Below are 243,304 nucleotides of genomic sequence, written 5' to 3'. Positions count from 1 at the left end.
GATAAACCTTCTCATCAAATCCTTAATGAGAAGGAAATCACTTTGCCTTCATTTGGTGGAAACTGACTTATGCTAATATAATACTTGCCTTTTGGTGGTATTAATTGGAGCACACAATCACTATAAATCACCTTGCAAGTGCTAAATTAAGCATTTTGCATTGATTCCACCCTGTATTTATTCACTTTTAGATATTTTAGGTATGCATTTTGTATATTTATTTATTAATGCAAAGTATAAAACACATGGCCACATGTAATCTTCTATAGATCCTACTAGTACTTTAGATTGTACTTTTTTTTGGTGAGTGTTATCAAATTAACATGTGTTTTACATAAAGAAAGCTTTAGAAGAAAGCCTTAGAAGGTCCTCCAGGGTTCTTTGCATAGCTTAAGTTTCTTAGCTTCTTAAAGGGACTGTGCTTGGAACCCTCTGAGACAAACTCTAGGGTTGTAGATTTAACTTTTTTCTAAGAGTGTAGTTATGAGAGTGAGGAATAAGAGTCTGGGCTAATTTTTTTGAAAATTTAAAGAAAAACTAAGTTTGAGATTCTCAGCTAACAAAATGGCATCTTCAATGGCAGGACTTTTTATAGAGGTCAATGAACTGTACAAAGGTCATCATCAGACCATTCTAAAAACATCTTCCCGGAATTGTCAAAAAGTTTTTAACATGTAAGACCAACAGAGAACCTAATATGTAACTTGTTGAATGTCCTCTCACTCTGATTTCAGAACATATATAACACTGGCATGTTAGATTCATAAAGTTAAGTGAAACTAATAGATGAGGTACGTAGTTATGAGAGTGACGAATATAAATTTGGAGCTTCCTACAGCATAAAGGTTAAAGACGATGTGAAGTCATGAAGAATTTGTCTTTATTGTGGCATATTTCAGAGTGAAAAAGCACAGAGTTTTTATCTTTGTTGTTTAGAGGGAGGTGAAATATTACATATTGGATCAATCAGTTCTGATATTACTGGTTAATACTGTTTTATTAGGTGATGAGTTGAAAAATCAGAAGATGAACAAAAGTCAGCTGCATTTTTGATAAAAGTTTACAGAAAAATACCTTCTGAGTGATTATTTCTGATGACCAATCCACAGTATGACCAGAGATAGTAACTATAAATTTAAAAAAAAATTAATAAATAAAATAAATAAACTTAGTTTTGTCTTTAAAAGTAAAAGTCTTGCTGTTCAGTTAAGTTTTGACAAGGTCTAAACAAGAAATAAGTTTCTAAATGTAGATGTAGTTTCTAAACTTAACCATTAAATAACCTTTGAACCTCAGCTGAACTCCTGACTACCCCAGGGCTGAGTCTGCGCTAACAAACCTGCGCTCTGATCACTCTCGTTTTGCCCTAACCCTGACACTGCCCTCTCTGCTAACCTCAGGCCAGAGAAACACACACACCTGGCTTTCATTTTACAGTTTTTATTGAGGGTTGTAAGTAAGGGGGTCGGTTCACAAAGAGAAAGAGCTAGAGCGAGACTGCTTTACGAATCAATTAAATGTAGGATTTATTTAACTCTCTACACTCCTAGGACGTGACTTACACTCGGCATTCTCATAACTTCATACTATTCCTACCAGATTTGCTGTAGTTACTCAATAATTTATAGTAGATACTGAATCATATATTTTAAGATGAATAAGTGAGTAATAAAGTGAGGTATTAAGGGATTAAACTGAAATGGGAATAATTACTTCAGGAGTACATTTGTTGATCAGTCCTTTGGTCACATGCGGCTGTAAACTTTTGACCCTACAGTCTGTCCGTGCCATGACCCCACTCCAAACTCACTCTGTCAGTCACTGAGTCATTGAGTTCCTCCTAAAACACACACACACACACACACACACAGAAGCCATCAAAGTCCAGCTCCAGCTGAGCAGGTGAGACAACAAACAGTGATCTATTCTGCAAAGTGGCAGCTCATTGCTCATTTCCCAGACACACACACACACACACACATATGCACACATACATAAAAGGTGATTCTTAGCCCTAAAAACTGGATAAACTAACACTGCTTCTATGAAATGTACACTGCACTATGACTGTACACTGTTGAAGGTTCATGCTGCTACAGGAGGTCCATTCAGTGAGTCCTTCAGACAAACAGGAAGTGTGTACATACAAAAAGGCCATGAGAAAGTTGTGTGTTCAACTGCTGTCTTCATTCAACACTGACCCTTTTACTACCTGCTCAACTGGTTCTGTTGTGGCACAAAAGCTATTAGTCAAATGTGTGCATGTGTGTGCATGTGTGCGTGTATGTGTGTGTGCGTTTGTGTGTGTGAGTGTGTTCTATTCCTGTCAGCCCTTTAATTTATGAACTTTCCCAACTCAGTGCCACAGGGTCTGCCTTCTCAGTGAACTTTGTAGGAATGCACTACACACACACACACACACACACACACACACACAGAAGTATCTACTTAGACAAAACACTCTTTCATATATTTCACTGAATGCAGGCACCCACTAGAGCACTCAAATCTTAAATAGCATTGGCACCCATGATATATTACTGATGACATGCACGTGTGTATGTGTGTGTATGAAAGTAATCCAATTACCTACTTCACACAAAGACAGGACAGTTGGTTTGTAGTTTCAGACAACTCACTTACCTTAGAACAACATGGACACAACCTGGCTTACATCAACACATATGAATCGAATTAAACCCAACAACAATGACCTAACACGCAGCCCAGAGAGCATGGATGTGAGAAGAGATGAAAAGCTTAACTGAATGAGGGCCACTCTGAGAAAGATCATGCTTATTTTAAAGAATAGATACCATCAAATTGAGTTATAGAGTTATTGAATTTCATCATCAACTCAAGAGACATTAGGCCGGAGTTCATGCATTTCATATGTGACTTTGTAACTTTTGGGTTTGGGGTGCATTCTATTCACCAAATAGCTTTCTACAAAACTCCAAGAAAATGGATGTTACTTTTAAGAGAAGCAAAATGTGTATAGTATTTGTGCTTGCAGTAATTCAGTTACTCATAATCCTACAAATATGCACATGGTGCAGACATGAGTCAACAGTCATGACAGCTCCTACTGAACTGAATAGCACAATCCCTCTAAATAGCTTCTCTTGAGGAAAAAAAAAGATGTGCCTCCATAAGAGATCAGTGTTATCAAAGCTCTTTTATAACTTTACGTCTCAGTATGTTCCAAGTACTGTCCCAGTCAAAATACAGCTATATCAAGGTGCCATAAATTTGAAGCCACCATTACGTTTCATTCACTGTGTAGGCAATCCCATAATTCTGTTCACCAGACTAGAATTCTGTGAAAGGTTTGACAAACATGGTGACCAAATTGTCACTCCCACACTGGAACATGTTTATAAAAGTGATTAAATTGCTTGTTTTGTAGATAGGTAACATTTAAAAGCCTTTTGTGTCCATAGATTGTTAGAATTTGTTTCATGGTTGTTCTTAAAATTAGCTGAAGTATTCCCACCTTGTGTCCAGTATTCCCAGGATAGCTCCTGGATCCACCTGACAGGATAAAGCTCTGACTGAAGATGAATGCACCTTAACTAAGCAACCTTACAGCTTATTTAGATATACTATACTGAATTAAGAAATAATATACTAAAAGTGATGATGTGTGAATCATCATATGGTATGATGACTCTAAATGGTGTCCCAAAAACACATTCTGCCTTCAGAATGTTAGATGAATTTGATATTATCATAAAAGTATACCTACTGGAGCGTGATCTCATGAAAACATTGTTCAAATACATGCAAGGCCAATGTACTTGTATTTCATTTGACTTTATTAAATACTAATGAAGTCACTAGCAATACCTTGTATAACAGGTCACACAAATTGAGCTGCCTGACACCATGTGGACCACCTGACATGTCTCAGGTCACATGGAACTACTGCGCAGCTTTTTATATTTTGCATTCCAAAACTAAATTTTACTTCAGAGCACAGCATGAAAGCTTGTACTCCAGATTCCCCTTGTGTTTAGGAAATAGGTGTGTTTGTGCGAAATGCTTTCTAAGTTTGGAGACACGTATTTGTATTAGGGACATGCAAGTGCAGAGCCAATCAAAAGATTCCCAACAGCAGCACAAACCAAAGCAAAGCTGATCCAACTGCTCCTTTGCCAAGTGCATGCCATCTCCTGTTATACACTTGCACTCTGATGACCTTGGTGTGGAAATCTTTTTCCACACATACACACTCATACACCACTCATCTTTGACCTGTGTGTATACATATTCATGTTGATTTTTCCTTTATTTTGTCACCCATCTATATGCACCTCGGCATTGGTTCTATAATTTTCTGGAAATGTACTGGAAGAATGAACACCATTCTTTATGATGGAGGTGGAGAGCACTGTTGTTTTGGGAGCATTTTTTGTGTTAAATTAGTTTGAGTTCTGGTAACTGCGAAGACCATAGTATATCATTTACATCATTTTCCTACTCATCAAAGCATTCAGTGAGCCCTCATGCCCTGTGGATGGGGGCAGAGTAATCCAAAATGAACCCACTCCCATGAAGTTAGAAGTTTCCTAGGATAAAGGTGATCAGTCAGAAGAACTTTGTGTTGATTAAGGGGTCAGGTGGACTAAACCATGCCAGCGAAATGCCTCCCATGCACCAGTTTTTCCTTTAAATTGTCATCCACATAATAAAAAATGTAAGTACCTTAATGAGTTCTTTGGTTTGTCGTTCTGACCTTATAGGGTCTATGTATGTTTTAGAAAGCTAGAACCATTAGCCAATCTATAGCCATCAGTCTCTGTCATTACATCTCCTCTCTTCTTCTTTTCCCTCTGAACTTCTGACCTCCCCTCTGGTTTGGCCACCAAAAGGCCACGAGGCCACTGGACGTCCTGTTTGGGCGGCTCTGCTCTGTGATTGACAGATGGCATGATCAGAGGGAGGAGTGAGTCTGCACCAGTACCCCGCTGAGAACAGGCTCCTGCTAGCAGTGTTTCAGCTCCTCCCCAAGCTAACGTTCCCTGCTGGGTGACTTTACCATTCCAAAAGGTGCACAGGCGCTTCATTTGCACCAACACAACAACAACAAACAAGGCTTGTGAGTGATATGGGGGCCGCTGTCATCGCCTGTTGCTATTGATTGGCACTTCAAAGCCAACGTGCCCTTGTGACCCAGAGTTAACCGAGTATGCTAGCTGCCTGCTACATAATATGAAGAATGGGCATGTGTTCCATTACACGTAAGCCATTTTACTGTAATATTAAGTGTTACACATCTGTCACTATGAGGATGTACAAACATGACACGCTCGCAAACAAACTAGGAGGATATAAACCAAGGTGAGAAAGGGGGAAATGAGAGTGTGTGAGGAGTGTGAAAAGAAATCAGCAGGGGAGATGAGAATGTGTGTGGGGAGTATGAGAGCAAATCAGTGGCTTGTTCCCTTCAGATCTGCTCAAATTCACCTCTCGAAGAGTGAGTGGATCAGTGTGTGAAACTTCACCTCCGCTGACAGTCCGTGCCCAGCCTCCAAGTCACCCACATCCCCTCCAGCTCATCTTTTTTCATTGGAGGATACGATTTCAGTTGTTGCCTTTCAAACAGTCCGGGCTTGTATACTCCCAGGCAGCTTAGGGAAGACTAGATGAAGAGCTAAGAGACGCGATGAGACAAGGGCTGTCAAAGCATGACTTTGTACCACTGAGACAGCAGACGATAAGCAGGTTCTGAATTAATTACGCTACAGGCCTCGTCACAAAATGGCTGGTAGCTTAGGGCCTCTCAGTCTGCCTGAAAGTGCTGACAGAGATGTGCGTCTCTCTTGTTTTTTTCTTCAGCGCTTCAAAGGTTATCATGGGGCTGGGAAAGCAGGAATCAGAGAAGCCAGTGGGATAAAATAGATTTGAGAGACTTTGATGAGCCAAGCACATGCTGAAAGAGGCTTTCATAGAACAATCACGTCACTGCTATAAGGCATCTTCTCCTTTTATCGTGTTTGAAGATTTGTCAGAAAACACAAACTCATTAAGCAGCTTGCTGAATCTCAGAAGACTGATGTAAAGACAGTTTTTCATAGATGTTATGTTTGTGCCTGTCTGTATTTCTGTATCCCTAGTCCAACAGGGGCTTGTACACCTGAGGCTTCAAAGACAAGGACAAGGCGAGAGAAACAGGAGATGAGAGGACAAAGCCAATAAGTGAGATGTCATCTTTAATGTCAGCCACAGAGCATTTTCCTCTCTATTTCATTCTTCTTCTGTACTCTCATACCAGTACTGTAACATTACCCTAGCTGCCCCAGGCAACAGTATGTCAGTTGGTATTGGCAGGAGTGACAGTGAGGAAGAATCCCATCGGTCAGGCAGACGAACAAGAAAACAGAAGAAGGGAGAGGGAGAGAGAGAGAGAGAGAGAGGATCACATCAGAGACTGCAGCTTGGCTAGGATTAGTCTTGACATGCTGTGTCCTGGGACTCCCTGCTCTAACCATCTCATTAGCCTCTATCTCAACACAAAACACTGCCCTCTGCTAAAGTGCCACTCTGTCTACTTTACTCAAAGCACAATCCATTTTCATTTGGATCGCCTCATGCTTCCCAATTGAATGGCTACACAACAAAGCAGCTATCAATTACTTGTGTAGTTTTGTTCTCAGTGTGCTGCTCAGTTCAAATTCAAACTGTCAGTAGGCCGTTTCTGGAGTCCTGCATAAACCTAAAGAACTACTGACTGCATGAAAAAGTTGTACTCAAGTTGGCAGCTGCCACAAAATTATGGTTGACAGCCCACTTCGGTTTTGTAAAACTCCCAAATGTGCAAAACCGCAAAATTGACTTCATCTGCAATATGTTGGCCTGTGTTGTTTTATATATTTCTGAGTACCAAAAGGGAGAAACAGAGAAAGAGACAAGGAGAGAAAATTACACGAAATAAAATAAATACACATACTTCCTTGGATCTTTCTGACAGATGTTGAAACACAGCTGATAAATGAGCCCCATTTCTTGTATTGGAAAGGCCACGTATTTCACTCCAGCTTATTTTGGCATATCAAATCTCCTGGCATGTTGATGCTCTGCCACCTGCTTACTTCCAAAGAAACCATTCATGTCAAAGCAGTGTATTTTAGAACTGGTGACTCAGAAGAATTTGTACCAAATTATGCCCTTTTCATCATGGAACAGATGAAACATGGTCATAATTAAGTCAAGGTAATTTACTGTAAGTACAAAAAGAAATCCAAGATCTTTTCTATGCATGTTGCACTTTTTCCCTCTTCATTGTAGGCCTGTATATCAAAATCCCACTGTCTGCTTTCACCCAGAAAAGGATGGGTTTCCTTATGAGTCCGGTTCCTCTCAAGGTTTCTTCCTTATTACATCTCAGGAGGTTTTTTCCTTGACACTGTCAACTCTGGCTTGCTCATTAGGGATTTAGATCTAATAAGAGTTCTGTAAAGTTGAACCATATAGCTGCCCCTGGATGGTGAACACTTACTGACTTACACACTGTTGCTATGCACAATGTGTCAGCCTTCTTCTACTCAAATAATAGAAAGTGATGACTATAGGAACACTGCTGACCAGATAATTTTTTAGATTTGGACAGTTTTCATCCAAAACATTGCTATGGGTTTTTAAAGCCCTGTATACACTTACTCATCACTTATTAGAAAAACCTACCATGTTAGTTCACATATGTGTATACTTAGAGACTAAATCTCATTTTCCTTGGACAGTTTGAGTTTTGATCATCCTCTACGCCTTCATGGCTGTTAATACTTTTGGCAAGTGGACTGTTCTCATCCCGGCAGTGATGTTGAGGTGTTCAATACCCACCAATATGTCACTACCGTGTCACTGTCTCTGGTGTGCTGAGAATAGCCTGGTCAGTGGTGTTCCTGGAGTGATGAACAGGTTAAAATGGGACTGGTGCATTGTGCATAGCAACAGATGGTAATTGTACACTTAGATCTAAGTGTATCGGTTCATCTGATAAAATGGCCACTTGATGGTTTCACTGAATTTTGTTTCAAAAGCTTATAAACTACGTCGGTTTAACCCAAAATTAAACCCATTTCAAGTAGAGCCTTGTGCTAAATTCAAGAGCCAGGCTTCCAGACACTTCCTTTGGCATGCTAAATGCTGCCTAAGGCTGGACATTTGCCTTATAATTTCCTTCTAATGATGAACATCACTCAAACAACCATCTGAACATAAGCAGCCCATTTATGGTGGTACATCTGAACCTCTGATACACCAATGCCTTCCTTCATATAATGTTTCCTCAAGTTCTTTGTCCTTTTACAAGTCCCTGAGGATAAACTAAACTTCATGACTCTACTACTCTCTCTTTCTTTCTCTCTTCTCATTCCTTCTGGCCCTGTAAGCTTCACATTCAATCAGAGTGAAGCCTAACCCTCAGTCTTTGATGGCTCATTTGACCACATGTGGCCCTGGGCTCTCTCTTTCCCCGTGCCAGATATAATAACTTCTTTAGCCCCAACTATTTCATAATTTTACTAGGGCATTTTTCACTGTCAGGGTCAGGGTTTGTAGACTCATAAACCTATTTGGAAGGTCACATGCTTTCATGATTCACTTGCACTCTACAACTTTAGTCTGGCACCCCTGCCAATGTGAGCCCTTTCATCCTTATTCTTAGACCAGTATCTGATGGTCTGTGGGGCTATAACTACCTAATAAAGCACCATACAATGTTGGTTAGAGGCATCTTTAATATGCAGAAGTGTTAAATATTGTCATGACTCAAGCTTAGCAACTTTTTAGCAACAACCAGTTAATATTGTTGAGATGGTGCGTGTGGCCAAGCACTGATTCACTTATATTGAATGCCAGTATGACCATAATGTGGACTCAGAGGAACAACATTACAAAATCACAAACTTACAGTATACTCTAGGTTATATTTCTCTTACAAATGAGTTAGGTAATGAATAACACATGGCAGGATGTGCTGTAATAGGAAGATAATCAACGATGGGGCTGGTATGATGTGGCCTGTCATGAAGCAGAGTTAATTATTGATGGAAAACTTTACAGAACAGCTTTAGATCTGTTTATATCTTAGCAAATGAAGATATCTTAAATAAAGGAAAAGTTACCTGGGAATACTTCAGTAAAAAATGCTACCATTATGTTATGAGTTCTCATTATGAAATAATTATATAACAAATATAAGACCATGAGAACCAACAATATAGTGATATGTACTACCAAACTGCTTCAATAAAACATTGAAAATTTGGGGGGAAAAAATTAGCAAACAATTGTAATATTCTATTCAATTATTTAACATACATCTAAAAGTGAATTATTACTGATCTCATGCAAAATTGTAGATCGTAGGATTAAGTACTTTATAAATGCTATACTATATTTTTTCACCACATTATTAACATGTCCAATGTCCAATGCCTAACTCTGAGTAATTATTGCAGTGACTCTATTTCGTAGTTGCCATATAAGTTACCATGTATGTTTCAATATCCAACATACAAGGAATGTACCACATTTTACTTGTTATTACTACATGTTTATCTATTAAATAGCATTAAAGGCTTGCCAAAAAGGTTCACAGGGCATCTGATTGAGACGAGCCTGGTTGAAGAGCCAGAAATCACAAACCATGCTGACACTCCTGGCATTTCTATCTTCAGGGTTTTTTTCAGTGTTTTCCAGGGTTTCCAGGGACATAATTGTAGGGTTCATATTTAATTTAAAAAAATCAGGGAAGGAAAAATACCTTCCTGTTTGGGCCATGCCAACTTTGAGTTAAAATGCAGAGATACAGATACAGATACTTGGAGCACTAAACAGATAGAGATGCAGATAGCAGCATTGTGTTACTCCCCTAATACACACAGACGCACACGCATATCTCCTGCAAAAAATTTAATGCAATAAAGTCATTAAAAATATGCTTTGCCATCAGTCAAAACAGTAGCAGCTGTCTCCTTTATGTTGGTTAGGAAGAATAGCATCACTGAGACCTAATCAAATCAGACTAGATAGCAAGCCTTCACTTCCAATTGGGGCACTTAAGATATCTACCTTTGATATCTCCGTCTCTAAATGACAGAAGGTGTCAGAGTGTCAGATTGTGTTCCTCCATAGTAATGACAGAATTGATCATGTTTGTGGTCGTGAAGTCTCCATGCCCTTTTGTTTATTTTGTATTGTGCTTGAGCATCATGCATTCCCTTAATGGAAACCTTATGTAGCTGAAATGAGTTACATTGTTATGTCACCATATAAGCTAAAGGAATTTCACAACCACAAAAAGCAACATTAAAAAAAGCACCACAGAGATTTCTGTGTACTTTTACTGTGGCTTACCATTATTTTTAAACATTTGATGTTAGAATTGTAATGTGGACCAATGTTCTGAACAATTCTGCACTCTATATATATTTTAACATCTTTAAGAGACAACAGAGAAGTAAGAATGGAATGTGAAATATTTAGGCAAATTAATACCTTATTGTTAAAAAAAAAACAGCCATTTTTGACCCTTATAATCTCAACGGTAATGGAACCTAGTTCATCAAATACAGTTAAAATGACTAATAAGAAATAGTGAACATTTCCACAAGCAGAACGCTTTTCTCAAAACATCTTCCCACACCTGCGCTTCCATTTGCATAGTTTGCGTATCAAGCTTTCATTTCCAATTGAGGCTTTTACATCTGACATGTTTCTCTCTCTTTGATATCCCACTTTCTAAATGACAGATAATGTCAGGACGAGATTGTGTTTTTCCTCAGTAAGGGCTGAATGGATCATATGGTGGAAATTAGCTTGTGTCTATGTTGGTGTGGGCGGTGGAGCTCTTGTGAGTCTTTGTGACCCCTTAATATCACATCACATGTCTGATCTTCTTCCTGTCTGCTGTCTGAACTCTCATCATGTGTTCCTTTGCCAATCTGTCACACTTAATCGGTCAAGAAAGAAAACATTAAAAAGGAAAGACTGTGACTGCTACAGGAAAAATTGCAAAGAAGAAGCAGTAGAAGAAAAAGAAAAGAAAGGGGGGGGGAAATCACTGCTGTTCAGCAAGTTTAAGCTCTGAATAGCTTTCATTCTTGACTGCAAGAGCATGAACAGAGAGCAAGGGAAAGAGATAAGAGAACAATGCTGCTGTTGTTGTTGTTGTTGTTGTTTTTTTATCTGAAATAAATCACTGGCCCCCCTCACTTTGTCAGGCACTTTGGAGTGTGCAGGAACTTATAATGGATGGCTTGTAGGTCTGTTGCAGAAACAACACTCTTGAAATACAACCAGGAAAAATATTAGACAGCTCACTTCTGGTCATAGATGTGGGAAAGCTTTAGCAGCCCCTAAAATGTTCTGCTGTTCACACGATTCTCAACATTTTAATCATACTTAAAGCAAATTACATTTGAGTTGCAAACAATTAGATACAACGAGGTCTTGAAATGGCTTTTAGACATTTATGTGTTGCGCAAGTAAATGCATCACTAAGACTGCTTGATTAGTATTTGCATTACTAGCAACATTGGGTAATTGTTTTATGTACACTAGGTGCTGAGGTATGTGTTCAGACTTTTGTTTATTTCATATCCTGAATGAAGTATATGTCTTGAATGTTTATTGAATTTCATCCAGTTTAATTAATTAGCTAACTGTTAAATCCTTCATAAGCTTGATCAGTTAGTGTGATACATAAATATCCAAGTCTTTATAGTAATTAGCTTCAGCTTTAACAATCTCTGCCACCATATTTAGAATTTGGCAGAATGACTAAGGTGCTGACATGACATGGTTAGGTTTGTGTACTGGGCATGACAGCGCAATATTACACAGTAAAAATCTGTCATCTGTTGCTGCCTAGTAAAACAAATGACCTAGCATGTGTCCACCACTAAGTCTCTAAGGAACAGACCTTGGTCATGTTGTCTGTAATAATAATAATACATCCGTCATAATCAAATAATATAGCTAGCCCACTTATTATTATAGTAAAATTATGTGGTAATTAAATTTTAATATTTGATTTAATTTGATACAAGGGCGCAACCCCTTCAGTATTTGACCTTTTTCTTTTTTATTGCAGCATAAATTCTGGAAAATGCCCAAGAGATCCTATATCCTAAGAAAAATCACCTTTACTGCCAAGACACTTGCAGTGTCAGTGAATCTTGGAGAGAGCAAGAAGGTAGTGCAGAGAGATTCATTTTTAAAAAAGACTGCACAAAAAACTTCAGGATAGAAAGTTAACATTGAATTGAATTTATATCAGAAAACTGTATTTCTTTTTCTTCATTTATCACTTTAGGGCACTGAAGGTTCTGCATTGCAGGGTTCCAGGGTAAGGTGCTCCTCACCTGAGAAAAATAAGAGCACAAAAAGATGATAAGCACATTATTAATTTGGGGAGTTGTCATCAAGCATTAAGGGGATAATGGTTTTTTTTAAGACTTTTCAGCTTTTTTGGGGGTGGGGATATGGTTTGCCAACTCCCAAAACACTGGCTGAGCTAGTCAAACTGGTGGCTTGGTCGACTGTTACTTTCCAGCTTGCTTATAACTTGACTAAGTTGATTAGTAAGACTTTCTAATTGTCTTATTGTTATTTTCTGGAAACAACTTATCTTCAATAGGTTGTTTTGAAGATATGTTGCTTTAGTAGTCGTAATTCACAAGTTCTTTTCCTGTAATAGCACTTACCAGCTTGGCATCTCTTTTGGCTTGTAGCTGGTCAGACCAAGCTAGATTTTCCAATTATCTGTTAATAAACATTAAACAAAGAGTACATATCACCCTGTGTGTTGGAATAAGGAGTGGCAAGTGGCATGACTCCAAAACCATCACAAGCATACCCAAAATGAGCACACCACACCCTACCTACTCTGATCTGAAAAGTTTGAAAACAGAGGTAACAAAGCGAATATTGCATCAGTTTGACCAACAGATCTAACTTTTGCTAACTTTGATTAAGAAAATTGGTTGCTAAAGATGTATTTGATGTAATTATGTTTTTCAAATATTTATTAAACCACCATTAAGGATGTAACATACATGACTAGCTAACTCAAAAACACTGAATTACTTAACAAAACACGTTCCAAAAAAAACAAGAGTGTGCAAGGAAAACACCCAACAAGCACACACTGAAAGTGATCACCATACAGAAATAAATACACAAGCAGTAACTATACACAGGTGATCAGTATAACTAGAGAAGACGGAAACAAATGAACAGAGAGAATAGAGAGCAGAATAGAGAGCAGCCTACCATGAGAAGAAAATAATAATAATAATATGTAATCATCCTTATTTCTTATAGCATCTTTTATACATAAATTGCAGCTTATAATGTGCTTCACACAAAAAAAAAAAGACAATAATAGAGATAATAAGAATCAAGTAGTTCTATATACAGTATATATATATATATATATATATATATATATATATATATATATATATATACATGTGTGTGTGTGTATATACACAAGAAATAAGTACTACTGTTTTAACATTTTAAAATAAAATAATAAAAACAAATCATTGCTTGCATTTAGCAGCCATGACAGCAGTATGTAATGACTAAATTGAAGAAAGCCCAAAGTTTCTGCTGAAAAGGATGACCTCAGTTAGTCAATATTATGAGTTCCTAGGTAAGTATGCTTAGGTCTGACTAATACATTTGGCCCATTGTACAGAATAAATATACTTACATATTACTTACTTATTTTAGAATTTGGATTTTGACATCTAAACATTAATATGACAGAAAAAAAAAAAAAAACAATTTACCAGTAGCTGTCAAAATATTTAAAGATCAACTTCAGTGAGTCTCATATGTGAGTAGTTTTGACTGGTCTTGCATGTTAATATTCCCAGACTGAAGCAGTAAAAACCCAAATGAGTCCTGTCACAGTCAGTAAGCTGTTTACATATACATATGGAAGCAGCATCCATCAGAGCTTTGGCAAATTAGATGGAGTACCTATGATCATTTTGGAATACAGAAGTCAGTCAAGCAAAGCAGTGAAGAAAACAGCAAACAGAAACAAAACAGTTTTGTGCAACAAATGTTTGAGGCTAGATTTAATTTAAAATGCATGTGGGGAAAAAGTCCAGTGTGGGAACTGCAGGTGTGTGTGTGTGTGTGTGTGTGTGTGTTTGGAAAAGGACATCTGGCTAATTGGAAGACGCTCTGCGAGAAACGCATACACACATACATATTGAACAGGGGTGGACAAAGTACTGAGAAAATCAATAGATATTATAGATAAAGTGTCAAAATCTTGTTCAGTTAAAAGTGAAAAGTATCCAGCCAAAACTGTACTCAAGTGAAAGCAAAAAAGTTTTTATATTTAAATGTACTCAAATATTAGAAAGTAAAAAGTACATTTTTGTAACTAATTCAATTATGTTCATTTAATGTTCTCACTTGAAAAGTAACTTTTACAACTTATTTAATGCTGTTAGACGATTTTTGTTTTGAAGCAATTACGCCATTTTGCCTGAAAACTTTCAATCTCTTTTGCAATATTTACCATTAGCTAGAATTTAATCTGCTGCTTAGGCAGTTTGTCATAGTTACTGGAATCGATGCTAGTCTAACCTTGACTAACCTGGCATGTGCTAGTCTAACCTGGCATTAGCAAAGACAACAGGCTAACCTAGTTAAATATAACCAGTTAATGTTAGTAAATTAGTGAAACTTACCTCAACATGCTTTTTCAAGGTAGACCGAGTTCATGCCTTCTAGGGAGACAAAGGAGATGCTTCATACTATATAAATCTTTTTTTTGTAGTATGAGAAGCATGTGTAGTATGAGAAGATCGTGACGAGTAGAGTATGAGCTAGTAAAAAAGGAAAAGGTAAGCCCTTTCCTTGGAAATGTAATTAAGTAAGATATAATTAAGTATGAGTACAAGTATTCAATACTCAAGTAAGGTATAAATACCCCCAAACAATACTTAGTATTATCCACCCCTGACTATAACCCTGGTAATCATATACTGGCTTCTAGGAGCCTGACCTTAGGCAAGAAATCAAATGCTACATATTTTTGTAATGGTGGCATTTCACACTTGTACAAAGAGATTTACTGGTGAGCCTTATGAAAACACTGCGCTGTTGGGAACCCGCTGCAGGGTTTATAGCTCCAGGTCATCCGTGTTACTCTTATTTTCACAGGTCTCTCTTAAAATAGAAACACAGCCGGAGCAGGTTAGTCTGACCTAGTTCACATTTTCTCTCTAGTGTGTTTAGGAGGCTACTAGGTCATTTCAACTCTGAAAATAAGTTCTTAAGCTGCTCATATTTCATATTCACTGCTCAGTTCAGAGTGCAATTCTAAACGGGAACGTTGATCTTCTGAATCCAGTTTTTCCTACCTTTCATAACATTCTAAACTTCTCTTCTAGTGGCCCATATTTCAACACTGGGCTTTATCACATACTTTTAAAGTTTGCTTTAATCAGTATTCTCTATTATTTGAACCTTTGCAAAATCAAAGAGAATTGCAGCCATTATTCTGCAAATTCTCTTAGCTTTTATGTAAAATCTTTGTAATAAACGTGGTGTGACCAGTGTTTTGTCATGAGTAAATCCTGATGAAAACATTTCTCAGCTATTACATTTTAATGCCACAACTTTCCTTTGTGTAATCATTACTGGCTCACTAGTCATCCATAGCCAGAAAGTTCATATAAAAGCCAAAGCACATCCGTGTCCCTAGAGAAACATGCCTGCAGCAATTGACCATATTTATGTTTTCCATTATATTCAGAAAGATCCAAAGATCTGAGCTGATTTGGAATGCAGGAGGAAAGCCAGCACTTAGGGAACCATAAATCTCCCCTTTCAGCAGTTCATTTATGATATTTAGCCTGCACATATCATCATAACAACTTGAGACGTTCCGATAAAACCGGCCAGTGCTGTATCAAATCTGAGGGAAGGAAAATTGGAGGTTTTCTTAACACACTCAGCACTACCAAGTTTATTAACACACTCAGCACTTCCAAGCCGAGATTACATGACAGGAAGGCTGAAGTTATGGAGGCATTTAAGTATGCACACATGTGCTGTGACTGCTGTCTGTTAGTCCCGACTTATTGCCCCTGACAGCTCACATTAATATATCAAATTAAAGTGACAGTGATGCTGACAGGCTCAATTTGACCTCTGTCAAAGCACGCACACATGTCCTCCTGGTGTTATTACATTTCCCTTCAGACGCACACACATACACACAAATGCACATGTGCATACATACCTAGAGTCCTCAAGAAGACCACAAAGCTCATGAATTAAACCCAGGCCAAGGCTAGGTTCCACCAAAAGTAGAAATTGATTCATTCTTACAGACAAACTTCTAGCTCTGCTATGCATACATGTGAGCATGTGTACAGTGTATAGACTCTGATGTAAGCACTGACCTGTTAGAGACACTGTATATTCTAGTACTCAAAAATTATACTGTTCTCTCTCTCTCTCTCTCTCTCTCTCTCTCTTTTCCTCTGAACTCTTGTGGAGTCAGCTCAGTGACTGCTTGCTAAGGAAATGTGTATTGAAGTCCAGGGGGTTTTGACTAACCTCTGAGGCCAAGAACACTAACACCAGATGGCAGTTTTTTCCACTGAGAAGCATGGAAATTCAGGCTACCACTATATCCACTCTTACCTCTGATCCTCTATGTCTCTGGCCATCGTTTGCCTCTGCCTTTACCAAGTGCATTTGTTCCACATCATTTCAGCTTGCCTCATTCTCCAGCCACTCATCCTACCGTCTGTTGAATATCAACTCGAACCAGTACAAAGACTCAAGGTTTCCAAAACCCATATATCTGCCACCATGATAATCCTGACAATCTTTACCTGCTGCTGCAGTGAGCTTTTCTTTTCTTTAACAGCCCTCTCTGCTATAATTTTAGGAAACAGCTCACTGATTTTGGAAAACTTTGCCCTGAAGAACAACTTCTACAATCCCTACGGCATGGATAAGTCTACTACACGCCAGGAAGGCTCTTTCAAAAGAGGGTAACAAAAAAGCAATATAATCCTCATCTCACTGACAGTCCAATCCTGTCCCATATGTCAGTTTGATGGATTGAGAAGCGTTTTCGTGCACTCCCGTCCGCAGAGGTGATCGATGGCCGGTGAGCTATTCACCAATCCCACTTCTTTTCGCTGTGACCTGGGCCATCACATGCAATTTGTCAAATGAGACATTGGAGTTTGTTTGGGAGAGTGTGGGAGCAAAAATGGGTTCAGACAGGAATGAGTAGTGTAATTCAATCCGACCACAGCAGCGATGCCTTTGTTTACGAAGACAGAATCAGGAACGAGGCCCAAACCCACAGAGGGGAAGTAATTTTACATTACAGACAGGACAAATCTATATCTGAGAGTTGAATCATGGGTTTTTATAGCAGGTTTAGAACCAACACAAACCGTATATGAATCACTAAAGTGACATACCACCTACATAATAAGAAAAACAGAGTAGACTACGTTTCATTTCCACAGGTATTCATAATCTTGTGTGTAATGTTCTAGCAGAATGTGCAGTGAGTTAACCCATTAACTCATGGCCATATTTCCAGCCTCAAACCTTTAACTTTGACCTGCATAATTTTTATGAGTTCTCACTGCAATTAAAAGGGAAGTATTGCTTCCTTCCATTGTACTCATAACCTGAAAAAACAACCTCTGACCAAGAGTTTTGAAATGGAAAGGTCAGAATTCCCAGTCAGAAACTTGGGCAATATCCACATCATGTGCATTCCTTCTAACAAAGACACTTGATGTCTCAGGGAAAATGGCAATGTACATGTAAACATTAAGCAATATTCTATGTAGTTTCAGAATCAGAATCCATTACAAGTGCTTACAAGTGTACAAGGAATTTGTCTTGATACTAGAATCAACAACAGCAAACACAAGATACACAACATACAGTATGCTATATACTATACGTATACACAATATACAGTAATTTGCACAATATAAAGTGATTTACAGTAAACATACAATAATTTACAGTGAACATCAATTGTTGTAACAAATAATTATGGTGCAGTGGGCTGTTACATGCAAGTGTTAAGTGCTTATATTGCTCTTTGCATGAAGCATAACTTAATAAACTTAACCAAAGTACAAATTTGTTCTGAAATCTGTGGTAACATTTTTTTTGTTTCCATTGTAGTCTGGGTGAAATCGTGGAGCTGTGAGCTGTGAAGATTTTTTCAAAGCTATTTAAAAGCAGGTACAAATGTTGTCAAATATTGCTTACGGTGCTGTCATAATTGATGTACATACTCTTATACTTGTCAAAGTAGACTATATGCTATACACACAAGAGTCAGCTGTGGGCCTCCATGTTTTGGTTTAGTTTTTGTGGGCTATCTGACTACTGAGCACAATGGAATGTTGCATTTGATCATTTCAGAGCAGCTATGTAACTTCCTTTGTGCAATCTATTTATTGATCGCATCAGGAGGGTGTGTTTATGAGTGTGCTCTCAAACTTTGAAGCCTATTGGCGCAGTCAGCAAGTGGGCAAAAGTGCTCCTGCTCACCGTGGTCTGTGTGGGTGTCAGCACCTCCCGGTCCCTGCTGTGAGGAAACACTTCACAGGATCTCCATCAAAAGCCAGGAGGAGAGGAGACATCAAAGCCTCCCCCTACACACACGGTTTACCCCAACAGCTTCCACACACGCTAGAACAACCCCGCGCCACCATCTGACAAGCGCCTCTGTAAACATCTCCTTCAGATCCTGCCAGCATGAGGGAGCCTCCCATTCAGCACCATTGTACTTCTGCTTTGTTTATCAAAGTGCTGCCTGTGCTCCATCGAGCCACTGAGCTGTGGGTTTCTGAGATGAGCGGCAGAGAATTAGGAGGAAGGGCGGGCTGGGTGGAAGTTCTCCTCAATGTCCTCCGCCTCTGCACCCTGCTCCTTTTGTCATTCCAGCTTTTCTCTCTCTCTCTCTCTCTCTTTCTCTCTCTCCTTCTCTCTTTCTCTCTCCCTCTCATTTCATCTCATTCCTTTGGCTTTGCCTTTTGTGTGGATTATCTAAGAGGTTCATCTCAAGGCTGCTTGAAATGAGCACGCACCAGTGTATGAGTGTGTGTACTTTTAATTTCCTCCACTTTTCTCTGTTATGACTAGCATGCAAAGAGATAAGGTCTGTGTGTCATCCTTGCTGTATTTCCTGTCTTTCCAAATGCAATATGTTCAACATAGTAGTGCAGCAGAAGTGCACGTATTATTTTAAGCCATCTCTGCTGGAGAGGAGACATGCACATGAGCCACCCTTTTCCTACTGACCCAAGGTCAGTCATGGTGGATTACCCCCAGCAGGAGAGGTTTAAAAGCTCTGAACTTTGGGTTGCTCTATGCCTGCATGCAGCAGAGGGAGGAACTGGCAGTTTAGCAGCTCTTCCCTCCACTCATCCCCCCACTTCAAAGCCACTTCACACTCAAGTGTTTCCTCGTGCACACAATGACTCCTTTCAAGGTGTTTTCAGGTTCAAAAAGTTCTACTTTTTGTTTTTCTGTCAGCTTCCCTTCCCACTCACGGGTCCTCACCTCCTTTGTCACGTCTTGTCATTTCCCAGGCAGGCTTGTGGATGAAAAGGAAGGCGGTGCATTATGGAGATGATAGCTCATTAAAATAGCTTTCACTCTACAATAGACATTTTAAAAAGAGTAAAGCATGCTATAGTCAGAAATCGAGGCAAAACCACTTTAATGATGAAGCACCAGTGTACCAGGCATGAATGGCCATGCCAATGTTTGATGCTAGAGAGGTACAGACTGTAATTTCTTTAATCTTCCTCCACTGCTTCTACAGTGTGACCCCAAAATACTGTAAAACCTCAAATTAGGGTGTGTTTTTTTTTTTTTTTTCATTTTAAGGTGCAGTGTTTTAATGCATGAGGAATAACCAAATAGTTATTTAAGTAAATAAGAGCAGTGGCAAATATGGCATTATATCTAAGGAGGTTGCAGCTTGTTACTTAACTTGCTGCTCTGCTCACTGGTAGTACTTTTCCAACAGATTACCCAACCCTTACCAATCCTCCCCATTGTTGTTCTTTCCGCCACCACCCAAGATGTGCCATACCTAAGCATCCATGACAAATTTGGTTACACTTGTTGCCCAGGTACCATGCAAATCAAGCAGAGGCATACAAATGGAGCTATAAAATAGTGCAGACCATCAATTGGTTAAATGCAATTGTTAAAAACCCATCCTGATTTATGTTGCTAGCTCATGTCACTTCTCTAACAGCCAAAAATCTTCAATCGATGGCTTGTATTGACTGTCCAGGGTAGTCCAAGTGCTATAAGGCAAATCCCAGTGGCTTCCTATTCACTTTGTCTGGGATATAACATAATAGAGCTATACACCCTACCTGGTGCCCTTGTGCATAGTGTAGAAAGACATTTGATTCTCATTCAGTCACATTCAGTCATGTCTTCTTTTGTTTTTGGCTTTTTACAATGTTGTCTGCTTTGCACTCAAACTTCTCTGTATTACACCATTGGCACACTTGGCTGTGATTGGCTGTGTGGGCAACCATTTGGTGAATCTCTTAAAGTATTGTTATGCTTGTTTTTGGGTGGAGATTCTTCCATTAAAACAAACTCATCTCATGCTTACTCACTCAATAGAGAAACACAGCAACATCTGAGACAACTTTTATTTCAAAATCATTTTTTTTGTATTTCAAGTAGTATTTCACTGCTTGTACCTATCGAGTCACCTCCAGAGAACTTTTTGTACTTACATGGCTACAGTTATGTGATGTGAAACTAACAAATGCACTCAAGCAGGATGTGCATAGCCGTGGGTTCAGCCCTGGATTTGTTGCCGACCTATGCCAAGCCACACTGTTTGATGGAGAAGCTCTATGGGAAGTTGTGAGTTCAAATCCCAAGACTGCCAGAGAACCATTGTTGGGCCCTTGATCAAACCCATAACCCCAAAACTGTTCAGCTAGATGTTTGCATTGGACTTGATTAAAGTTGCTTTGGATTAAATTGAGGCCAGGGTGGCTCAGTGGTCAATGGAAGATCACGAGTTCAAGTCCCTTGATTGGTAGACTTTGAAGAGGAGTCACTCTACAGCCAGAGGGGTATTGATACCACTGTCTTGACCAATCACAGGTGGGTTCTTATTTCCTACTGATCCTCAGGTACTCATGACTCTGACCCTGCACTTTCACACTGTATTCCCTTTCATGCCTTTGATGGAGTGTCAATATGAGAAGGATACATCAGACAAATAAAGTTTAAATTATATTGTATTCTGTATATACAGTTCATTAAATAAGTCTGATGAAACTTCTAGATAAAAAAGTATCATTTTGAAGTTTGGAATCACATAAAAATAATTAAATGTGTTGCTGATTTGAGCAACATTATGGCTTTTTAGCTTCCAATATGCTATAAAAACATGAAAGTTTGTTTATAGACATTTTCTGAGCTATTTGAGGTCCAAAGTTCGACAGAAAAGTCACTTGTAAGCAGCAAGAAATTCGTCATCATTTAGAAAGCAGCTTAAGCAAACAACCCTTTACAACCCTAAACAACCCTTTACAAAAAGCAATGCTGCGTTTTAACCCTTTAAGGCCCCCTGTTTTTATTCAGTTATTCATCATGTTATTCAGTAACAACTATAAGTTATTCATCAACTACAGTGAAACTAATAGCAGCTCCAGCTATCTGTAACATGCTACATTTACTGTATACTAACTGTAATTGACAGTCAGATCACTGACACTAGAGGAACAAAGCCCTGATATTGACACAGACTCAAAGCCAGTGAGTGGTGTTAAAAATGTAATAAAGGCACTGTCGCCTGCAGCGTCCTCAGTGCGGCAGCGTCATTATCGGGTCGAGGTACCGACTTTGACCTGCAGCCATCAGCAGGAGAGCCAGCTAATCCCCCGCCTTGGGCCAGCACAAAGAACAGCGGTGTCAGAGACGGCGAGGGCAGAGAGACATGAGAGCTTTTAGAAAAGGAGATGAGAGAATGACAAAGACGGCTAGAGAAGTCTGAGATCCTGTCCCGGAGGGAGATACGAAAACGACAGTGATAATTATATCCACTTTAACCCCAGCCTGTCCTGTGCTGGCCCTGAGGCCTTGAGCTCCTTTTTCTTTCTCACTGTCTGTGACTCTCTTTTATCTTCTGTGAGCTCTTTTGGCTGTGGTAGCATTTGTAAGTGCTTATGTCCTGCTTGTTGGTACAAATATCTTGTAGCAAAAAAACCCAAATGCTATTTCAGGAAAAACAGATGGTTGTGACAAAGGCTAGGATGTTTTGAGTTACTTTATGGGTGTTCCAGGATGTTTTAGGCTTGATGCATGTGTGTGTGTGTGTGTCGTTTCCTTGAAGCTATGACCAACTGGGTACTGTAAACCTCCTAATGTGTTCAATAAGGCCAGGTGTCGAAAGCCACAGCTCAGTAATGTGTGTGTTCTCTACTCAGCGGTCAAGGTGCTCTAACTGACACCTCCATTCATTACCATCTCAGGGGAGGACAGAGAGCGAGAGAGAGAGCGCCAGAGAGAGCAATTGTAAACAGATGGCAGAGCAGTTCCTGAGAAGCTGTGAGACACACAAAAGCCTGACACATTAGTTATGCATTCGCAGAGCATTGTCTAAGTGAAGACAGACAGTCTGTGGGATTAACACACACAGATGAACCAGGCTTGCCTGACAAGTAACATCCAATATAAAACATCCATGTTGTGTCAGCGGGCTTAGGTAGTTTGATTGACGCTTCCAATTCGTGAATCTCCTGTATTGCCGTGAGAATATACTGTTTATCATATTACTTTCCGGGTGCTGTCAAAGTTAAAACACGTTAATCTAAAGCAATTCACTCATTCCTTCACCTTCAGTAACCACTTTATTTCGGTTAGGGTCATGGGGATCTGGAGACTATTCCAGGAACACTGGGTGAAGGGCAGGAATATACTCAGCTCAAGACTATTTCCGGTATGTGCGATGAGAAATATGACCATTTGCTTCCAAAAGAGTAAATGTTAAAATGCATGGACAATATGTTTGTCTGTTTGTCTAGTTTCAGCCCACTAGGTCACAGAGTATCTGATATCATTTGATCATTTTTCTGGCCACAAGTTTCAGCATCTTGAAAGTTGCAGTATCTAGAATGTCATTGTGCAAATTGTGAAGACTGTGATACAACAAGATTTTTGGAGCAACATACAGTATCGTGACTGGATTGAAAGTTCCATGACTTCCTTTCATTAAAACATATTCAATGTTTTTTTAAACAGTTAGTAGCAAATAAACATGATTCTCTTGCATTTGCCAATGGGCTACAGGAGGAGGTGTGGTTGGATGTCAGTCAAATCGCCTCTTTCTGTGAAGGTAGGTGGTTATTGGCCAAGTTAAGTGATGAAAAGAAGCAGACTCTTGAGTGAAAGCTAGCGTTCCGGCTCACAAGTCTACCATTTGTCCAAAATCACAACTTCCAGCTACTGATTTTGATACTGAGTCTATATTAACATTTGGTTCCAAAGATAATAATATGTTTAATAATAATTAATGATCTGAAATTGAGAAAATATTAAGTTTGATGTACTCTCTCTGGTCCTTGATCTTCTAAATTAATATATTGCTCATATACACAGGAAAGGTTTTAGCCAGAAGAGCTATATCCCTTCAATGGAATTTGCATATGGTCCCTGCAGTTCCAGGATGGCATTTAAATAACAACAGAACAAATTTCTTCAGATTTGTTGACTTGCATCTTGCATTCGTGAACTTTTTTAAAATATAGAAATCATTTTTGGACAATATCGATGTAAAATATTTCTGCTATAATGTCCAGGACATTTATATAGAATATAGATTGTTAAGACCTAACTGGAGCTGAGCCCGATTATATCAGGCCTGACCTTTAAATTGATGTAAGTGTAACTTTTTAAAAGTATAAATAACATTTTTAAAGATGCTGAGCTGGTTTTGGTGTTAGCTCAGGTTAAATCTGTATATCGTTCAATGTTGGCTGAAAACCAATAAATATATATGTTTCAAAATGTGCAGACCAATGTCTGTGGACTTGGCAGTTTTGAGAAACTACACAAACACCATGACAAGTGAAATGCTTTACAGTGTATGTGAACAAGACCAGAACTCTAAAATATGTATTGGCTGAGGTTGACCTCATCTATAAGACTCGTTCGTCTTGTGTCAGCATGTTGGGGTGCAGCAAGTGACATTTTGGGCACAGAAGTGTTGATGTCAGCAGAGCGAGTGTTTACTGTATTCTCGCCTCTGGCCTGCTTTAATCACACACCCTCAGGTTTTAAAAGTGCTTTAAAGACATTTCATTCTTGCAATTAAATTGCTTCCAAATCAGTGATAATTAAAATAATTGCAATCTATTTAATTAAATCAAATTATACTAAATTGAAGGGGACATTTTAAGGAGAAGCACATAAATGGCATTTATATAACTATGTTATGAAAGAAAGAGTGACAGTGACATGCCCAGCAATTATGGGTTGACATGATCCTGTGACTTTTAGCAATGTAATGTCACTTTGACAGTGTATTCATATGGAGGGTAAGAATGCCAGTTGTAAATTGTACCTTTGTGTTGCCTTCTTTTTTTCTTTCTTTCCTTTACATCCAAAGAGCAGAACAGCATGCCCTGACAACATTGTTCACACTCTGCACCACTTCCTCGGAGGGTACCATCTGACTAAAACAAAACATTCGTGAAAGATGGCATGTGGCAAGAAAAGCAAGGCGGAAGCCAAAAAAATAAATAAATTATTCAACAAAAATCCTCTCATCCTCTGCACCACCCAATATCATCATCTCCCTCGCTGCCAAATCGTTTACAACAAATCCGGTTTGATACGACATCACAGGGTTTGCAAAAGTGAAGATAATCCTTGACATTTTCATCACCCACCCCCTTCTTTTATTTAGTCTGTACTAGGCTTGCTCAGTCTCTGTTTGCAGCCGCTGTGACTTGATAAGATCTACCAGACAACAGTGGATCACACATGAAAAACGATGAGCCCGTCCCTGCCGGGCCACTGAGGTATCAGATCCATCTTCCAGAGTGAAACCCGGGTGGCAGACACATTTTGAAGACCTCATTTTGATTTGTTGATCTCTGTTGTATTTAGAAGGTGCTGCTTCTGTTTTACTCCCAAAGCCTCCATTGCTAATCTGTCTGTCTGTCTGAAACAGTAGAAACAATTAGCTCTTTCTGAATTCCTGCACACACAAATAATCACATGAGTCACATGTGAAATTTACACACGTCATTTTCAGACACTCTCACATTTTCACGTCTAGACTTTTCATATATAATGTATGTGTTTTTAGTTTTTGTGAAATGTATGTCTATGTGAAATGTATGGGATTTTCCATAAGGGAATAATTAATACTTAATATTCTCAATGTCTTGGAGTAAAGCCTAAGTCAAGCCCAAAAAAGTAGCATTTCAGCGGAATATAGTGTACACCAAACTGATTATGAATTGAGCAAACAAGATATAATTTTTGTATGTATAAATACTATGTTTTGGCTGCATAGACAAAGACCAGTGATGAAAGTTCTCATGTTCTACTAAGTCAATATTTGTATGTCCTCTGATGCAAACCCTTTATTAAAAACTTGTCTGTTTTTATCAGTGACTGAATAAACAATTAAGGTTTCTGTATATACATGTGTGTAGTAACTACTGTAACACAAATAACTGCTCTTTACAACCGTGGTGAGCTGAAAAGCATCGCAGAATGCACAGCACTGTGAAACTTGAGATGACTGGGCTAAAAAAAGGTCAGAAAATGGCAATCTGTTACAGTGGGACAGGCTCAGTGAATCTGGACAGTTAAAGACTGAACAAAAAGTCAATGTTTTTCCAATCTTCAGCTGTCCAGTTTTGTCGAACTACTGTAGCCTCAGATTCCTGTTCTTGGCTGACAGGAGTGTAACCTGATGTGGTATTTTGTGTCCTAATAAAGGGAGTGTAAAATGTTCAGGATAACTAATTATGACTAAGTTAGCATGTAGAAATGGATGAAAGACGAGTAAAGGAGGAAGAGTCTTTCCCGGGTCTCAGGGGAGGGGAGAGGGGAGGACGGCCTGACAGAAAGAAATGGAGAATTTGTTTGGATTTGCAAGGCACTGTGATTTATGCCTGGCAACTTTGATCTCCTAAAAGGCTTGAAGATGTACACAACAATAAATCTTCTTGGCCCTGGCTAAAATAAATGATGTGCTGGTGGCAGGTTTCCAGAATAGATTTTAATTTTAATATCCACAGACACCCAGAGGCAGAGAAAAAGAGAAAGAATGAGAGGGAAAGAGGAGGAGGGTGCAAATGAGTAAATGCAGGGGAGGCATGAAAAGTAACCATATGCTTTTTAACAGTGAGGCTACACAAATTTGACAGAAAAATCAAGAGGAGATGAGAGCAGGATAAAATTATGCTGGTTGTATAGCTGATGCTTGAGAGTGATAAAGTGCAGATTTTATCAGAACTATAACAGGATGAGAGATGAGAAACACAGGTGTATGTGTAAAAGTACTGTTTATATATATATGTGTGTGTGTGTGTGTGTGTGTGTGTGTTTGTATCTTGGGTCTGATGGTCATACCTGTAATTCGATGCATTTCAGCACACTCAGTACACCACCGTGACAGCCAAAGAAAAGCATTCTTTAATCAGCAAACAAATTTGCCCAGGCAAACACAACTTTAGCCTAACTATGTCCCCATCTGTTACTGCAGCAGTGCCTCATTCATCAACTTTGAGGGATGTGAGTGATCAAAGTGACAGCCATGACAAATGACTGCCATTAAAGTTTTCTTTTAGGCCTTGTGCTGTTCTAAAACAAACATCGCAGTCACATATCCAGACGACTTCTTCGGCCATGCATGTATGTGTGCATATACGTGTTTGTGTGTGGACGTTGGACCATCAGGCTCGGCTGTTTTCTCTCCAAGCCTCTGCCTCTGGGCCGAGCTGTCAGTGAGGAATTCCCTCCAGCTGCCGGCCTGAAATGGATGGCCGTCACCCAACCACGGTTTTGGTTTTAATAGCAGTAAGCACAAACACTATAAATTTACGGCCGCAAGAGAGAGTTTTTGAATAGACGCTGGACGCGGCCAGCACTATAATTTGTCTCTCTCGCTGCATCCGCCCGTCTCTGTGCCGGGGCAGCTGGTTGTACTCAGCGGCGTGGGCTGACATGCTACTTTGAAAGTGCAATCACTGCATTTATACAGCAGGGAGGACTCATAAATGTGTCTTGTGGTGGAATATACAACGCCATATTTCACTCCCCTTTCTCTGTTTAAGCCAGGTGAGTTATGGCCGTTGAGATGTGGAGCCATTAAAGGTGATATGATGTATGCTCTGCCTTGTTCTGAGAGCCATTCGTCAAGCCAGACAATAACCAAAATGGCTCCTACTCCTGGCCCTTCGCTTTTTTCCAGCCTCGTTCTCCCGACCCGTAGCTCAGCATGTCAGAGTTATTAATGACAGCTCACCGTTATAACCTTCCGAAAGAAAATAACTCAGGAAAGCCTGGGTTCATCCATAGCCTGGCTTATATAACTTTATCCAAATGTAGGCCACAGTTAAGTTTATAAACACACCTTCAGATCCTTTATTGCATGGAGAATTTTTTATGTTAAACTTTACACACGACACAGACCTAACTTTGCAGCTACATATAGCACACCTAGGCAGAAAGTGAGAGGAAAAATGGAGAAAATCCAGGAATCGCATAATTAGAACTAAGCACATGCATCTAAGAGAGTAATTTAGCATTTCAGCAAGGTTTGATGATATGCCAGGTCCTTTACAGGGTGGGACACATTCATTGGGGAATGATTGTCCTAGTTCAGCAGAAGCTGAGGTCAATAGCGGAAATATTTCATAGGTGCTAGAGCAGCTCAGTGACTTTGAATAATGCTCAACATGACAAAGTAATGCTTGTTCAGGTGAAAAACGACTTCTGCCGCCTTTCTGGGCCAAGCATAATCACATTCTGGGAAGCAGCGTTGAAGGCATTTTCTAAAATATGGCGCTGGTTCATATTCATATATTCATCGGGAGGAAATTAATTAGGGCTCAGACAGTTCAATCTAACTTCTCAAGTACAGCGATGTGTCCTTATAAATGAGGGAGGCGATTTAAGGGGAACTTCTAGAGAAAGTTACAAATAATCTTTACCTTCTCACGGTATAACATTTACAAAATGACAGTGGTGTTTATTTTTCAGAAGACTCTTCTGTCAGATTTTTAAATGATTTAAGGCATGTGGAATATGTTTTCAATACCAATTAATACACAATATTTGAATATTTAATGGTCATGATCATATTATACTTTAAAGGAGTTTTTGGTCAGTTACGGGTCCTTAGGTTCCTAAAGGAGGCCTATTTGGAGCCCTTTCTGGAAATGTCTTATCCTAAACACCAGTTTAAGACTATCACTACATTACACTAAAACTTGAGGATCTGCCCAGTGGCACATCACAAAAATGCTTGTCCTGTCATCAGTAGACTGCAAGAAATACCATTAGTACTAAAGTACCATTTCGCTACTTTTAAATATTTTGCTGATGTGATAGAATTAGTGCAAAATTTTTTTTGTCAAGAAACCAGAAAGTACAAGGTCCTTTTCACCTGGCAGAGAATTTATTGTTACAAAGCAGTGACACTGGAGACACCTTCCATAAATATTAAATACAATAATGTCTCCTTTGAGATAGCTTCACATATTGATTGTCGTTTCTTCTTTGTTAAATAACATCTTGTATTCCCTTTATTAACCTTAGATTATTGTCTGCAATTCACATCCCTGTGAATGAGTTGACATTTTGTTATAACAAATACAAACAAGTACATTAAATTTAAAACTATGATTTCAATTATAGAGTCGTGCTGTTAGAGGAAATGAATTAATATCTTCTGAAATAAGTATTAACTCCAACCCAACTTCTAACCCTAACCTCAAGGTTCATAAGTTTTTATAAGATCTCCACTGAGTCATAGTCCAGTTTTACTTGCACAATGAGGATATAAAACCCTTAAGGATTTTGTAGTGGATCTACAGAGAAACCAACAGCTGAGTCTTTCCCTATCAGAAAGGATACCAGGTAGAAACCTTTTAGCTAAAGTCCCCTAACTGTCTAAAGAAACCTTGAATAACCCTTTTTTTTTCCCAAGAATGCATCTGTCCAAAACATGGTCTACTTTTCCATGGAGTGCAGCAGGAAACAATTTCTGATTTATTTCATCCATTCTACACTTGAGGAACTCCAGAGCAAGTTTTCTGTTATGCAATTTGCCAACCTGTAGTTGTCAGATGTCAAGCCTGAGATGAATTATGAAGGCGGAACCTCATAATAATGATTTTGTTTGATGTGACAGGCCTGATAAGAATTGATTTACTTACACAATCATGGACTTTTAATTGGAGGCCCGCAGCCGTCTTTACTTCAAAGCTCGTCAGCCAGCACCCACCCTTCTCACTCATGTGCTAACTGACAGGTCCTGAGTGTTGCAATCCTTCCCTTTCTCCCACAGTATCCATCCTGTCTTAGGTCAGGGAGCACCATAGCGAGGGCATAAACCCTATCCTGAAATCATGCTGCTGAGCTGGAACATGGATTTACACGACACCTGTTGAAAGGCATTAGCTGTAACTCAGGCACATTTTAGATTTTTTTTTTTGTTTTTTATGAAAGTAGACAGACGCACTCAAAGACAGACATCTCTGGGTCCAGTTTCCTAGTCTCTGTGCAGAGGTGCACTTGACAAACTGTCGGCAGAACCCATATGGCACGCTATGCGGAGGTTAAAATTGTGCTTAGTGCTAACAGATGGAGAGTGTGATGACACACCGACTGTGATGACACCCTACTCTCCACTACAACATGTTCAAGATTCCAAATGGTGACAGAGGGGCTGCTACACCCTTGTATAACTAATATTGCGTGGATTTGTTCCTGAACAAGGATTGTAGAATAATGAAATGTGTAACATTATGATGTGGCCAGATAATAATGAAATAAAATGAGACACTGTCATCTGATACAGTCGTGGAAAAATATAACATGATTATCTGTAGAATTGCATTCATATATCAAAAGAACCAGCTCTGCCCCTTAAAATGAAAGAAATTGAAAAGGAATTATACACTAATGGTGGTCATGCTATCCAGTCCAGAGGCTTTTATTGAATGGAAAAAGTCAATTTCGCATTTTAGTCTATACATAGCAATCCAATATCTTAGTGAGATTTAGATTACATTGCCAATGCAGCAAAAAAAAAAAATTGCATATTAGAATGAATCTTCTTGTTCTTAGTCATTATGTAAGATATTACATACATTTCACTTTTCCTTTTTCCATACGTGGAAGGATAGGACATTTTATTCAATTTTAGATTCCCTTAATTCTCTATTGACTTCTCCATTACCGCGGCTAATTTAGGGGGATTGATAAATGACAGGCACTGAGTGAGCTTTAAGGGATAGTGAAGGTCAAGTGAGTTTTATGGATCTGCTGGGTATTAATGAGGGTTTCTAAATCAAAGACAGTTGGTCTTTTATTTCCCTGTGCCTTCAAGCCATCTGTGATGACGGATATCTATGTATCTGTCAACAACCACCGTGCACGGACAATAGAGTGGATGAACGGGGATTTATGCCTCCTGGCTGAGGTTCTTATGACATAGATCATGAGATCTCATGCTGTTTAACAAGTGCCATAGAACTCCAAATAACTGAATATGTGACAAAAAGCCAAATATACTGCTGGAAACTGTATAAAATGGTGTCAAATCATGAAATCTGGAACAGGTCCACGTTTGAGCGTGACTGTTCAGTACATTCTGCGAGAGTTCACTGAGACAGAATTGGAAAGTACAGCCACATCTGGCTTTGCTTTCCCTCAAAATCACGTACGGATCAATAGTAATAGATTGTTCCAACACTGCCACCACAGCGGAGGCTCAGAGAGAGTCAAAGACATTTGTTTCGTGCCCCAGGGTCCAGCAGTCGCCATCAATTTCCTTGTACCTTAACCGTTCCTAAAGAACTACTATGGATCCCTCGATCACTCTAATGAGAACAGTGCTTCTACACCAGAGCACGACTGAGAGCTTGTATCAATCCGGATGATCGATGATACTTCAGCGTGATTTCACCTGCTAAGGCAATATGGAGTCATGATCCATTTGGATTGTACTATAAACAAATGGAACATACAAACACAGATAGCCATCATGGCAGCATAAGAGTCCAGCATATTTAGATTTTTTTTATTGTTAACTTTCATTTCAAATACATTTATCGTTTAGTATGTTTAATAATAACTATCCTCACAACAGACTGTTTGAATCAGTGCCAATGTAGCTGCCTATTGCATTTTACACTGGTCTTAAAATAATTATCTTTCCAGTTTATCTTATTCATTTATGAAAAATCCAATATTAATCTGTCTGATCTACTCATAGGCCAGTCATGGCTGCCCAGATCAAATGTTGGAAATATTAAATATGTTCAATATTCCGGACTGTAGTGTGGGGATGTGGACGCTGACAGTTTTGTGAGAAAACACAATCTTGACATCATTTGTGAAAGACTCATATCCAGTGAGCACCACAGTAGACTGTCATCCAGGATGTGTGTATTGATCTGAAGCCACATTTGTTCTCATTGATTTGTGAGCATACTCTGAAAGTGTGTGGTGTTTTATTTTGGGCAAATCTTGTAGTCTGGAGGGTCTAATGACCAACGAAATCTGTCATTATATCTGGGTTCTCGCACATTTTCAATATTAGTAAATATGTTCCAGGTGTAAGATCCAGCCAAAAGAAACCTAGCGAGAGATAGCTGTCTGTTAACAGTGGGTCAGTGGTGTGTCCTGAGAGAGGCTATGTTTAGTAGAACGTGCTGTGGTGAAGCTTGTTAAGAGACAGTAAGGGCTCCACCACAAATCAACTACGGGTGAGGAGATAAACACCTTTGATGTCAGATGAAATTTCACACAACAGAGTTCACACAATCAGATCTTAGCCCTGATGACTGGCATACGCCTACCAGATACATTCCCCACCCACTTGTACTGATAACCACAACATAAGCAACACAATGCATGCCTTTGTGTGTGTGTGTGTGTGTGTGTGTGTGTGACTTTGCCTCCACGTATGGGTTTACCAAGTATGTTTTCCTTTACTATGAATTACTGTACAACCTGTGCTTATGTGTCATCGTGTCTGCATCTTGTCTCTCTCTGGGTGTGAAAGGAAGCACGGTGACATTAAGACGATCTTGTTGTTTTAAATATTTAAGCGTTGATGTCATTGTTGTGATGACAGATGAAGGAGTGGAGAGGAGGTTGACTGAAATCTAGAGCTAAGAGCTGATAAGTCTAACATACACATGACTGGCAGTGCGGAGAGATCAAGCTTAGCCAGGTGTGGGAAGATGAAAATAAACAGGATTTCAGAAGCCATTAAGATGCCGGATCTTTGTGCGTGTGTGTGTGTGTGTGTGTGTATGCGCTTGCATATGTTTTTCCCCTTTATAAAGATATTTGTGAAGTGCTTAAACATGGTTTAACAAAATTACACCAAACCTTATTAAATTATGCCTCTTTATTTGACTGTATAAAACGTGGTTGGTGATTGTAGCTGTCTTGGTTTGTTGAGAGGATTTGATGAAAATCCTAAGCAAATTAAATTGTGTTGGCAGGAATATGAGGAGAGTTCACATGAGAATACACTGTGTGCCTTTAATTTCCAATTTATACTGGCATTTGGTTTTTTTTGACATGTTAAGAGCACATAAATAGAACGATTTCTATGTATTATTATGGATTAGTGAAAGATTTATCACAGCCTTTTCGAGCCTGGATGAAAGACAGTTCCTGGAACCATTTTGCTGGGCAATAATTAAGAAATGAAGTCAAATAAGGAAGTAAGAGCAGATATGCACTGTATATTTTTTTTTTAGATGTTTTGAATATTTGGGAGTTATTTTTAAGAGAATTAAAAGCATGTCATTTTCATGTGCACTCAGTAGCGTATGATGAATTGATGATGAAGTTCTCTATAATGGTCATATGTATTATGCCTAATTTTATTACTAATCTGATTTATTAATTTTATTACGAATCTTTTTTACTAATTCACTCTCTTTCGTTATTTAGAACATTTTGCAATGTTTCTTAGTAATTAAATGAGAAATACAGACAGATCATTTTTCTTTAACACATTTAAAGTCTTGTTCTGCTCATAACAGCACATTTTTTGAAGAACAGCCACTAAAGTGTCATTAAAACGAAGTGCCTCTGTGAGGGTATAATGGCCATCAGGTCCACTTATCCATCCACAAGATTTATTGACCTCACAACTGGAGACCTGCTTGACCACCGTCCACAACAGGAAACGGCAATCAGTCATTAACATGGTGACACATCTGTTGACGAGCAACTTCAAGGCGACCCATGAAACATCCCATAGCAATTCCCTATTGTTCCTAACACACCCCCTCTCAGGCCCTTTCTCTCGCCGGCCATTCGACTTTCCTCCCTCCTGCTGTCTTTTTATTCTTTCTTTCTCTTTCTCTCACCCCGGTCTCCACCTCTCTGCTTGTTTCTCAAGCTTTTCAACTCAACTGCACCGCCTTCACTCATCTGGATGACTGGACTGAAAACAAACCAGGTCGTAAATTATCCTTTTTTGTTGTTGTTTTTCTGTAACCAGTAACTAAAAATTACTAGGGGTATGTGAAAAGAGATAAAGAACCATTTAGGAGGTGGGAAAGAAGGATGAACATGTTCAGAAATAATAGAATGAGCATTCCACAGATTTAGAGGATCAGTGTGTCTGCTAAAGCAGTTCATATCTGAGGTCATGACCCCATGGTGAGGTCGTCCTCTGGTAACATTCGCACTGACAGTAAAGCTAAGAGCACAATCAGGCCTGTGGTCTCATGGAGAGAATGGTGAGATTATGAAGAGATTATAGGAAGATAATGAAGAAATGGAAAACGTCTCATACAAAACATTTTTTCAATGGCATTTTGCTTGATAATTTGACAATTTTGAGATTAGGTTTAGCACAGTTCTCACCGTGCAAGTTTTGCACATTCTAGTTTGACCTGCCATGTTTAATATTTTCTGAAAATCTAACCGAAATCAGTCTGCTGATTTCAGAGACACTTCCTATCTTGTTCTTTGACACTACTATGTACATGGTTTTGTCTGTATCATTTGTCTAGCTCAGTGGTTCTCAAAGTTGGGTCTGTGAAGCAAAACCAGGGGTCTGTGATTTTTTTTTCTTTAGCTAAAGTGATGAAAATAATGACCCACCATTATCAAAGTTATGTTATTTTAATGTTTTGAGCTCTTATATTAATAGTATTTGACTGGTAAATTGATGAACAGATTTAATCCAGGCCTTATTAACTCAAAAACAAGTCGGCTTATAAATAATTCCAATTTGGACCTAATGTGTCAGTGGAATGTTCAGGAATAAAAAGCAATATGGCTCTAATAAATAGACAAAATATTACTGGACACATCTGAATAATATTAATTTAATAAACCTGTTCATGAACTAAATGTCTACTGAGGGGGTCTGTGAAATTTATTTTTACAATTAAATGGATCCCTAGTTACAAAATGTTTGAGAACCCCTTGTCAAAGTATGTCGAACAAAAGTAAGCAACACTGTAGAAACAACACACACACACATACACACACACAAACACACACATACACACACATACACACACATACACGAAAATACCTGCAACTATGCAGACACACTAACCATCTGTGTCTGATCTAAAGAAAAGCAGTAGAACAGTAAACATATCAGGGCACATGCACTTCAATGCAACTTAACCCCTGACCTTTCTGCCTGAGACTGTTGCCCCAGCAATCTTCTTATCACTGCGCTGACCTCGACTAACCTCAGAGGGAGTCTGCAATGTCTGACAGAGGTCAGACATCAGTGTAGTGTGCAGAGCACTACTGTCAAACATTATCTCATGTTCATTAATAATCACTGAAAAGTAAATCATCATTTTCACCATCCATGGTAATTAAATGCTAGTAAAATAGTGTTTCTGAGAGCAATATGTACAAGCAGCGTGTCATATCATATAATAAAACCTAAAAGGAATGTACACTGAAATATAAAATGGGTGCTTTGGACAACAATGAAATAATCTATGTCCCAGAAAGTAGCAGAATGAGAAATCTATCATTCCTATTTGCCGAATTGAGCTCATGCTCACGTTGTACAGAATAGATCTCCATTTCTCACTCAGTTGAGATGGCTAAAGGATTCTCGGCTTCAAAGCCTCTCCAGCTGCAACTATTTCGGGCTGCCACTAATAGCACATGTCAGGCATCATTTTTAAGCTCTTTAACCAATTCATTGTGTAATTAGGTTAACAAAATTAGCTCATTGCCAAATCAATGAGAAGCAGCAATGCAATAAAGTTATTAACATTCCAGTTTTACAGACAGAACTATAGAGTCCTTCTTGTTTTATTTCTGGGTTTCTTTCAGTGCACAATTGATTCCAGAGGGCACTAGCAAATTGCATTTAATTTACTTTAACAGGAATGTATAGAGCTGAAGTAGGGGGCATGCTGAAGCATTGTCATCCATAATTAAACCCTGATTAAATAGATTGGTGGAAACAAAAGATTATATAAAATATATGGATATTGCTTCTAAAGCATTTGGCAGGATGTTAGTGCTCTGGCTATTCTTCTAAATGGGAGCTCTTGGTTCAAGCTTATAGATCTATGATATAACAAATTGCTAGTCTCCAGTGTTGGGTTTAGATTTATAGCCCAATTTAAGTGTCAGCTTGGAGAGATATCCCCTTTGCTGGGGATTTGTGTAGGATTTTTCTGAATCGTGCGCCCTCTGTCTCTCATGCACTACCCCAGCTACTTCATTACTGCTGCTCTGTGGATCCTGAAGCAGGTAAGATCTCATTTATCAAGCACAAGTGCGCGGAGAGTCTGATCTATAATGACATTTGAAGAGCCTTGCTGTCACTCTTGTGCCATAATGAACATGGATATGACAAAGGATCGATGGGTGGGGTCAGAGGCGGTAGCTCCGCCCTGAATAGCCCCTCCCATCTCATTAGCAATGCAGCCAGCGCTGATTGGTCGGCGGCTCGCGGACTTTGAAGGTCCTCCTCGCGTTTCGCTTACTTGAATTACACAAGACGGAGCAGGAGCGTGTAGAGGAGCAGAGACTAAAGCGCACCGTGCAGGCGGACGGCTTTTTTTTTGGCTGTTGTTGCTGTTTCCTGTCTTTGTCTCTGAGTTATTGTGGATTTGCTTTTTCCTTCTAACAGTCTTAAATGTTGTCAAGTCCACTGCTATAGAAAAGAGTTGTATTTTGCGGTGTGATGGTGTGGATGGTCTGCGGCTTCAGATCGTGCGCACGGAACGGAGCTATGAACGGCTTTGGAGTAAACAGTCATCACGTCTAAAAGCGCAGCTGCCGTTTGAAAAGAAAAAGAACAAGAAAATCAGACCAATTCTGGACATTTTGTGTTGTGGATTATTGAACAAGCTGCGCCATGGGCGTAAAAGCCAGCCTGTGAGTTTGTACTGTATAGAGATGTGTGCTCTGTGAGCGTCCCCGCACCGCTCCTCGGCTCAGTCTCGCACCCAATGCACCACACTCTGCGTGGATCTACACTTTCCGCTTTACACAGCCCGACCTCCGCCAGCCAGCACGGTAACTTCACTTTCAGAAAGCTCGCTGGGATTAAGGACACGTCCACCGCTTTGTTACAGCCCTCGGATCCTGTGCGTCAGGCGAAGCGTCTCCCCATTAAAGTAGTGAAGATGCTGACCGCGCACTCGGGCCACTTGCTCCACCCGGAGTACCTGCAGCCCCTCACATCTGCCCCCGTCAGCATCGAGGTCTGTTAGCCCTGGCACACTACACTACTCACTTCTCACTCATATCATATCATACACTCTAGTATGTACTACATTATGCATCTTGTTATTCACTACTAGCATGGACTGCATTATTCACTTTATTATAATCTATAGCATGTATTTACTGCATCATTCATGTCATTATACACTATAGCACACACTACAACATTCACTACATTCCATACTAGAATATACTACATTATGCATTTTATTATTCACTACTAGCATGGACTGCATTGTTCACTTTTATTGTAATCTATAGTATGTATTTACTGCATTATTCATGTCATTATACACTATAGCACACACACACTATATATATATATATATGTGTATATATATATATATATATATATATATGTATATATGTATATATGTATATGTATACATATATATATATTCCAGACTTCATTCCAGACTAGAATATACTATATCATTCACTTCACTATGTACTATCCTGCCAAGGCTTTCACTGTAGACGTTTGTTTATAGAGGCTGATTAAAGTACATGTATAGTCATCATATAGGTCTGCTGATTAAACTGATTGAATACATTATTTAAATTTCCTCCAATGTAGCATTTAAAAACGCAGTCTAAAAGAGTAAAAAATGATCTACTCTTAATGCTCAAAATGCCGTAGACCTATACTCTTTCATTAGACTTTATCATTAACTACATTACATTTTGTATTAATACAACTGGACAATATACATATAAATCTAAGTAATCCAATAATAAAAATTATATTCATATTTTCAGTATCAAGTATATTTTTTTACTTAACTTTTTTTATTTTTATATTTGACAGATTTACATACTATTAAAACATGCATCACTGGGTTCTCATGTCCTATTTTATTATATTTTACTTTATTTTTTAGTTAGGGGTAATTATAATGACTCATAAATCTTAAAATTAAAATCTTTAAAAGTAACCAGACATAATTACTGGTGACATTACTCTAAGTAAACGTATGTCTGTATATATCTTTTTGCCTCGCTTCAAATGTGACCAGTGTACCGCACATTATGGTAAAATTAAGAAAATCTTTATTATTTTCTTAACACTTATTGTCATTTGCTGAAATTATTTTTATTTCCTTTCCAGCTGGATGCTAAGAAGAGTCCACTGGCCCTCTTGGCTCAGACATGTTCTCAGATAGGTAAACCGGATCCTCCATCCTCATCCAAACTGGCTTCCATTACGTCTAGTGGACTGGGTGAGAAAGAAGGCTCATCTCGCACTTCCTCCTCATCTCTAAAACTCGCAGAGCAGCGGCCTTCGTCGGATGACAAGTCCAGTTTCAAGCCTTACTCCAAAACAGGCCCAGACAGCCAGAGGGATGGGAGTATCAGCAGCAGCAGCAGTAACAAGCCTGGCTTCTGTCTTCCCATGGGTGGAGGTAGTGGTGGTAGGAGCACACCAAGCTGTCAGTCCAACCATGCGCGTACTGTTTCTCCAAGTTCCAGGGTGGGCTCACCTTCACAGACTCAGGCGCACAGACATGCTATTTCACCCAGCACCATGCGTTCCACTGGACATTCACAGACTGCAAATGGGGAGGCAAAAAACACAGAACTTGCAGGCTCTGACAGCAGCAGCAACCTGAAGAAGGAGGCAGAGTCGAGTAAGACGAGTCTGGACAGTCCCCAGCTGGCCAACTCGAGCCATGCCAGAGCGAGCGCTAACTCCAGTAGCTCAAGCTCTGAAAGCAGCCCCAGTAACGAGGGCAAATCGGACCCACAACCATCTCAGCCTGGGGGACTCAGGCCTGTTTCTATTTCTCCCTTCAAATCCAGTCACCCTGTCTTCCCACTCCCATCATCCAGCATGGGCTACCACGGTTCTATAGTGGGCACTTATGCTGGCTATCCCGGTCAGTTTGTTCCTGGCTTAGACCCAACCAAGTCCAGCCTCGGCGGTGCTGGTGTAGGAGTTGCAGGAAAACACCCCAGCTCAAGCCCACTGACTGGAGCATCTCCACCTTCATTCATGCAGGGTTTGTGTCGGGACCCTTACTGTTTAAGCTACCCGAATGCACCTCACCTGGGTGGCAACTGTGGCACATGTGTTCACGACCCCTCATCTTCACTAAAATCCGGCTTCCCATTGGTTTACCCCCCTCATCCTCCATTGCACTCGCTCCACCAGAGCTCATTGTCTTCCAGCATCACACCATCACTCTCTCATCCACTATACACATACGGCTTCATGCTGCCCAATGACCCTCTACCACATGCTTGCAACTGGGTCTCAGCCAGCGGGCCATGCGATAAGCGCTTTGCCACCTCCGATGAGCTATTAGCCCACCTGCGCACACACACCTCACTGCCAGGCGTGGATGGAAAGCTCCTGTCCACATACCCATCATCCTCCTCCTCATGTCACCTCCATCTGCCTCCCCAGAGCAGTCCAGCTTCTCTTCCTGCTTCCTTCTCATTGAGGGCACCTCCGAGTTTGGGCTTGGCTCGATACCATCCCTACAGTAAAATGCCACTGCCCACAGCACCAACACTGCCCATGCACTCTTTACCAACCTCCGCACCCTATTACTCCCACTACGCCCTCTACAGTCAGAGACTGGGATCTGCCTCAGCCCTAGGCTACCAGTGAAATGGACTCCATTGCTCCAGAATTCTAGAGCCAGAACAAGCAGCGCACTTGCATGATGACTGCTAAGACATCCCGCTTGGGATTTGACCCTGTCTCCAGTTTCCTAATAATGGGAAAAGGGAAGTGAATGGAACAGAAGAGGTGGACAAAAAAGGAAGCCATGGACTCCCTAATGGCTAAAATTGTGGGTGTTCCAGGGTGCATGCAAGCTTGAGACTGTGTGAGACTGAAGCGCCAATGCAGTTTTCGAACAGAATTGTATTTATTTTTTAACAAGCGCTTGGCTTTTTCCAGTTTATAATCCAAAACAGTTTACTTTCACAAATACTGAGTTCATCTATTCATTTCACTCAATTTAACTGTTCTTCTCTGCCCATTATTTGTACACACTATGCTGCAAATCTTAAGCTTCAGACGTTACTTTTCTTTTCATAAATCTGTCCTGTCTGACTCAGTCTGTTTATTGTGTCTGTGCGGTATGAATGTGCATGTCAAAGTCCTTCTAGCCTTTCTAAATGCTTATTTTTTATTTTTAACAGCTTACAAATAAATGACTTAAAGAGCTGTAATATTTTTTGTAAAGTGTTGAAATTACTAGGCTGGTTAAGGTGCCGCTTCAGTGAAAAAAAAAAAGAAAAATAGCGATGGCAGAGCTGTCCAACTTTGGAGTTATAATTTTGTTAAATAAATGAAATGGTTATATTTAAACTCCATGCTTTCGTATTTCTTCATCCTTCCTTCAATGTCATATTAATCCTGTCTGTGACTAATGTTCTATATTAATAATGACATACAGTATATTTGCTATTTAGACCTTCACTATTGTGTATTTTCAGTTCAGTTAGTGTATCTAGAACTATAGTCTTGAAAACAAGACTTTTTCTTTTTAGCATTACTAGGAATCGAAGTGAAATCTTATCAGCAACATGTTAGATTGGTCCAGGCCTATCTTTATAAGGCAGGTCTCTGAAGACCATATCAGGAAGTGCGATATCTATCAACTTACCCGAGCAGTTTTTTCCTTTGCCCTGAGTTATCTAGTTCTGTCTCATGTCACGACACACTGATTGAGTGGTGCAGTTAGAACTAGTGTAGAAGCCTTGAATTGGCAGCATAATCAAGTAATTAGGTTTACATGTACAATTATTTAAGGACTGATTAAACACAAATTTCATCACACGTCATAGAATCTTGTTTGCAAGATTTAAACTAATCAGGCTAACTGCCCACTGGTCCACTGCCCAAGCCCCTTTTACATAACAATAGTTATAGGTCTGTTGTTAACATTTCATTGTGTGTTACACCCTATGCTTTTTGTATTTGGCTACAAAGTTATAAATATAGAACACTGTCTTATTGCAGGCCATGCAACTGATTTCTGCCTCTGCGTCATGCCCGGAGTGTGTCATCAAAATATTTTAGGTGTGGTACTGTTGTACAACTTTCATGTTTGTTTGTAATTATAGCCGAGAAGACTACTGTCCCTCCTCTGTTGTCTTTTTGTCCAGTATGAAGTCTTTCTCTTTCATGTCACATAGTGTGACAGCAGATGTCAACTAATGTAACTGCAGCTGAGTTATAGTTATGCAAGCATTTGCCTTAAAGGTTATTGTTCCCTGTGTGCTGTTACAGTCTCCGTTCTTACATGTTATTTTTCGTTCCCCTTCTTCCATGTGTGTAGTAATTAATCCTCCAGGAGTGCCATGCCGTGGACATTTCAATTAAATTTAATTACACTCAGTCATTTTCGCTACTATGAATCACACTTTTGTAATTAACAGATTAACTTTGTGGTGTAAGCCGCTTATATTCCCTAAGGAAAGCCGCCTGGCCTTTCAGGTTCCAAAGAGGAACCGTAGCTGTTTTTGCCCAGGCACGTTTGTGTGTTCTAGCTCCTTTTTCATCATCCGAAAAATAATCTGTGCTTTTAACTGCCAGCATGGGTCAGGTCTGCTGTGCAGCCTGTAATGGTGGAGGATGGTTAGGGTAAAATAGGAAATGATGGTGGTGTCTGAGGCCACCACTGGGCAGATGACAGATGAGGGCTAGTGATTAATGATGACTTGGGAGTGAGTCTTCCATCACCCTGCAAGTGTTTGGCATTTCTAAGGCTCAACTGAGATCCGAGTAGTGAATCTTGACGCTTTGATTGGCCACAGGTCCCAGGTCATCAATGATAAGAAAAGAAAGGCTTAAAATTGTTCAGCTGATCCTGAAATGTTGGTTTTGGATGACACTATCCCACTGCCATGGCTCACGTTGGCAGTTTGATTGGCAACAATATTATTGCATAGCCTTGTAAAGAACCACGACAGGGCCTATCAGGTCAGTATCTGTATATCATCACTCACACATACTGGCAGCTAGCTTGCAAGGTTACAGTGCCTGGGCCCCTCGAGGCTCAGAATCTGGTTGCATTCTTATCCAAACTGATCTGGGACCACTCAGGGAGGTGCTGCTTACTTAATGCTATTGACTGCGAAGCTTCCAACACTGATCCTGCCTCATAGAAAAAGGCATCATGTCTCCATCAGTTCTAGCCAGGGAACCTGAGATGTCGCCTAAGCTCGCTTTTCCTAGACATCCTGTGAATCTCTATTTGTGACGCTGAGTGAAGGAACAGATCCACTTGGCTGGACATGAGTGGACATATTTGCCAGGCAAGCAGGTCACTTTACTTCCCCTCACCACGAGTGATCAGGCTGTCAAGGGAACTAATATACCACAGTGACTTCTACAAAAAAGGTCAAGGTATTCACTGTGCCACACATATTATTATAATTTTAGCTGTTAGCTTTCTTATTCTTCTAACCCCCTGTGGCTTGAGTGCATGTCACTCATTCCAGGCATTCATTTAGGTAATAGTGAACTCACAGAAAAAATCTGAGCTAACACGACATACCCATTGATAACTGTCTGTCCTAAATGAATAAAAGGTGTGGTAGATGAAATTTCCAGAGCAGAGGTCTGCTCTCGAGGGAAAGATGAATGGTGGCGCCGTTTTCCATTTTGCTGTAGCTCGTCCATCACATTGTCATCTGATCCATCTTCCCTTTCTTCCTCTTTCGCTACTCATCAATCACTCTGTCCATCTCTCACTCTCCTCCCCAGCTCCCAGCTATGGCAGGAATCAACACCCACACTCTATTTCTGTCATCCCTGCTGCTCATACTGAGGAGATATATCACTGCGGGCCCAAGGCAGAGACACAAGATGGACTACTGTGTCTCTGTGGAGCCTTACGGTGTTATCAGTTACTGGTAAAAGCCCTGGATGGACACACATTCGTACACAGAGAGATGAACTCAACTCATAAACACAGAGAATCAAGAGGTTCATGTACACTTATTGGTTAAGAGCCCTTCTCCCATGATGAGGGTAAAATGGGAAATGATGGTGGTGTCTGAGGGTAGAAGACTGACAAGAGCTAGTGATTAATGATGACTGAGTTTGGAGCCACTGTTTCATTAGTCTGCAAGTGTTCATCATTTCTTAGGCTCAACAGAGATCTGGAACCAACGCTCATCAGATCTGAGCACAACTCGCAACCCTTATTTGATACTTCCTCATCCCCCTGAATGGATCAAACCAATATTTCACAATATCTGAAAGCCTGGTGGCAACACAGGTGTGTCTGTGTGTGGGTTATGACATTTATTCCATGCCATCATTAAAACTCTGATCAAACAAATCCTTTCTGACCCTCCAAGTCTATAACTGTATTTCTGCAGTGAACTGCCCTAATGCCACAATCAATTAACCTGTCTTGTATATGTTTGCGTAAAAAGCCAGCTCGTTCCATGGTTCTCCCATTCCCCCGATGGCCGTCTTCTGACACGCAACAAAACATACAGGCTAGGCCTCGACTGCCTTACGAAAGGGCAATGGCAATTATGGCCAACCACTAATATGCACGGCCCCAGCTGGTTTAGATCTGCCCGCACTCGGAGGGAACGCCGCTGACTTGTCAGCTTGTATGCGTCACGCGCAAGACTTTCGTGGAGAAACGTGCTTTGGCAGCGTCATGGCTAACCGACTGGGCCTCGATTCGTCTCGCAGTCTCGCTCGAACATTCCTCACGGTATATTCGGCCCCTTTTCATGCACATAACTGAGCCCAGATGCTTGTGCTGACCCGAATCAGAGCCTCTCCCTCTGGTTTGTAGGTTGGTCTTCAATCAAATTGTTCGCAGCATGTATGCTTGTGTTTTTTGGAGGAAATATGGGCAATGATTTCATTGTATTTTTCATGGCTGATGAGTGACTGCATTAGTGACACAGCAGTGAATAATTACAGTTATACCAGCTGACAACATGTGTGGATGTGTGAAATAATGAAAATGAAATAATGAAAGAATCATTTTAATATTAGCATTTGTTGCTGGTATTATAATAATAAGAGAAACATAAGATAATACAAGTACAATGTTAGTAACTTTTTATTTTTTTAAAACAATGACTAATCAGAGGTTTGCATATATCAACATTTACTTTGCTGTCAACTGTTATTAGTACACTGAATGGCCTGACTCTCTCTCTCTCACTCTCTTTCTCTCTCTCTCTCTCTCTCTCACTCCTTCTCTCCCCCTTTCTCTGTAGCCTTTTGGTAAGAAAAGAGCTCCTTTCAGAGGAAAAAAAAGAGGGCAGGAGCAATGCAAAGAGAGGAAGCAGACGTGATTCTCCAAATACAGTCATTAAAGGGGAAATGTGTTTTTCAAACTGTCAAGATGATTAATGGCTGAGTGCGAAGCAGCACAAATGCTCTTGTTTAGTCTGACTGGCAGACACGATCCTGTCCATTGATTTATGGCAGGCCCTGTGTGTGTGGCACTGCTGTGGTTTGAACAGCAGGAAGGTGGGGTCTGAGCATACTGCGGTAAAATAACAGAATAGAACCAAGCCCGAGAGCGAGAGCATGCGAGCGAGAGAGAGAGAGAGAGGGACAGAGAGAGAGAGAGAGAGAGAGAGAGAGAGAGAGCAAACTGCATTGTGTTTGCTTTTGCCCTTGGTGAAATTGCAGCTCATTAAACAAGAAAATATAAAATTGCTCTGTCAGTTCATGTGCCACATTAAATCAGCTTCAGTTTTAAGTAATTTAGTTAATGTCCATATATGCTTGCACAATTTAGTAGATATTCATCTTTTCTTTTAACATATGTACGTGGTGTCACATTTCGTCAATTCAGTCCACATGTCATTCATAAGGGAACATACTTCATCTTTGTTTTTTTCTTGTAATCAACATAGATTAGCCCTACAAATATACCAGAATTAACACTTGAACCCACAGTAAAAATCTTACATCACCATCTTTTTCTTCTCTCTCGGGTTGCTCCAGCCTTTTGACCTCATACTCTGCACAAATGAAGGTGTCTGATTCAATCAGCCTGTGGAAAAGCTTGCAGTAGGGGAGCTTGCTGCAAGAGAAAAAAAAAGACGAAGAAAAATAAATAGGAATTACACTCACTTTTCATGTTACAATTTGTCTTCAAAGACTTTTATTTAAAAACCCGTGCATTCTTTCCTGCCCTCCTGACTCCACTTGATCTATTAACATGCTCCGCAAGATCCACAAGAATAATTACGGCTGTTAAGTTAAAGTGGTAGAACTTCATCAAACAACCACAATGTTGTTTGTCAAATGTAAAGTCGTTCCTGTCAGAGATCTAATGTACTCATGAAAGTTGAATATGATTTTGGATGGAAAAAAAAAAAACAACTTACTGACGGGAAACAGAGAAACCAAAACCTCCAAGCTATGTAAGGACACCAAACAGGGAGATTTATTCTTTGGAGAAGAGAAGCATTCATATTTCACATGACAACTGAGGACCTACTGGTCTGAAATAGGCTTTTGAAATCCTCCCAGGACTCTCAGCCTATTTCTTATTTCTCAGTCCTGCTCGTGAGGACTTGCTCAAAAAACAAAGAACTTTCTAAAGCTTCCAGTTTAAAACCAATCCCCAGGGCCTGTAAATCTGGAAATCAAGCGAGAACCAGGCAGGGCTCATCTGGAATAAGTTACATATAGAAGACAAGCAAAGAAATTAAGGAAGATAAATGGATGGGGAAAGAGAACGGCTGTGCTTAGTTTCTCAGAAATGCCCCAGGAATCCTATTTTTTGTGTGCGTATAAATGTTGCATCCTGAGGAAGGACCAAAAGCAGAATAAATGTGATTTGAGCTGATCACTCGGTGGATGGATGACTGACTGGATGGATGATGTCAAAGATTGAACAGACAGCTGATGCACATGGATGGATGACTGAATGAAAGAGTGAATGGTCGTCAAAAGAATGAGCAAAAGAAGGAAAGCAGAAGCAACAGAAGCTTGTGGGATATGCACCTCCCGTGCCAGCAGTGTGGCCCAGCTGTATGCACAGGGGGGCTACAGCCCCTGCTTCGACATGTCAGAGGCCGTGATTAATGACCCAGAGGCCTTGCTCTTTCCCCCCTTAACCTCCCCAAATACACCCACCTACATGCACCCACCTCAGCAGTCCCACTGCACTACTCCCCATCAACCTAATGCACACAGGCAGATTGACATGACATGAAAGCTCTTAGTGCTCCAGGCAAAACACATACATACACAGAGCAAGTATTTATGGCCTCACAGCCATTTAAGATAATCGTCCAAATAGGCATTTATATAATATTTCACAGAATATATAAGACCATCACACGTTCAATCCAAAAACTCAGACTTTCAATCGTTGTACCCAAATGAATCGAAATCTAGCCTAATCTAAAAAAAAGCAAACTGCTAGCTCTTTGATGACTTGTTTTAGGTGGGCCTGTATGTGTAATGTGTGTGTGCATGTGTGTTTGCTCTAGCTTCAGATGTGCTGAGCGAGAGGAACAAGAAAAGGCGCCTGCATGTGCGCTAGTTCCCAGCCTGTCAGAGGGCTGTCGGCCTGTGATTTATGGCCACGAGACTCCAACCTGTCTTCACTGCCAGTTCAGTATTGTTACAACTGACAGCTAATGAGGCCAGACATGCTTTCAAGCCGAGCACTTAACAGAGCCTCAATCTCCTCCAGTCACGGGTCCATTATGTTCTCTCTCTCTTTCTCTCTCTGTCTGCTCTCTGCTATCCTCAGAGGAGGCGACGCCACTGAATGATGAAGCAAGGAGCAGCTCTGCATCGTCAAGGATCCGTTTCGCTGAAGAAAGATAATAAGAGATGCTCAAAATTTGAAGCTCTGTCCATTAGTAGACAGGGTATTTTGAAGAAAATAGTAAGGCAATTAGAAAATCTCAAACATTTACTGATTGATTTATTCAAATAAACATAAGATGGAAAACAACTTGTCAGCTGCCAGAGATGATCTACCAGCTCAGCCTGTGTTTTGGCAGCTGGTAGCTGGTCAGAACACGCTGGATTTTTCAGCAATGCAATCGCTTTGTGACTCTGAAAGGAGCAAAGCAGGATTACACTCTTGGGGTGATATGTCAGAATAGATTCTGCTACTCATACATTATGACTGAATTTGCAGTGCTTGGCAAATGGCAGTCTGGAGTTTATTTTTGCTTTTCCTTCATTTTTTGGTGTTGTACAACCTAGGTTATAAGTGTCACTTTTGTTATTCACACTTCATGTCTCAATTAGTGAAGCCGAAGCAAAAAAAATACTCTCGTTTCAGCAAAAATGTCACATTTCAATTGGGTTTGTGTGAATTTATGTTTAATCCTAAGGTTAGGATATGGTCTTATTATTGAAACGTCAGTCCATATGTTATATGAAAGTGGTCTGGGCTGCTAGGAGAGTTTTTATTCTCTCTCGTTCTCTTTCTCTATAATCACTATCAGAGGCACTGGCAACTCTCCCACCTTTAACCCTGGTTCCTTGTCAGCCATGATTAATGGCAGCTCGGCGCAGTGCAGCTTGCGTTGCCGCTTTCAGCATTGTTCCCTGGACACATAATGAACTCTGACAAGACTTTTCTTCTCCCCTTACTTTCCTTTTCTTTCACACTTTCACGGGCTTGTTTCAGAACGTATGCTGGCAACAGAGCCACCTCCACCAGAGGCGCTGTGAGATTAAACAGCAATTAGGACTGAAAAAGTTAATGTTACATGGATGTTCTGAAAACAAACTTCAAATGTTTAAGACATACTATTCATGCAGCCAAAGTTGAATACATAAACACTTTACAGTTCAGGCTTTAGGTTCTTATACAGTTCTCTTGCATCTTGGTCTCCTTGTACCAGACCCTATCTACACCCAATCTGTAAACCAATTTAGTTATATATTGTCACTACTCCATGTTCAGTCAGTGGAGTAGCATTAAGTTGTTTAAAATGTCAGCAATGAATTTGTTATGTCAAACACAAGGTCTGTTCATCTTTGAGGGGTGTGCGAGCCATGAAGCACCACAGTTTAATCTCTGGCACTCTCTGCTGGCTATCAATTGCTAGTACACCTGAAAATTGTCCTACGCCATAACCATCTTGAACATCATTCTAGACACATGTTAAATGAAATGGACTTTAGTGCTTCAGTACCAAAACTCCTGTTTGTTAAAGATTTTCCAGCACATTCACATCAAATACATGGGACCATCAGCTGCAAACAGCAGAGAGAAAACCTTCATCTTAGTAAAGTTAAATAAATAAATCAAAGGTTTAGCACTCATGAACTTAAAGGTGCAGTAGGTAAGATTAGTCCTTTTTTTTCAAGATTAGGTCTCTAATGGTTAGGTGGGTTAAACAATTTGATTTGAATGATTCCCACCCATGTTCACGAAGCTCCGTCCCCAGGATCTTGGGTGGCCTATAGATTATAGTGTCTATAAAATGACTGACAGAAGGTCCATCCAAACACAAACAAGCATTCCAGACCGGAACCACATTTTCCAATTGGATTTTCTCAGCGATTTAATATACTCTTTTCTTTTAAAGTTAATCCATTTGGGGTTTTTTTGAGTTTTTTTTTTTATCATGTTCTACATATCTTCCAGGTTATTTGTGCTAGAAAGGAATAAACAAATGACTATTGCCCCTTTAACAAGGGATACAGGTCTGTAAAACAAAACCAAATAGAAAATCACTCACTGTCTATTTTTTCAGACCTATGATCAAGATTTACAGGAATGCTCATTGCATGGCCTTAAGTCCGAAGTCAGTTCTTTTTCATTTCTTTAGTTGATAAGACAAGGAAGTTTTATGATACTCCATATGGCCAAAAGTATGTAGACACCTAACCATATGTGGGCCTTCCCCTAACTTTTGTCACACAGTTAGATGTGTATGACTGTATTTGTATGCTGTAACATTAGGATTTCCCTCCACAGGAACTAAGAGGCCCAAACCTGTTCCAGCATGACAGTGCCCCTGTGTACAACGCAATGTCCATAAACACATAGTTTGCCAAGTTTGGTTTGGATGCGTTCAAGTGGCCTGCACAGAGCCCTGACCTCAACCCCACTGAACACCTTTGGGATGAGCAGCACACCAGGCCTCCTTGCCCAACGTCAGTGACCGACCTCACTAATGCTCTTGTGGCTGGGTGTGCACAAATTCCAGTAGCAACTTTCCAAAATCCAGTGGAAACCCTTCCCAGAGGAGTGAAGGCTATTATAGCGGCAATTCCATATTAATACCATGCCTTTGGATTAGGAGGTTCAAGAAGCACATATGGGCGTCATGGTCAGGTGTCTACATACTTTGGGCCTTATAGTGTAGTTAGAAGAGCAAATAAAACAAGAACAGGAAGCTTAATCGGGCTTCAAGTGATAGATTTACTTTAGTGCATATTTGCTATGACATTGCTTTGACATGTCCATGCAGCAAGTGAAAGCGTCCAGGCAGATTCCGAGGCAAACAGAGAGATATGGAGTCAATACTGGCTTCTTCTAAAGCCATTTGCAGGTTCATTAGCACACATTCACACTTGAGCATCCAGCTTCATTTCAAATGTTAATGTATTTAATGAAAAGGCACCACAACTGCATCTTCTTAATGGGCCCAGCATCCAGTGATCATTAATTTATGGAGCTTGTAAATGTTTCTATATGTTAATATGTAAACTGGGTCCCTTATTAAAAGAGTAGAGAATGATCATGTTTATATACCGTAAAATAACAGGCCATAATCTCTGAATAGCATGTGAATCACAGCTGACTCAACTGTCTCACCTGCATTTTTAACAACATTTCATATTATTACTTAAAACCAAACAAACAAAAATAAAACAGTATTGTTTTTCTAAATCCAATAAAGACCAAAATCTCAGAAATGCTGCTGCAAAAAAAAAAAAGTGTTGCTGTAATTGTACTAATCTTGTTGTCTTAAACAGTCTAGCTATTTTGCCATATATGACTCTAAAGACTCTAAAGTTAACAACAACATTTAGGACATTCTAGTTCAAGAAAGAAAGAAAGAACAAACGAAAGAAAGAAAGAAAGGACAGTTCAGTTCTAATTTTAGTACCTTTGAACATTTAGGGTCAAATATGATGTTAACCATTTTCATTTATCAGTTTAAGAGTGCCTCACATATAAAAGGCTAAATGTTTAAAAAATAATTATCATCAATGATTTTACAATAAATCTATGGGAATTACTATAGCTCATTAAAAAAATACATCGATCTTTGATGATGATTGATATTTTACAAACAATCAGTAACTATCTGTAAAGTTTTCTCAATACACTGCTAATGAATATCAGCTATGAATTACAATGGCTGAGCTATTCAAGGCACAAGAGTGTTAACTATCTGTCTTTCTATATATATATGTATACATACATATACATACTGTGTGTGTGTGTGTATATATATATATATATATATATATATATATATATATATATATATACACACATATATGCACACACACTATAGATCACTCCATATAGAGCACACTGTATATTGTTTTGCAGCAGATTCTGAGATTTTGGCCTTTATTGCATTTAGAAAAACTATTTTTGTTTGTTTGTTTTTTAATTAATAATATGAAATGTTAAATGCAGGTGAGACAGTGGAGTATATATATATATATATATATATGAGTGTGTGTGTTTCTAAATGTTATATATGCACACACAGACAGACAGATAGATAGATAGATAGATAGATAGATTTTTTTTGTTGATTACTAAAGTAGCTTAATTTGTTGTCCACAAGGCGGCGCAGTAGCGACTCGGTTTAGGACCCAGAGGATGTTTCCTATTCTCGACAGAAGGGGGCGACATTTCCCTCTGTTTACTTTTCCATTCTGTGCCCATTCCTAGATAGGACCTCCTTCCCAAATGTAGCACCAGTGTATGGAGAGTTCTCAGAAGAGTGTGTGTATGGGTTCCTGTGTGTTTGTTTGTGTGTAGCGGCTGTTTGGGGGGGAGCTGAGCAGTGTGTGTATGTGTGTGTGCAGTAAATCTGCGCCATGGTGCTGATGATCGAGCAGACAGAACGGACTTTCACTCCGATATCATCACCTGAAGGAGGAAAAACCGGTAGGATTGACAAGAAAGAGCTGCGAATACAAGCTAAGTAAGTCCGCTTGCTTTAGTTTTCATCCGCACCAAGCAGAAGAAGCCTTTATTAGCCTGCTAAGCTAACTGAGTCTAGTGGGAAAGTTAATGGTTTACACTTTTAGCCCACACTGACCTAGTACCAGATGTGCTGCACGCAACTCCTGGCCTCGACTTAGTTTCCAGGAGTGTATTTTATTTATTTGGTTGGTTGTTTTTCTCCACAAATTGCCATTTATGGTCAAATAGGCCAGCGTTAATGTTTCTTAAATGTACAAGTAACACGTTTGCTCTTTCAAACAATTGTAGAAGACGCTGAAGCTCGTCCATAGTGTCCTCAGTGTGCCATTTTGTTTCACTTGCAAATTCACCTCCCTCGCTTAGTTTGCTTTACAACTTTCCAGCTGCTTTCGTTAACAAATCAACCCTCGGCTGTAATTACAGGAGTGAGTCGCTTTCTGAAGCCCAAAGGCTGAAATATAAAAGGAATATTTTTGAAATATTAACAGGAGGTTGTGCGGTTCAGCTGTGACAAATGTAGAGTTACTGTTACTGTCAGTTACACTAGACTTCTTTCACTTAACTGCAGCTGTGTTTGTGTGTTTGTGTTGTCTTCCTGTGCTTTTATGTTTGCTCTGGATTTAACTGCAAATCTACAGCTCAAAAGCTGAAAATTCTGACTTTACTGTGTTTGTGTGTGTGTGTGTGTGTGTGTGGATTCATTTGTTGCACATCCACAGCTCAGAATCTCAAAATCCTGTCTTCATTGTTTTTTCTGTAGATTCATTTGTTGCACATCCACAGCTCAGAATCTCAAAATCCTGTCTTTACTGTTTTTTTCTGTGGATTCTTTTATTGCACATCCACAGCTCAGAAGCTGAAAATGTAGAGGAGAAGCTGAAGAAAGGTGGAAAGTCAGCATTCGACCTTCAGGTGTCCATTGACACAGAGTCAGATCTGTCTGAGTGCAGGAGGAAGTCTCCTAGTCTGAGGTGAGACACACAGCCATGTTTCCACCCACACTCAGGATGTAGACGTACCGTCTTAACACCAGCAGTAACTACACCATTTAGGTTCTTTACTGCTGTAACATAGAAGTCAAGTGGGTTTTTATTGTCATACCTCATATACATCAGAACAAAAAGTTGTTTTTTTTAATGACCACAGTAAAAGACAAAGATATAATACACAGGACATAAGTACATTGGATAGTGCATGCTTGCTAGACAACAGAACAGTGTTGGATGCTGAGAAACCAGTGCATACAGTTGTATTTAAGCTCTTGGCTGTGAGAAATGTACATCAGCTGGATCAATTGGGGAAAAAAAAAAAAAAAAGTCGCAGCCAGTAAAGAAAAGAAGTGACTCGTGACAGTAAAAGTGTCCCTATCAGCATTATAAAGTGCATGAACGCTGAACAGAGATGGACAACAGGTTACATACTTTGGCGCAGATTACAGAAAAGTAGATTAGGGTTGGAGCGTCCGCTTGACAGAAACGTCCTGTGTTAGCACTTCATAACACTCCATGAGTTTTTTGCTACAGTAAAGTCTACAGAGGAGTTTCCTCTGTCCGGTTTCTCTTTTCCATGACAGTTTGTTTTTTTTTTTGGTTTGTTTTTTGCATTATTAGCTTAACAAGAGAGGAAAAAATAAGGCTGTGAGGGAACTGCTGACTGTAGCTGCTCTGACTTACGTGATAACAGGAAGTAATGTGTCTCTCGGCCATTCCACAACATTAAATACACCTATAAAACGAACAAGATGTCTAAGAGGCATAAAACACGTGACGTGGCTGTTATTGGAAATGATCAACTTCAGGGTGGCAACACATCACACCACCCATCAGTGATTCTTTTTTCTATAATAGAACATCACATCTTGTTTTATTTATAACCTCGCTTAAAACATGCAAGGTCCTAAAGGAGAAGGTTTCCTATTGTTACACATATTGCTATAAATAAAGAATAGCTATGAGAATGAGTAGACCAGTATGCACACTGATGGACAGAATTTGCACAGCAATGTACATTGTTTATTTTGAAAATTCTCAGTCCGATTTGGATGTAAACGTCATCCCACAATGCCATGCGGTCACTTCATTCACACACAAAAAAGGGAAAACTGTGATGAAAGCTGCATTGGCAGCCATTATATATACAAAGAACATGCTGTATTGTATGTGTATATTTTGTTATACTGTGGTTTGTTTTTATCTAAATAGATAAATAACTACAGCTAATTTATTGCCAGAATAAATACAAACTAATACAAATTGGCAGCCTGTTAGTCTGCAACTATTTTTATTCAGTTTTGCAATGTCGGTTAATCCCAAATGAATACAACTAACATTATTAAATTTCGTCTGCGTAAGTCTTTACTGGTTGTGACAGCTAATTTGATACAGAACAGAAAATTAGCTGTTTATGTCATTATGTTGTGCCATTACAATAATTACACCGCACCCCTGTTCTAAATTAAGGCAAAATCGTTTTTTTTTTGTCTGCCTTCAGACATTTTCCACCACCTCGTACCACTATCATACCTTTATTTTTGAGAATCATTTTCAGTCATTTTCAATCATTTGTGCCTGCAATAAAACAGTTTAATCCTGTGAGACGAGCTGACTTACATATCTGAAGTGCTGGTAAACTGACAAGTCGTTCAGGTTGCATCGTGCATGGCTCGCCTCATTCAACCTGGTCTTATGCCTGTTTGCGTCAGTGTTGTTTGCAGACCTCACCGCTGTGCAAACACACAGTTATGGATCAGTGCACAAGCGTGTCAGTGGGTTTTTTGTTGTTTTGCAAAGACTTCTGAGGAAGGTTTCCATGTATCCTGGTTGCATGGCCTACAATTTTAGCCATAAATGAAGTCTCTTATTCTGTGAAGGTTTTCAGTCATTCAGATCCTGTTGAATGTCTCATAGCCTTGACAACTGGACTTGTGTTACAATTACAAAGACGTTTCACCGTTCATTCAAGGGGCTTTCTGAGTTCTATTGAATTGTGGGAAGATCCCATCTATCTGAACACTTTGTGAGGCTCTTTTTATGGCTTCAGTTGAAAAGACGAGGCAGTTTTATAATGTGAGGAAAGTAAGATGAGAAAAATGGCCTAGAAAATTGAAGTAAGGTCAACATGCTCATGCTATCAAATGTTACTAGGCCTAATGTGCTAATAGGAAAAGAAAACCAAGCTAACAGCAGATGAGAAAACAAACCTAGACATGTTTACACCTCTTAAGTAATTCAATGGATGAGATCAGTTTGAAGGAAATTATAAGGAACAGGTGTGACCATTAACATCATCCTTGACTTTATCTTAATTAATTGTAAGTTGTCCTACAGGTCGTCTTGTATGAATTTGTATGAATCATTAGCCCATGTTACACAACATTTATAGCTTCCGCTTGAACATTTATCTGGGGATATTTTTTTTTTCTTCTTCTTCAAATAAACATGCTTAAAAGCCCTAGCGCTGGACTGCTGATACAGTGCAACAGCCACCATGTGACTGTCTCCAAATGTGGCACACGACTAAAACTGTGTACGCATGCATATTGCACAATCGTGTTTGTTTCCAGGTGCAGTTGGTCCCATCTGGGGCTTTAAAACTAGAAGTCAGGACAGATTTTGCTGATCATGTAAAACTTTGCTTACAGATTTCAAATGCTTTCTTCTGCGTTTTTATTTCCTTTACCTTTGAAGGATTAAGCTGGCCGATCAACCCTTACTCACACTCAGTCCACCAGACTCAGAGTCAAAACTAGAGAGGAAGAAAACACAGTACAGCCAGGTATGTACTGAAACACACTCTGGACCTATAAAATGAAGCATACTTGGACAAAATGGTATTATTCGTCTTAAAACAAACAAACAAAGTAATTTCTGTGAGAGTCTGTGAAGCAAATCACAAGTTTATATTAACATGCTTGTTTTAAAATGTTATCAGTTGTGTAGTGGACACTCTTCATAATCTAATCATAATTGCTTTACTTTTTTTCTGTTAAAAATGTGCTATTTAAGAAAGAAAAATGTGTACTTGTTGATATGGTGAAGTTTTCTGCAAGGTGTCAGTGCCTTATAAAGTGCATTATGTAACATTACTTCCCTCCAGTCACATTTCATTCTTTATATAATTGTGTGTGTGTGTGTATTATTTTTGGTCTGTTTCTAGTTCTCCAAAGCAAACTCACAATATCATAAGCTCTTCAAAGAAATAAGCAATGATGAGATCCTCAAACAAAGTAAGTCAATACTGTGTTCAAAGTTTCATTTAGATTACTTTGACCCTTTCATTGTCTCTGTCAGAGTATTTTACATCATTACAAACTTATCAGTACTGTGTGCTGAAAGGAATTTCTTTTCTTTTTCTATCTTATCTATTGCCTGTGTCTGTCCTTAGGTTATACTTGTGCTCTCCAGAAGGACATTCTTTATCAGGGAAGGCTTTTTGTCTCTGATAACTGGATTTGTTTCCATTCCAAAGTATTTGGCAGAGATACCAAGGTACTTACTGAAATCACAAGTTGATACAGATGTGCCAGGCATCCCAGGTAATTAAGTTAAGACCAAAGAAAAGGTTCATTAACATAACAATTGGGTTTTTTGTTGCCACAGATTGCTATCCCAGTTCTCTCTGTCACCCTCATAAAGAAGACAAAAACTGCCCTTTTGGTGCCAAATGCACTTGTTATCACAACTACAACTGAAAGGGTAAATTGTTTGAGGTCTGACACTATGTTAAATAACATGTCATGGGAATAATCGTTGACAAAATTTACTCACATTTGATTGTATCTTATTTAGCATCTGTTTGTGTCATTCCTGTCCCGGGACACGACATACAAGTTCCTGCTATCAGTCTGCACTCATTTACATGTAAGTGAATGTTTCTCTGCAATATAACAAAGCAGCAAAGCCATGTTATGACATTGTGTCTGTATGCGATGAAATGATACGCGGCACCGATTTTTTTCTTTTCCATTTTAGGCAGAGAATGCAGGCAGCACCCCGATCACATCATCAGCAGAGAACAGCTTCAGAGGAGACTGCCCTTCTTCGCTTCCTCTGGTTAGTGTTGATTTGCCTATAGTTTCTTCATTTCCATTTCAGGTTTGTCATGCAACTACAAAAACAGCTCCCATGGTGTAAAGTCACCATGGTGTCACTGTGTGAAGTGAGCTGTTAATAGTTTGAGGTTTGTGTGCTTTGTACTGAGTAAATGGATTGTCTGCTTTCATGTCATGTACATAAACAGTTTGTGTGTGTGTTTTTGTGTGTGCAGGACTTCTCAGCTGATTTTTCCGATCTTGATGGAGTAGTGCGTCAGAGAAGGCAGGACATGCTGGACAGTAGCAGTTCAGGCTCCCAGACACCAGATTATGAGAAGATGGCTGGTGTGTATCCTCAGTTCACGTGCAGTTTACTCTTTACACCCACTCTACATTCATTTCGGCACAGACCTAGGCTACAGTGTTGTCACTCTAACGTTAGCATGCGAGTTATGCCTTATAATACATCAACATGTATACATTTCTAGATAGTACAACAGTAGTGAGTCTGGTACTAACGGGGATTGAATTGTACACAGGGATTTGGTGGGAGCTTTAGCGGAATGGTGTGTTGTAAATAAGGTAATTTGAATATTGATAAAACTATAGAAATGGTGGTTAACTTCAAAAGAGGAAGGTTGGACCCGGCCAGCTCTGGTCATTAATAGTCAGTTGGTGGAGAGGATTGACTTTTAGAGAGCAGCACCAGTGAAATTATTGAAAAATGTGGCAGAAATAAACTTTATTATCTCTTACTTCTGTCAGGAAGGGCATCCGGCGTAAAAACTGTGCCAAATCAAACATGCAACCCTTAACGGGAGCAGCCGCAAGAACAAGAACAACAACAACTGCGGTTGAGTCAAAGTTCAGACAAACGTCATGTTCCTTTGTATTTCCGAAAAAATGGCATGGCCACCTTGAACTTGTGGCAAAGCTTATTTTACTGTCACTTCAATCACACTCAGTGAGTGTGTTCACGTTATAAGATAAAATAATCTGAAGGTAGAAAAAAATGGCACAGATTCAATCAGTCATTTTACATTCACCTTAAATAATCTGGTAATGTGAAAACTCTTAACAGTCACTAATGTGATTTTATTTTTTTATTTATTTATTTTAAACAGCATTGCTATAAGTAGCTGAGCTTTTAGTTTACGCTCCAGTAAGGTGGCAATACATCACCATTTAATTCAAGTACCTCATAAACTTAAGAAGAAGTGCGGATAAACATTACATTTTTCATTTTCCTTGAGTAAACGATACTTATTTTTAATCTATCGTGTTTAGTGAAGGTTGCTTGGAAGCACAAATGAACTAAGGTTGTTGACTACTAACTAGTCTGCTCTCAAGATGCTTCACAAGTAAATATATTTGACAGGCTTTATGATTTCAGTAATTTATTTAAAAAAATTAAGCAATTGGTACAGTTTGCAGTGATGCAAATGATGGTATAAATAAATAAAATAAATAATATATGATATCAGTAAGATAATCAAGCTTGAAAACTCACTAATACTTATGAATAAAATGTGATAATATTGCAGTCCAAACAATCTATTAATGCAGAACAGCAGACAATAAGATCAGATCAGGTTACAGGTCAAACAGGTACGACTATTTCCCTGATGTTGCTCTTGGAGGTTGACATGCCCATGATTACATCACTGTGTTCAACAGCCATCAACACAAAAGGGGGTGTGACTCTAAGACTACAGAACATAGGATGTTAGTGTTGCTTTTTAGATTTTTGGAGGAGGCCATTAGTAAATATTTCTTGTAAGAAAACACCACCACCATTAAATTAATTAAAAAAAGTTCTGTGTAAGGCAGCTAAGAAAGTTTGTTGTGGTTAAGAGCTCTAATGATTCTACACAGCAGAGGTGGAGAGTCTGCTGATCTCATGAATGGTAATGCGACATGAGAGAAAGCTGAGAGCTAAAATCATCAACTGCCCACTTCCATCTGTCGCCGCTACGTACAGCACACCCGCATGTTACAAGCATCTAATGCACAGCATCTTGAATCTGTAGCAGCACTTCTGCTATTAATCCCTGTTCAGACTAGGGATTAAGATCTGTGACCACTTGTGATCCCATTTTGTGATTACAAAGGTTGCCAGATCTGCCAAAAGCAATCCAAGATCATTTTAAAAACTAGCATCCTAAACACTATCCAGGTACCAAATGAAAACACAAAGACATGTCGAGCAGCAACTGCTGATTAAACTGTCGGCCTCTTAGTTTGATCAGTAAAAGCATCATGCCACTGTCAGGGACAGGCTGTTGCATTTTGTTGAAAACCATGAACCTGGTGGTCTTTCGATTTTGTCAGGGACACATCCAGCATGTGGTATGAGTGATTGGATCACAAGACGCATTTGACCCTGTTTAGACTTGTCTTTAACACAGACCACTTGTGAGCCAATCACTTGGCAGTAGCTAGTAAATTACTAAATAAAATGCAAATATTCTGCATTATTTATTCTGGAGTATTTTACATTCAGTTAATTACTGGTTTTAGAATTTAGTTTTTGTGTTGGGTTTCTTTGTGCTGCCCTGAATCTAATTTCTCTCAGTCAAGCTCTGACAATTATGACAATAAAAGATTGAAATCTGAAAAGTTTAAACCTTAAGACTAGATGCTTTTATTCATTTTCTTTTTGTAAGGGAACAATATGTTCTTGTTGCATGAGCATTTCATTTTTCTCTGTAGAATGTGTTAAAGGTTCTGCAGTATTGAGGTGTAGCTCTGTACTCGTCACCTACATAGTGATATGGATGGAAAACAGTTTTGAGAAAACAATGGAAAATGGCAATGTTTACAAAAAAAAAAAGATTTTTCATGGAACGTTAGAGCAGGAACACTCTTTTGTAGAAAAGACTTTATCCTGGCTTTATCAGTGTCCAGATGTTGACATAAAACAGAGATCTGTTAATTTATTTTTAAATGTTTGTTTATATTTTATATGTTTAAATAGCGAAAGCATCACAGTGATTTATTACGGTTTATCAAGGGTCATGACTGTCTTATCAGCATTGATTATGCTTTATGTTATGCCTTAATGATGTTGTTTTTGGGATTATATACACTGCCTTGCCAAAAAAGTTCACTGTTTGGATTTAAATACGCAAATACTTAAGAGCCTATGATTGGATCATTACTGCAGTGATTAATATGTTTCAGCTGGCAGCAGTTCTTTTAACCCTAACCAATGCAGTGTGTAGCTTTTCATTTCTTAAACAACCATGTCGGAAGACGTGTCCCGTGGTTGTGAATGTTACTGTAAGCGGTAAATTATTGGTCTGCATCAAGCCAAGAAAACAAGTAAGGAGATTGCTGAAATCTCTGGAATTGGGTTAAGAACTGTCCAACGCATTATTAAATCCTGGAAGGACAGCGGTGAACTGGCAACTTTTGCGTAAGAAATGTGGTCAGAAAAAAAATCTTGAATAATCGTGATTGGAGATCTTTAAAACACTTGGTGATGTCACATCGAAAAAATCGACAGTAGAACTAACAACTATGTTTAATAGTGAAAGTAAGAGCATTTCCACACGCACAGTACGACAAGAACTTGCATGATTGGGACTAAACAGCTGTGGGGCCACAAGAAAGCCCCTTGTTAGTGAGGTTCATCAGAAAAAATGACTTCAGTTTGCTAGGGTGTGTAAAGATTGGACTATGGAGCAGAGGAAAAAAGGTCATGTGGTCTGATGAGTCCAGATTTGCCCTATTCCAAAGCAATGGGTGCGTCAGGGTAAGAAGGGAAGCACATGAAGCGATGCACTTGTCATGCATAGTGCCTACTGTACAAGAATCTGGAGGCAGTGTTATGATCTGGGGTTGCTTCAGTTGGTCTAGGATCAGCAGAATAATGCGGCAATAAAACGAAGTCAGCTGACTACCTGAATGTACTGAATGACCAGGTTATCCCATCAATGGATTTTTTTTCTTCCCTGATGGCACAGGCATGTTCTAGGATGACAGTGCCACGATTCATCGGGCTCGAATTGTGAAAGAGTGGTTCAGGAATGGCCACATGAATTGGCCACCACAGAGTTCTGACCTTAATCCCATTGAAAGTCTTTGGGATGTGCTTCAGGAGAAGACTTTACAGAGTAGTTCATTCCTGTCCTCAATACAGAATCTCAGCCAAAAATTAATGCAACTCTGGATGGAAATAAATGTTGTGACGTTGCATAAGTTTGTCTGAAAAAATATATATATATATATTTTTTTTTATAAAGAATGCATGCTGTAATCAAAGTTGAAGGTGATGCAACAAAATATTAGTGTGCTCAACTTTTTTTTTTTTTTTTGCCATGCAATGTATCTTATTGTTGTTTTAAAATTCCCAGAAGTACATAATCGATAAAGTAGAACTAACATCAGATGTGATTTCACTATTTCCAATGGATGTAAAAAGTCTACACACTCCTGTTAAAATGGTAGGTTTTTGTGATGTAAAAAATGAAACCAGGTTAAATCATATCAGAACTTTTTCCACCCTCACTGTGAAATTACAATGTATAAAAATAAAGTGAAAAACAATCAGAAATCTTTTAGGGGAAAAAAGTAGGAAAAATAAAAAAGTTACAAGTTGCATAAGTGTGCACACCCATAAACTAACACTTTGTTGAAGCACCTTTTGATTTTATTACAGCACTCATCTTTTTGGGTAAGAGTCTATCAGCATGGCACATCTTGACTTAGCAATATTTTCTCACTCTTTCTTGCAAAAGCATTCTAGATCCATCAAATTATAAGGGCTTCTCCTGTGCACAGCCTGGTTCAGGTCACCCCACAGATTTTTAGTTGGATTCAGGTCTGGGCTCTGGCTAGGCCATTCAAAAACATTGCACTTCTTTTGGTTTTTGGTTTGGTTCATTGTGGGTATGGTGTTCTTTTGGTGATGTGCTTTTTTTGTGCCAAACATACTTTCTGGAATTATGGAATTGGTCTCATCAGACCACAAACATTTTGCAACATGGTTTGGGGTGATTTAGTCAGGATGTTTTTTGTGAGAAAGGGCTTCCATCTAGCCATCCTACCCCATAGCCCAGACATGTGAAGAATATGAGAGATTGTCACATGCAGTAATCAGTACTTGTCAGATATTCCTGCAGCTCCTTTAATGTTGCCGTAGGTCTCTTGGCAGCCTCCCTGGTACGTTTTTGTCGTGTCCTTTTATAAATTTCAGAGGGACGTTCTGTTCTTGGTAAAGTCACTGTGGTGCTTCATTTTCTCTATTTGTTGATGATGGCCTTTACGGTGTTCAGTGGTACATCTAATGTTTTGGAAATTCTTTTATACCCCTCTCCTGATCGATACCTTTCAACTTTGTGGACCATGGCTTCAGCAGTCAGAAACAGCTGGTTTTTATTTGGGGTTAATCAGAATAATTTCATGGATGACAGATGTATGATAATTACTTTTGTACATAAAATTGGATGTGATTGGTTCATTCCAGCCACATCCCCAATTATAAAAGAGTGTGCACACTTATGCATCTAGGTTATTGTAACTTTTTTTTATTTGTCTTATTTTCCCTAAAATGTTTCTGATTTGTTTTTCACTTAATTTTTAATCACATGATTTATCTTAGTTTCATTTTATTACATCACAAAAATTTGGTTTTGCAATTTTAACTGGGGTATGCAGACTCTTTTATATCCATTGTTCTTTATAAACCTTTTTTTCTTCCCACCTCTAGAGTTTCCCCCCCTCACTGAAAACTTCCTGGACGTGATGAAGAGCGGAGAGATGGCAGTTCATGCTGACATTCACCTGCAGACCAGCAGCACAAAGCAACACAATGGTGTGTGAAATGCTCTTGCACTCAATAATTTCACTTTTCTTTTTCATTTGAAACAGATTTTCTTAGTACTTCTGTGTTGTGTCTGAGCTCAGTTTGTGATCCCACAATCTAGTTCTCAAGTTCTCACAGCTCGCAAGCCTGATCAAGGTTAGCTGGTGTTAGTAACTGAACAAAATTTAGACAAATTTTGACACATTTAGATAATAAATTTTAATAAAAAACGTTTTATTCCTAGTGGCAGAGGCGTCATGTTTTTAGGTTGCATCCATGCAAGATTAGTGCGATATCTCAAGAACAAGTGGTTGTAGGATTTATATAGTTTTATCCTTGTAACCAGCAGATGGACTTAGATTTTATTGTGTTGATCCAAATGTCATAGCAAGGTCAAATATCTGAAATAGATTTTCTTCAACAGCTTCCTTACTGTTTGAAGCCATTAAAATTTTTGATGCTCTATTGATGTCATTGGCATTGAGTTTTACTTGTTTATTTATTAAAGAATAACACATCATACTTTTTAACCCGTTTATATTTGCAGTTATTGTTTGAATGCCCTCAATATTAGTTCCTTTTTTGTTATAACAGCTATAAACAGCTGTCCTCACCAGCCACTCTTTGTTTCTTGAAGTTAATAAAACAAAAGTACGCAGCTTGGCATGTTGCAGAGAAACCACAAAGCCATCCGTCTTGAAGACTATCAGCAATTACACACATTTTTAAAATCGTAAAGGGAGAGTCGCTCTTACTATCGCAACGATAACGTATTAGAACAAAGCACATTCATATAAACCTGTGATTGCCTTGCAGCCAGAGCTATTGTCAGAACTGCTGTTATAATTAATTGTAATTATAATTGTTATATTGTTATAATTAATTATAAATAATAATTAATCGGCACCTTCTGAACAATCAGATTCAAGAATTCAGCATTGCTGTGGCGTAATGTTAAATAAATCACTGACAGTGTGACAACGGAAGTCAGGATTTCCGTCAGTATAGTCAGTATAAATACCATACAGTTGTTCAGTAGCAGTATATAGAAGATAACTGATAACTGATCCTACCATGCTGACATGTCCACAATTCTCCGATGTTAGTGAACCAGGCTAAGGTTCAGAACAGCACAGGGTCAGTGTAACCTCTTGCCTTTTTATATTTAGCATAATATGCTTTAGGTAACAGTGTAGTGTAACTACAGAAGAACACGGGCGGTATTTTCATTTTCATATTTATAGATCCTTTTATGCTTGACAAGGGTAATGGCTTTGAGATGTTGCTAGACTTCCTTTCTAGAAGTCTTTGGGTAATTCCGAGAAACGTATTGCTCAACGTATATGTATTCATCCACAGGTCCGGTTAAGGCTGCAACTGTTGCCAACCAGCAGGAGAAGTTTCTCTATCCATTGTCTCTCAATACTCTTCTACTCGTCTATCTATTCTTGTGAGTAATTGCGTTTGTGTTCCGTGTAATGAGTGTACAGTAATATGACTGACCTGCTTGGCTGCTTTTGCTTGTCAAAACAAGTTTTGCTATTTTTTTTATTCTTGTAATCATAACCGTTTGAGGAGTATTTGTCATTTGATTGAACAAGGGCGTTGTGTCTTGGCAGGGTGTGTGTTCTCGTCATGTCCTCGTGTTACATGGCTTTCAAGATCCTGGCTCTCGAGCAGCGGCTGAATTCGCTGGGCTCATTGGGAGACTATTCACACGAGTGAGTGAGTCGTTAATCCTGGATGTGTCTGTGTGTTTTGGTGACCATCGTCCCACACAAAATCTAACGCTCGTTTCACAAAGTGGAATTACTAGACACGACTGCCAACAGTAAGCTGTGTGATCTACAGGCTGGCCTAGAACGAAATCAGCCACAGCCTCACTTCTTCACACCATACTGTGTATTTTTACTTATGACTGTTGGTGATGCTGTTGTTGTTGGTTACAAAAAAGTAAAAAAGAATCCACTTTAAGCAATTCGTTAACATATAATTTTGTTCAGCTAGCCCATTTATACCAGTCAGCCCTGGTTGTGCATTATTTGCGCATCATAGATTATGCATGTAGGTTCGACTTCAGACAAGCTAATGCTCAGACAATGCACGGAAAAGACCCAGCATGTTGCTTCTAAATATACTTTTGTTTTTTTCCATAGCAGTGTTTCTGTTAAAGGTGATCTTAATCCCAATATACAACACCCTGTATAGCAGTGTTCTGGACTGATCCCAGTGCAAACATCCTTCCATTGTTGCTTGAAAATACATATTACTTTAAAATAACCTAAAACGTTCTTCTCATACAGGAACGCACTTCATCATCGATTTCAAGCAGCAGCCAGTGCAGAGATCTATGGCGAGCTGTCCACAAACCTGTTCAAGTTAGAAAAGGTGAGTGAACTGTTTGGTTTAACTGTAGGGTTGAGTAACATTGGGGTTGTGTTTTCCTACTAAATCATTTACAGGCTGATTTTTCTGTTGAACAACAACAACTGTAGGATGAACCTGTTTATTTTCTTTTGTGTTCAATAATCTTGCTGTGAAAAGCAGGTAGGGTTTCACACTCCGGTTATGTCATTGGCAGAGGTGTGTATGTCAGATGGAAAGAAACAAAGTGACGTTTCTTCCTTGTCAAGTACACATTTATTTATCACTCTAGTGGAAGTAAAAGTTTACTGTATAACAGGGACAATACAATTACATACTCTTACATATAAGAAAAACATCGGCATGTGTATATGTATTCTAGCCAAAGCTAATTTGCAGATAATTTCTAACATGAAGTGACAGTTTAGGACTTGTGGTTGATTTTTTTTAATCAAATTTTTTGGCTAATTTTCAATCTCGTTATGTACAGAATAAAAACATTAAAAAAAATTGAAATAATAATAATTGAAAAATAATTAACGACGGAGTGGTGTAATGTGTTACCACCCCGAAGTTGATTCATTTCCTCTAACAGCATTTTCTGAAATGTTTTATTCCTTATATACACTATATGGCCAAAAGTTTGGACAGCTGTTGCCACAAATTCGGAAGCACACAGTTGTAAAGGATGTCTTTGAATGCCGTAGCATTATAATTTCCCTTCACTAGAACGAAGAGGCTCAAACCGGTTGCAGCATGACAGTGCCCCTGTGCACAAAGTGAGGTTGGTGAAGACATGGTTTGAAAAGTTGGAGTAGAAGAACTCGAGTGGCCTGCACAGAGCCCTGACCTCAACCCCACTCAACACCTTTGGCATGAACTGGAACCCAGGCCTTTTCGCCTGACATCAGTGACCAACCTCACTAATGCTTTTGTGTCTGAATGAGCAAATCCCCACAGCCACACTCCAAAATCTAGTGGAAAGTCTTCCCAGAAGAGTGGAGGTTATTATAACAGCAAAGGGGGACTAAATCTAGAATGGGCTGTTCGAAAGGCACATGTGGGTGTGATGGCCATATAGTGTATTTTAATCTATTTATGATGTTATAGAGCGTCCATTATAGACAACAGTGCGAATGAGTTGTTACTATAGAAACAATAACCGTATTAGAACAAACACATTATCATAAACCTGTGAATTTGAAATACAGCTGGCATTATTGTCAGAGCTGCTGGTTAAAAAAAAAAAAATGATAAAAATTAATCAACACCTTCTGACCAATCAGATTTGAGAATTCAACAGCGTTGTGGTTCAATAAAGTTCAATTTTAGTTACTCTTCATGTTTTGTGCAGTTTCTCATTATCTTCTGCAATGTTCTTTGATACAGATTCAGAAGAACCTGCGAAAGCTGCTTGAAGGGAGCTGAGTATCCTGATGGAAGCTGCATCTTTGTTAAAAATGCTTCAAAGACTCAATGAACAAGAGGATATTTAATTGTGCAATAGCCACACCACACAGCCTTTTCTCTCTACTCAGGAGCGCACAGTTTTTACCTGAATCATGGCATGGTATTTCATCCAAGGCAGATGGAGAGAGAAAAAAGCTTTATATTTTAGTACTGTAGAATTGAAAAGCTTCAAGCTAGTAAGAATAAATGAGTCCCAAGGACTCGAGTTTTGTATGTTTAACATTTCAGAAATAAAATCAGATTACTAAAAATGTAGCTTTGTGACGATTTGTTACTGTTTAGAATTGTCAATAAAATATTTATAGTTTGCGTCAGTGTGTATATTGGGTGTTTGTTTATTTTTTTTCTTTTTGCAATTGAAGCAATAATTGAAAGCAATGAAATGTGACACTTGAGCAGCAATGTCAAAACCAAATACCAAAGGCTAACACGTGCTTTTTCCGAAACACGTGAAGCCACCACATCTGCTGCTAATGCTATGTCAAAGGACAGCTGAATACACACTTTCACATAGCCTACATGATCTTACAAACACACCTACCATTGTTAAAGGAGAGAGTAATGCATTCCTACTCACCCAGTGAATATCTTTCACTATAGTTGTAGCCTGTTTATTATTATGTGCAGTGTAGTATGGCCTTATGTTAAGTTTATAACAATTGTCTTAAGCCAGCTTTTACACTTAGCGGGTTGCTCACAACAGGGGTTCTCAAACTTCTGCAGCCGGGGACCCCTTTAAAAATCCACTGGCCCCCTAAATATTTATTCAAATCCATTTTTTAAAAAATTCAAATCTATTCAAATATCAGGATTATTATTTAAATGTGTACAATAAGGTTTTGGCTGTTTATGGAAGCCATGAAGAATTTTTTTGTTCTACAAAGAACACATTTGTAATAAACTGACATTAGAGTCAAGGTGACAATAAATACAATAACTTTGGTTTGTGATTTTTCCAACTGTTACAGAAGTAAAAATTCACAGCCCTCCTGACTAGACTTCACTGACTCATGGCAGTGCCTAGAATTATCTTTGAGAATCATGGGTTTATAAATCTAAACATTTGTGCAGATTGCAGTTAAATATCAGTTCATTCCTTCATCATGCTGTTAGCATGGAGCCGTCCTATCCACCAGCATACGCTAGAGCAAGAGTCTTCACCTGGCAGACTCAGAAAAGTATTTCAGCAAGCACTTGAAACAAATAATATAATATATATATTCTATATACAGTCAGGTCCATAAATATTGGGACAGTGACACAGTTTTGGTAATTTTGCCTCTGTACACCACCACAGTGGATTTGAAATGAAGCAATCAAGATGTGACTGAAGCGTAGACTTTCAGCTTTAATTCAAGGGGTTTAACAAAAATATTGCATTAACCGTTTAGGAATTACAGCCATTTTTTACAGAGGTCCTCCATTTTCACAGGCTCAAAAGTAATGGGACAATTGACTGATAAGCAGTTTCATGGCCAGCTGTGGCCTGTTTCCTCCTTATATCATGATAAATTAAGGAGATAAAAGGTCTGGAGCTGATTCCAAGTGTTGAATTTGCATTTGGTAGCTGTTCATGGGAACTCTCAATATGCCGTCCAAAGAGGTGTTGATGCAAGTGAAGGAGGCCATCATTAGGCTGAAAAACCAAAACAGACCTATCAGAGAGATAGCAGAAACTTTAGGAGGGCCAAATCAACAATTTGGTACATTCCTAAAAAGAAGGAATACACTGGCGAGCTCAGCAACACCAAAAGGCCTGGGAGACCACAGAAAACAACTAAAGTGGATGATTGCAGAATTCTTTTCTTATTGAAGAACAACCCCTTCACAACATCTAGCCAAGTCAGGAACACTCTGGAGGAGGTAGGCCTATCATTGTCAAAGTCTACAATCAAGAGCCACCTTCATTAATGTAAATACAGACGGTTTACCTCAAGATGAAAACCGCTGGTAACACTCAAGAACACAAAGGCCAGATTAGACTTTGCTAAAAAACCTTTAAAAAAAGCCTGACCAGTTCTGATGCAAGATTAACTTGTACCAGATTGATGGGAAGAGAAAAGTATGGAGAAGGAAAGGAAGGGCTCATGATCCAAAGCATACCACATCATCCGTCAAACATGTGGAGGCAGTGTTATGGCATGGGCATGTTTGGCTGCCAATGGAACTGGGTCACTGGGGTTTATTGATAATGTGACTGTTGATAGAAGTAGCAGGATGAATTCTGAAGTGTACAGAGCTATACTTTCTGCTCAGATTCAGTCAAATGCTGCAAAACTGATAGGACAGCGCTTCACAGTACAGATGGATAACAACCCAAAACATACTGTGAAAGCAGCCCAAGAGCTTGGAAATTAAATGTTCTTAAATGGCCGAGTCAGTCACCTGACCTCAACCCAACTGAGCTGCTTTTCACTTACTGAAGACAAATCTGAAGGCAGAATGACCCACAAACAAGCAGCAACTGAAGATGGCTGCAGTAAAGACCTGGCAAATCATCTCAAGGGAGGAAACTCAGCATTTGGTGATGTCCATGGGGTCCAGACTTCAGGTAGTCATTGACTGCAAAGGATTTACCTCCAAGTAATAAAAATAATCCTAATATTTATGATTATATTAGTTTGTCCCATTACTTTTGAGCCTGTGAAAATGGAGGAACTCTGTAAAAAATGGCTGTAATTCCTAAACGGTTAATGCAATATTTTTGTTAAACCCCTTGAATTAAAGCTGAAAGTCTACGCTTCAGTCACATCTTGATTGCTTCATTTCAAATCCACTGTGGTGGTGTACAGAGGCAAAATTACCAAAACTGTGTCACTGTCCCAATATTTATGGACCTGACTGTATATAGCAGAACTGCAAATTATTTCACTGAAGACAGCTCATCGAGAAAAGGAAGCATTTCACGTACTTTTATAGATTTTTTAAATTTATCTTCTGCGGTCTGATTAGTGAAAGGATAGAGAGAAGTTGACCATGAAAACATTTTAGACAAATGGACAGGGAATTTGTTTATGTGTACTTTTAACACATCATCTGTTCAGAGTATGTGTTGCTATTAAAATGTAATGTATAGCACAACTATGAAACAAAAAATAACCACTTCAAACTGATGTTTTGTTACATCCATAAACTAATGGTATGGTAATGATTTGAACATGTGACCTCCTGCTGATGCTTGACTGCTTTTCTGTTGCACTTTTCTGAGCAAGTATTTCTCAGCAATGTCACCCCCTGCTGGAATGACTGTGTCATTAAATAATGTGCACATTTCTTACAGTGAGCAACAGTTGATCAGTTCTATTGCTGCAGAAATGTAAGATTGAGTTTGTTAGTAGTAAGCTTGCAAAGTGGTTAGACCAAACAGATTTCTTGTTGAAACAGCATCTATCTAATAAAAGCAAACATTCCAGTGGATGAGTCTTTGCACTGAATTGTAGCCTAAACACATAGAGGAGATGTTTATCCAAATCCTAGACATCTTGTCAAAATATAAAATTCATTTGATCCATTTAGGAAAAATAATGTGATCGAAAAATAAGATTTTTTTTAAAAAAATGTACAAACAAATAACCACACTTTTTTCCTTCAAAAATAAAGACATGATTTATTTGTACAAAGCACCTCAAGGGTACATTGACAAGGAAGAGCATTAAAACAGGACACACTACAAAACCATTAAGTGCTTTTTAATCCCCCTTAAACATTCTGTATAACACTGACTTTGTATTTCCAGACTAACTCAAATTTTAACAAACTGAAACTAACAAATAAAAATGACCATTAAACCAATCTAACTGGAGAAATAGACTGATTGCTTATCCACGTTTGCATTTGATAGTTTGGAATCAAACCTGTGTTAATTGGAAAAACTTAAGCTTACTGTGTTAGTCGTTTTCTTTTTTTTCATGGTAACCGTATTACTTAATTACAGTTCACTCAAACTTGATTCCTTGTGCCAGTGGGAGGTCCTTGCTGTAGTTGATGGTGCTGTGTGAGACAAAAAAAATCTTTTTTAAAATTTCCTCATAGAAAATTTTTCTTCATTATGCACTAATTTCAATCCTCCCTGTTAAAGGTAATATGTAGACTACAAGTGTTTCCCTATCAGAGAGGGTTCTGAGTAGAACTCTTTACAAAGCTAAGGACCTCTATAGTATATATATATATATATATATATATATATATATATATATATATATATATATATATATATATATATATATATATATATATATATATATATATATATGTATATAAAAAATTAGAATTACATTTGAATTCTATACATATAGAATGTATTCTATGCATTCTATAGCCACTTTATACCTATAACCCTGCTCATTCACACAATTATCCAATCAAATTATGCATTACAGATACAGGTCAAAAGCTTCAGTTAATGCTCACATTAAACATCAGATTGGGGGAAAAAATGTGACCACTATGACTTTGACTATGGTGTGGTTGTTGGTGCTAGACCTAGGCTGGTTTAGGTATTTCAGAAACTGCTGATGTCTTAGAACTTTTAAAGCACAATAGTCTCCAGAGTTTACATGGAATGGTGTGGGGGAAGAACACACTTTAATGAGAGAGGTTAGAGGAGACTGGTTTGAGCTGACAGGAAGTCTACAGTAACTAAAATAACCACTCTTTACAACCATGGTGAGCAGAAAAGCATTTCAGAATGCACAACACATCAAACCTTGAGGTGAATGGGTTATAACAGCAGAAGACCACACTGGGATCCACTCCCGTCAGCCAAGAACAGGAGTCTAAGGCTACAGTGGGCACAGACAGCTGGACAGCTGAATACTGAAAACACATTGCCTGGTCTTTTGCAATCAGCCTGTCTGCACTGAGTGAACTTATTTTGGGTGATACATGGAGAGATAAATGCCATGGGTTGCTAGGGAAGCTAACTCTTGTAGACTATACATGGCATTGTGTGCCCAGGCAGGGGGAGGTCATAATTTATTTATTTATTTATTTATTTTAAACAGTAGTACTTGAAGAGTGAGAGACTGAATGTGTAACATCTGCACGCATGAAGCTTCAGCATATATCCATGTATATTTTCCTAGGTTTTGTGCCTGCCTGCATCTCTTTTCCATAAATCCAAGGGAAGAAGATTTAGCTTTTTGTGTAAAATGCACAGACAGTGTATGTGCGCACTTACCACGTGGACCTCCTCATATACTGCTTCCATGAGTCGCTGCCTGACTCACGTCCTCCTCCTGTGTGCTTTTCCCCTCCTGAACGCACAAAAGCCACACACTTATCAGTCATTCCTCACTACAGCCTCCGTTAGGATTGTAAAAAGGAATCTGTACTTACCGAAGGCTCCTCCAATTTCAGCTCCACTGGTTGGAATGTTGACATTAACAATGCCACAGTCTGAGCCTTTAGGTCTGTAGGAAACAAAATATTATCTCAGTCTCCAGCAAGTACTTTAAGCATATTATACATTAGAGTGCATATATTTATACACTCCACATACCCCAGCCAGCGGAACACTCTGCCCATGTCTTTTGTGAAGATGCTGCTGGAAAGACCCTGCTTGACTTCATTATTCCAGGCAAATGCCTCCTCTTCCGTCTAACAGTAAAACAAGAGAAGGGGGGAAAAAGGTTATCTTTTTTTAAAAAATATATATATTTAAACATGAAAACCCATGTGCCTGTGGAGAAAAGAGGGTAGAACGTCTTACCTTGAATTTGATCACATAGAGAATGGGCACAAAGGTTTCTGTGTGAACGATGGGGGCATCGTGTGGGAGACCAGTGAAGATGGTAGGCTCCACGTAGTTACCGGGGCGATCCATGACCTGACCAGCAAATTGAGAGGTGGAATTCAGTTTTGCAGTAAGTTTTTATTCAGTAAAAGTGCTACAGATACACAGAATATCTACAAAAATGATGCTTTCCAAATCTGCTTACATGCATGAGACACAGTTAAATGTGCAGCACTGTACCTTTCCACCACAAACCAGAGTGCCGCCCTGCTGCTTGGCCTGCTCTATGGCTGCCAGGTACTGGTCCACCGCTTGCTTGGTGTGCAGGGGACCATACAGAGTACTAGCTGTTGACAAACACACAAAATACATTTGTAATCACTGGTTCTTAGCTAATTGTTTATCGTGAGTAAATAAACAAAAAATTGGTTTTGCATGACTATATATGACACTTACGTACAATTTGTAAATTACTATCAGTTCTGATTTATTCTTTTCCTTCCGACACAATTTAAAGGAGCAGTTTGTCATTTTAAGAGCCCTCTACTGCTCTGAATGAAAATGTGATGAGAACACTGACAAGCCTTTGCCTTCCCCTCAACTGACCCCACCCTCTCTGTATGTAACTATGTATGCCTCGTAAGGTGCCTTTTAACCAAAATCATGTCAGTTCTGCCTGGGGAAGTGGCTAATTTCCAAGCTGGGGAAAAAAAAAACTATCCAGATTGCATTGCTTTGCATAGCAATATTGTGAATTACAGGTATATCTGAAATCTTATTATTTATTACAGGTCTAGAAATATTTTGCAAACTGCTCCTTTATTGTTGGCTCTCCCTATTTTTTATTTATTTATTTAGTAGTAGTAGTAGTAGTAGTATTTTTATTGTATTTGGGCCAAACTAGCAGAAAGTATCTGAATGTCTGAGCCTGAATTAACTTACGATCCCAGGGGTCTCCAATGCGGATTTGCTTGTAGGCTTTGATTAACCTTTCCACGACCTCGTCATGAACACTCTCGTGCAGCATCTAGTGAAGGAAAAAAAAAAAAGAAGAGACAGTTTATTGACTACAGCTAAGTACTAACCAAAGCATGGCTTATTAGATTAAATGAGAACAAAAAGCAGGGAACGGTACTGCTTTATTTTTATTTTCGCCTTCACTGTTTCTTCGTAACAATCTTTTATTGGGAATGTTGTGTTTCGCATAATGTCTGACTTACAGCACTCTGTTTAATGTAGAGCAGGGATGTACAATCGTACCTGTACAGGGTCAGCGTCGCTGCAGTTTTTCATTCCAACAAATCAGGAGCCACATCTGATTCCAATTAAATTCAATTTTATAGCACTTGTATAGCACTTTCAATAAAAAATATCATAAAGCAGTAATCCGGATGTAGATATAGATCAGCATGTCAAGGGCGCCAGCCAACTCAAAAGGAAACCCGTCTTCTTCAAAGTGACACCAGACAGTGTGATTATGAATCGTTACTCTTCTATAACTGTATTCTATAAAGTCAGACAGTGCCAAGTGTGGTAAAATGATATTCACAATATACTCATACTGAACAAAGTCATGGGATGAGCACAGCAAAATCTTTATGATAAAAGAAGCAGTTCCTCTTGTTTAATCAGTTCAACTTCAAGTGAGTATCAGGTGTGGCTCCTGATTAGTCAACATGAAAACATGTAGCCACACTGGCAGATAAGGTTGTGCATCCCAAATGTAGAGTCTTATCACATCATCATGGCACATTTGTTTTTGTAAATCAGTGCTTTTGTCACTCAAATGCTACTCACCAGTCTCCTAGTAGTGGTACAGCGCTGACCTGCAGTTCCCACAGAGGCAAAGAGAGCTGAAGGCACTACCAGGTTAAGGTCAGCATCCTCAAAAACTAAAGAACAACAACAAAAAAAAGTTTTAGTCAGTCATTCTATCAACTACACAAGAAGCAGGGCTAGAGGCAAACCTGTCGAACAGTAACTTACCGATGATGGCATTGTTCCCTCCCAGCTCTAGCAACTGTCGACCTGGCCAAAGAACAGATAACAAATATCAAATATCTTCATACAGATGTCCTAAACTCAACACACAGCTGTGAAAATCCTATAATAGCATGTAATGTCATGTAGGCTGAAGTGAACATCACAGGCAGAGTGAAACAGAGTGCTCACCAAACCGCTCCTGCACCATCAGAGCCACCTGTTTGCCCACGTGAGTGCTGCCAGTGAAAGACACGAGGTCGACCCGCTCGTCTTTAGCGAGTGCTGTGCTACAAAAAGAACACAACTGAATTTGAATAGTGTGCACAAAGTAGCATCAGGAACATCAATGTGTCCAAGTCATGTAGTGGACTGACATGGATTTGTACAACTGAGGGACCCCAAAGCTGCCAGTGCTGGGATTTAGAATTATAGAATTACAACCGATCAAGTAGCCCAAAACCACTATTTTCTATGACAGTATGTGCTCTTTGAACATCCCATTCCAGATTTAGAACCTACTTTGCTGTTTGTGGCAGCAGGGGTGTGGTCGAGCGTCACTACAGATGGAGAGGAGGAGAGTTGAACCGGTAGCTAAAGCGTATTCTCACCTGTGTCTTATTATCGCCAGCCTACTTATGTGCGTTTCTTTGTGCTTTCAGGGACTGCCATGAGACAGAGAGAGAGTGTGTGTGTGTGTGTGTGTGTGTGTGTGTGTGTGTGTGAGAGAGAGAGAGAGAGGGAGGTTCTTAGCTGGTGGAGATGGTACCACACACACACTCACAGAGCGTGATCTTGAACCTTGAACTAGAACAAGGCAAAGGCCGTGGGCTGGTGACAGCCCCTTCCAGGTTGCAATTCTTTTTTGGGCTTTTGTTGAGTTTTTGGAAAGTGTACTGAAAAGCGCTGGGGGAAAATAAAAATGAGCCCTGAGCTCTCCTGAAATTTCACCCGTCTCCCAAGTCTTCCTCCGCACACATACACAACGGGTTCTACGGTGGACTCAGATGCCACTATGGAAGCCTCCCCACTCAACGAAATCATAAAACCCCTCATTAGCCTCCACCAAACCTAAAACCAAGCTCTCCTCGACCTGCGCAACAAGCAGCAGCTGCGAATAGTGGAGTGGGATGAGTCACATGTGGTCAGGTGATGGTCACTTTTGCCCATGTAGTGTATAATCAACTACTCAACCAAAACACCTTAAAGTTTATTGGTAAAAGTCCTGAAACAAGCAGGAGATCTGGCTGCCTATCAATAAAGACAGTATGAAAGTCAGTATGAAATGTCTGTGCTTTACAGAAATAATCTTGTTTGTCCGTCCATGAAGCATAAACCAAGAACACTAAACAATAGTTCACATTTGTGTTACCTAAAACAGCCACATATCAAACCTGAACAGTAGCTGTGTACATTTTTTTTGTCATGTCTATAAATTGCATAAATCTGTCTTTCAGATAAAGCTATAAAAGTGCACTGTATGTCCTGTGTAGTCAGTGATCGTGCACTTACCCAATGTCAGCTCCACCACATGTCATAGAGCAGATAGCACCAGGAAGCTTATTCTGCTCCAACACCTCAGCAACAATTCTGAATGAATGTACACACACACACACACAATTATCATGGTGGGACATATATTCTGACAGTGTTTTATGGCAGTTTATTGCAATGCATGGCCATACTGGTGAACTACTGGTCACACACACTCACTTAGTCACTGCTACACTGGTGAGAGGCGTGGTCGGGGCTCCTTTCCTGCCAAGAAAAGAGGCAAGTTTAACAGCAAAGCTTTGCAAGCACTGTGATCCAGGCTTAGATGCTATTTCTTTTCATGTTTCATCTTTGAATCCTAATTCTAAAAATCTATTAAAATGAAAACATAAACAAGTTTTCTAACAGTCTCACCAGAGGCAGACGTTGCCACAGATCAGAGCAATAGCATTGTTCCAGCCGTACACCGCTACAGGGAAGTTAAAGGCAGTGATGATGCCCACCAGACCCACAGGGTTCCACTGCTCAATCAGGGCATGGCCTGGTCCTGAAAACACAATACAAAAGAGCTTCTGAGAGACCTTCTCTGCCCACAAGCGCCAGTCCTGATTGAGTGTTGCCTAATGTGGAACCATTGTGCGCTTTTCGAAAAAAGGTCCCGTTCTTGGTGCAAATTGAAATTTGGGTTCCAGCCCAAAAGTGCTGCTAGAACCAAGCACTGATGATGTAAGGGGCTTGGGAGTCATCACAACAAGAATCTGAGTGACTGAAGTGGAATAACTAGTAATGCATCAATACTGATACTGAGTACTGTTCAAATCCTGCGCTCATTCACTCAACCTCATAAAAAAGCTCCAATACCAACATCAAATACTATTTGATCGTATGTGACATAAGCATGGTGTACTCTGTCGTGCAAAATGACAGTGTTCTGGACATATTTTGCGATTAATGATTCCAATTAAAGCAAAACAGCATCGGGACCTTGCCAATGGAAAAGGTGTATTGTGATCTACTGACTTGTAAACATTGACATATCACTAAGTTCATCCCAAAAGCCTACAATGTTTCACTCACACCTCTCCTGACCTTACAGACACAGGAAATGGCTAACTTGAAAAGTGGATGATTTTTACCACCACTGAGGTGACATACTTTCAGAGGGTAGAACTGGACCGCCAATCATACGGGAGAGTCCGACAGCGTAGTCACACACATCGACATACTCCTGCACCTCACCGACCCCCTCCACGTAGATCTTCCCCATCTCCAGAGACACCTGATAATACATAAACAGATATCTCACAAAGCAGTCCATATATACAGTGGGGATCGAAAGTTTGGGCACCCCAGGTAAAAATTTGTATTAATGTGCATAAAGAAGCCAAGGAAAAATGGAAAAATCTCCAAAAGGCATCAAATTACAGATTAGACATTCTTATAATATGTTAAAAAAAAAAAAAAAAAAAAAAAAAAAGTTAGATTTTATTTCCATCATTTACACTTTCAAAATAACAGAAAACAAAAAATGGTATCTGCAAAAGTTTGGGCACCCTGCAGAGTTAATATCTTGTACTGCCCCCTTTGGCAAGTATCACAGCTTGTAAATGCTTTTTGTAGCCAGCCAAGAGTCTTTCAATTCTTGTCTGAGGTATCTTTGCCCATTCTTCCTTACAAAAGTCTTCCAGTTCTTTGAGATTTCTGGGCTGTCTGTCACGCACTGCTCTTTTAAGGTCTATCCATAGATTTTCAATTATGTTGAGGTCAGGAGATTGTGAAGGCCATGGCAAAACCTTCAGTTTACGCCTCTTGATGTAATCCACCGTGGATTTTGAGGTGTGTTTAGGATCATTATCCATTTGTAGAAGCCATCCTCTCTTTACCTTCAGCTTTTTCACAGATGGCATCAAGTTACCATCCGAAATTTGCTGAAATTTTATTGAATCCATTTTTCCTTCTACTCATGAAATGTTCCCTGTGCCACTGGCTGCAATACAACCCCAAAGCATGATTGATCCACCCCCATGCTCAACAGTTGGACAGAGGTTTTTTTCATTAAATTCTGTGCCCTTTCTTCTCCAAACGTACCTTTGCTCATTCCGGCCAAAAAGTTCTATTTTAACCTCATCGGTCCACAGAACTTGTTTCCAAAATGCATCAGGCTTGTCTATATGTTCATTTGCAAACGTCAAACGCTGATTTTTGTGGTGAGGACGTAGAAGAGGTTTTCTTCTGATGACTCTTCCATGAAGATCATATTTGTACAAGTATCTCTTTATAGTGGAATAGTGTACCACAACTCCAGTGTCTGCCAGATCTTTCTGGAGGGATCGTGCAGTCAAACGTGGGTTTTGACTTGCTTTTCTCACAATCCTGCAAGCTGTTCTGTCTGATATTTTTCTTGGTCTTCCAGATCTTGCTTCAACTTCCACTGTTCCTGATGACTGCCATTTCTTAATTACATTCCGAACAGGGGATATTGGCATCTGAAAACGCTTTGCTATCTTCTTATAGCCTTCTCCTGCTTTGTGAGCGTCAACTATTTTCAGTTTCAGTTTTCTAGACAACTGCTTAGAAGAACCCATGGTGCTGATTGTTGGGGCAAGGTCAGATGAGTCTGGGCATTTAAAACCTTTGAGATTGACATCACCTGGTCTTTCCAGATGATGACTGAGAACAATCCATGACACTGTCAGGTCTCAGCTTTCCAAAGGGGGCATGCTATAAACTCTGCAGGGTGTCCAAACTTTTGCAGACGCCTTTTTTTGTTTTCTGTTATTTTGAAAGTGTAAATGATGGAAATAAAATCTAACTTTTTTTGACATATTATAAGAATGTCTAATCTGTAATTTGATGCCTTTTGGAGATTTTTCCATCTTTCCTTGGCTTCTTTATGCACATTAATACAAATTTTTACCTGGGGTGCCCAAACTTTCGATCCCCACTGTATGCTTTAATTCTGAAAATAAAAAGTAGGCAGAAAATAAAATAAATAAAAAATAAATAGAAAGCAGAGTTTTTAAAACGCAAGTGTACCAAGCTGCCAAGAACTTTGATCTTTTTCCTCAGGGCATCTCCAATCTGTCTTACAATCTCCCCTCTTTTTGGAGCAGGGACCTGGAGAAAACAGAAAAAAGTGATGTCAGAGCATCAGCAAAGCTAAAAGAAGAATACGTTTTGTAAGGAATAAAATACCACAACGCGAGCTGTTACAGGAAAATAAACAATCCCCCATCGGTGGTGTGATGTGGTCCAACATGAGGCAGCGTTACTGTTATCTATATTAAAAAACATGCTCTTAAATCTGTTTATTATTAGGCTTAGATTATGTGAAGCATCCATCATACAAGTCCATTTGAATGAGCTGTTGCATTAGAATGAGTGCATTACTATAAACTATCAGAGCTTCTGTTGTAAAAAATTAATCAAGACCTTCTGAGCAATCAAATTGGAGAATTCAACAGTGTTGTGATACAAATATATTTAAACCATGCAACATCATAAATCTCAGTGCCTTCTCTTTATCTCAGTACTTACATCTGCCCAAACCTTCCACGCCTCTCGTGCCTTCTGTACAGTTTCTTCATATTCAGCCAGGGTAGCCTGATTGAAAGGCAGAAATACATTTTACAGAGATCAGAATGAACCATCTTACCATACACATTTACCCATTTATCCACTATTATAATACAGCCTAAGACTCACACAGGGAGCTCTCTTTCAAGTTCACTGTCATTATTTAAAGTACAAAAACTCTATTCACCAGCTTTATTTTAGATAGTTACCACTCTGAAGTGACTCAAAAGACATTCAACCTTTCACATATGTCTACAGTTTAGTGTTTCCTAAAGTGCAGAAGGGATTCTTTGTGCATGATTATGTTATTGGGTGATAATTTGTGCATTTCTTTGTGTAGACATTTGATTGCATTTTAGTCACCCATGGTTTCTGCAGTTCTCACACTGAGAGTTATTTCTTAGGAACAAGCATGGAACATGGTCATGTGTATAGAAGTAAGGTTACCTGTCGGACTCTGGCGATGGGCTCATTGTTGGCAGGACAGTATGATGTGACCACCTAAGAGCATAAGGTAATAATCAGACATGAAAAATCACACTCTGTGAAACTGGACTGCACTGTATGAACATACTCCAAATGGATGATGAATATACTCCATGAACAGACTCCACTGGGATATACTGTGATCTATATTGTGATGTGGTTTGCCATGGAGTTCAATATATCATGTGAATTCAAAACAACCCAAAAGACATTTGAGCCCGCTGAACCTGAGGACATTAAGATGCTCAGAAGACAGAGTGAAACATTTTGTCATTTGTTAGCGTTCTCATTCTCATACTGCAACCTTTGGTGTTATATCATATGCCAATGTTGCAATAATGATTAACAAATGATTTATTCAGTAACCCTACTGGGACGCTATCTTAAATTAACTTGCACTACAAATTAGTCTCTTGAATTTTGCAATGCTACAATGGGAGAATGAGTGTGTGCTGAAACACAACACACTACTTTGCTATAATGTGTGGATAACTGAGAATACAAAATCAATTACAATTTATTGAAAAAAAGAAAGCTCACTAACATTTTCTGTTAAGTGCTATGGATGTAATTGGAACAAATGTGTCAGCTTCAGTCACCCACAATAGACTCCATAATATACTCTGTAAAGTAGGCTCCTAAATCAGCATACACTGATCAGCCAGAACATTAAATCCACTGAGAGGTGAAGTGAATAGCACTGATTATCATGTTAAAATGGCACCTGTAAAGGGGTGGGATATATTAGGCAGCAAGTGAACAGTCAGATCTCGAAGTTGATGTGTTGGAAGCAGGAAAAATGGGCAAGCATAAGAATCTGAGTAACTTTGAAATGGGCCAAAACGTGATGGATAGATGACTGGGTCAGAGCATCTCCAAAACAGCAGGTCTTGTAGGATGTTCCTGGGATGCAGTGGTTAGTACCTATCAAAAGTGGTCCAAGGAAGGACAACCGGTGAACCGACGACAGAATCATGGGCGCAATGGAATGGACCATGGAGCAATGTCTATTACATCATGAAGATTATTATGAAGATCACACATTAATTATAAGATTATATTTAGAAAGCATCCATCTAATGTATTCTACTGTTAAAGGGATCTCTTTAACCAAAGCACTAAGCTGTACATGGATCATGTGATGATCTGTAGCATTGAATTACTGACACACTGCTGCAGATCACAGTGCACGCCTCTAAACCTGAGACATTATTTTCTCAGATCAGTGAATTAATAATCTCAGGTTAGGTTAGTGGTGTTAGAACCTCACTGGGAGTTTATTGTTGCTGCGCTTGCACATTAAAAAAACATGATGCAACAGCTCCAAAGCACACATTAGCCAGAAGGCTTGCAGAAAGCTGCTCTAGACACAAGCTTCTTCTTCAGTAACCTGAGGGAAAAGTGACAGGCCTGAGTGGGCCTCTGTTCAGCACAGGCGCTTACTGCAGCCATCCTCTCTCACTCGCTTATAGTTAGCATATATTTAGCAGCTGTCACCTGTTCCAGTCTTCCAGTCTTACCTCTCCTTTACCTCCCCACGTCCCGTTGTACACGCCATCGTTGTCTTCGCTCAGACCCAGTTCTTTCAGCCAAGAATACTTCGGCTGGTTGATAAGAAGCGTAGACATGGCTGCAGTCTGACGGAGAGTCAGAGAGCAAAGTTTTTTCCGAAGAGCAAATCCGCTGAGAGTAGTAAAGACCAGCGCGCGCTGCATGGCTGGAGCAATTAAACACCAATGCGCATGTGCGAACCAAAGAGCCTGACCCGCGCTCCGCGTGACTGAGACCAAGGTTGCCAGATATGTAGTATTATTTTAAAAAATAAATCCCCAAAAGCCAGTGGAGTACAGCAGCTACAGCACTATATAATGAGAAAAGCTGCCTAGGAGAAAGACAGGGGCTGGGAAGAAGCACATACGACCAGTTTTATATTAACATCTGTACACCTGCTCATTCATGCACCAATCCCAGGGGTGTCCAATCTTATTCACAAAGGGCCAGTATGTGTGTGTGTGTGTGTGTGTGTAGGTCTTCATTCCAGTCAAGTAGGAGCCACACCAGTTGATCTTGGCTTTCAATAGACTCAGGTGTAGTTTCTGCTTGATTGGAATGAAAAACTGCGATCACACCAGGCCTTTCTGGATAAGACTGGACACCCCTGAGCTATCCAATCAGCCAATCATGTGGCAGCAGAAGCAGCACAATGCATAAAATCATACGGATATACATCAAGAGCTTGATGTTCACATCAAACATCAGAATAGGAAAGTGTGATCTCAGTGAGGTTGACTGTAGTATGGTTTTTGATGCCATGTGGCCTGATTTAGGTATTTCAGAAACTGCTGAGCTCCTGAGCTTTTCACACACGACAGTCTAGAGTTTGTACAGATCTATGCAGAAAAACAAGAAACCCTGACCGCCAAGTCTGTGGGCAGAAAATGCTTGTTGAAGAGAGAGGTCAGAGGAAAATAGCTAGACTGGTTTGAGCTGACAGGAAGGCTACTGTAATCACTCTTTACAACCATGGTTAGCAGAAAAGCATCTCAAAATGCACAACATGTCAAACCTTGAGGCAGCAGGGCTACAACAGCAGAAGACTACATCAGGTATAAGTCCTGTCAGTCAAGAACTTTAATCTGTGGGCACCGGCTCACCAAAACTGTGCAGCTGAAGATTGGAAAAACATGAAAAATATGCATGTTGGACAAAACCTGCAGGTTAAGCTGTAGGAGTTGTAGCCCAATTTTGCACACAAAAATACACAGTGTAAAAGAATTCTTTGGTTGTGAGTTGAATTCAGCAGTCTTAGAACACGTAATGTGAGGTTAGTGAAACTGGGAACAAAGATACAGATGATAAAATTCTGGGATTGTCTAAAATCTTTGATTCAGATCTCAGTGTCAGCAGAATGTGACTGCTGCTCCAGTGCTCGACTAAAAGACACCAATAGGAGAGTGGTGTAGAATTGTACAAAACTTTTATTTTACATGCATTTGGTGAATGTAAAATTTCATGCCCTGACTCTGTTCATCATTATTCCTTTTTTATTTATAATAGCTAAACAAGGTATTTTAATCCAATGGGAATCTGTTGTTCTCATGAATATATTGAGTTATGAATTATATTCTGAAAATCATGCTTAATTAAATGACATTGCTCAGTTAACTGGTCAGTTGAAATGAGTGAGTTTAATCTAAAGCCCAATGATTTAAAAGCAGTTATAAACACTGTTAACTGTAACTGTTCTGTGGGTGGAAAGTTTAGGAATAAAGGTCTCTCATAATAAATACACTGTGACATCAGCATTCTAGAAATCCAGGGGACCAGAAAACGTGTGTGTGAGCTCAGTGGGCTCGGTATTACAGTGTGCTGCAAAGAAGATATTTATTCAGGGAAACTACAAGAACTAGGACCTGCTATGCCTCAGAAAGGGCAAGGTCTGCCATGTGGTCACTCCAGGTCAACTCCAGGCTCTCTAAAGCATCCTCTGTGATTTGATCCAACAGTTCAGATCAGGTGATATTTTTTCTGATTTATTTCTCAACACAAAATTAAAGTAATCCAGAAATGAACAGAAATAAAAGACTAGTTTTTGCCAGAAAGCACAAAGTCAACAGTTCTAGTCTTTGTATTTCATAACTGACTGGAGGTGAAACTTGTGCTGCAAAGAAAATGCCAGGGAAATTATGATACATTTTATCATCAATATAAATTTTGCTGTTGCATAATTGTTTTGATTTATTCACACCCAGGATTTTTTTTATCCTGGATACTTACTTGACATTTCGTAGGCTGATTTGTTATAGCAAACGAATGAAATTTATCGTTTTGGAGATTCAATACAAATCCCAAACGTTCGGGGTAAAGTCACGGATCTGGCAACACAGAGTCCTACACCATTATTGGTCCAAACCCGACTCTCCCACTTCATAACCAAATAAGAATACACTGTATAAGTTAATAATGTACACGAGTTAAAGTCAGTGGAAGTCAGTCCTTTATAATAGATGATTGTCTAAAAGAAACTGTTAAAATCCATCGAATGAAAAATTTTAGGCACGGAAAAACAGCTTGGATAAAACAAAAGTTGATAAATAAATGAACTATAAATAAATACATTTTAGGATAAGAAAATTTCCCTTGTAGAATTACAACCAAAAATATTTACAATATACTTGTTATATACCTGCTATATAGTTTATATAGGTATAAGTGGGCACGTACATTCCACAGCAGAGTGGCGCAGCGGAAGCGTGCTGGGCCCATAACCCAGAGGTCGATGGATCGAAACCATCCTCTGCTAACTACCCTTTTTTTTTTTTTTTTTTTTTTTTTTTTTTTTTTTTTCTTCCTTTCCCCCCCGTTTAAATAAATATTATTTTCTTTTATTTTATTTGCATAAGCAAAATAAATAGATATATTGTGCTGACTTTGTAGAACACATTTTACATTTGTTTCAGTGAATACTGTTGCTATGGTTATCATGATGCAATTTAAACTTTGAATTAAAAAATTGTTTTGAATCAAAGTTTAGAATGTTGAGTTTATATTCAAATTTCTTATTCCCCCCTTTACAGCCATGGAAGGTGTGTCTATTAGTAAGTAATTATATATGGAGCCAAGGACCACTTTAATTTTTTTGCCTATTTTTGGAGCCATAGAGCTTTTTTTCCTGAATTTTCCACTGAGAGAACACATTAGACCTAAGTTTAAATGATTTATTATTATTTATACATGTTTTTCAGTTACTGAGGTCTGGATTAAAACCATTCAATTCAAGTGACACTAGAGAACTCACTAATAAATATAATAACATTGATAAAGTTGGATTTCACTATGCTATAATAATATGTAATATGCAGTATAATAGAGTCTAATAGATTCATTAGAATGTATTACTCTTTCTTCTTCATAAATGCTCTGATATGTTAGCAGTTACGCTGTTAAATTACTATATTTACAACAACAGAGACACAATGGAGAATCTAGAGGATGGAGAAATAAGTGGCTCGGATTCAGAGCCAGAAATGCATTCAGATGACCGGCAGCAGGTAAGAATAGAAAACATGCATCCACTTCTCCAGGGCGGTGCTTTAGATTTGTGTTTGGCAGTTTGCTAACAAGTACACGAAACGTTTCTCCAGGGCCAAGGTGCTACATAAGACAAACACAGAACAACACAGAACTACAAGGGACTACATAATTTATACACAGTGCACAGTGCAAACATGTGCAGACAGCACAAGACAGTACAATGACTACTGGGACAGACAATGGGCATAGTCCCAGTGCAGCGCCGACCAGTACACAGTTCTGTTTAAAGTGAACCTAGTGACAATAGTGCAAAGAGTACAATACAAGTAGCTGAGATACTGTAAAAATAAGTGTAAACATAAGAGTAGCAGCCTATGTACAGTATAGTAAGTATTGTAGCAGCATAAACATGTGCAAGAACTTGCAAAAAAAATTGCAAATAGGATGGAGAATGCTCAGTCTGAGTATTGAGGAGTCTGATGGCATGGGAGAAGAAACTATTGCACAGTCTGGTCGTGAGGGCCCAAATGCTTCAGTACTGTTTTCCAGACGGCAGAAGGGTAAAGAGTGTGTGAGAGGGGTGTTTGGGGTCAAACATAATGCTGGTGTATTTGCAAGACGGTGCAATTCCCAAACCAGGCAGTGATGCAGCTGCTCAGGATGCTCTCAATGGTCCCTCTGTAGAACATGATGAGGATGGGGGGTGGGAGATGTGCTTTCCTCAGTCTTCTCAGAAAGTACAGGCGCTGCTGGGCTTTCTTAATTATGGAGCTGGTGTTGAGTGACCAGGTGAGGTTCTCCGCCAGGTCACCAAGACACCAAGACATTTGGTGCTCTTGACGATCTCCATTGAGGAGCCGCCGATGTTCAGCGGAGAGTGGTCATTCTGTGCTCTTCTGAAGTCAACAACTATCTCTTTAGTCCGTTAGCCTCTGCACCTCCTCTCTGTATGCTGACTCGTCGTACTTGCTGATGAGACCCACCACGGTCGTGTCATCGGCGAACTTGATGATGTGATTCGAGCTGTGCATTGCTACACAGTCGTGAGTCAGCAGAGTGAACAGCAATGGACTGAGCACACAGCCCTGGGGGTCCCAAGCACTCAGTGCAGTGGTGTTGGAGATGCTGCTCTTGATCCAGATTGACTGAGGTCTCCCAGTCAGGAAGTCCAGGATCCAGTTGCAGAGGGAGGTGTTCAGGCCCAGCAGGTTCAGCTTTCCAATCAGGTGCTGAGGAATGATTGTGTTGAATGCTGAGCTGAAGTCTATGAACAGCATTCAAACATATGTGTCTTTATTGTCCAGGTGGGTAAGGGCCAGATGGAAGGTGGTGGTGATGGCGTCGTCTGTTGAGTGGTTGGGACAGTAAACGAATTGCAGGGGGTCCAGTGGTCTTCCTCGCAGTCTCGTCATTCTGTGCCTCAAACCGAGCGTAGAAGTTGTTCAGCGCATCTGGGAGGGAGGCATCACTGTCACAGTTAGGCGAAGTTGTCCTGTAGTTGGTGATGGCCTGGATGCCCTGCCACATGCGCCTTGTCTGTAGCTGCTTAATTTAGTGCCCTAGGAAGTGCATATGACTTAGAAAGAGTGCATATGTTTTAGAAACAAGCCTTTCTAGTTGAAAGTAATGACCGATATGATTAGCCAGGTCCACTCATCTCAGACTGAGACATCTGATTTCTGCCTGATACTGATTGTTCACATGTGGTTTAATTTTCCAGTCATTAAGTGTTGCAGTGTACTATTTATCACTTGTTCTGTTTATTGTGTTGCAGTAATTGTTGCTAGGATCTAAACAGCAAAATAAATGGTAGTGTGAACTATAGGAAAATATTGCCTTTTTACATTTCTGAAAGTCTGTTTTGTTTGAATTCTTCTATAGATGCCTTCTGCAGGAGCTTTTTCCACCCAGCACTTCCAGCTAGCTGCCACCAGCTACCGTAGCTCCATTGCAAGCAACTCGAGCGACGGCGACTCGGAGGAAGAGGCTGCATTGTGCAGGCGAAAACGTCAGAAGTGCACCAATGTTCCTCCGCCTGTGCCTCCAGCAGCTTTCGGAGGTTCCGGCGCTGTCGCAGGACCTCCACGCCGCAAAGTGAACAACATCTGGGGCTCTGTGGTGCAGGAGCAAAGCCAGGAGGCTGTCGCAGCTGAGCTCGGCATCATGGGAATGGAGGGGGGCATCACTATGGACAGCCGCCAGTGTGAGACCTACAACTACTTACTGGCACGTAAGCTGATGGAAAAGGAGAAGCAGGAGGAGGAGCAGGGCATGGAGACCATGCTGGATGGGCAGCTAGAGCATTACATGCAGCACGGAGCACAGGAAGAGAAGAGTGATGGCCATCTGAAGAGGAAGAGGTCAGTCAAGGAACGACTGGGTCCTAGAGCTGAGATGGACTTTAAAGGGCAGTATGAGATCATGGTGGACGACCCTGAAGATAAAATGATTGATGAAATAACACAAAGGTGATTTAATTTTTTTACAGACAGTGTGTTAGTTTTTTTTTTTTTTACTAATTTAAATACAGTATATTGGACGTTGTTTGCCGTGTTGTATTGCATGATGATTGTCTCCTCTGTTCTTCTTAAAAGGTTAATGGAGCAGAGTTTTTAAATGCAAGTGTACCAAGCTGCCAAGAGCTTTGATCTTTTTCCTCAGAGCATCAGCAAAGCTAAAAGAAGAATACGTTTTGTAAGGAATAAAATACCATATCAATGCAAGCTGTTACAGGAAAATAAACAATCCCCCATCGGTGGTGTGATGTGGTCCAACATGAGGCAGCGTTACTGTTATCTATATTAAAAAACATGCTCTTAAATCTGTTTATTATTAGGCTTAAATTATGTGGAGCATCCATCATACAAGTCCATTTGAATGAGCTTTTGCATTAGAATGAGTGCATTACTATAAACTATCAGAGCTTCTGTTGTAGAAAATTAATCAAAACCTTCTGAGCAATCAAATTTGAGAATTCAACAGTGTTGTGATACAAATATATTTAAACCACGCAACATCATAAATCTCAGTGCCTTCTCTTTATCTCAGTACTTACATCTGCCCAAACCTTCCATGCCTCTCGTGCCTTCTGTACAGTTTCTTCATATTCAGCCAGGGTAGCCTGATTGAAAGGCAGAAATACATTTTACAGAGATCAGAATGAACCATCTTACCATACACATTTATCCATTTATCCACTATTATAACAGAGCCTAAGACTCACACAGGGAGCTCTCTTTCAAGTTCACTGTCATTACTTAAAGTACAAAAACTCTATTCACCAGCTTTATTTTAGATATTGACCACTCTGAAGTGACTCAAAAGACATTCAGCCTTTCACATATGTCTACAGTTTAGTGTTTCCTAAAGTGCAGAAGGGATTCTTTGTGCATGATTATGTTATTGGGTGATAATTTGTGTATTTGTATTGTGTAGACATTTGATTGCATTTTAGTCATCCATGGTTTCTGCAGTTCTGACACTGAGAGTTATTTCTTAAGAACAAGCATGGAACATGGTCATGTGTATAGAAGTAAAGTTACCTGTCGGACTCTGGCGATGGGCTCATTGTTGGCAGGACAGTAAGATGTGACCACCTAAGAGCATAAGGTAATAATCAGACATGAAAAATCACACTCTGTGAAACTGGACTGCACCATATGAACATACTCCAAATAGATGATGAATGTACTCCATGAACAGACTCCACTGGGATATACCGTGATATATATTGTGATGTGGTTTGCCATGGAGGTCAATACATCATTTGAATTCTGTGATTCATCAAAAAAAAAAAAAAAAAAAAAAAAAAAAAAAAGACATTTGAGCCTTCTGAAACTGAGGGTGTTAAGATATTGAGAAGACAGTGAAACATTTTGTGATTGTTAGAGTTTTCATTCTCATACTGCAACCTTTGGTGTTATATCATATGCCAATGTTGCAATAATGATTAACAAATGATTTATTCAGTAACCCTACTGGGAAGCTATCTTAAATTAACTTGCACTACAAATTAGTCTCTTGGATTTTGCAATGCTACAATGGGACAGAATGAGTGCGTGCTGAAACACAACACGCAACTTTGCTATAATGCGTGGATAACTGAGAATACAAAATCAATTACAATTTAATAAAAAAGAGAAAGCTCATTAACATTTCCTGTTATCTGCTATGGATGTCACTGGAACAAATGTGTCAGCTTCAGTCACCCACAATCGACTCCATAATATACTCTGTAAAGTAGACTCCTAAATCAGCATACTATATCTATACATGTTATATGTAATTACTCTATCCAATATCAAGGCCACATTTTGGACACTTTACTGAATTATGCTGAGATATTTAAAGGAAAACTCCACCCTGAAACACTTTAAATTTGTTGAGATTTAAATATTTGTGATGTGCTTAGCGAGTCTGGTGCTAATTTGTTGCTTGGTGTTGTATTTACAATACTCCTGTGAGAAGGTAGAGGTTGTGTGCTGCTCTGACATCACAGGGGGACCCAGATCAGCAACTTACTAACAAGCATGATGGTGGTATTAGCATGCAAGCTGAAGCCCTGGAACTTTATCTGTTTTGAGCTGAGTATACAGATGAACAGGCGAGAGAGTTTGATAGATAAAAGTAATAAAGCGCTGCTGCATCGCTCTCTTTAGGTAGAGATGAAGCAAGGGCTAATTCCCATTTGTGCCACTATCAGCAGGTAGTTGAACAGCATTGTGGGTACTGTAAGAAAACCATTAACCAAAGAGAAAATAGACTAACATGTCAGTTAAAGGCAAATCAGAATTGAATTACAAAATAATGTAATTAAATCTCTGAATATATAATTAACTTGACCTCTGAAGATATAATTAACACAGGTTAATTATAAAGATTAATATGCAAGTTGCTTGGTCTGGATTTTTCCTTTAACATTCATCATGAGTGTGAAAGGGCTGGTACAGGTTTAGTAGTATGCTATTTTGAACGCAGCTCGTCTTTGGTGTAATTATGTGTCATGTCCAGTAGGTGTCACTGCAACCCGAAGAGCAAGGAAGCAACTAATAACTTACTAGCTAGATTTAACCTACTAATAGATTATTTTCCATTTTAAAAGCATTGATATGTGTGTGAGCGTGTGTGTGTGTGTGTGTGTGTGTATGTATATCACTTTAATTTTTAATTTCAAAATAAGAGGTAAGTTCTCACCCTCAGCACAGACATGAGTACAGTAATGTCAGTAACGTTCTGCCTATTTATTTGTTTGTTTGTTTGTTTGTTTGTTTTTTGGAGCCATGGAGATTGTTTTTCATTTTCCACTGAGAGAACACATTAGCCCTACGTTTAAATGATTTATTATTATTTATACATGTTTTTGAGTTACTGAGGTCTGGATTAAAACCATTCAATTCAAGTGACACTAGAGGACTCACTAATAAATATAATAATATTGATAAAGTTGGATTGTAATTTCCTGTAACATTTTTTTTAATCATGGACTCCACTTTTATAAACACTACTATGCTATAATAATATGTAACATATAGTATAATATAGTCTAATATAATTACTAGAATGTATTATTAATTCTTCTTCATAAATGCTCTGATATGTTAGCAGTTATGCTGTTAAATTACTATATTTTTTATCGGCTTCTTTATGAAATATTTAGAACAGCACTCATACTCTTAGGATTAAAATACTGTGTTTTTTTTTTTTTTTTTTTTTTTTTCCTGTAGGTTTTAGATTAGTTTTATCCAACAAGGAGAGACGCGCGTGGCGTCGTTGCTCTTCAACTTCCGTAGAACTTCCGGGTTGGAGAAATGGCGGGTCACAACAACAGAGACACAATGGAGAATCTCGAGGATGGAGAAATAAGTGGCTCGGATTCAGAGCCAGAAATGCATTCAGATGACCGGCAGCAGGTAAGAGTAGAAAACATGCATCCACTTCTCCAGGGCGGTGCTTTAGATTTGTGTTTGGCAGATTGCTAGCTTGTTTTATAACGTTAGCTAACTAGGTTACCCCAGTCAATCAAACTAGCCAGCTAACTAATGCTATTAGCTATGGAATTTATCCATTTACATGATTAGCTGCTTAATTTAGTGCCCTATGAAGTGCATATGACTTAGAAACAGTGCATATGTTTTAGGAACAAGCCTTTCTAGTTGAAAGTAATGACCGATATGATTAGCCAGGTCCACTCACCTCAGACTGAGACATCTGATTTCTGCCTGATACTGATTGTTCACATGTGGTTTAATTTTCCAGTCATAAAGTGTAGAGTACTGTAAAGAGTACTATTTATTACTTGTTCTGTTTATTGTGTTGCAGTAATTGTGGCTAGGATCTAAACAGCGAAATAAATGGTAATGTGTACTATTTTTACATTTCTGAAAGTCTGTTTGAATTCTTCTATAGATGCCTTCTGCAGGAGCTTTTTCCACACGGCACTTCCAGAGCAGAGATCATCCACAGACCGCTTCATACGCCACCAGCTACCGTAGCTCCATTGCAAGCGACTCGAGCGACGGCGACTCGGAGGAAGAGGCTGCATTGTGGAGGCGAAAGCGTCAGAAGTGCACCAATGTTCCTCCGCCTGTGCCTCCAGCAGCTTTCGGAGGTTCCGGCGCTGTCGCAGGACCTCCACGCCGCAAAGTGAACAACATCTGGGGCTCTGTGGTGCAGGAGCAAAGCCAGGAGGCTGTCGCAGCTGAGCTCGGCATCATGGGAATGGAGGGGGGCATCACTATGGACAGCCGCCAGTGTGAGACCTACAACTACTTACTGGCACGTAAGCTGATGGAAAAGGAGAAGCAGGAGGAGGAGCAGGGCATGGAGACCATGCTGGATGGGCAGCTAGAGCAATACATGCAGCATGGAGCACAAGAAGAGAAGAGTGATGGCCATCTGAAGAGGAAGAGGTCAGTCAAGGAACGACTGGGTCCTAGAGCTGAGATGGACTTTAAAGGGAGATATGAGATCACAGTGGATGACCCTGAAGATAAAGTGATTGATGAAATAGCACATAGGTGAGGAAAATCTCAGTTAAACTTCAAAACTTCAGAAATTTTACCATATGATTTTTGTTTTACAGACAGTCTGTTAGTTTTATTACTAGTTTAAAGACAGTATGTTGGACGTTGTTTGCCTTGCTGTATTGCGTGATAATTGTCTCCTCTGTTCTTCTTAAAAGGTTAATGGAGCCAAAGAGGGAGTTAATAGAGCGTGTCGTGAAGGTGATTGGCACAAAGAAAGCGATAGAGCTTCTGTCAGAAACTGCAACAATTGAACAAAGTGGAGGTCTTTACACCATGGTAAGAGTTCCCACATTTCAAATTTGAATAACTTTCACATTTTAATGAGAAAACCACTCTTTTACATTGTTTAGCAGCTAGGTAAGGTCGTTCAACACACATCAGATCAGCAGTTTAGTCTTCCTCCTGAGTAATTTCACACTACTTGCCACTGAGCAGCACTGCTGAGCTTGATTGTTTCTGCTTGACATCCTTTGAAATATTGATCTGGTAGCTTTAAGATGTATATTTATACGTGTTCCCTTTAAATAGGATCACAGCAGAAGGCGGACACCTGGAGGAGTTTATCTGAACTTGCTGAAGAATACTCCTAGTATTTCTCAGGATCAAGTCAAGGTATGATGAGAAGGATGAACTACTCTGGTGTTATTCTGTTTTAAACATAATCTAGAGTAAACACACTAAGTATTTAGACATTCTTTTTTTTCCACATTTTCGCTTCTCTAATTTCATAACTTCATGTTTTCTTTTGTCCTCATACACTTAATTTCTCATTTCTTTTATCTCGTCCCTGATCCATAATTATGGCAGACGACACTGGCCTGAATTGGTATTGATCCAATTTAGCCTATTTTCCATGTTTTATGCAACAAAAGCATGTGGAGAATCATCTTAGGATGTCTGTGTCTTCAGTGGCGGCTCGTCTATAGGGGCAAATTCAGCAAATGTTAATCTTCATAAAGTCCTCATTCACAACTACATACATTTTAAATTCAGTTGAAATATTAATTACCTCTTTTGAGTGACCAGCAATTTAAAAAATGTTGCTATTTGACAGGTGTAAGCCGATGTTCCATTGATTTGCTCAAAAACATGCCCTCTGCCCCACTTAGCTTCCATCGAGTTGTTATTATTGCACCTAGTTGCCAAAAATGGAAACTGCAACAAGGACTAATAGAGGCTCACTGGGGCAGAAATCATGCTGCCCCATGCTCACTTTATAAAGATTTTTAGTGAATGATGAGTAACTGACAGGGTTGGCAGGGTCACATTTGTTAAGCCAAATTGGGCTAGTTTAGACAATACTCTATGGCCCCAAAGATCTTATTTTATAGCAAATAATCTGAATGAAATGTAATAAATTTCTGCAGACAAAGGCAAAGACAGTGAGTGGGCCTAGGATGTGCAGAACTATTTCTATTGTAAGATGTATTGCAAAGATGTATTGGGAGAGGGAAAACTGGATTACAGAGTGGATACATCAGCCCGTCCATCAGAAATGCTTGTCTTGCTCTTAAAGAAATCTTTTGTTGCCTAGGAAATATTTTATGAAGAGAACCAGAAAGAGTATAACAACAAGAAGGCAAACAAGAAGGCAGCCAAGCAGCGGCAAAAATACTTAACAGCCAAGAAAATGAAGCAAGCGATCGACACTTTAGACCTGCAGGAGCACGATGACGTTTCTCGGGAAACGTTTGCCAGTGACACCAACGATGCTTTGGAGTCGCTGGAGGATGGGGGTGAGGACCAACCCGAGTCTGCACTGGGCACAGAGGAAGCTCCTGTAATTTACAACTCGAATGACCTGGAGGTCTTCTGATGCTGCTGGCTGTCTTCCTGAGTGACTGTGTAGACAGTGACTAGACAATAAAGTTTGCTGTCACCATGTTTAGTGATGTGGGCTGAGCAGATTAGATTTCATTTAAAGTATGTGTGTTTGATGTGGTCATTTCTTTTCCACCATTTCATGCTCCATCTCTTGTGTGAGTTTGGACATGGCAAGTTCTGCACTGCATAAAGGTGTATGTATGTATGTGTGTGTGTGTGTGTGTGTGTGTGTGTGTGTGTGTGTGTGTGTGTGTGTGTGTGTGTGTGTGTGTGTGTGTGAGAACAAGCTCAGAAACCTTAGGCTGCTTCCACACTAGGTGTTTCTCCCTGTATACGTTCTGTATGTAATCTTATGGGAAGAAGGCAGAATGTGATCCTGTCACTGTGGAGCTCTTCTAAAAGTAAAAGAGGAAAGCTCCACTTTTCAGAAAAGTGATGAGTGACATCAAACATGTTTTCATCAATCAGATTTCAGCTCAGGGGCAAGCGAGAAGAATCAACATGGAGGACAGTGCTGGTAGAAAAAAAATAGTTTTGTTATTGAGTGGATATGTGGTGCTTAATGATGTATTCTTCTGGAAATATTTCAATGTTGCTAGAGATAACAAATGGTATCTGATGTCAGGAACAAGTCCTAGTATAAATCTGGCTGAGTACAGTGGTCTTGGATGCTGTATGTCTCCCAGGACGAAGCTTCTGGGAAACAGACAGCATATTGGTTCAGAGAAGGCACTTCATTCCTTTCCACTGCTTTTTTTTTCAGTAGACAAAAAAATAAAAATAGTGTGAAAGCAGCCTTATTCATGACAAATTTGTAAGATGAGAGCTTTTATGCAGTATACTGTTAGTGAAGTCAGTTACAACGATGCACTTTTGCTTGCCCACTAATTTCATAATTCTTTTAGTATTAAATGGCTGTGCAGCTAAGTTAAACCTAGTCATACATTCAGTTCATTCCCTACTGAAAATCATAGTGCATAGTCCAAAGAATATGCTTAATAGTACTTGTATAAGTATTGATGGCTGATATTATGCTTAATATAAAGCAACAGTCTGAGCAACTGTCACAATCTAGTAGTAATGATGCTTCACCATCTTGCACTTATTCTGCCTGCCATTGACTAATCACAATGTCAAATTTGTATTTGTGAAAAATGACAGCGTATTCAGATACACTAAGCATTCAGAATACTCATCATGTCAAGTGAGTGTTTTGACGATGAATAAAATGGTCTCATGTAAGTTTTATGTTTGCTACTGAATCCTTAAGTACCGAATTTTAAAATAAAGTTCTATTTAGAATCCATTTTAAGCTTGTTTGACACATCCTTTTCTGACTATCCTTCAAAATTTATTAATAATGTTAAGAATTTTAGAATATTTTTACTCCGACTAACAATTAAGAAGTGTGAGAAGGCTGTCTGTATTCTTCCCCATGATTTTCTTCTGTTGTCTGTTGTCACGACATGTCACGAAGTAACAGCCTGCTATTATATTACTATGCGGTTAGTGTACCTAAGTGTACTTCAGTGATACATTCGGCAGTTTCCTGTCTTTTGTGTTAAAACTCTGACTCAGTTGACCCACAGCTCTCACTCTCACTGAAGCATTGAAAGGTCCATTTACAGCTCAGGGCTGAAGAAGATGATTCATCTAAGTTTAGCTCAGTAGGTTTTTTTTTTTTTTTTCTTTAATGCATCATAGCTTATCACAAAATGATGTCTGCTCTATTTAGGACAAGGAGAAAATAGCTAAATTAAGGTCTTATATGACACTGCCATAAAATAGTACAACAGATTTAGTATGATTACTGTTATGACTGGCTCTAAGACGTCCTCAGTCTGTGGGATGAGAGAGAACCTCTTCACCACTGGAGCAGCGCCAAAGAGCTGCGGAGGCTCAGCTCTGAAAAGTTGTCATGGTGACACTGTCCTAATTCTGATGAGTTATTATGTCAGCTACTCTGTCGTATAAATTATGCCACAGTGACAGAATCCCAAGGCGGTTGGTGCAAGAATGCATGTAACATGGTTATGAAAAAAAGGTGTCTCCAGGAAATTGAGAACTAGAACTCAGAACTAAAGGTACCAAACTGTACTTTTCCTTGTTACTCAGGTGGTACTATTAAAGGGCACATCTTTTGTACTTTTAATATGTATAATTTCACCTTTTAAAATAATATAAGGTACATCATTTGACATGAAGAACCACTGATGCACCTTTAAAGCATTATTCTAAAAGCCAGTTAAAGCTGCACCTACCTATGAACCTTCCCAGGTAAAAGATACAAACTAAAGGTACTAAGATTTACCCTTAATGGTACCACCCCAGCAAGTGCAGTTTGGTACCCTTATTTCTAAGAGTGTATTTTATGATCACTTGTAAATGTAAATTTATTATTATTATAGTAACCTGCCAGTTTTAGTATTATTATTATTATGTAGTATTATCATGTTAGACTTTGCATTCCTCTGGGTTCTTTGGTTTTCTTCCGCTACCCAAAAACATGCTGGTGGACTAGCGACACCACATTGCTCCTATATATGAAGGATGTGAGTGATGTCCTGTGATGATCTGGCATCCTGTCCAGGGTGAATCCTTTCCCTGAACTGCCTTTCACCCAGTATTATAAAATCTGTATCCACTGAGTCCCTGACCTGTATAAAATGGTTACTGTAGATGAAAGAATGAATAAATGTTCAATTCTTTATGTATGGCTGATTTTCATGACTCGGATTAGTGTTTGGCCTCACTTTTTTTTAAACAAGACCTTCTTAGTTGAGATTAATAACAGTGCAGGTTGGTGTAAGGGTGATTGTAGAGGCTCATTAAGAAGCTATGCGAGGTTTTCAGGGGGAAAAATATGGGAATGTGTTCATTTCTGCAATGTGAATGAAAGCAATTTGATTTGTACTTGAAACAGCTAAAAATTCAGTGATGGATTAATTGTTTATTAAGACACAAGCAAAGAACCATTACACACAACTTTACATTTAGAGGTCAGCAAATCAAATGACGAAGTAATACACAGCACAAACAGCAAACACCTGATTACTGTAACTAAATAATTGGTTTCTTATACTTTGAATGAATAATGAAGTCTTTTTCTAACTATGATTGCATGAAAACCTCTACTCCCATCAGGACCATAAGGCAGACGCAGGACTCCAGGAGGCGCTGTGTCTCCATTTAGAGCCCTCTTTTCACTCGTCTGACAGTGTTTGTTTTGGGTGGCACACAACTTGCGTTTGTCTCGCAACTCTGGACTTGTGTCTGGACTGCCCCAGACCTCGGAGGCTAAGAGTGGTGAAATGCGAGGGCCTGGCATGGGTGCACGGACACATCTGGGGCTGGAACGTGGGCTACTTAAGGGGCTGCCACACACCTGGCTGGAGAAAAAACGAGGGATGCTCAGAGGCGATGAGGAGGCGAACTCTGATTCTGAGGAGCTGCATGCTGAGGAGTCTTCACCACAAGTCTGAAGCTGTAACATGCGCTGGTTCAGGATGGAGATCCCCTTCCCGTTACTTCTGTCCTCCAAACCCACATCCACAGCTTTCTTCTTGGAAGCTTTCCCCACCAGGAGTACTCTCATGTTACCTTCAGACTGTGAGAGTTGGTGGTAAGCACGTCCAGCTCCTTCCAGATCTTCGTATTCCACTAGTACGCTCTCCTTAGTGAACAACTCTGGGTATCTGTAGCTGTATTTCTGAAGCTCGGGTGGAAGCTCTCTGCCAGGCCGGTTGACCCGAGCCATGGTGATGGTGCCAAATGGCTCCAGTATTTCAATAGCAGTTTCCATGGTGCTCTTGTGAGGTGTTGACGTGTCATGTGCCATGTCCTCTGTCAGATTTGATTCTGTGACATTCCAGACCAGCAGGAGTCTGCTGGGTACCTGAAAGAGGATGGACTCTGGCACCGGATGTATTCTACGCACTTTATTTCCCTCTTTGTTTACCTCTAGTGCTAATGAATGCCTAAGGGCATAGGCTGTGACCCGCCAGTCTTTTGTGAACTGCTTCATCTGGAATCAAAGTGAAAAGGGCCTTAGACATTTAGCCAGGTACACCAAAAAATCATGCAAAAAAATGTAAAAAAGGCCAACAAAGGTAGAACTTTAATGCTATTACAGAAAAGTTAAAAAGCACCAGCTTACCTTTTTAAAAGAGGTCAACAACTTGATATTGACATAACCCATCTTATTTCTTCTGACATGCTTTAAAAGGAAAGCATCCTTAGCCAAATTCTCATCAGAGAGGTAATATTCAATCTGAGAGACCATCTTTTGTATCAGATCAGCATCCGGAGGTATCCAGTCATCAAGGTCTATATCTTCATCATTTTCATTCGACACAGAGAAATATCTGAGGAGGGAGAAAGGAACAGGGTGTACTGTTAATACACAAATGAGAAAAATGTTTCACAAGCAAAAAAAAAAAGTATAATACAACAGTAGAGCTTACTTTTTATTGCTAAGGCTGTCCATTTTGTCTTCAGCGCTGATGTTTCTGTGCAGTTGGCAGCAGTACTCTTCAAATGTGTATGTCAGTGTGAAAATGTTTAATAACAGCCCTCAGAGCCTGAGTGGTCTTGTCTGCCCTCGATACTCTCCTTCACTGTTATAAATCTGCTGAAAACACCCACACAGCTGAGTCTGTCATGCAGCATCTAACCAATCAATAGCGTTTACGAGAATAATGCTGCAAAGTGGTATTACCATTTGAGGACACTTCCACACACTGACATCACAAGAGGAGCCAAAAAAAGTTACACAAACTTCTTGTGCCAAAAATAGCTATATTATGTGATTATATTATCATAAGGATCTACGTGGGATTCGGGTTGAAAAATAGCTCATCACTGGTATATACTTCATTCTCATATGGTATTATTTTTAATTTCACATGTTTTAGTTCAATATTATGAACAATAGATGTTCTATCTCCAAAACCGAGGGTGAAGTTAGTATTCAATGGATACATCAAGGCCACTCTTAATTCTACATGAATAAACAACAAAAGAGGCTGCAGCAAATCAGTGTCCAAATCAAAGTCCTTCTAGTTTCTTGCAGCGAAAGAAAATTTAACTATGGACTGCTGTTATCAAGATATTCTTAAAGTATCCGACTATGACAGAGAGATTAATAATTACTCGATATGCTGGATGTGTCTGCAGGATTGTCATTTGTTTCAATTGACATACTTTCAATCAATTCTAGATATCTTTCAATATACACTGTCTAGGTTGTTGACACTAAGAAATACATACAGATGTAGTATAATAAAAAGGTCAGGATGGTATACTGATTGCAATGTACTGACTGAACTTCTCACACTAACCTGAACCGTCATGCACCACAGAGCCAAGTGCTCATATCAGATAACAGAGAGAACCGTGTCTGCAGTGCCACATGTTTTGCCTGCTGTCTCCAAAGCTGTAGCTGTTAGCTAGCTTATGTAATTTGCATTAAGTATAGTTCAGAAGTACAAAATGTATCAGAATTGATCAAACCTCTTATGAAGCCACTATGAACATGGTATATTTATGCTATGGTTGTAGCTAGAAATGTAGCTATAATCTAGCTAATTTTATATAGCTGGGCCCATCAACAAAAATTAATAATATCACAACATAAATGTAGCAAGCTAAGAAGACCGTGCTTTTATAAGAAAATAATCACCGGTAATTACCACCCTCCTACATCAGGATGTCACGAAGTGTTTTATTCCTCTCATACCACAGCAATTTGCCAACAATTACAATTAAAGAATTGACACTTTTACCTGTTTATTTTTATATTTAATGTTATGGAATGTCCACACAGATCGTTCCCATTACCACTTACGGTATAGTAGCTATAAACAGTTGTTCCTTCAGCCTCCCTTTTTTCTCTCCCTTTAATTAACAAGACAAAAAAAATGCTGCTTGTCATGTTAGTGCAAAGTTTTCTTTTTTTAATCCACGTAATATTAATCTTAGATTATGTGGAGTGTATTGAACATACTGAAATAGTAACATATATGAACAAGTGCATTAATATAAACTTGTTTTGAATAACAGCTGGCACTGCTGTCAAATCCATGCTGTTATGGAAAATTTTTCAACACCTTCTGGCCAATGAGATGCAGGAATTCACCAGCGCTGTGGTCTAATCAGTTTTAGAGAATGATTAGGTTTGTTGTGTGTTGGCCACCTGCTCAAAACGATTTTCTAAAGCAGCCTGTAGACACAACTAATTTATAAATTTGGATTACATTACTTTATAGTTTTACATGAGACTTCATGTTTCAGCAATGTTCAGCACTCCACAACTACTGCTTACTCAACATTAAACGACTTTTTGTGTCTTTCTGAAAAAGTGTGAGATACTATATTTTGCCCATGTCCCAGCTTCCCAGGGACATTACTGGGTAAGTAGTCCTAGGCCCAAGTCAGGTCAGGGCCCCAGTTGATCCACTGACCACTGTGAAATAGACCTCTTAAAGAGTGATAGCCTTCACTCAAACTATCTCAGGATTTTTTTTTTTTTTAGAAGAAAGAATACTAATTGATTCTGTCAAATCACATGTGCACAGGTGGTTTTCACAATTGGTGAAGACTTTTGAAATGATCTAACTGCAATGCAAACTTGACATTCCATACTGGCCTCTCTCTTCTTTTTCCTTCTGGTTGTGTGTTATAGTAATATTAGCCTCGGCCTCAGAAGCTCCATAGCCTTTTCTGGCCATAGCTTTCAGGATCTTGAAGGTTGCACACACCTGTGTACACACTCTGTGTGCTGGTTTCCAGGAGGAAGAGAAATTTTTAAACGGCATGACATAATGAGCTTTTCAGAGTATATAGTCACTGGACTGAAAAAGTTAAGAGAATCACATCTTTAAAAGCTATTAAAGAGTCACACTATCCTCTCTTTGTGAAAGGAGGTGGTTCCTGGTCTACTTTATTGACAAAACATACTGGAATTTTTAGTGACACTAGTGGGCTGGCTTGTGAGACCTCTATGAATGTGTTTTATTTGCAGTGGTAGCTCAGTGGTTAAGCTAATGAGCTACTGTTTGGAAGGTCGAGAGTTCAAATCCCAGCACTGCCAAGCTGCCACTGCTGGGCCCTTGAGCAAGGCCCTTAACCCTCAACTGCTCAGATATCTAAAATTAGATAAATGGAGGTCGCTCTGGACTCTGCAGTGTTGGGATTTGAACTCATGCCCTTCTAAGCATAGCATACTTTTATGTAATGCTATTTGTGTGAATGTTGCTATATGCACGTGGAATGTTTTGCACTGATTTACCAAGATATAATTCTCTGTACTCTGTATCTTTTTGTGAATAAAGAGATTCTTTTTCTGACATAGTAGCACATAGCAACAACTCACCAAAAATGAATGTAAACACAGAGTTCTGTTGTAGGTAGTAATTACCCAGGATTGATTGGTATGTTGGTTGGGAGGCAGGTGGACCACAAAACGACGACAAAAACAGTTTAACTCTGAGAGAGAGACAGAGAAACGGTTACTCTTCTCACATATTATACACTGATATTCATCAGTGTAATTGCATGCATTGATTATCCCTTAACATTGCACTTAAACTGAACTGTCTTCAGATGCATATGGTTCAGCTACAATACCATCAGGAAATAGTAATAAGCACTACTCAGGCCAACCATCATGCTGTTTCTCTAAGAGACATTTGCATTGATTTAAAAGTAGTTGCATGGATGTGCTTTAGACTGTGAAACTTCTTCTTTAACAAATATCAAATGCTGCATATTTGTTAAAGAAGAAGTCTACATTTTAGCAGAATTGTTTTATGCTTAATAAAGATTTTCAAAAGCAAATAATTTTCTAAATATGTGGCATTGCAAGTATAAGTAGACTACTTAATCTTATTAGAGCAACATATGCTGCAGATTTATCTTGCTGGTTATAACAGATCAGTTTGCTGGAAATTAAACTTTAGACCAAAAAGGATGTTTGAGGAAGATTCCACATTAATAGTAGGAGTTACAGTTTTGCCAAATCTCAGGTTTAATCTGTGTGTGAAACCAGTGCAGTTCATTTTTGTCATGGTTACTTTCACAAGGGCTAATGGCTTCATCATTTTTTAAAACTGAACACATGACTTGTTATTTATGTAAATGCATTAAAGGCGATTTTATTATATTACTGTTAACATATTATAAATGAAACGAATATTAAAACAAATTTAGAGATGGTCATATTCATAATAGTGGTGCAAAAATGAGCAGAAATAAAATAAGTGAAAAAAAATGGCAGTGATCAAAAGAAAGCTTAGGCTACTTTGTCTGTCTTTTTTTTTTTTTTAAGTTCACTGCAACATCTGCATTCCAAGTCAGACTGACAGTCAGTAATAAATCAGAGCAGGGGGAATGTGTGCGTTTTCCTGGTCTCTGTACCACGTGCTGTAACTTCTGCATTATTGGCGCAAAGCAAACTGCATTCCAAATAATTTGAATTTTGTCTCGAGCGCTCAGTTGAAAACGTTGAGCTGCGTCGGGATCTGTGATTGGGCTGTCTAGGTCACGTGACCACTGCATACTGATAAGCGGCCATATTAGTCAAGCCCATTCTTTCATTCGTTTGGAACACAAAGTAAGGTATTTGTGTGAGCTTTGCGGTTTTTTTTTTTTATTGTTATCTTTTTCCTTCCGTTAGCTTTTGTGTCTTATAGGTGCTGTGTTTAATATAGGATGACTTAACATTAACTTCGCGTTTCTACCTAATTATTTAAGCTAATTTACGCTGCTCTGGGCCCTTATCTATCGACCACTTGGCTATATATAACCATATTCCTAATCGTTTTTACGTCGTGGTGCTAGCCGAAATAGTTAGCATTCTAAAGAAACGGTTTCCAGCGTCGTATCAATTCATATTGTCCAACCAAAAACCTAAGGATATTTTACTTTTATTCCAGCTTTTCAGTTTAGAATGGCGACCGCCACTTCCACCCCGGCCGGCCAGAGGATAAGCACCCGGGCGAGCACCGCCGGCGGCGGCACTCCTCTGAGCCCCACAAGGATCACCAGGCTGCAGGAGAAAGAGGAGCTGAGCAACCTCAACGACCGCCTGGCCACTTACATCGACAAAGTCAGGAGTCTAGAGTCAGAGAACAGCGTTCTTCACCTGCAGATTTCTGAAAAGGAAGAGGTGAGGAGCCGGGAGCTGACCGGCCTCAAGGCTCTGTATGAGACGGAGCTCGCGGACGCGCGGCGCTCTCTGGACGACACGGCGAAAGAGCGGGCCAGGCTGCAGATCGAGCTGGGAAAACTCCGAACCGAGCATGAACAACTGCTGCAGAAGTGAGTGACCTTCCTTACTGCTTTAAGTTTCTGGCTCGTGCGCGCGTTTCTTTTTTTAAAACCAATGAATACAGTTTCCTCCTCGTGCTTGCGACATTGTTTCAAAATGGCCCGCCATTTGTAACTCAGTAGGAATGGCCGCTCAGCGGTTACAAATGCAGTGTGTGAGTGTATGCAGGCGTGTGCTCTGAGCTCTTCAGCCTGACATGACAGAAGAGTTCATGTGAAAAGCTAGCAGTAGGCAGGCTGACAGTCCTCACTGGCATGGCACTGTAGTGAGAGGGCGCTTTGAGTGTGATTGGGGTGCCAGTGATTTTATGGCGCGGTTGCGTTATTGAGCACTTCCACAGGATATGCAGTTTACGTATCAGTATAATGTACGGGTGAAGTTTGGACTTTTCCAAGTGCCACACCTTTGCTGGCTGTGGGGGAGGGGAAGCTACCTACAGTTTCAAGCTAGTTGCAGTGGAAAACTAAGCACAGAGCGAGTTGTTGGTTGTGTGTGTGTGTTTGTTTAATTTTTTACCTTTTTTTCCTTATTTTTAGATGACAAAAAATTGATTCTTGACACGTGTTTTTTTTGGTTATTTTAACCTTTTGTGTTCTATTCAGGTCAAATTAACCTGCTTTAACTACTTAAACTTTACTTACAGTGGAGCCATACATTGTTTCCCCCCCAGACAGCTCTCTGTGTTTGGTTCATTTTCTCTGAACAGTGAAAAGGAGAAATTTAGCCCACTTTTTTGGTGCATCAACTATATCTTGCTTCATATTTTTATTACACAAGCTTTGGGTCATTTTACATTTATGGCATTTGGCAGATGCCCTTATCCAGAGCAACTTGCATTTATCTCATTTATACAACTGAGCAGTTGAGGGTTAAGGGCCTTGCTCAAGGGCCCAGCAGGAGCAGCTTGGCATTGCTGGGATTTGAACTCTGAATCCTCCGATCAGTAATACAACATCTAAGCTACCACTGCCCTGAAATATCAATTTGACTGTCATCAACTGTCACGAAAAATAATACACATGGGTGAATTCACTTACTGTTACATTACCTCCATGTTTTATTTACCCCTGTTCTCACACACCTGCTGGTATGATCAACAGGCATGAGAACTGTTTTTTTTTGTGTGTTTTTACAGTTTCCACATTTCTCATTTCAGATGTAATTTTCTGTCTTAGCTGACCAAAGTCAATACAGCCTGTACAAGGATTAAGAAGTTTTAGTCAGTGCTGTTTTCATGGTTTTCATTCTGTTGTGGTCAAAGTGGGCAAAGCTGGAATGTTTCCCTTTGTCTGTGTGTTTGGGGTTTGTGCGTCTTCCTTTTCCTTTAAAAACTTCGTGTAATTGGAGTGGTCAGTAATGGGCTGGTGTCACTAGTAGGCATGGCTTATGGTAGTACTCCTAGTAGTAAAAATGTTTCCTTTAACTGGTTGGAAGTTGGTCCGATCCCACTCATTGCACACTGGTGTCTGTTGCAAATTAGAGGGAAGCAAAGTCTCTTGATGTTGACTGCTTATTTCTGAATGTCTACTTCCTTTATATTCACTGATTTCGAGTTTGTATTTACTTGCATGCTGTTGTTGGAGGTTATAAGTGAGCTTTTCTTACCCTTTTAAAGAAAAACTAATTAATTGCTGACCTTGTGTGAAGAGATCTTAAGATAGCAGTCAAAAATAGACAACAATCATTGATCCGAGATAAATTCATCCTGTAAGCAAATATTTAAGCTTTCTATTCATTCTTGATACTGATTTATATTTAGGTTTAAGTCTGTCTATGTAAGTGGCTGTTACGATATTAACATTAGAATGCAAGGCATAGATTTAAAAAAACATGCACCATACTCATGATGGGCACTCCTTTCTGCCCAGCTTTGACCCATCGAGGCATGGACTCCACAAAATCTCTGAAGGTGTCCTGTGGTATCTGGCACCAAGATGTTAGCAGCAGATCCTTTAAGTCCTGTAAGTTGTAAGGTGGGGCCTCCATGGAAGCCAAGTCTACATCTTGACCTCTTTGTCATGTTCCACAAACCATTCCTGAACAGTTTTTGCAGTGTGGCAGGGGGCATTATCTTGCTGAAAGAGGCCACTGCCATTAGGGAATAATGTTGCCATGAAGGGGTGTATTTGGTCTGCCACAGTGTTTAGGTAGGTGGTATGTGTCAAAGTGCCAGGACCCAAGGTTTCCTAGCAGAGTATTACCCAGAGCATCACGCTGCTTCCGCAGGCCTGCTTTCTTCCTGTAGTGCACCCTGGTGCCATGTCTTCTCCAGGTAAGCGACACACACGTACCCGGCCATCCACATGATGTAAAAGTACATGTAATTGATTAGACCAGGCCACTTTCTTCCATTGCTCCATGGTCCAGTTCTGATGCTTGCGTGCCTGTTGTAGACTCTTTCGGCGGTGGACAGGAGTCAGCATGGGCACTCTGACTGGTCTGCGGCAAGCTGCAATGCACTGTGTGTACTGACACCATTGTACTGACAGCATTAATTTTATCAGCAGTTTGTGCTACAGTGGCTCTTCTGTTGGATTGGACGAGACGGGCTTTCCTTCGCTCCCCACGTGCATCAGTTAGCCTTGTGCACCCATAATCTTGTTGCTGGTTCATGGATAGTCCTTCCTTGGACCACTTTTGATGGGTCCTAACCACTGCATACCAGGAACACCCCACAAGAGTTGCTGTTTTGGAGATGCTCTGACCCTGTCGTCTAGCCATCACAATTTGGCCCTTGTCAAAGTCAATCAAATTCTTTGGCTTGCCCATTTTTCCTGCTTCCAACACATCAACTTCAAGAACTGACTGTTCACTTGCTGCCTAATATATCCCACCCCTTTACAAGTGCCATTTTAAGGAGATAATCAATGTTATTCACTTCACCAGTCAGTAGTCTTAATGTTATGGCTGATCAGTGTATATATCTTAGACTCACTCCAATAAAACTCTGTACACTGAAGTACCAGTATAGGATATCACAAAGAATTTGAAAAATATATACCACGACTATTTAGGTTTAGAGCTGAGAACAATTACAAAAACAGAAAAATCATAACTTCCATTTAGCAGACCTGTTTTAATTACCTTTGTAAGTGCAGAAAATTTATAACCAGCCATATGATGTGGAACACTTATGATTGCAAAGTACCCCTATCAAGGTACACAAAGCCCTTTGCGTATTCAAATGGCAGCGTGCATGCTTGGATCCATTTTGCACATCTCAATACACAATGAGAAAAGTAATTATTTTTATTTTTTTTTTAAATTTAGCAATGACTGTCAATTTCATAAGTTGTTAGCATTGGTGATTTATTAATTTAGTTATTGTTTTAGAAACATGAATCACATTATTTTCTGACTTTCTGCTTCAGTGTCAAATAAGTCTACTGGTGAAATGAGAAATGTTGCTTCCAATACAATGAATTTACGCAGCAGGTCTGAATTGATGCATGTGGTTTACAAGCTCTGTATTTGCTGCCGGCTTTATTTGATACATATGGAGTCACAGCTAGTCATCTGTCATTTATTCATCACTTAAGCAAATTCAGCAGTCGGGGTGAAGGTCAGTTCGTGTTTGTTTGAATGGTCATCAGTCATAGAGAACATGTAAGAGTGAAGCTTCACCCAGTCTCAAGGCCACATGCAGCTTTTTCCACCATTTAGGAAACTCCATTCATTAGGCCAATTGCTAAGCATTAACCTTATCCCTGAAATGTGATCCTGAATTAGAAGTAGATGGTGGTCTTGTGCTTTGTCTGTGAAATGGTCTTGTGGCTTCCCTTGTAAGAAGCTTTATTGGACGCCCATGCTTGTAAATCAGTTGACTGCCAAGCTGGAGTCTCTAATCAGCTGGCTAATTTGTAATTTTGGACTGTCCTACACCTTTAATGGTTTAAAAAGTTGTAGAGAGTACAGAGCAGGGCTGGGTGCTGGGAACTAAAACAGGTTTTGCATATACCTTAATATTTTTAAAACCCTGATTTAGACACTGGTTTAATTTCTCAAAATACTATTAAAGATAACTGGCAAATAAGTCAGTATTTTCATTCCCTATTATACAACATGGGTGCTTGGTTATTTCTTGGTCCAATAATTTTCAACCATTTGAGCTTACATTTGGATTTGCTTTATTGGTTGTTCACTTCAGCAACCCAAAAACTGAAAATATCCTCAGCAGACCCCTGCTTTATGTGTAATTGCACTGTCCTTTACTGGGCTTCAGGGCTAAATATAGCAAACAAAGCATAATGTGTGTAACTTTTAAAAATGCTACAACATTCAGATATTAATGATGCTGTGAGGAAGGCTTTCATCAACCCTGACAGAAAAATTGGGTTGGTCAGTAGAAGTAAATTTTCAATCCACTGCCCAGCCTCAGGTTAAACTTAAGAGTGTATGATTTTGTGTGTTTGTAATCATCTCCATGTTATAGTGCTATTCCCATCCCATGTCCTTTTTCCCCATATTGTCTTTAGCGGAACATAAGAGCTAGCCCTGGATACGCACCTACAAAACTATTTTTGTCTGACTTGGTATGGGAAATTCCAAGTGAATTTTGTCTTTGAAAGAATTCTGAAAATGAAAGCCATGTATGACTGTTTTACTAGTCCCTTTTTGAGCCTGAGAGGGTGTATTGACTGAATAACTTGAGTTGATTGACTGAAACATAAAGAACCCTCTTACCATCTGTTCCTAAGAAAGTGAGACAGACTCCCTTTATTTGTAACACCCGCATCTGCAGCGTGTGCAGTGTTTCCTTAGAAGAGAGCGTGTGTGTGTGTGTGTGTGTGTGTGTGTGTGTGTGTGTGTGTGTGTGTGTGTGGTGGGGGCAGTGGTCTCTGAATACAATGGTTAATGGATGGAGGACCCCGTGCATCTGATTTCAGTATGTAGAACACCTGACTAGTTTAGATTTTCCATATGGTTCAGTGAACATAGCTTTTTTTTTTTTTTTTTTTTTTTTTTTTTTTTTTTTTTGCCATTACATCTCAGAGGTTTGAGTGACATGACAGCTGAGACCATGTTTGGTATAGGTCTGCTGTCTAAGCCAGCTGTCCATTTCCTGCTGAGAAGTCCCTTTGTCCAGGTTGAGCAGTGAGGATGCATAGGATGCATTTGCTACCAAAAGCTTTATGGAGTTAATGGTCAGGGTTGTCTGTTGGTGAGGCTGCTCCAAGTGACCATTTAATAACAGATGGACCTTGTTCTTGGGGGAAACGCAAGCAAGCAGCAAGATGTGTTTGTCTCTTTAACAGACTTTGTGTCATCTGAGGCATAATGAAATTGCTGTGAAAATCCTTGCTAGGTCTTCCCCTTCTCCTTTACTAACTCTTATTTTTTTTGGATGATACTATACCCTCTTTTCCTCTGTAGTGCCCTACGGTACTGAGCAGAGAGAGGCCATTTGCTTTGGTCATTTGTAAACCATTCCTGTGGAATTTCCACGTGAGCACTAAGCCTAAAGCGATTTGAAACCATGCTCGGCACAATTCTTTTTTTTTTTTTTTTTTGGGCACGGTTAGCTGATCATACTTGATGCCACAAAATAGAGTGGGTGGAATGGCTTGACCTAGGCAGTCACACTTGCTCTTTGTGTGTGCAGTAAAAATGTAGCCCCTGTACCAATTAACATGTGGGCAGAGTAGAGTGATATAAAAAATGTTAACCCTAGTATTTAAGAATTTTACTGAATCTCCAGGCATTCAGCTACTTGTATAAATACAGCCTTAAAAGTATGCCTAGAGCCTGCTGGTCATCTAAGGTTACCTGGGCTGACTCTCCTTACGAGTAGACAGGAATGAGATGAATAGACAAAATCCAAAAATAAACAGTAACAGGGTGAATACTCCTATCCATGTAAACCAGCTGTGTAAAAGTGTAAAACTCACCATCAGTCAGCAGTGTTAATGAATTGTTATTAAACACCCATGTTGGTTGGTGAAAGTTATAGTATGCCCCAACAAAGAGTTCTGGATCAATTGAGGGTTCTCGGAACCCTTGCTGAAAGGAAAATGCATTGTAGTAAGCTTGCGCATAGAGCCCTTAAGGGTACCCCAAAGAGACATCTGAAGAATCTTTAAGGGAGCGTATGCAGTCACTTTAGTGCGGCATGCCAGGGAATCGAGCCTGGTCACTGGTTTTAGGCAGTGAAATCCTGTAGATGTTCACTGAAAGAAAAAAGTAAAACATGCATTGTGGACATAAATTCAGTCTTTGTGATTGAAAGCACAGCACACTCTACTTTACCACTGCAAAAAATTTCAGCATCCATAACATCAGGCTGTAGTTCTTATAGGAGTGAATCAGTATTATTGTTATCTTTCCATAGGGTGTCAAACAGTGGTGTGATTGTTATAATTTAGCAGTGATTGGTATTTGTATGGGTGTCATGTGACTTAGTTTGTGACCTGGCAAACCAGTATCAGAATGTATTTACTGATAGAGACTTAGGAACTTATGTAAGTCGCTCTAGATAAGGGCGTCTTCCAAATGCCATAAATGAAAAGTGTTCGGTGTATAGGCAATGCATTTGTCTTGTGAAAGTGCTCATGTGACCCCTTGCTGCCTGTTAGGGTTGCTATAAATGCATCACCAAGATGTAGGTAAAAGAGGAGCTTGAAAATAAATTACAAACTGGAATCCAATGAGTAGTCTATAGCATGTAGCTTACATCACCATGGAGAAAAGTTTTAGTCTCATGGATGTGGTCAGATATTCATGTCTGAAAAATATGCCTTTTACTTGCATTGGTTTCCTGTTAAGCAAAAGAGAAATTGTCATGTACATGACCTATACAGTATTTGTTGTGTTAATGGCAGGAAACCATGTTGGGGCTCACTGCACACTTTCAGGCAATGAGCACTCAGCTGTGTTCAGAATTCCTGACATGCCATACATTTTTGTTTTACTCAGTTAGTTCTTCTTTACCTATCTGTACTTCATGCCTCAAGCCCCACCTCTCATACTTGTGTGCACGCACACACACACACACGCGCGCACACACACTCTCTCTCTCGCTCTCTAAGGTCAATGCCCGTTAGATCCTCGGGTCAGTTCTGTAAAATTGTAGCAGGTCAGAGAAACCAATTACCAGTCATGTGCTGGGATTTGAACTTTCTGACACAAGCATGTTTCATAATCTGTGGTGAGTAGTCAGGTATTTATGATGCCCTTGAGCGGTGATGTGTCTGTAGCCTCACAGCTGTTAGAGTGCCAGTGCAGGTTTATATTGCGTGCAACTGCTTTGTTTTTTCAACATTGTCACGCCATGCATACATGTTAAAGCAATTTGTACCAAACCACAGCACTGTTAAACTCTTGGTGCTGATTGGTTAGAAAGTGTTGATTAATTTTCTGACAGCTCTGGATTACTGATTGGAAGTTGTGAGCTCCTGGTACTGACACTGTTGGGTCCTTGTGTATGACCCCTAACCCTCAAATCCTCAGCTCTATTATAAGTATCTTTGGATAGAAGTGGCTACGTATTCATGCACATCAATATTCTAATTAGTATTGAGTTATGTAAACGCCTCAATCCGATTGCCCGATTCGGATTAAGACAATATCCTGATTCCCTAAATTCCGATTCTCTCCCCTGGACTATGCCTGTTTTAATCGGAAATTTGTTGCATGTGAACATCTTATTCAGAAAATCCACTGAAAGGAGATGAATACACATGCACAGTCCCCAAGGAATTGTGGGTGCTAACAGATGCTTAGCTGTAGGCTAGTTATTTAGGAATGGCAACTCGGGCATATCTTACAACAACCATGTATACAGGAATATTCCGATGCTTGTATTCATATAAGCATTGTATTTGGAATATGGCTGCAAGCCGAATACAGACCTTAAACGGAATTTGATGTGCATGTAAACGTAGCCACTGTCTGCCAAATGAGTAAATGTAAATGCAAACCACATGTTTGTATTAATGTGCTCATTACTACATCATATTTTCTATGTAACATAAATAAGAGGAACTAGCTTTGTGGACGTTAACTATAAATACATTAACTATAAAAGGACAAAAATCAGGACATGTCCTTCTTGTCCACGACTAGGGGGCAGTCGTGGCCTAATGGATAGAGAGTCGGACTTGTAACCCGAAGGTGAACCTGAAGGTTGTGGGTTCGAGTCTCAGGTCCGGCAGGGATTGTAGGTGGGGGAGTGAATGACCAGCGCGCTCTCCCACCCTCAATACCGGTGTGTGTGTGTGTGTGTGTTCACTACGGTGTGTGTGCACTTGGATGGGTTAAATGCAAAGCACAAATTCCGAGTATGGGTCACCATACTTGGCCACAAGTCACTTCACTTCACTTTTTTAATAAATAAGAAATTGTACTTGTTGGCAGATTGGTTTGAGATATGAGGAGTGAAACACTGCTGTTATTGGAAAATAATAAGCTTTGCTCCAGGTCGCATTACACCACCTATCTCCTATAACAGCCCTGTAGTGTTTTATTCCTTACTTGTACCTCACCGTCCTGCACAGAACACTGCAAAAAGGTGTTTTTTAAATCCATTTTTGGTATGCACAGACTCAAATGGAAGAGTAACTCAAATGTTAGATGTTATGCTTAAAGTCACATGTTGTAATATAGTAGACTTCACACTGATGTCTAGTATATAAAGGCATGACTGTAAAGGCCCTATGTATGATCTGCGCATGTTCCCATGAGCCATACAGAGGAAGAAGCACCACAAATATGTAGCTAAGAATCCCATTTCCTGTCACTGTATGAGTAAGGTTTTGTATGTGCATTCTTTTCATTCACATAACTCCTCTGGAATGAGTAAGCTGTCCTTGTGTTTTGTGAATGAAGGCCTCTGTCAGACATGTCTGGACAGATGACCTATGAGTCAGGGATGTCGTCCTTTTAATAAATAATAACATGTAATATTTTAGGGGAAGGAATGGCTCTTATCTTAATTTATCCGATTTCATTTTTTCTTGATTATTACCAGCTTTGTAAAAGCATGCATTTTGCTTGGAGATCATTTTGCTTGGAGAGCTGCTTATGAATATTCAACATTAGAACATCAGGAAATACTTGCACAAAGACATTTTCTGTTGTACAAGGTGTCAGACAGAGCAATACTATGTTTACTTGTGTGAACAGGATCTTATCTTAAGATTATAAGTTATGGGTGCTCCTCCCTCTTTGCTTTGTAACGTGTAAATATGCTGATAACATTCAAAATGATAGCGTGGTTTGATGTTCAGATATTTCCCCACCCATCAAAAGCTCCCCTAGTTACCAGTGAGCAAATGTGAAACGTAATACAATCAGAGTCAATTATCATGAGTGCCTTGTTAATTAAATTGTCAGGCCTTCACCTTTGGATGCTCTCACCTACCCTTAATCTTAAAAACTGTTCCATTCTGTAGCTGGTGGTTTTGTTTAGCATAATGTGTCCTCATGTCTTCAGATACTAATGATGTGCTGTGTATCTGTGGTTGTAGCTATGCTAAAAAGGACGCTGACCTGGCCGGCTGTCAGGCTCGGCTGAAGGACGTGGAGGCGTTATTGAACACTAAGGAGGCTAGTCTGTCCACGGCCTACTCTGAGAAGAAAGCCCTGGAGGCCATGCTAGCAGATCTGCACGCCCAGATCCAGGAGGTACACCTCTCCTCTTAAAGTTTTTACTTTCTGTAGCAAATGTAATAATGTACTGGCACATAAGTTCCCAGCTAATGGCACTTTCACCTCTGTTGTGTTTAGCTGGAGGCAGCACTGGTCTCAGCTAAGAAGCAGCTGGGAGATGAGACTCTGCTGAGAGTGGATGTGGAGAACCGCTGCCAGAGCCTGGCGGAGGAGCTGGAGTTCCGCAAAAACATGTTCGAGGAGGTAAACGACACTCCCCTCTCATGGAATTTTTTTTTTACCGTTTCTTTCTTCCCCTTTCCCCAGTAGCATCATTTTCATTACTTATTGCTTAATATTTTGGAAATAATACAAATTGTGTCCAGTCTTTTATTTTTCAGTCAAAACTCAGCTGGTGCTGAACCTAACCCAAGAATCATAATAGTTCAGACTTTCATTGCCATTCCACATTTATCTCAGTCTGACAGTTGGTTTGTAATGTATGCTGATACCATCTTTCCTTAGTAATAGTATGAATAGTAGTAAACTAGCAGCAACCAGTTTGCTCATGGTCCTGGAAATGTGCTATGCTGCAGACAGATGGCATCAACAAAATGCATTGAAAGGAGTTAACAGGTGGTAACTGCCCACACACTGTTGCTGAAAGCTACCTAATAAAGCTGGTTGAATGATTGCACTTGCTGACCCATAACCATGTAGCTGTAGCACAAGAAAATGTACTACTAGACACAGTTTCTTTTTGCTTTCAGAGATTTACACTGGTGTAAAGAATCAGCAAAGTGTCAAGGTTTTAAAAAAAAAAAAAAATGTAATGTGGAAGATATGGTTTCCTATCTTGGGTAGGACAGTTTCCTTTGCTTGGGTAGTCACCTTCTAAAGAACTTGAGGTAGTTGTATTTCCTGTTTTATTACCAGGGAAGTTACATTGAAAAGTTGAAATGAAATTGTTTATAATAATAAAATATCTTTTATTTCCACTGTTGATATGATGTTGCAGCAGCATGACCTGGCAAATGAAGCTTAAATTCCTGCACTGTAGAGTGTTGACTCATACAAGGTGTATGCAAGTTTTCAAAAGAAATTAATAACATTTACAATAAGTAGGCACAAATATGATTCTACACCCAGATCCTGGGTGCATCACCTTAATTAAATACAGAAGCTGCCTTCTAAGACAAAGTAAAGGAATAGTCATGTCTGAACATGCATGTTTTACAATAGCCATACATTGCTCTATTGTTCCTTACCTGATGCTTACCCCGGTTTTATTGACTTTTTTTTTTTTTTTTTTATAGTGCTCAAAATATGCATTGTTAAAAAAAAAAAATACTTGCACACAGACTTTCTTCTGCTCACCTAACTCACAGGAAATTAAGGACACCCGGCGCAGGCATGAGACCCGGCTGGTGGAAGTTGACTCTGGTCACCAGATGGAGTACGAGTTCAAGCTGGCCCAGGCCCTGGCAGACATGAGGCAGCAGCATGATGATCAAGTCAAACTCTACAAGGAAGAGATGGAGCAGACCTACCTAGCCAAGGTGAAGCTCAATAATTGCTCATGAATTTGAGTCAGTTCAGTTACTCATAAATGCCACTGATTCAATAAAGTCCATAAATATCATTTCAGAATTTTTTTTAACCATTTTTACTCAGTTTCTGGATTGTTTATAGAGATGTGTGTAGGATTTATTAGAGGAAGTAGCATGTCTTTTTGAAGTAGAGTAAATAAAAGGGCAGTATGCATCAGGGTTTTTTTTTCTCTCCCCCAAAGTTGCTGTGAGTGTTGTACAAATAACATGACTTTAAAACCTTCTTGCACACAGTCTAATCACACATTTCCAAAGATTTTCTTAGTGTGTGATCATCCTAAAAATCCTTTATGATGTGGTTATCTGCTCTTTGCTATATAGTGTGGTTAGGGAAATTTTAGTTGAATGCAATAAAGGATGCCCAGAGTGTTGCACAGTGCAACACCTCTCTCAGCCGTGCCAGTGTTGCACTTCCTTCCAGCCTCTCAGCTCCTTCCAGTTTTAGTTCCTCTTTGCATTAAGTTCAAGCTCCCTTCCCACACTCTGGTCGAATTGAGCTGTCCCGTGTGTGTTTTCAGCTGGAGAACATACGCCTGTCTTCAGAGATGAACAGCAATTCAGCAAGCATGGCACGGGAAGAGCTGAAGGAGTCTGTTTTGAGGGTGGATAGTCTGGCAGCTCAGCTGGCCAGCTTGCAGAAGGAGGTATGTATTCCCTTAAACACATTCCTACTGTTTTTGCTGGGGAATTTACACCCTACATTATCTTGACAGGAAAAAAATTTGGTGTGTGTTAATTTCTGTCTTACCAATCATTTAGTGAAGAAAAAAAAAAATCAATTTTGATTAAAAGATTGTGTCTAACATCAGTAATGGAGCAAAGTGCGCAACAGTGTCTCACTTCTTTGCAGCTTGAATGAACTTCCTGTTTAGTATGTGCAGCTGATGTAGACATTTAAGATTCACAAGGGTCTGTTAGTTTTCTAATATCAGTCTGTCTGAGTTCATTAGACAGTGCCCAAAGAGCACTACACATAGCTAGTACTTACATTCTTCAAGTTGATTTTTTTTAAAAAATGACATCTGAAGTAGTAGGTTATGTTAACCTAGACCTTTTGGTTTAAAATTTGAGACAAACTGAGGACACATAACATTTTTGCTTGACTGCAAAATTCTCTTGCTCATGTGACAGAAAATGGCCGGCGGTGTACCAAACATTTTGAAACATTTTCATATTGGTGCCATTTTCCCTCTTATTTATGGCATGTTGGAGATCTGAGTTTTAAAGGTGCAGTGTGTAATATGAAAGACTGGACATGTATTGGACACGTAATCAAATAATTTTAAAGACGCCTTAAACTATTGACTTTTCAATATTGCCACGTAATGGATCTGTGTAGTTCCTTCATTTAGCCTACATTTCCCTTTTCTGACCCTGAAATTGGCTCTGACCAGAACCAGTACAGAGCTAGCACTTTTTCTTGCTTCATCCGAAGGGGTGGCATCTGCTTGGTGGGCTAAAAAAAATTGCAAAATGCTCCTATAAAATGTTTTTTTTTTCAGAATTTTAATATTGACACATGAACCTCACTGTGATCTCTATAATGTGCTTCAGCAGTGTAGGGTTTATTGTACTAGGCAGGGAAGAGAGACAGGAGAGACAACAGCTGCACAGTAGGAGGAGTGAAACAGGACCAGGTAAACAGAAGAGTGGATGAGGAAGGTAGATGAGAGATGGAAAAGTCAGGAATGTGTTTACAGGCAGGCTGCATATGGTCACTGCTCATAGGGTATGAATTTTAGTTGGCAAATCCTTTTTGCTCATTTTGTGTGCTCTTTCCTTATTGCTCCATTTTCTTCCTCTCTCATGTCTTTGTATTTGTTTGAATAGACACGTGGCTGGCAGGATCGCATCAGTGAACTGGAGGCTGCTCTGGCTCAAGAGAAGGATCTGAGCCGCAGGATGCTGGCTGATAAAGAGCGTGAGATCGCCGAGATCCGCGCCAAGATGCAGCAGCAACTTGATGAGTACGAACAGCTGCTGGATGTCAAACTGGCCTTGGACATGGAGATCAATGCCTATAGGAAGCTGCTGGAGGGCGAGGAGGAGAGGTAAAACTCACATTCACGTACGTTTATGCAGAATGTTTCAGATATGCTAGAGTGTGACAGGCTCAGGTCCACTGAACACGAACATTTAACGTTTTTCCTTCTATTTACTTTGTCAACACTCTCTTCTTCAGATTAAAGCTTTCTCCCAGCCCGTCATCTCGTGTGACTGTGTCTCGAGCCTCGTCCAGCCGCAGCGTTCGCACCACACGTGGGAAGAGGAAGCGTGTGGATGTGGAAGAGTCGGAGGCTAGCAGCAGTGTCAGCATCGCCCACTCAGCTTCTGCCACTGGCAACGTTAGCATCGATGAGCTTGACGTGGATGGCAAGTTCATCCGGCTGCATAACAACTCTGATCAGGTCAGAGACCATGAGGAAAAGATTTACTTAAAAAATATTCATCTCATGCATTTTGTGATGCTTATGCAAGATGTATGGACTTTTGTAGGACCAGGCAATGGTAGGGTTTGAGCTAACCAGAATTATTGGAGAAACTTCTGCTACCTACAAGTTCACTCCCAAATATGTCCTGAAGGCTGGACAGAAAGTCACTGTAAGTGCTTAGCTTTGCCTTTTAACAGTCATGGAGGAGTTCTTTTACTAATGATCTATTTTGAATAGTAGTTTATGCAACTGTCTATTTCTGAAATTGTTGCCTAGCTGTTTAAGTGTGATGCTGTCTGTTGTAGATCTGGGCATCTAATGCAGGTGTGAGCTCCAACCCTCCCACTGACCTCATCTGGAAGAACCAGAGCTCCTGGGGCACTGGTGAGAACATCAAGGTGGTCCTGACTAACCCAGAGGGAGAGGTAAGAAATTACACTCCAAGGAAAAAATGCCCTGGCTGCCACTATTTGGTTTGTAAAGTGTAATTCCAACAGTGGCCAGTGTAGAGTTCATCAGTGTCTGTAATGCTCTTTGCAGGAAGTTGCTGTAAGGAGCACAGTGTTCAAGACTGCCACAGTAGCCGAGGAAGAGGATGATGAGGGAGTGGAGGTCATTGAGGAAGAACTCTTCCTTCAGCAGGTGAGATGCAGTGTCTAGCATGTTGACTGTAAGAAACCATACTGCAGCATGGCAACAGCATGGCTGTGCTCACAAGCTTTACTTTCTTTGAGAGTGTAACAGCGGGTAGCATTGCTAACTCTCAGTTCCAGGCTCCCTGGTTCAATCCTGAGCTCTGGTTACTGTCTGGGTGGAGTTTTTTTGCATATTCTCCCCATGTCCACGTGTGCTTCTTCTGCATTCTCCAGTTTCTACTCACCTCCCAAAAACATGCCACGAGGCTACACTAGAGTTGGCTGTGCTAAATGGTCTTGGGTGTGAATGAACATGAGTGTGTGTGCATGATGCTCTGTGATGGATGGCCTGTCCTGGGTGTAATCTTGCTGTGAGCCCAGAGTTCCCAGGCTCAGTATCCACAGCCTTGACCAGGATAACGCACTGAAGATTAATGAATCTGATTAAAGAAAATGTAAACAGTCCACAAGTAAGATGGCAGAATAAAAATCCCAGTTCAGTTCTTTGCTGAAATTTGGAAAACCAAGTTGGACATCAGATTTTATAGACACCTCCTGTTCTGCATTGTAAATTGTCTCATGAAAGTTTGAACAAAACTGATCTTCATCTGTTCTGTTTTCAATGTGATTGGTAATTTATTAGTCAGTGTGTTGGAATGTTGTGGTTATATGTGTAGTTTATCACCTTTCCAGTTGAATTAGATTAATTCTAGTGTTTTCCATGCCTGAAAGAATTTTGGCCCTGTTCTCCAGTGTACTGAATCAATTAATTTTTTTTTTCTCTTAATGCCTTGCCAGGGAGAACCACCAAGAGAGGGCGCCAAGAGAGGCTGCTCGATCATGTGAGAGCAGTAACACTACACACCACCTAACTCTTCCACTACAGCCAGGTTCAGCTGCCAACTCTACAACCACCTCAGAACTATTTTTGTATCACTTGTGTATAATAAACTAAGTGAAGTTTTTTTTTTTTTTTTTTTTTTTCTTTTTTTAGTTTTAATGGATTATAAACCTTTTTTGGTACATTTTTATTTTGTATGTGAATTCGTAAAAACTCTTCAACTTTCTTTCTATGAACCAAAATTTAGCGATCAGTGGAGGACTGTAGTGAGACTGAGAGCTCAGTGACGAGTAGGCAGCTTTTGCAAAATTACCAAGTCCTCCAGGTGCTGTGATTTTACCTTTTTTCTGTATCCTCATTTTTTAAACATGGCATTTTAAGGGTCTCTTTATAGAAAAGTTATTTTATACTAGTTTTGTAGTTTTTAGCCAGACAGGTTCTGTATAATGGAATGTAGACTAAATTCACACATGGAAGGTAAAAACAGACTGCAGTTTCAAATACCATTTTAGAGAGGGCTGCTGGATATATTCATATTGTTAGTCTTTAAACTCAAGGAGTGTTTAAACTGCAAAGCACCACAAGGTGGCAGTCTAGACACATTCGGTTCTTTGGATACTTTTCTCTTGAAACTTGATTAACCAATATTCACCGTGCCAGTTTTTCTACTCTTGAAGTGCCAGCATGCTGACTTACACTCCCTGGCAAAATGTTTAATTGATAAGTTAGAGAAGAAACGTGGAGGCTAGCATAATGTTGTTTAGCTACTGTACTTTGCCAGCAGTTTATGTAAGCAGTCTGTAAATTGGGTAAATTGGCTACGCAATATCTCATTGTGACGAGACACTAAAGCAGCTGAGTGTAATGGTGCCATTTATATCGAATTACCTCTTAAGAATTAGCCTTGGATGGACTTGCTTTTATTTTATGCCAGATTGTTCCTCTTATCTAACTCTGAATAGTCTTATGCCTATATTTTGATTTTCATCTTAACTTTGAGTAGAATTGTGGGTTGTCCTTCATGTCACTTGCATGCTTTTGCTCTAACCTTTACAGTTTGTAAGGCAAAATAAAATTTTGTTGTATTTTCTATCTAGTCTGTCTGCTTTTTCCTTGGGTTTTCTTTCCCTAAAATTTCTAAATTCTATGGACAAATGTCTGTTGAATTTCTTTTTCTGTGGAAGATGAGTGATTTCGAGCCTCTCATTCTCTCACTTTTAGCTTTGGGTAAATAATTTACTCAACTGCACAGTGAGAGTTCATCTGATGGTTTGTATAGATTCACTGGCTGCCATACTTTCCTGAGTCATAAACCAGCATCACTAAACATGAAGGAAGCATAAGGCTAGACCACGAAGTGGTTGAGGTTTTCTGTTTTGCATCTGAGAACATGACGGTTGTCTTTTGGTCTGGCCATATGTCTGTCAGATTGAGATGTCAAGAATGAGTATTTGAATGTATGTAGGCTTTATAGGGAATCATCATTCTCACCAGCAGATGAACTGATTCAATGCTGGAATTGATCTAGACAAGGTCAAGGTCACAGCAAGGTCAAATTATAAAGAAGTACTGTACTTGTTAGCAGCAGAGGCATCCCTGTCATTTATTGATTGATTGATTGATTGAATATTTGCACAAGAAGCAAATTCCTTCCAGGAAGAACGTGTATTACTGAACACCCTTTTCTATCGTCGGACCAATTTGGGTTCTTTCTGGAACAAAGTTGTCATGCTCAGTTCGTTGCTGTAAATTTTTATTTTTTTTAAAACTAGTAACCAGTGAACTAATGCATTTTTAGTTTGTATTATACCAAGCTTGCAGAATGTAAAAAATGTGTGATGCGCACAATGAAGAAACCAAGGTGCAAATTCTTTTAAAAGCTTTTGCAGGGTCTTTGTCAGTGTGATGTTTTGCCTTGAAGTTTAATTATGTTGCCTGACCGTTTTCAAGGGCAAATATTTGCAAGCAGAAAGTTAGCCAGTGGCAGGGGGAAAAAAATTGGAAACATTACAGTCTGGATGGACCTGAATACCCTCCACACTTCTTTTAATGGACTGGACACATTGCACTACAGCTGATACGAGCAGGTGGCGCATTCCTGAGTTTAATGAAGGACGTCTGTTTTATTCCGTGAGGGTCTCATTAGCGATTTCCATGCAATAAGCACTCGTTTGGTTTATACAACCAGTGCTGATTTTTGAGTTGGTGTTGAATTTTGATAATGGATCCAGCGTAAAGAAAAAATAATTATCGATACATGATAATTAGTTGAAACTGTACTTTAGGCAATAACTCCTTGCAGGATTCATATCATTGCTACTGGTGGAGGTAAAGTAATGGAACGGTGTCATGTAGAAAGCGTGTTAAAATTTAATTATGTTAAAAAGTCATGAGTCTTCGAATTACACTTACTTTCTTGGTGGAAAATTGAATAAGAATTCATTTTAACACATGAAGACACTTGTACCTAAGTACCCAAGCTGTTATGAAGACTATGATGCTCATATTTAACATCCTTTTAACACACTTGGTACTGTTTTGAATTTTTATTGTACAGTTGTAGAAGAGTAATTATTTATGATCTCACTATCCAGTGTCACACAGAAGAGGGTGAGTTTTCTTTTTGAGTCAGGTTCCTCTCAAAGTTTCAGGTCATCTCACAGTGGTTTTTCTTCACCACGGTCACTTCTGGCTTGCTCTTTAGGGATCTAAAATTAAATCTACATCTGGATTTCTATAAAGCTGCTGTGTCACAATGTATATTATTAGAAGTGCCACACAAATAAAATGTATTTGAATTGAATTCCTATGACGGAAAAAGCAGCAAACTAACTGGGTTCATGTCCATTAAGAGAGTGGTATTCAAAGTTTTGTTGGCAGAGGCCCTTATACATCTGTTAAATTTTCTATATTACTCACCCTAACAGTCATATTGTTGCCCATTTTTCATTCCATTTTTCACTTTCTAACAACTGGTACCATAAATTTCTCCATAACTCTAACACTGCAGGCACTCTTCTGTTTATAGCCAAAAAAGCCATACTCTAAGCCATTCTATTAAACATTAGTAATATTATTTAATACTTTACATTAAATCAAGTCTAATTAAAATCCATTCTGCTTACTTCACTTTCTCCATGTTCCTTAAGGTTTGAATACCTCTGCTTTATAAGGGAACCGTGACGGGGAAAGGAACTGTTTTCCCTGTATTTAAGGTCATACAACCTTAAAAAACCTCCAAGAAAAGAAAAAATGTTTATTTTGAATAAGTGTTTACATTGTGCTTGGTTGATGCTATATAGAAACATAAGGGATCATTATAAAGTCATTCAGGAGGGATTTTTTTGGAATTCTTTGGATGAATGAATGCAGTCCAAAAACAGAAAAGGCACATGTCCCCTTATTTATTATTATTGTTTTTTTTTTTTTACTTTACAAAACAGCTTCTTAGTATTAGCTTTAGCTCCTGTGGAGAACTGCTCAGGAAAGAACAGTGTTGGTCTTCTCATGATGACAGATTTAAAAAAATGTCTTTTATCTGCTGTTTTTCAGGTCAGGTTGACTCAGACTATGGCAGTCAATGATGTCAGTTAGCCCCATATGAATCAAAATTAGCAACATGCTTAGCCACTCATTTCACCCTCTCACAGAAAATGAAGTGATTATTGTTACTCAGTTCTTCCTCAGCTTCTTTTCTCTATCAGTGCCTGTGATCACTGCATTTAGGTATCATATAGGTATTTTAGCATTTTATACACAAACACGTGGTGTACTAAGCACTAGCACTGTGATGAGATGTTAACGTTGCTAATCATGTGACGCACCCATACTTATCTGATCAAGTGGGGGGAAAAAAGTAGGGTTTTTTTTAACAGTCAACTAAAGTTGAATCATAATTAAGGATTTTAATTTCTTGAATTTAACCTACTGTATGTAAATGTTATTAAATGACATTTATTATCAGAACAATTTTTTCAAACATGTGAAACCATTACAAAGGCTCTAAGGTTAATTAAAAAAGTCTCCTCACAGGGTATTTCTCTTACTGAGCTTGAGGTACTTTAACACAAATGACAACTTGCAAATAATAACTTGTGAATTTACAACGGAAAAAGCAGGAAAAGCTCTTAAATTGCAGATTCCTTGACTGGGGACCCCTTACCTAAAAACATTACATGTATTCCATTTACAAAACAAATAATGGTCAAAAAAAAAAAAAAAAAAAAAAGAATGACAAAGTAAGTTTCTCTCATAAATAACTGACTGCATCTCCTTAGCAGAATTATCATACAGGCGTCAGGCTGAAAATAAAACCTCTGTGGGATGTTACTGGACATGTCGACATCCCATATATATATGTGTGTCAAAAGACAAAACAAAAAAAGGTATGGATCCATACTGTTGCGTAATCAACAAGACGAAATGTATTACACAGTCCTTAACGTCCATCCACAGATAATGTTAGCAACTTGCTAACAAAGTCCACAGGCAGCTGGATTCCTTCAAAGCTCTGAAATGCGTCCATGGTTCCTCAGTAGTCTTTTTCAGAATTAAACAGTAGAATCAGTGTCACTGTTTCTTCCAACAGTTCTTGGCCTTTCCTCTCAGGCCAGTCTTCTGTGCACTCTGAGTTTATGTGGACTTAAAAATGCAGTCACACTATAGATTCTTTGGACGGTCGTTTTACATTCAGCAGGCCTGTCACTGACGGATTTCCCAGTGAATCACTGTGGGACTTGGGAAGCAGAAGCACCACCCTTTGATTAGTCTGACGCCATTCATTATACAGACGGCAGTGGTACCTGAGAGACACCTGTAACAGAAGGGCATGGAAAGAGGTTAGATCTATCACATTGCTTAGGCATGAAAGGCCAAAGAGTTCTAATTAATGCACTTTGTGCTTCATTCTGTACATAAATTACATGCATTCATATTGTATGTATAACCTTTAATGCAACCAGCAATCAGCCACTACAACCATCAGTCAGTGAGTAAACAGCTGCAGCAACCTTTGTTTATTTGCTCATCGGTAAGCACTAGTAAGCAAGATCTAATTTCAGAGACATTTGGACTTGCTGGCAGCTACACATGCGGGAACTTTCTCTCAAGGGCTCTTCAACTATGCTTGAACATCTGATTGCAATCTAAAAATATGGTGTGAGAAGACTGACTTAAGACATGGGCAGAACGTTGGTGTGGGAAAATATGAACTTTTTTTCGTGTGTGGGAGACCAGAGGTGGAAAATTCAGAATCAAAACTGAAACATACAGGGCTTTTCAAAACTGTCAAGAGTTCTTACTGCCTAAATACATATAGACTAGATTTTTCTCTAGCCTCCAACCGCCTACTTCAAAAAACAAAGAGCAATGAAGCCCATACCACACCACAACCTCAACATTTTTGTGTATTATAAACCAGAGGAAAATCCCCAACACATCCTGGAGCCACGAGCACAGTTTGCTGATTTCCATGCTAAGAGAAAGCAGATATAACTCATCAGTTTATTTCCAGGTTTAGTGAGTATATCAGGGCAGGAAGGACACCACCAAACTGTGACATTCGGGAGTTGAGGCTCCCTGAAATAAATTTTCTCAACCATGTTGATTGCTGTAAAATGACAGTAACTAGAAACAAATGTTTTATTTATTTAATTATATTTGGTATATTATATTGGGTACAGGTTATTTTGAACTCAGAGCAAGAACAGTAAAAACTAAGGTGATTTTAGACTCTTACACATATGCTCACCCACACTTTGTCATGAATCCTGAAAAACACGACAGGTATGGAAAACAACAAATGTTACAAAAAATGTTTAAAATGCTACGTAAAGCAAACTCATTATATTACTGGGATCTTTAGTGAGCAAACTAAAACTCTGGGTTAACTCTTAGAGGTTCTATGTAGAACCCTATAACAAAGTGTTTCCTTATCAGAAATATTTTATATCAGAAATATATTAGGAAGATAGCAACCATTATTTATCAAATAAACCCATATATAACTGTTGAAGAACCATGTTTCTGTGTAACACAGATTCTATGTAACACCACCGAATTTCACCATCAGAACACAAAGCAACAACAATTGCACCATACTTACAACAGATCACGATATGAAGACCTATGGCTAGGAATCTAAATCTGGCCCTTTGCATGACTGTATATAGCTTACAAGTTTAGACAATAAACAGATGAAATGCCATGACATGGTCCATGGTAAAATGCTCACACTAATCCATGGCATGCTCTAGGCAGAGCATTCACTCCATGGGCTTAGGAAACCTCATTTCAGTTCCCCTGAACTCTTGCAAGGAAGGTAAAAGAAAAGCAAATCTGCTGTAATGTTGCCTTTTCCTCTCTGAAGACTGACTGCAAATTGCCAGGGCTGCAAGGACAAGTACCAACAAGTCAAGTGGGAATTTTAAAAAAATCAAATTTCAGAGAATCAAGTGCTAAACACTCCTTTTCTGTGCAGAATAATGGGTCTCCTGGGGGTAGATGCTGCTTGCCCATATGTTCTTATATTAGAACTACTCCCAAACCCAAGGCATCTGTATGAAGGTATGAAGACCTTATTAAAGTAGAGCTGTGCAAAATGCACACATTACTCATGGCTCCTTGAAAATGATCCTGAAAGGCTTGTCTGAATTGTTCCATCCACTAAATTTAATTGGGGCAATGCTTTCTAGCCAAACAGAGGTACACCTAAAGTATCTGATCCAATTCATAAAGTGCTTGATAAATATATTTATGGGAATCAGGTGTGGTGGAACTAGCAAAAACTTCAAACAGGATAACATAATTGCACTATTCACGTTCTTATGATAATACCAATTTCTTGCACCAGCTTCACTTTCTCCATTTTTGATTGTGTATTTTCCATCAGCACAATCTCATGTTGCACAAGTACAAGCCGGTTGGCTTTTGGCAACGGGAATACACAACATCAAAAAAAATGTCCTGTACGGGTACATTTTTGTTCACCAAGGTATAATGCAAATGTATCCTTAGAGGCTTCCAAATCCTCTCCTTTATAAAACGTTTCACAAAACTGGCTTTGTTTGGGTTTGACTTTGAATTTCTTCAATGGACAGAGAGGTCACTACACTTCAGGGGTATAAGCTGGAAGGGAGTAAAACTAAAAGTAAAGTAGAGATATAGCAGTCAGTGGTCCCAGAGTAATCAGCACAGTCATCTAATTATGTTTGTCAAATGATGTTCCTCTGAAATAAATAAAAGCTACACACATACTTTGAGGGAACTTCCCCAGTGGCTAGCGGTTGCACCTTAAAACCCTAATTTAGAATCTAAGTACTAAAGGATCTGTTTTTGCTGCTCATGTGGCAGACGGCCAAGGTTAACGGTGGATGGACTCTCGGGGACAGGTATGTCTGGCTTTTCCACTTTCTCCTTGTCCTCAACTACCCTGATGCAGAGTCATATTGCTGCAGGCTCTCTTCATGGAAGTCATTCCTTCCAGACACTAATGTGCAGTACCCTGTAAGAGTGTGCTTGGCCTGAGATGGCTATTTAATGAGTGGTAGACCCTAGCTGCTTAGTGGTTTCAGATGGCCCTTAGCCAAGAGCTTTTTCCCTTCAGTCAGAACCATGACTTTCTGTCTTCTTGTCCTGGATCAAAAGCCTTTTTGTTGTACCATATTTTTGTCGGTGCTGACAGTCATGCAAACAAGCTGTGGCCAGACAACATCCATTACAAATTCTCTCTCATCTACAACAACACTGGCTTTGTTGGCCTTTGTATACAATCCCAAGATTCCATCAACCTGGAGAGAAGTCCTCAAACTTACTGACTATGCATAAATAATAGGGAAGTAGAAATTAGGTCAAAATATTTTCTAACATTCACTTCACTGATAACTCAAGGACACATAGCTACAATTTCCATTAGAAATAATGTGTTTACTGCTTAAAAACACTTCATTCATTGATTCATCTTCAGTAATCAGTAAGCATGTATCCTGGTCAGGGTCATGGTGGATCTGGTCCCTATCCTAGGAACACTGGACTTGAGGCAGGAATACAACCTGGATTGGAAGCCAGTCCATCGCAGGGCACCATGTACACACACATTCACACACCTGTTCACACTTGGGGCAATTTAGAGTAACCAATTCACCTACCACTGAGTTTCTGGGTAAAAGAAAACACAGACGGTAAACCAAGTTCAGGATTGAACTGGAATGCCGTGCCTTAAGAAGTGCTAGATCCAAGGATAATAGTATAATAACAGTTTAAAATATAAAATATATTAATAGTCCCTTAAGAAATCGATTTAAATAATAGGTTTAATGTCTAACCAAAAAGAAGGTATTGAAGTTAAGGTAGCAAATAAGTAACCAGGACACTTTAGAGTCCATTAAGAAAGATTTCACATTATGTTGTTTTATCTTCTATCCAATTTACTTCATGTATGAGGCTTAGGAAACTGCGTTACACAGCTGTGTACTACACCTGCTATCAAGAGAACTCCCAATCATGTAAAGTCGTTTTGTGGGTCAATTTCCATAAATATTTTTGTTGCTAATCACTGAGATAATGCTAAGAGCTTTTATTATTTCATTGTGAAAATTCTAATGCTGGAACAACAGGAACTTCTTACATAGTAAACTGAACATGAGGGCTAACACAGTGTGTTTAGGTCACATGATGCTAGACGTGCCATTTGTTGTCTGTACTAACCAGGGTCCAGAAGAGATAAATGGTGAAGAGAGCTACAGTGAGAGCGATTAGGCCCACAGCCTCCAGTCTGCTGGAGAAGTGCAGGTGGTCCACAGCTCCCCGAAGACACAGCCAGCCTGAGATGGTGGCTAATGGCGTGATCAGCAGGAAACACACCATGTCCCCGAACAGTGTGCGCTTCTCCTGACGCAGCCCAGGGTTACGGAGCCACTGCACAGAGGCAGAAAGGTTTTGACGAAGACAGCTTGTTAGGAAATATGCAACAGCAACATGTATAAACTCTCTGCAACTGCAAGTTGTCAAATTTCCCACTGGCTAGTTCTCTAACTGGAAGTTTTATCCATAAGAAAATAAAATGAGAAGAATACTGCTAAAATGTACAGCTTCCTCTTTAAATATGGAGATTTGCATATTGCAAATTCTTCATGGCTGATCCAGTATTAAACTATTTCCCAGGAAGTAGCAAACATTATGCTGCTACACAACCATTTAAAAGTGATGTATGATGTTTGTGATGTTTCATGCACGCAGATTGGTCACATTATCATTTAAAATTAGCATATTTCTTTTTGCCGAAGCGAGCGCCACATTGCGCCAAGACAGATAGCCTTTTAATATTTTATAACTTAAAGATTCCTTGCCGAGATACATGGCCACAATTTTTGTGGTTTGAAAACGATTCCTGTACTTTCATAAAAATGTAAAATTAGGCATTTATGCAAATGCTGCTGCGGGTCGCCTTCTGTCACTGTGGGTGTAATTAGCGCCATGCGAATATGCAGAGACTAGGAAGCAGATGCTTAACAAATAGGCCGAGCAGAGCCCTGCTGCATTGCAATTATGCATTCTGGTAACCTGACACAGACGCGCAGCAGGGAGACGCTAGCGAGTCTGAGCTATTAGCCCTGTGCCTCTCATTTAAGCTCTGCCCACTAGACAATACTTCTTATCCCGCATAAATGGAAACGGGGACTTAATGAGCACATTATGCGTTCAAATCGAGAAAGCTTTTATCTTAGCTTTGGGATCTTTAACACTAGGATGTTAATCAGCATATTAGGCTTCTCATTACTCTGGAAATTTGTCTGTGGGAGGCTCGATCATTTACAGTTTTCAGGAAGTGTGGGCTGGTTGGCTTGGCTGATTCAGAAGTGCTATCGAATGTGAATAGATTATTTAATAAAATTAATCATTACCAAGGTCCAGATTATCCATGAACCTGCTATGAGGAAACAGTTTTGTTGTTTTCAACTTCAACTTCTATTCCCTCCCTTTCTCTCTCTGCACACAACCATCACATTCCAGCTGTGCATTACAGAGCCTCTAGTCTCTCTCTCTCTCTCTCTCTCACATACACACACACACACACAAAAAAAATATATCTCATACTCATATAGACATGTGCAGTTACATACAAAAACATACTGTGTATTGCAACTAGTGAAACAAATTCTTGTGAAAAAAAATAGCTGGTATTTCTCACCCTTCATACCCCCAGCCACCCTTTTGTCACAGAAGCTGCGAAGTCAGAGAAGCTGTGTCATCTTGTTAACAACAAGGCTACATAGCCTCTGCAGAAGCGAGAGTGTTACTATAGCGAGCGTACCTCGAGGAGAGGTCGTGCCTTGCGCTGCACGCTGAACTGGAAATGGCAGAGCTCACAGAAGCTGGTGCTGGAGGCTGAGAGCCAGTGCTCCAAGCAGCTACGGTGAATGGTGCCCAGCGTCCCTGCGCACTCACACGGGGACAGCAACTCCTCTTGTCCCCCTCCATCATGGCAGATCCTACACATGGGTCTCTCCACTAGAGCACTAGAGGGAGAAAGAGATGCAGATGCTTTAAACATCAGCTCTCTCTTCAAAATATTAATATAAAACAACAATTTGATAATGTTAATACAATTGATAAGTATTTTGTGTTACATTAAGTTGCTTTATACCAACTTTATACTGTGACAGTACTGCTGGTTGTAATTCAAATCACAGGTTTATTTTAATGAGCTGGTTCGAATACGTTATCGTTTCTATGGTAGCAACTCTTTCACAGTGACCTGTATGTCGGACACTCTGCATAATCCATGGCTAATAATAAATGGATTCAAAATGTTTATCATTTAACAAATGTACAATTGGAGATACTGTGAAGCTTTCTTCAAGAAGACATTCATTTAACATTCTTGAGTATCAGTGCTTTGTAACACTCAGTGAACTTCCTCCATGGAAAAGTGTTCAGGAGGGAGGACGAAGGAGTGCATTCTCGTTTCTCAGTAACATGACAAGCTACACTTTTTTAGTCTTCAAGAGCTAAAAATGAGAAGCTGGTGAGGATACGACTGTTTATAGCTGCTATAATGTAAGTGATAATGTTCCTCAACATTGAAATATAACTATAAACTGTGGATAAAGTCCACATCCTTCATTTATAAACTATAAATTGTAATTGTTGGCCATTTGCTGTGGTATAAAAGTATTTAAAAATCATAACCACACCACCCCTTTGTTGATTATTTTCCTATAGCAGCAAACCCTGTCATGTTTTATTCCTTACTTAACTTTTGCTGAATATCAAATTCTGATTTTTTAAAAAAAACTTTCTATAACACCGTACAATATTTTTATATGATTATCTCAGAGCTATAAACAGTCAGAATATTGAAAGAAAGTCTGAGAGTTTCCATTCATTACATGTACTGAAATCCTACATAACAAAAAAATCTTCTTAGAATGGATTAATTTGTCAGTTTCACTGCTCTGATAAATGGTAACACTGTTCCTAGATGACATGTTGAATTATCGTTTAATGTTCTGGCATTGAGGATTGTTTTGATAATTGTTGAGATTTCCACAATTAGTAGCATTTTAATTGTCTGATTATCACAAATTTCAGGCTTCCTCAATTATTTCAACATAATCGCCTGTGAACTGGAGAACTTAGATGAACTTGTTTTAATTGTCCTGTTGATTACTTTGGTAATGTACACATTTAGAGCAATAACGTGATTAGGCAATAGTCCTAACTATTAAAATGTAATATATTTTAAAACAGGCTCATAATGCACAGGATGTTTGCCCATAAGGTGAAAAAAATGTCATATGCATGTGATCAAGTGTTATTATGGGCCCAAAAGTGATGATTTTAAATAAATAAATAAATAAATAAATAAAATAAAAAAACCTGAAGGGATAGACTCCATGTGAATATCAACAGCTCAAATGTCATCTGTACTTTAAAAATGTATTCAAACTTTGATGTCTGAATAAAACAGAAAATTCCCTTTGTTCTCTACATCCTACTGAAAGTCAAGATTTCTCAGAAACACAATGCATTTTCTTTGTCTCACTTCTCTGTGTTTATTATTGTGTTTTCACCAATAAAATATAGATCTGTGAAATATTTTCTGTGTATATTACTGTAAATACTGTGTATACTTTATCATGAACGTACAGAATGAAAAACATTTCAGCCCTTCACCCAGCTGCAGACAGACACAAGGACATGTCTTACAGGTGACTGTGACGGGACAGCAGTGTGCCAGCCTAGTCTTGGGGCATTATGGGTCTGCGTTTTTTTTCACCACTGACCCTTCTCAGCGGTGGCAGCTGAGGCTGGCTGAGGGCACTGCTGTGTTTGGGGAGGAGCGATGGCGGGATATCTGGGCCTGAACTTTGATGCACGTGCTAGGCTTGTGCATCACAAAGCGGGTGTCAGACGTGTTAATCAAAGATCTAAATTTAGAGGCTAAGAGCTCATTTAATGAGCTCCTGTGGTCAGACACCTCTGGACTCTGTCAGCATGAGCTGCTTTGAGATAAAGCTCCCAAAATATCTACTCTATTCAAAAACTGAGGAGAAGAAAGTTGTTGCTGTATTTTTTTTAACATGCTGTTCAACCATGTCTTTCCTTCACAGCGCGTGATCGTTTCTATTTTAACCAGAATCTTTTCGGAGAATTGCTTTTCGTGAGTTTGTAGGTTACACACGGTAATGCTAACACTTCGCCTGGATTTTACATTTAAGAGAACAAATATGTTTTTTATGTCCCATCACTGTTATCAAAAAACACTGTATTGGAATTGTCGTCTTTTGATAATTGCAAATTGTACAAATCGTACTTTAACAAATTGTACTTTTCCTCATCACTATCATGGTGCCACCAAGGACACATCTTTTGTATATTCAGTATGTATCTTTCCGCTGGGAATGTGAATATAGTATATATTTTAAATAATTTAAGGTATTATGGATGAGGAGGTAATTTAAGGCACTATGGATGTAACTGAATCTGAATACACTATTTGGAATGAACAGATTATGCATTCTAAAGAGATACAAATACAAATAGGAGGTGCACTATTCCTTTTTTTAAGCTTAAAGCTTGTTAAGAAAGCCAGAAAGCTTCACAGGGTACATGGTTAAGACTAATGTTGTGCCCCATGGGATGCAACAAAAGAACCCTGCAAGCGGGAGTTTTTTAACGAGAGGTCAGATATGAAGCTTGCAAAGCATCCCTTTGTATTCACGATGCATTTACAACTTCTTTATTTACTGCCTGCTCAGGGTCACGGTGGTTTAAATTAGGCTACTAGTTTGTACCTTGACGGTACCTCTTCAGTGACAAGGAAAGAGACAGATTGGTACCTTTATTTCTGAGAGTGTATATTAGTCTGTAGGTTTACCATGTTCTGAAACAAGAAATACTTCATTCCATTGTAAATCTTTTCGTAGTTTACACTACTCTCCATAAAATGTTTTACAGGTAGCTCTCCATACCTCTGTTTGGCTAATACTGCACTGTTTGTATGTTGTCCATCTTTTGCTGCCCTGTGTTTCCAATATTGTGCCTCCTCATTGGCTGGATTTGCCTCAGAGTCCATAGCTTTTCCTGGAAGGGCGGGTTCACAGCAGTCTGAGCTCTCCATTGGAGCAGACTCGTGTCCGGTAGAGCTTCTGAGAGGCGTAGTATCTGAATGGTCCATCAACACCTCAGGAAAGTGGCTGCAGCAGCCCGTCGTCATGACAGCAGCCAGATGATGCTGATGTGCTTATAGAGCGTTTCCCATCTGGCTGAAAGAGGAGACAAGAGAAGGCCTTCGAATCATATTTGGTTAATTCCTTTTATTTGGGTGAATACATTTAAGGTTTACTCATTAGACTGAGATTTTACACATTAGGTAAAAGGAAATTGTAACATTCATCTATGACTTGGTAAAAGAGACAGTATATCTTTTTCTTAGGTTTGTTCATAACAATAAACTAACACAGGATGTCATTAAAATGAAAAGACAGCAAATTCAAAGTAAAAACCAACACAGTGCTTTAGTATAAATGAGATATTATTAGTATAATAACCGTATGTATTAGTATATTTACATTTATCTATCAGATAGTTTTATAAAAAACAATCCAAAACAATTTTTTGAATCATTGTCTACGAAACATATCTCAAATGCTTTGTAAACTGAAACCGAAGCCTATAATATTTTTTAATAACTTGCAAGACACAAGAAGTTTCTCACACCACAGTTTATCAGCACTAGCCTAATCTATGTTTGTGACTCAGCAGTGAAGAAGGCTGCATAAGTAAGATCTAGTAACTCATCTAGATGACAGTATGAACAACAAAAGGAAAAGGATTTTATTCTGTCAATACAAGCAGACATCTTATATGAAAAACCTGTTGCTGTTTCAAATCTAAGCAGACATTTGCGGATTCATTTTTTTACTGTCATGAAATAAAGCTAAATCAACTGAACCATTTAAACATAAGATCAACCCAATTTTTTTTTTACAACCTTCTATTAAAGTAAGAATAAAATCCAAACTTTCCAGATCTTGAATTTATCCTGGGAGCACTGTGAATAATGCAGGAATACACCCTGGATGGGACACATCGCAGGGCACCCCACACACACACACACACACATACACAAACACACACATTTGTACAGTCATTCACACTTAGAAGCAATTTAGAGTTGTTAATCCACCTACTAACATTTTTGGACAGTGGGAAGAAACCTGAGAACCTGGAGGAAACCTAAATGGACATGAGGAGAACATACAAAACCCTGGCAGTAACGGGACCTCAAGAGTGAACCCATAACTGTGGAACTATGAGGCTGCAACACTGTTTACTGTGCTGTTGTGTTGCTCTTGATCACAGCAGAAGAGTTAAAGACAACTCTAAACTAGGCTAGAGCTAAGAATTCAAATCACCAGTCCACTGGACAATCTTTAGTTAATACTGTCAGAGTACTGATAAACAAATACATTCATTCACAAAGAAGAATAAAAGACACTGATAAACCCATTATACAACTCAGCAACATGTCTCCACACACTACACAAGTGAATCAGGAAACACAACTTTGCAGTGATAGCCAGTGCATTGACAGTGGCTCTATTGTGTCCCTACTCATTCCCAGAGGGCAAAAGACATCTCCATTAATTTCCCAAGGCAGTGAGACAGAATGAGTTCGCCAGTTAGTCAGTGAGCTGCATTGTTGCAAGCTCACATCACACAACAGAGGGTCAACACAAACTCTGTGCTTTGCTCCGATTCTCCCCACACCATGCAAACAGATGTGAGTGCACGGCACAGAGCTATCTTTCAACCCAGGGAAGAAGTCCCAGTTCATTTCTAATGATGACAAGACAGCGTGCCAAGACAAGGTGCCTTTCAATAATTTACAGTAACTAAAGGCTTTCGCAATGCTCCGGACGGGCTGGGCCTTGATAAAAATAACAGCGTCGGATCTACTGGAAGTGAAAGCATTGCAAGGACAGGAAAGAGCTGTCTGTCACTAGGGCATGAGTGTACAAATAGTAGGTGGGGTCTTCCTGACAAACCATTGGACAAGGAAAGGTGTTTTCCTGCAGCCTGTATTCAGTGTAGGTGTACATGCCAGAGATCCCATTTCAAACATAGATCTCACAATGCAATGAGAACACAGTGTTTATCAGTGTGCTGCAGGTGTCATGTATAGGCAAATGTGCTTCCTCTGCACGACAGGGCTCATTTGGCACACAAGCAAAATAGGCTGATATTAGGTAGTGTGTGAAAAATGTAAACCGCAGTGTCATGAGCTGACATTAAAAGTACACTTTGTAATGTTTACAAGACGTGTAAAAGACAAATATTTTCAAAGATACCTTAGAAAAACTGTAATGTGCAATGGATCTGGCTGGTTTCTTTTCTTTTCATTTCAGATGGTTTATATTTTTCTGGGCCAGAAATTGGCTCCACCTAGGGCTGGGCAAACTTGATAATACTTGATGATATTCAAGCATTTTAAGCATTTTTCCACTTGCAGTCGTGCTGTTATACTGAATATCAGGACATGACTGTGATTGGGCCACAGGTAAGCACAGCTGTGCCACTATTCAGTACAACAGCACGACTGCGAGTGAGAAATTGCTTTTATACAACAGTTCTATTAATAGGAAATTAATATTGATTAACTAACATTTCAGACACAATATGGCCAAATATTTTGTTTATTTTTGCTGAGTGGAAACAGTTCCCAAAGAAGCCACTGCAGAATAGAGCGCTATGTGTTGCCATGCCAACACAAAGTCTGACTGACAGCCTGTAGTAAGCATAGTAATGATTTCAATGAATTGTAATGAACTATTGCTCGGACTGGAAGTTTATGCAGTGAACACAGACACAAGCAGAGTAATACAAACAGTGACATGTCCCACTGTTATACTAAATATCAACCCTCTTGGAACATCATTTTGCCAATCAAATTAGTGGACAACCTGTTGTATGAAATATTGTTATTGTGAGAATTAATATATATTTCTGTGATGTTGCAGGTACTTTGTTATCTTTTTTGTGCTTTTAAACTGGTTCACTGTTTCAACCTTTGAATGGAAGATGATAGATCTGATTTAGTGAATCTTTAAAGTTGTAAATTGTTTAACAGACTTTTAGAAAATTATTTTTAGTTTTAAAAAACATCAATATTTTTGTAAATATTAAGTAAAAGTATCATCAACGTCAGTTTTTTCACAGATTCTTTACTGTTTTGCTGGCGGTTTGTTAGAAAACCCGAAATATTGAGATACATATCATGCATTTAGTTTCATGCAACATGTAGTTTCACGCAACATGTAATTTCAACATGCAAAGGGAAAGGTTTGTTAATAATCGGGCTAAAATAAATAAAAAAAACTAGCCTGAGAAATTGCTCTTTTAATTGCCAAGAGGAGAAGAAAAGAGAAGAGAAGACAAGAGAAGAGAAATATATGTAAAAAGCCAAAGTACCAGAAGTGAGATGAGACCACATGAAATAATCTAGCTGCAGCTGCTCTCAGCCTTCTAACAGGGCAACTACAGATAGAAACTTAGAAAAACCACAAAAGCAAGACATGACACCTCAGAAGTACTGAGGAAGTCATCCTTAAGCTATGTAAAAGAAATCTGCAGTATCTCTAGCATATAAATATGTTAAATGAATGTTAATTGTAGTGCCTGTATACTAGCTTATGTTGCTCCCAGTGACAAAGGAATACTATGTGGGAATACACTCACACATATTTTTGTTGACTGACCATGCTTCATGCATTCATGAATTCTGAATCAGAATTTAATACTATAGTAAGTAATATGTTAAATGCACAATTTAAGCTAAATTATTAGTATATTGTCAATTTGTAACATCACAATCCTGTCACTAACATGTATTCACTATTGAAAAAAGCTTAAAGAGTTGAGGAGTAGTTTAGTGTATTACATTAAAAACTGAAACATGACCAGAAAAGAAGCTCAGTTATAATAGATTTGAAGTCAATGTTATCGTGTCATCATATACAGTGCACATTCACAAGGAAATGATTGACAAATGTGTTTCAGGTTTTGACTGGAGGGAGAGCTGAAAAAAGCTTAGAGAATGTGGGAAGACTGTGTGCTTCAGATAAGATGCTTAGCTGACTCTGATAAACAGGGAGAAGCTCCATGACCTTGAACTATTCCGTCATGCATATATATATACACACACTCCCACACCCACTAAGTACTTTCACACCCACGCACGTAAAAGCTGACGGTGCAAAATGAACCACATTAGCACTGCGGAGCGGTTTGACCTTCTGTATTCTAATCCATTTATGGTATATTTGTTCATTGATGGTGCTGGTGTACTTTGACGGCTATAGATTTTTCACAAAATGCTAATTAATTTCTTTCACATACTTTTGACGCATTGTTAATTCAGCATGGTAAGGCTCATAAAAGCCAAGAAGCAAATAAAGAGAAATAAGACTAGCCATGCACATAAAATATGCCTTTTGTCAGGAGAATGCAAATTCAAATCGTCACAGCCTTATCTAGCCAGGAGTTCAAGAGAACAAAACTGTCTTTTGTCACCTGGAGGAATGACGTTACTCTCGCTCCTGTCAATCAGAGTGATACTAACCAATTACGGGTATCTGTGGGCTCATGTAAGCGGAAAATGGCAGTTACCATTTTCCTTTGAGTGTGCAGCTGCCCTCTGATGTAGCATGCGCAGCAGTTTGAAAATATGCGGTGGCTTCACATATCTTGGAGGAAGCACATGTTAGCCTTCACCCTCCCTGGCTAGTAGCTGATGTGTGATAGGGGAGACCTAGCTAGTGATTAGGAATTGGCAAATTTCCAAACTGGGAGAAAATAGAGTAAATATTTTTTTAAAAAAGTGGATTTGGACAACTTTTCCAAAGAAGCATCTTAAGTATGACATGAATTAGTATTATTTTAATAGAAAATATATCCCCAGTTATAAACTGACCAGAATGAGTATCTATTCCTGTTCTGTGTGTCCAGTGAGAACCTAAATGTCTCTTAAAATAACAATGTACACAAGACTATACTTACACTTACCAATTAAGGTCATCAATAGAAATGTGGCAATTTACAAAGCAAAAAGGAAAGGACTGTTCCAAATCAGTCTGAACTGAAAGATATGCACGTTTAAACTGTCACATAACTAATAGTGACAACAACTAGGACTGCAACAGAGTGTATGAGTGTGTGCGAGTGTGTCTGAGTGGGTGTTAGAAGTGCTGTCAGTGTGAATTGCATCCACTGTCATGGCCTGAAGTGTTGTTGCAATGCCAGAGCTGCGTGCATGTCACAGCTGTGGAACTCCTGAAGGCCAGCTGGTCACACAGAGCTGATCCACACTGACACCAAGCTTCTCTCTTTCATGTATATGCTGTGTGTCAGCCTCTAGCAGTATGGCAGCTCTTGTAAAAGGCTGACACGCAAAGGAATGTGCTATTTTATATGCACGTAATACACACACGTGAGTGACTCACTCAAAAAAGACAACAAGACCCAAGATTTAACGTCAGACATTAGAATTATCAAGTTTTATCTGTCTACTCTATGGCTTTAAGCTATTAAGCATCAAAAGATTTGACCTCCATGATTTAGACATATATTCAGACATAGGTTTGAAAGTTTTGTAAAATTTTACAGATGTATCTAAGGTCTTTTATCCCCGCCACAGACACAGGGTTACTCACAACACAGGGATAGAGCAAAAATGTGGGCTGTCTCGGAAGCCCTGAGGACTGGTTTGAGAACCATCGCTATAAACAGCATATATAAAAAAACATTAATTTTTTATCAGTTAGACCTATGTAATTTCAAGGTCATGATTTGTATGAAGGGACTCGCTAGCAAGAGGAAGTTGTGCGCTGACAGGAAAAACATTCCTTTTATGGTCATCTCAAATCACTTCCTGTGACCAAATAGCAAGTAGAAGATGGCTAGTAATGCACAAAGTGTATTGCTTTTGTGCCACTATTTTGATGTTCAGATAGATAAGAAAATGTACCTCTTAGTGGTTATTCCTAAGTGGCCATTTAGTCTAACTGAGCAATCAAGGCTGAAATCACTCCTTAATTTCCCTTATATGCAAGTCTTTTCAAACATAACACAGCAGTACAGGAGTGACAACTTTCTCAAAGAAGTGACATGAGCTAGGTGATTATCTGGTCATATTTGTCTCTACATTTAAAGGTAGACACTGCTCACAAAAGCTTTTCCCCTCTGAACACAGACATTCGAAGTTATCAGTTTATTAAGTTAAAACAAAGCCATTTTTAATACTGGGTGGAGAATCAATATAGATATAGTTATAAATATTGAGCTGCGGTGAACCTATCACACCTAATCCTGTTTGATTTAGCACAAGATCTCCATCTTGCATTCCTGGCTCCTCACCAGTGTGGGAAAGGGAGCAGACGGGCTTAAAAATAGCAGTAACCCCACCCCAAGACAACCCTTTTCCACAACCCCACTGACCACATCTAATGACTTCAGCCCAGCTCTCAGTGCTGCTCTTAGGACCCTCCTCTTAAGCAAATTAGCCATAATGGCTACCCAAAGCAGTGCCTGTTTCAAAGTCAGCACACTGATGAACACCAGGAGCATCTTCATACACTACCAATACAATATTTGGAATTTTCTACTATGTTCATAAGAATGAAGAGATTAACACTCTAAAATAACACATATGGAGTTAGACAGTGACCCAGAAAATTGTTAAACAACTCAAAACTATTTTTAATTTAAAGTCTAAACAGTATTCCTGATGAAGTTTTGCACACTCTCCGCATCTTCTCAGCCAGCTCATTATGGAGTTTCAAGCAGAATGCTTTTCTTAAGGTTCCAAAACCAGGCTGAACACTTCTCTGCTTCTCTTGAATAAAAACTACGTGTTTTGAATAAAAACTACTTATAAACATTTAATGTATTAAACCTTATATACAAGCCTTTATCAAAATGTGAAATATATGAAGCACTTTGCTTGCACTTGGATTATTCACTCTCTCTCTCTCTCACACACACACAAACTTTCACACTCTCACTCTCAGTCTAGTGTGTCCAAACCTTCGAATGGTAGTGTATTTTCAAGTACCTTTCTTTCGATAGGCCGTGAGTATAACATCACTAAACGCAAAGTCATTCTGCAGAGTGATTGTCAATAGATAATGGTGTGAAAACACATAATGCGCAACAGAGTTTCCTGCCCCCTGATACTCATGTGTGAGTCAGAAGCCAAATATTATTACATATATGTATATTTGAAAATGGGTGCCAATATTTATGCCCAATTTCTATCACAGTGTTTCAAAACCAGCCCAGACATGCCTTTCTCATGTGCCATAGAACAACACAGTAATGGCTGTAATTAGGCCTTTTGGTAAACATTGGCCCTTTATGTTCACAAGCCTGCAGCTAAGATTTGTTGGTATGAGCTGAGGTGTGCCAGCTGCTCTGGTATGGTTCATCTGTACCAATTACACAGATACTGTATAAATATAGAGGCAGTGAGCAAAGAGCAATGCTACTCTAAACCCCACAGAATGTTTGAAGCCCTGGATGCCAGTTCATTGGATCATCACTGCTTGTACAATGCCCATCAAATTGATCAATAATTACAGCAAATACAGTAAGTAGACTAGTATAAGTAATAATAAGAATAATGTTGATAATTGCATTTGCACATGTCAGACCTCATAATAAAATGTAGATTTTGGGTTTTGGGTCAACAGGCAATTTGTAAATGTGAATCAGACTGCACAGACATGGATCTTTATCAGAGGCATCATAACATGTGGAGCCTTAGGCAAGCGGGCTATGTGAAGACCAAAAAAAAAAAAAAAAACCCCACCAAACCACACATGATAATTATATGCAAATTAATTATACATCATTCTGTGCACTCAAATAAAGCAAGAGTTGCTGTTTTAAAAACAGATCAATGACATAATCTAAGGAAATGTCTGCATATTTGTAGGCTGCCTACCACCCCACTACCTAGAAGTCTATGATGAGTCATTCAGTGCATGATGTTGAACAGAAGTAAAATGTACATTTAGGCCAAGACATACTAAATACCAAAATAGTAAGATGAACTACTGTCAGTGTTTTATGTGTCAGCAAAGTTTCAGAGCAGAAAGCTTGTTTATTTTTCTGAATATACTATATGGCCAAACTTTTGGAGGCACGTGACCATCACACCCATCTTTGGGCCTTCCCCAAACTGCTGCCACAAAGTTGAAAGCACAGAGCTGTACAGAATGTCTTTGTATGCTGTAGCATTACAATTTCACTGGAACTAAATGGGCTAGCCTAAACACGATCACATGACTATGCCCCTGAGCACAAAGTGAGCTCCATGAAGACATGGTTTGCCAAAGTTGGCTTTGAAGAACTTCAGTGGCCTGCACAGAGCCCTGAACTCAACCCCAGGCCTCAGTACCTGACCTCAATAATTCTCTTGTGGCTGATTGAGCAAATCCCCACAGCCATGTTCCAAAATCTAGTGGAAAGACTTCCCAGAAGAGTAGAGGTTATTATAAAAGCAAAGAGGGTACTAAATGTGGAAGTGATGTTCAAAAAGCACATGTGGCTGTGATGGTCAGGTGTCCACAAACATCTGATGATATAGTGTATTTATAGTATCAAACTATCATGGGATTATAGGGGTTAAAAATAAGTGTGACAATATTTAAAAGATTTAAGCATACATATCATATTTGTTTATTTAAGATATTATATTACCATCCCTGAATCTGATCAGTCTAATTGCTGCTAGAAATAGGAACTCGCACACGAATGCACTTCATTACAGATACAATTTCCATAATGAAGAGAAAATTCAGAAGGTGCTACCTGAAGGACAAGGTTAGATGCAATTCAAAAAGTTAGAAAGCTAAAACAAATTCACAAAGATTGGTAAGACTGCCTTCATTCCCTTCACAGCTAATTGAATATACTTCTTTATATTCTTGTGGCAAGGCCATCACATACTATATTACTGTCAGTGGCATTACTAGTCTTTCTATAGTCTGCTGAGAGCAGGAGCTCTCGCCTTTTAATCATTTACATGCAGACAATATACACTTTAGCATTAAAGAAAGCTTGATTATCTCAGATTCTTGCACTATCTTTGTCTATGTGTCTAGTGCCAATATAAAGTACATCTAAGATAATTTATTGCTAAAACCATTTAACTCTTTGCACCCTCGTGTTTAAAGTTGTTAATGCAACAAAGCTGTTCTGTTTTTATTTCAGGTTTGAAAATGAACCTTTATGATAATCATTTAACAACATTTTCAGGAAGTACACATAATGAGTAGCAGGGTCAAAAGTTTAAGTACTACTGGTTCATCTCAATTTTTTGCTAGAGCTACCTGGTCTAGAAAAGGCAAATCAATATTTATAGTTTGTGAATTTTGTTTGCACTGCTGAGCCATGTCTCTGACAGAACAGATGATTTTTCTTGGATCAGACTCAATGGTACTGTGGTACATGCTGCTCCTATTGCTTTTGTGCACGGCTCTTTTCAGCCACTGTGATCAATCCGTCCATGACACATCAGCGCGTACCAACACATCACTTTCACAGCAAGTCTATGATTATGTATGACTAGCTGTTTGCAAAGAGGCTCTGGTCTAACCAATAGAATAAAACAGCCTGGAAAGAAAATACAGCCTGCCTATTCAAGCAGTCAGAATAAGGCTGTGGGATGTGCTTGTGTATTTTATTTTTTTCTCTCTCTCTCTCTCTCAACTCTTTTTTTTTTTTTTTAACAGGAAATGTGTTCAATCAAAAAGAAAAAGAGGAAGATACACCCTACAGGATGAGTGCACAATTGAAAAACCAGTATTGTACAACAGCAAATTTAAGTATTTCTCCATCACTTTACACGTCCAGAAGTAAGACTAACCACTGAAAGAAATCACTGAATTTTTTTTAAGTACAATTTATGCATGTTGCACATAGATTACACAATCTAGCCAAGGAAAATTGTGAAATATGATTCATTTTACAGGGGCAAGATAGTAACCTGTCAACTGCTGTCTTTGCATAATGTTCTGCCGTTCTATGTTGTGCCTTCGATTAATGCTTTGCTATATTTCATGTTCTAATGTAAGAAACAATGTTTAAGAACGGTGGAACTTGGCAGACTGTTAGCAGTAGGGATGGCTATGTATAATGCTTAATGCTCTGTCTATCTGCAAAGGAGAGTTAGGCTATTTCAAATGTGCCTTTGTCACAAAACTGCATACTTTTTATACAATCATTAGTGTATTAATAGTAAATATAAAAAGGTCTCGCTTCAGTGCCTTTCACACTAAGTTACATCAACATCTGCGGAGTTATTTTACTGTCAAAAGTATCCATATGTAAATGCACTAATGAGGTCCAAATTTTATAAATAATAACCCGATCCCTATCAATACAATGCAACAAGTGTCATGAGTAAAAACTACAAATCCTAAATTATCTTTAGCAAGTTCCTGTACTGATTACAGGTACAGGAATTAACACATTTTCATGCTACATCGGATTGCTGCCAAAGAACACAATAACAAATTGAGGATTTTAAGTGGGTGGCTCTGGAAGATGGTGGAGTTGAAGGGGTGGAGCTAACACAAATTGTCTGACAAGGCGCAACGCAGAAACGATGTGTATTCGCAAAGGTCACATCAAAAGTACAGCCTATGGCAAAATTTTGTTCAAATTACAGATTTCTAAAAGCTAGGAATCTGTGATTCTAACAATTATGAATTCAGCATTTCATACTATTGCTTTAGATGGAAAATGAACTCTGTAGATTTTCATTTTAAATCAAAATCTTTGAGTACATGAATACAAGAGAACACGTAATTGTCAGACTAAGCTTTTCCATTTAACTTACTGTATAGAGGTATAGTTTATCATTCCTGTCAGTGTTATTGCACTGATAATATTATAATATTCCATTACACACAATCATGTGATTCAGAAAACACTACAGTATTGTTATCACACACATTTACATTATAATTTTAAGACAGTCCTATGGAAACAGTAATACTGAAACCACTGCTATTAGATATAACTCTGTGCTCATAAGTGCCTTTGAAGAACTGTTTCCACTTACACTGGTTGTTATTTCATGTTTCTCAGAGCAAGAAAGCAAGACAATACAAAATTTAAAAACAACAGACATCACATTCATTTGAATGCTGGTATTTTTACAATAATTTTCTGTATTGAAACTTTTGAAAAAAATGTACATTTGTTTATACAAAAGAGGTTTAATATTTGTGCATATGTAATAAAACTAGTCTTGATTTTAGAATTAAAATATTTATTTCACTATGTAGAGAATGAACATATAAGAAGTTCATGAATGCACTGCAGAATAAACTTTCTATAAACAGAAATACATACATGTGTATTCAGTCAGGTCCAAGTATTTGGACAGTGACACAATTTTTGTAAATTTGCATCTGTACACCACCACAATAGTCTTGAAATGAAGCAATCAAGATGTGACTGACTTTCAGCTTTAATTCAAGGGGTTTAATAAAAATACTGCATTAACTGTTTAGGAATTACAGCCATTTTTACAGAATCCCTACATTTTCACAGGCTCAAAAGTAATTGGACAAAGTAAGATAATCATAAATATTAGGATTATTTAATACGTGGATGCAAACGCTTTGCAGTCTGAAGTCTGGAACCCATGGACATCATCTAATGCTGAGTTTCCTCCCCTGAGATGCTTTGCCAGACCTTTACTTCAGCCGCCTTCAGTTGCTGTGTTTGTGGGACTTTCTGCCTTCAGTTTTGTCTTCAGTGAGTGAAAAGCATGCTCAATTGGGCTGAGGTCATCAGACATTTAAGAACATTTAATTCCTTTGCCTTAAGAAGCTGTTAGCTTGCCTTCACAGTATGTTTTGGGTCATAATCCATCTGTACTGTGAAGTGCTGTTCTATCAGTCTTGCAGCATTTGACTGAATTTGAGCAGAAAGTATAGCTCTGTACACTTCAGAATTCATCCTGCTACTTCTATCAGCAGTCACATCATCAATAAACACCAGTGACTCAGTTCCATTTCCAGCCATACATGCCCATGCCATAACACTGCCTCCACAATGTCTGACAGATGATGTGGTATGCGTTGGATCACGAGCCTTTCCTTTCCTTCCCAATACTCCTCTCTTCCCATCATTACGGTACAAGTTAATCTTGCATCAGAACTGGTCAGGCTTTTTTTTTTTTTTCTTGAGTGTTACCAGTGGTTTGCATCTTGAGATAAAAGGTCTGTATTTACATTCACGAAGGCGTCTCTTGATTGTAGACTTTGACAATGATATGTCTACCTCATCCAGAGTGTTCTTGACTTGACTAGATGTTGTGAAAGTATTCTGCGATCATCCACTTTAGTTGTCTTCTGTGCTCCTCCAGGCCTTTTGGTTGCTGAGTTGCTGAGCTCTCCAGTGCATTCCTTCTTTTTAAGAATGTACCAAATTGTTGATTTGGCCACTCCTAAAGTTTCTGCTATCTCTCTGATAGGTCTGTTTCATTTCTGCAGCCTAATAATGGCCTCCTTCATGCGCATCAACACCTCTTTGAACTGCATATTGACAGTTCCCATGAACAATTACTAGATGCAAATTCAACACTTGGAATCAACTCCAGACCTTTTATCTCTTTAATTTATCATGAAAATGGAGGGACTATGTAAAAAATGTCTGTAATTCCTAAACAGTTAATGCAATATTTCTGTTACACCCCTTGAATTAAATCTGGAATTCTACACTTCAATCACATATTGATTGCTTCATTTCAAATCCCTTGTTGGGGTGTACAGAGGCAAAATTACAAAATGTGTGTGTGTGTGTGTCACTATGATATACACGTCAAATATATACCTACATACAGTCCAATTCTTTTGTTCTTGCTACACACTGAAGACATTTGGGTTTGAGATGGAAAGACGATAGAACATGGCACTTTTTATTTGAACCCACACATTTTCAAAAATATTAGATGTAAACAATTTAATAGTTTAAACAATTAATAGCTCTGAATGTCTACTCTTGGTTTGAGCCCTGAGGTTCACCTGTGTAGTCTGCATTTATTGTTAAAAAAGGATAAACCAACAAGAAGACCAGAGAGCTGTCTATGGGAGAAAAGCAAGTCATTTTGATGCTAAGAACAGAGGGAAAATTGATAATTTTATTGCTACAGTTTAAGAGAATATATGTTATAGATGCAATTTGTTCAAAAATATTTGGATAATGTGAGCAAAGTGTCTGAAATAAAGCACTGAATTCTATATCATGTAATCTGGCAAAAAGTTACCCGATATAATATAATGTATTTCTAGCCCAATGTTCAAAGCAGTGTAGTAACCTAGATGCAACACTGTATGAGTTTCCTTTGAGCTAGGCAACAAAGTAGCAGAGTAGCAGAATCTTACCATCACCCCCTAAGAGTTTCCTGGAAATGATGTTGCAGTCACTTCTTTCATAAGTGTTTCATATTAAAAAAAAAACAAAAAAAACACACATTGCATGGCATGAGTCAATAGGAAAAACATGTAAAATTGAACATTACCACAGTACAGGAGACCTCATGCAAACTGGGCATGCCTTAACATGATTTGTGCAATGAGCCTTTTTACAGTGTCAGTTTCACTTGTGGTTTCCTAGCTAGTGGGTGTCTAGGGCTGGGCATTTAAGGCACTAGCTCCCTGGTGGTCGCCAAGTGATGGAGGAAATGAGGAAACGTCCAAGCAGCTGACAGCAGCAGCCGCAGAAATGCAAAGAGCTCGAGCTTCCTGAACAAATGGGACATACCAACGGCATTTAAGATGCAATACTACGGAAATGTTATTAGGATAGAGCATAGTGTTTTGGTGCACATGGGCTACTGTTCAGTTCTGGGTTTTTGAGATGCAGCATGCAAAGCGTTTTGTTTTTATTAAAGATGATAAATAGCCTATTTATGGCTCTCTCTGGTAAGGTGAAATAACGTTAGCTAAGTTTGTTGCCTTTATAACCCACGTTTGATGACATTTTCCTGGATAATGAAATTCTTCTTTTCCGGGTAGGAAGTTTTTAAACACCGGCTTCACAACACAACCGATAATCGGTGCACTCCTGTGAATATCTATCATTCTGACAAATAAAACATTAAACAACTGACAACAGATGATGTCATGACTTACCGGAAGAACTGTTCAGTGCGTGTTTAAGTCCCCAGTGATGACAGTGTTGTTGTTTTTTTTGTCCTGAAACAGTAACATAAACAGGACTTAGCTGTTCCGCGTGCAGTCGCTCAGGACTCGCGCTCCAGCTCGCGCTCAGCTGTTCACTACACGCCTGTGCTGACGCTAAGGCTTTTCATATGACAGCTTCACAGCCAATCACATTCCTCCTAGAACAAACCCAGCAGCCAATCAGAGCGCTTTGGAAAGAGCCCAGCACGCGCGCGGGCGCGTGTGGAAGGCCTGCGGGATCTTTCTGCAGTGTGCGTGTGAAGGCTGCTTTCAGGTTTCATAAGTAATGCGTTAGTATTTCGTGTTGGTTTGCTGTAGGTGTGTTTTTGGGTGATCAGGTTGGTTTTTTATTTATTTATTTATTTTTTAACTACATTATATAAGAAGTGGATAACCATGCACAGGATTATACTGAAATATGAATGATCTCAATTTTGATCTCAAGTTACACAAAACATCTTCTGTATCAGACTTCTCTCCATCTTCTGTACTTTTCATCCCCCCCCCTCTCATTTTTATTGCATTTCTTCATATTTCATATTCTTAATTTAATCTACCCTGCTATCTCCAATCCACCTGCTGCACTCTAAGACTGTGCAATACCATATCGTCCATGATGTCCCAGTACAATTCCTCCCCGTGATAAGATTTTGTCATCCTGCGATATTAATGATGTGTTTACGCACCACCATGTACGCATCTCACATGTAGAACAAGAACAAGCATGGCAGAAAGGCGGAGTTCCAACCCTAGACAAGGAAGAATTAATCCCCCAAAAAAGAGCTTCCTCTGTAATATGGATGTGGTTTGGATACAGAAGGTCAGATGTGAATCAGTCGGCTCTTAAGACTGCATACTGATGTGACTTATGGCCAAAAAAGATAGTGTTGAATGTTACTATTTTCATATCTTCATTTATATCGTTACCGCAAAAAATATCATGAAATATAGTGATATAGTTTTATGTCTATATCGCCCATCCCTATTGCATGTTGCACCTTAAACAATTCCGACCACCGTTTGCATGTGCAAGGTTTACAGTTATGAATGTGTGTGCACGTGTGCATGTGTGTGTGTGTGCAGTTAAACTCAGGTAGGAATGTGTGCTATTGTACTAGTGTGTAATGTTTATTGTTACTTATGTATACTGTGAGCTACTGTGTAACTAAATTCCTTGTAAGTGTAAGCATACTTGGCCATTAAAGCCTGATTCTGATTCTGAAGTTGTATTGTATATAAATGTGTGTATAAAATATGAATATTCCTGTGTACATAGTAATTTGAAGGCTATATACAAAACTTAATGCTTTCCAAATTTACACTATATGGCCAAAAGTGTGTGGACACTTGATCTTCATATCCATACCATATGTGTTCCTTCCCCATATTGTTGCCACAACGTTGGAAGCACATTGTACAGGATGTCTTTGTATGCTGTAGCATTACAATTTCCCTTCACTGGAACTAAGAGGCCCAAACCTGTTCCAGCATTACAATGCCCATGTGCACAAAACAAGGTTTATAAAGACATGGTTTGCCAAGATTGGAGTGGAGCTGTTATAGTAGCAAAGGAGGAATAAATCTGGAATGGGATGTTCCGAAAGCACATATGGATGTGATGGTCAGGTGTCCACATACTATGGCAATGTACTATACATTTAAAAATTTCAGTGATGTGCTTTTCTGTTGTGGTCACCACATTTGGGACTAAATTTCTGGCATTTTCTGCATTATGCAAATGTAATTATAATTGAAAGATGACTAAAATTATTCACCTTACTGTGGAATAGAGTAAATAGTACATTGACAAACTGTGAGCCTTATGCATGTTCCCTTAAACTTCCAATTCCACTAGCAGAAAACCTGTCAAATTTGTATGTATATATTTACTGTATCTCATACACATCCCCTCTCCCTATTCTGGGAGTGCCTCGAAGCATTTAAGAGCACAGAATCTTACCAGCTCTTTGTATCTGGGTGGGTAAAGGACTGAAAGGGGCCAAAAAGTCAAACAAACACTGACAAACCACATGAAAGCATTGTGTGGTGGGCTGCAGTGATGACTCTATAAACCAAAAATTGTAGATATTTTAATATGTTTGAACTGTCTGAGTTTTAAGCTTTTGAATTATTCATCAGTTTGTGTCTTCCTCTTCTTCTTGGTTCCTCTTTATTAGCGTAATATACAGTAAGTTTCAAACATTAGTAGTATTTTTTTCACTGCAGAGCTTCAGAATGAACTGTTAATAAAACTGCTAATATTGCAAAATGGGAGTTATTTTCTTCCCACTTCGACCACCATTGTCCATGCTTTTGCTTATCTTTTGTGCATCTATTATTTTTTCTACCCTTTTACATATTTTCAAGCTCTCAACCATTCAATTTAGCAGACAGATCCAGACAGAACTGTCAAATATTCCTCAGGACACAGTTTAAAAAATTCAATTGTACAACATGCCTTTTTCACTTAAGTGGTTGCAATAAGATGTCTATTTGCGTGCAACCCAAAACTTAGCCCCAGAAGTAGAATAAACAGAATATTTTCCCAGACCCTTAAAGTGTAAGACAAATTTAACATGTTAACAGGCCTATGTTTGCCAGGTAAACACAATTACCTGAACCTCTCATGCATCATTTCCAAATCTTAATGCTTATTATTCAGTAACTACATGGAAAACAATGCAAAAATTGTTAAGCTAAGCTATTCATTTGGGTGACTAATGTGACAAGTGAAGTGTAGAATTGTACACAGTTTAGGAGGTTAATATGTCATGGTGTGTATGACCGCATTTTAACCACAATGGCCTTCCATATGCGCCTCCTACTGGCTTTTTTACCCAGCACTTCTTCAGCAACACAATTAAGCATGACCAGTTGTTACAAAGCTGCACAGAATTAAGAGATTCTTCAAACATAATATGGGGTATTGGGTCTCTCAGAAATCTATGAGCTTCAGAGACAAACCATCAAATAAATGCAAAATCTCAAATGACAAAATCTGTAAACTAATGTTAATGTACTTAATACAAATATGACAAATTAGACCAGATTGAAGTTTTCAAAGGTACTGTGGGGTCCAAAAATCTGAGACCACTTTGAAAATCTGGGACATTTTAAAAACTGTTTGAAACAAAGAAAGTAAATGTTTAATATCTTGAATATTTAATAAGAAAATGTGCTTACTAAGCAAATATTTAGTAAGCAAATGTGTGATATTGACCATGTTAACTGCTTTGTACAAAAGGTCAGATTTTCCTCATGTCTAATCTCTTCTATTGAAGCATGTTTTTAGATGACACTCTGATGGATTTGATCTAAAATGAATCATAAAGTTTTGCACAAACTTGTAGAGTCCATGCCAGCTCGAGTACACACTGTCATTAAATCAAAAAGCGGACATAGCAAATACTAAGAAACTCTGAAATTCATGCAAATTCATGGTCAAAGATTGTACTTCTAAGTTGTTGATAATATGTATTAATAAAATATTGTAATGAACATTGTTGTATTAGAAAACAATGCAAAATAGAAGCATTTTCAGTAGTGCTCTCAGACTTTTGGGCCCCACTGTATATTCTGTCCTTTTACTACTCATTTTTTTTTTTTTTTTTTTTTAATGATTTATATTTACTTATGTACTTTTTCTGAAATGGCAGATTATGTGTCTTGTAGTCTGAAAATCTTTTTTATATAATGGCAGTCCAAACATTTTTAACAAATCACTAAGACCACTCTTGATCATTTCCATATCTATATCCATTTCACCACTATATCATCTTGGTTAATCCTAGGTCAAGCTCTGAATCCATTAAGATAACAACTACTTACAGATTACAGTAGTGGTATTCCTCATCCTTCACCAGTACCCACAACTCAATATTTTATTTTCCATATATATTTAACAATAATGATATATTTAATTACAAAAAACCCAACAAAATACCAACCAAGCACAAAAACTGAGGCAATAGAGTTACTTCTCACCAAAAACGTTACAGAATATTACAGGTTTATGCAACATTTGAGAATAATTAAACTGATTCTTTCTCTGATTTGGCCAGCCGCATTTCCAGGACTTCTGTGTTCACACGATGCATCATCAAAAACTGTCCATTCAGATGAAACACTGGGATGTCGTACTTGTATCTGTCAAACCACACACTGTTCTCAGGAAGAGTAATGTCAACCTCCTGCAATACAAACTTAACAAGAGCAACAAACAGTGTGAAACTGATGTACAATTGTGCTCAGTTGTGAAAATGTGCTCATACACTATATTACCAAAAGTATTCGGTCACCTGCCTTGACTCACATATGAACTTAAGTGCCATCCCATTCCTAACCCATAGGGTTCAGTATGATGTCGGTCCACCTTTTGCAGCTATTACAGCTTCAACTCTTCTGGGAAGGCTGTCCACAAGGTTGAGGAGTGTGTTTATAGGAATTTTTGACCATTCTTCCAAAAGCGCATTGGTGAGGTCACACACTGATGTTGGTCGAGAAGGCCTGGCTCTCAGTCTCCGCTCTAATTCATCCCAAAGGTGTTCTATCGGGTTCAGGTCAGGACTCTGTGCAGGCCAGTCAAGTTCATCCACACCAGACTCTGTCATCCATGTCTTTATGGACCTTGCTTTGTGCACTGGTGCACAGTCATGTTGGAAGAGGAAGGGGCCCGCTCCAAACTGTTCCCACAAGGTTGGGAGCATGGAATTGTCCAAAATGTTTTGGTATCCTGAAGCATTCAATGTTCCTTTCACTGGAACTAAGGGGCCAAGCCCAACTCCTGAAAAACAACCCCACACCATAATTCCTCCTCCACCAAATTTCACACTCGGCACAATGCAGTCCGAAATGTACCGTTCTCCTGGCAACCTCCAAACCCAGACTCGTCCATCAGATTGCTAGATGGAAAAGCGTGATTCATCACTCCAGAGAACGCGTCTCCACTGCTCTAGAGTCCAGTGGCGGCGTGCTTTACACCACTGCATCCGACGCTTTGCATTGCACTTGGTGATGTGTGGCTTGGATGCAGCTGCTCGGCCATGGAAACCCATTCCATGAAGCTCTCTGCGTACTGTACTTGGGCTAATCTGAAGGTCACATGAAGTTTGGAGCTCTGTAGCAATTGACTGTGAAGAAAGTCGACGACCTCTTTGCACTATGCGCTTCAGCATCCGCTGACCCCTCTCCGTCAGTTTACGTGGCCTACCACTTCGTGGCTGAGTTGCTGTTGTTCCCAAACTCTTCCATTTTGTTATGATAAAGCTGACAGTTGACTGTGGAATATTTAGGAGCGAGGAAATTTCACGACTGGATTTGTTGCACAGGTGGCATCCTATGACAGTTCCACGCTGGAATTCACTGAGCTCCTGAGAGCGGCCCATTCTTTCACAAATGTTTGTAAAAACAGTCTGCATGCCTAAGTGCTTGATTTTATACACCTGTGGCCAGGCCAAGTGATTAGGACACCTGATTCTGATCATTTGGATGAGTGACCGAATACTTTTGGTAATATAGTGTATGTATTACTGGCTTACCGGAAGAGTGTTAATATCTTACCCTATGTTTATATGGTTCAAGCACTTCTTTTGCTTCATCACACAAGGGACATGGATCCTGTCAAAAAAATTGGTAATTATATTGCAGTAGATTTTTGTAGCACAAATCAGATACTCTAATATAATCATAATTACTTTAAAAGTTTGTACATTTACCTTTGTGAAGAGAGTTAAAATAGGTAAAGACCTCTGTGAACAAGAGGTCCTGATGAATCGAGAGGGAGTTTTTATGTGGTGAAGAAGTTTTGGAAGTAGTGTGAACATGTCTGTAAAAGAAATCAGATCCTTTACATGAACACTGTCCCAGAAAACATGTCTGTCTGGGCCCAGGATGGGTAGGTGTGGGTTTACTGTGGGGCAGTATGGATAGGGCAAACCCACACTAATCCCACATGGGCCCCATAGCAGTTTTGCCCTTTGGGGCCCCTATGTGGGCTTTCTGTGGGCAAAACCACAGTTGGGCTTGCCTATAGAAAACCCACACAGGCCCCTAAGGGTTAGCCTATTCAGGGCCCACAGCAGTTTTGCCTTTTTGGGTCCCCAAGAGGGTTTTCTGTGGTCAACCCACTGCGTTCTTGCCCACGACTAAAATCAATGTGGATCAAATAATATTATGCATTACACACGTGACTGTGTATTCTGCAAGACCAACAATGAATAAATAGGCCACAGGTGAAATATTTTAAAGACGTTATTTCATTATACAATAAAACTTCAGTGGGCCTGTTGCCTGCTCTGTTAAGGAACACAGTTGAGGAGGTTCAAGTTATTAAAAGCTGCCAGAACATTAGAGGAACGTTCACCGAGCCATCACTGGTTACCGCAAGGACAGTTAAAGGTTACGGGAACGTTCTCTGAACCACAACGTGCACTAAATGCGTTATATTTCCGTACAAAAAAAAAACAAAAACAAAAAAAAACCTCTCCTCGAAACCGAAGGGGAACTAAATAAGATCTGTTTTCATAACGTTTTGGCAACCAAAAACAAACGTCCCCAGAACTTTAAGAAACCAAGTACGGTTCGTTGGGAATGTATACAATATAAACACTGCACTCCGCTCACCCACGTGGATTCAATCACTTCCGGGTCGTTACAGACTTCAGCACGAGTAGCGTGGTATGTGTAAATTTAACTAAACTTACAGTAACAGTAAAATTTATAGAATTAATAATACTTTCATCAATAGTACGTGTAAAAGAAATAATTTTAGCACCGCGCTGCGTCCAACAAAAATGAAACAGACACAAACTTGCACCAGGTGTTTAAGACAATATCATATACTCTATTCCGACATTTTAAATATCCAACAGCAAGAGCAAAACATGTCAATGACTTTACTGACTACCCTTTCTCTCACCTTAAGCGCACATGATCTAGTGCATGAAATGAGGGGCGTGGCTTGCTGCAAAAACAGCACTTCCTGTTAAATGTAGTAGCTCATTGGTCAACAGAGCTGGCAATCATCTTCCTGACCCGGCTTTTAATATTTGCTGGGTTTTGCGGTTAATGTAGTACATTTTGCGCAGATCCAAGAATAATAACAATCTTGTGCATGATGTGCATCATTTTTCTACCATTTATATGTACAATTTTATATGTAAAATAATAATTAAAAAAGAAACAAAAACAAAAACAAACAAACAAACAAACAAACCCAGAAAACTTTTAGAAAACATTTGTAATAAGCTATCCAGTGTGGAAATGTTGAATATTTTATTATTATTATTATTATTATTATTATTATTATTATTATTACTATTTATTATTTTATAAATTAGATTTAAAAAGAACAAAAAAGTAAGACGTCATGATTTTCATGATAATGAAAAACTATGTGTTTTATTCATTAAACTGTCAAAATGAAAGACTCTCCTCAAATGTTATTGTTTCTAATATTTAATCTTAGTGACAATGTCAGAGTTCCTCTACTCTCATGCACAATACCCAAACAATCTAAATTTTTTTCATGCCACTCAAATCTCTCCTTGTCTGAATAAAAGAAATCTGTGATAGATTATCGTAAATTACAGTGCTTACCATATCAGCCAGTATAATAATGCCATAGTTTGTATTAAGCTAGTAGAAGAGGTTAAGGGGAAATATGAGAATAGTTTGTTAGTTTGCTGGTATGTTGCAAGTGTCAGTCAGTCAACAATGTTGGCTTCAGTCCATTCTGTTATTTAAACTTTCCCTTTTTATGATGCGATTCATTTTTATTTTTTTAGGTTTCTTGGATTTTTCAGAGTAAACCATTGTTGGTAATGGTAGAACTTTTGGTTGTTTCCATATCAATATCTTGGATATTCATAGCTTCATCTTCTAATTCATTAACAACAATAACAACAACAACTATGTTCACATTGCTTAAACAAATGAACACTTCTTGTTGTAGCCTACAGCGCAGGTCATTCACAATCTTTCTCAGAGCACGTTTTGTGCTAATAGCTATGGGGATACAAAGCCAAATTACGTGAAGTGTTCTTTAAGAAATTGCTTACATCAGCTTTAATGTCACTACCAATAATTCAGTTGTGCTAACTATGTAGTACTCCTTGTCTGTTTAATGTGACTGGATGAGCTGCTCGAGGTTGAATAGGTGGTCATAAATTTGACCTTGGTTCTGATGTCATTAACATTAACACCAAGTGCACTGTACTTGCAGCTTAGCTTTATAGACTGGTAAGGGAAAGGTACTGACCCTAAACACATGAGAAGGATTACACTCAATTCTCATTTTAAACAGTCAATTTGTGTGTCAGCCACTGTGCTTCCCGTGCTGTCATAGACTTAAAGCCTAATCCTTCTGTTATGCTTGTGCTTCCCAAAGTGACACCCGTTGGTTCATGCTGTACAGCCACAGGGTCTGGAATTTAATGATTTTTTAATGGCATGATGATTGCTAAGATACAGTTGTTATAGTATTTATATTATTAGAGTAATAAAAGCCTAATTAAATTACATTGTATAACACAATTTTTATTGCTGGGTAGTAAGTGTTATTTTCTAATTGCTTATGCCTCAAAAATAGAGAAAATGGCTATTAATCCCCTCATACTTTGCTTTTGTGACCAGGACATTGGTATTTTGAAATGTACCTATTTTCATTGGGTGAATCTGCATCTTTTTGTTTACACAAATTCAGAAAAAAATGATCACAAAAGATTTAGAAATGAGTATTTTTTTTTTAGATTTACTGTATGAATATATGTTAAATCACTTTCACAAGCAGCCCCCAAATGTAGTCTCCCATCGTACTCCCGTTATATTGTCCTTGGTATCAGCATTCAAAGTCCAGTATATCCTGGTGGAAGCGCTCGTCTCGCTCCTCTAAGTATACTCTCATGTTGAACTCCTTGAATTTATCAAGAGGAGCATTAAGGATATGGACATTGAGAGACATCCTGCAGCCCATTGTGCCATAGTTCTTTGCCAGAGTTTCAACCAGCTCCACATAGTTTTTGGCTTTGTGATTATCCAGAAATCCCTGAACCACTGTGACAAAGCTGTTCCAGCCCGCTTTCTCCTTCCTAGTGAGCTTCTTGGGGAACTCCTTACGCTCGAGGATCTTCTTTATCTGTGGTCCGATAAAGACAGCGGCTTCGACTTTTGCCTCAGACAGTTTAGGAAAGAAGTCTTGGAGGTACTTGAAGGCTGCCGACTCCTTATCTAGATCTGTGACAAATTTGATCATCATCATCAGCAGCAGCAGCACCTTCTGGGGGTCCGCCAATGGCTCCCACTTGACGTTGCTCCTCCCCACAGAGAACTCGGTCCGCTGTGGCCAGTCCCACCTTTGGTAGTCTGCCTTGGTGTACCTGCTGTCCCAAAGACAAAGATAGCAGAGAAACTTGGTAAAACCTCCTTGGAGACCCATCAGGAATGCCACCATTTTGAAGTCTGATGACCTCCCAGCCATACTCATCATACCTCAAGGCGGTCAGAAATGTCTTGATGCTGTTGTAATCCTCTTTGAGGCCAGAAAAAAAAACATTTTGAAATTTACCTGTTTGACACAAATTTGCCTGTTTTCTCACTGAAAATAGGCACATCTCAAAATACCAATGTCACAGAAGCAAAGTTTGGGGGGAATAATAGCCATTTTCTAAACTTTTGTGATATAAGCAATTAGAAAATAACACTTACTAGCAAAGAAAAAAAATTGTTACATAGTGTTATTAGTCTAGTAACTGACACATCACTATTCATCACTTGTCACTATTGAGTGGGTTATGTAATTATGCCACATTAACGTGTTACTTTTATGAAGTTGTTCATGTTAATTAAATTCATTTAATGTTATTTGTATAAAGCTTTTGCCAAAAGGCGTAGTAGCAATACAGCTTTAAAGAAATGTTCATTTATATTTAGATCCCTAATGAGCAAGCCAGAGGCGACAGTGACAAAGAAAAACTTCCTGAGACAACATGAGGAAGAGACCTTGAGAGGAACCAGAGTTAAAAGGGAACCCATCCTCTTCTGGGTGACACCAGATAGTGCGATTATAAATCATCACAACTATTCTACACTTGTGTACGATAAAGTCGCAAGTGTGTTGAAAGAATGTTTAGTATGAGCATCATAGGTTTACGATCACAGCGGAAGTTTTAGGTACAAGTCTACAGTATTCAGGTGAAATTATCCACTGAAAAAAAGGTGAGACATGTTCATAAACAGTTTTTGGGAAGTATCAATGTAGAACACTACATCCACGACAGCAGAGGGTAAGTCATAAGTGCTGATGCTCCAAGCAGAAGAATTATCCTGATGAATCTTGCAGGTCAGGATGGTGAGAGGAACCATAGCTGTAGAAGTGTGTCAGGATGAGGCACTGATACTACATCTAAAGTCTAGTAATCTTACGCTTCAATTTTAGGCAATGGAAATGTTGGGGAACAGGACAAGCTTGCAACACTTACCGAACAGAGGTTCACTAGGCCCAGGGATGTATGAGACAGTCCAGGATGCTCTTACTCACTCATTCCCTCACACGCTTTATCCTTATCGGGGTGGAGGTGGATCCCAGGAACACTGGGCATGAATACACCCCGAATGGGACACCAGTCCATCGCAAGGCACCACAGACACACACACACACATACACACACATTTATATGTGCAACTTATCCAATCCACCTACTGGCATTGTTTTTTTTTTTTTGTGAGAAGGAAGGAAATCAGAGAACCTGTAATAAACCCATGCAAACATGAAGAAAACAAGCAAAACTCCACACAGACAACGACCAGTGCTCAGGATCGAACCTACCACCCTACTACAATACCCAGTGCACCACCACACCACTCAGTCCAACAGAATAACTCTTCTTATTATTTCAGTACCTAACAGTTTTTGTTTTTAGGAAATCTGTGTTAAGAGCTCAATGTTAGTACACTCTAAAATGTGTTTACATCAACTTCATGTTTGACACACCAAAATTCAGCTTAAAATGAAGCCTAGGCTAATTCAACACTAGGTGGCGCCATTTCTCTTTATTTTCTATCAAACGACTTGAAAGCACAGTTACAGATTCAGTGACGGTGATTTGTAAAGGGCCTGAAAATAATTAAAAAAAAAAACATTTGTATAAGCATATGAAGAGTTAACTTTACACGTATTTAAAGGTAATTAAACATATTTCGTACATTAAACGAGATACAGTGCGGTTAGACAATAGAGATAAATGTGGCTAGATAAAAGTGACTAGATAATGTGGCTAGGCAGTGAAAAAGTGTTTTCATTTTGGATGAATATAGCCTATGGCTTGTTCTGTGTGAAAAGTTGGAGAACATGAGCCCTGAAAGTGGCTTTTCTCCCCTCACTTCTCCAGGTTTAAGTGGTTCTCCTCCTCTCCATTGCTATGCTAATTAGCAGTGCTGCTGTGAGGCTGAGCTCTGAGCCCTGAGCTCGAGCTCCACACTCACGCGCTCTGTCCCGTCACAAGTTAGGAGACGCTCTCAGGACTTGTGTTTCTACTTCTGCAAACACGTCCATGTCTCAGCACCTGGCGAAACTCGCGGTTTCCTTTCAGCTGTAGTGTCTATCTGTGGAAGTATCTCGAGTTTCGTGTAGACTGAGCATCTAATTTGAGGAAACTTTCATCTTAGAAACTTTAACCCGAGTGCGCGCGCCTCAAAGCGGATCCATGAGTTTGGACCGAGCTGGTACTTTTGCATAGAACTGGTGAGATCTCACTTATTATTAATCTAAAGGTGTTTTATTTGCTAATGATTTTTTTTTATATATTTCAGTGTGGTGTATGTTCATTAGATTGCTTGACTTAAAGATGCGATTAATAATCAATTTCCGTGATTTGCATGATTAAATATGCAATTTTATTTATTTATTTGTTTATTTTTGCATGAAAGAAAATTGGTGTTTTCACCAAAATCAAGTTATGACACTTTTATGCATAAAGTAAAATGCAAAATTTAAAACAGCTAATAGTTTACATGAAAAATCATCTAGCATTGATGTTATTATTATAATATTTATATAATATTGTGATATTATTAAATATTCATGAAACATGAAGTAGGCCTAATCTTCCATGCTATAAATAATAAAAATGCCACTGGAAAACCTTAGGTTTTCTAATTCTTCTTCTTCTTCCTCTTCTTCTTATTCTTCTCATTATTATTATTATTATTATTATTATTATTATTATTATTATTATTATAGAAATTTTAATGATTGCAATAACGTTCTTGGCGGCATCTTAAGGTCTGGACCAATGAGATCACCTAAAGAATCCTTAAAAGTTTTTCCAGGAACCTTTTGTTTTTTACAAATTTATCAGTGCATCACATGCTGTGATTCTCAGTTGAAACTGAAATGGTTTTCCAAAATTTCATTTTAATTTCTGTATATGGACCAATGCATTGGTGGAGTTTCGTCAACAAAAATAATTGTCATGACAATATTTCACTACTGCACTAAATAATTTTCTTGTTATTATTATACTTTATGCCACACTGCTTGTTTCCTCTAGAGAAGCTTATTACTAGTTTACGTTCAGAAATGTCCCGTTCTGCACCTTGTCACAGCCCGGATAAATACTGTAGCATTAACAGCTAAGATGTGTGACACATCAGTGAGTTAAGCAATGCCAGTCAGTCCTGTAGGGCAGAAGTGTTTACATGCAGGAAGTGTTGCCAGTGTCCTTAGGGCTTGGCACTAGAAGTGAAGAGTTCCTGCTGTGGTGCGCTTTGTCTCTCTGTGGGATCCACAGTCATGTGACTGGTTTGAATGGAGAAGCGGACTGTCTGTCCACGGGCGAAAGCTCATGCTGTTTGATTATATATCATGCGCTCTTGAGTGTGAGATGGAAGAGAGAAAGCCTGACAGAATGCCCATGCTGCATTTAAAATATATGATGGGTGTGGATGTCAAGTGATCAGTGCAATCATACTTACAATCTAGCCATGAGTAAGTCATCATACGGTTGTTTTAAGCATGCACATTTTTGGAAACAAAAGTGGTGCAATTTTCTAACCAAGTGTATTTAAACAAGTGCACTAAACTGTGGCAACAAGATCTTTCATCAACAGTCCCTGTGTTCTTTAATCGCTCGTTCTGCTTACTCTCAGCTTGGATCAGAGGGTTTTATATAACCTTTGTTAAAATGCTCCACTGGTTTGTGTTGAGTACAAGATTGCTTGACTGATTTTTTTTTATATAGATTAGTATTCAATCTCAGACTAGGCATATTGTTGACTGGATGGATAGAAGGATGCTTACAAAGGAATTTGGGCAACTGCACTATAATATCATCATAAAAAGATAAATGCAATGAAAAATTTGTGTTGAGTATGACTCCATATACAATTGCTAACAACTGCTTTCTATTTTTCAACTTCATTGAAAATGTTGGTGATGATAGGATGTTGTGTTTTGTTGTTATCTTGACCAGTGGCGTTTTATTATTGTAGTATGATCTTTGTTTTTGGGAGTGGTAAGTTGCTCCAGATGGTTGCAATAAAAACAGAATTATTCCATGGTATAATTAAAGGGCTTCCCATCATGGAGCTTCAGTTTACCATCTTCTGCAAGATAAAAATACGCCAAACCATTGCAAATGGTTTAATTTTGTTTGTTTCTTGTTTTAAATCTGTGGAATTCTACACAAATCGCTTCTCTCAGCTTCTCATGAAGCACACTCACTGCTTATGCATCATAAACAAGTGGAAGTTATTTATCCCCTGTCTTATCCAGTAAGACAGGGATTTCATACTTTGATGGCAGGAACAAAAAAGTCGTTATATATAATGCAACATATTTTTATATATAGAAAAATTTATATTTTTTGGCAAACTTTGTCTCAGTATCTTAAGATCACAGAATTGTGAGATAGAGACTTATAATTGTAAGATGTGTGTGGTTATATTGAGTGACTATAGACAGCTGTGATCTCTGAATAGTGTGGAAAGAAGTGCATGCCAACTCAAGTGGTTTCACTTCATTAACCCACACTTTTGAATCTGAAAAATCAGCAGAATTTTGTTGTCTCTTTAACTTCACAAAGACAGATGTGTTTTGGGAGTGCTCAGTGGGAACGGCTCACAGAGATGTCGTCTGACTGACAGGCACACATTGCTGCATTTACTGGCTGCTTTAGTGAACGGTGTGGGAAATCAGCAACCTCCAGTGCCATAGAAATGCAGAGCTCTGCCCTGATTCTCTCACTGGATAAAAACTTTGGTTACCAAGTTTGGGCTTTGGTGGTTTGATGCTTCACTGATGTTATGGAGAAGAGCTTTAGTCTGTATTTAAGCCGTTAAACCACGCTCCAGTACTCTCACAGGGAAAGTCTGAATTACTTCCTCAGTGCTGTCATTGACTGTCCCAACACAACAGCTTAAAAATAAACTGAATCCGCTCAAATCGTTCTTCAGACCAAGCCATAAAAACCATGCAAGGTGGATAATTATGCCATTTTTAAATCTTTTCAAATATTTTGAAAAAGACGATCAGACTCTTCAGTTTACGACTAGTTAATATTTCAGACGTAGACAGACCTGACCATCTTGTGTTATGATTATGGATTATATAATCCCTGTCCTTAACAAACAACAGGCTGTCCTTTGCTTTAAATAGCACTCCAAGTACTAAAATAGGTGATATATCTTTACTTCTGACGATGGTGTTAATGCTTTAATGAAAACGTGTTAGAGGAAATCATAGTGGTCACTTGTGAGCAACTCACTCAAAAGCCCTATTCAATTAACAAATGTGAATAATTTTAAGTTCTGGCCCTTATCCTTTTTCTGTTTTGTCCCTCAGTGGAGCCCTTAAAAGTTCTGCAGAGAGGGTTCCAGGCAGAACCGCTTTAAAGCTAAGAACTCGACTATCCAAAGAACCACTCAGAACCATTTCACTGGTCTTTAATTTAGTGGTCTCTGTATATGTGTCTAGAAAAATGTTTAACGCTTCCAGAATATGTTATCAGATGTTATCATTTCATCTTTGTGGGTCTCTGGTAGTCTAGCAGCTAAGGATCCGGCGCTCTCATCACCTCAGCCCGGGATGGATTCCCGGACAGGGAACTGACCCAGCCACTGGGAGTGTATTCTTGGTGCCGGTCCCATGCCCGGGTAAAATGAGAGGGTTGCATCAGGAAGGGCATCCAGTGTAGCGACCCCTAACGGGAGCAGCCGAAAGAACAACAACATCATATCATCTTTGTATTGTCTTACAAATAAAGCCAACCAAAGTGTGCAACAAAAATAGATAAACTGGGCTACTATGATAACAACTTTATGTTGACTTTAATACAATATCATGCTGTTTAGTGTTCTGTAAATCGAATACTAATCCAAGATTATAACCAAGTGTTACGCAGACATCATGATTCATTGCGATATAAACCTTTTGGAAACTTTCTTGTCCTGAATTAATTAGTTGCCGTCTGAATGTAACCGTTTTGGAGGAGCCTCACAAATATTGTATTACAGACGTCACCCTGGCAAACTAATAGAACTGTATTACTTGTGGTGAGAAGAAACAATCCCTCACTTCTGTCCTCATGATTGTGTCAGAAGCCACTTACATGTAAAGTGGGTAATCCTTTATTTCCTCCCCAGGCTCTTCTAGGGCTCTTAAGGGTAGAAGACATGCTGTATATGGGTCTGGTAGACACAACACTCATTTCCAGATCCACTCACATCACCTAAAACACTGTCTCCAGCTTACACTTGTCTGGAGGCCCTGGATTCCCTCAGTCTAGGGCTGAGCAGACGTCTGTGAGCCATAACATTTGGTAAAACCATATCCTCATGCTGGCATCGATAAAGCACATGCACATGAAATTTGAGACTGACTTCAGAGCGGAAGCATAGAGCATAGCGCAGACTTCATTTGAAATAATCTTTTGGAGCACTGTTGAGGTGGGCTGCTTGTAGCTGTAGCTGTTGGTTGTAAACCCAAAATTAACACCCGAAAGTTTCAAATGATTCAAGCAGCTCCAAAATAGGAACATTTGATGGCATTGGAGGGAAAAAATCCCATCTCATGACACATGCCCAAGGCACCACCTGTCCCCATAAAAAGAACTGAGGACAGTTTGGAGAGAGCAGTTTAATGCAGCATTCTGTTGAGTTTTTAATTAGCCCCCTGAGTGGCTTTGCCCATGGACAACCCCTCCTTCACTGCCTGCATGCTCTGAAAAGCTCAGGCAGAGAGCAGCCTGTGACTTGAAAACTAATTATTCTGGGTGAATTTTTTGGAGCAGAAATGTGTCTCAGGGTTACACCTGCTTCTGTTACCAACATGCCGAACAAATGTTTAGCAGGACCTTTTACACTGTTGTTTTACCCATAACAGATTGGACAGATTCCCACTGGCGTGACGTGTAAACTTTCTAATCAACTGTCTCACTTGCCCTTGATCAAAAAACGGTGGGGGTTGGCTATTGAAGTACACCAGAATGTGATGGAATCTCGACTCAATATATAGTAGAGTTATATAGAAGTTGCTGATGATCAGCTAAGTACAGGAGGAGAAATGTGGACTTTCCTTCTCTGTCAGCTGTGTTTGGGACATGCTGTTATAGTGAAATAATCAACGATGGGGTGATGTGATGTGACCTGACATGAAGTGGAGTTACTGTTACCATTCTTAGGTTGATTATTTTCCAATAACAGCACAACTTCAAGTCTGTTAGTCCACTTATACCACAGCAATTTTGCAATGATTACAATTTTTAAAACAATATTTATTACATTTACATTCTAATGTATGAGATTTTACATTAGTTTTATTTAAAGCTGTGGAACATTTGCAAAACAAGCTAGTGCCTGTTATCACTCATGTTGTGACAGATATAAACACTCATTCCCTTACATGTGTCTCTTTTTTTCACTCTCGTGAAGCCAATATGACCAAAAATAATTCATCTTATCTTGTTACTGAGAACCCGGAAAGCACAAACTCATGTGTCCTTTACCAAGGTTACAAAGCTGACTGTTACAAAGCACTGACACTGGAGACTCCTTCCACAAATGTTAAATGAATGTCTTCTTACCAAAAGCTTCACCACATCATATCACCAATTATAGGTTTGTCTTAGCAAAACACTTTTTAAATTCCATTTATTATTAGCCTTAGATTAGTGTGAATCTCTCTGTGCATGAGCAGTTACTATAGAAATGACAATGTCTTAGAACGAGCGCATTAATAAAAACCTGTGATTTGAATTTCAGCCACTCTATTGTCAGAGATTATTAGAAAATCTACACCTTCTTATCAATCAGATTCCAGAATTCAACAGCTCATTTAACCCAGAGCTTCTAGTTTTTCAGTTTATATTTTTGTGAATATAGATAAAGATCTGGTGTCTGTTTTTCAGGCCTTTTGCTTGTTTCAGAGTTCTATGCTAAAATAGAAAGTGGAATATGAAAATGTTTTGATTGGACCGAACTTGACGCTGGGCTTCAAATGAGCATTCCTGAATGAATCCTGTAATGTGTGTAGATCTTTATAACAGATGTGAGAGGGCATTGTTGTGTTGGGTGCATCAGCAGCTACAGTGCATATTTAATATATGAATATATGCATATAATGCATAGAGGGTTTTTTTTTGTTTCAGGTAGAACCTCTTTACAAAATGGAACCATTAAAGAACCACCCAAAGAACCCTTGAGGAACTATCAGTAAAAAGGGTTTCTCAAGGGTTCTTTAGGTAGTTTATGCTTCCAGTTTGGGAAGGGGTTGAAGGTTTTGAAACAAACAGACAAAAAAAAAAAAACTCTGTTACAGGGATCTACATTGAACAATGATTCTTCCAGAAGAGCAAGCTGAAGAACCCCTTAGAGCTGACCTTTTTTCCACAGAAATAATAGTATTTATAGTAATGTAGTTATAAGAGACTTTTAGGGTACCCAAGAACACTGTGCAGATACATCACAGAATATTAGTAAGACTATAAGGGCAAGGAATAAAGCAACAAAGAAAAAAAGAAAGGTATCCATGTTTTTATAGCTTATCTCTTATAAAGCGTTTATTTTTTAAAAAAATGCTTCTCATAGTTGAGAAAAACTTAAAACAAAACAATGATTGTTTGCAACATTAATGAACCGAGTAGAGCCATTAATGGGGCTATTTTCTTCACATTGAATGAGATATCATCTACATGGCATTTAAATCCTATCTGTATCTGAATAGCCAACACTGATATTCATCAGAGCGGAGCCCTCGTGTGCTAGCAAGCAAATATTTAGAGATGTTCCATGTGCCCACTGGCCTGAGCTTGGAACCACTTCAGAGCGCACAATCTCTGCTCATAAATGGACTTTGGGTAGCTTTAGGGCTTCAGTTCTGTGTGTCAAAGTCCCAAAATCCCCTCCTTCAGCCGCCCCAGTGTGTATGGGCCTTTTCAGACACCACAGCAGCACCCTTGTTTGTGTGACCCCCCAGTTGTTGGAGGGCTTTGCGTCTGCAGCTGTGTCCAGCCAGTTAGCTGAAACCAGAGCAGGGCAAGTGCTGCTGCTTCCATTCACACTGTTGAGAGGAGTCCGGTCTCGCACTCTTCACTCTTTCTTCCCCACAGAGTCGTCTTTTAGACATACTCACAGACTCGCGCTGTAAAAACGTTACTGCTTTGTGGTGCAACTGGGTTGCCTTTATTGCAGTAACACGAACCCAAAGATCAGAGGAAACTCGGCTGGTACGGTTTTGCATGCTAAGCAGATACCGTGCCTGGAGAACAGTTGTTGAGTAAATGAGTTGCAGTGAAAGTGTTGAACATGTGTCTAGAATGCTGGGAAAGTTTTAAAAAGGAGCTACATCTTGGTCCTTGCCGTTCAATGTATATAATCATTGACTTGGTTGATTTTTGCATGCTAATTACTTCTATTTAAGTGTACCATTTCATGTGACACTTCTACATTAGCTTGGAGTGTAAGCTTTGTGTTCCTTGCATTGTTGTCATAAAAGGTTTGGTTAAGACCTCAGTTAATTCTTGAGATGTGTTTGTTCCTATTAAAAGACATATTAGATGATCTCTGCTACAAAATGAACAGGACATACCAGCCTTGTTCATTCTTATAGGCAGTGGTAGCTCAGTGGTTAAACCATTGGACTACTGATCAGAAGGTGATGAGTTCAGACCCCAGCACTGCCAAGTTGTGACTGTTGGCCCTTGAGCAAGGCCCTTAACCCTCAACTGCTCAGATGTATAAATGAGATAAATGTAAGTTGCTCTGGATAAGGGCATCTGCCATAAATGTAAGAATGGCTAACTGTGTTGGAAGAATGCCTACAAAAATGCATGCTTTGTATACATTGGTGTGTTGCATATGATTTGAGTTTAGCATTTAGCTAATAATCAATAATCTAGTGATAATTATTGCAATTAACATTTTAAGCCATAGTTTGTGTTTCGCCTTTAAATTCCCTAGTTTCATCGCATTCAAGCTGTTTTTCTGAACCTAGCATAGCTGGCTGAGGTGTGAGGTGACTGTTGATGGCAGTGGTGCTTTGTCCGAGTTCTATCAGTCCAACAGGAGGAATCTGTTCAGCAGGAGAGAGCAGCCTGGTTTCAGCATTGCCGTTAGCTGAGAGAGAGCTCTGAGTTGTTTGAGACAAAACAGTGCCAGTGTGTTAATGACATGTGGCTCGGCTGGCAGCAAAGCAGCCATTGTCGGGGCAGCCCCGACTGCCACACTGTCCTGTCAATCACATGAGCAGAAAGCACAGGATGAAGGAGATTGATTGCATGCAACTACACACTTTTACATGCAGCACTATCTGATTGAGCACATCTGTTACAGAGCATTGAAAGCAATCTGACTGCAAAATCCTAAGTGCACTTTAATTGTATTTTACACAAATACATGAATGCATGAATGGTTGCTCTTCACTTATTCAAAGCTGAGTGAATACTGTTTTCAGGCATATATATATATATGTAGAAGAATGGTCATTACTCTTGGGCTTACTGTAACTGTAGCAATGTTTTGCCTATCACAATTTAGGAAACCCATAATGAGATGGTGTATGTTCAGACATTTTTGGGGGATCCCACAGCAAGGAAATTTGGGGAAGGCATGGGAAGTTGGAAGCAACTAAGCCTGTCTCTTGACTGCTTACCGGACACAAGCCTTCCTCCCTTTCGTGGATGAAGTTTTAACCTCCTGGCAGAAGCTTCCATTCCTTGCTAATATTACAAATGTTCCAGATTTATCAATTTTTTATTACGGCCCTAATTGTGTTTAATAATATTTTAAACTGTTTATGTATTTATACATATCTCACTTGTGATGAATGCAACAGTGACCTTAAAAGATCATGCCACGTGATCGTGATCTTTTAAGGTCACTGTTGTTACTGTTGTGTTAAACCTCGGTCATTATAAAAATGATATATACAATGATGAAAAATATCCCCACAGACAACAGAAGAACCTTTCCTCTAACAAAAATCATTCTTGTAAGAAGCTTCGACACAGATGATTTGTTAACCTGCACATCTCAGATATAAAAATGTACTGTCTGTTGGCAGATGAATGATGCTGGGGTGCTGTTTTGTGGCTACTGGTCCAGAGGCACTTGTAATGCATTTAAGTATCAAACTAGTTTGCTCCTGAGTGGCACAAGAGAGCAGCATTCACCCTATACTCTGCAGATTGTGAGTTTGAATCTGGACGATGCCACAGCTATCCGTGGCCGGGAGTCCAAGGGAGGAAATTTGGCTGCGCTCTCTGGGTGGGAGGGATGGCATAGTCTCTCCCCCCTGTCAATCACCGGGACACTAGCCAATCGTGAGCATCTGTGAGCTCATGTATGTGGAAGAGGGCGGATAGCACTTTCCTCCATGTGTGTTATGCTGTCTTCTGATGCAGCATGAGCAGCAGTTCGAAAAGATGTGATTGGCAGGTTTCACATGTCTTCCTCGGCTGGTAGTTGTCTTGTAATAGGGCAGAGCCGGCTGGAAGGCGGGAAGTGGCCAAGAGTAAATTAGAGAAAAATTGGGTGGGTGAGGGGGAGTATTTTTTAAATAGCTTTGTCTAAAATCTTCTGCCTTTGCCAGGAGGTTAAGTCTTCAAGACTTCAACATAGATGGATCTTTTAACAAGTGAATGTCAGCAAACAAGCTTTTAACACAAAATCAGTGTTTTGCAATGGCCATCATTATCCCTGGATTTGAACCTGAGGTCTGAATTACGGAGGGTAGTCCACATGGGCCAGCCTAAGAATATAAATGAGCTTGAAATGTTATGCATGAAGGAGTGGTCCAACATCCTTCTGTAAGTGTCCCTAACCTTGCAACACAATATAGTGATACAATACAGTGATGTTATTCTCCCCTGGGGAAGCATTATCAAATAATAATCCTGGGGTGCTGATAATTTTGAAACCAATGTTTTGCAGAAGAAATACTACTCAAGAACTCTACTCAAGAAAGCACTACTCAAGATAACGTATGTTCAAAATGTTAAAATGAAACCATACAGTGTGTCCATATGTTGAAGATCAAAATGCATGTGTTATTCATTTTCTGTTTCATTTCATACCAGTAATTCTATAGTGACTACCTTAAGTCTTCATACACAGGTTCATCCAGTGTTATCTGTTTTTAACTCACAGAAACATTAAAAACAAACATCACAAGCTGGTTCAGTTTGAATTAATAAAAGGCAGATGTTTAATATACTTTGCCCTTTAGTACAAAATTTAAATCCATATTTCATAGTGGGATTTAGCTTCTTGAAAGATGAATGGACTGAGTGATGAAACAAAAAACAAGGAGCTTGTAAAGAGTCAAAACACAGAGTCTGAGAAAGTACAAATTAAATCCATTTCCAAGTTCACAGAAAAGAAATCCAGTTACTCATTTACTGTATAAAGGAAACCTAAACTCACTTAGTGGATATAGTCAGTAAATGTTGTGTTCTAAAACTGTATAAATGAAAGCTTTCAGAGATGGGAAGAATTTGTGATTATGTGTTCATACCAGGCTGTTCGTGTGTGTCTGATTGCTAACGGATACGACAAAAGCTTTGGCAAGACTTTTTACTCTTTTTGCTCCAGGTTCGAAAATTTGCAAAAAACTACATAACAGATTTAGTGAGACTTTCTCTTATGTCTCACTCTTTTTAGAGTGTAAGAGATAGCTTTTGCAGTATACACTATATGGCCAAAAGTATGTGGACACCTAACCGTCACACCCATATGTGGTTCTTGCCCAAACTGTTGCCACAAAATGTAAGCACACAATGGTCTAGAATGTCTTTGTATGCTGTAGCATTAAAACTTTTCTTCACTGGAACTAAATGCCCCAAACCTGTTCCAGCATGACATTGCCCCTGTACACAAACAGAGGCTCATAAAGACATGGTTTGCCAGCGCTGATGTGGAAGATCTCGAGCCCGAGTCCTGACCTCGACCCCACTGAACACCTTCGGGATAAATTGTAATGCTGACTGCGCCTCAGGTCTTCTCTCTTGACATCAGTGCCTGACTTCACCAATTCTTTTGTGGCTGAATGCGCAAATCCCCAAAGCCATGTTCCAAAATCTAGGGAAAAGTCTTCCCAGAAGAGTCACTATATGTTCCCTGTTTTCCTTTTGGAAACATGATATTGCAGTGAGCCAGTCAGATTGCAATCTTTATGATTCTGAAGCTTGTTACCAGAAAAGGATACAAAGATATCACACAATCTGTGGTCTGTGGGAAAAGCATCTGAGGCTGAGACTAAGTGATCATCTGTTAGAAACGTGGTTGTTGAAACTAAATTGATGGCTGAATCTGTAACATACATACTGATAGTACAACAGGTTCTTATAGAAAGCATATATATTGACACCTTGGTAGCAGATATGCTATTTGCAATGTATGGCAAATGTACTGTGTTGGTATTTTTGTATTTGTGTGTAGAAAGAACACGCAAGTTGCAGTTGGAACACATACTGTACGAAGTGCTTTTCATTTTTCTTATGTGATTTAATGTTTCTAATTGCCTGAAGGTATTTCCCGCAATGATGCTCTCCCTCCTGTGGCGCTGTGCCTCTGTCCTACTGGGCCTGTCCTGCTGCCTTATGGGAGTGACATCATCACTGAACCTGGAGGACCCTAACGTCTGCAGCCACTGGGAGAGGTACACTACTCCCAAACCCACTCCTCACCCACCCATCCACATGCGCGCACACACACACACACACACACACTTTAATGTAAAACACATTTAAAATGCTGCACTACCTACCTGCTGTATTGTCATATATTACCTGTAATATGAGAAAGAAATTTCCTTATGAGGGAAAATTGGCCTATATCAGTGTGAACTGTGACTAACTTGTGATCTTAGACTGAAACAAGGCATAAAATTTGCAGAAAAGAACAGTATGTGACTTTTGCCCACTGATGTTTATGATAAAGCAAGCGTCTGGCCCAAAGGCACAATAGAATTTAATATGGTGAGACTTTACAAAATGAATTCTTTTCCATCCCACTAGTCACAAGAAATACTTGTTTCTTGGTATCACTTCCTGATTATTCAGTAATATCTCATGGTTAGTGACATGTTTTCTGCTGAATGATTGGTTAGAAATTACTGATAAACGCTGCAGCTCTTTTACAGTTATTGTGCTAAAAAGCTAGAATACTGCCATTTAAAGTAAAGAAAATGTCTTTCAAATACAGAAGAATACATAAATAATACAAGATGTCTGATTAAATTCGAGTGACTAGCTTCTGATAATTAGATGTAGATTCAGACCCTGTCTTGAATAAATTATGGAATTTTTTGATTATACTGTAATCGAGCTAAACAATATTCAGTAAGAAACTACAGTAAAGCACTTCATGTTTTCTTTGTATATATTGTGTGTGTTTAGCACCTACTGAGCTTATAGTGCTGAATAAGTTCTCTCTACAATGACAGGCACAGACTAGCTGCCTATTTGGACTCGAGAGCCCTCAGATCTAAAGAACTAGCTTGTAACATTGGCGTTCTAGTGGACTCTGAACTCAGTTTTAGCCATCAAGTCAAAGCAATTACTAAATTAGCATTTGATCACCTTAAGAACATCAACGTGCTTAGAGATTTTCTGACTAAACCTAGAGAAACTCATCCATGCCTTTATTTCTAGCGGGATTGATTACTGAAATGGTCTCCTAACTGGACTAGAAAGAAAATCAAAGTGTTTCAGTTGATTCAGAATACAGCTGCCAGTGATCTCACTAAGTGTAAAAGAAAGGAAGACATCACCCCATTCTTAAGTCATTACTAGTCTATAAATGGCGTAATGATGCAGGACCAGTGTATTTATCTGATATGCTACAGTGATATGAGCCAAGCAAAACTCTTAGATCATTAGAAACTAGTCAGTTACTCTTGCCTAAAGTGAAGACTAAGCAAGGAGAAGCAGCGTTTAGCTACTATGCTGCTCTTAAATGGACCCAACTGACAGAGAACATTAGACACTAGACACTTTTTAATCCAAACTGAAATTCTTCATTCATTCTACAGCAGGCTTACTGTAATTTTAGCTCTCCTGCACTCGACTGCTTGAATTTCACTTTAATAAAGTACAAACCAAACCGTTAATGTTTATACTGATTAAATATTTATGCTTAAGATGTAAGGAATTAGCTTTCAGTTCATTCACTCACAAGCATACACTCATACAGTATAGTCCTCCTCTTTGACACACGCACAATGTTTTAATAGGCAGAAGATTCCAGCAGCCAGTTTAAGGAATGACTCAAGAATCCATTAAAGCAGACTGAAAAAGAACAAAGGTGGAGGCTGCTTTCCCAGATAGATTTACTTTCACTGAGTAACGAGTGGTAACAGCTGCAGTGCTCTGAGCGGCCGTGAAGAGGGAGGCTGTTCAACAGCGCCTGCAGAGACATAGTATGAGTGTGAGTGTGGTCTGGGCTCGTTTCTTAATGGATGGTGCTTACCGCCACTTAGTCACCACCATTCATGCCTGTTGAGGATGTTTTAAAATGGCACAGAAACACAAATAATACAGAAATATGCAATCATGACAATTAAGTAACTTCCAAATCATTCTCAGATATGTGTATATTCTGCATGCAGAAATTCTAACATAAGGCATAACCTTGTAGTGTTTCAAAGCGGTGTGCCTTAATCTTCACTGAAGCATCATTCTTAAGATGTCTGACTCAACAATAGCCTCTGTTACGATCCTCAAATATGCATGAATGAACCATCCATTCCTTCACAGGCTCTCTTTCACAAACCTTACCAAAGACATTCTTCATATCTGTTCTGAAAAAAACCACACACACACGTCTCTGAAAAAGGCTAGAGTAAGAAGTGTGTCATTAGGATCATAATGAAGCAATCTTCACCAACAAGTATTTCATTTCATCCAAGGATTCATTATTTATTTGTCCATTGTCCATCATTTAGTCTGTATCTGATGAGAAAATGTGCAAGTCTACATGTGCCAATATTGAAATTCAAGATGCTGTATTACTTCTTCTCTATTCAGAATGGTCAGTGTCCTGTAAACAGTACAGATGCTATAGGAACAAAAGCCTGCCATGGAGTGCGGGTTTGCTCTTGTGCACGTGAATCACTGTCACAAAATGACAAAGCATGGAATACAGTTGCAATGTGTTTTATTAAGAAACAAACAAAATGTCCACCGTCCAAATCATAATTCACATAAACAGTGTCAGAAGGCAAAAATGAGTCAGACTCCCAAGCAAGAGTTGGGAAAAATAGTCTGACAATAATATGTTAAGCAGACAGAATCAGACCTGGTAATGTGCAAGACATTTTAAAAACTAGTAAACAAAGATGAGGATGGAATTAAATGATGAGGAAGGATGAATGTAATTTACAGGAATGTGGATGGACTGGGATGTGACAACTGCACTGAGAAAACAAATCATCAGTAATTAGATTAAATGCACTAGTTTATAGGCCAAATCCTTCACTAATTTGTAATTTGATTGTAAAATTGTCTCTAAGGCATCAGGCAATATGTGCAACTGTTTATGTATTAATTTTCTTTGGACCTCTAATTTTGGTCAGTGATGTGAACAATTAGGGCCTATTCCCTTTCTATATAATGTTGCGTTTTCATTTAAACAATATACAGTAAATTACATTATTTATGTATTACTTCTCAACATTTGAATTGTGCAGAAATTATGAAAGATGAAAGAAATTATGAAAGAAATTATGAAAGATTATTGCTAAAAGACCCCAATGCATATGTGGTTTGGATGCAGTTTAAATTTAGTTTTCTTTTTTTTAATTTAAACCTTGTGACACCATAGTTTTGTCAGTATCAAATGTCATTTGTTTATCCCAATCATATTAATAGCTGCACTGATTTTAATTGGAGGCCACCCATGTACAGTCAGCAGTGTGTGTGAAAGCTGAGACGTTACACTGATACCTTCATTATGGCCTATTAAAATACTCACCACTTGTGCTGGAGAGGACCACACACGACCTTCATAAACCAGTCACAGACTGTGAGTGCTAATAGTAACGTGTGCCTTGTGTATTGTGTGTGTCTTTACAGTTACTCGGTCACTGTGCAGGAGTCGTACGCACACCCGTATGATCAGGTGTATTACACCAGCTGCACTGACATCCTCACATGGTTCAAATGCACACGCCACAGGTAAGAAAGCACTGTGTTAAGCATTTTGTATCACCGTTAAACTAATTATATAATTCAGTACTAACAGTGATTCAGTATTAAAGTTATTTCATCAAAAAAATTAATTTATTGTTCATTTATTGCTAAGTGCACCAGCAAATTATATACAGTTTAAAAATAGTTTAGTTTATGTAAGGAGTACAAAAATGGACAACATGTAAGGAATAAAACTCAACAAGGCATGGTGTTATAGGAAAATAATCACCAATGAGGTGAGCTATAGACCAATCAGATTGAAGAATTCAATAGCACTGTAGTTCAATGCAAAAATGGCTTATTGGTATGTATATCAGCATTTTCACGATATGCAATATGCATCACAATATTTAATTTTACTGACAACAGCAATACCATTACAACTTAATTATGATGTTTTGTATTGGGCATTTATAAAAAAAAAAGTACTTGAAAATTGAAACAATTGAATTGAAACAATAGATTCGGTGAAGAATTTTCTTCTTTATTATCATAATAATGATCTAAATTGGTGCATTCAGGGTGAGCTACAAGACGGCATACCGGAGGGGAAACAAGACCATGTACCGCCGCAAGTCTCAGTGCTGCCCAGGTTTCTATGAGAGCAAAGAGATGTGTGTTCGTAAGTAATGCTCAGTCTCTGACTCAAGTCCCATGTGTCTCTGAATTCATCTTCCAGACAGCTCATAGTGTAAAATGCTGAAGGTTTAGTTAGTGTCTTTCTCAGAACAGATTCCATTATTATGGGGATGGAACTGCCATGAGCAGTTTTAAAGACCAGGCTTGAGTGAACACATAAAAACTGATCACATCAGCATCCACCCCAATGAATACTTTAAACAAAAGGTTTTTAACTCTAGAGGAATTTCATATCCATTTTCCATGTTCTCAACCTAATCCTAATCCTACTCATCCTTTGTAGGCGTGTAGGAAATAGAGTAAACTCAAAAACTCAAAAAAAGCACAAAACTGGAATTGAGAAACATTTGTAATTTTTTCGTGGATTCGTTTATGAAATCATTTTTAAAATCTATTTAACAGCATGCACTTTCCAAATGGAAGTATGCCTTGAAATGATCCATGAAATTATCCCTGAAATAAACCCCAAGAAGTAAATCTTGTTTTAATGTAGCACTAAAACAAAACACTTAACTAAAACAAGTCTGTAATATTTTAGACCAAAATATGGACAAAGTAAAGGAGGGAGATGCCAAATGTGTTAGGGAAGGTCACATTTTTATAAGCAAATCCCTTTTAAATACACTTTCTTTCAATTCTAAGAATATTATTTATTCTTTTGGACTATTTCTCAGAGAATTATACCCTTGAGGTAAAAATGTTAGGTGCCAGATGGCAGAGTCTTTTATTCAGAGATATTAATAAATAATATTTGTAAGTGACTGTAAGTTGAAATCATTTCAGACCACAGCACTGATTAAATAACCAGCTCCCACCTTTGTCCTTTTTATTGTCATAATATTTTACTAATTTATATTAGCAGCCTGACAGAGAAACACATTCATGCTACCTCAAATGACTTGTTGCGGAGAGTAGGGCGAAGGCAGGGGAGGGTAACTTCGGCTGTTAAAGAGCACGTGTTTGCAGGACAGTAGGCTGATAACTCATGTGATGAGTCAGCTTTTATATTACAGTGGATGTGAAAATGTCATCTTTTGTCATCTGTTGCTTAGAGGGGCTTTATTTGAGTGCTAAAAGAAGCTGTTATATTTAAAACGTGACCATAATCATGTGGTGGTTTGTCATGACCTTGACAAGTTTCAGAAATACTCTCAAATGTCTAGTGGGAAACAGTTAGCTAAATTAAGCAAATCAATTATAATGAAGAAATCCATCAGTGGAATAAACTGTAGACTTTGACACTGTCTACCAATAAGTAAATATTTTCAGTGGAAAAAAATCTTGAGGATTATTTTTATAATGTTTTTAGACATAAAGTAGGGTCCAAAAATGTGAGCCCATAATTTATTTGATCCATGACTAAGTCATGAGTTCAGTACATTACAAGCGATATTGCAATTATGAAATTATGTAGTTAAATGATTTTCATGTATTTCTTTCCATATGTATTATAATGGCATTTTTATTATTTGTTATGTTATTTACACTATATTGCCAAAAGTTTGTGGACACCCGATCATCACACCCATATGTGCTTGCTGAACATCCCATTCCAGATTATTCCCCACTTTGCTACTCTAAAAGCCTCCACTTTTCTGGGAAGGCTTTTCACTAGATTTTGGAACATGGCTGTGGGCATTTGTGCTCATTCAGTCACAAGAGCATTAGTGAGGTCAGGGATCTATGCAAGTCATTTGAGTTCTTCCACACCAACCTTGGCAAACCATGATGCTTGCTCATCAGAGACGGCACACACACACACTTCACTTTACTTTTGTGTAAAGCTGCTTTGAGACAATGACCTTTGTAAAAAGCGCTATACAAATAAAAATGAATTGAATTGAATTGAATTGAATGTCTTTTATAAAACTCACATTGTGCACAGGGGCATTCTCAGGCTGGAACAGGTTTGGGCTTCTTAGTTCCAGTGAAGGGAAATCTTAATGCTACAGCATACAAAGACATTTTATACAATTCTGTGCCTCCACCTTTGTGGCAGCATTTTGGGAGAAGGCTCACATATGGGTGTGAAGGTCAGGTGTCCACATACTTTTGACCATATTGTGTATGTGTAGTTTTCACTTTTAATATTGCAAGTGAATGACATTTCATTTGGTGTGGACTGTGACTCACCACTCGCACTAGGCTGTGATTCCTGTAACTCATTATTTCCCATTTAATCCTTTCTGTAGTCCAGGACTCGTAACATAGCCTGGATGTGTCAGCTTTAAACACAGAGCTCATTCGAGAACATGGAAATTCTGCCGTAATGTTCAGCTGTAAAGCTGCATGGCGTAATGGATTTGGTTCTGTTCTCAGTGTAGATCTATTCTTTGTGCTATGCTTTAGTAATCTTGTTCAATTGTAATCACTGTATTGTCGTCAATGCTAGTAGATCTAACAACACATCAAAAGATTCCCCTTTGCCAGGAACACAGACTCGATCCTTTAATGTTTTCTAAAGGCTGAAACTCTTTAGGTTGTTTTGACTCCCTACCCTGTGTGCTCTTTGTCTGAGTGGTAGCCACTCTGTTTAGCAGGTCAGCATGCGTCTTTTCTTCCCCACGTGTTTGTTTTTCCCATTGGCTCATCTTCACTTTGGCTACATCCATCTGAAGGAATGAAATCTGACCCGAGTTTCCCTTGTTTTCTCTTTCTCCCTCTTCCTCCCACGCTGATCCCTTCTTCCCCAGCACACTGTGCTGAGAAATGTGTGCACGGCCGCTGCGTGGCCCCCAACACCTGTCAGTGTGAACCCGGCTGGGGAGGAGCTGATTGCTCCAGCGGTAAGTCCTCCAGCTGGAGCTGTCTGTCTCATAACACGCCCACACACACGCATATTCACACACACACACACACACACACATACACACACACACACACAGTGGGCTGCTGTGTCAACCTTTCCAAAACATCAGCACACAAAGGAAGGCACCCAGAGTGACGCCAAAGGGTTTGACTGTTGTGCCAGGATAAAGAGAAGCCTCAAGACACTTTTTGACCCATTGTTAATACTTTATACTTATACTTTACAAAAAAATATAAAAAAATAGAAAAAATTATGTAATATTTTTATGAATGGTATTTTTAAGTGCACAACATACATTTGCGTGCTAAAGTTTGCATACCCTTAGGACAAAGTGGACAATGGAATTTAGTCATTTAGTCAAAGGGAAAGTCATTTCCCTTCTTCATGCATCTGTTCTAACTCTGCCAGATTGCTTGGCCAATCTGCCCATTCCTTGTCACATATACACTGCCATCTTCAAATCACAGACAGTCAGGATCATGGTAAAACTCATTTCTTTTGGTTCATTTAACACCATTTTTAATGTTGATTTTGCTTTATGCTTTGGATTGTTGTCTTATTGAATCATTTTATTATTAACTTCTTAAAATTTTATTTTTTTTGTTGGTAAATTCATGGCTGTAACTGACTGTGAGGAAAGCTAGGTATCTTTTCCCCCTACATCTCACATAGTCTATCTCTAGTTGTCAAATTCAATATGAAAACAGTGATGTCCTGATAATGTGGTGCCAGAATATAGCTATCTATGTGGAAACAGGTACAGTCCAAGACCCAATCGGCAGTGATGATTGATTTTCAACTGATCTCAGAGCAGCTGAGGAGGACACTCAGGTCAGGGTTTGCCCATTATGTTTAGATCTCATGGGACTGCATGGCTGTGGCCAAGTCAGCCATAGTAGAAACTGGAGTGTGTGTATGTACAGGGTTTTATAGTAACCACCAGGCCCTTGGTAAGATGTAGACATACACACTTTATTATTAATTACTGTACATTACATCTGTTTCTTAGAATAATATATATAAGTATAATAGATTTTTTTTAATGCAAATATACACTTATCGTCCACTTTAATAGGAACACGTGTACACCTGTTCCTTTATGCAGTTATACAATCAGCAAATCATGTAGCAGCTGCGCAAATCATGCAGATACAGGTCAAGAGCTTCAGATAATGTTCACATCAAACATCAGAATGGGGAAATAGTGTGATCTCTGTGACTTTAACCGTAGCATGGATGATGGTGCCAGATGGGCTGGTTTGAGGATTTCAGAAACTGCTGATCTGGGATTTTCACACATAACAGTCTCTAGAGTTTACACAGAATGGTGCAAAAAACAAAAAAACATCCAGTGTCTGAAATACTCAAACCAGCCCATCTGGCACCAACAACCATGCCATGATCAAAGTCACAGAGATCAAACTTTTTCTTCATTCTGATGTCTGATGTGAACATTACCTGAAGCTCTTGACTTGTATCTGTATGATTTTGCATTACGCTGCTGCCACATGATTGGCTGATTAGATAATTGCATAAATGTGCAAGAGTACAGGTGTTCCTAATAAAGTGGACAGTGAGTGTAGGTACAAAATGATGAAAGTCTCAGCAATACTGCATGAGCAAGAGTGCAGTTATACTGAATGTCAGCACGGCTGTGATTCAACTATAGCTAATGACAGCTGTGCCAATATTCAGTATAACCGTACGATTGTGAGTGCAATATTGCTTTTACAATACGTCTACAACAGTTCTATAAACAAGAAATTAATATCAATTAAGTGACATTTTGGAGACAATATAGCCAAATGTTTTGTATATTTTTGTGCCGCTAGTGAAAATAGATCCCGAAGAAGCTACACTCACTTTATAGCCGGCTGGCTTGCTGGCTAGCTATCTCACATTGATTTGTACATTCCTGTTTAAGGTACTTCCGGTGAAATTGGCTTCCCTTCTCCATTTTCATCTTCATCTGATGAGATTTGATATTTTAAATCAAAAGTTATATTCATGAAAAATGTATCGTTTTCCATGTCTGCTGATGATTTCATACCTTTTCATAACGTTTTCAGTGTAACGAACTATCGCTAGAATTTGAATTTTATGTGGTGAAGATGAGTGGAGTGATACAAACAGTGAAACCCAGTGCGGTTTTACTAAATATACGCACACTTGGAACACCGCTTGTCTGATCAAATTAGTGGACTGGAGCTACCTATTGTATAATTTACAATAATCGCACTAAAATTTTATCCTGGTTACAGCTCTGGGCTAATTTAAGTTTAAATCGTAAATTATAAAGCATTTTCTTTAGTTCACCATGAAACTGTTTGCACTCATCTATGATTGAATGAACTATTCCACCAGAGGTCTACACTTCATATCTAACTACTTTCTTATATAATGAGATGTGCTTGGCTTACATACATACTTCAGTTGACTATTTTTACTGCCACCATTATATCATTTTGGGTGAAATCCAAGGAAACACATAAGATGGAGGGAATGAGTGATTATCTCACTTTTAAAGGCAGTTTGAAAAATTATATAAGCTTTTATTATCTGATGCATGAAATTTGCACCAGTACTGTAGCTCCATCCATCTATACTTTTAAAGTCAATGCCACTTAAGCAACTGTGATATTTCTAGCACTTTACCCTCTAGGAAAAAAGAGATGAGGAAAAACTAATCTCTGAGCACCGTGCATGACGGATCTTTAAAGTAATTTCTAGCCTATAGGTATTAGCCAGGTGTGTTGACGGCGGCAGGCGGGTTGATGGCGGCTCAGATGAATTAGATGAGCTCCTCAGTAGCTGGAGTCTGAGCTCGTCTTATGTTTCAGGGTCTCAATAAAAAGGTCATTGTTATGTCTGCAGTCTCTCTGCATCCCTCAGGAATTAAACAAGCTTTCCTAGTTAGCAATGGGCTGGGATTCATTGTTAGGAAAGACGGAGGTAAGAGGATACAAGTGCACATGAAAGGACCTGTTAGTTTGATACATTGCAATATAATGTAGCTTATGTTCGTGTTATGAATCAAAGGAGTGGTAAATAATATTCCTTTTTTTAGTGGATTTGTACATACACTGCCGGGAAAAAAAGCATAAAAAAAGCATAAAATAGCATAAATCGTGTTACTCACCCAGTACAGCCATACTAATCCAGCACCATGCTAGCAGCTGGTAGCATTAGCAGGGCTCTGTAAGGCATGATGTATACCTGTGTTTGAATAATACCAAAACTCGCTGGAACTTTGTTGTGACACTTTACCTGTTATGATCTAGCTTGAATATGAGCTTGAGCTTTAATAGCCAGCTGTCTTCTCTTCAGGTCTCATTTAAGATGATTAACCTCATTCCACATGCTAGTCCTACAGTCTACATTCTTCCACATTCCGTCGATTTCATTAATAAAAATGAACCACATTGCAATCAATGTCGTCTAACCAACTTATTTGGGCTACACAAAGAGACCTCTGAATGCTTTGGATTTATATGATTTATATGGTTATTTACATGCTACTGTAATTTACATGCTATATGCTGTATGTGGGACGTTTTACATTAAAATATGGCTCCAATTTATTAAACATCTAAAGTTATTAAAAATGTATTGAGGATCAAATGTGGCTCAAGAGCTTAAAATCACAGAACTGTCTGGCAGAGTTTTGTAATTCCAAGGTCTTGACTAGATAACCCAGACACTTCCTTCGGCTAAACATGGACAGGCATCCTGATAGCTTTGTTCTTTGATAGTCTCCAGACTGAGACCGATGCTGTGTCTGCTAATATCTGAGAGATAATGTTTGGAATTGAAACTGTCAAGTTAAATTTATGTAGCTACTAATTCAAACACAGTATACATTTCCAAATGCAGTAAACAATGACTCTTTTCAGTTTCATTATGGAGACAAAGGACCCCAAAGGCCCCTGTAATTTGAACATTGGTGTATACGCAGTATGTTGAGAGTATTATGATAGTTTTTTCTAATTTTAAAGATCTAATCTAGCCCATGACTGCCTAGCCAAAGAGTTAAGTGTGATGCTCTGTCACTCGGTTCATCATAAATCTACTCAGTCCTTACTCACTAACTATGTTTGTGATCAAAGTGAACTGGTAAAGTACTAACGCTACTCAGGTCAAACCTGATTGTCTGTTATGGTTGGCAATCCAGTGGTGTTTACTCACGACATCACAGTATATGACTAATTAGAGGAACGTGTTGCTATGTTGTTTGCATTCTTTCTGTACTTGATAACATGGCATGATGATAGTGACACTAATTGAGCGAGCTCTGTGAAGCTAATTGGTAGGGAGGGTTTCTGCTGTCCTGTAATTGGGTAGCCTTTTCAATACAACATGGCAGTGACTTACTATTGTCTGAAAACCCTATTGTATTTCTGGATCTATCTGAGCAGCAGTAGCTCAAGGCTAGACTCCTCCATGGCCTCATCTGATCCCTTCTCCAAAGGAGGTCTCATGAAGGAGACACTAATATGCTATTCATTTCCTCAAAGATGCTCAGATGCTCACAGTGTAAGGGCCTCTCACTTTACAGGTCACAGGGCCATAACAATATGTCTCTGGATTTTACTGGGTTCAAGAAGCAAAGCAGAAATTGCCTTCTATACATGCACAAAAGGCTGAGGAAGAAGTAGAGAATAACACGGAGGAAATGCAGGAAATCACCTCAGGGCTCAGTGCTTGTGATTATTCAAACTGAGGCATCTCATGGCAACAGTGCAAAGCACATGGTCACTAATGTTTTTCACCTTTAAGTCAAGTGCTGCTTTGGATTAATGCATCATTCTCAGGTTTAGCAAATCCTGGGCATATTGTTTTCTGCTCTAATGATGTATTGATGGCTGGCGCTGCAGACGTGACACACGTCTACAGTTTCAGGCTGAAAAAGCAGCGTTCATGTTAAAGAAGTGGCTTTACATTAATGCTCAGAGCAGCTGTTGTTCAGGTTTGTGTTACAGCATATAACACTTTTTCAATCTCACCACTAGCAGTAAAAATCACTGTTAAGTTCTTGAAGGGTCTGGTGAAACTGCACTTGAAGGATCTGGTGAAACTGCTCTATTTATGGTGCGTCTCTGCTAAGGCTGATTTTACACCTGGTCAAGATGTGATTTTATGCTGCATTAGACTTATTTTGAGAAGAAGATCTGATAAAAACGGGTTTGTTCTGTAGGGCAACTCTTACCTGTATCTGCTTAGTGCTTCAGTTATCTGTGTATCTCTATACATATTTATGCCTGATGTGGACTTAGCCATTGATAAATATGAACCCTACCACTATGCCCCTGAAAACACTGGAAAACACTGTGGAAAAAAATGCCAGAAATGCCAGCAGTGTCAGTATTATCTGTTTAGAAGAACAAAAAAATCAGAAGAAAATTACCACTGCCATTGTGATGTTGTGTCAAAATTACGTATGTGCATCATGCAGGAGTTTTGTGCTTAAACCATTCAACTTTATAAAATGGTTTATGGCTTATAAACCAGTAAACTATATAAAATTATAAATCCAGAATTCCTCCTTTCTGACATTTATTTAGGTTTTCAAACATGTTAGTTGTCAAATGCTGTATATGTCTTTATGTATATTGTTATAAATGTAATAACTGAACTCAGAAGGACTAATTTTGCTATTGAGTTCATTATACCACAGCACTGTTGAATTGGTCAGAAGGTGTTAGTTAATTTTCTATAACAGCAGCTCTGACAGTAGTTCCAGCTGTGAAGCAAATCACAGGTTTATATTAATAAACTACATTATCATTTCTATAGTAACAACTAACACAGATTAATTAGTTAATTGTTATAATTGTTAATATGGTGAAGTTTTCTATAAGGAGATGTTTATATAACATTTACAGAAGGATTCCCCAGTGTCAGAGCTTTGCAACAGTTAGAGGTAAAGCTGTAACATTTAGTTTTCCAACATGGGACAGAGGACGTGTTGCATTTTCGGTTTCTCAGTAACATGACAAGTATCACATTGAACACTCTGTCTACATGTATGACTGACGCAGGTCAAACAGAGGCTAACTATAAATCCCAGTCTCTCCATACTTCGTTAGCCATTTGCTGCCTGTCCATTTTTGGCTGCTGTTTCTGCATCTTTATTAAAGTTGGGGGTCTTATAGGTCCTACAGAGTTCAGAAAGGCCTATGTGTGTGTGTTTGTGTGTGCGTGTGTGCATGTGTGTGTGTGTGTGTGTGTGTGTGTGTGTGTGCGTATGCATGCACAGGGGTGTGAGATTTCAACACAGACAAAGCCCAACTGCTCCCTCGACAACTGGCCGCATCAATTACATCCACTGTTTTTTCTGCAGTAACTGACCCTTTTCCATAAGCGTCATTCTGCTTCATGCTCAGATTGTAAATTTGTCAAGTGAAGCCAGATTGTAGCTGGGACATTGGCCTCCCTAAACAGGCAAAAAAGTTTTTGAGGAAAGGCATTAAAAGTGTAAATGTATGTTTATTTTTCTGTTGCATTATGGACGCATCTTAATTTTAGTAGTTTCTGTTTAAAATTAGAAAAGTGCATTTCCTGAAGAAAATGCAAATTCCTCACACTAATATCTCTGTCTTAATAAGTCATCAGTCAGCTGCTCAGGCTTTTCCTATTAGCTGTCTAATTGTTTTCAGTTCTGACCCTCTGTGGAAACATCTTAATAAATGCAGGAGGCACCTGAGTGGTGCATTATGAGAAACAGATGTCCAGGCTCCCCATAAACACACCACAGGACAAATTAGAAGTACCGGCCCTGTTGGAAGCACCATGCTGACCTCTTATGTACGGCATTTTAACTGTGGCTTCACAACCCAAACAAATCTCAAAATATCATGTGTGATTTGCGGTATATCCCCAAGGTCATTTGTAATCCTGTTGACAGGTCTGAAAAAATCAAGATGCCTCTGTTTCCAACTAAAAACAGCTAGGACTGGATTTTGAATCATGTTGTCCTCTGGAGACATAGAGAAACAAACAAGAAAGTAAAATTATGCAAATAAAATAAAAATTGTGTGTAATTGTAATTAATTATCTAATACTAAAATGTTTTGATTATTAACTACTGCTGCTGTTATCTCACCTCATACTGTATGTAGTGTGTATTTTCGGAGGGATCACTTGCATAATGCATCATGATGAAATTTGATCACATTTATTAGGGTGGAAAATGTATTGATATCTACTTTAGTTGCTGTTAATAGCATTCATTTAAGCATTTAATTATAAGTCAGTTTTTCACTGCATGCAGGGTTGCCAGGGCCGTGCTTTTTACACCAAATTGGGATAATTTTGAAACAAGCTTGCAAGTGGAAAAAGCAAGGCTATACTAGTTTAAACTAGATTTTTTGTGTCTAATTAAGTTTAGGATAGGGCAAACAAAGAGAAAGATATATTGCTTATACTGGAAATCAGAAATGCATGAACACCACAGTTATTTTGTTTTCTATGCAAAGAAATAAACAAGAAAAATGCAGCTCCCTTCACCAGTAGTGAAATGTTGAGGATAGATTCTTTTTTGTGCACTTTTTGAGATAGTCTAAAACCTGGGAACCCTCTCTGCATCATATACAGTATTTGCAAGTAGTGATTAAGGTCAAATTTAATTTAATTTATTTATATTTAATTTCAGAAATCTAAGAAGCACAGTCCAGAATTGAACCCCAAAGCTGAAACTCTCAACTGCAGATTGAGATATCCTCAGTGATATCATCAACTAATTATCCAGTTAATTATCCAGTCAAAGTTGAGCTGAGGAAGATTGTTTCTGAAATTTAGTATAAAACAGCATTATAATCATCTGTAAAACTGTACAACCCATTGAAAACAAACACTGTTAATTTTTCTGATAGTTCTGCTCAGTTCTATTAGTTCTGTTTGTATTAATTAGTATCAGTGAATCATTTGTGTAATTTAACAGTGTAAATACAGGCACACTACTGAACACTGGGCACAGATTCATTTGTATCTGTCGTCCTGAAGCTCATTTCCTCTCTAGGGCACTGAGTCTCTTATTGAATGGGACAATAGGGGGCCGTTAGTGTGCAGGCTAAAGCATGGTGAGGCCTCCAGGTCCACTGTGTTTAAACTAGGTCAGGTCTTACACACATAGATCGCCGAAAAGAAGGGTTTTGTGTGTACAGACCCTTCAATGTTTTTTAGCCTGCGGAAGTTCGGTGGACTTTTAACCAGGGCCAGAAAGCACTGATGTACACTAGGCACAGTGCAGCCTAATGGGGCATGGAACACTGCGAAGAATTTCTAGAGAAGACAGAAGAGGGATTTTTATTGTTTTATAAGTCCCATGGTCAAATTTATTTTCACGGATGGAATTTTCATGGATGGAAGTGACTGTAATGAAAATATGGGCAACATATTGTAAGAAAATTAGAGAATTTCTAGCAATCCACAGCAACATATTTCAGATATCATAAAAATGAAGTTGTAAGATGACTACGACCACTAACTCTGTCTCCTCATTCTAAGTTAAACCATTTATAAATCTTTCATATGAGTCGGCTTATGCAAATTGAGACCATGTGATGTGGGAAAACCTGGTGTTTATTTAGCTTGAATCTCATTAAATGTCAGTAGACCTGTAGAGGCACAAACCCTAACCAAACCTAGTGGTAAAACATATAATGGACATAATGCACTTGGTTTTGAAACAAGAGGCTACTGTAGAACTGATAACATTTTTGAGTGGCCTTAAGGACAATTTCATGTGAATAGAAGGCACCTATGTGACTGAAAGCTTTTAAAGTGCTGCCTGAAGAAGTGCAGCTGATGTTTTTGTTCTGTCTCAAGCTTTGCAGCAACTGACCATATCAACATCTTGTTCAGTTCTAGTTAGATTTAACATTTTTGAGCTCATTTAAATGGTTTAAATGCAATAAACTGCTAAAGTATTTTTCACTGAACTGTTAAGAAAGCCTAATTTTATTGCTCAGTTTAGCTTAGTGCTGTAAAAAGCTCAGGATTGGACAGCTGCTTGCTTTTCTCAGCAACGCTTCCAAATTTAATGTGGCCCATAAAACGAGACTGAGGATCACGGCAGCAAAAGCAGCATCTGTGACAACTGAGTGGAGGTGTTTTGAGATCATTTAACCTGATTAGTTTGTGGCACCATGTCTGCTAAACTCATGACTACAGACTATTTTTGTGACCATGATGCAAAAAGAAAAACTGAAGACCAAGATTTTGTGATACAGGTATGCAAGTAACCTGGCTAAGAGCAGCTTATAGATTTTCCATCTATATATTAGTGGCAGATATAACTGACTGTCTGACAAAGCATCTAATGAATGTGTTTTCTGTCTGCTTATGCTCTTTTGTAGCTGTTCACTCATGTGTGAGCACATTGAGCCAACATTTATATTGGCTAATTTCATGTCACTAAGATGGAAATAAATCAATTTGATTAAACATTATATTTATTCTGTTAATTACAGGATTAGATGATGACTGACTCACAGTGGGCTTTTTTTTGTTGTAAAATGTAAAAAAAAATACGTCTGTTATATTGAAAGGTTGGTGAAGTAGGCTATTTATGTTGAAATGTGGCAGTGTCAATTTAAAAATATATCTACTTAGTCTCTTAAAGTGGGTTTGAAATCTCACTGTGCTGGCAGATTTCAAAGATCAATACAGCCTCTTGTCAGTGATTTAATTTCTCATCATAACCGGCTCAGAGCAGAAAAAAAAATGGTTTGTGTTCAACAAAATTGGCAATATGTTATTGTTGTACCATGTTACAGTAACAGTTATAGTTGCATATATGCAGAGGTGAAGATGTCATTCCAGGGATTTGTCCAGTTTATGAAAGATTTACTGCATCATCAGCTATAGCGCTTTATTTCGTGTGTGGTCACACTGCTGTGACTGTAAGGCAGTGCGTTTCTTTATTAGTCTAGGAGACATGCATCACATACATCACAACATCATAATATACATTACCCTTTAAAATTGATTACAATGACCATGTTCAAATGATCCATGTTTTTTGACCTATGTTGGAAACCTAATAGGTCATCAGTGTGACTAGTCACGAGAAGTCAGTGATAAAAGTCTTCCAGGGCACAAATGAAGCTGTCTCTAACGTCAGCGTGCTTTGTATGCTCTATCATCAGAAGTGTTTATTGACTCCACAGTGAGCTCAATTGCTAAAACACACAGCCTTTAACCTGAAACCACAGAAACTCTAACAATCAGTTACAGGCTCCCTAAACTCTTGTAATCCATTTCTAACAGTTTCCTGGCTTTGCTGGAAAACATCTCTTTAGGCAGATTAAAGCAGTTCTAGATTAAACTATGGTCTGGGGTATATGGGCCTCTCCTACATACTGACATCTGGACTGATCACATCAGCTGTGGTCTTGGGCGGCATTTCAAGCTCAACAGATGGGCCTCTAAAGGTGAGACCAAAATGTGGAGGAAAATAATATATGATGTCTTATGCCTGATGCCAGTTTGGTGATTGGCGTGGGCTTTACATTAGTCTTGCTGAAGGGGGTGATTAAGTGATGGTAGTTTATTCTCTGTTTGGAGCTTTCTCACACTTACTCCCGTACTGCTGCTGTGGATGGTTCCACATGGATACGCTAAAGATTTGCAATCCTCAAAACCCTTTCTTCAGTGGATAATCTCACCTGGATAATAAGAACTGCTGCTGTAATCATAAAGACTGTCCAGAGCTCTTACTCACAATCTGCTCATACTGAACATCCTTTCCTCGTATCATCTCAGGGAGTTTTTCCTCACCACTGTCACCTCTGGCTTGCACATTGCTCATCATCTAAATCTACATCCAGATTTCTGTAAAGCTGATTTGTTGCAATGTCTATTGTTAAAGGCACTGTACAAATAGTTCACAATTGTAAATTAAAATGCAACCAAATTGAATATTTTTAACTACTGTTGTTAAGCAATGGCCAGACAGACAGGATAAACTAATCACTTTTAAACGAGATAGGGAAAAAAGAGTATTTTTTAAATTTATTTTTGAATGTAGTTCATGCAACTAAATAACTCTGCTGGTCTAAATCATATTTCCAGAAGTAATTTTTAAAAGTAATTTCACTTCAGGCTGCAGTGCTAAAACACACAGTGTTCACTGGATATGTTTGATGATCTGTTCTAGATTTTCATCTCAAACTTTGACTAAACTAAATATTTTCCATTGAATTATTCAGAAAGCTTTAGTTTACTGCTCTGTAAAGATCTCAAGTACGGACAGCTGCTAGCTTACCTCAGCAATACTTTTACTCTGCCCATAAAACACGGCTGAGGATCAGGGCATGGCAGCAAAAGCAGCAACTGTCAGAAGTGGACAGAAAAAGGCTGTGTTTCGGGGCTATTTAATCTCATAATGGCTAGTGACGTCATTGCTTGTTTTATATCCTTGACTACATATGAGGACGTTAATCCCTGGGTTTGCTTCTTCAGTACCATCTTGCGGTATACACTTGTGTCCTCTGATTTAAGTGTAGATTTAATTAAGGCTTAGTGCTGAATCTGATGTGGTTATTATGGACAGGACGACCTGTTATTATGAGCTTTATTAGTCTGGCAGACACATACATCACATCGCATCATCATAAAATATTAGCTAAACCATTAATTATAGATGTTTATTACTTGTGATAAATCTGAGCTAGTTTTCTGGATGGCTAGCTAGGTTAACTAATATTAGCGCTATTACTCAGTAGTTGGAGTAGCAGGTTGACATGGAGGCATTTTCAACCTGTATCTTCATGGATATTTATCAATACTGGTATTTTTTAATGAGGGATAATGTGTTGATGCCATTTTTATTCATTTTTTTTGGTCATTAAAAACATATTGAGCAATTCATTCTACACAGATATTTAGACAGATTATTACCAATGGCTTAAATTTACATGTTAAGTGTTACCTTAAAACTAACGTCATGAAGCCACTGAAAAACTGATCTCTGGATGTGTTTCCTCTCCGTGCAGCATGTGACAGTAGTCACTGGGGACCTCACTGCAGTAACCGGTGTCAGTGTAAAAATGGAGCACTGTGTAACCCCATCACAGGTGCGTGTATCTGCACAACTGGCTACCGTGGCTGGCGGTGTGAGGAGCGCTGTGAGCCGGGCACCTATGGTAACAACTGCCAGCAGAAATGCCAATGCCAAAACAATGCCACCTGCCACCACGTCACAGGGGAGTGCACATGCAGCCCCGGCTATACTGGAGCATTGTAAGTCACATACACATGCAAATAGACTTACAAAATACACGCAAAATGTAGAGTACAGTAATACACACTTGCATGAACGGAAGGTGCACACAAACATATGACAATGTGTTAAGTCTCATTATCCTCCATTTGCTGTCTCTGTGCAGTTGTGAGGATCTGTGTCCTCCAGGCAAACACGGGCAGCAGTGTGAGGAGCGTTGTCCCTGCCAGAACGGTGGAGTGTGTCACCACGTAACCGGAGAATGTTCCTGTCCTGCTGGCTGGATGGTATCAACACACATTATGATTCATTTAATGTGACATTTCCCTATCAATGTTTTACATAAGGAATAAACCACTTGGGGGTGTGCTGTTATAGGAAAATAGTTTATTTAGACAGCAGCTTTTATTCCTCTTATAAAACAGCAATTTTATAAAACAGCAATTTGCCAATGATTACAACTCGCTATACTTTTTAATCATTTATAGTTACATGTTGTGGAATGCCAGTGAAACAAGCTAGTTGCTGTTATCACTTATGTTATAGGATCTGTAGTTACCGAAAAACTGGAAATCTTACTGACTGTTACAACACGCTGACACTGGAGACTCTTTCCATAAACATCTCCTTACAGAAAAAATCACATATCAACAATTATACATTTCCTTGGTTATTATATATATTTTTAAATATTATTAGCTTTAGATTATGTGGAGTGTCCGCCATACAGGTCCCTGTGATTTAGCTGTTACATAGAAATTATAATATTACAATGAGCAAATGAATATGAAGTTGTGAATTTTTTATTTAAACTTTTTGGTGTGATTTAATGATCCCTGCATTTTGGTGTGTTGTTGTTAAGCTCATGAAATGACGTATTAGTTATAGCAGTAAAGTTCAGACCTTTAATCCTTCCTATTGCTTTTATTGTGACTGCTGTGGTTAAATTTTTCCAAACGTCTGTATAAATGACTTGGGTGTCTGTGTCCAGGGAACTGTGTGTGGACAGCCCTGTCCCGAGGGTCGCTTTGGTAGGAACTGCTCTCAGGAGTGTCAGTGTCACAATGGAGGAACCTGCTCTTCCTCTACAGGAGAGTGTTTTTGCAGTCCAGGCTACACTGGGGAGAGGTGAGACACAAGCTTTGCTGTTTCTTGAAAATTTGTGTTTACTCTGCTTAAAATTTATTAGCACAAAAATGTCCATAGTGTGAATCAGATCACAGCCATACAATGTTACCCTGTATTCTATAAAAAGGACAATAGACAAGAGACAAAACTAGACAAACAGACTGTGTTCTATAAACAGGACAGTAGGCAAGAGACAAAACTAGACAAACTGACAAAACAAGAAGATATACAGAACTAGAAAAAGCACAGAGATTAAGCCTTGAAACTCAGACTTCACAGAAACAGAAGAGTACATATACACAAACAAATGAAAGGAAACTAGACACAGGTGACAACAAAAAGGTAAACAAAACAGTGACCAGAGAGGGTCATATACTAACAAGCACATAGCATTGTTACAGTGGGATTCATGAGTTGCAGCAGAAAGGTCATGTCAAGAAAGAGCATGTCAAGATCATGACATTTTGTCAGTTCAGAAGCATTCATGAGTGTGTTTTTGACCTGGGAAGGTGAATACGTAATAAACAACACTGTTCAAGTGGTTAAAGTCATAAGAAACCTTTTGCTAAACAACTAGGAACTATGGAAACCAAGGATAAGCTAATTATTGACTGACAATTTAGCTAACTAGACTGCCTTTTATAAGAACAATATATAAGGTAGAATGACACTAGAAATGAAACAAAACTGTCAAAAGTATCAGTATTTTCCTCAGCTGCCATTTTACATTACTAAGACCAAAATCAGCATTAAACTTTTGTAGGTTTTTCCATATTGAGAAAACTCAATATCCAACTGCGTTAGAGCTTGTAAACTTTGTGCTATTTGAAAATTTCGAAATGTGGTGAAAAAGTGTGAGCCATCTTAGAAACATGGTGAACCTGACCCCTTTTGAATGAAGCCAAATTATGACATTGAGAGATAAAAATATCCATATGAGAGATTTGATGTGATTTTATACTAATTACTATTATCTAATTTTAATGACTGAATAAAATTGTTTTGTTTATTTGGAAACCTAGAACGTAATAGTATTTAATTAGTAAATTCATTAGAAAAACACATTTTTCTATCATCACAAAGTTCTCCCTTCAAGCTTAGTTTAATATAGTTCATGACAGTATTAGATGTGGTCATGTGAGTAAGTTGATTGATCCACGGGGTTGTTCGATATGGTAATTGGTATCTGGGTGAGTGGTGACTGCATCAGATAATGTTATAGGTTTGTATGAACGCAGGATCAATAATTACCACTTGCAGCAAGGTCGCATGATAATTAAATCGTGAAGTCAACTGTTCTTAATTCGCACTGAAAATAAACACCTGCTGTGCTATCTTAGGATTATCAGTGAGTAACACTGCATATGATTCACATCATTTTTATACTAATCAACTCATTCAGAAAGCTCTTGTGCCATGTGGATGGGGACAAAGTCATCCTGGAAGACAGTGCTTCCATAAGGATAGAAATGTTTCATTGTAGGGTAAGAACGATGTGACTCTTCCATCTAAGGGGACAAATGGGGCCAGACCAAGCCAGCAAAATGCCTCCAACAGCATAACAGAGCCACTGATTTTTCCTTTAATTTGTCACCTGTATGTGTATAGTGTATATTATATTCAGAAATCTGAAGGCTGCAGGCAGAACGAAGTGTCTGTACTGAAGCAGAAGGACTTTGCTGCTCAGTGTAATGGATTGGGTGATAGTGGTTGCTCACATTAAAAATGTAAATGCCCTTGAATCAAAGCTGGCAAATTTATTTGTTTCTTTCACTCCATCCAATAGGATGCAATGGATTCTGGAGTACATAAACCAAATAACAATTGTCGCTGTCTAATTGCTTACAGACTACGCTGTAACTAGGACAAATAAAACCATAAATCTCTTAGAATCCTAAAATACATCCAAATTAAGCATGGTTCAGCTCTGCAAGGGCAAAACATCTCCTCTGTCCTGTGTGGGTTTTAGCCACGGCTCTGTCATTTGTTCCACCGGAGCCAGTATCACATCGCCGTGACACATGAACCCAAGAAGAGGTGTGGACAGATTTACAAAGTTTCATTTACTCTAAGGCAGGCTTTTCAGACAAGCTGTGGTTTCTGCTGAAATTGTCCTGGAACAAAGAAAACAGCAGTTTTTGTGTCTTTGTGAGGTGAATCAGTTGCTGGTATTGTGTAGTATAGAAAAGTCAAGTGAACTATGCCTTAGTGCCAGAAATGTTTTCGGTCACGGTCCGTGTACACAGAGGAAGGAAGGATGGCAGACAGGGAAAAGAGTAGGGGAGAGGTAAACCTTTGCTGAGGATGAAGCTGAGATGTATGGAGGCATGTTTGTGTACCAGTGAGTGATGAATGTAGGAGTATATGTATCTTACATTTTTAAGTTATATACCATAATATCCAACATGCATGATATGATATATAGTATTATATCAATGCAATACAACACATTGTAATCCATAATAAAATGAGGATGATTATTGTGATTTAAAAAAAAAAAACAACTTATTGGCAGATTGTCAAGTCTGTAGGTCAAGAGTATAGAAACAAGCATGCATAAAATTGTTCATTATATTTCCTTGGATACGGCTTGCAATAAGAGCACTCAAACAGCTGACAACAGACAGTTGTTCCATGTCAGTGCAGTCTGTGTAATGTTACCGCACTGTTAAATTCCTTTATTTAAAAAAATAATAATTTTCTGTCTTTTCCTGAGTAAATAAAATCACAAGGAGAGCAGTATCAAAATTTTAACATAACCATATATAGCACAGACATTTAGGTAGATTTTACATTTCTGAGGCATCCTGGATCTTCAACTCATCTTCACATGGGACTAATTTTATTTATTTAAGCTACCACTGACACATAATTAGTGAAGGGATGAACATCATTCTTCCAAAAATTATTACCTCAGTTGGTGTTTTGATGATGGTGATGGAGAGTGCTTTCTAAAACCTCGCTCCAGTATCTACAGTAGGTGTCCAAGTGGATTAAGATCTGTTGAATGCGAAAGTCACAGCATATGATTTACATTATTTTCATATTCATTAGACCATTCAGAATGCCCTGTGGATGGGGATGGGGTCATAATGGAAGAGACCACTCCCATCAGGATAGAAATGTTTCACCACAGGATAAAGGTCAGAAAAACTGATATAGATTTGAAATTATAGATTTGATATAGAATTATATTGATTTGCAGTGACTCTTCCCTCTAACGGGACAAGTGGTCGCAAACCCAAAAGATGCCTCTTAAAGCATATCAGGGCCACCAGTTTTTCCTTTAAATTCTCACCTGTTTGTCCATAGTGGACTTAATGTCTGTTAGAATGGAATTTAATAATCAGCCACTGAAAAACTGTGACTTTTATAAGTGCTTTATCCATTGCAGTACTTGAATTGCATGTAACATCACTTGGACACTTGATTCATTGTTTTTTCCTCTGTGATTAAAAGTATGCCATTAGGTGACTAAGCGGAACATGGTATCATTGTATAGAGTTGTGTAGATTTTTAGGATATATTTGTTTTGAGGCATAACCGGTAATCTTAGGCTAGTTGATCTTGAGTGGTAGCACACTGTAGGCAACAACATTCAGGTCTTAGTGGTTATTGGGGTCAATGAGTTGATGCAGAAATTGGGGCTTGGTGTAGGAATGAAGCTGGGGCTGGGGAGCACAGCCCTGTGCCCGTAATTACCAGCATCACAGCGCATGAACCATATACTTAAGCAGACTGTGGCATACAGGAATAGCACTACAAGTGCATTTTTATGAGTTAATAAGTGCTTTGGCTAAGATAGACGTCACAAGAAGCTTCCGACCAACTCAAGCAGGCCCCGTCCCACCACACCCTATGGGCTGGAAAATAATCAGCTCTCAGCTTTAAGGAGGGACACGTTTGAGCATGTAAGGGAAAAAAAAGAGCAAAAGAAGGCAGACTCTCACTTTTAGATAGAAAGTTGTTTTGAACTGCACCTGTGCTCTCTCAAAACACTGTTACCAAAAGAGTGTTGATATAACAGACTTCCTCATGGTGGATGTTGTTCCGTAGGAGACGCCTGCTACTGTGAGATGCAATATTCTGCATGGAACTCAAATCAGTGGGAATCACTGTGCGTTTGGACAGCTTCCATGTGTTCCCACGCAAGTCCATCCGTTCTGCGGAGTGCCAGCTTTGGGAACAGCTTAGCCAGAGCCCATCTGCACAGCTAATGGAGAAGATAGCCATATCCAAATGACATGGCCTGATTTTTTCCAGCTTGACAAACTCATTTATCAAAACCACTGGGTCCTCTATCAGTGGGCTGGTGGATGGGTTCTCCCTATGCGTCTAATTCTTTATTGCTTGGAGGGAATGTTCATCTGGAGGAGGGAGACATCAACAAGTGGGTTCTGATGAGCTACAGTACTTGCACAGGCGCCTGTTAGGAGACAGTGCTGGGCTTTGTAGTTTTTATCAGAATTCTTTGTTTTTAACCTTTATAGATACTACTATATTACATTATATATTGAAAGAGCGTTGTTCTAACTTGACTGGTCCGGGTGAAAAAAAAACTTTGTGACCATGACACAATGACAAAAGTAACAAAAATTACTGAAATATACCAAATACAAAGGAAAGGTCAACAACCATAGAGGGCTTCTCATAAAGACAAGAACTTTGATTGAGAAAGATAACTGGTGAGAACTCTCTCCCTCCATTTCATATAATTTTAATATCTAGTTAAAGCTAAAACAAAGGGTTAGTAAGAAATGGATATCAAACACAAACCACAGTAAGGAATGTGTTTATGTTGTCACAGACAAAAAAAATGAATGAATGCTGTCAATTTATTGTAACAAGAAATTTGAAATGTTATGAGTTCCTTCATTATTGCAAGTAACAGAAATATTCAAACAGTGTTTATTAAGATATTAATTGTGAAAATATTAGATTTGCATCTTCCCCAATATGTCCTTTTACTCATTTGGCTGGCAGTTTTATCTAAATCTAATTACAAATTGAGACAGGATACCCAGTGAGCAGTTACTCCCTTACTGAGTTCCCTTACTCAGGGACCCAAGAGTAGCACCTTGTTGATGCTGGGTTTTGAACTCACAACCTTCCAATCAAGAGCCTAAAGCTTTAAACGCTGAGTCACCACTTCCCTTTTCTGGATGTGATGCTAATATTCTCTAACAACTTGTGTGTCAGCCTTTGCTTTTATACTTTCGTCAACTTTTGAAGGATCTTCAGAACAGGTTTGGAATCCTCTTAGTTTAAATAATCTTCTTGATCACATTATTCCTGACGTATCTAATATAACTCTGCCAGATGTTTTACATTGCCTTCTTCACATCAGGCCTGAAGATTGAGAGAGTCATGATAAAATTTAATTATGTTTTAGATCATTGTCTTCTTGTAGGACACACCCCATCAATTTTTTTAATACCAAAAATGCCCTTTTTCATTTAAATACCATAGGGGATACAAACTTTTGCACTCGACTGGAACACTCATATTTCATGCTCATAGTTCATCTGTAAGGACTTGGCTTTGGTTTTCCCTCACTAGCATATGAAGCACGAGCAGTAGCAGCAACTGCCCAACATTAACGTACAATCAATCAGTGCTCAGTGTTCATGTGATTGATGCCTAGAGGTGTGTGTCTTGTGCGTGTGTCTTGGCAGGTGCCAGGATGAATGTCCTATTGGCAAGTATGGCGTGAACTGCCGCCAGACATGTCGCTGTGAAAATGGAGCCAAGTGTTACCACATTAGCGGTGCTTGTCTATGCGAGCCGGGTTACACAGGCGAGATGTGTGAAACCCGCATCTGCCCAAAGGGCATCTATGGCCTCAAGTGCGACAAAAAGTGCCCATGCCATGCCCCAAACACCCAAAGGTAAGCCATATAAGGATGTGGTATGTGTCTAGCTAAATGTTTTTGCATAGTGTTTGTACATATGTGCGTGAAAATCAGAAAAAGTGACAAAGAGAAAGCTGGCAGCACATGTAGACGTGTGGGGGTCAGTTTAGTGTTTTAATGACAGTGAGTGGGAGAAAGTCTGTCTGTTTATGTGTTTAAAGACACACACAGTTTCCCATTGTGTTTTATGGCCTACGGATGAGACAGCCTAGCACAGCTGAGTGGCTCCATGTGTTGTGTGTGTGGACAGCTGCCTCACTTTCACTCAATAGAGCGGCTGTTTCAGGTGCCACCAGCTGCCCCGACGAGCAGGTACAGGCCATGACCACTGACCACAACAACACCCTCCAACGCCAGTGTGGCAAATGTCTAACGAATCCTTCCCGCCTATCTGTTTAAAATGGTTTGCCCCACCCTCTAGAAAACTGAAAACTGTAGGACAAATTTTTATGACATCCTCCAGTTTTAAGTACAATAACAGAAATGTATAGTGCTCCCTGAAGTATAGACATGAACTGAATAACTACCAACAGAATTACATTTATTTGAATGGTAGTATTAACATTGTACAGGCTTAATGGAAGATATATGCTGTAGATCATTGTTTCTCAAAGTTATTTTATTTATTATTATTTACAATCCAGACCTCACTAGCTAAAGACAAGTAGACTATTGACTATAGATAATGTCAGCAGGACCTAATGCGTTTTGTCAGTGGAACATTCAGGAATAAAATGCTCTAAAATTTTATTGCAAAATTATTGCACAGATGGAAATAATGTTCATGAAATAAATCTGTACCAAGTGGGTCTGGTGAAATTACTGTACAGTTGAAAGGCTCTTTGGATACAAAAATGTGACCCCCATGCTGAAGATGACTGGGGCAGCTGGTAGATGTCTCCTATCAGAGAAATTTTGTGATTACTGTCCTCACACTACACACTGCTGTTGAGTCCTTAGGCAAGAAACTTAACCCATTCTTGGCACCCCTGATTGCAGCATGTATGGAGTTAAGATCAGACTGACCAGAACCTGAGCTTAAGTTTCTGATGCTTTAAAGAAAAACCTTGTTGTTATAGATGCTGCTGAAGATTTTTAATGCAAGTTTTACATATTCAGGTACATTAGGTCTGGATTTACCTACTTGAAATTAATTAAAAAAAAGAAAAAAGAAAAAAACATCAGGTTAAATGCATTACATGGCATGGCAATTCAGGTTAGAACCAGCGAAGCCTAACACTGGCTTTCATGTCTCTAAATTCACTAGATTTAGATTTTCAATAGATTCTCTAGAGTTTGCACATCCTGAGTTATACCACACCAAAATCACGAGTGATAAACCTGGAATTTACACTTTGTGTAAAGGTGGGGATTTACTTAATAAACTGGCAACACAGTTTGTTATGTAAGTGCTGAATTTTCTTCTGATTATTTTTTTATGAAGTGATTTTTTTTTTCAAATCTGCATTTTCGAGATGTGGAATTCAGAAAAGTTGAATTCAGACATTTTCAAGTATCTAAGATTTTAGGTGAAGAAATGAAATGACATCAAATTATGCTTTTTTTTTCTTTTGTGCATCAGGAGGTTAGGTTCTGCTGAATCTAATAGGACACTAGTTTGTCATTAGGTTGTCATTGCCTATTCTGGTGTCACCTTTGTGTGCTTGTTTGTTTGTACACTGTATAAAAAGTTAAGATGAAGAGGGAGATGAAAAGTGTATTGTACCTCTCTCCAGCTGCCACCCTGTATCAGGTGAGTGCTTGTGCCAGCCTGGTTGGTCAGGTATCTACTGTAATGAGACGTGTGCACCAGGCTTCTACGGCGAGGAGTGTCAGCAGGTGTGTCAGTGCCAGAATGGTGCAGACTGCCACAGTGTGACAGGAGAGTGTATCTGCGCGCCTGGCTTTCAGGTGAACACACATTTATCTCTGCAGTGTTTCTTTATACTATTTGATATTTGTGCAGTAATTTTCTTCAGTGTTTTCCTCCCAGTAGTTATTGAATTCCTGAATCATTATGGTTCTTTTGTTGAAGGAGCAGCTTTTTTAAAGAATGTGTTACTAATCTGTTTACAAATTCTTCTTCAGGGGGCAGATTGCTCTATACGCTGTCCAGCAGGGATGTATGGAGTAAATTGCTCCTCTGCTTGTACCTGTAAGAATGGAGCCATGTGTTCACCTGTGGATGGATCCTGCACATGCAAAGCAGGTAATTCAACCAGATTTGAAAAAGATTCTATGAAGGACTTGTTGAAGCACTATTAAAAATTGTTTCAGTGTGGCACAAGTCCCAAGTGGCACAACAGAAGCGAATACTACTGTCAGGAGGTTGTGAGTTTGAATCAAGAGAGCAATATTAGCCATGCTTTCTGAGTGGGAGGATTGCCGTTATACAGAGTGACGCTAGCCAATTGTGGGCATCCGTGAGTTCATGTATGTCGAAGAGGGTAGATAGCACGTTCCCCCAAGTGTGTTACACTGCCCTCCAATGCAGCATGAGCAGCAGTTTGAAAAAGATGCAGAGGTTGGCTTCATATGCCTTGGAGGAAGCACTTTTTGCCCCAGCCTCCCCAGTTGGTCGAGTTAGTTAGTGGGCAGGAAATGGCAAGACCAAATTGAGGAGAAAACTGGAAAACTATATTTTTTTTCAATCTAGAATACCGAGGGGTTATTTGTCCGTCTGGATGAATTCCTAAAGGTTTGTGTAAGACCATACAGCTTAGTGTTTCCTTATCAAAGAGGGGTCCAAGTTATTCTTTACAGTGTAAGTATTTACCAGCATGTTAAACATTATTACCATAATTATTTACCAGAATTATTACATCACTGAAGCAACAGCGTGTTTTCTGTTACATTCAGATCAGTTAAAATGTGCTATTTTCCCCAGTGGTTTGCATAAGTACTCTTGAACTTTTTCACAATTTTATTGTTACAACATTGAAATGAAATGGACTTAATTGGGCTTATACGTATGTCATGAATCTACACAACATAGCCCATAATATTGTGGGGGAAATCAGTATAGGTCACAGAATTACTTACAATTTAAATAATTTTATAAAGAATTAATAATTACAAATAATTTCTTGTGAAATCTCTAAATTAGTTCTGGGGCAACCAGAACACCATCCCCACAGTGAGGTCTAGTGGTGGTAGCATCATGTTAGTAGTTGCCCTTGGTTGTTTCTCTGACCAAAGCCCTCCTTATCCCGGTGGATGGCCTTCTCTAGGCAGAGTTGTGGTTTGAATGCCACATTCTTTCCATTTTTTAAATCGATTTAATAATGCCCTGTGGGATGTTCAAAATTTGGGATTTGTTTTCTTAACCAAACACTGATTGATACTTTCAAGAACTGTCTCCCGAATTAGTTTTGATAGATCCTTGGTCTTCATGATAATGTTTGTTTAGGTATGTTCTCTGTTAAACTCTGTTAAATGCATTAGAGGAACAGGTGTAATTATATCAATTCAATTCCACACCAGTGGACCTCATTCAACTAATTGTGATTTCTGTTATACTGGAACAAATTTAGGTGATTGGGATGAGATGAATTTTTTAAAGAGCAGTTTTTAGAATTATTTAGAATGATTTTCATCTTAATTTTTATCTACTATTCTTCATGTGTGAAATTTTGCATGCAATTAAAAATGCTATTAATTCTAGCTCTGATGCAGGGCTGTAGCCACATTTAAAGAGGGCTCACTAATTACTGTCTAAATCAGCAGATTTTTCCTTTTCTATATAGAATCTCTATAACAATTAGCTATGCGTTACTTATGTTGAATGTTCAGTGTTTTATAATTATTACTGTTACTTTATTAAATTAGTTGGCAGATTTTTGCTGGGCTGTAAAATTCTGCATCGGCCAAATGGGCCATTAGGTTATTAGGTTTGCTGCTTCATTGTGGTCAGTACAGTACAGCATAAGTAGTTACTGTGCTTGTACACACATTCATAAGTAGTTACTGTGCTTGTACACACATTCATAAGTAGTTACTGTGCTTGTACACCCATCCAAATTTGTGGGTGTTGAGAACTTTCCTCATGTCCTTCTCTTTAACCCAGGCTGGTATGGAGTGCACTGCTCTATAAACTGCCCCAGTGGCACATGGGGACTTGGCTGTAACCTCACCTGCTTGTGTGGGAATGGTGGAGCTTGTAATGCTCTAGACGGCCAGTGTACCTGCGCTCCAGGCTGGAGAGGTGAACGATGTGACGTGCACTGCCAGGTGAGTTTTCTAAGAAATTCACACACTTCTGTACTGTACTGACCACAATGACTTTTCTTGTTTACTGACTTTTTCAAATCATCTAATCAATCCTTGGGTAGTTTTAAATATCAGCTGAATACATTTCAGGCAAAATGAACATGTTAGACATCAACTTAAACTTTTTTTTATGGTGTGCAAAGGTATGTACAGCATAAAGAGACGAGATCACTGGCTCGGAATGAAGCAGCATAGCTTTGAACGAAAGCCTTTCTTAATCACAGAGCAAACTCACTTTATCCTAGAAGTCCGTTAGGAATTTATGTGGATAAAAGTGGATGAGTGTTCTTTCAAAATCCAGGCATTACAAAGTTAAACCAAAGGCTGTTGTAAAATGTGTAAAATGTGTTTAAAGAAGCAGTGTCTTGCACAGTTTTTAGTGGACTAATCCTGATATATAACAGATATAATAAAAGAAGTGCAATTAATGCAATACTCGCTGAAAGAGCATAGTGCTTCCCCACATCATATGCATCACATTGATCATATTACAAATAACTATAACACGTAATGGTGTAATGTGATGGTGTAATGTCTTTAGGATGGGACGTATGGCATGGATTGTCTAGAGCGCTGTGACTGCAGTCACGCTGATGGCTGTCACCCTGCAACTGGACACTGCCGCTGTCTCGCAGGCTGGACAGGTGAGCTGTGTTTCTCTGTCTCTGCTCAGGATAAACATGCAGGCTATATCCTGATATGCTCTAGTAATGACATGACCTAAATATGCTACTTCTACTGGAGTGTTTATTATAGTATGTTTATTATAGTATTGGCCAATTATTTCAGATCAGTGGGAAATAGAAACCTCTTCTCTCTCTTCTCTCTAGCTGTTTTCTTTCTTCCTCCTCTGTTCTCCTCTTCTTGTAAGTCAAACCTGATTGCTTTCATGTTTTGGACAAGTGTTGGGGTTATTCTGGGGATTTTTCCAGGCGTTTTTGCTGATTGATTGATTATCCCAACCATATTTCATATTTCATTGAAAGAATATTAAGAAACAGCCAGTTTTCATGATTTTCACCTTCAGGTGTTTATGAGGTGTGCATTGTTTTTGTATTACTGCATCACTGGATGCTGCTATGATGTAAAACAACTTTTTGCAAACTAGGCTTGCTTACTCTTGCTGTTTTTGTCTTTCTTTTATTACTATATAAAACTTTATTATTGTCACTATTCTTGTTCTCCTTTGGTGTTATCTCCTCTCATCTCTTTTAATCTCTTCTCTGTTCTTATGTTGTCTGTTTTTGTCTCATATATTTTTGTCTCAACTCTTCTCATGTCCTTTATTCTCCTCTCATCTCTGTTCTCATATCCTGTTCTTTCTTGCTATCACCCCTTTGTCCTCTTCTCCTTTTTTTGTTTTCCTCTCTTCTCCTTTCTCCTCTACTGTTCTTGCCTCACCTCTCTCATTTTCTCCTCTAAGATTCGAGTAGCATACTGATGATATTGTGTGTTGTCCTGGCCCTTTAAATACATGGGCATTTCTTCAGTGCTACTTCTCCAGAGTTTGTCGCCAGCTTTTCCCCATCACCTAGCAACACTCTCGGGTCCTCAAAGAGGCCTTTGTCCTGTGTCTTGGCCCAGCGCTCCTTTACAATGCTGCTTATCAACACCCAGTCTGAGAGGGGAAAGCCTGGAACACACACAAACAGACAGAGATATGATAATTTATTTTCTTTCTTATATCTCAACTTGTTACATTTTTCATGGCTGCCAATTCTGAGAATACATGAGTTTAAAGAGTTGAGTAAGACAGTCAGATGTGAGCACTTTCCTCTACTTCTATGGGCTGCACTAAAGTACGCTTCAGGGATACACAGCAGCAGGAACAAGATTTAATTCCCACTTTTCTTATACTGCAGAGTGATCTTAATCATGTAAACGAGGAATCTCTCTCTGCTCGGTCTCTCCTTTTATCATGCTTAGCGTTAGCAATTATTATTTTTTCCAAGTCAGTAATTATTATTACTATTTTTCTGATCTAGGGGCTTTAACTTTTTTTAATGACATGATGCCTGTGTTAGACACACTTATACCTTGTAAGTGTAGAGGAAGAGACATTTCTATGCACAGTATGTTTCTGTTGTCATCTAGTGCTTCATGTGTGCTCACTTTATGGCAACATGATGCTGATGTTAGGGTGCACTGGGTTGTTGAGCTTTTCTTAAACGTCAGTGATATTAAGCTGTTTAAGTAAGGAATAAAACACAGCAGGGCATGCTGTTATAGGAAAATAATCAGTGTGTGATGTGGTTACTTTCCAATTTAATTCCTCTTATACCAGATGTTATTTTTTATTTATTAAAGAATGAAGTGCTGTACTTTTTATCCATTTATAGTTATGTTTTAATGTTGTGAAATGTCTGTGAAAACTGTAAACAATTGTAAACTGCCATATCTTTTTTCTCCAGACTGAAGTTAATATAACAGAAAAGCAGCTTGTTGCATTACCAAGAAACTGCAAAGTTCGCTGTCCTGCAGATTTTCTCATGATGTAAAATGTAGAGGAATAGCTTTAACTCTGAGCGCTGACTCTGGAGACTCCTTCCAAAAAATGCCAAATACAGTAAATGTCTTCTCATAGAAAACTTTGCCATATCAACAATTGTACACATCTGTTAATCTGTTTACATTGAGCGCCTGCCATACAAGTCATAATTTGGTACATAAGTTGGTACCAGAAAAATGACAACGCATTACAATACTTAATATGAACCTGTGCTTTGCCTTGCAGCTGGAACTGCTGTCTGAGCATGCTGTTATAAACTGTGTGTAATCAGTATCAAACAGAATCGAGAATTCAACGGTGCTGTGGTATAAAAGGGGTTTAAAAAAACCCAAGCAGCGCTGATATATGGTCCACCACACAAATAATATCAGTTCAGCACTGGTCCTTTTGACTGATAGATAGGGTAGAGCGGGTCTGACAGTTTGTGCATAGCAACAAGTGATCTAAATTCAGTAATTGTGTCTACGAAAGTGCACTTTTATGGTAGTTGTACCAGATAAATTGGCCACTGAGTGTGCATTTGGTTATATGCAGATGGAAACTATGGATATAATTTCTGTATATTGTGTGTATATTCCTGTTTGGGAGATTGCACTGAGTTTGTCCATTTGAATCCAGCATGTATATTTATTTACGTACTGTATATGTTTCAGCAACATCTTATAATAGCAAATTCTTACTTGCAGTCTGTGTGTCTGATGTGTGTGTATATGTTTCTTTTCTTCTCAGGGATCCACTGCGACAGTGTGTGTGCTGAGGGTCGCTGGGGGCCAAACTGCTCTCTGCCCTGTAACTGTAAGAATGGAGCGTCTTGTTCACCTGATGAAGGCACGTGTGAATGTGCTCCTGGATTCAGAGGCACCACCTGCCAACGCAGTGAGTATTCTGTGTGTGTGTTTATAGCTGCCTATAGTAGTTGTCTTGCCTAATTTTTATTCACAAGGTACACACACCATCCACTTTAATAGGAACACCTGTACACCTGCTCATTTATGCCGTTATCCAATCAGCCAATCATGTGGCAGCAGCACGATGCATAAAATCAAGCAGAGACGGGTCAAGAGCTTCAGTTACTGTTCACATCAAACATCAGAATGAAGAAAAAGTGAGTCATGGTGTGGATATTGATACCAGATGCGCTGGTTTGAATATTTCAGAAACTGCTGATCTCCTGGGATTTTCACACACAACAGTCTCTAAAGTTTACATAGAATGGTGTGGAAAACAAAAAAACATTGAGTGAGTGATAGTTCTGTGGGTGGAAATGCCTTTTTAATAAAAGAGGTCAGAGGAAAATGGCCAGATTAGTTCGAGCTGCTAGGAAGGATATAATAACTCATATAATCACTCTTTACAGTTTATTTGAGTTGCTATAGACTTCCTGTCAGTTCAGACCAGTCTGGTCATTCTTCTCTGATCTCTCTCATCAACAAGGTGTTTCAGCCTGCAGACCCTCCAGTCACAGGATGTTTTTTGTTTTTTTGCACCATTCTGTATAAATTCTAGAGACTGTTGTGTGTGAAATTCCCAGGAGATTCTGAGATACTGAGTTTCTGAAATACTCAAACCAGCCCATCTGGCACCAACATCCATCCCACGGTTAAAGTCACATAAATCACATTTTATCCCCATTCTGATGTTTGATGTGAACATCAACTGAAGCCCTTGAACCATATGTGCATTATTTTATGCATTGTGCTGCTGCCACATGATTGGCTGATTAGATAACTGCATTAATTCACATTAATTACTTGTAACAAAATGAGATGGTGTTGAACAGAATTCAGTGTGGCAGTTTGTGCTGATGTTGTCTCCTGATGTTGTCTCGATATTCCTGCAGTCTGTTCTCCAGGTTACTTTGGGCACCGCTGCAGTCAGACATGTCCTCAGTGCGTGCACAGCAACGGCCCATGTCATCATGTGACAGGACAGTGTGACTGTCTCCCTGGATTTAAAGGAGCTCTTTGCAATGAAGGTGAGAAGGTTATCTTACTGTCCGTATTTGTATCACTGAGCCAGTAGTAGTCTCAGCAGTTGAACGTTTGCCTCCCATCTCCAGGGTTTGGGGTTCGACTCCCACCTCGGTTCTGTGTGCGCAGAGTTTGCATGTTCTCCCCTGCTTCGGGGGTTGCCTCTGGGTACTCTGGTTTCCTCCCCCACTCCAAAGATATGTGTTGTAGGCTGATTGGCATTTCCAAATTGTATGTAGTGTGTGTGATTGTGCCCTGTGATGGGTTGGCATCCCATCCAGGGTGTTCTTTTGCCCTGAGTTCCCTGGGATAGACTCCGCTGCAACCCTGTAGAGGATAAGCGGTATAGAAAATGGATAGATGGTCTGCTCAAGATTGCCTGACAGATTAATTCTGTGAGAAACCCAACTTATCAAAAAAGCTGTTTATTCCTGAACATTACATAGATTAATCCCACGTTTCCTATTTGTATTAAAACTGCAGTAAAATTCAAGTTGACATTATCTATGTTTGTTATGAAGTTTTACCGAATAAAAACCAATAGAATAGAATGTGTAATTAATAGAATGTGTAATTAATAGGTTATTACTACATAGAGTGTATAACCAACAAATTAATGGCAAATCGAATGTGGCAAATCGAATGAGTTGCTGTTTGTCCCTTTGTGTCTGCGCAGTGTGTCCCAGTGGCAAGTTTGGGAAGAATTGTGCCTGGACATGCACCTGCACCAACAACGGCACGTGTAACCCCATCGACGGCTCGTGCCAGTGTTACCCGGGCTGGATCGGCAGTGACTGCTCACAACGTGAGTACTGCCTAGGAACTTACACTTCCTCTTGAAAGGGAAACCCCATTTCCTAAAATAGGGACAGAGAATGTGATAGAGGCCCTAACACACAACATGACACTGAAATTGTGAGGTTTTACAAGCTGCATCTATTATGTCCTCACGATCAAGCATAATGACATGGTGTGTGCCAATCACCTATAAATGCCAAATCCCAAATGTCTCCTAAAGCAATGTGTTCTCAGGTCCTAAAGCAAAGCATGGCTTTAGGGGTGCTTGTGCAGGTTAGTTGATTTATATCTTATTGACACAGTAAATTCAAATAACAAGGCAGAAATAAACATAAGCATGGATCATGTTACTGATAGAGGCTTGACCCTGACACACATAGAGATGCTTTTAATTCACCTAATAATGTCTCGTAAGTTGAGCAAGAATGATTAAAATTTTCCTGATATGTTGATTTATCCTATTTACCACATGCCAGTCTCTGTATCGAAAAGGAAGACTCTGGTGCCCCCTGCTGATTGTATACTGAAAATCCATCCAAAGTGTTATTGCGTTTATGAAACAGCCTGCTTTTGTGGTGCTCTTTGAGGCTCAGTGATGCATTTTCCTTGTTACCCTTAAAACAAGCTAAGCACATATACTTTCTGTTATTTAATCTGAACTTATTATAAGCGTAGACACTGTCAGTGATGTCACCGTATGTGGTGTGTTTGGTGTTGCAGCTTGTCCTCCTGGTTTCTGGGGCCCAAACTGCATCCACACATGTAACTGTCATAATGGAGCATACTGCAGCGCGTATGATGGAGAATGCAAGTGTACACCAGGATGGACCGGACTTTACTGCACACAGCGTGAGTCTCTCTCTCAGACTATCAGATACCACCAGTTAGTCATGCATTAAGGAGCAGTGTAGCAAAACAGAATATAATAACTGCCTAATATCCAATCCAACTATGCTAAAAACAATATCAGACAATCTATAATGCGGAACACACAACAACATCTGGCTCATGCATAACCTCCTGGAACTAACACATGCATCAATCGTTTATTCTTGCTGCCACTGATCATTTCCTACAGCCATGTTCAAATTCCTTACAGTGCTACACTGCCTAGCAAAAATTTGTGGAAACCTGCTCATTTTCTAAAATTTCCAAGTTATTTTTGATTTTAAACAATGTCATATGAACCTCAAAATTTGGCAAGAGATGAAAAAAAGAGGTAAAAAGCAGAGCATCTCTGCAGAAAAACACCTGACATAATTCTAGCTGCTAAAGAACGTATAGTTTCATTGATAATCACAAATATTTACATATGATAGTTTTCCTCACAATATACCTAGTTATTCGAGTGTGAGCTTGGGTCACTGTCTGTATGGAATTACGCATGTTCTTCCTGTGTCCTCCTCCTACCTCCTAAAATATGCAGACATGTGGTTTGGCTGTGCTGAATTGGACCCTAGTTATTAATGAGTATGTGAATGTGTGTGTGTGTGTGTGTGTGTGTGTGTGCTTGATGCCATGTGATGCACTGGTGTTCAGTCCACAATGTATTCCAGCCTTAGCTTGAAGTTTGATTCAAGCTGAGAGCTAATCAGAATAACTAGGACTGTACTGATCCAGTTCTCAGAGTCAGCATGTGTGTCTAAAATCCTGCCACAATCATGCCTGTGATGTTTTAAACATCTTGGAACCTACTGGAAAAATGGGATAGATGCATCACTGAAATCAGCTGATACAAGCTTATTCCTGTATCAACCCTTTTTTTTTTTTTTTTTTAAACTGTGTATTACACCCTCTTGGGAAAGGTTTATTAAATCCTGCAACCGGTACCCTATATACTATCAAAACTTACTGTTTAGGACTATATTTTATAATCAAGCAGAGAATTCGATTCTTTTATAAGCCAGGATTACATTGATACCACTGAAAATGAAGAACTAATATTCAAGAATGACTCAGCATTCTAATCTTTGCTGCCACATAAGTATAAAAGTATGAAGTTTTGATGTTTTGAATATCATTATAGCCTCGTTGTCCTTCACATGCTCTTCCTCTCTCCCCTTTGCATGAAGCAGCTTAAACCATATCTGAACTAAAAAGAGCCTTGAGCATTTCCAATCCTCTGGTGCACACCAGTGTAAATGTGTGTGACAGGCATTTTAAGGACAAAATGTGTCATTTTGTAGATTTTCATCAGCAATTTGATTCATGCAAAGTACACAAGGGGGTCAGACCTGTCATAAGGGAAAAAATGGTTTATTAAAGTGTCATTTATTACAGTATGGCTATCCAGATGATGGGAATTTCACACTAACTCAACTAACACGCCTCTGCATTTCTCTAAATAACACCACTACTGTAAAGGAGACTGTTGTGATTTTTAGATGTCCATTTCCAACATCATAGAAATGCTTTTATTTTTGTATCAGTCTAACCATTAAAAATTGGCTCATGTCATACTGGAACCTTGTGATTTTATCATTCATCATTTACATTTTTAATATAATATAACATAATGTAGTGACATGTTATATAAATTATCTAACTTACTACATGGACCTTTATTTATCTTGTATTCAGCATTTGCTTATATTTAACTGTTTGTCATGTAATGCACATTAGCCACAGTTACTATCTTCTAAGCAGTTATTACACTACATTGCTGCACTTCTTCTGCTATTGTGGTTGTTGTTTGTTATATAGTCAGTGAAAGTGTTCATGTATGCAATGCCAAAAGTTAGTTTCTAACTGTATACAGTTTCAATCTCAGTACATGTGATTGAAATGGATGTGTGCACATTGCAGGCTGTCCGTTAGGATTCTATGGTAAAGACTGTTCCCAGAGCTGTCAGTGTCAGAATGGTGCAGACTGTGACCACATCTCTGGGCAGTGTACCTGCCGCAGAGGCTTCATGGGACGACACTGTGAACAAAGTGAGTGAGCAAGGTCTGGAATTACACGCTCAGTACAGTGAATAGTGCTAATCACGTTTGCTCTAGAATAGGGGTGTCCAAACTACAACCTACAGGTATCAGGAAGGAAGTTTATAAAACAAGGTTCTTAGTTTGAACACTGGATGTCACTATTACATAAAATCAAATCTAAAAATTGACCAGCTCCAATTTCCTCCCTCTTAAACACTCTAGCGATGTTACTCTTATATGCCAACATTACCAAGCCATATCTAGTGTATGTGTAATTACCATGTAGAAAGTTTTTGACTGAGAAAAAGAACAGAAAAGCTATTTATCTGAAAACTCACTTATAAGGGAAGTCTAAGGGCAGTTGTTGAATGCCATCAATAAATTTTTAAAATTTAATGCTAATAATTTCTGACCCTATAATGTTAATTGAAAACAACACCCATTTTACAGTCTGGCAATAAAAATTTTAGGATTAGACAGACATAAGTACATGTCTTACACAGATTTTTATTATATTTTAGCCAACACACACACGCACATGCACACACACACACACAAAGTAGCAATACAGTAAAAAAAAACAAGTTCCTGAAGTTCTTCTTCGCTATTAAAAAAAAGAGTCCTCTGAGTCTCTGAAATGACGTTATCCAAGTTTAGGGATTAATTTACAAATACCTTTAACTGAAGAACTAATGAAAGTGTTTTACAAAATTGTTTCAAATAATTGTTTCTTAACTGCACCGACAACTGCCCTTAGACTTCCATTATAAGTGAGTTTTTAATAATTTTTTTTGTTCTTTACTCAGTACAAGGAAACATTGAGTGTCATTGAATATCTACTGTGATATGCTACAGATGTGGTATATAGAGCCTAGATTGAAGAACACAAGGATTTCTTTAAGATAGTCATGACAATTTTAAGGTAGTTTATTGGTGGCAATTAAGTGGGCCTATTATTTATTTTTTCATGTATATTAATGCAGATAGCCTCTGGCCTGTGCTTCCATATTTATTTCTCCATCCCTCCATAAAAATTGTTTGGACGCCCCTGGTTTTAGATGATTTTGGATGTCTTTTATACATGAGTATCGGAGATGTAGCACACTGTAATGTGAGGAAATGATGATGAGGTGACCTAATGCCTCTGTTTGTGCTGACAGGATGTCCGCCTGGTACGTACGGCTTTGGCTGCCGGCAGGTCTGCGAATGCCTAAATAATTCCACCTGTGATCACATGACTGGGACGTGTTACTGCAACCCAGGCTGGAAGGGATCACGATGTGACCAAGGTAGGACAAGCCGTTTATACACTGTGAAATCACACCACAGTGAGAAGACAGTTTAGGATGTAGGAATAGTAGTTGTTCCTGTGTTGGCTGTTCAGGTGGCTTAACAAAAGGAGGTACAGCACAGTGATCTGTCAGTTATGTTTAGTGCAAAATGTTTATGTTCAATTTGAGATGCCACTACCTGTAATGTGGTGAGGGGCAGGATGCAAATGTGCAAACTTGGTATGAACTTTATTGGGGCAAATACAAAAAATAATAGCAGGTATTTGTTAGCAAAACACAGGCAGGCAAAGTTACATAGAGAAAATCCATAATCAGAACTAGCATCAACACACTACACATGGATCCAGGAACTTGAACTAGAAAACCATAGACTTATATAAATACTCGATAAAATTTCGCAACAATGCATTGAAACAACAGGGTATATATCGACAAATTAATCACAGACTAACACAGAACAGGTGAACACAATTAGGCAACAAACCAGTGACAGGACAGGGGCAGAAACAGGACTAGAACAAGCAAAACATGGTACAATCAAAACGTGTATATAAGCAATATACACAGAGTGTGAATCATTGGGATTGTGGGGAGAGGCAGAACAGGAGCTATGGAAGACCCAAGCAAACGAGAGCCAAGGTATTTGAGTGCATTAAAAATGCCGAACATTGCTGGATAAATTTGAGCTATTTAAGAATGACAGACCCATTGAGCAAAAGTATTTAAACATCAGTAGCTCTTATTTTCTGTGTCCCATTTAATGTGTTGCAAAACCCAAATGTTTGCTCTGATTCTTTGTCCTGCTTTTAGTTGGTGTAATCATCATAGGCAACCCTAACAGTCTGACCAGTGCAGCAGTTCCAGTTGATTCCTATCAGATTGGTGCCATTGCTGGAATTATTGTCCTGGTGCTGATGGTGCTCTTCCTCCTGCTCCTCTTTATCATTTACCGAAAAAAGCAGAAGGGAAAAGAGCCTACGATGCCTTCCGTCACTTACACCCCTGCCATGCGGGTTAACACAGACTACACCATTGCAGGTCAGTACTGAGGCTTAATGTCACAGCATCTTTGTGTCTAGTGACTGAAGTAAATTCATTAGCTAGCTAACAGGACAAATAAAAGCTCCAAGGTACTTGCTCAGTTCCATGTGTTGGTTGCTGGGAAACTGACTAGGCTATAAAGTGGTTGCTTAAGTAATGTAATAATGTATGGTGAGCTAGCTAGCTAGTTAAGTGCATTATTACAGACTAAGGGAAATTAGCACATATATGGACATTATTTTCACATCATGCCCTTGACAAAAAGCCAGCAAGGTGTGTTATGTCTTGTTATGTTATGCATGTTATGTTATGTCTTACGTAAATATTACTATTTGAGCCTGTCCACTTTGTGCCTTGGCCAATGTGTGTAGTGCAGCAGGTGGTAGGATTCTGAGCAGGTAGGATGCACTATAGTTACAGCTTCAATGTACATTACACCATATTGAAGCGCATTAGGCCTATGTATAAACATAGCCTACATACTAAATAACTTTTGTTTTGCAAAGGTCAAGGAATAGTTTTTTTCTTTTTCTGCTAACTGAACCTACTTATCCAATGGGAACGTACAGGCTAGTGATTAATTGATCATGAAAAATTCAACATGACAATTAGTCTGCCATTAATGTTTCTTTGCATGGACAGGAACTAATTTCGCCATTAAGTCTATAAAAGCAGAAACATGCAAGGCATATTAATTCATTTCAGAATTAAATGGAGTTGCTTTGTTTTCCTGGTTCATTCTTTCTGTTTGTTTTGTACAATAAGCATCTTCTGAGACAAACTATATATTTTTTGTTTGTTTGACTTTCATTTATTTATTCTAGGATTTATTCCATGTGATAGTGTAAGCATAATGAATTTTTAAAATCTTTTTTAGATGCAGTTCCACAGACAAATGAGGTTCCTTCCAACAGTAACTACTTCTCCAACCCCAGCTATCACACACTGGCCCAGTGCACCAGCCCACCTCATGTCAACAACCTACCTTATGCAAAAGTGAGTTCTCCTGCTCTGAGGAAGGAACAGAACCTTCTGCCCAGCCAAAATGTGATGAAAATGAAATGTTTTAGCTAACAGACTTTACATGTAATGCCTAAATTACATAGAACATGTAACAAATGATGTGCCCATTGTTCAATTAGATGACATTTATCTTTGGAATAATTCACGTTTTAATTCTTTCTTTTCCTATATGCCAGGCAAAGAACAACCAGTTGTTTGTGAACCTGAAGAATGTGGAGCAGAGAAAGAGGCCTTCTCTGATGGATCACACTGGAACATTGCCTGCTGACTGGAAGCAAGGCAGCTGCTTCAATGAGCTCGGTGAGCCAGGGAATTTTGAAAGGGAATACTTTTCTGAATACTTTTCTGATACTTTCCCTCATATAATGACTGTGACTGTAACACTTGGGAGCTGGAGGCAGCTGTATGCAACTGCTGAGTCACTTTTTCAAGGATTTACCAAGAGTCACAGCCAGAACAGAGCTGTCTTATACACAGGCAGTCAGGACCCAAGACAATTGTGTACTTATCTGCAGAAACAAGCAGAATGAAAGCAGAAACTGGAAAACACTAGAAGTAGGGAAACACTGTGGCTTAATAATTCAAGATACAACTAAAAAAGACTCATAAGACTGACAAAACCATGTCCGAAATGTAACATTATAGTATAAGATGTATGCTGTTAGGAGTTGCTTTGACAGTGATATGAGTGTCATGTTATTATTAAGGAATAAAACACCACAGTGTGTGCTATTATAGGAAAATCATCAGCAACAGTGTGGTGTGATGTTGCCCAACATGAAGCGGAGTTAATTGTACCACCCCAATGTTGATTGTCTTCCAATAATAGCATGGCATGGAGTGTTTTATTACTTTTATACCACAGCAAATTTGCCAGTGGTAACAATTTATTCAAGATCAATACGTCATAGTTCTTTGTTAATTTTTACTATTATGCAACATCCACAAAACAAGTTAGGTCCTGTTATCACTTACGCTATAGCAGCTATAAACAGTCGTTCACTCACCATCCTAAATCAATAAAATCCATAATAAATCAATAAAAATGCACATTAATTTCTGCAGCATATTTTTAAGGATAGTACTTTTGAGCTTTCATAATTTTAAAAACTTCCTATACATAACTACATACATAAGTCAGCACTAGTCAGGAGATTCTATGCCAATTAAATTCAAATGAACTAACATGTAATTAACATGTAATTAACAAATACATGACAATCACTGTGAAATCACTTGATCACTATGATTAAATATTCCATCTGACGTTTTTTTTGCAACAAAAACCTCCTCTATGGGCTGTATTTGAACTCTGTGTTTTTCCTTCCAGTATTATGTTCATAATATTACAGTTTTCACATTATGTTCCTGTAAACTTTTTAGCAGGAGTTATTTGTGCCTTATATTTTTCTTTTTCTTTTGTGTGTTTGACTGTCTCTCTCTCTCTCTCTCTTTCTCTCTTTCTCTCTGTCTCTCTTCTTTGATTAGGAGCGTATGGAGTTGACAGACGTTACCTTGGGAAATCTCTTCGAGGTAATATTTCCTTTACACGTCGTTGAGTTTGACAACATGCCGTCGTGAATCGTCTTTGGCTGATTAATAAAACCACTTATGACTGAAGAGACATTACAGGAAAACTCTCTTCCAGACCATGGCTGATTAATTTTTTAAAAATACAAATCCTCCGCATTCTTAATAACCAAGACGTACAACTGTGGAACTGTCTAATTCTTGGCTGTACTGTGTTGACTTGTTTAGATCTGGTGAAAAGTGTGCCCTACCACACCAGCTCCTGCTCTCTAAACTCAGAGAACCCCTATGCCACAATTAAAGACCCTCCTCTCCTGGTGCCCAAGAACACAGAGTGCGGCTACGTGGAGATGAAGTCACCTACGCAGAGAGACTCTCCCTATGCAGAGATACACAACTCCAGTCCTACAAACAAAAATGTATATGAAGTTGGTAAGTGGCCAGATATCATAAGTATCACGTTAAATTTTTGTTATAAAAAGTAGCTTCTCTTCTTGATTGAATGGCATCTGTATTTTTATGGAAAGTGAAATTTAATTTGTAACAACTTTAAATATCATAGTAAGCTTCTATTTTTTTAAAAGATGTAATATAATATAATATAATATAGTCATGTAATGAAAGCTAAGGTGGATGTAAGTGCAGATTTGAATCTAATGAAAACAAACAAAGGATCCAAACACTGTAGACTTAGATACACAAAAACATGAACTACGACCTCTAGGCAGAGAGAAACACAAAGACTAAGGAACACAACAAACCATACAACAGCAACGTAAAACAGAAGCTGGACAAACTGTGTAGTGCAAGAGGTGACTTAAATACCAGTGCTCATTAAACCAAAACATGAATCAGGTGTGAAGAGTCATGTGACATGATCTGGTGAGGTGCAGTGGCTGATGGGAATCGTAGTCCTGTTCCGAAGTCGGTGTAACCATGACAAATATAATATAATATTGTTAGATAAGAATTTTATTATCGTAGTGCCGGCTGTAACTGAAATAGTTCATACTACAGTGCTTGTTCTAAAACATTATTGTTTCTATGGTAACAACATTCACAGTGACTTATATAGTGGATGCTCCACAAAAATCTAAGCCTAATAATAAATGGATTTTAAAAAGTGTTTTTATTTAACAAAGACTTCTAACCATTGATGTGATGAAGCTCTCTGAAAGGAGACATTGTTAGTGCTTTGTTACAATCAGTACATTTTCTGCCACGGATATACAGGACAAAGGACTTTTTTCAGAGATTATGAACATGACAGGCTCTTTTTTTTTTTTTTTAAGTCTTATTAACTTTAATAGACAGAAGAAAAGAGATGCTGTGTGGGAATGTCTGTATATAGCTGCTATATTGTAAGTGATAACAGAAACAAACTTTGCATTAATGTAACTACTATGAATGGTTAAAAGTAAGCATCATGTTTTGCTGGCAAATTGTTGTGGTATAAGAGGAATAAAACACTTTGGGATGTGCTATTATTACACCACCCAGTGTTGATTGTTTTCCTATAACAGCATGGCCCTGTTTGGAAGCTCGTTCAGTAAAAGCTTGTCCTGTGTACAGAAAAGACATTGCGCTTGTGCTTGTTCATCAGTACTTCTAGCATGTGTGAATCTCTTTCTCTGTCTTTTCAGAGCCAACAGTTAGTTCGGTCTACACATCTGCCAATAACAACTGCAACGGACCATATGGTCAGGATCCGTACGACCTACCAAAGAACAGCCACATCCCCTGTCATTATGACCTGCTGCCCACGCGAGACAGCACGCCATCCCCCCACAAAGAGCTGGAAAATGAATGAGCTCTTAGAGACCTGACCAAAACACACCATTCCCACTGCGACAAACACACCTTCTGTGGTTCCTTCAGCCTCACTGGTGGCTTATTATACACTTTCTGCATATCTCCACATCAGTATACTACTTGTTTTTATTGTTGTCCTTCTTTTTTTTTTTTTTTTTTTTTTTACAGCTGTTTAGTTTCTTTTTTTTACTGTCGTGATAATCATTCTTAATCTTGTTCTTTTCTTATAATAAGAAGCATATTTAGATTTTTATTTCCTGAACATCTCTCAGTTGAACACTTATAGAAAACCCATACTGGAAATAAAATGGAAGGATTTACATGAAGGAGGTGATGTTATATAGCAGATTTACACAGTAACTTTTCTCAAATGAATCATTCCACTGATGAAAACATATCACTTGGAAATACAGAGTGAACCTTGAATTTATTTTTGTAAAATAAATATAACTGTTTTGAGACTTATTCAGCATTTGATGTTGGAAAGGAGGCTGAATTGTGTTTGTTGCTTTTTTTTTTTTTGTATTTAGAGGAGTTAATATTACCACCATATGTGTTGCGAATTTGTGTTGTCTGTGCAACATTGCATTATCACTGCTGTTTTAGGAACTAGGGATGCACCGATCCGATACTGAGTATATTATCAGGTATGACTTTGATCTAAACTGCTGGATTGGTATTGAATTTGACAGCCAATCATGTGGCATCAGTGCAATGCATAAAATCATGCAGATACAGGTCAAGAGCTTCGGTTAATGTTCACATCAAATATTAGAATGGTGCCATACAGGCTGGCTATCGTCAAAGTGAGATCATTTTTTATGCATTTTGCTGTTTGATGTGAACAATAACTAAAGCTCTTGGCCTGCATCGGCATGAATTTATGCATTGCTCAACTGCGACATAATTAGCTATTATCAGATAATTGCAGGAACGAGCAGGGCTACATGTGTTCCTAGGAAAGTGGCCAATGAGTGTATTTTCTGATCCACTGACATTTTATGGCATGAATGTGTCGATGTTGGCTGACACACAGGTCGTGGCTCGGCTCAACATGAGTATCAGGTTAATATCAGGTATCATTATATTTTCAGACTCTGATATTGGCATCATAATGAAAATGCAAAACGTGGCATTCGGTGCATCCCTGTTAGCAGGTTTTGTATCTCTTACCGTTTTATCCATACTAAATTTAACCAAAGGTCATAGGTGCCATAATTAATGCTTTGTTTCTTCATCTATATTGACTCTTTTGGTATTTATTAGACAACCATCCTTCAGTTCTGTTGTGCGTAGTCCTGGGTGTGCACTCAACAAATCACTAATTCTGTAATCACAGTTACAGTTAAATTTTGATCCCATTTACAGTAACACACCTCAGTAACACGCCATCAGTGTTTACGTCAGGTGAATAAATTTTAGATACATTTAAATGTAAATAATTGATCAACAACTGACTCCATGATACAAAATTAATACAAGATTTGATATAAAATGCTTAAAAAGGAGTTACAATGCTTAAGCTGGACTTTTGCAGTGAAGTTGAAATGTGTCGTTCACATCAATTCTGGGTCAATGGTTTTGTTTCATTTGGACACATAACCTTTTTAAAATATTTGGTATTTATACATTATGTAAAAGTTTGCATTGAATGGAACACAGACAGCCGACAGTGTTAATCTACTCTGAGCCAGTTGTTAAATTTGTATGATAATGATAATATGCATTTGTATAATTGTATATAGCTGTTACTCATAGAAAAAAAAGCCATAGGACATAGGACATTATATTTGGGGAGTGTTTGAAAAATACACTCAATACCATATCTCCAGGTTGTACTGTTAATTGGTATTTCATGGAAAACTCTGCTCCATTAGGTTCAGTCGCAATTTTAAAAAATCCCGTTTAAGAATTGCTGCATGTTGTTTGGTACTGAAACATGCAGAATATTTCAGTTTCACTCATTATAATCCCTGTTAGTAAACCAAATTAGTGACTAGTACAGGTGCATTTGGCACTTTTTCCATCTCATTTCAGTGGCCCCATCTACTGGGCTTTAATGCTCAGTTCTATTTTTTTTTTTTTTGAAGAAGAAGAAGTTTGAAATGCCTCTTTAACAGGACAAATGTTGTTTAGAGAAATATTACCATTCAATATTATTGAAAATTACATTTCTATCTTTTTTTTACACTCTTTTCTTCACAGTGATTAGAAGTTGATAGATTATGGTTCACAAGGCCAGTGCAGACTCGTGTTAACAGAACTGGAAGGCTATAAGTGTTATGTAAATATTTCTTTATTTTCCTTAATATTGTGTGTTTTATAAGAACAGAATGAAATTGCACAGCTGTCATCCTCTTCCCCAAAGAACACCCATGACAATGGTATTTGCCTCCATATTCCCACTTTTCTTACATACTTTGTTTTGTATTTTATTTTTCTGTAGTGTATATGTACTGTATGTGCAATTTGGCTTTACAATAAAATGACAAAATGCATCACATCATTTACACATGATGAATGTGTTATATATTACACTTTAAAAAAAATCATGGCTCAACGTATTTAAATTAAGGGTAGAATTTCCACTTACAAAAAAGTAAATAATGGCAGGTTTATGTTAAACCCATTAAATAAAAATTATATACATTTACAAACGTAGTTTATTGTAGTAACATGGACATTATGTCAATATGAAAATGCTACGTATTTTACTTAATGTAATTAAAATATATTGATCCATGAATGATTTGTTTCAGTGTATGATAATGGATAAACAGGATTCAACACAGTTAAAGTGATAATGATTAGAATTTACCCTGGTATGTTTATATTGACTACATGCAATACACTAACCTTAACATTAATGGTTTTAAGCATCACTAACAGAAATGCATGCACTAGGTGGTGGAGGAATTATCTGTGCAGTGAAATGAGATGCTGCATCTCCGAAGACTATGCGTAGCAAAAAATAAATAGACTATACAGACAATATACAATGAGTATAAGGGATAAGGTGAGGGGGAGTGCAAGATGACGCATGCAACAGCATTCAAATAATACACATATGAAATGTATGTATCTATGCATCCACATAAGTATGGCGCTTTGTCCTGGTGCTGTGTGTGTGTGTGTGTGTGTGTGCATTAATGCTAGGAGATGGAGTAGTGATCAGGAGCTCAGGGTTCTGATGGCTTGGGGGAAGAAGCTTCTCCTTAGCTTCTTAGTCCTGACCATGTGGTTGGAACACTGGAACAGTGAGCTGTTGGGGTGTGTGGGATCCTTTAAGATCTTTCCTGCTCTGGACCTGCACCGCCTGGTGTATTTGTCCTGCAGGCTGGGCAGTACTGACCTGGTGATTTGTTCAGCAGACTTTATCACCCTCTGCAGTGCTTTGCAGTCCTCAGCACTACATTTCTCATACCAGATGGTGATGTTCCCAGTGAGGATGCTCTGTATAGTGGCAATATAAAAGATCTTCTGGTTTGTTGAGGAGATATGGAACATCCTTAGCTGTTGGAGGTGGTGAAGATGCTGTCTCATCTTCAGTATTAATGTTGAAATGTGGAGAGTCCATGACAGGTCCTCACTGATGTGTACACCGAGGTACCTGAAGCTGCCCGATCTCACCAGCGGGGTCTCGTTGATTATTAGAGCTGTGTATGTCCTCCATTGTTGCCTTCAGAAGTCCACAAGCAGTTCCTTTGTCTTGCTGACATTTAGGAACAGAGTGTTGGCCTGGCACCAGTGGGACAGCCTTTCTGCTGGTGGCAAGCCACAAAGCACTGCTGCTTATTGTTCAGACACAGACTGCAGCAGTAGTGTGGTATCTCTTTTATGCTGTTTTTGTAGTTGGACTGATGCCATTTGAAAGTACTGCCATTTTTTTTTACTTTTCAAGGGCCTCTAAAACTGAAGTAGTTTAGGTAAACCACCATCAGTCATAAACACAAATTTTGTGAGATTTTGTCTTGCTTTTTTGATGAAGTTCAAATTAGTGATGTATTGTGCATTAACGGCTCTTTACGGGTGAACTTTGAGAGCCAACACTCATATGTGAGGTCCCGAGAGCTCCTGTACCACTATTTGCTGGTTTACTTTTACTGCAGTGAACTGTTTGGGGAAAAGCTAGAAAAAAATTCACTTATATAGTCTTCTTGTACACAAAGGTAAAATCATGATAATGATTAAAATGTTTTATGTAAAATTCAAACTAACACATGTCTGGGTGTGCAGAATTTTCCAAAAATATCTTCTGGGATTTTTTTTCTTAAAAGATTAGTCATTATTTACTTATCTGCCACACCTGATGCAGAACAGGTTTATCAAAGGGTAAAGCTATCCCATGCTAAGTTCCTTTATCTATTTGTTTAATTCTTGCTAGTTTCCTGACCAGTGATTTGTTGTTAAGACCATTAAAAGCTTCATATTTTGCCATTTTGTACTTGGCCCCTATTTTTTTTGCCCTGGAGTGCATGAGACAAGTTTATTATTGGAGGTGATTATTTATTAGGATAAATGGAAATAAATCTTCATAATGAAGCATAGACACAACTGGCACAATAGCAATGCCTGAGTGCTTTTTGTGAAAGTCTTGCTGATTTAGGTTACAATTATTGAAACACGTTATAAAATGCAGTGTAAGTTAATGCTGTTGCTAGAAGATGGCAGTGAGCTGTGTGGGAATCGGCTCTTACTGCTGAACTGAGCCAGACGATCTGATCACTTCACTCAGTATCTGACAAGGTGCATCCCAGCTGAAAGATTATTTTTATTTTTATTATGCGTTTTGTTTTATTTTTTCTCAGCTGTGAAATTGTAGAATGAGAGAACAGACTTATCTGATTATTCATTATATTAATCAGTCAGTTATCCATTTGGCTGTTCAGATGATTTGTGAATGAACTATAATGTGTGTGACTGTTTTTATTTTGTGTATAAGTGAATATAGATGATAACTCTGAAATCCAATCACATCACGCGCCTGCCCTGGAAGCCCCGCCCACTTCTACTTCAGACGTGGCAATTGCTGACGTCATTCTAACGCGGCCATTTTCGACAGGGTGAACCGAGTCTGGCTCTCGTTCTGGAGTTGATTGGATGCAATTTCGCTTTTACCCAGACATATTGCCTAAGAAGACTAAAGTGTCAGGTAAGAGTTGGGTGTCATGTCGATTTTTCTTTTTTAAAAAAAGCGATAGCGTGTTTTGTTTGAATGGAGTGTAGTCTTGTTAGCTAGCTAGCCTTACTAAGTAACGTAAACTGAGCTAACAGGCTAAGTAGCACCTCTAGTCATCCTCTTAGTTAGTTAGATAGATAGCTTGCTGAACAGAATAACACCGTGCAAATCGATAAATTAATCTTTTTACTTGTCTCTAACAAAAAAAATGCTATATTACTCACTTTCCAGATGAAATATGGACTCCAGAGTCTAGTTAGCGGTTAGCTGTGTGCCTGTGTTCCAAACGACTCTCTAGTGGACATGTAGTTCACTATGTAGGATGTCGAAGGCGTTATCTCACGCTGCACGTGATGCCTCTGTGTAGTGATCAGGGAGGTATTTGAGACTCAGCCCGAGTCTTACAGTTTCTTTAGTGTTAATCTAGATTGTTTATTCAGTAGTCATTGGTAGTGCATTAGCTGAGTGTAATTAAATAATTTTAAAGTACGAGGGGAATGTCTTTAGTAGAGCTTTAGATCTTATTTTGCTGTTTTATCCTGTCTGAATCTTTGAATACGTGGCAACACCAAGGCTAATTGCATCTTAAACAAACAGCAGCTGATGACTGACTCACTGACTCCTGGAAAATGTGAAATAATGAGGGAAAAGAAGGTTAAGTTGTGAAGCTGGTGCTGCTTCAGCTGTCAGGTCAATGGCAGGGCAACACCATCTGCGCTTTCTGCCTGTTAACACTAGAAATAAGCCACCTTCATGAGTGTGTAGACCATATGCCAGGGTTTGCGTGTGTGTTTGTCTTTCTAGAGAACTGCATACTTACATCCTGGATTCTTTGTTAGACCTGAAGCACGTCATGCCCCTGAATTGTAACTCACTCTCGAAAAGTCTCCACAAGAGGAAGATTTTCTACACTAGGTGCTTTATAGATCTGATACTTTCTACGGTGTTGTCCTTAGATGTGAAATATACTTGGGTGGTGTTTAGAAGACCAGAGAGTGGAGACTGAGAGAGATATTTCAGGTCTGATAGATATGACGTGTTATAAACGCCTAAAGACTAAGACTGTTTAATTTACTGTCATACTATGCATGTAATCACCTACACTGGCTCAATTATTCTGCGGTCTATTACCTGACACACAAACACTCACATAAGAAATCTCATGCACTAATCAGTGTCAAAATTGGGTGTTTTATTCACATGTTACATGCTAGGATTCGTACTAGCTTCGTTGGCTGGTTAGTGAAACTAGTTAACTGTGCTAAATGCATACACTCACCACAGACACCAGTAATCACTGCTACATCCTTCCAAGCTATATTTTATTTCGTAATGTCATTAAGAGATTTTTATATATATATGCACACACACAATGGATATAACAGTCTACACACCCCTGTTAAAATGGCAGGATTTTGTAATATAAAAAAATTAAACCAAGGCAAAAATTACAATGTATAAAAATTAAGTGAAAAACAATTAAAAAAAAAATCAGGCATTTTTGGGGTGAAAAAAGTTACAATAATCTGGTTGCATAAGTGTGCGCACTCTTTTGTAATTGGGGATGTTGCTATGTTCAGAATGAACCAATCACATTCAATCTCATGTACAAAAGTAATTATCATACATCTGTCATCAGTGAAATTATTCTGATTAACTCCAAATAAAAACCAGCTGTTTCTGTAGGATTTTTTTCACATCTGCTGGTTTCATTCGACTGCTGAAGCCATGGACCACAAAAAAGTTCGAATGGTATCTCACTTGACGAAAGGTATTGATCAGGAGAGGGGTATAAAAGAATTTCCAAAACATTAGATATACCACTGAACACCGTAAAGGCCATCATCAACAAATAGAGAAAATGAAGCACCACAGGGACATCACCAAGAACAGAACGTCCCTCTGACATTTATAAAAGGACAAGACAAAAACTTACCAGGGAGGCTGCCAAGAGACCTATCTGATTGCTCTCTGCATGTGACAACAATCTCTCATATTCTTCACATGTCTGGGCTATGGGGTAGGATGGCAGAAGCCCTTTCTCACAAAAAGCATCCTGACTAAATCACCTTGGTCACTAATGAGACCAATTCTAAAAGGTATAATAATTCCATAATTCCAGAAGTTATGTTTGGTGCAAAAAAAAAAGCACATCACCAAAAGAACACCCTACCCACGATGAAGCATGGTGGTGGCAGCATGGTGCTTTAGGGCTGCTTTTCTTCAGTCAGAACTGGGGCTTTTATCAAGGAGGAGGGAATCATGAATAGATACAAATACCAGTCAGTTTTAGTCTAAAGCCTTCAGGTGTCTGCTAGTAAGCTGAAGATGAAAAGGATTTTCCCTGTTCAGCACGAAAATGACCCAAAGCATACCTCCAAATCAACAAAAGAATAGCTTAACCAAAATAAGATCAATGTTTTTGAATGGCTTAGCCAGAGCCCAAACATGAATCCAACAAAAAATCTGTGGGGTGACCTGAAGCTGGCTGTGCACAGGAGAAGCCCTTAGAATTTGGTGGATATGGAACGTTTTTCATGAAAGAGTGAGAAAATATTGCTAAGTCAAGATGTGCCATGCTGATAGACTCTTACACAAAAAGGCTGAGTGGTGTAATAAAATCAAAAGGTGCTTCAACAAAGTGTTAGTTTAGGGGTGTGCACACTTACGCAACTAAGTTATTGGAAGTTTTTTATTTTTCCTTTTTTTTCCTAAAAAAAAAAAGTTTCTGATTGTTTTTCACTTTATTCGTATATTTTGCAATTTCACATTTAGTTGGGAAAAGATCTGACATGATTTATCTTAGTGTCATTCTTTTACTTCACAGAAACCTGCCATTTTAACAGGGGTGTGTAGACCTTTTATATCCACTGTACATATGAAAAGATAGGATAAGATAAAACCACAATTATGTTTTTTCTTACATTTATTTGTGTGTGAAACAGCAGATGCAAACTAATTGCAGGTAGGAACTAAATTTGTGAGTGGGGAACTGAAGAAATGTCAGATCCCACATGCCATAGGATTGTTCTGAGGAATCATTCCAGCCATTTGTTTGGATTTATCAGTTTAGCACGTCATACCTAATTTGCATACAATTGAGAATTTAAATTCAACTGTTGCTTTGTTGCTTGCTGCTGTGGCTGCTGCTCCATGTTGTCCTGGCCCTGTGTCGCTTGCTACTATGAGCCTAGGCTGACTCATTTGGGTTGGATTCTTGTATCGGCAATACCACTTCAAATTAATATTTACTTTATAATTATTGGATATTTACTTTATAATTACTGCCATTTACTTTTTTTAATCTTTGTTTCATTTCTGTATTAAATAGCAGTGGTTCGGGTTCATTGAAATTCAAATTTAGTGTTTCATACAACTCTTAAACATATAAATAATCCAAATTACTTCAAAGATTTGTCTGAAATAAACAGGCATTCCCTCTGATTGTGATTTAGTAAGGTTAATCTAGCACATTATCCACAGAGCAGAGGTAGAGCGAGCTGATATTATCCAGGTGAAAATCTAAATGTGCGTGTGTGGTGGTGTTGTCTTGACCATTTACGGATATCTTGGGTTTTGAAAATGGATTTCCAAAAATGGAACCATTTTGATTAAATTACCTGGCATTGCCTACATCTATTTATTTTTAAATAATGGGAAGAAGGTTTGAGCTGGCTGAAAGAGTGGGCAGAGTGTCACCACATATTACTGACAACAAGTAATTGAAATCGATTTGAATTAGATTTATCACTTGGTCACGGTTGCTACTTGAAAATGCATTGCGTAATTAAATTAAAATGTTTTTTTTTTTTTCTTTCCAAATGGCTGAACGGGGCACAGGATTCATTATGCGCTCAATAAATACAGACTAGCAAGGCAAAACAGTTGGCAACTATTATTTAATAAGTTCAGACATTGTCTATCATCAGTTCAGATGATAAGTCCTGTTTACTAGCTGAAGCATTTAATGTGTTAATAGGTTGATGTGCTGTATTAACTAGCTCGGCTATGTCCTTTCGCGGACGGCATGCAGCTTTACAGGTGGAACAGCCTCTCAGCTTATATTTATGTTACGTTTCTTCCTTCTGTGGAGAAAACTAATAGGAGGCTGCACAAGCAAAATCTGACACAGGCGCTCATAAATTGTGTGTATATAAAATACCATAATGATTGCACTCAGTACCCAAATGCCTACAGCCAGGTTAGCTTCTCACACAGATATAGTGCTGTTAAAACGGCTTCAATTATCTCATCTAGAAATATTCAGCTCAATAACTCCAGTAATCAGCGTGGACCTGCATACTTCAGCGTGCTTGTGGAGATGAGCACCCACAAAAAAAACCAGCTTGGTGCTCTGTAAGAGTGGCGCTTCTCAACAGTGACGCTGTGTGTTGTCGTAGGGTTGTTATTCATCAGACTGGGACAAAACTAGTTTCAACAATACTTAACATTGAAGTCCGCAGTTTTACTAAAACAGTTTAGGCTGTATGATTACCACAATAAATACATCCCTACATGCACTCACTGACCACATTAATAAGAACATCTGTACATTGATGCAATTATGCATTTAGCCCATCATGTGGCATCAGTGCAATGCATAAAAACATGCAGTTACAGGTCAAGAGCTTCAGTTCAAACACCAGAATGGGGGGATAAAAAGTAATCTTGGTGACTTTTCCCGTGGCAGGGTTGTTGGTGCCAGAAGGGCTGGTTTGAGTATTTCAGAAACTGCTGCTTGAGGATTTTCATAAATACCAGTCTCTAGAGTTTACACATAATGGTGCGAAAAACAAAAAACACCCAGTGAGCAGCAGTTCTGTGGTTGGAAACGCCTTGTTGATGAGAGGTCAGAGGAAAATGGCCACAGTAACGCAAATAACGACTCTTTACAACCATGGTGATCAGAAAATTATAGTGGCCAGTGAGGGTATACTGTATTTGGTCTAAAGGTTATGTTGATATTTTCACTGGGTTACCTAACAGCATGTTTGAAATAACCTAGTATTGTTCTTGAAATAACAATAATAAAAAGCCTATTTAGAAGAATTGATCCCTTGTTGTTGATGGGAGCAAATACTTGAGCTCTAGTCTGCTTGTATGATCTGTTGTGACAGTGTAGGTGTGCAACATGGTGCAAGCCTGTGAACAAATTTTCTTTTTTCTTCTCAAATGACAGGCAAGATTAAGAAAAGATGATGGAAGAGAGTGGAATAGAGACCACGCCACCCAGCACTCCTCCACCTCCCCATAGTGCTGCTGTCGCCGTCAGTCCACCTCCTCTCACAACAGGTAAGACTCGAGCAGAGATTTCATCACATGAAATAAAATCAGACTTTAAACTGTCCTTTTTAACAGCCTCTGTCCTTTTCTTCTTTTTTATTTAAGCCATAATGATAGATCATTCATATTTAATCAGGGATGTTTTGTGGTTATGCCACGGCAGGAATGTCTGCTGGTTGTACACTCATCACATATAAAGGCAGTAACTTTGATTGCTGAGGAAGGATGACCTTCAGGAAGTTATTGCTGTGGCCAGTGAAGTCCATTAGGGCCAGATTTAATAAGCTGTTTTGTACTCATTTTCAAGCACAATTAAGACGCATTCTGACTTACAAGCTTAAATCTACAGTTTAAGCTACATGCAAAATGCACTTCTCTCTAAAATTAAATTCATGAAAACTCATGAAAATTAGCATCATGACTATTGCTCAGAGTTGTGTGTAGGCAGTGTTGACAGGTGCAATGATTTTTTTTTTTTCTAAAAATCGGGCTATTTTTAAACTTCCCAGCACTTCTTTTATTCATTCTCATAGGACTTGTTTTTCAAATGTTTCAGGATGGCAGTCACCACAAGATAAATGGAATACAGTTTAATTCGCACACATTTATATGAAGCTTCTTCTATATACAGCAGTCTTTTTATTAAAGCTAATTAGTAATGAAATGGCATATTAGCTATATTAATGTTTACTGGTTCTGACATGAGTCTTTGCTTAATAGGATCTTCATTTATTAACACATTATCTCGTTTACTGAACTTGCAATTTCTCATTAGTGCCGAGCTTTCCATCATTTCACAGCAGCCCCTCCCCCCCGGATGACTTTCTCTTGTTTCTGGTCCTTCAGGAAGCTTAGAGTGCCCATGAAATGGCTTGATTTCTGGCTGTTGAAATGGCTGTTGTTGATTTATTGATTTATGTTTATATATGTTGCCATATTATTGGTATGTGTGTTCTGGAAGCTTCATACCAAGTCAAATTCCTTGTGTGTGTGTGTGTGTGTGTGTGTGTGTGTGTGTGTGTGTGAGCACACTTGGCAATAAAAGCTCATTCTGATTCTGATTCTATATATTTCCCTTTTCTATAGTCGGCCTGGAAGAGAATGGGCTAGACTGATTTCCACAACAGCCATTAGCATTTGAGGCGAATCTTGAGTGACTAAATAAGTAGCTGAGAGCTTGTTTTCAGACGTGTAGGAGTTCTCACTGCGAATTTACCCATTATGACTAATGCTGTGTTTCGTATTTTAGATGAAGGCTATGAGAAAGTGAAGTAAAATGAGCTTTCTGGACAACTTGTACATGCACATATGCCCAAACTCCAACCATACTTTCCACACACAGTAACATGCAGGAAACTACATGATCAGTAGTTTCAGTAAACTACACAAACCGCCCACGTTTGATGCTAGGCTCTTATGTAGTGTGATACACTGTATGGCCAAAAGTTTGTGGACAGCTGACCATCACACCCATATGTGCTGTTATAATAACCTCCAGTCCTCTGGGACGGCTTTCCACTAGATTTTGGAACGTGGCTGTGGGGATTTATGCTTTCAGTTTTGTGGTAGCAGATTGGGGAAGGCTCACATATGTTTGCGATGGTCAGGTGTCCACAAACTTTCAGCCATATGGTGTATCTCCGGTTGTTTACAGGGGTGGGACAAATGCCTTCTGGAGAGCAAGTTAGAGCTGTGTGTCCAGACTGAAAACGTCTTGGAAGTGCACAGCCAGATATAAAAATGGCGGCGCCTGTGAATATACATTAATGTGCAATTTGGAAATCCTCCGTGTTCTCTTGGCATCTTTAGTACCTAACCAGCTACCTACCTGTTAATTAACTGTTAATCTCACATTTGTCACTAGGCATGAGTGGGATTTCAGGATCTCCTTCAGTCTTAAGTCCTGATGTTCATTCTCATATTCTCAGTATTTACTTAACAAACATGTCAAAATATACCATAACCATAGCTAGCTCGCTTAGTGTACATGGTCTGTGATTAAAAGGTTTTTGAGTTAACTATTAGACTAAATTCTGCTTCACTTTGCTTTGGATACAATCATTAACTACTATAAAAGTAAATGGTAATGTATTCCTGAGGAATGCTGTTATCTGTGCGTAATTAATTACAGATTACCAGTCTGTGGTTTCCAGTGCAGTCTTCTTTAGAGCATTGTGCTGGGAAGGTGACATCAGAGCTGGAGATACAAAAAAAAAAAAAAAACCTTAACAAACCGATCAAGAAGGCCGGCTCGGTCTTGGGCTGCTTTTTGGAGAGTTTTGAGGTGGCGGTGGAAAAGAGAACACTCAATAAACTCACAGCCATTCTGGACAACAAACAGCCTCTGCTCCATGACCTACTGGTTAAACAGCGGAGCTGCTTTAATAGAAGATTCATTCAGCTCCGCTGTAGAAAGGAGCAATGAAGGAGGTCATTTGTAGCAACAGCGAGAAATCTCATCCCTGTCCTGGGACACTATTCTGCACTGAGGCAGTCTTAGGATAAGCTCACTGGACAATAGTTCATAACTATTCATATCCATATACACTGCCTCTTCCATTCATTTTTCTGTTTTCACACTGTTTACAATGTTTACACTGTTGACTATATTTGCACTGCACTGCCACTTTAATTCCACTCAAGTCTGCTGCTTGTATCTACAATGTACTACCACATTACACTCTTACTGTGTGTGTTAAATTAAATATATATTAATGTTAAATTACTTTTAGTATACTTGTAACTCTCTGTGCTGCTGCTGTAATAGGTGAATTTCCCTCCGGGATGAATAAAGTGATCTGTCTATCTAATGGATGTCCAGCTGCTGCAGGAGTACTGGAGAGCAGCATATCACACTAATATAGGCAGTAGAGCTGCAGTGTCTGTCTGAAGGCTCATACAGGAAATTAATCAGTTAACTAACTTTGAGGAGACCTTTATAGCTGCGCATCCTCTCAGGAGTAATTGTAGCTTCGGGCAAAATATTCTCAGCTGGTGTCACAGTCACAGGTTTGTGATTCACTCCTGCAGTGTCACAGTGTCAGTTCAGTGCCCATAATGCCCATCAGTGAGGCTTCTAATCAGTTCAGCAGTCTTCAGCAGACTCGACAAAATGGACACCAAATGTCTTTTTACAGTGGTGCTGTATTTTTTTTTTATTATTATTATTATTATTATTATTATTATTATTATTATTATTGTCATCTTACATGCTCATGAATGTTTATTCATTATGCTTTCACCTAGATGGTTGTTTTATATATTTTATGTTGTTTCAATATCAGCAGTTTGATAAATGCAAGAGAAATGGGGGAAAGGGAGGGAGAGAAATGAAAGAAAGAGGTTCAGTCTAATATCAGTTTGCTCCCAAACTCTGCACTCACTCATTTTTGCACATAGGAAACCTTAAAGCAAATATAAATACTAATTGTTTGTATATCACGTCACTGCTCAATTGAACACGGACACGCCCACAATTGATCAAAAGTTAGCTAAAAAAGGATTCTCATATTAGGCTGTGCCGATTAATATTTCTGTGTGTTTGTCATTTTTAATAAATTTAATGTTAAACATTTAACAATTGCATCTTGCAAGTCAGCTGTATGCTCACAGAATCCAAACCCTTGGGATTAGTTTAATTCATTTTCTGATAGCACTTTAACTGTGATCAGAATGCAGTCAAGCTGTTGACAAGCTGTTGAAAACCAGTGATTGAGTGGAGGTTCAGTTTCACACGTTTCTACAGCTCATCTGTATGTGATGGTATTCTATAATGCTTGTACAGTCCTACTCAATGATGATTGGGAAATTTGTGCTTTATCCCCAATTTCCTTCTGAAATGTACCTGCAGCCTGAAGCACTAAGCTGAAAGCACAAGGACTGGTGCAGGTATTTTTATCCAACTTGACCTTGTTTTCCTACCCAACATGGGTCACAACATTGACAAACTCTTTTTTAGGAGTGGGTGGAGCCTATCTGCTAGTAAACCACTCAGCTTAAGCTGCAAAAGCTGTGAGTAAATATATGCAGAAATCTAAGCAAACATTTGTTTTAATAACTTTCGCATTTGTGTGTATGAGGGTTGTGAAATATATCCACACGTATGTCTGTACCACTGATAAAAGAGCAACCTGGTGTTTTTTTTTTCCCCCAGCTAAACTAAAGTCCATTGTCGCCCTAGTACGATGTACTCAACTGTAAGACAAATATATGTTGTGTACATCCACCAGCGCAGATTTCTGTGTTCTGTATTACTGCAATTTAACATTATTTGTTCTCTTTTTAGGTCTTTCTAGTCCGCTGACGCTTCCTAGCACCACAGGCATCTCCAACTTTGCCCCAGAGGGCTTCTCCACACCAGCACCCCCTACAGCAGTGACCTCCACCCTGCCACCCATTCAGTCCTCTCCTCCTCCTCCATTCTCCCTCAGCCCCATGAAGCCGCTGTCCACAGCCTCTCCAGTGCCAGCTCCTTCTCTGGGTGTGGGTGTGAATTTCAACAGTCCATATACCTCGCCTACTGCTCCACCTCCTCCAGGCCCGGTGCTGTCTGCTCCGCCAATGGGGCCGCCCACCACCGGTTTCAGTGCTCATGCAACATATGACATCACACGCGGACATGCCGGCCGTACTCCACAGACTCCACTGATGCCCAGCTTCTCCAGTGCACCACCCATGCCAGGTAGGGATGTTACATTAGTGGATTACTGAGTGACCTATTGACCTAGCACCATGCACACAATCAGGCTTATGCAATGCTTCATTGAGACTGCTGTAATAGAATATGGTAATATTTCTGTCTACATGCACATGCAGGGAACTGAAAACCACTACAGAGATTTCTCATTTGTAATTAAATTGGAGGAAGGTGGTGTGCTCTTTAAAGCTGGGGCTCAGAAGCTGAATTAGAGGCTGTTATCTGAGTTGGTGAGATATGAGGGGCTCAGCGGAATGAAGCCTACGTATTTCAACCAAGTGTAGCATCACATTCGAGTCATTGCATTCGAGTCACATGAATGACCACCGCCCTTGCTTTCTAACATTCACACTTTATTTATATATTGGGTAAGGGGAGGAGGGAACTGTCAGATAAAATAGTCATGGGGAAACAGCATAAGAAGTGCTGGCAGACGTTTTGTGAAACTTTTCATTTCGCGAGGTCAAAAATGATTTAGGTTTATTGCTTTTCTTTATACTGTTTGTATTAAAGTTTTTGTAAATATTTTTTTCTCTTCCTGTTGTGACCTGTCTTTAGGTGTGGTTACAAACCCAATGATGCAACAGCCAGTGATGTCTGGTGGTTTAGACGTTGTCTCTCCGATTACTTTCCCAGAAGATCATGACGATCCCAGCGTTCCTCAAGACAACACGTCTGGAGGTGGAATATGGGGCTTCATCAAGGTAAGAGGCCAGAAAAACAAACGCTGCTGTTAATAAACCTGCTCATCAAAATTCAGAGTATTTTCAAAAACCTGGACCATAACAATGGTACAGTGATGTGGAAAAATAAAGTACACCCTCCTTCAATTCTATGTTTTTAGTTATCAGGGCCTAAATAACAATTCTTTGGTCCTCACCAACTTCTAGAAACACACAACCAACCTCAGGTGACTACCAAAAAAAAACAAACAAACAACAGATTTCAATATGTAGTCATTTTTTCCAAAAAAGTAAAACAACATTCAGAAACCAGGTAGAGGAAAAAATAAGTAGAACCTCCTTTAGCAGCAATAACTTGAAGTAAACGTTATGTCTCTTACTTCATTTTCGAAAATTTTGGCCCACTCTACTTTACAATATTGCGTCAATTCATTGGGCATTTGTTTATGCACAGCTTTCTTAGGATCCAAAATATTTTATGGTGAACACCGAAGACGTGCAAACTAGCAACAGTGCAAAAAAAAAAAATTGTGAATTCATTTTTTAAAACCTGTCAACACTCCAATCATGTATTTTCTAGTCTGCTCTTAACCATTTTGTTTGTCATCTGGAGTTAAGAGACCCTCAGCTGCTTGATAGATCTCACCTGTGTGATTGTTTCAGGGTGTGGCCGGTAACCCCATGGTGAAGACGGTCCTGGACAAAACCAAGCACTCTGTGGAGTCTATGATCACCACATTAGACCCTGGAATGGCTCCATACATTAGTAAGTACAACTCTTTCCTAAAATCTCTCTTAAATTTCTCTCATGTTCTTGTAGAATAAAAGTCACACAGCTTATGATGAGAGAGTCCACTTTTAAATGATTAGTAACGCAAAATTCATTGATTCTTTACTGCATGTGACAGAATCAGGAGGTGATCTGGACATTGTGGTGACCTCTGATAAGGAGGTGAAGGTAGGAGCAGTGCGGGATGCCTTCCAGGAGGTGTTTGGCATGGCCATGGTGACTGGGGAGGCAAGCCAATCCAACATTGCTCCTCAGCCAGTGGGCTACGCAGCAGGAGTCAAGGTGAGAAGCTCCCATGTTTGTAGTTGCTCTGGTCTAATCTTAAGAGGCTTTACCTCCTTTCTGATCAGGCGTGTCATTTTCCTGGTTTTGCTCAGTGATCTTTAACACAATGCAGTTTTTAACCTGTAAAACAAATTAATTAAGCATAACAAGATTAACTATGCAAAATGGTGGCCATGAAATCTAATCCATTCCTTTCATTAATTTAGTAGCAAGCTTGTTGATATGACTTAATATTGTACTGACCTTAATATTTTACTTATTTTGTATGCATTTAAGTGTTTTTTAAACATAGCAATGAATAGTACAGCAATGAACTGTATTCCTTGGTTCCTTTTTGGTTTTCTACTCTACGTTACTACTACATTTTGCTGTTTTACTATGGGACATAATTTATTAATGATATATTTTTTTTAAAAATCAATATTTTAATCCTGTAGTGGTATTTATATTGTTAGCCAATAAACCTTATAAGGCATAATAATACTCTAAATATAAGAGAAATTGTGTGGAACATTTAAACAGCATTATTCTACAGGGGTGGACATATCACTAGCCCAGGTGCCTGGGACAAGTAGATTTCATATCTGGGCTATTATTATTTTATTTTTTTTTATTCATTTATTTTTGTTTGTTTATTTTTATTTAGCAAACAAGTAGATTCAAGACCCAGAAAACAGGGGACAAAGCTCTGCTCCTTATCAACTTTTGCAAAACAACAGCTTTCACTGGAATTTAGTTTAATCTTAAATGACGGTGATGCGACACCTCTCAATGCTGTAATTATAACATGAATTTCCGAATCCCAAAGCCTGCTGCATGATACACATCAGCCTAAGCTCAACCTTGTTAATATGGTAGAATGGTTTTTACTAGATGGAATAATACGCATGCATGGATGGCAGATGATCTTTTCAGAATAAGGAACATGCAAGTGATGAAACCGAGCCAGTGCAAAGCTGTTATATAACTCTCTTGCTACACCAGTCACCTTGCAGTTAAACATAGCGAGAGAAAATGAAGCTGTTAGCCAGACTTGAATAATGTGTTTTTACCTGTGATGTGAGGACAGAACACCACACCTCATAGGAACTTGCAGACATTTTGTTGAGAACACAAACAAAAGGCTACCTTAGAAACTTTGCTGGAAGAAGTCTTAGTCTGTATTAATACACTTAACTATCTAGCTCAACATATTTATTATTTTAGCCATCAGTTTCAGATGCTAATCAAGTAGGTTTTCAGGTAGCAAAAACAAGAGACTGGGCAAACACACTGGATTTTTTTTTGCCTTTGGGTCTAGCTAAAAAAAAAAAAATTAGATCAGTTCACACCCGTTCTACAATGGTTAAAGTACTATAGTCTCATAAATGTGTGTTAATCCATCTTTGCAGGGGGCTCAGGAGCGTATTGACAGTCTACGCCGTACTGCCGTAATCCACGAGAAACAGCCTGTGGTCTCTGTGGAGAACTTCATAGCAGAGCTCTTTCCAGACAAGTGAGCAGAAAGCCACTTTCCCATCCTTTTCACACAGTGCATGATCAGAGTCGCCTTCTTTGTCTTTGTTCTCTACATCTGTCCTTTAGAGTGACTTTGGACCTCCCATTGCCATTGCAGCATGCACAGTAATTTCGTCCAGTTACCTTGCGTGAAACAGTCTCTCAAGGTGACAATTTATAAGCCAAATTAGCTGTCATCCTTGCCGAAAGTGTATTTATCACTGATGCTGCTTACAAAGACATTTATAAATTCAAAGGTGTCAAGTGTGTAATTATTTAAAAAATAGCCTGTCTCAAAGCCTCGGTTTAAATGACACCCCTTGTATTGGATCCAAGAATGCGATGGCGTGTTCAGCTGGTGAGCACAGCGGAAAGTTGTATTGAAAGTGCCTGCTGTCGTTCTGATGTGTCTGGAGAATACTAATGTCCAGACCAAGTCTGTGGGTGGCATTAAATAAGATATGCAGTAAGCAAGGCCAAGAAGACCCACCCTGATCTGGCCTCTCTTTATCATCGTACAGCAGAAGCTGGCTACACAGATTGAGCACGTGCCCATTATGGCAAGGCTGATTTATTTAAATCAGAGAACGCCTGGGAGACTGTTAACGTTTCTTGATGTCCAAGTATTGCTGCACTGTAATGGTAAATGATGAATGGCTAATTAAAGAAAGACAACAAACCATCACCTTTGTCTTCCGTGTTACGATTATAGTTTCTTTCTCAGATGATTCATCGCCTTTGTCCTTTGGCATTACTGCACTTGCTTGCCTTTGATTGTTATTGGTGCCCATTTTGATATAATTGTTCTTCTCTTCTCTAGGTGGTTTGACATTGGCTGTCTGATTCTGGATGACCCTGGCAATGGCATCCACATCGAAACTTTCACACAGACTACTCCTGTAGCTCTGGAACACGTACAACAGGTAAACAGCATTACTTATGCAGCCAGCGTTCTATGACTACAACACCCGCTGCCTCAAAGCTCTCTGATGCACTATAAACATGTAGATGTAAATATGGCAGGCTAGTGATGCTGCCCCCCAGCTGTTTTCCTGACAGCCTCAACCAAGCCTTAGTAATTGGAATTGTATCATTCATTTGAAGTGGTGTGTAACTTTGTCATGCATCCTGATAGAAGATCCACCTGTCACACTGTCCACTGGTGCAGCAATTAAAAAACGCTCCATCGTGTCAAGCTCTCAAATCCCCTTCACAGGAGTGGTAGTGAATCTTAATAGACTAAACAGAGCATAACACTACCAATGCTGACTACAAGCTATATGGTGTGTGTATATATATATATATATATATATATATATATATATATATACACAAGTGTTCCTATTAAAGAGGACAGTACGTGTATATATAGCTGCCTATAACAGACTTTTTTTTTTTAACTTCCCAAAGCTTTCTTTCTGTAAAGATGTTGGTTGAGATGCCAGATTAACAGCATGGTGGTAAAAACAGTCAGTTGCCTAAAGATGTTTAAAACTTTGCTGGCTAAGTGTGATTTCCTCACACAGTCAATGTTTTGGCTTTGATCAGGTTGTTGGATAGCTACGGTCCCTAGCGAAATGGACGTAATCCTAATCAATTCTGTTTGTAATCAGATAATGGCTGTAAAAATGTCCGTGATGCTCCTGCAACACAGTTGAAATTTAATCGTTAAATGCAGTTTTTCCCTTTTCACATTTGGGGGTAATCAGACTTGTACTAGAAAACTGTGGTTGAGAGACATGCAAAGGAGAAATCACTTATAAATTACATTACAAAGTCTCAGCATTATACACTGATGTATTATAAGTAAGGATGTTCTTACAGATATTCTTCTGGCCTAGAGAGAAGGACTGAAGCTTTAGGAATATTTAGCATTAAGAGGATAAAAACTAACTGTAGAGGAATCATAGAATATAGAAAATGACCTAGCTACATACACACATACATATATATATATATATATATATATATATATATATATATATATATATATATATATATATATTTCTTTTTATTTAAGCCCACAGAAATAAATCCAAAAAATAGTTCAGTTGTGATTCTATAAACAATAAAGTCAAATTAAATGTTTAACAGTGTATTTGGTGCTTTGTTAGAGGTTACTCCTGTGGTTGTTTGCTCAGTGCAGTAGAGTGCATTCCCTATCACTAAATGAATAAATAATTTATTCACTGAGTATAAGAGATGTTAAATAAGTGACCTTTTGTTGTCTTTGTCCTTTCTTCTGTGTTCCATTTCTAGTGAGTAGCTCTATGGTGTTAAAGTGCTCTTATCGCTCTGTTCACTGTTCTCCTGCAGGCTCAGTCTCTCACCCCTCCGGATTACAGTCTGCGCTGGTCCGGCCTGCTCGTGACCGTAGGCGAGGTGCTAGAGAGGAACATGCCCAATGTTAGCCGCACAGACTGGCACCAGGCCTTCACTGGCATGTCCCGCAGGCAGATGATCTACAGTGCTGCCAAAGCTCTGGCTGGCACATACAAACTGCAGCTGCCCCCCAGGATGGTATAAGATCATCTAAACACCCACTCTGCTCTCAGAACACGGACACTGCCTGTCAGAAAATGGTGTCTCAGTAGAAAATGAGTCACTGACTAATTTTTAACCCGAGACATGGAATGGAATGCAGCAAAGTTGCCCAAGAATTCTGAGCAGGATTGGTCTACCTTTTATGCACATGTATAAAAGCAAGTTACCAATGTTACAGTGGTGGAGTAAGACTTGTATATGTGTTAGAATTTATTATACCCTGACATGTGTCGTATGCAATTGGAGGTTATCCATGAGTTTATAGATATTTTGGAAAGGGAGCATGGCGAGACCAAGCTGAGATCAACAGTAGGGCATGTGGGCCTAAATAACATTGACATCCTGATGTGAAATTAGGTTGCAAATACCAGATACTGGCACCAGTTTTTCGATACCTGAGCAAGTATGCCATGTGCCATGATAGAAACATAACAGCAGTATTGTTAATTATTGCTTTTGAAATATTCAGGAACAGATAAACTACTAATCAAATAAGGGCTGTGGGAATTGATCCTGATCTGGGTTCCACAGTAGACTGTAGCTTTTGTTAATATAGATTATCCATCTATTCATTCGTTAGTAGAATATTCAACTACTAATCATGTCATGTATCATTTATTTTCAGATAAGTGGCCTGAAAAACTGATTTATTTGTAAGACGATCCTTGTAAAAGCATCAAATATCTTTTCCCAGCCAAAAAAAATAAAAAAAAAGGGCCATGGACTATGTTAAGCCCTGAATCTGTTTTCTAATAGTTGTTTTCCGTCGATGAACATGTTTTTAACATCATTTTTCATACTTTGCTTTGATACATATGCCGATTGAGTCAAACATTACAGTACTTGCATTCGTTTGCATTTTGCCAATAGTTAGATTTTATCGGCTGGTTCACCATGAGTAGAGTACTGGCTACTCTTATAAAATATCAATGATCTTTAACATTTGTAGACGTTTGTACTGAGTCTTTGTCATATAGTCCATCCATCTTGAATTAATTGATTGAACTCAGGATTGTATTTAGCCCATTTTAAAGCACAAACTGTGCAGTGTATATAGAGTAAATATTCATTTTCTCTTACCAAAGGACATATAAACTGCTTCACTGCAGATGCTTTTAAAGAAAAATAGATTTCACTTTTCTTAAAGACTCTGAATTTTTGTTTGCCTGATTTGCTGCATACAGAAAACTTGGATTTGTTCATTACAATTTTGTAAAAGCCTAAATAGGAACACTTTATTCTAGCCTGAGGGGTGGATAATCTGAAGTTTGTGCAAATTTGTGTGCTCTAAATACTTACCTTTTAAAGTAGATATCATGTTGCCTCGAAAAGTATAAACTAGAATTAAACTTTAATGAAAACACTGTTGCTCAGTATCATGATGACACCTTTGGCATATTTGACATTGATGAGGTTCATGTTTTATAGAAAAAACAAAACTGGGGGTTATTTTTGGCATGTTACATTTCTAGTCTCTATTAGGTGAAAAAAAACAGAACCAAATTAGTTTTTAAATAATCTTTAACATGAAGCTTGTAAAAATTTGTGAAGGTTGTCACTGTTCATTGTTCAGATTTCCTGTCTCTATTGAAGATAGTCTAAAACCACTCAGAGTGATACAGAAGCCTGTGAAAATCTAAACGACTCTGAGTATGACCTCTGAGAATTTTGTCATATAATTTTTTTTTTTAAAAAAAAGATGTGTAGTTGTGTACTGTTCACTATCAAGGCCAAAATCACTGTCAGACATCGACTATACAATGTGTGATGTGAGGAAATGAATAGATCTGAGAGCATGTAATGAGGTGGAAAAATAGATACTGCCTTTAACATAATGTCGTTTTTTTTTTTTTCTAAAATGCTTTTGGATGCTTATCTTTGGACCTCCATTAATTGTACTTCCTAAAGGTGCCTTCTGTCTGCAGAAGAGTAAAGACGTTTTCAGTAAACTTGCCTTATGTGGTTACTTTATTGGATTTTGTAGCAGAAAAGGTTACCTGGGCCAAATGACTGAAATGTGTTTGAGTAGCACATGCATCAGTTCACTGTCAGCTGTGGAATAAAATCACTTTGCAATGTCTCTCATGTCTCTGCACAAATAACACAGTTTGTAGGGTGAAATGTTGGAGCTGAGGTGAACAAATCTGATTTTCAGAGACAAAATTAGGCTAAGTACTCTGTAGAGAGACACTCTGATGCATGCCATATAGATGGCCCTTATCATTTACAATGTCTTGCCTAATTTAAAAAAAAAAGCAGACGTTTGTTGGTTGCATAAGTATTCACCCCCTGGGGTCAGTACTTTTGGCTGCACTTATAGCTGTAAGTCTTCTGGGATATGTCCATCGGCTTTGCATATCTCAATCTTGATATTTTTGGCAAAATTGCTCAAGCTCTTTCAGATTGGGTGGAGCCTGCTGAGTCTAACCACAGATTTTCATTCAGGTTGAGTTCTGGACATTGGGCCATTCTAACACATTCAAATTCATCATTTTGAACCACTCCGGCATACACTTGGGCTTGTTGTCCTGTTGGAAGCTGAACCTCTGTCCTAGTCTCAAGATTCTTGTGTACTGGAACTGGTTTTCTTCTAGGATTGCCCTGTATTTGGCTCCATCAATCTCTAACCAGTTTCCCCACAAGCATCCCCACAACGTGATGCTACCACCACCATGCTCCACTGTGGCCATGGTATTATCATGGTGATAAACAGCTTTGTGCCAATGCTAAAAAGTTCTGTTTTGGTCTCATCAGGTCAGAGAAACTGCTTGTACATGTGCTGAGTCTCCAGCATGCCTTTTGGCAAACTCCAAACAGGATTTGTGGTGGCTTTTTAATATAATGCCTTTCTTCTATCCACTTCCATAAAGCTCATCTTGGTGGAGTGTCCAGGTTATGGTTTCCTTCTGAACAGCTTCTCTCATCTCGTCAATTTTATGGGTTAATTTGTGTAAAGGCGTGACCTATAACCCCAATGATGTCAATTTCAGTTCCATGTTGGAATGCTACAAAATATCGAAAAGTTCAATGGGATGAAATACTTGCACAAAGCACTGTATGCAGACCTACCAAACCACACAACACTGGTACATTTCCATGCCCTTTTTAAATCCACTGCACATTTAAAGCCCAATCTCCAGTGAACTGTAAAAACCAGGAAGAATCAGGCCAGATGATTGGTATCAGGTTGAAAATTATTCTGCTGGTACATGCCTACGTCTGGCAGGAACAAAGAGACCTTTCAGTGCTTCCTATTATTATTATTATTATTATTATTATTATTATTATAGGAGACTATAAGAGCCCAGCCACTGCACCCTTATACTTATTTCTGGCAGTTTTTCTGCTAAAAGTCTTTAAATTCCCTTGTTTTCAACATAGTGATTTCTTTTGCTTATCTGATGTCTTCCTCTGGGAGACTTTAATGTGGTTATGCCTTGCTTCACAAGGAATCTTTCAGATGTGCTACAGGCTGTGACTAAAATGGTCTGCAGTGCAATAAAAAATCTAAATTGGCGAGCTATTTTTATAAATTGTAGAGTTATAATAGTCTCACTATATGAATTGAGAATTGCTCCGACGATACGTTCTAGAAAATCCAAATCACTTGGAGTCATTACGTGAGTGACATTTCTAATCATAGTTCTTGTTACTCTTAAAGCCTCTTGGGTAACGTAGATAATAAATGATGTTTAGTTCACACCTCAAAACGCTTGCTCGATTTAGGTCAGTGTTCTAACTGGGACACTCCAGGAGAGGTTTTTTTGTTCCCTAGTCTCGGCTGTTTTTATGTGGTTTGGAGTCATTCCAACATTGAAATTCAAAGGTCACTTCAGCTTTCATGCAGATGAGCTACGGGTTTTGTTTAGTTGTGTAATTCTTAACTAATTCTTCACTGTAATACTGCCATTAGTTCCTGACAGTAGAAACATCCCCCTGGACTCATCCCAAGTAGGAGGTTTTTAATTTCATGGGGGTATGAGCAGGCAATCAGAAATTAAGCTCACAGGACAAACAGACCACGCTGCATTTACAGCACTCATTCATTCAGTCATCCTTATTTTTAATTAGCTAATAGTTTATTTATTTTCTGGCACATAGAACTAACTAAATTCATTAGAAAATATTGCAGGCAGGTACAAGCAAAAATATCTACACAAGCTGGAAGAAAAATAGTTGTGTGCACATCTCTATTTCATGATCATTATTTAAATGTGTATATACACTCACTGTCCACTTTATTAGGAACACCTGTATACCTGCACATTCATGCAGTTATTTAATCAGCCAATCATGTGACAGCAGCATAATGCAAAAAAAAAAAAAAAATCATACAGATACAGGTCAAGAGCTTCAGTTAATGTTCACATTAAACATCAGAATGAAGAAAAAGTGACTTTCTGTAACTGTGACCATGGCATGGATGTTGGTACCAGATGGGCTGGTTTGAGTATTTCAGAAACTGCCGATCTCCTGGGAATTTCACACACAACAGTTTCTAGAGTTTACACAGAATGGTGCGAATAGTTCTGTGAGTTCTGTGGGTGGAAACGCATTGTTGATAAAACCGAGGTCTGAGGAAAAATGGCCAGATTGGTTCAAGCTGCCAGGAAGGATATAGTAACTCATATAATCCCTCTTTACAGCTGTGGTAAGCAGAAAAGCATCTCATCATGCACAAAACATCAACTGTTGAAGTGGATGAGCTATAACAGCAGAAGACCACATTGGGTTCCACTCATGTCAGCCAAGAACAGGAATCTGAGGCTGTCAACTGTCCAGTTTCTGTGTGTCTGTACTAATGATAACTACATGAATGTGCAAGTGTAATAAAGTGACAGTGAGTGTATATCGTCAATTCAGCTTTTTATTCCTGAACTTTCCATCAACAGACCACAAGAAGTCCAAGTTGACTGTTTGTTTATTGACCACTTGTTTTTGAGTTACTGAGGTTTGGATGAAACCCATTCAATCTAAGGTATGAGTGATGTAGTTGATGTTGAGGAACTGTCAGACGGTCTGAGCCAGATTTCACACACCATGCTGGCATGCTAGCTCATTTTTTCCCACTGTTTTCCAGTGCTTCCAGAGGCATAATGGGTTAATATTTAAGTCCAAAACAGAACAGAAAGAAAAACCCTTTCCGGTTTAGGCCACACCCATTTTGTGTTTAAATTCGGATACAGATACTGATACAGATAGTGGCACTGCATTACACCCTGTAATAGTTTTTGAATTTCATCTAAGGGGGGTCAGTAAAGGTATATCTTACCTTTCCTTACCTTATCTTACTCACAGATTGGTGGTGCTGGAATTTGTAGTAGCCCAAAGCCTTAACCACTGACCCGCACAATAGATATCTCACTTTTGTACACCAGTTACTGTTTAGGCCACATCAGACAACAAAATCACGTCTATAGCTTTTTAGTTACTGCATGGAATTTTATGAGTGTACTTTTAGTGCTGTCTTTGTCCAGGCCAGTTTAATCTATAATCAGACCTACACTTCCTTTACACTTACTCATGGCTTTATAATAGTGTTTCTGGTCAGTATTCACCTTTAATCCAATGTGGAACAAATGATTAATCCAGGATGAGGATGGCTGCATATCCCTCACACTTTTTTAATGAGGGATTTGAAAAACCCGGGGCCTTTAAACCTTTGATAAAATCCATCCAATTATTTACGCCTGTCCGTAAATCTGTCTCAGAGGACTTTGGAAAGTTAGCTGCTCAGAGGAGCTGAATAGTCTCCAGTTCAGCTAACTCAGCTTTTACTTTTAATTGATTTTCTTTTAAATATTACATTTTTTTTTACTCGAAACAGTTTTATTTGGGGCTATTCTGCAGGTCCAATCTGGTCTTTATTAAGCTGGGGCCTTTTACAAGTTCAATTTACTGCCATACATCATTTTATAAATGTCTAGGAATATGCTATCAAGCAGCTGTATAAACGGAAGCGAATCAAGCATCAAAGCAAATTGACTTTTTTTTTTTTTTGGGAAATGTCAAAGAAAACATAAGGTTATGTAGAAGGACAGCAATAAAGCATGAATATTTGTACACCTTCAGGCAGCTCATGAAGTGACCTAAATTCACTCAGGATATGGTACAACAGAATCATACACAGAAGCAGGGTAATATGGTGAGTAGTAGCTACACCATTACCTTTTTAAACTAATGTAAGAAAAGCTTCACAGATGACCTTACCTTGTGGAAAAAGCTCTGGACATTAAGGAAGAAATTGGGCATTCTGGGAGGTCAGATGCAGCATGAAGGCATGATGTGAGCAGAGATAAACTAGTGCACTATAAAGACAGCGTAGAAAAACAAATAGATGAAGCTAAGGGTGTCTGAAGATATATAGTTGTATAGATGTACGATGGTCGTTCTGTGGAAATAGAATAGGCAATTTCGACTTTTAATCACTTCCTTTCCCCAAGGGAAATCTCTGCTTTTTCCTCATTACATTTCAAAATAGATTCCTCTATTACGTCTGTAATATTTTTGGAAATCGTAAGGTGACTTCTTTGCAAAAGTGCTTCAAGCATCTGAAAATTCCTAACAAATCTAAACTGTAATAGATGTGACAAGGTGGGTGAATGGTGAACATTGGTGAACATTTTATGTATTACTGGCTGTTTGTACACTTAAATACAAGCGCTATCAAACAAAAACGTAATTTCTTCACGTACAAGAATTCTTGCTCAAATCTAAAAAACAAACAAACAACCAAAAAAAAACAACAACAACAACAACAAAAAAACACTGAGCTAACTGCCCTAATAATTATTGGTACAAATATCTATTGTGTATCATGACAACTAGGTACGATCACTGTTAACATATTAAAATGAGCAGATTATGGTATTGTACAAGGTATTATCATGCTAGCTAATGTTTGAGAAATTAGCACGTTAGCTGTTGTTAGCTAGTTTTAGTCGGTTTGCCCACATTCCTTGGTGAAATGTGACAGTCAGTAACCAAAATCAGTGTCATTTCTTTCTTGTTTGTGTTTCTTGCTTGTACTTTTAAGTTCATATTTTAAGTACATTTAAAAGTTAAAAAGTACTTTGACTTGAGTAAAGCATTTGAAGCTGTACTTTGACTTGTACCAGAGTTTTTTTAAGAGTTTTTGCACTGTTTGCTCTATAGGACATCTCTGTACTCTGCCGTGTCTGTGAATCGCAGAATTCAAAGCCAAACACACAAGGAGTTTATGAACATGGACTTGCAATACAGCACAATTCAGAAATCAATTCTGATTGTGGTACACCACTCTTAAAAGAATTTGGAGGATTTGGTCAACATCGAAGACTCTTGAACCCAATGTTCCTGAAACAAAAAGAAATGGAGCACAGATACACCAAATGACTGAGCAACAATATTGCTTTAATGGTAAGAGTACTCACCCAGAAGCTCAGTTTATGGATGTGCATCGCTTCTAGCAGTATAAAAACGAAGTTTTAAAGAAAATAAAGCAGACATTAAAATAGGTGCTGAACAGAGTGGTAGGATTGGCAGGCAGGAAAGAAAGCTGTCCATTCCAAGGGCAAACTGCAGCATGTTAGGTCTGCAGAAAAAAACAATTAATATAACATCCTTGGTTAGCTTGGTTGCACAGGGTGTAGGTTTGCCACCTCACAGCTCCAAGGTCCATGGATTCATCCTGAGCTCAGGTTACTGTCTGTGTGGAGTTTCTCATGTTCTCCCTGTGTTTGTGTGGGTTTCCACCAGGTTCTCTGATTTCCACTTACTGTCTAAAAACATGCCAGATTGACTACACTAAACTGCCCCTGCGTGAACGTGTGTGCATGGTGCTCTGCAATGGACTGCTGTCCCATCCAAGTTGTATTTCCAGGATCAATCATGGCCCTGAGCAGGATAAAGCACTTACTGAATGAATGAATGTAACATCCTCTCCATTGGATAATGATGTATATCAAACCCACCTACCCAGGACACCACCTGTTCCCAATACTTTCCACAATAAGTGAAAAATGGACAGCATCTACAAATGATGTTTTTACCGAGCAGAAGAAATACACTAGAATCGCATGTTACATGTACTAACATGCTGCCTAAAGGCTAAAAATAGGATCAGTCATTCTTCTTTAAATATAATAATTCTATTTCAGAGCCTGGCTTTGTCTCAGTAGATTGTAGACAGGATTAAGTTTACCTGCAGGTCTAAAGATTCAGCCACCCACTCTCAAATACATGTCTTCTCTACTGCAGTAAATGAGACCTCAGGGGCATTATTGAAAGAGTTGTGGCTGGCAGATGGAGTTTGCCTCATATTCACCCGTCTGTCACTGAAATCCCTAAAGTGTGAGCTGTGTCAATCGACTGAATGAAAGAGAAGCCTGAGCTCCAGGTGAGATTTTGGGTCTCTGAAGGAACGAGCCACTTTCAGCCTCTTTCACTCAGCGCAGTGAAGGTCAAACTGAAAACTATCTCCGAAATTTCATATATCTATTTTATTTTGACATCTCATTTCCTTTCATGTCTTGATCACAGATAAACAGTTCTTGCCACACAGGAATAGTGCTGGTGTTGATTAGAAACACTGAGATTTTTAAAAATTTATATCTAGTTCATTTTATGTGAATATTTAGTGCACATAGCTAGAAAT

General features: G+C 38.9%; 11 protein-coding genes and 1 non-coding gene across 19 annotated transcripts; 8 read left to right on the top strand and 4 right to left on the bottom strand.

Annotated features, from left to right (window-relative positions):
- The first annotated feature begins 36,269 nt into the window (after positions 1-36,269).
- On the top strand, positions 36,270-40,345 carry LOC113543449 (zinc finger protein 703). The gene is made up of 2 exons (XM_026941610.3): positions 36,270-37,001; positions 38,132-40,345. Exons 1-2 carry the CDS (start codon positions 36,747-36,749, stop codon positions 39,635-39,637), a joined length of 1,761 nt encoding a protein of 586 aa, XP_026797411.3. The 5' UTR covers positions 36,270-36,746; the 3' UTR covers positions 39,638-40,345.
- Positions 40,346-50,842: 10,497 nt separating this feature from the next.
- On the top strand, positions 50,843-66,115 carry LOC113543666 (GRAM domain-containing protein 2B). Its single transcript, XM_026942064.3, has 14 exons — positions 50,843-51,129; positions 51,980-52,102; positions 54,818-54,905; positions 55,287-55,356; positions 55,515-55,618; positions 55,730-55,825; positions 55,919-55,990; positions 56,102-56,182; positions 56,397-56,508; positions 61,877-61,981; positions 63,332-63,422; positions 63,592-63,693; positions 64,276-64,360; positions 65,726-66,115. Exons 1-14 carry the CDS (start codon positions 51,023-51,025, stop codon positions 65,762-65,764), a joined length of 1,275 nt encoding a protein of 424 aa, XP_026797865.1. The 5' UTR covers positions 50,843-51,022; the 3' UTR covers positions 65,765-66,115.
- Positions 66,116-69,697: 3,582 nt separating this feature from the next.
- Positions 69,698-80,818, bottom strand: aldh7a1 (aldehyde dehydrogenase 7 family, member A1). Its single transcript, XM_034312846.2, has 18 exons — positions 80,597-80,818; positions 79,038-79,091; positions 78,552-78,617; positions 78,051-78,131; positions 76,170-76,293; positions 75,429-75,561; positions 75,234-75,278; positions 75,033-75,110; positions 73,713-73,810; positions 73,527-73,568; positions 73,338-73,432; positions 72,483-72,567; positions 71,781-71,887; positions 71,517-71,633; positions 71,307-71,404; positions 71,144-71,217; positions 70,986-71,061; positions 69,698-69,796 (listed from the first exon to the last, which is right to left on the bottom strand). Exons 1-18 carry the CDS (start codon positions 80,789-80,791, stop codon positions 69,742-69,744), a joined length of 1,623 nt encoding a protein of 540 aa, XP_034168737.1. The 5' UTR covers positions 80,792-80,818; the 3' UTR covers positions 69,698-69,741.
- A 2,489-nt stretch (positions 80,819-83,307) lies between these two features.
- trnam-cau (transfer RNA methionine (anticodon CAU)) lies at positions 83,308-83,379 on the top strand. The gene has a single exon. It is a non-coding gene; the product is annotated as a tRNA-Met (tRNA).
- A 673-nt stretch (positions 83,380-84,052) lies between these two features.
- LOC117599381 (phosphorylated adapter RNA export protein) lies at positions 84,053-86,582 on the top strand. The gene is made up of 2 exons (XM_034312825.2): positions 84,053-84,127; positions 85,992-86,582. The coding sequence occupies exons 1-2, from the start codon at positions 84,053-84,055 to the stop codon at positions 86,580-86,582; spliced, it is 666 nt and encodes a 221-aa protein (XP_034168716.2).
- Positions 86,583-89,839: 3,257 nt separating this feature from the next.
- LOC113543650 (phosphorylated adapter RNA export protein) lies at positions 89,840-94,265 on the top strand. The gene is made up of 5 exons (XM_026942036.3): positions 89,840-90,019; positions 90,516-91,126; positions 91,291-91,411; positions 91,664-91,747; positions 92,670-94,265. The coding sequence occupies exons 1-5, from the start codon at positions 89,918-89,920 to the stop codon at positions 92,949-92,951; spliced, it is 1,200 nt and encodes a 399-aa protein (XP_026797837.2). The 5' UTR covers positions 89,840-89,917; the 3' UTR covers positions 92,952-94,265.
- Positions 94,266-95,458: 1,193 nt separating this feature from the next.
- On the bottom strand, positions 95,459-97,584 carry LOC113543594 (la-related protein 6-like). Its single transcript, XM_053241166.1, has 3 exons — positions 97,423-97,584; positions 97,116-97,323; positions 95,459-96,983 (listed from the first exon to the last, which is right to left on the bottom strand). The coding sequence occupies exons 1-3, from the start codon at positions 97,443-97,445 to the stop codon at positions 96,036-96,038; spliced, it is 1,179 nt and encodes a 392-aa protein (XP_053097141.1). The 5' UTR covers positions 97,446-97,584; the 3' UTR covers positions 95,459-96,035.
- A 3,871-nt stretch (positions 97,585-101,455) lies between these two features.
- lmnb1 (lamin B1) lies at positions 101,456-118,482 on the top strand. Of its 3 annotated transcripts, none has more exons than XM_026941948.3 (12): positions 101,456-101,570; positions 101,893-102,277; positions 111,752-111,908; positions 112,011-112,136; positions 113,261-113,431; positions 114,001-114,126; positions 115,313-115,533; positions 115,665-115,890; positions 115,979-116,083; positions 116,220-116,339; positions 116,455-116,556; positions 117,348-118,482. In XM_026941948.3, the coding sequence occupies exons 2-12, from the start codon at positions 101,907-101,909 to the stop codon at positions 117,393-117,395; spliced, it is 1,773 nt and encodes a 590-aa protein (XP_026797749.1). In that variant the 5' UTR covers positions 101,456-101,570; positions 101,893-101,906; the 3' UTR covers positions 117,396-118,482. The 3 variants fall into 3 exon arrangements, with proteins under 3 accessions (XP_026797749.1, XP_026797748.1, XP_026797747.1); XM_026941947.3 differs by having other exon boundaries at positions 101,468-101,575; XM_026941946.3 differs by lacking the exon at positions 101,456-101,570 and having other exon boundaries at positions 101,582-102,277.
- Positions 118,483-120,778: 2,296 nt separating this feature from the next.
- Positions 120,779-145,262, bottom strand: marchf3 (E3 ubiquitin-protein ligase MARCHF3). Of its 5 annotated transcripts, none has more exons than XM_026942014.3 (6): positions 145,104-145,262; positions 144,354-144,397; positions 130,863-131,156; positions 127,700-127,904; positions 126,094-126,303; positions 120,779-122,203 (listed from the first exon to the last, which is right to left on the bottom strand). In XM_026942014.3, exons 3-6 carry the CDS (start codon positions 131,105-131,107, stop codon positions 122,045-122,047), a joined length of 819 nt encoding a protein of 272 aa, XP_026797815.1. In that variant the 5' UTR covers positions 131,108-131,156; positions 144,354-144,397; positions 145,104-145,262; the 3' UTR covers positions 120,779-122,044. The 5 variants fall into 5 exon arrangements, with proteins under 5 accessions (XP_026797815.1, XP_034168369.1, XP_026797816.1 ...); XM_034312478.2 differs by having other exon boundaries at positions 130,863-131,152; XM_026942015.3 differs by having other exon boundaries at positions 144,354-144,373.
- Positions 145,263-149,033: 3,771 nt separating this feature from the next.
- c17h5orf63 (chromosome 17 C5orf63 homolog) lies at positions 149,034-152,192 on the bottom strand. Of its 2 annotated transcripts, none has more exons than XM_026941988.3 (4): positions 152,071-152,192; positions 150,869-150,978; positions 150,714-150,770; positions 149,034-149,356 (listed from the first exon to the last, which is right to left on the bottom strand). In XM_026941988.3, exons 2-4 carry the CDS (start codon positions 150,974-150,976, stop codon positions 149,186-149,188), a joined length of 336 nt encoding a protein of 111 aa, XP_026797789.1. In that variant the 5' UTR covers positions 150,977-150,978; positions 152,071-152,192; the 3' UTR covers positions 149,034-149,185. The 2 variants fall into 2 exon arrangements, with proteins under 2 accessions (XP_026797789.1, XP_026797790.1); XM_026941989.3 differs by lacking the exon at positions 152,071-152,192 and adding an exon at positions 151,776-152,064.
- A 4,455-nt stretch (positions 152,193-156,647) lies between these two features.
- megf10 (multiple EGF-like-domains 10) lies at positions 156,648-216,213 on the top strand. The gene is made up of 25 exons (XM_026941986.3): positions 156,648-156,891; positions 168,170-168,300; positions 171,716-171,817; positions 172,354-172,454; positions 175,165-175,257; positions 187,277-187,523; positions 187,670-187,790; positions 188,495-188,631; positions 194,307-194,519; positions 196,280-196,454; positions 196,632-196,752; positions 198,610-198,773; positions 199,354-199,456; positions 202,051-202,197; positions 203,162-203,296; positions 203,968-204,096; positions 204,810-204,938; positions 206,895-207,023; positions 208,175-208,303; positions 209,117-209,344; positions 210,225-210,343; positions 210,547-210,670; positions 211,859-211,903; positions 212,129-212,332; positions 213,544-216,213. The coding sequence occupies exons 2-25, from the start codon at positions 168,182-168,184 to the stop codon at positions 213,708-213,710; spliced, it is 3,381 nt and encodes a 1,126-aa protein (XP_026797787.1). The 5' UTR covers positions 156,648-156,891; positions 168,170-168,181; the 3' UTR covers positions 213,711-216,213.
- A 2,511-nt stretch (positions 216,214-218,724) lies between these two features.
- On the top strand, positions 218,725-236,618 carry prrc1 (proline-rich coiled-coil 1). The gene is made up of 9 exons (XM_026941984.3): positions 218,725-218,864; positions 224,071-224,183; positions 228,460-228,855; positions 229,429-229,574; positions 230,217-230,319; positions 230,462-230,625; positions 232,020-232,123; positions 232,946-233,048; positions 234,442-236,618. Exons 2-9 carry the CDS (start codon positions 224,087-224,089, stop codon positions 234,649-234,651), a joined length of 1,323 nt encoding a protein of 440 aa, XP_026797785.1. The 5' UTR covers positions 218,725-218,864; positions 224,071-224,086; the 3' UTR covers positions 234,652-236,618.
- The last annotated feature ends 6,686 nt before the right edge of the window (positions 236,619-243,304 follow it).

The sequence above is a fragment of the Pangasianodon hypophthalmus genome, chromosome 17 (assembly GCF_027358585.1).
Source record: "Pangasianodon hypophthalmus isolate fPanHyp1 chromosome 17, fPanHyp1.pri, whole genome shotgun sequence".
In the NCBI taxonomy this organism is placed as follows: domain Eukaryota; kingdom Metazoa; phylum Chordata; class Actinopteri; order Siluriformes; family Pangasiidae; genus Pangasianodon; species Pangasianodon hypophthalmus.
The sequence above is the reverse complement of the archived record's forward strand: the minus strand, read 5'-3'. Positions and strand labels throughout refer to the sequence as shown.

Coding starts and splice junctions, on each gene's coding strand:
- prrc1 (XM_026941984.3), top strand. CDS start 224,087: ATGATGGAAGAGAGTGGAATAGAGACCACGCCACCCAGCACTCCTCCA. Junction 224,184..228,459: donor TCCACCTCCTCTCACAACAG/GTAAGACTCGAG, acceptor TTCTCTTTTTAG/GTCTTTCTAGTCCGCTGACG. Junction 230,626..232,019: donor GCTACGCAGCAGGAGTCAAG/GTGAGAAGCTCC, acceptor CCATCTTTGCAG/GGGGCTCAGGAGCGTATTGA.
- c17h5orf63 (XM_026941988.3), bottom strand. CDS start 150,976: ATGTTCACACTACTTCCAAAACTTCTTCACCACATAAAAACTCCCTCT. Junction 150,771..150,868: donor TTTTAACTCTCTTCACAAAG/GTAAATGTACAA, acceptor TTTTTTTGACAG/GATCCATGTCCCTTGTGTGA. Junction 149,357..150,713: donor TTGAACCATATAAACATAGG/GTAAGATATTAA, acceptor GCTCTTGTTAAG/TTTGTATTGCAGGAGGTTGA.
- LOC113543594 (XM_053241166.1), bottom strand. CDS start 97,445: ATGGACAGCCTTAGCAATAAAAA. Junction 97,324..97,422: donor GACAGCCTTAGCAATAAAAA/GTAAGCTCTACT, acceptor CTCCCTCCTCAG/ATATTTCTCTGTGTCGAATG. Junction 96,984..97,115: donor TGTTGACCTCTTTTAAAAAG/GTAAGCTGGTGC, acceptor CTTTGATTCCAG/ATGAAGCAGTTCACAAAAGA.
- lmnb1 (XM_026941948.3), top strand. CDS start 101,907: ATGGCGACCGCCACTTCCACCCCGGCCGGCCAGAGGATAAGCACCCGG. Junction 112,137..113,260: donor GCAAAAACATGTTCGAGGAG/GTAAACGACACT, acceptor CCTAACTCACAG/GAAATTAAGGACACCCGGCG. Junction 116,557..117,347: donor AAGAACTCTTCCTTCAGCAG/GTGAGATGCAGT, acceptor ATGCCTTGCCAG/GGAGAACCACCAAGAGAGGG.
- LOC113543449 (XM_026941610.3), top strand. CDS start 36,747: ATGCACCACACTCTGCGTGGATCTACACTTTCCGCTTTACACAGCCCG. Junction 37,002..38,131: donor CTGCCCCCGTCAGCATCGAG/GTCTGTTAGCCC, acceptor TTTCCTTTCCAG/CTGGATGCTAAGAAGAGTCC.
- marchf3 (XM_026942014.3), bottom strand. CDS start 131,107: ATGACGACGGGCTGCTGCAGCCACTTTCCTGAGGTGTTGATGGACCAT. Junction 127,905..130,862: donor GCAGTATTAGCCAAACAGAG/GTATGGAGAGCT, acceptor TTCTCCCTCTAG/TGCTCTAGTGGAGAGACCCA. Junction 122,204..126,093: donor TTTATCTCTTCTGGACCCTG/GTTAGTACAGAC, acceptor CTTCTGTTACAG/GTGTCTCTCAGGTACCACTG.
- LOC113543666 (XM_026942064.3), top strand. CDS start 51,023: ATGGTGCTGATGATCGAGCAGACAGAACGGACTTTCACTCCGATATCA. Junction 51,130..51,979: donor GAGCTGCGAATACAAGCTAA/GTAAGTCCGCTT, acceptor GCACATCCACAG/CTCAGAAGCTGAAAATGTAG. Junction 54,906..55,286: donor AGAAAACACAGTACAGCCAG/GTATGTACTGAA, acceptor GTCTGTTTCTAG/TTCTCCAAAGCAAACTCACA.
- LOC113543650 (XM_026942036.3), top strand. CDS start 89,918: ATGGCGGGTCACAACAACAGAGACACAATGGAGAATCTCGAGGATGGA. Junction 91,412..91,663: donor GTGGAGGTCTTTACACCATG/GTAAGAGTTCCC, acceptor CCCTTTAAATAG/GATCACAGCAGAAGGCGGAC. Junction 91,748..92,669: donor TTTCTCAGGATCAAGTCAAG/GTATGATGAGAA, acceptor TTTGTTGCCTAG/GAAATATTTTATGAAGAGAA.
- megf10 (XM_026941986.3), top strand. CDS start 168,182: ATGATGCTCTCCCTCCTGTGGCGCTGTGCCTCTGTCCTACTGGGCCTG. Junction 194,520..196,279: donor CATGCCCCAAACACCCAAAG/GTAAGCCATATA, acceptor ACCTCTCTCCAG/CTGCCACCCTGTATCAGGTG. Junction 209,345..210,224: donor CACAGACTACACCATTGCAG/GTCAGTACTGAG, acceptor AATCTTTTTTAG/ATGCAGTTCCACAGACAAAT.
- LOC117599381 (XM_034312825.2), top strand. CDS start 84,053: ATGGAGAATCTAGAGGATGGAGAAATAAGTGGCTCGGATTCAGAGCCA. Junction 84,128..85,991: donor ATTCAGATGACCGGCAGCAG/GTAAGAATAGAA, acceptor ATTCTTCTATAG/ATGCCTTCTGCAGGAGCTTT.
- aldh7a1 (XM_034312846.2), bottom strand. CDS start 80,791: ATGCAGCGCGCGCTGGTCTTTACTACTCTCAGCGGATTTGCTCTTCGG. Junction 72,568..73,337: donor GTACCACTACTAGGAGACTG/GTGAGTAGCATT, acceptor TTCCTTCACTAG/ATGCTGCACGAGAGTGTTCA. Junction 71,062..71,143: donor TGAAATTGGAGGAGCCTTCG/GTAAGTACAGAT, acceptor TTGTGCGTTCAG/GAGGGGAAAAGCACACAGGA.